The sequence below is a fragment of the Ovis canadensis genome, chromosome 24 (genome assembly GCF_042477335.2).
Source record: "Ovis canadensis isolate MfBH-ARS-UI-01 breed Bighorn chromosome 24, ARS-UI_OviCan_v2, whole genome shotgun sequence".
Classification (NCBI taxonomy): domain Eukaryota; kingdom Metazoa; phylum Chordata; class Mammalia; order Artiodactyla; family Bovidae; genus Ovis; species Ovis canadensis.
The window spans coordinates 54,039,289-54,258,797 of record NC_091268.1 but is presented as its reverse complement, the minus strand read 5'-3'; the positions used below and the strand labels follow the sequence as shown (position 1 = coordinate 54,258,797).

The 219,509-nt window shown below is 57.1% G+C and overlaps 3 protein-coding genes and 2 long non-coding RNA genes across 13 annotated transcripts; 3 read left to right on the top strand and 2 right to left on the bottom strand.

Moving 5' to 3' along the window:
• Positions 1 to 19,724: 19,724 nt before the first annotated feature.
• Positions 19,725 to 42,773, top strand: WIPI2 (WD repeat domain, phosphoinositide interacting 2). 3 transcript variants are annotated; one of them, XM_069570680.1, is made up of 12 exons: positions 19,725 to 20,065; positions 26,044 to 26,126; positions 34,404 to 34,573; positions 35,502 to 35,598; positions 35,993 to 36,090; positions 36,537 to 36,629; positions 37,080 to 37,150; positions 39,090 to 39,197; positions 39,884 to 40,048; positions 40,496 to 40,603; positions 41,276 to 41,406; positions 42,121 to 42,773. In XM_069570680.1, exons 1-12 carry the CDS (start codon positions 19,992 to 19,994, stop codon positions 42,231 to 42,233), a joined length of 1,311 nt encoding a protein of 436 aa, XP_069426781.1. In that variant the 5' UTR covers positions 19,725 to 19,991; the 3' UTR covers positions 42,234 to 42,773. The 3 variants fall into 3 exon arrangements, with proteins under 3 accessions (XP_069426781.1, XP_069426783.1, XP_069426782.1); XM_069570681.1 differs by having other exon boundaries at positions 19,792 to 20,065; positions 41,276 to 41,515; XM_069570682.1 differs by lacking the exon at positions 26,044 to 26,126 and having other exon boundaries at positions 19,773 to 20,065.
• Positions 42,774 to 63,344: 20,571 nt separating this feature from the next.
• On the top strand, positions 63,345 to 71,438 carry LOC138429585 (uncharacterized). The gene is made up of 3 exons (XR_011252851.1): positions 63,345 to 65,401; positions 68,643 to 68,734; positions 71,199 to 71,438. It is a non-coding gene; the product is annotated as an uncharacterized lncRNA (long non-coding RNA).
• Positions 71,439 to 76,565: 5,127 nt separating this feature from the next.
• SLC29A4 (solute carrier family 29 member 4) lies at positions 76,566 to 92,276 on the top strand. 3 transcript variants are annotated; one of them, XM_069571355.1, is made up of 11 exons: positions 76,566 to 76,776; positions 80,231 to 80,412; positions 83,126 to 83,251; positions 83,534 to 83,647; positions 84,104 to 84,232; positions 86,688 to 86,762; positions 88,063 to 88,310; positions 88,980 to 89,115; positions 89,220 to 89,407; positions 90,052 to 90,292; positions 91,276 to 92,276. In XM_069571355.1, exons 2-11 carry the CDS (start codon positions 80,241 to 80,243, stop codon positions 91,416 to 91,418), a joined length of 1,572 nt encoding a protein of 523 aa, XP_069427456.1. In that variant the 5' UTR covers positions 76,566 to 76,776; positions 80,231 to 80,240; the 3' UTR covers positions 91,419 to 92,276. The 3 variants fall into 3 exon arrangements, with proteins under 3 accessions (XP_069427456.1, XP_069427457.1, XP_069427455.1); XM_069571356.1 differs by lacking the exon at positions 76,566 to 76,776 and adding an exon at positions 78,654 to 78,855; XM_069571354.1 differs by lacking the exon at positions 76,566 to 76,776 and having other exon boundaries at positions 80,045 to 80,412.
• A 2,921-nt stretch (positions 92,277 to 95,197) lies between these two features.
• Positions 95,198 to 182,553, bottom strand: TNRC18 (trinucleotide repeat containing 18). 5 transcript variants are annotated; one of them, XM_069571349.1, is made up of 30 exons: positions 176,699 to 182,553; positions 174,358 to 174,793; positions 155,325 to 155,480; positions 152,785 to 152,910; positions 150,597 to 152,333; positions 142,441 to 142,543; positions 141,971 to 142,176; positions 141,294 to 141,440; positions 140,662 to 140,852; positions 139,011 to 139,440; positions 136,527 to 137,516; positions 130,413 to 130,588; positions 129,853 to 129,989; positions 129,566 to 129,694; positions 127,959 to 128,130; positions 126,107 to 126,467; positions 122,636 to 122,911; positions 118,177 to 118,419; positions 111,997 to 112,415; positions 108,225 to 108,377; positions 107,838 to 107,979; positions 106,023 to 106,140; positions 105,526 to 105,601; positions 105,291 to 105,399; positions 102,502 to 102,618; positions 102,056 to 102,220; positions 100,429 to 101,726; positions 97,110 to 97,346; positions 96,931 to 97,005; positions 95,198 to 96,649 (listed from the first exon to the last, which is right to left on the bottom strand). In XM_069571349.1, the coding sequence occupies exons 2-30, from the start codon at positions 174,542 to 174,544 to the stop codon at positions 96,443 to 96,445; spliced, it is 8,883 nt and encodes a 2,960-aa protein (XP_069427450.1). In that variant the 5' UTR covers positions 174,545 to 174,793; positions 176,699 to 182,553; the 3' UTR covers positions 95,198 to 96,442. The 5 variants fall into 5 exon arrangements, with proteins under 5 accessions (XP_069427450.1, XP_069427451.1, XP_069427452.1 ...); XM_069571350.1 differs by having other exon boundaries at positions 139,011 to 139,437; XM_069571351.1 differs by lacking the exon at positions 129,566 to 129,694.
• LOC138429627 (uncharacterized) lies at positions 147,722 to 150,350 on the bottom strand. The gene is made up of 2 exons (XR_011252867.1): positions 148,574 to 150,350; positions 147,722 to 148,479 (listed from the first exon to the last, which is right to left on the bottom strand). It is a non-coding gene; the product is annotated as an uncharacterized lncRNA (long non-coding RNA).
• Positions 182,554 to 219,509: the final 36,956 nt, after the last annotated feature.

The window sequence follows — 219,509 nt, the reverse complement described above, 5'->3', positions numbered from 1 at the left end:
TGAGCACACACCTGGAATGGGTGAGGACCAGAAGGGTTGCAGATATATGTGTTCAGAGGCCACAGCGGGGCTGGCGGGACGGGATGGACAAGGGAAGGGATCCAGGAGTGCTTAGGAGGTAAAATCCACCAGACCCTGCTGATGGAGGATTAGAAGTGGGGGATGGCCCCTGGGTTTCTGGCTGGGCCTGCTGGGTCGGTATTGATGCCACCCAGCTTCCCTGTTGGCTCAGGTGGTATAGAATCTGCCTGCCATGTGGGAGTCCTGGGTTCTGTCCCTGGGTTGGGAAGATCCCTGGAGGAGGGCATGGCAACCCACTCCAGTATTCTTGTCTGGAAAATCCCCATGGACAGAGGAGCCTGGTGGGCTGCAGTCCATGGGGTCACAAAGAGTCAGACACGGCCGAGCGACCAAGCACGGCACAGCTCAGGGAGGCGGGCGGGGAAAGGAGTAGGAGACCAGAGAGGAGCAACAGGAAGCCCGGAGATCATGAATGGGGTTTCGGCCAGGTGAGCTTGAGGTCGGGGTTGGCACGAGTGCCAAGGGATGAAGCCAAGCATGCCAAGCATGAAGGCCAAGGGATAGATGTGTGGGCCACAGGGTCTGGCAGGGCTGAGGGTCCAGCCGATGAGGAGGGGCCAGGAGGGCTGGGCTGGAAGGAGCCCCGTGGGTTCGACTTGCTCTCTGGACTTGCTAAGGCTGTGACTTCCAATACAGCGGCCACCAGCCTCGTGCAGCTGTTTACATCTTACACTGAGTGAAAATCAAATAAAATTGAAAATGCAGGTTACGCTACTCGTATTTCAAGGGGCTACCATATCAGACCACTGCCAACATCATGGAAGGTTCTGTGGGACCGCACGACACGAGATGATCATGGGTCAACCTCGGGATGGTGAGCAGCATTTAAAAAGAAAGCGAAGTTTAAGAGACACAATAAGAACAGGTCACGTTCAAGAAGGGCCTTCCCTGGTGGCTCAGCGGTAAAGAATCCATCTGCCAATGCTGGAGACGCAGGTTCGATCCCTGAGTTGGGAGATCCCCCTGGAGGAGGCTCTTGCATTCTTGTCGGGAAAATCTCACGTACAGAGGATCAAGGCTGGCTATGATCCATAGGGTCACAAAGAGTCAGACAGTACTGAGCCTGCACACACATTCAAAAAACTTTTGTTTGTACACATCTGGGTCCTGGTTGGGATGGGTGGGATGGCAAATGTGTTTCTTACGGGGTCTCATGGTTAAGAAAGGCGGGGCTCATGGCGGTGGTGGCCAGTGCCTCTTACCCTTGTATACAGGAGGGAAAGTGAGACTGAAAGGGACCAGGGGACCCTCCCCAGGTCACACAGCCTGAGGAGCCCCGCTCTGCAGACTCTGAGCTCCCTGCCCACACAGAACCTCCCGTTCCAAGGAGTTATTAAACCTCCAGGAGCCCAAAGTCAAATTGAAGAAAGTAAGGCCAAGCCCTGCACACCGTGGCTATTTTTCACTGACCACCTCCGTCGCCATTGCTCTGACCCCCAACCTCTGCCCCCAGCCTCACCGTCAGCTGCACCAGGACACTCCTGTCCCCAGGCACCAGCCAGACCTCCTCCTCCAATGCCCTCCACCTCAATTTCCGAATCAAAATCTCTGGCTTTTCAAGGTGAGAGTCCCCCACTTTGTCGAATAGCCAGGCCAGGCTCAGGGTGTCCCAGAGGCCCAGCAGAGTTGCTCAGAGAGAGGCTTGGGCCTCCCCCGGCTCCAGGTCCTCTCGCCTCCTCCCAGCCCCCAGTACGGTCGAGCTTCAAGCAGGTCTTGCCAGTGGGCTCAGCAGGGCCCCAGAGAAGACCCCCCGTAAGGAAACACAAGCCTAGAAATGGATTTTCTTTTCCTCCAAGAGCAAGAGAAGTTGAATAAAAAATAAGTTACTATTTTTACCACCGGGATCCAGTTGTTATAGCAACCGAGGGCCTGACTCCTGCACCGGAGTCAGGGTTGGGATGCACGTGAGAAAGAAGATAGGTGGGCTCCGGGGGTAGCAGGGGCTGGTGGACAAGCCTCAGGCCCCCGCCCTCGGGGCAAAGGGCCCGGGTCTGCCCCACCCCCGCCCCGACGGGAAGTCTAACCCTGCTTGCTGCTGACCCTTTGGTGCAAGCCCGTGCGTGCGTGCCTGTGCGTGCGTGCGTGTGTGTGTGCGTGCGTGTGTGTGCGTGTGTGTGTCTGCACACACTTGTGTGCTAAGTTGCTTCAGTCATCCAACTCTGTGCGACCCCATGGACTCCAGGCTCCTCTGTCCATGAGACTCTCCAGGCAAGAATACTAGAGTGGGTTGCCATTTCCTTCTCCAGGGGATCTTCCCAACCCGGGGATCAAACCAGCGTCTCTTATGTCTCCTGCGTTGGCAGGCAGGCTCTTTACCACTAGCGCCACCTGGGAAGCCCCGCCTCCCGCTAGCTTTGTGGTCCCAGACTCCGCCCGACCTTGCCACCAAGGCCTGGTTCACCTCTCCTGGGACTGGGAGACACGACTCATCTCCACATGGGACCTGGGCCCCGCCACAGTGACAGCTCACGGACGGAGACGGTCAGCCGCTCAGCCTCGCCTGGCCACAGCCCCACTCGCGAGGTCCCCTCCCTCTCTGCTGCTCCTCCTCTGGTCCCCTGAGCCCCAAAGTGGGCACCGGCACTACCCCCCGGGCCAGGCAGGGCAGTGCCTGGGAAGCTCTGAAGTGGCCTCCCTGGGACTCAAGGCCGGGCGCTAGCGTTCCAGCCTCAGCACCCCGACTTGTAGAATCGGGGTAGCAGCACCCACCTTGCAGAATGACCAGGGAACAAAGGCGGCCTGGATGTGATGTGATTATGGGAAGTCTGCTTCCCCTGAATCCTCTCTCTAGTTTATAAGTGAGGAAGCAGGCTCAGCCAACTTAAGCCACACGGCTAGACTGAAAATCACCACCGAGTCCCTCTAAGCCTGGAGCTCCTGCGCTATTGAACAGATGTTGATCACACACTCAGCGCGTTCCCAGCGATTAGGAGGGGCAGAGTGCGAAGTAGGTGAGCAAGATAAAGCCTGCCCAACCGCCCATGCTTCTACCCCCTTCCTTGGAGCCCTGACATTCCCCACCACCCAGATCACCCCCCCAACCATGAGGCCGTCTCTGCCTGGGGCTCCCCAGCACGCCCCTCCCTCTTGGTGATGTTAATCTCCAACGGTAGATATGAATGGGCACCTACTATGTTCCTAGCAGGGTCTGGGAGCTAAAAGCAGGCACAGTCCTGGCCGTCTAGAGCGTGCGGTCTGGTGTGGTGATCGCAAACCATTTGTCTGCTGCCCAAGTGATAAATATGAGTACCTATCACCTGCCTCACTCTTCACATACATCATCGCATGGATCCTTTCAACAGTCGGACAGTGATTCCCGTTCAGTCGACCAGCTGAGGCTTGGACAGGAGGCTGGGGACCGAAAGGAAGGGTGGAGCCAGGTTGTAAACCCACAAGGACCTGACAGCAAACCCCCTGTGGTCTCTAGAATTTCCCAGCTTGAGGCACCAGGTGGAGGGAACAGGCAGGCCTGGGGAAAGCAACAGCTAAAGCGCAGGTGAGGTCTTGCAGGGTGCGGGGACTGAACAGAGGAAGCGGCTTTGCCTCGGGGCCAGGGCTGGGGGAAGGCATCTCAGCTGAGGCTGTTCCATGGCTGGACGTGGGCCGGGAGGACCAGGGGCAGCCTGGGAGGAAGCGCCTTCCAGGCAGAGGGAGGGCGTTCGCAGAGGCAGCCTGGGTGAGGTCTGGACAACACCCTCTGGGCACTGGAGAGGCAACAGGTTTTAAGCAAGGGTGTTGGGCGCGTGGCCCTCTCCACGCTACAGAGGATGTAGCGGGGGTGCTCACAGGAGACCAGCTGCCATTTAGCGCAGAGACACCCAGCTGAACTGAGGGAGCAGAGAATAGACATTCTGGAAGACAGAATCCACATGTCTTCAAGGGCTTCCCGGAGATGCAGTGGTTAAGAGTCCACCTGCCAGTGCAGGGACACGGATTCGACCCCTGCTCCAGGGAGATTCCCACGTGCCGTGAGGCCACGTGAAGCCCGGGCGCCACAGCTACTGAGCCAGGGCGCTCTAGAGCCCATGTTTCACGCGAAGCCCTTGGGCCTCAACAGAGAGCAGCCCCTGTTCGCCGCAATTAGGGGAGGCCCTCGCACAGCAATGAAGACCCCGCACAGCCAAAAATAAATAATAAATAAGGACTGTCTGCAAGTGGAAATGGAGGAAGAGAAGTCACTGAAGGTACTCCCCCCCGCCCCCCAGTTCCCAGCTGAGGCCCAGCTTCTCGTCAACAACGCCACTTTTCATCAAATCTAAGACACCGTCCAGGTGAGGTGCGCTTCTGGGTAACACTCAGAAAGATAAATTGCTGGCAATTAATGTTGCCAGGTTGGCATCACGAACTTTCTTCAAGCATACAGAGTTCAGTGAATGGTGCAGCAAACACCCATATACACACCACCCAGAATCTACGGCTAGCGTTTGGTCCCGTCACATACCTATGCCTCGATCCATACATCATTCCATCTTTTTTTTTTCCTGAGTGCATTTCAAAGTAGCTTAGAGTCATAATAGACACTAAGGTACCTATCATTAGCTAGAGTTGAATATGTGTTTACAGTCCTTTTTTAAGAGAAAATCGACAAAGAATGAAATACAAATCTTGAGCGAACATTCATGGGTATTTGACAAGAACATACACATACATAAGCCCAATTCTTCCAAGACATAGAACCCCAGAAAGTTCCTGCATATGCCGGTCAAGCTCCACCCCCATCCCCAGGGAAAGCCACTCTTCCGGTCAGTTCTGCCTGTTCTAGAACTTCACAGACAGTCTGTATTCACCATAATGCCTTTGATGTCCTGTGATAGCCTTTGATCCTTAGCGTAACGCCTTTGAGATTCATCCAAGTTGCTCCATGGATCAGTAACTCGTTCCTTTTATCCCCAAGTCCCTTCCCCAGGGTGTAGGCGTACCAGGGTGAGTGTGGGCACTCCACTGCTGACTGACACCTGGGCTGTTCCCAGTGTCTGGCTGTTATTGCCAATAAAGAGGTCATTGAATGCTAAGACACGTCCTGATTTCAGGGCTAAAATGGGAGCTAAAGGGCGAGCTGATGTGAACTGAGCACTTACTATCTGCAAGGTGTGTGGTTTGCACAGATTTACTCATTTCATCTCTCAGCATCCCTTGGGAGATTTCCCTCCCTGTTGTCCAATGGGGGAAACTGAGGTAGTAAGAGGTTCAGTCCCGTGCCCAAAGTCAAACAGCACAGAGAGGAGGGGTCAGGAGGCAGAGCCAGGGAGGGCGGGTCAAGGGCTTAGCCTCTGTGCTGCCCTCCCTGGAGGAGGGGGTGGGGCACCCGGTGTGCCTGGGTCACACTCCAAGAGCATCCCACTGCTGGTCGCCTGCATCTTGGCCCTGCAAAGATCCAGGCCTTGTGGGGGCAGCTAAGACCCTCCATGGGCCAGACAGGCCCTGGAGTGGAGGGAGGGAAGCTTCCTGGGGCGGAGCTCACAGGCCCACCCAAGTGCCCCCGGCTCCAGAGAGGGGGTGAGAAGAGGGGCCCAGGACCTGCCCTCCCCCACCGGGCTTCAGGGGTCCAGCAGAGTCCTTGCCAGGCCTGGACCCCTCCCTCCCACCCCCTCCCTACCAGAGCAGTCTCTCTCAAATGCAAACCAGATCAGGCCAGTCTCCCTCATCTGTGGCCCTCAGGGTGGAATCAGGAGAAACGGGCCTCACCCACCATCACAGTAAATGACTCTAAACTCCTCCAAACACGCATGGCTTTCTCCTACTCTGTGACCACACAGATGCTGTTTGCTCTGCCTAGAGCGCCTTTCCGCCTTAGTCTGCCTGGCAGGCCTCGATCTGTTCTTCCAGACTCAGATCAAAGGGCTCTGAGGGAGCTTTTGGGAAAACAGCTTCCTCCTTCGTGCCACCTTGGAGCCAGCGTGTGTCTTATCTACGTATTACATATGTAGATACATGTATACATGTGTGTGGTGTGTGTATGTATGCGCATGCGTGTACATGTACATGTGGGCATACATGTGTCCATGCGTGTGCATGTACATGTATTGTGTAGATGTGTGTGGCTGTATATACATGTATATGGATGAAATTATATGAAGATGGTTTATGTGTGTGTGTTAGTCGCTCAGTCGTGTCCGATTATCTGTGACCCCATGGACTGTAGCCTGCCAGGCTGCTCTGTCCGTGGATTCTCCAGGCAAGAATACCGGAAAGGGAAGGCCATGCCTTTCTCCAGGGGATCTTCCTGATGCAGGAATCGAACCAAGGTCTCCTGCGTTGCAGGCAGATTTTTTACTCTCTAAGTCACCAGGGAAGCAAATCAGTTTATATATGCATATATATCTCAGATTTTATAGTACATTCCAGACTTTACGACCTACATCAAGTGTGTACGTCACTGCTGGAGTGTTGGTCTAACCAGGCTGCTCCATCCTCTGCCATCGGCCGAAACTGGGACTCGACCATGCATCCCTTGCTCGGGCCGCTGTGCCAGGGCCTGAGCCTGAACAGAACTGCCCTCCCAGGGAGGGAGGGTTGGGGGCCGGGCAGATGGCTGGGGAGGGGAACTCTTCCCCCTTTCCAGCCTTGACACCCTCCCCCGCAGACGGCTTCAGAGCTGACCAGAAAGGAAAGGCACAGCTCCCCCAGCTGGGTTCCCAGGACACAGGCTCTGAGACAAGCTTAGTGAGGGGATTTATTAAGGCACTATTTTTGGGGTAGGTGGCCGGACAGGGCGAGCCCTTGGGCTGCAGCGATGCCTTGGCTTCAGCAAGTCCCCAGGGGCATTCTGAAGCTGGGGAGACCCTCCAGGAGTGAAGGAGCTGGGTCTTCACACCCTATCCAGGCCTGGCAGCCTGGAGGGTAACTCTGATTGGGGGTCTTGCTGCTCCCAACTGCTGGCTCCGCCTGGGTCTCCTCCTTCTCCTCCCTGCCTCCCACCTCCTCCAAACACATCGCTCCTCTCCTGACTTAGCTGGGGGTCCAAACCCCGAAACGCCCCAGCAGCAGAGAGCAGGGCTGGAGGAGGGCCGTGGGGGCTGTCAGGATCTGGACTTTGTCCTCCAGACACCTCTTATCTCAGCCCGGTGATCCGAGGGAGGAGAGAGTCGGTATTACTTCTCCGTCTGCAAAGTACCCAAGGGCATCATTCAAGTGAAACTGGTCTCTTGTTCAAAGAGACCACTAGGGCTGGAGAAGCCAGGCTCTCCAATGCCCTGGGGGCCTAGGTGGAGGGGGAGGGAAAGAGGGGCAGGAGGAGAAGGTATTCTTGCTCTCAAACTGTGAAACTAGAACTTCCCTGGTGGGCCAGTGGTTAGGACTCCTGGGTTCAATCCCTGGTGGGGGTGTTGAGATCCCATATGCCATGAGGCGCAGCCAAAAGATTTTAAAAACTAATCTTTAAAAAACTCTAAAATAAAAAGATAGCGATACCAAAAGAAGGAAGTTGGAGTAATCCTGCTAGGTGATTTCAATTTACTTTAAAGCTACACTAATCAAGACGTTATGAACAGGAGAAAAGAACATACAGGCCAGCAGAAATAGAACAGATCCTTTGATTTTTGACAAAGATGTCAAGGTAACTTAATGGCTATACGAGACGGTCTCTTCAACAAATGGTGCTGGGAAAAACTGGGTATCCATGTGCAAAAATATTGTTACTTCCATATCTCACATCACATGCAGAAACGAGCCCATAGGCATCGGTGCTTTCTGGGGGCTCGGGACCGGGGTGGCTGAACGTGACGACAAAGAGTAAACTTTAGGGTGATGGATTTGTCCCAGATCTCGCTCTTAAGGGTGATTACATGACTGTATCCACCTGTCAAAACTCCTAGAACCGAACGCTTCACGAGAGTGCATTTTGCTACATGTAAATTATACTTGAATTAGACCGAAAAGACTTAAAACACATGTAACGGTATAGAAAAAAAGCCACATTGTTGTACATGCTGGGTGTGTGTGTGTGTGTGTGTGTGTGTGTGTGTGTGTGTGGACAAGAAAGGCAGACAGCAAGTATGTGTTGTTTGGGGGCCCATTTGCTGCTGTAATTGATGGTTATCAACTTTAACTTTTTTAAAATGACGTTTCTTTATCATTTCTGTTTGCCATCAGATAACATGCCTGAATTGAGTGAGCTAGCGTATTCTCAAATATCTTAGAAGCTCATTAAACCTTAGGAATGACATTCTCATAAAAACTATATATATGAACTTGCTAAGGATATGGGTAGACAATTTGAATTTTCCTGTTACAGCAGCCATCTGTGTTTATCCAGACTCCTCAAGGGATTCCCCGATAGCTGTCCACGCTTCCCAGGTGGCTCAGTGGGTAAAGAACCTGCCTGCAGTGCAGGAGACCCAGGTTCAGTCCCTGGGTCAGGAAGATCCCCTGGAGAAGGGAATGGCAACCCACTGCAGCATTCTTGCCTGGAGAGTCCCATGAACTGCGCCTCCCGGCTGAGTGAGCCTGGCATGCTGGGGCTTCCCAGGGGATACTGGTGGCAAAGAGCTGCCTGCCAATGCAGGAGACATAAGAGATGCGGGTTCGATCTCTGGGTCACGAAGATCCCCTGAAGGAGGCTGTGCCCACCCACTCCAGCGTTGCTGCCAGGAGAATCTCATGGACAGAGGAGCCTGGAGGGCTACAGTCCATAGGGTCACAGAGAGTTGGACACGAATGAATCAACTTAGCACGCACACACGCCCATAAACACTGTCCAGCACTTGAAATAGCCATTCACATCCACTCCCTTTGATCACGCCTCCCCTCCTGACCTCTGTCGAGAGCAATGGACTAAGCTCCAAATTCTTTATCCACAGCACTAAAAATTAAAATAATGATTGGAAAACTAGCATGTGTTTTTAATCACAGAAACGTTCAGTGCTCGAATCCCCAGGAACTGACCACGAGCCCTGACAGGCCAGCCCATCTCTCACCCTCTCTGACACACCAAGCCCGTCATCCATACCTGCCCAGTCCACCCCACTCTCCCACCTCCCCGTCACTGGACGCCCTGACCCTGGCCGCCCTCAAGAGGATCCAAAGCCCAGGATCCAGCCTTGGAGGGTCCCTCAGGTCCAACATCTGGGCCTTGCTGGCCTCTTGTGGCCAGAAGTAGAATTATCACATGTTAAAAAGGAAGGTGATCCAGGAGTTGGCTCTGACTGGGGCTGGGGGTCAGGGTGGCGGGAGCTATAAACTAGGAAAACCTCAGCAGTACACGGCGGAATTTAGGATGCACAGACTCTCCACCCCGCTGACCCCAGCTCTGGGTATCCCGGATGAGTTTTCTCACCGAAACACACTTCCTCTGGTTCTCAGTAAAAGAGAGAAGAGGAACGTTCTCATCGTCGAGATCAAAGAAATCACATAACCCAGAATGTGAGGGTCCCTGCAGGACCAGTGTTCACGGACTTCTCAAGGCATGAACACTGGAGTGGATTGCCCTTCCCTTCTCTGAGGGACCGCGTTTTGTCAGAACTCTCCACCATGCCCCTTCCGTCTTGGGTGGCCCTTCACCGCGTGGTTCATAGCTGCATGGAGTTACGCAAGGCTATGATCCACTGATTCTGTCACTTCAACAAATCCCTGGCATGAAAACGGGCAGAGGGGAGACTGTTTTGATTAAAATGAGATTTCCAGGCTCATCACATCGTGATTCAAAGGAAACCACCATAAACAAGACCTGTTATACCGTCAGGGGAATGGAGCCTGGACTGGGCGCTTGACGATGTTAAGGGATGAGTGTTCATTTTGTGAGGTGAGACATGGATTTATGGCCACGTTAAGGGCCCGGGAAGGTTTTCTAGGGTGTAAACTGAGGTGCTACGGGTGAAATGAAATGGCATCTGGGATCAGCTTCTCAAATATTCCCCCAGATGTCAGGGAGGGGAGCTGAAAGGAGGAGAGTGAAATGGCGGCTGCTGGTGAAGCAGGGCAGTGGGTGTGTGGAAAGACATTACGCTCTGTGCTTTGGGTGTATGTGAAAATAGCCATAATGTTTTCTTAATTAAGTGCTTAAAGAGGAACAGAGGGATTCCCTGGTGGTCCAGTGATTAGGACTCCATGCGTTCACTGCTGAGGGCCTGGGTTCGGTCCCTGGTCAGGGAACTAAGATCCCATACAGCACATGGCGTGGCCAAAACCAATAAACAAAAGGGGAGCAGAGAAGACAGTGGGATGGGGCTTGGGGACCTGCATGGTCGTGTTCCAAAAGCAAACCTGTGCCTGCTCGCCTGCGCACGGTAAGGCCAGTCTGCCGACACTCGGTGGTGGTGAAGGAAAAGGGCAGCGCTTATAGCAGGACACCATGGAGGGAGTCCAGACGGAAGCCTTTTCTCGCCCCAGCATGAGAGGCGATGGCACCCGGGACACGGATGGCGATGGAGAGGGGGCGCGGTCAGTTTCTAACTCTATTCTGGAGGCAGGCTCTGCACTGTTTGCTGAGAGTGCAGCTGACTAGGTGCACACACATCCCACAGCCAGATCAGTAAGTCCAGGGCCCCAGACAAACACCCCTGCAGCCATCAGCCCCAGACACCGGGACTGATCAGTAACTGACAACTGCCCCACTTCCAACTCAGGACCAACCTGAGAAAAGCAAGTTCGCGCCTCTCAGCAGGAGCACGGGATGTCTCACTTCCCGGGAGCCTGCCTCCAGCCTCCCCGGCGGCAGTCTCCAGGCAGGACCCAGCTGAAACCTCCTCTTCTTTCCCCCACGAAGTCCCACTCCTCTGCCTGAGTCTCTGCCAGACCCCAGCGATGGCGGGCGACCCTCTTGCTATAGCAAGTGCAGAGTAGACAGCCTCTGCTTGTTCTCGTGCGGGTGGTGGCTGTTCCTGCCCACGGTGGTGAGAGAAAGGTTGGGGGGAGGTCCCTGGCCGAGGTGGGGAAGGCCTCAGGGAAGAGTGGCTTCGGGGAAACCACTGTGGGTCAGAACCTGCTTTGGGTCTTTGAGTTGGAGATGCTCCATGTGAACTCTCTAAAGGGAAGACGCCAACATTCTAGAGCCCAGGGGGGAGGTCAGGGAGAAGGAATAAATCTGGGAGTCAAACATAAGATGGTACTGGGACCCACTTGTGGTCCACTGGCTAAAACTCCACGCTCCCAACGTGGCGGGCCGGGGCTTCATCTCCGGTTGGGGAACTAGATCCCACATGCCTGCCACTAAGACCCGGTGCAGCCAAATAAATAAAATATATATATATATATATATTTTTTTTTTAAATAGGACAATATGACAAATAGTGAAAAAGCGGGAACATGCTAGACACCTATCAACTCAGAAACGTTGCTTTAAACGCGGGTGGGACAGCCATACGGTGAGACCCCAGAGCAACTGGTAGAAACGATTCATCCTATGTGGATTGGGCTTGGAGTGTCCCCAGGCTGCGAGGTTAAGCGGAAAAGCAGGAGGTAGTGCAGCTTCCATAAGGATGGACAGGAGCTCAGCGGCCCCTTGCCCTGGGAAGACAATTCTAACTGGTGCCAGTGTTCCAGAACAGTCAATCAACATCTCTGCAAACGGTCCTTGGGGCGGGCAGCAAGCAGAGCCGCATTCTTTCAAGAATACCGACTAAATCTATGCAAACCAGCAGTCCGTAGCTTTCGAGCCACAACCCCCAGACATCATCCAAACCCAAGGCCACGTTACAGAAGCTCCACGGACGGCTGGGGAGGCCAAGAAGATGAGGCAGCTCCCTCCAGCCCAGGCCGGGAGGGAAGGGCTCCCCCAGTTTCTCATCACCCCCTGATGCGGCAACTCTAGACCTGGCCCGTGTGACTGGCCTAAAGGACCCATCTCTGCTCTCCACCTGGTCCTCGCCGGGCGGAAGCAGTGTGCCAGGCGTCACTGAGAACACAGAGGTCCCCACCGACCCCACCCCAGTCCACTCTCCACCTTGAGACGTGCGTGCAGAGGAAACCAGGATGCCCCTGCGTCCCCCCAGGGCTGGCTTGAAGAGCTTGGAGTGACGTGTGTGTCACTGCGAGTTGGGCTGGTTGCCACCCCACCTCAGGTGACGCGACCCAGGATTCTGCTCGGAGAAAGCAGCAAGACTCAAGGACGTGGAGCTCAGCTCCCATGCCCGAGCGGACTGGCCACATGGGAACCCTCAGGCGAACGCGCCGGCCCTAAAGGAAGACCTCACATGTCCTGGTGGAGATGCTCGGACGTCCTGGAGTTTGAGAGAGAGAACCAGAGGAAGAGACAGCCGAGAAACACCCGCCTGGGGTCGCAGACAATCCTGGAGGCAGCAAGGGTGTGCCCACTCAGAGCAACACTCGGGGTCAAGGGGAAAGCCTTCCCCTCACGCATCCAGCCCCACCAAACAGACGGCCGCCTCCTTGGCACAGGGCCTCGCCGGCACTCCTGACCTAACCGCCACTGGACAGCAAGCTGCTCCTTCTCAGTGGCTGCTCTCGGAAGCCAGGAGGTTTGTTTGTTTTTTGGGCCATGCCACACAGCATGTGGGATATTAGCTCCCCAAGCAAGGACTGAACCCATGCCCCACTGCATGGAAAGTGTGGAGTCCACCACTAGAGCGTCAGGAAAGCCTCTGTTCAACCTTTCTTCGTGGCATTCTCAGGAGGTGAGTTCAGTCCTGGTGATTATTGCGGAAGCTGATGCTCGGAGAGGCTGGGTGACTGACCCAAGAACATACAGCCGGGAAGGATCTGAGCCATTGTGTGATCTCAGTGTTCCGTACATCCTGACCCCGCCTCCCACCGCCGCACCTCAAGCAACATGCCCGCCACCACCCTTTCGCTCCTGCGCGTCCTGCCCTCCTCCTTGCCAGCTGTGTATCCTGCGCGTTTGCTCAGGACCTTGCCTGTGGGCGGGGCACTGTTGATCTCTCAGCATTGCTCACGAGGACACTATTGAGGAACGCTCTACAGTTGCAGCTGATGCCTCTGTTCTGAAACAGGGCAGGACCCTATGGTCCTTGCCTGCCCCCCTCACTTCATGTCCTCTGCCTGCGTTTTGCCTTCAGTCAGGGTAGGCTTAACCAGAGAAATGAGAACACACGGAAAACAAAGTCAAAGGAGATGCGATGATAACAATGTGGTCACTAAGTATAGCCAAGGACCTTTAGTTCTTTCTCAGAGGCAATAGATAATATTCTGATCCATATCCTGTGAGCTGTCTTACAGATACTGAAATCCCACGTGGAGAAATTAACTGCATAATGACCGGACTGTACCCATGACATGAGCTGCCACAATTCAGAGAACTGACCTCAAAGAAGTGGAAATAAACCAACCCTGGAACTGAAGATGTGTTGTTGTTCCGTTGCTAAGTCGTATCCGACTCTTCATGACCCACGGACTGTAGTACGACAGGCTTTCCTGTCCTTCACCAGCTTCCGGAGTTTGCTCAGATGCATGTCCATTCACGTCGGTGATGCTATCTAATCATCTCATCCTCTGTTGCCCTCTTCTCCCTCTGCCCTCAATCTTTCCCAGCATCAGAGTCTTCTCTAATGAGTCGGCTCTTCGCACCAGGTGGCCGAAGTATTGGAGCTGCAGCATCAGTCCTTCCAATGAGTATCCAGGATTGATTTCCTTTAGGATGGACTGGTTTGATCTCCTTGCATGGCATGGCTCAGAGCTTCACTGAGTGATGCAAGCCCCTTTCCCATGACAAGGCTGTGATCCATGAAGGGGAACTGAAGATTAACTGTACCCAAAACAGTCAAGATGATGCTGGTCAGACCACCGATGACCAATCTGAAGATGACTGTCAGAGCTAACTGTACTGTTTTTGCTTGGGGCCCCCTCCAGCTCTCTATAAAAGCTCTTGCTCACTGGTTGCCAGTGGGGGGAGCCAGCCTTTGGACAGATGTCCGCCCTCCCTGTCCCCAGTTGCTGGCATCTAAAATAAAGCAGATTTTCCTTCCCACCAACTTGGCCTGTTTATTGGTGTTTCAGCAGCAAGCAGCCAGACCCTACCTTAGGGTAACAGTTCTACGGTTGATCAGAGGAAGGGAAGTGCTTCTCCGGGGGACTGGCATCAGGCCAGTCACCTCGAGGAATGCTGAAGTGATGACAAGCCCCTGAGCCTCCTTCCTGCTCTGCATGCCATCAGGAATGCCAGCCATGCCATGCCCGGGTGCGCAGCAACCGGAGGGTGTGTGAGTCACACGCAGCTCAAGACCTCTGGCACGAAGCCGGCCTGCTCGCCAACATGTGTGGGTGTTTCCTAACACCACGTAGATCGTAAGGCTGTGAAATAAAAACCAGGTGAGCCCTCAGCTCATCCCGTCACCAGGAATGGAGGCCAAGAATTTAGCTCTCCAGGCCATGCTGTAAGCAATGGGAAAAGCGTGATCAACACTGACAAAAATTCTGCCTTCATGGAGCATGTGTTCTAGCTGGGAGGGAACACTATTGGACATATTGGACGAGACAAGTGCTATTATTGTTGTTCAGACACCAAGTCCTGTCCGACTCTTTGCGACCCCATGAACTGCAGCACACCAGGCTTCCCTGTCCTTCACTATCTCCCAGAGTTTGCTCAGACTCATGTCCCTTGAGTCAGTGATGCCATCCAACCATCTTATCCTCTGCTGCCCCCTTCTCCTTTTGCCCTCAGTCTTTCCCAGTATCAGGGTCTTTTGCAATGAGGCGGCTCTTCACGTCAAGGGCCAAACTATTTTAACTTCAGCATCGGTCCTTCCAATGAGTATTGAGGGTTGATTTCCTCTAGAATTGACTGCTTTGATTTCCTTGCAGTCCAAGGGGCTCTCGAGAGTCTTCTCCACTATAATTCAAAAGCATCCGCATTCAGCCTTCTGTAATATACGTTAACAGAAACGCAGCGCAGTGAAAGGAATGGGGAGTGTGCAGAAGGGTGGAGGCTACTCTTTTCAACGCAGATATTCAGGTGTCCCTGCCACATGTCTTCTGACCAAGTCCCTCACATTTAGGTGAAGGGAGCTTGGCTTCGGGCTCATGCCCTTGGCATTCACGACCCTTAGCATGTGCCCTGTTACTCAGGAGAAGATGGGACGGCTTCACTGAAGGTTCGATATGGTGCCAGCCAAGAGACCGCGCCCTGTGAGGCCCAGGTGTCACTCTACTATACACAGTGCAGGGACCTCCCTGGTGGTCCAGTGGTTAGGACTCCACACTTTCAGTGCAGGGAGCACTGGACTGACCCCAGGTCAGGGAACTAAGATCCCACCAGCCGAGAGGCACGGCCAAAAACAAGACACCGCAAACTAGAAGTGGAGGCGGTAGTGTTTTCTTACCTATTACATCTAATTATTCACTTAAGAAATTTCTGTTTCCCCAAAACAGACTCAGGGCTTCCCAGGTGGCACTAGTGGAAGGAATCTACCTGCCAGTACAGGAGATTCAAGAGATGGGGGCTTCGACCTGTGGGTTAGGAAGATCCCCTAGAGTAAGAAATGGCAACTGGCTCCAGGATCCTTGCCTGGAAAATGCCATGGACAGAGGAGCCTGGCAGGCTACAGTCCATGGGGCTGCAAAGAGTCAGACACAGCTGACTGAGCAAAACAGACTCAAAGATACAGAAAATAGACTTGAGGTTGCCAAGCTGGGGGCCAGGGGTCCGCAGCGGAGGGAAGGGCTGGGAGTTTGGGCTTGGCAGATGCAAGCTATTTATATAGGGTCGGTGAACACAAGCTCCTACGGCACAGCACAGGGAACTGTGTTCAATATCCTGTGACAAACCACCATAGAGAAGGATACGAAAAAGAGCATCCATATGTATAACTGATTCACTGTGCTGTTCAGAAGAAATTAACAACATTGTAGGGCAACTATAGTTCAATAAAAAAAATTTTAAGGGGAAAAAAAACAACAAAAGAGAAATTTCTGTTTCCATCCACACAACCCTACATTCACTAGAGTTTGAGATCCAGTCACCTATGACTCCAGGGAATAGAGTCACGGCCAACCCCTAGGGCATTTGGGGATTTCCACCTGCTGAACCAGTAGAGAGAGAAGGTGTTACTATCCTGAACGGACTGATAGATTCTGATGAACAAGGGGAAATCGGGTGGCATTTCAAGGTGAAGTCAAGGGCTGTCTAAAACCCAGGGATTCACCTGGGGACCCCTTTGTGTGCCTTCACTCAGTAATAATGGGTCAAAAGAAACTGTGCCAACTAATGCAGAACCACTCGAAGACATTGCTTCTGCTCTGTATCTTGATGGGCTTTCACATTTACACATTAATACACCTACATGAGGACTTCCCTGGAGCTCAAACGGTTAATGAAGGAGATCAGAGTTTGATCCCTGGGCTGGGAAGATCCTCTGGAGAAGGGAATGGCAATCCACTCCAGGATTCTTGCCTGGAGAATCCCACGGACAGAGAAGCCTGGCGGGCTACAGTCCATGGGGTCGCAAACAGTCGGACACGACTGAGCGACTGACGCACGCACACCTACATATGTAAATGTCCATACTGCCAACCACTAAAACGTCTTCAGCAGGCTCCTTCATGGCCCCTCCCAAGCAATTTCCCCCCAGAAGTAACCACTATGCTGCCTGTTTCTTACTTCATATAAATGGACTCGTGTGGTATATATTCTTTTGTGTCTGGCTTTTCTCACTCAGTATTACATCTGTGAGATTATCCATAGGCGTGTGTCTTTTTCATTGCTGCATAGTATTCTTTTATATGAATGCACCACAATTTACTTATTCTCTTGTAGCAAAATGATTGGGTTATTTCCAGTTTGGGAGTTATTATGAATAAAGCAGCTATAAATATGTTTACACCTGTCTTTTGGGGGAAAAGCACTCATTTCTACTGAGTATATACATAGAAGTAAAATGGCTGAGTCATAGGGAGTGTGTATGTATAACTTCTGCAGACACTGTCAAACACTTTTCCAAAGTAATTGTATCGCTTTAGGGCTCTCCTCACAGGGCACCAAAGTTCCGATTGCTCCGCACTGTGGCCTGCACTTGCCACTGTCAGTCCTCTCCATTTTATCCAACTTGACAGATGCTTGGTTGTCTCCTGTTTGCTCCTAATTTGCATTTTCTTAATGAGTGTCACTGATGACCACCTTTTCAGGTGCTCATTCACCATTGTGATGCCCTCTTCTGTGAAATGTCTGTGCTCAAGTATTTTACTCATTAATAAAAATGAGTTGCCAGTATTTTCATTAATTTGTAGTTCTTCAAATATTCTGGAAATAAGCCCTTTGTCAAAAGATATGGATTGCAAATATACATAGCCCATTCCAACCTCTCTTGATGATCTCTTTTGATGAGATGTTCTTAGTTATGAAAACCAACTTTTTATTCCGTGGTTCTGTTCAGTTCAGTTCAGTTGCTCAGTCTCGTCCGACTCTTTGCGACCCCATGAATCGCAGCATGCCAGGCCTCCCTGTCCATCACCAACTCCCAGAGTTCACTCAGATTCAAGTCCATCGAGTCAGTGATGCCATCCAGCCATCTCATCCTCTGTCATCCCCTTCTCCTCCTGCCCCCAATCCCTCCCAGCATCAGAGTCTTTTCCAATGAGTCAACTCTTCGCATGAGGTGGCCAAAGTACTGGAGTTTCAGCTTTAGCATCAGCCCTTCCAAAGAAATCCCAGGGTTGATCTCCTTCAGAATGGATTGGTTGGATCTCCTTGCAGTCCAAGGGACTCTCAAGAGTCTTCTCCAACACCACAGTTCAAATGCATCAATTCTTCAGCACTCAGCTTTCTTCACAGTCCAACTCTCACATCCATACATGACCACTGGAAAAACCATAGCCTTGACAAGATGGACCTTTGTTGGCAAAGTAATGTCTCGCTTTTTTTTAAAAGTACTTGTTTAGATGACTTTGTTTACATCAGAGACACTGAGGCACTGTCCTGTTTACTTTTAGCAGCTTTATTGTCCTACCTTTCAACATTTAGGTTTCCATCCACCTCAAATGAATCCTTGAGTATGGTATGATGTGGGGGGATGGGGCAGAGTCTGCATCTTTTATAGAAAAGACCATTCTTTCCTCAGTGATTTTCTTTCTTCCTTTCTTTTTTAGATTAAATTTTTCCCTATTTTTTTAAATTGAAGTATAATTGATGTACTCACCCCAGTGATATTCAAGGCACTTGTTTCCATGACTAGAATTAACACACTTGATCACACCATTCTGTATTTTCAATAGTGGCATATTGCTCTTGATACAAAGATGAGTCTCTTGCCTAAAGTATCTTTATAAAACTTATTAGTTTTTTAAATTAGTTTATCTATTATTATCACTGGCTGCACTGGGTCTTCCTTGCTGTACCTGAGCAGCTTTCTCTACTTGCGGCAAGTGAGGGCTACTCTTCCTTGCAGCGTGTAGGCTTCTCACTGAGGTGGCTTCTCTTGTTGGGGACGCACAGGCAGGAGGGCATGAACTTCAGAAGTTGCAGCATTCCGGTTTAGCTGCTCCCAGCCACATGGAATCCTCTTGCACCAGGGATCAAACCTGTGTCCCCTACCTTGGCAGGCGGACTCCCATCCACTGTACCACCAAGGAAATCCTCTTGCTGAACGTATCTTAACACCCAATCTGATTTGGCCACTTCCTATTTCTCAAGCCAAATCTTGTGTCGTGTCCACTGTCCCACAACAAGCTCAGACACACAGCATAGAGTTCCTTGGTGAGGTCACACTCTCATCCGTGGACCTCTGCCATACCGAACACTTCCACTTCTTAGGTTGGTTACCTACTACTCGAACTTCAGGTCTCATCTCCAAGAAGCCTTCTGGGGCTGCACAGTCCCCTCCCTTAAGTCTAGGTTAATAATAAGGACCTCCTTAGGTGATCTCATGGAATCCTAGCTTTGCAAAGGTCTTTAAGAATCTCTCCCACTGTACCTTCGCTGAGGGAAAAGAGGAGGCCTAGACTGTGAAGAAAGCTGAGTGCCAAAGAATTGATGCATTTGAACTGTGGTGTTGGAGAAGGCTCTTGAGAGTCCCTTGGACTGCAAGGAGATCCAGCCAATCCATTCTGAAGGAGATCAGCCCTGGGATTTCTTTGGAAGGGCTGATGCTAAAGCTGAAACTCCAGTACTTTGGCCACCTCATGCGAAGAGTTGACTCATTGGAAAAGACTCTGATGCTGGGAGGCATTGAGGGCAGGAGGAGAAGGGGACGACCGAGGATGAGATGGTTGGATGGCATCATCGACTCAACGGACATGAGTCTGAGTGAACTCCAGGAGTTGGTGATGGACAGGGAGGCCTGGCGTGCTGCGATTCATGGGATCGCGAAGAGTCGGACGCGACTGAGCGACTGAACTGAACTGATTTAGCTCACATGGAAAGCGCTCCCTAAATATTACTAAATGAATCAAGACGTGTTAAGTAGAATCTGCTCCAGGGCTCCTAAACGCGGGGGTTACCGTTGTCAGATTTAACACTTGCTAAGTTAATAGTTCCGACCCTCAGTTTTCAAATTTGTAAAACGACAACGCAACAGGCTCTACAAAACTAAAAGCACCAGTAGAGAATGCACGCATTTGGCACAACAACTGGCAAGCGGCGGCGGGCCCCTTTTAATACTAACAAAAAAAACGGTGGGGGCGGAGGATACGGGCGCCTACTCTTTCCAACGCGCATGCGCAGCCCTTGACGTGCCCTCAAGCCCAGCCCCCGGCGCGTCCCCACGCCTGTGCGTGTTCGACCGGAACCTGGGCCTGGACGGGAAGTGAAGGGGCGGGACCCCCGCAGCACGCCTGCGCCTTGAGAGGACGTGCGACGAGGGGGGCGTGGCCGCGCAGGCGTGCCAGGCGCCCCGGCTCCGGAGCATAAACAAGAGGGGGGCCGGGATGAGGCGGCGGTTAATGCTCAAGCGGCGAGCGGTGGCGGCGAGCGAGGCGGCGATCGGGGCCCGGCGCCGACCCTGAGCTCATCCCGACCTGCCCCACCCGCGCGCGAGCCCCCGGCCGGGCCCGCGGGCCGCGCGCCCACCATGAACCTGGCGAGTCAGAGCGGCGAGGCCGGCGCTAGCCAGCTGCTCTTCGCCAACTTCAACCAGGACGTCACGTAAGAACGGGCGAGGGCGGGGGTCGGGGGGTCGGGGGGCCTGGAGCCGGGGAGGGCGGAGGCGTGCCCCCACCCCCGGCGGGCCCCCCTTCCTTGGGGAACCCTCCAGGCTCTGCCCTGGGAGCTGCGACCTCTGGGCGGGGAAAGGGATGGACCACGGGAGGTCTTTTCTTTTCCCCATCTCCAAGAAGGCTTTGTCTTTTCCATCTCACTTTTCGCCAAGTTGGGCCCGAACTTTGTGGCCTGACCCGTCGTCCCAACCATCTCTGGAGTGGTGGGGGTGGGGGTGGGTTTCTCCCTTGCACCCCGCATCCCCCCACCCCCCTTGTTCGTCAGCCTTCTTGCCTCACTCTTTCCGCTCTTCCAGGCTCTCCTCATCTCCTCATCGTCTTAAGGGAACCCCTCGATTTCCTTTTCTTCCTCTCTTGCTGTTCTTTTTGACAGGAAACCTTGATGTCCTCCTCGAGCGAGAAACAGACTTAGCAGTAATTCTGGTCTCTGACCCGGGGAGAAGCTGAGCCAAGGGGCGGGTTGTAACAGAGAAACCTCTGAGGAGTCCTGGTGCCTCAGGGAATGGGCCATCCTTGTACGGGAAGAGAGACCCTTGATGCCAACCCTTGGGTTCCGAACGCTGTTTGTCCAAACCCTCACGGGTTTGAAGCCGATTCTTCAGAGGCTGGCCGTCTCCTGGGGGAACGTGTGAGGATAGTTATTAGAGAAGGTTTCTGGAGAAGGAAGAATGAGTTGTGGGACTGGAAGGGAGGAGAGCCATCTTGAGAAGTGAGTAAGAGGAAGTGATGTAAGAGGGGAGGAGTGGGTCGTTGGCTTCATACTAAGTAGTAGGTTGAGTTGTTCCTGGCTCAATAGAATTGGCCAAAGAAAGGTCATTTACAGAATGGCAAGGCACCAAGTCAGTGGCACGCAGAGGGTGCTCAGTTGCACCTTCCAGAGTTGGGAAAATAGTGCAGAGCCCCCCGCAGTGGGACTCCGATGAGGCTTGGAAGGGAGCAGATCACCTGTGCCAACTTCAGAGGAGGAAACCAAAGTGCAGGAGCTTTCGAGCAGAGCCTGGGCCTAGGCTCCATTAATAGTGGCGTGGGGGCAGCTTTCCTGAGTTCTCTTCCAGCCTCCTTTCCAATCCAGCCTGCTGTTGTTTCTACCTGCAGAGTAGGGTCTGGAGGACGATGAGCATAGAAGGCAGACTGTAGTGATCTTTAAAATGAAAACTGCGAAGGATTAGCGTGGTGACCAAAAGCCACTCCAAGGAGAGCAGTCTGGACCACCTGTTGCAGGGCGTTGTGACTGAGAACTATTATACTAATCTGGGTAGGGAAGAGGGCAGTTCAAACCAACAATGACTCCGTTTTTAAGCCCTTAGTATTTTGAGACCAGTAAGAATGGTAGCGTTATGGTTTTTTATGTCTTGTATAAATTAGAGAATTCCCCAAACATTTTCTACTGTTATTTCTCTTTTTCACCACTCACCGTGTATATTGAAAGGAAATCAGATATGAGAAAGCATTCTCTTGCTGTCATTTCAAGTGGCATTCAAACTCCAATTTCCCTATATAATAGAAGAAGAATGTCACTCTGGCCTGAAATAAGATCTTTTTGTGCTTAGAAATTGTGTGTTTTCCCATTCCTCTGTGAGTCCTAAAGTTACTAGTTGAAGACCAGATTTCTGCGTCATAATTTTGACTTGCCAAAGAGACCTTGATAGAGTATGAGCAGAAGTTGTAAGGAATAGTAAGCTAGGATTATACTAAAAATTTATTGATTAAAGTGACTAATTTGTTGTAAATGTACACCTGAAAGGAGAACAGAGCTTCCTGGGGAGAGGCTTGGCTGCACACCCCTCTCCCTCCCTGCCCAATCCCGAGTGTTCACATTAAGGTAATTTTTTAGAAGGCAAGGATGTGACTGTTGCATCCACATTCATGGTATTCAGTGAGAAAATCTGGAACCACTTCACTTAATAGAAAATATATTGTGAGTTATGCAGTAATGCTTAAACAGCAGTATTCCTTTCATGTGAAACTATATCTGTCCTGTGGTAGTAATATAGTTTCAAATATTGTGTTTTGTTTTTTTTCCTATAATTTTTATCCTAAAAGTCTGGATGTTTTATTTTATTTCACCTTCTTTTTTTTTTTTTTTAACCAGAACTAGGGGAAAGGAATCAAGAGAAGCCGGTCCCTGTCATCTCCCTCTTCTTGTCTGGTTGGTTCCAATCCTGGTTTCTGAAAGTAACCCTTTGGAAGGCTTGTTTTGGAGGAGTTTTTGGGTTTTTTGACATTAAAATTAAGAAACTAATAGGTGCGGAGTATTGCTTGGCTCTTCAATGGAAATATCAGGGACTAAGTACTTGCAGGGGACCCCGTGAGGCCTGTGCAGACTCAGTGGTTGCTGGGGAGTGGCCGAATCATTTAGAAACCACATTCCTCAAAGAAATCGAAGGACACAGGTTTGGCTTCCCGCATCTTCTGTCTGTAGCATTGATGCTGTTCGTGTCTAAGTTACGGGCACAGAGACAGTAGGGGGCGTTGGTCTGAATCTATTGCTCCCTTGAACCAGGGTTCTTCTAGGTTACATCAACTATCCTGGAAGGCCGCTTCTCCCCTTTTCCTCATCAGTAGATCCAGGAGCGTGGGAGTAAGAACCCTTTGGCCTTGAAGTTCTTGGTGGTTCTGCCCACGTGTGGAGAGTGTTTTTGGGGAACCAGGGCAGTTACCGGGGAGGATATTGTCCAGCAGCAGTGGCCGGCGGTGAGCTACTGGGGAGCCAGTGGGATTTGGTGTAACCCATGGGAGGTGCATAACACACCTAAGGGAGAAGGTCCCTCCCACGTGTCCAGCCTGGGTCCGAGATGAACAGTGACAGCACATTATAGAAAGGTTCAGGGGAAAGGTGAACTCTGCTTTGGATATTACTGAGTCTGAAAGGCGTTAGGGATGTCCGGGTGAGATCTGGGATAGACAGGCGGTTACTGAAGTGGGCCCTGGGGCCTGCCAGTTCTCAGCAGCACTTCGGGTCACTTCCTTTTTGTGGATATGGGCTGTTTCCACTTCACCCATCGTTGAGTGTGCTCTTTGGAGAAGATAATGAGAAGGGAAAACGTGGGCTGGCCGATCGTGGGTAATGGAGTAAAGAAAAGAGCATTAAGAATGATGTTTTTCTTTTAGAACGTTTTTAAAATGTTTTCTTAAAAGCATGTTTGTTTTTTAGTGGCAATCCCTGCCTTAGATACTAAGCACTCGCGTTTAAATTCGGTGAGAGATCTGCAGGTAGAGATCATGGTGGATGGAACAGGAGTGTTGATTTTGGCCCCGCTTGGAACCCTGATAGAACGGCAACCAGTAAAATATCAAAAAGATACTGAAAGAGGCTTAAGCCCAGAGAATGAGTACAATGAGAAAGAAAGGCACCAGCAACAAAATTTTCGAAGCCAGCAAGGGATAAAGGAAGTGGCTCCTCCATCGCTGGTGGGAAAGGCAGAGAACCAGCCCGCTTGAACCCGCAGAACCCCCAAAGGCTCAGGACGGGCGGTCTAGGAAGCTCTGCAGTGGCGGAAAGCTGCACGTGGCGAAGATCCAGAGGGCTGGCCCACAGTGCGCTCAGGAGCCGGGGCTGTCTCCTGCCCCTGGAGGTGAAGGACCCGGCCTTATCTCCAGAGGGTATTGCAGAGTCTCCAGATGTTGACACCAGGCATACTTGAAGGCAGGGCTACGGTAGTGAAATGGGGCGCTAAGTAAATATACCCTTTTTTCTGTTGTTGCTGGTTTTCCCTCTATCAGTAAGAGATCTCATTGTATTACCTTAAAAAACAAAACAGAAACTTTACCGCAGCAACACTTAATGGGAATGAGATCAGTTGTCAGGGAACTTTGGTGCTTGTCTGTTACCACACCTATCCCAAGCTGCCTTTGCAGGGTCGGGCAAGTCTTGAGGTGGCGTTAAGAGCAGAATCTCCACAAAGTCGGGTGCATGAACCTGACTGCTGGTATCCGAGATGTAAAGAGCACACCTGTTTATATTCCATGCCATCCTTTAAAGGTGTCTGCCTTTATTGGTAAACTGTATGCTCACACTGTACCACACGCACCTATCAAAACCAGGTGGTGATTTTTGTTTACATTTCCCACTGATTGGGATTCACAAGAGGGAAGCCATGCGGTGAAAACTAGCGAAGGTGTTTAGTATCCTACCGTTTCTGAGCATCTGGGAGAATGTCAGAGAGCTAGTGTTTGATCAGTTTTAACAAATTCGGCCTGTTTGGAGCACAGGCAAGGCCCTGGGTATATAAAAATCCAGGTTCTCATTCGCTAATTCTGTTTGGCTAACTTTGCCCATAGAAGAAGCCCCCGGGCTTATTTTACATGTAAAACTATTGGGCTTGGTGATTTGCTTTCCATGTCAACAAGAGATTTGAAGGAGGGCCTGGTAACGCTGGTGGGATGCTTGGAGAGCAGCGGCAGCCGCCAGTACAGCAGAAGGTGAGCGGCAGCGTTTACCCCCGCACGGCCGCTGCCGCCGGAGCCCTCAGCTCCCGTTGAGGTCTGAGAGCCGCTTCACTCTGACAGCACAGCTGTTCAGCGATGTGAGCCCAGTCGGGTGTTGAGGGTTTGCCATCCCACACAGAAACCTGTATAAGAAAGACTTTTTAAGAGAATCAGAAATGCTGGGGGAAAAGGCTTGGATGCTTAAAATAGTAACCCTAAGTTGTCTGGAAAACATTTTCCTGGACATCAATTTTCCAGAAGTTACGAATTGTTGAGATTTTATTTTTAGCTTTCCTGAATATTCTTGTGTTTTTATTGGCTCCTTTATTGTTTTTCAAAATATGTATAGGTAACACTGTCTAATTACTAGTTAATTCAATATAGTGTGGTGTTTTTGCAGAAAACAGTTGTTGGAGTTGGTAGAGACTTATTCTGTTTAGATCTCTGGGGTGAACCAATTACAGTTTGAAAGTTCAACTGATAGCAAGCCTGTTCTTTGTGTTTCTTCTGCCTAAGCGTGAAACAGGTTGGACATCTCGCGTTTCTCGTAGACGAGATGGTCGTGAAAACAGCCCTGGTTTTTGTCTTGGGTACACGCGCTCATCGAACGAGCTGTCAGTCCTGTTATTTCTCGGCTTCTGGTTTACCTTCTGCTTCCTCTTGTTGCCTTGCTCTCCCAGGCGTTAAGTTCCAGAAAGGTCCCAGCTCTGAGTTCGCACGTCCCGCCACTTCCTGCTCTGTGCTCCCGTCCTCTCTGTTTCTGAAACCCGTGCTTGCAGCTCATCTCTTCCGCCGTGGTCAGACAGCGAGGGAGCTTCATCTAGTGTCGCAGCCCTGCCGCGCTGGGGATCTGGAGAGAGAGCTCGGCAGGCCTGCCAAGCCTCTTAGCAAGTAGTGGTGCTGGGTGGTGAATGTGGGTTCTCACACACAAGGTTGTCCTTCTGGACCAGCCCTGCGATGTGGTCTTCCCATTGCAGACTGTGAGTGAGCTCTTTGGTCTGTTTTATTTCCATCCCGCTGCTTAGGCTTAGCATCATGTGACTGAGCTACGTTTGTTACAACCTTATTGCAGTGCCAAGAGACACCGTCATTCACCAAGGGTGTAAATGTCTTTGTTTAAAATTTGCAATGTTATCTTCACCTTTGGACTCTCCCATATAACCACATGTGTGTGTCGGGTCACCTGAGAAACCCCACTGTCTTTTGAGGGGATCATTGGTTTAGGGTCGAGTACTTTTATTCTTATGTCAAACTTATCTTTAAAGCTTCACTGTCTGTCTTTGCTGGCCGTGAGATCCGGCGTCTTCCTTGCCCCACCTCTTCTCTCCTCTGCCGCCACTCACCTGGTGCCAGCTGCACGAACCTGTGCGCTAGTCTTGGGCAGAGATGATGGAGACAGTCCGGTAGCGTGGAGCTCGTCTGTGCGTTATCCCTGCCTACGCGTCTCGGCTCTTATTTCTGAATTTGGCTCTTTTGCAGGTCTCTAGCCGTTGGTAGTAAGTCCGGGTATAAATTTTTCTCCCTTTCTTCTGTGGATAAACTGGAGCAGATCTATGAATGCAGTAAGTGTTTGCTTTATTTTTCCCCTTTCTTAAAGTAGACAAGTTATACTTGAATTAGGTTGTATTCTTAATTGAAACGTGACGGTTAAAATCCAGGTGCCCCTTGACCACGGATCTGCCTTCCCCTTGGCCTTACTGCCAGGGGGCAGCTGTGGCTGTGAACAGTCGGTGTTTGTTCTCCCAGATCAAATCAGAGTGTGCATTTGCACGCTTATAAATGTACATGTAGAAAGACTTGAAGTACTTGTTTTATGGGTCCTTGTTTTCAATACATGATATCATGCTATACTGCTCTGTAATGCTCCCCCTTTTAAATGCCAGTAAAACCATTTCGGTATCTCTCATAGAAGACTTCCAGAATTTGAAAATTTTACAGCCCCCTTGGAATGGTTTATTTTTTGCCAGTTGGCATCTTCCGGTATTTTCATAGCTGTGTGTCAGAGGCCTGTGGGGCTGCAGGAGGACGGAGAACTCTGCCGCCTTTCTCATCACCTGCTGTGACTTTATGCAGACGCTTCACGGACCTCAGTTTCTGTGTGTGTGTAAAAGAATGAAGGAGAGAGAGAGAGTCCTTGGTGAATCAATAGTAGTAGGTACAGCCCCTGCCCCAGAGAGAATGGGATGAAAAGGCTTGACTCACATGCGTGACTTTTTCGTCAGCAGAATCGTAGGTTTACGTGTGGTTGTGAGAAACACTCCAGGTCCTTCTCCACTTTTCCCAGTTTCCCCCAGTGGTGACATCCTGCAAACGTGCAGTATAGCATCCCCATCTGGAAGGCGACAGGATGCAATCCGGGGGTGTGTGTGTGTGGTTCCACCCGGCCTGAACACCCACATCCCCCACAGTGAAGCTACCGGGCGGTTCTAACAGTGCAGAGTCCTTTTGTAACCACACCTGTCTACCCTGCGCCCTAGTCACAAATCCCAGGGAGCCAGGAATATGTCCTCTGGTTCCAGAGTGACTGTCATTTCGCAAATGTTACATAAATGGAAGTATGTAGCTTTTTGAGGGGTTTCTCTGGTGGCTCAGCAGTGAGGAACCTGCCTGCCAACACAGGAGACGCAGGAGATGCGGGTTCGATCCCTGGGTTGGAAAGATCCCCTGGAGGAGGAAATGGCAACACACTCCGCTGTTCTTGCCTGGGAAGTCCCACGGAGCCCTGACGGTCCATGGGGTCAGAAAAGGGTCGGACATAACTTAGTGACTAAACAACAACAAGCCTTTTGAGAACTGGCTGTTGTCGCTCAGCATCTTTCCCTGGAAGTTCACCCAAGCTGCTCGGTGTCGGTAGCCCCACCTTTTCTGTGGCTGAAATTCTGTGTGCGGACAGGGCCCAGCAGCTTCACCATCACCTGAAACTCCCCCTTCGTAAGAGACATTAGCAGGCAAAGGAGAATTGCAACGTGGAACACCATGGTTCACCAAAATGAATCGCCAGGCAGAGCACATGTGGGCTGGTTCCAGGCTTGGGCTGTTAGAGCTGCCGGGAACATGCGTGTCCGGGGTCGCGTGTGGATGTGGCATCGCTGCTCTGGGGTTGATGTCTTAAGTGTGACTGCCGGGTGGTATGTTGGTGTGGGGGTGTTTTTGTTTTTAAGTGCTGAGCTGTTTTCCAGGGAGGCTGTACCAGTTTACATTCCTGCCAGTCATGCGTGAGCGAGCCAGCCCCTCAGAAGCCTCGCCAGCCTTTGGTGTGACCAGTAGGTTCCATTTTAGCCATTCTGGGGGGTCTGTGCAGTGTTCTCTCACCGTGGTTTACTTCATGTCTCTGTGATGACTAATGACGTTGAATATCTTTTCATGTGCTTGCTTGTTTTGGCCCACTTTTTTTTTTTTTTTTTAAGACAACCAACAATTTTGCTTTTATTTGCATTTATTTTTTGCGGCATTTATTCCCGGGCCATAAGTTTTTGTTTCTTCAGTTTCTTCTGGGGTATCTTTTTCTTCTGTGCAGCCTGCTCTTCTGGTTTAGGAACAATCCGTTCTTTTTCAGTAAGGATCATCTCAGCGTGGCAGGGAGAGCTCACGTAGGGGTGGATCCGACCGTGAGCTCTGTAAGTCCTGCGCCGCATCTTGGGGGCTTTGTTCACTTGGATGTGCTCAATGACCAGAGAATCTACATCTAAGCCCTTAAGTTCAGCATTACTCTCTGCATTTTTGAGCATGTGTAGTGAAAATTCAGCACTCTTTTTGGGCCGCCGACCCTGTGTCCAGCCCCATGGCCCGTGCACACCTGCCAACTCCACCGTTGCAGCGGCGGAGCGGCACACACTGCTGCTTTAACGTGACGTCCTTCAGGTACTTGGTGGCTTTTCGGATGTGCATACCCTTTATGGCCTGGGCAGTTTCTCGAGTGTTCTTAAAGTGTACACGAAGATTTGAACCTCTTGATTTGCATGATTTTGTGGGGTTTTCTGGGTCAAGTGAATAGCGCACCATTTTTAGGAGTCACCTCAGGCCACTTACCGGAAAAGGACTGGCCCACTTATTAATGCTGAGTTTTGAGAGTTCTTTATACATCCTTGATGTTAGTCCTTTCTCATGTACGTGGTTTGTAGATAGTTTCTCTATACATGATGATAACTCTGAAGCCTGCCTGTGGCCTGACCTAATTAAGAATTCTCTTTACAGAGAACTGAGAAGGCCAGTATGCTCATAATCCGTCACTCTGGGGTATGAATTCAAAGAGATTTGCTGTTTATCATTTTAATTACCCACGTGGGCATGCAGTTGGGGAAATCGGGTTTTCTCCTTATTAACGATGCCAGTATCTGCTTCTGGAATGTTCCACCGCTGACAACTTTGCTTCCACCATGGTTTGGTATTCCCTTTTGGAATCCTCCTTTACCCGTTAGTGTCCCTTACGAAGGGGGAGTTTCAGTGAGTGGCTGTGAAGAGACATCCCGTGTCCACTTTTGATTTCGTTCATTGGGGACGTGCTGTGTGCCAGCCCTGCTCTGGCCGTGGAGACGCAGCCATGACAGAGTTCCTGCTCTCGTGACCCTTCTGTTTAAATGGAGGCAGACCAGGAACGAGCAGGCGTTCTTGTGTCAGATGTCAGGCCGGGGGCACAGTGTGGAGCAAACGCAGACGTAAATCCCACCCCCTGCACCTCCATTAGCACACGGTGAGGCCCGCAGAAGTCGTTTCTGCGGCCCGGTGCTTGCAGCGCAGAGTTCTCGTGCCCCACCGGGGTCCGAGGCTCACCAGGCTCCCTCCAGGCCCTGGCCTCCCCTCTCGGTTCCACCTCGGGCACCCCTCACCTCCAGCAGTGGAAGGTGTCTGAACCCCCAGGAGGCCCCCGGCTTGTTGCAGCCCCTGGAGGCTGGGATCTGGGCCCTTCATGAGGAGACAGGTGGAAGTGGGATTCTTCGAGTGCGGGTCCCTGGCTCACGGCTCCTGCCACGACTTGACTCCCACAAAAGCCTTTCTCCCGGTGCGGAGCTGGCGGGTGCAGTCAGGGTGATGCAGTGGTGCAGTCAGGGCTCCGAGCCCGAGCGCTTGCGCATCTCCACACTGGCCGCAGTCACTTGGCCGACACACGCTCGTTTCCTGTAGGGAGTTTCTTCACAGGAGAAAGGATTCCACTAGGCTTTTCGGATGACTGAAGCATTTAGTAAATCTGCGTCCCCACCAGTGCCCGAGTTGAGCTGTTAAATCGTGGCTGCAGTGATTAGTCATCCGGTTTGAAATGTACAGGATTCCCTACCCCACCCCCACCCGTTGTGCTTAGAAAGGGTCTTGGCACTTCCTCAGATTGAATCCGTTCAGTGACTAATGTGTTTCCTTGAAGTTTATTAAGTGGTTTTTGGCACCTTATTTTTCAAAGGTTTTTGATGGAATAAAATGTGATGCTTTTTTCTTTTTGGCTGCTCTAGGCCTTAGCTGTGGCATGGGATCTCTTAGTCGCAGCCTGTGGGATCTCGTTTGCTGCCCAGGGATCACACCTTGGCCCCCTGCTTTGGGAGCGTGGAGCCTTGACCACTGGGCCACCAGAAAAGTCCCCCAAAGGTGATGTCTTGATAGCATCATTGGGAGAGTGGGTGTGCCCTGCCCAGCTGGTCTTCGGAAAAGCAAGATTGACAACTACTTGTTCTGTTGTTTATTTAACAACAACAACAAGAAAAACAAGACCTTTGCCCAGCAGCACTGGAAGGTTTTTGCTTTTAACGCTATAGTGTTCTTTCAGACTTGAAGTTGCAGGGTCTCCCATGTTTACGCCTTGCCCACTGTGAACCACGAGCGGCGTGTGAACCACGAGCAGTGAACCTCGCAGTGTGTGAGCCACGAGCGGCGTGTGAGCCACCAGTGGCATGTGAACCACGGGCAGCGTGTGAACCATGGGCAGTGTGTGAACCGCGAGCAGTGAACTGTGGGCAGGGTGTGAGCCACGAGCAGGGTGTGAACCACAGGCAGCATGTGAGCCACGAGCGGCATGTGAACCACCAGGGGTGTGTGAACCACGGGCAGTGTGTGAACTACAAGCGGTGAACCTGGCAATGTGTGAACCATGAGCGGCGTGTGAACCGCGGGCAGTGTGTGAACCACAAGCAGTGGGTGAACCGCGGGCAGGGTGTGAACTGCGAGTGGTGAACCGTGGACAGGGTGTGAGCCACGGGCAGGGTGTGAACCACGAGCAGTAATCCACGGGCAGTGTGTGAACCGCAGGCAGTTTGTGAACTACCAGCGGCGTGTGAACCACTGGCAGGGTGTGAGCCATGAGCAGTGAACCACGGGCAGTATGTGAACCGTGGGCAGTTTGTGAGCCACAGGCAGTATGTGAACCACAGGCAGTGTGTGAACCACGAGCGATGTGTGAACCACCAGCGGCGTGTGAACCACGGGCAGGGTGTGAACCACGAGCAGTAAACCACGGGCAGTTTGTGAGCCACAGGCAGTATGTGAACCACGGGCAGTGTGTGAACCACGAGCGGTGTGTGAACCACGGGCAGAGTGTGAGCCATGAGCAGTGAACCACGGGCAGTGTGTGAACCACGAGCGGTGTGTGAACCACGGGCAGAGTGTGAGCCATGGGCAGAGTGTGAGCTTGGCAGTGTGTAAAGGTGGATCACTTTGTGAAGCTGTGTTCCTGAAAGGTCCAGGCAAATTGCGTCCTAGGGCTGAAGGGGTGGGGTCCTCTTGGTTGGTTTTTGATGAAGCGAAGACGAAAGCACATGGCCCTTTCAGTGGTTGGCACGTCCTCTGCCCTTTGCAGGCAGCCTCGGCCATTCTCTGATTTTTCTGGCTCCTTTGGAAGTCTGATGGAAGTTGCGGGTACTTCCCAGAGAAAAACCCAATGCTTAGTGTGTGATTTTGGCAGGCTGAGAGCCTGTGGAAGCCTGTGCGTGCTCCCGGTCCAGGGCCATGGCTGGAGAGCGTCACGGTGAGGGCCCTCCGCCCCCCCGACACCAGGCTGCCGCCCCGTCTGCCTGTCCGCCACTCTTGCCCGCCGCCCTGTCCTTGCTGCATCAGATCTCAGCATACTGGTCGGAATTCACGTGGATACGGTGGTCTGCCTGTGGGTTTTTCTAATAGCTTTTTGAGATGTAATTTGGATGCCAATAAAAAACCACCTGTTGAAAGTGTACAATTCAGCAGGTTCCAGTATATTTACTGGGTTGTGCAACCTACCTTAATCTAATTTTCAAACATTTTTATCATTCCAGAGAACCCCCGAGCCCATTAGCCCCAGGGTGACTGCCCCCACTCCCCCACCCCTCAGCCCTGGGCAGCCGCTAATCTCCCTTCTGCCGCTGTGGGTCTGCGGCTCTGGAAGTCTCAGATAGACGGAGCCGCGTGGGCCTGGCTTCCTTCGCGGGGGGTGGTTCCGTGGCTCCGCTGTGCTGGAGCGTGGATGAGGACTTCCTTTCTTCTCGCCCAGTGACATCACGGGGTGGGGATGTGCTCTGTTTTGTCGATGGATGAACGATGGCTGTGCCTGCATTTTGGCGGTGTTTCCCCTTTGGCTGCTGTGAATGTTTGTGTGCAGGTTACGGTGTGGATGTGTATTTATAAGCTTGAGTGTTCTTAATGTTCCTCTGTCTCTTTGCGTTTCTTCAGTCATAACTGAAATGAAACTTTATCCAGAAGTCATTGTCCTTCGTACGTTTCTTTCTTAGCTGCTTTGCTCCTGCTCTTTCTCTTCCTGTTTGAAGGCACAGGAGCCATCTGGTGGAGGCTGCAGATCCTTCTTCTGGGCCGTTTGCTTCTTCCCCTCGCTCGTCATCTTTGCCCTCCTTGATGTTTTTGTGTCCAGCCCTTCTCTTGAGGCTTCCGGAATCCTCCCTGTTCTGGATGCGTAAGCACTCTCCCGTGTCTTCCTTTGGTTCTTTGGCTTTGGGTTTTACGTTAAATACCTGATCCACTCTCAGCTGCTTTTGATATAAGAAATTTTCCACTTTTTTCATGAGCTGGAAAAGACATTTTTCCTGTGTCTTCACTTATTTAGTGGGAACGTCAAGATGATGAGCCTCTCGTTGAAAAGTCGGCAAAGGAAAGGATGGTTGAGGCCAAGCGGCAGAAGGATGCTGTCTGTGAGCCTAGGTGCTGGGTGTTCAGGGGCTTTTGCCACGGTTTTCACTCAGGAACGTTTGCAGCTAAAAGCGGCTCGGCTGCCTCCATGCCACACTTCCCCTGTTGTTAAAATGCTAGAAAGAAGTTTCTTACGCTTTTCCTCATGAAAGTTTCAAAATTTTTCAAACTTAGAGTGGGGTGGGAAGCCAGGCAGACACCTAAAGCCGATGTTTCTTTACTTTCTCTGCCCTTGGTTTAAGCGAAGGAACGATTCATCCCTTTCCTCTTCTCACCGTTTTGTTAATGGAGGTTTTCGCACGCAGAGAAAAGTTGGAAGTGTTTGATAGGCAATACCCACGTCCTGAGGATCTGGAGTCTGTTGTGAGCGTTGGACTTGCCTGCCCGTCTTGTGTGTCTGCATTTCAAAGCGCCTTGCAGAGAGCCATCTGCACACAGTTCCTGTGTGCAGTCAGTACGCTCGGATTTACAGTCACATCTGGAGGAAGCGTCCCGAGTCTGACTAGAGCATGTACCTCCGTGTGGCCTGGCCTCTCATCAAGGTTCACCATCACCCCAGAAAGCTCCCTCACCCCACCCCCAGGAGGCAGGCCGTGCTCTTGGCTTCCTGGCTTGGTTTTGCCTGTCCTCCAGGAGCTTGACTTCACTGCCTGTCCCATTCCACGTAAGAGCAAACCCTGTTTTATTCCCACAAACGTCTGTCACGTCGCCTTGGGCTGACTCCCCCTGGATGGGCCCCGTGCGGAGCACGTAAGAGTTCAAACCCACATGGAGATGGCGCCGGCCACCGCATTTTCCTGGAGAGAGTTTCTGCTTAATACGGAGACCTTTGGAGCTTACTCGCTCACTTTGGCCATTTGGTTTCTAAACTGACTTACACGTGTTTTTAAGTTAAAGCAGGGAGTTTGGTGACAGGGCTTGTTGAAGGAGCCCTCGGTCTTGTGTGTGGGCACGCCTGGTCACAGCGAGGTCAGGCCCTGCAGGTCCCCGGGTTGTGAGCCGTCTAGTTCTCTGACCTCTGAGCTCAGCACCTCACAGAGTAGAGTGTGGCCTCGGACCATTGTTAGGACAATGAACGGGTCCGTGCTTAACCCCGGCTCAGCTGCAGCTCAGGTCCAGACAGCTGCCTGTGGGAATCATCCAGAGTCCTGCCTTCCAGAATGCTCTCTGCCCCTCCCCTGAACTGACCCCGGTGACCACAAGTAAACCCAGGTGGGGAGTGAGGGAGCTGGGAGTCGGGGTGAGGTGACAGCTGTGGGGAGGCCACTGTGCCCCGTTTTCTGGGCGGCTGCTGTGCGTGCGGTTTCTAAGCACAGTCTTCTGAGCGGGGGTATCCCCATGCAAGTGGGGCGCAGGGACCCAAGGGGCGGAGGGCAGGCCGCGCTGGGGTCCGTAAGCCCCTGCTCCCAGTCGGGTGGCTGCGAGCCCCAGACGCGGAGTCACACGGGAGCGCTTGGGGGCCCATCGTGTGTCAGGTACGGCCGGTGTGGAATGCGTGGCCTGCCCGTGGCCGAGAGCTGGTGGTCTCTGAGGAGCAGGCCCTCCTTTCAGGGTGCGGGGCAGGCTGTGGGCAGCTCGCCTGGGCCTTGTAAACCGTGAACTTGGCCTGGTGGTCTGCCCCTCACCCTTCCCCGAGCTCTCCCCGCAGGGAGCCTGCCCTCAGACACGTGTTCGTGTGCGGGGACCCCCGGCGCTGGTTGACAGGGATACACACCCACATGGGTTTGTTTTCTCCCTCCTTTCAGCTGACACTGAAGATGTGTGCATCGTGGAGAGATTGTTCTCCAGCAGCTTGGTGGCCATCGTCAGCCTCAAAGCTCCCAGGAAGCTGAAGGTTTGCCACTTTAAGAAAGGGACCGAGATCTGCAACTACAGCTACTCCAACACCATCCTGGCCGTGAAGCTCAACAGGCAGGTGGGCGGCGCTCCCCTCACCGCCCCAGGGCCCCGGGTTTCCCGGGGGCTCTGGGCTGCGAGGCCGTTCCAGCGACCTCGGAGCGGCTGCCGGGCCTCCGGCAGACCCCGGCCGCTCTGCTGCCCTCACGGCCCGCCCGGGCTCGGTTCTGCTCTCTCGTTTTCGCTCAGACTGCCCCATTCCTGAAGATGCCGTGGCGAGTGCCGTTAGCTTTACCCATCCCTCAAGACGTGAGCCTTCTTTTATAAGAGTTACCTTTTTAAAAAGCCTGAGCATCTTTTTTTTCTTTCCATGCTTGTGGCTTATGAGATCTTAGTTCCCTGACCAGCGATTGAACCCAGGCCTTAGCAGTGAAAGCAGAGAGTCCTACCACAGGACTGCCAAGGAATTCTTTATCCCTTTTTTAACTGTTAATTTAACTTTTAACTAAAGATGAAAGATATACTACCTTTTTGTGTCTGCCCCAAAACCCACAAGAATGTCTGGCCTGGAGCATGGGCCTGGTGGCCAGGACTTGAGGTAGTGCCCGCGACGGCCACGTGGCTGCGGTTTAGTCACAGCCTCGTCAGCGTCAGATTCTGAAAGCAGCGGGCCTTCACCAGAGCGACCCCAGCCTCGACATGGTTTTCGTGGCGGGAGGGCTGAGAGCGAAACAAAATCAAACCCGTTTTCTTAGTGAGGGATCACTTTCTGTCATGCTAAATGACACCGCACAGTTAAAGGTCCTCATCCAACCGGAGGACGGAGTTGTAGGCGGGGGCTCAGCTCCAGGGGAGTAAGGGGTGTGGTGATGGGTGGTGGGCGGGGCCTGGAGCACCATGCGCCCGCTGAGTTCTGGAAGGAGCATGGTGTCTGGCAGGAGGCCCTAACTGAGGCTCGGAGTCTGGCTCTCTCTCACATCCTGCTTCTGTGTCCACGTCTCTCGCAGAGGCTGATCGTGTGCCTGGAGGAGTCTCTCTACATTCACAATATCCGGGACATGAAGGTGCTGCACACCATCCGGGAGACGCCCCCGAACCCCACCGGTGAGCGGGGCAGGGCAGCGCTGCTGTTCAGAGGTCCTGTCCGTGAGAGAGTTTTCTCTCCTCTCAGGTTCCACAGGTTTAGACAGTGTTGCTCTTAGAGTCAGCTACTGATGCTGGTCTCGTGACCACATAGTCGTGGGCTGGGTCAGCCTGCAGCCTTGAGGTTTCTGATCAGTTCCAACCACGGCCTCAGTGCGTTTGAGCACGCACACTGCACGTGACAGGCCTGCTGTCACCTGCGGGGCGTGTGGGGGGCGTGGACCTTAAAAGGCCCAGCGATGCTACCACCTCGTGTCAGAGCTCGTGGCCTCCCCATCTTGCTGCACGCGTGCCGGCTGCTGGTGGCGCCAGGGGCCCCGACCTGACCCGCCTTGTCCCCGTGTGTTGCTCGCAGGCCTCTGTGCGCTGTCCATCAACAATGACAACTGTTACCTGGCGTATCCGGGCAGCGCCACCATCGGAGAGGTGCAGGTCTTCGACACCATCAACCTGGTGAGACTCTGGGGGAGAGGTGCGGCGCCCCTCCTTCCTCAGGCGGGGGCCAGCTGCTCCAGCCTCCCCCTCCCCTGGCTCAGCGGCTCGATTCCCGATTCCCACCGCGGCCTCCTGGTGGCCGAGCGGGGCGGGTCGTTCTGCCTCCAGCCTGCTCCTGTCCCTGCCCTCCCTCCGTACTGAGCACCCCGCAGTGTGCGTGCGGGAGGGAGCGGAGGAAGATCCAGAGCCTCCGTGGGGACGTTGCTTCGCGTTTTCTTGTAAGGCTCTGAGTGGCATCTCCTTGCCCCTCCCCAGCCCGTGGTTAATCGGGTGGACTGGGCGTCTGTGTCAGTGTGCGGGGGTTTCCGTAACAGCCATAGGCCTTCTCGATGGGTGGCTTCATGGGCATCGACGGTAGCCTCGCAGTCACAGTGGCCACAGGGCCCCTTTCCCCTCCCCTCCAGAGAGCTGCGAACATGATCCCGGCTCACGACAGCCCGTTAGCCGCCCTGGCCTTCGACGCCAGCGGAACCAAGCTCGCCACTGCTTCCGAGAAGGTAAGGTGGCCACGTGGAAACCCAGAGTCCCACCCACTCGTCCACCTTGCTCACACAGCCCAGTCCCCAGAGTGGTGTCTGTCCCCACCGGTCACAGCCTGGCCCATGTGACGGCCTGGAGGGCCGCCCGCAGCCACGCGTGCCTGAGCCGAGCGAGCGCGGTGGCTGAGGCGTGCTGGGCCGGGGTGCGTTTAGCCGTCCTGTCGGGGAGTATCGCGGCTGTGACTGCACGGGCCTCAGCGTTAGGATGAGCAGTGACGGCGCCTCACCGTGCGCACAGTGGAGCAGGGTGTGTTCTGATGGTGCCTGGCGAGGGCCGGGGTGCGGGACTCGGGGCCGTGCGGCTGGGACAGCTGTCGGCGCCCATCTGCCAAAGTCCGATGAGTGAGAGACCCAAGTCTGGTTCCACTCGGCTCAGTTCCTTTTTCTTTCCTCTTCTCCCTGCTGCAGGGGACCGTGATCAGGGTGTTTTCCATTCCAGAAGGACAGAAACTCTTCGAGTTCCGGAGAGGAGTGAAGAGGTAAGTGTGCAGGTCTCCAGGAGGGAATCTGGGGCGTCGGCTCGCAGTTCAGTTTAACATCCTCTGTGACCAGCAGTGGGCACTTGAGCCCTGGGGACCCCCATCCAGCAGCCAGCGATCTCAGTCCAGCCGATGGGGCAGGAGGGGCTTGGGGTTTTGTGGGAGGTCAAGGGGCATTGTTATAGAGGCAAACTGGATTTTGTTGTTTGTGGTTGCGCTGAGCGCCGAGCCGTGTGGCCTGATAGCCCAGGCTGTGGAAGGAGGAGCTTGCCCAGCCGGGCCCGGGGTGAATGGGCCCTGGGGGCTCCTGACCTGGGCAGCAGCTCCTCCCCTTCTCCTAGGCTCTGAAAACCCGTGAGCAGCTCCCCCAGCCCCGCTCCGACTGGCAGATGGCTTTGGCCCGCACAGTGTTTCTCTGAAGAGACCGCAGAGCGCAGCCGCCCTGTGGCGCTTTGTCCGTGCCCCTGCCTGGTGGGGCCTGACCCGGGGGACCCGGAGCCAGGGCCTCCCACGGGCGATCTCGGGCTGCCGCCCCTCCCTGGCCCCTGCCTCCTGTCTCTTTCCTTCCTCTTTTCCTTCGCTTTTCCTCACGCTCATCTTTTTGGGTCTTTCTCCTTTTGCTGCTCCTGCTCCTGTGTCTGCATTTCTGCACTGAGGCCCTGGCCCCAGGCCCCCCTCTGGGCAGCCCAACTGTCCATCCTCAGCCACGGTGTCTGTCTGTGTCCCGGGACGCCTCCGTGTCCCCAGGCCACCTGCCAAGGTTTTCCACGTCTCCTGCCTGCTGGGTGCTCCACGCAGCGGCCAGAGCACGGCCCCAACACCCACCGTGCTGCACACAGCGTGTCCCAGGAACATTCCCGCCCTCCTCCTGGCGCCTGAACCTGGGGGCACTTGCCCCCCCCTGCCTGCCTTGCCATTCCCGCCCAAGCCGGCCTCACTCGTCCCCGCGCACCCCCCACACCGGCCTCCCCAACCCCAGGCATCTCCACCTGGCCTCGTGCTCGCCGTGGCCTCAGCTCATGTTCACCGGGTTCCGTCCCTCAGACTTGAGCCCACTGGCTGTTCTTCCGGGGCAGGGGGGTGAGACAGATGGGGGCAGCCCTGCGGGGAGCCTCTCGGGGCCTCCCCCGTCCCAGGGTTTGCTCCACCCGCAGGACTCCGTGGTGTTCAGGCTCCCCGCGTCCTTGCTTTCCTGCTGTGGCGTGCTTCCCTTCGCCATCTCTCCCAGCTCCTCAGAGAGACCTGTCTCCACGCAGACCCTGGCGTGACCTGCGGGCTCCTGCGCCCTCCAGTCGGTCGAGTGCCCCCTCCTGCCTCTTCCCCAGCGTCTGCAGCGCCTTCCCTTTGCTGCTCACCCCCCCTCCCTCCAGGCTCCTCTGGGTGGGAGCCCGTGCGCCGTGAGCTCCAGAAACGCAGCTGGAACAAAGCCCCTCCCTGGGGACAGGACCAAGTCCACCTTGTGGCTGCAGGGTTGCGAGGAAGCGCCGGCTTTGTGGTTTTTACAGCGACGTTTTAAGGGAAAACTAGTTTTAGGATGACAGAAGTTTATCCTTAAACGTTATCGAGGTTGCCAGTTCGTGGTTTTCCATGTCAAGAGTTTCTGTAATCTCAATGAGTAGGTTTCTTTAGCTAAGCTTAGTGCTGTAAGTCCAGCCTGATTCTGCTAAAAATGATTTCGTGAAGCCTTGATTCCTTTCGTTACGTGGCCACGAGAGGCTTGTTAAAGGATGGCTCAGTCAGGGCGTCAGCTTTCAGACGCTCTCTTTCCTCACGTATTTTGAGAAGGTGACCGGAAAGGAATAAGAAGACCTCATGCACCTGTCATGGGGACCTTCCTTCACTGTGACTTCCCTTCCGGAGGGGGCGGCGGCGGTGCTGGTTGCCGTCTGCCCTCCGCGTCCGGGCGGCCGCGTGACCGGCCCCACCCCTCTCGCCCCAGGTGTGTGAGCATCTGCTCCCTGGCCTTCAGCATGGACGGCATGTTCCTGTCCGCCTCCAGCAACACCGAGACTGTGCACATCTTCAAACTCGAGACTGTGAAGGAAAAGTGAGTCGCAGAGACGCTGAGAGCAATGCGGGGCCCTCTGTCTGCCGACGCGCGGAAGTGTGTCTGGGGGGCTCGTGGGGGCTCAGCAGCAGGACGGGTGGGGTTCGAGGGGGTCCTGCTGGATGGGGCGGCAGAGGGTGGTCCCCCCAGCGCTTCCCCCCGTGGTGCGTCTCTGGGGACCGTCCTGGGAGGGGGCACTTGCCTCCCTCTCGCTCAGAGGCATTTTCCATTTGTGCAGCAGCTGATTTAAAAAGTGCGTGACTACGGCGGTATGCGTGGTGTACAGGTCATCCCCGGTGGTTCTGTTGCCTTGTCTCAGGTTCTGTGGTGAGCCTCCCGCTAGGATCAGCACTGTTATCTGTGCTGTGTCTTACTCTGAGGCACATCTGAACGGGCTGCGGGAGCGCATCGTTGGGGCTGTGCTCCGACTGTTTGGAAACTTCCCTATAGAAAGATGCAAGGTTCCTGGACATGGGCCTCACATCCTCAGCTACAGAGCAGGGGCCGGTCATTCCCTGGCCCCTCTGCTGACCCTCTGAGGACACGCTCTGTGTTGTCCCCAGGTTCCCCGTGAGCCTGGGAGACTTCTCTCGCGTCTCGGGGCTGAGCCTCGCCTCCGCGTGAGGGGCGCGTGGTCTTTCTCAGCCAAGGGCTCGTGTGTGTCTGACGGTGTGTCCTCCTCCCAGGCCTCAGGAGGAGCCCACCACCTGGACCGGCTACTTCGGGAAGGTGCTCATGGCGTCCACCAGCTACTTGCCCTCCCAAGTGACGGAGATGTTCAACCAGGGCAGGGCCTTCGCCACGGTGCGCCTGCCTTTCTGTGGCCACAAGAACATCTGCGCGCTGGCCACGTGAGTCAGGGCGGGGAGCTGCCTCTGTCCCATGCGTCCAGCCAGGAGCGGGGTCCCAGGCCACTGGGGATGACCTGTACACCTGGCCCTCTGGTTTAGACCAGTCACGTGGACGTGGAGGGGGCCGTAGGTGGACGCTGATAGAGAACCCAGATGCCCGCCCCGCAGCGTCTGATCCTACACGCTTCCTCTTCCCGGTGGTGGGAACACCTAGAACGCATGGTTAGTTCAGCACTGCATGAGAGGGCCAGTGCGTGGCCCTGGGGCGTCCAGCGCCGGCAGCCGCACACGCTCCAAGCGCCTTTATCCTCGTGTGCGGACAGTGTGTGCGCAAAGCTACGCTCGCTCATCTGGGGCCCGGCGCCCTTCCCGGGCCCGGCTGTGAGTTTAATGAGAGCTTTGTTCAAGTTTTGATTCTAGAATTTGGTTGCTGTTTATCCTCACTAGAATCCAGAAGATCCCTCGGCTGCTGGTGGGCGCCTCGGACGGGTACCTGTACATGTACAACCTGGACCCCCAGGAAGGGGGCGAGTGCACCCTCATGAAGCAGCACCAGTGAGTCTGCTGCGCCTCCGCTGGGTGGGCAGGGGCCCCTGTGGGCGGGGGGTGACTTGCTCGTGTGCCCAAAGCCAGGGACCCAGAGACTCCGGTCTCCGCACGACCACCCATCATGTGGGTGCAAGCCCGCCCTCCACGCCTCTGCCCGTGCCTGGCTCAGCACCTGGGCAGAGACTAGAGCGGCTGGGGCGCACTCTTACTGGCTGTTGGTGGGGGGGGTGTCTCGGGGCAGGACCACTGAGGATGCAGCTCAGCTCAGCGCCGTGCGCAGAAGGGGCGACCCCAGGGCACTATCTGTGATGCAGGGCAGGTTCTCCAGGGGCCCGGGGTCCCACTGAGATGCTGCTGTTGTCTTTGAAGAGGAGGAGTAAATGTTAGTTAACTGGGAGGTAATACCGTTGGGTTTTCTGTCTTTAAACAGTGGTACCGTAATACTCTTACAATCAGGGCGAACATGGGGGTGATTTCGTTATTTGACAGCGTCCTCTGGTTTTGGTCTTCAGTCTTAGAAGGCGCGGTGCGGTTGCTTCTCTAGGTCCAGCTCTCTTCATCAGACGGAGCGTGTGGAAATCCCGGTGACCACTCTCGGGGGAGTCACCCGCGGGCCACCGCAGCGTGCCGCGCGCGTGGCCCTGACTGTCCCTGCTGGTGCCTTTCCTCCTTTTCCAGGTTGGACGGCAGCATGGAGACAACCAACGAGATCCTGGACTCCACGTCCCACGACTGCCCCTTGGTGACGCAGGCGTACGGCGCAGCCGTGCCCAAGGGTCCGCACGTGCCTTCGTCCCCGACGGCGCTGGGTAAGGGCCGGGCGAGCCTGGGGCGGAGCACCGCGGCTCTCGCTCTCACAGAGCCGCCCGCCTGCCTCTTGCACTCCGGGGCGGGGCCTGCGGCACTCGGCCCGCTGTGGTAAGCACGGTTTTCAAGGCCTCCTGAGGCTGAGTCCATTTTCTTCATTTTTGAAACAGAAGTAGCCCTGTGGCTCTAGGTGCCTATGGACTGTCCACCACCTGCCTCCGCTCAGCTCAGGTTCTGCCCAAAACGCTTGGTCTCGACCCTCCCTCCTGTGGCCTGGGTCAGCAAGCAGGCCCAGGCAGGAGGGGGCCAGCTCCCCCAGCACGCCCTGGGCGGTGTGCGCACACGCTCTGCCGCACTCTCGCTCACTGTTTCACTCCAAGGTGAAGGCAGCGTGTGCTTCGAGGAGGCTCTGAGCATCCTTGCCACGGGTCTGGGCACACCCCCGCCCCTGACTCTGGAGGGCCATTTACAGCCTCTCCACTGGGTCCCCATTAGTACCGAGCTCCTTCCTTCCTTACCTTCATGGGTCTTGGAAAGTCAGCTGTCTCTTGAGTGGCTCAGGGCTGTAGAGAGCTCGCTGGTCAGGGCAGAGGTGAGAATTCCACATCCTGTGGGCTGTGAGCTCCCTGCTGGCCCAGGTCCCGCTTCGGGGTCGGCCTCCCTGAGGGGACTGCCCACTGGGGCTCGGCCTGCCTGAGGCGCTGCTCTCTCCGCAGCCTACACGGACGAGCTGGGCGCCGCAGGCGGCTCGGGGCTGGAGGACGAGGCCAGCGCCCTGCGGCTGGAGGATGACAGCGAGCACCCTCCCATGATTCTGCGGACGGACTGACCGCGACCTGCAACCTCCTCGGGCCCCGAGGCAGGGAACACTGGCTGACAGAGGACTTCGCAGTCATGCTGCTATGAACTTTGACCCGAGCTGGGAAGAGGATGGCAGAGACTTCTAAATCAAAAAGAAAAAAAAAAAAGATTGTAGCTGTAGTCTCATTCCATACTGTTGAGAAATACATTGTTTTCACTTCAGTGGCTTTTAATCCGGCTTATGAATTTTTAGCTTTTCGTTGGTTTTCTCTTTTTTGCCAAAATCAGCTGTTTGGTGAAGCTCTCAAAACACCTTTGCTTTGCATGTATTAATGTGCCAAGCCAGCCAGGAGCTCTGGAGCCTGCTCATAACAGCCCGCAGGCGTCTGGGGTTTTCAGTCTGTGCAGAGAGGCGCGGGCCGGGAAGGCGGCGGCCGCGAGCACGCATCTGGTCCTGCTTGGGCAGGCCAGGTGACCTTGGGGGGTCCTCTCTCCCTGGAGCCCCTCCGGGACCATTTCACCCCTCCCCCCCATTTTATTTTGTTAATTAAATTCTTTCCAAATTGGATTCTTCTGGGATTTCTTCTGCGGTAGACTCCTGTTTCTGGTCTTGCTTTCTGGGTGGGTATTCAGAGAAAGAGGTTCTTCCTGAAACTGAAAACCTTTCCTTCCGACAGCCCCGTGGGCTTGAAAGACAGACGCCCAGGAGCGCCGTAGCCAGGGAATGTCGTGTACTCCGACTGGTCTCAGCTGTGACCTTCCTGTCGAGCAGCTGTGTGTGGGGGGTGTTGGTTTGTCTAAGGGACGTTTGCAGGTGTCCTTTTGCCCATGAAGCTCAGAAATCAGCCGGGATGGGCACCCAAGTTGTGCTCTCATCTTGGCGTCCCACTCGCAGCGTGATCTGTGCGTTTCTGTTGCATCTTCCAAAACGACTCGGCACGAGTGACGAGACTCTGGTCACAAACTCCAGCGTGCGCCTGGCTTCCCCTCTCATTTTTATAGAACCCGGACAACCTCGTATACCTCGAACTCTGCATTCCGAACCAAGACGCGTAGCCGTTCAAGTTTTAAGGGACTTTTAAGTGGAACTGACGGCGCCAAAGATGGTTCTGGCTTCTTCGGACAGCAACAGTTAAGGACGCAAGTGGGAGAGCAGCGGTGTGGCGTCCGCCTTCCCTGCTGGAGCAGAGGACGGGTCTGCGGTGTCGCGCCAGGCTGAGCGTGTACCTGGGTCATACCTGTCGAGTGGCGGAGCTGACTGCCCGCTTCAGTGCCCTAGCGCCAGGGCAGGCCCCACACCTCAGGCCACTTGCCCACCGGTTGGCTCTGAGGTGCCCTGGGCACGTCTGCAGCAGAAACCTACAGAAACCCGGCTCATCACGACGACGTGAAGTGCCCTGTGAGAAGGGAGGGGAGGATGGAGTCAGTTTCTCCCTCCCCAGAGCCTCGGCACGTCCGTCCTGTGTCCCTGGTGAAGTGGGAGCCCCGGTGATGGGTCTGGAACCCAGGCCCCACAGGGCCCTGAGCAAGGACTGGGGACCGGCCCGCAGCCCCGTCGGCCCGGCCACACCTGCGGCCCTGCCCTCTGTCTCCAGAACCAGCTCAGCGTCCAGCTCCTCGGTGGCGCCTTTGGTGTGGAGACTGCATGTGGCTAGTCTGGGACCAGAACCATCGAGGCGAGAGTAGCCCCCCTGTCGACGAGTCCCGGCCTTGCTGGTGAGCTCCCCCGTCGGGTGCCTGGGGGCCTCGGATCTGCTGCACCTGCTTTCTCTTCTCACAGGCGTGTGGTTTCATCTTTGTTTGGGGTCGGCCATCCCAGCGGACGGGCTCTCTCCCCCGTCAGCCTCAGCCTCCCAGCCCCGGGGGTCCGGCTGGCCCAGGTGCCGTCTCCTCAGACGCGAGACGCTCTGCTCACCCGGGTCGGCGTAACCTGTGCACCGCCAGGAGGGGCCCTGGTTGAGAAGAACTAAGAGGGTGGGGGGGTGTTTGCTGCCCCACCCCCTCCACTGCACATGGTCCGGGTTCTTGCAAGGGGCTTGGGCAGGAAGAAAAGGGGAGCCGTGGTCAGCGGCAGGACCCCTGCTACCGTGCAAGAGAAGGGGCTCAGCTGAACCCCGACCTCTACACCAACGTGAATTCTTACGTCAAGTTTGCAATCTTAAAATAGGATCATTTGTTGCCACCGGGAGGCTCACACAGTGGACTCCTATGGAACAGGAGCACACCCTTCACTTTCTAAAGGATGGAGCTGAGTGTTGGGTTGAACCTAGAGTTAAACTGGACTGAATTCAGCCCCCCAATTCTACCACCTTCCGGCCGGGGACCTGGAGCGCCGGGATCTGGATGGGACCACGGGCAATCCCCACCTCCCTGCCCTGGTGAAGGGTGACTCAACCGGGCGCCCAGTCCACACGGAAACGGAAACCGTTCTCACAGGACTGGATGCGTTGTTTCTGTTCAGTTCCAGGTCCTGAGCACAAAGCTGGTGGGAACGGATATAAGTTGCGTTCACACACCAGGTTCTGTGCGGTTCCGTCCTGCCGCCCTTCTCGCTCCTGGACGCCAAGAGGGGCAGGCGTCCACTGGGGATGCTGGAGGCTGGCCAGGTCTCTGATACGGAGCACCGCCCCTGTGACCGCGTTTCCCACCAGGACCCTGGGGCCGGCACCCTCCCGGCCAAGACGGGGACATGAACTCCTGCCGTCTGGTCCCACCTGGACCTCGCAGCCCTGCCCTCTGCGGGGGCTCCTGGCCCAGGACGGAGCGACAAGATCGGCCCGCTCACAGGTCCATCTGGAGAGGAGAGCAGAGCTGTCTCCCCCACAGGCAGCAGGGACCACGTGGAGATGAGACTGCATGTACCCCGGTCCCCGCTCAGCAAAGGGAAACAGACGGCCAGCCACGGGGCCGTCTCGCTGTCCAGGTCCCGCCGGCAGGCCGGCCGAGCTGCGCAAGCTCAGGGCTGCCCGCGGGCCGGGCTCGAGGGTGTTTGTCCCCTCTTCCTGCCCCACCGACCCCTAGAGTCTCTAGCCCGTCTTCTGCACGCAGGAATGACGGGCTCTCTGTTCTTAACTGCGACGCGGTAGGTAGCACAGCTGAAAGTCCAAATACATCAATTTACAAGTGTACTTGATCTCCCTTCAGCTCACGGTGGGCGGGCTGCAAACTCGGCCTGGGGTCTGTGGGCTCAGAAACGTCGGAGCGGTGCACGCAAGCCATTGGCATGCTGACGATGGCGGGAGGGGCAGGCCCTTTATTCAGGGCCTAACTTATTTCTCACTGAAAATATATAATGATCGCTAATCACCAAGGAGATTTAAAACTGCTGTGTGTTTTAGTTCTCACCCAGGTCAAAATCCTTGGCCCGTGTTGTGCCTTTTTATTCTTTAGATTTTGCGAAGCACAAAAAATAACTGGATGTCGAAGCCCAACCAGCCCTCCGCCTTCTCTAAGGCTTCTGACCGGAAAAGTCTTTAATTTAGGAGAATTAAACCTTTCTGAAGCTGAGTTTTTTAAAGAGACTATTTTGATTCCTCACCCCTGTATTTTCCTTCTTCACTGAAACGTAATTGAATTATTCCTTCTTATATTTTCTATATCGGTGAGCTGCTTGTGTGTGCTGCCAGTATGTATGGGGTGTGAGCGTGTGTGTGTGTGAGCGTGTGTGTGTGTGTGTCTGAGACTGTACGTGTCTAAGCCACAGGTGTGTGTACTGATAGCATTCCATACCAAACCAAGTTCGACTGGAAAGCCCTGGCTGGCAGCATTTTATAACCATATTAAGAAAGTAAAACCTGTGTGGTTCTGTTTTTTCTGCCCGTTGGCTCATTGTCTGCCATCTCATTGTACCATATTTAAGTGCCCGGTAACTCTACCTAGAGTATCACAACAGAGTATCGGAAGCCTGCAGCCCGACTGAAACCTTACAGAAACTGCTCCTGTAGGATCGATTTCTGTCCTTTGTGGAGTGAGTTCTCTGCTCCTCATCTGAGAGACGGTGGTGGGATTAAGCAGCGGAGGGACGCTGTGGGCGGAGGTGGTCAGCCTCCGCGTGGCGGGCCGGAGGCGGCTCATAGGCGTGTTCTGATGAGAGGTGCTGGTCTGGCGGCCTTCGTGAGAGCATCCTCCTCTCATGGGCTTGCTCTTCACCAACTCTTTGACCTCTGGGCTAGATAAGCCATTCCTTTTATATCAAAACCACCTCTGAATAAGCCACCGGTGACAGCAGCTGGGGAGACAGAGGCCGGCTGGCGTGGCTGTTGGTGTGAGATCTTGAAGGCCCTCTCCCCACCCCCACTATAGGACAGTGGCCACTGTCCTCTTGGAGGGACCCTGGGGCAGCTGTTACTTCCTGGGTGAGTCCGTGACTCTTTCCATGTTCTGACTTTGGTTCCTGTTGAAGGGACAGCCTTTGTGATTTTTTTTTTCCCTACTATTTTTTTTTTTTTTTTGAGGCTAAACACTAAGAGATTGCTGAGATCCTTTAGATCAACCACACGCCTTTTCTCCAGGGAAGGTGCAGGTGGGAGACTCGGGGAGGGGGCCGGTGCAGGGTTGTACTCCCCTTTTCCCTCTTGGATAAAGAACCCCTTGCCCCCACGCTGCTGGCTGCACATGCCTGCCGGAGGGCTGGGCTTGTGGGGACCAGGGCACCCAGCATATGTAACATGGCAACACGCGTTGTAAGCAGAGGGCCTTTGTAAACTCCAACCACCGCCTTTTGAGATGATGCCCTTGGAATGCCCTGTTCAAACCAGCTCTTCAGAGACAGCTAAAATCAAGGGAACTTTATTGTTTTTAATTGAGGATAATTGCTTCCCAGGTGGCACAGAGATAAAGAATCTGCCTGTCAGTGCAAGGGAGGCAAGAGATGTGGGTTTGATCCTGGGCCGGGAAGATCCCCTGGAGAAGGAAACAACCCACTCCAGTATTCCTGCCTGGAGATTTTCCATGGACAGAGGAGCCTGGCAGGAGTCCGGAGGAGTCCGTGGGGTCGCAGAGAGTCGGACACAGCTGAGCAAACACACACACACAATCGCTTTATAATGTGTGTTGGCTTCTGCCACACAACCACGTGAGTCAGCCACAAGTACACATGTGTACCCTCGCTCCCGGACCAAGTCAACTTTATAAACAAGCCCTCGGCAGGTCCCTGCCCCTGCCGTCACCGAGGTCCCTGCGGCAACGGGGAGTAACGGTGCAGGTGGCTGTCAGTCAGCCCTGTGGAGATGCATATACCTGGTGCTGCTGGTCACCTGCTCACCTGGGCTAATCCTTGCTCATCACATGGCCTCCCGGGAGGAAGTGCCAGGGCAGAGTGGCATTGTCACCATCTGGGCCAGGCAAGGGAGCGGGGATCTGGAGGCTGTGACCTCTCCAAGGGGAGAGCAGGGGGGAGCAGAAGGGACGATGCTGGTATGGGCGGGTCCCCACTGGCTGTGCTTTCCAAGGGGACCGGCCTCCACATCCTCTCCTCTGGGTCCTGGGCAGCGACCTGGGAAGGAGAAACGCAGGCCATCATCCCAGTGGGCTTGGAGCTCCAGTCCCAGCTGGTGTGTTTAGGGCTCCCTGAGCCTTGCAGTCTCCTCCGCCCGCTCTGCGTGGCTGCGAGGGCAGTGTGCAGAGAGTTCTGTCACTCCACAGCTGCGGGGCTCTTTCAAATAAAGTGAATATATTTGCGAAGAACTGACTCATTGGAAAAGACCCTGATGCTGGGAAAGATTGAAGGCGGGAGGAGAAGGGGGCGACAGAGGATGAGATGATTGGATGGCATCACCGCCTCGATGGACATGAGTTTGAGCAAGCTCCAGGACACGGTGATGGACAGGGAGGCCTGGCGAGCTGCAGTCCATGAGGTCGCAAAGAGTCGGACATGACTAAGCGACTGAACTGAACTGATATTTGAAATTGTAAAAACCTTCTGGTTGATAATTAGGCTATATACTTAGCCACCAGTTTGGGGCTTCCCTCGTGGCTCAGATGGTAAAGAATCTGCCTGCAATGCAGGAGACTTGGGTTTGATCCCTGGGTGGGGAAGATCCCCTGGAGAAGGAAATGGCCACTGACTACAGTGTTCTTGCCTGGAGAATCCCATGGACAGGGGAGCCTGGTGGGCTACAGAAGGGCTACTCTCTATGGCGTCGCAATGAGTCGGACACAGCTTGAAGCGACTTAGCACACATACACATAAGGGATGGAAAACCGACTCCCTTGACCAGCAGGTACCTGCAGGAAGGGGGGGTAACAGCCCCCATCCTGGGAGGCAACCCCAGAGTTGCACCGATTCTCACTTGCAGCCGGTGAGAATTTTGATCCATTCACGTCTTCCTCAACCCCATACTTTGCTGAACATCTGTGATATATGCATATTCTTAAAACGAGACGAGAAGCCTTCACAGTTCCCCTCTATCCAAAGGGACGTGCCAACTCGGCCACAGGGGAGCTGAATTAAGGCTCTGGGGGCGGCAGAGAGGCTGCCCTCAACCTGGTCCCGACCTCCAGGCCTGCTGGCTCCAGATGGTTGAGGAACCCAGAGCTTCATGGAGCCTGCTGTCTCTGTCACTTGTGGTCGCGTGGTGAGGGTGCTGCCTTTTGGGGGAGGTTTATATTTGCATAAGCCGGGGGAGAGCTTGGCTGCCAGAGAGCTCTGAGCAGAGGCTCGCAATAGCAACACAAATGCTCTGAAGCACTTAATATAAAACCTGGTAAAGAAACAGGCCAGTTAAGACGAGACTGTCACCCAGGCAGCATCCAGAGTGCACGTTCAGCCCTGGAATCCTCCGAAGGGTTTGCCTGACTTCGTGGCTGGATAGATACGGTATTCACTTGTCCAAACAGAGGCCCCGAGAGCCTCCGCTCACATCCCGAGCAGGAGCGGGAGGCAGGCTGTGTTGTTCCTGCTCCATAAATGGGAGGCGGTGGGGGCTGGTGGAGGATTTCAGCAACAGCAGTGAACTTGGCGGACTCAGACACCCCACTCCAAGCTATAAACACAACGGCATTAACTGGGTTCCAAAGAAAGGAGGAGAAGTTCTCAGACTTGAGAAACTCCAGGTCCAGGCAGTGAGACCAAGGGGATTCCTTGGTGGTCCAGGGGTTAAGCACAGGGGGTGTGGGTTTGACCCCCGCTCAGGGAGCTAAGAGCCCACTTGCCTTGCAGCCAAGAAATCAAAACACCAACCAGAGGCAGTATCAGAACAAATTCAATAATGGCTTTAAAAAATGTGATCCACATTTTTAAAACATCTTGAAAAAAATAAAACCAGGGTGGTAAGACTGGGTTTCCAACACAGGGGCCTGTGGGGGGTGGACCCCAGATAGGAAAACCCCCCACTTGGGGCTGGACACTGAATCAGCTTGTGGTGGAGATGGGCACAGAGGCTGCTCCAAGCTCAGATCCCTGAGAACTGATGTGTGGCAAGGGGCAGGACAGCCCCAGGCAGCAGCCCTGAGGAAAGCTGGGGACACCTGCACATCCGGGGGGCTCTGGAGGGGGCGCCAGGGCCTGGAGGGCTGGGGCAGAGTCTCCGTTCAGAGTGCTGAAGGGTTTCTGGTAACAGGCTACGAAGGTGGTTGTCCAGCATAAGGATGTGTTTCCTGCCACAGTGCTGTGCTCTTACAAGTGTTTAAAATAGGAAACTTTGTTGTGTATATTTTACTAAAATAAAAGCCCAAAAACGACTGGAAAGGAAGAGGAGGGATTCTTATTTTCTGCAAGGTGACTGTCTACCTGGCAAACCTTGAGGATGCGTGAGAGCCAGTAAGAATGCTCAGCTCGGCGTGTGCCTGTAAGAGTTGCGCTAGCGATCAGAGCTTTCCCACAGACCCACCATGCCCACTTCGAACGCTGACAGAAACAACAACAAATCGTCACCCACAGGAGGGCAAAGGTGTGGAACGCTGAGTGATTAACTTTGTGAGATGAGAAATGAGTAGGATTTCTAGGGAAAGGGCTACGACGTCTGGAGCTGTCCAAGAAATATTGGTTGAGCGAGTAAGTAAGCATACATTTTCCAGAGGGATGGGAGAAAAACAAGAATAAAAGAAAAAAATGTCCTGTTGTTTCTTTGTTTTTTGTTAATGATGAACAAAGACATGGAAGCCTGTTGGCGGAGATAAAGGTATACTGGTGGTAACAGAAGAATAAAACCAGCAGTAATGACTCGTCGGGGATGGTCTTAAATATGTGGACCTGGGAGTTCCCTGGAGTCCAGTGGCGGTTAGGACTTGGCGCTGTCACTGCCGTGGCCCAGGTTCAATCCGTGGTCAGGGAACTAAGATCCCACAAGCCACGCCATGGGCCCCTCCCCACTGCAAAGAAAGATGTGCCCCCAATAATAAAACACTGGTATGCATATATGTGTATCACTGAATCACTCTGCTGTCCACCTGAAACTGTCACAACAGTGTTAATCGACTATACTCCAATACAAAATAAAAGGGTAGTTGAAAAAAACACTGTTCTTCTTGCTTATTGAAAAATATATAAATTCAAAGTATTATGCATATCTAAATGTGAGTGAAGAATGTTAATGCAACAACATAACCTAACTAGCTGTTCAAAAATAAGATAAACATTTATTTCACCTTAAAGAAATTATTTAGCCGGTTGTAGAGAAGCCCCAGCAAGATGGTAGGCACTGGAGCGGCGGCTGCACGGTGCTGGAGCGACTGTGAGAAGATACTCCACATCCAAGAGCAAAGGAGAAGCCCCAACAAGACGGTAGGAAGGGCGAAATCGCGTTTAGAATCAAACCCCATACCTGCCAGAAACACTCGGAAGGCTCAAACAAAGCTTGTGCGCCCCAGGGACCCCACAGAGACTGAGCCAGAACTGTGTCTGGGCATCTCCTGAGGAGGCAAGGGTCGGCAGCGGGCTGCCGCAGGGGCAGGCGCTCTGGGCGCAGCAGATCCGGGTGCGGCAGAAGCCCTCTTGGAGGAGGTCGCCATCAGCCCCACCACAGAGCTGCGAGAACCTCCACAGGCCTGGGAAACAGACTCTTGGCGGGCACAAACAGAGCCTTGTGCGCACCAGGACCCAGGAGAAAGGAGCAGTGACCCCACAGAAGACCCACCCAGACTTGCCCATGCGTGTCCAGGAGTCTCCAGCAGAGGCGTGGGTCAGCGGTGGCCCGCTGCAGGGCTTGGGACCTTTTGAAAGAGGTCACCATTATATTCATTACCTCCACACTAGTTTGTCCCCAGGTAAATAGGAGGGAGGGAACACAGCCCTGCCCTCCAGAAAATTGGATTAAAGATTTACTGAGCATGGTCCCTGCTCATCAGAACAAGACCCAGTTTCCACCTCAGTCTCTCCCATCAGGAGAAGGAAATGGCAACCCACTCCAGTACTCTTGCCTGGAAAATTTCATGGACTGAGGAGACTGGTAGGCTACAGTCCATGGGGTCACAAAGAGTCAGACACGACTGAGCGACTTCACTTTCACTTTCTCCCACCAGGAAGCTTCCATAAGCCTCTTAATCCTTCTCCATCAGAGGGCAGACAGACTGAAAACCACAATCACAGGGAACTAACCAATCTGATCACATGGACCACAGCCCTGTCTAACTCAGTGAAACTATGAACCATGCCTTGTAGGGCCACCCAAGACGGATGGATCATGGTGGAGAGTTCTGATAAAACGTGGTCCACTGGAGAAGGGAATGGCAAACCATTTCAGTATTCTTGCCTTGAGGACCCCATGAACAGTGTGAAAAGGCAAAAAGATAGGACACTGAAAGATGAACTCCCCAGGTCGGTAGGTACCTAACATGCTACCAGAGATCAGTGGAGAAATAACTCCAGAAGAATGAAGAGACGGAGCCAAAGCAAAAACAATACCCAGTTGTAGATGTGACTGGTGATGGAAGTAAAGTCTGATGCTGTAAAAAGCAATATTGCATAGGAACCTGGAAGGTTAGGTCCATGAATCAAGGCAAATTGGAAGTGGTCAAACAGGAGATGGCAAGAGTGAACATGAGCATTTTAGGAATCAGCGAACTAAGATGGACTGGAAAGGGTGAATTTAACTCAGATGACCATTGTATCTACTACTATGGGCAAGAATCCCTTAGAAGAAATGGAGTAGCCATCATAGTTAACAAAAGAGTCCGAAATGCAGTACTTGGATGCAATCTCAAAATTGACAGAATGATCTCTGTTCATTTCCAAGGCAAACCATTCAATATCACTGTAATCCAAGTCTATGCCGCAACCAGTAATGCTGAAGAAGCTGAAGTTGAACGGTTCTATGAAGACCTACAAGACCTTCTAGAACTAACACCCAAACAAGATGTCCTTTTCATTATAGGGCACGAGAATGCAAAAGTAGGAAGTCAAGAGATACCTGGTATAACAGGCAAATTTGGCCTTGGAGTACAGAATGAAGCAGGGCAAAGAATAATAGAGTTTGCCAAGAGAACACACTGGTCATAGCAAACACCCTCTTCCAACAACACAATAGAAGACTCTACACACAGACATCACCAGATGGTCAACACTGAAATCAGATTGGTTATATTCTTTGCAGCCAAAAATGGAAAAGCTCTATACAGTCAGCAAAAACAAGACCTGGAGCTGACTGTGGCTCAGATCATGAACTCCTTATTGCCAAACTCAGACTTAAATTGAAGAAAGTAGAGAAAACCACTAGACCATTCAGGTATGACCTAAATCAAATCCCTTATGATTATACAGAGGAAGTAAGAAATCGATTCAAGGGATTAGATCTGATAGATAGAGTGCCTGATGAACTATGGACGGAGGTTCGTGACATTGTACAGGAGACAGGGATCAAGACCATCCCCATGGAAAAGAAATGCAAAAAGGCAAAATGGTTGTCTGAGGAAGCCTTACAAATAGCTGTGAAAAGAAGAGAAGCGAAAGGCAAAGGAGAAAAGGAAAGATATACCCATCTGAATGCAGAGTTCCAAAGAATAGCAAGAAGAAGTAAGAAAGACTTCCTCGGTGGTCAATGCAAAGAAATAGAGGAAAACAATAGAATGGAAAAGACTGGAGTTCTCTTCAAGAAAATTAGAGATACCAGGGGAATATTTCATGCAAAGATGGGCTCGATAAAGGACAGAAATGGTATGGACCTAACAGAAGCAGAAGATATTAAGAAGAGGTAGCAAGAATACACAGAAGAACTGTACAAAAAAGATCTTCACGACCCAGATAATCACAGTGATGTGATCACTCACCTAGAGCCAGGCATCCTGGAATGCAAAGTCAAGTGGCCTTAAGAAGCATCACTACAAACAAAGCTGGTGGAGGTGATGGAATTCCAACTGAGCTGTTTCAAATCCTAAACGATGATGCTGTGAAAGTGTTTCACTCAATATACCAGCAAACTTGGAAAACTCAATAGTGGCCACAGGACTGGAAAAGGTCAGTTTTTATTCCAATTCCAAAGAAAGTCAATGCCAAAGAATGCTCAAACTACTGCCCAATTGCACTCATCTCACATGCTAGCAGAGTAATGCTCAAAATTCTCCAAGCCAGGCTTCAACAGTAAATGAAACATGAACTTCCAGATGTTCAAGCTGGTTTTTAAAAAGGCAGAGGAACCAGAGATCAAATTGCCAACATCCACTGGATGATCGAAAAAGCAAGAGAGTTCCAGAAAAACATCTACGTCTGCTTTATTGACTACGCCAAAGCCTTTGACTGTGTGGATCACAACAAACTGTGGAAAATTCTTCAAGAAATAGGAATACCAGACCACCTGACCTGCCTCCTGAGAAATCTGTATGCAGGTCAAGAAGCAACAGTTAGAACCGGAGGTGGAACAACAGATTGGTTCCAAATTGGGAAAGAAGTATGTCAAGGCTGTATATTGTAATCCTGCTTATTTAAGTTACATTCAGAGTACATCATGAGAAAGGCTGGGCTGAATGAAGCACAAGCTGAAATCAAGATCGCTGGGAGAAATATCAATACCCTCAGATATGCAGATGACATCACCCTTATGGCAGAAAGTGAAGAAGAACTAAAAAGCCTCTGGATGAAAGTGAAAGAGAAGAGTGAAAAAGTTGGCTTAAAACATTCAGAAAACTAAGATCACGGCATCTGGTCCCATCACTTCATGGCAGATAGATGTGGAAACAGTGAGAGACTTTATTTTCTTGGGCTCCATGGTGACTGCAACCATGAAGTTAAAAGATGCTTGCTCCTTGGAAGAAAAGCTATGCCCAACCTAGACAGCATATTAAAAAGCAGAGACATTGCTTTACCAACAAAGTTCCGTCTAAGCTACGGTTTTTCCAGTGGTCATGCATGCATGTGAGAGTTGGACCATAAAGAAGGCTGAGCGCCGAAGAACTGATGCTTTTAAACTGTGGTATTTGGGAAGATTCTTGAGAGTCCCTTGGACTGCAAGGAGATCCAACCAGTCCATCCTAAAGGAAATCAGTCCTGAATATTCATTGGAAGGACTGATGCTGAAGCTGAAACTCCAACACTTTGGCCACCTGATGCGAAGAACTGACTCATTTGAAAAGAGCCTGATGCCGGGAAAGATTGAAGGCAGGAGGAGAAGGGAACGACAGAGGATGAAATGGTTGGATGCCATCACCGACTCAATGGACAAGAGGTTTGAGTAAACTCCAGGGGTTGGTGACAGACAGGGGAGTCTGGTGTGCTGCAGCCCATGGGGTCACAAAGAGTCGGATGTGACTGAGTGACTGAACTGAATGATTCTATATGAAATAAATTTGGTACTGTTAAGGTTTTTTGCTTGAAAAAAGAACACTGGACACCAACAGTGAAAGATGACATTCTTAACAACTCGTGTATTGAGGTGAAGCCTCTATAGGTTTTCATTGCGGTGTTCTTTCAACATTTTTTAAGAGTGACTTGGGGCTTGTCTCTGGCTGTGTTGGCCCCGAAGGCAGAACCAGAGAGTATCTCCCTGGGGGACAGAAGGAGCTCAGGGCCACGGAACTCAGCCCGGGGGCCTCTGAGCTGTCCCACCGCAAGGACAAGGAAGCTGGGAGATTTATTCACCAACTGCCACTCAGAGGACCAGCGGCTCCAGGAACAGTGGTTTTCCTGCGTGTCTGGGCCACGGGCGCCCTCAGGTGGGGGGCGCAGGTATTCGCAGGTAGACCGGTAAGAGGGATGTGGGGGACGTGTCCCTCCGGTTGTAAGCAGACGGAGGAGAGACAGAGGGGCGGCGGCGGGGCGAGAGAAAGACAGACAGGGAGAGGGACAGGGAAGGGCGATCTGCTCCCAGCCCTAGCAGCCGAAACACGGCCTCCGAGTCCCAGCTCAGACTCTGGCCCTGGTCACCGAGCCCTGCTGTCCCGACATCCCTGGTCACCAGTCCACCAGGACAAAGTCCTGCTTCCTGGGGTCTGTGGGCAGAAGAGGCCGCCTGGCGGCTGGCCCCAGCCACTGTGGCCCCCTGCCCTGCCACCGGTGTCCTCGGTCCTCTGCGCAGTATCTGTCCTCCAGGACTGGGGTGGGAGGGCGGGGCGAGGCGTCTGGAGGGCGCGGCAGACGCCGGCGGCAGCCTGGTCTGCGCGGTGAAAGCCAGATAGTCACTCCCGCGAGGTAGAGGCGAGGTCAGCAGGCCAGAGGGGTCTAGTCCCCGCCCCTGGGCAACGTCCCCCGGGCCCCGCCCCATCCCTGTGTCCTACCCCACCCTGGGCCCGCCCCCTGCCCCGCCCCACTCCTGGGCCCCGCCCCCGTGGCCCCCTCCCCGCCCCAGCCCTGCGCCCGGGCAAGCTATTCTGTCCACACAGCGAACACTCCTCTTCCCTCCCAGAGCGTCCGAGCCCTCTGCTGAGGTCAGGGACCCGTGGAGAGTCTGTAAGAGGCACTTCACAGGAAGCGGCATGAAGTGTTTGTGCAAGGATGCGCCTCTCAGCTCTCCGCAGAGCTGAGAGCTGGGAGGGCGTTTCTGGATCCTGCATCGTGGCGGTTGGGAGTGGGGGTGGGTGTGTCGAGGGGGCAGAGGGGGGTGCCCTCCCAGGAGAGACTGTGGCAGATGCCCACCCACCCCCTCCAAGACCCCCAGCCTCCACTCTGGGTCATGGCGGCTGAAGTCTCCTCACAGGCCTGAAACCGCCTCTCCGGAAGGCGAGGAATCTCTTCTGCCTCTAAAATCCCAGAAGAAATCATTTCTGCTCCAGCATCTCTGTCTGGAAGCCGAGTGAGGGTATAGAAGGCCCCTCGGCTCTGCGGAACCCTCACAGCCCAGCCCCCAGGCACAGAGCAGGCTGTCACCTGCTGGCTGGGCTCACCAGAAGCTGTCTCTTCTTGTGGCCTCATCAAAATATTTATTATCGTACTTTTAGTAACATTCGTTAATCACACAGCTTACATCATTTCATTCTTAAGTGATTCATTTGACAGCCAGCTTGCAACATTTCTAAAAATTTAACAATCAGCTTTCAAGGGCTAATATGAGCCAGCTTCGCCTACTGGATGGAGTTTGGGGTGAGGGGGGATGTGGACAAGGCGCTTGGGGTAGGACGAGGCAGGTGATCCCTACGAGGCCAGAGCCTTGGGGCAGTGGCTGGCCTGGCCTCCTGCCCTGGGTCTCCAGAAAAGCCACGTGGTCCAAGCAATTGGCTGAATGCTTAAAGTGGGGGCATCCTGCCGGGGTGCTGCTGAGGGTCCCCGGCAGGCTGCCCACACCTCCAAGTGTCCAGCGGTGCCCACATCAACACACTGGCCAGCCTGGGAGTCAGAGCAGTGCCTGACCACTGAGGGCTCATTCATCAAGACAATCACTTTGACAGACAACTCAGCACAGGAGCCAGGCCTCTGACTTCAGAATCAAGGCTCCAATCCCCTCTCTCTTTGTGAGCTGGGTCCCTGTTGTAAGACAGAGTATACTCCTACCCATCTCGGGGTAAGTTTCCTCCTGCCTGGTCACTGACATGAACTCTGACATGCAGTGTGAAACACCATTTTATCCTGCCCAGGAAGGGGGGGTTCCTCATATAGTGACAATCACATGTCCCCTGGGAGCTCTTTCATTTGAGGGCTTGACGGGGCCGGATGTCCAGGATGGCAGGCGGTGCCAAGGCTGGCATCCCCCGCTCCCCCCCCACCCCGCCCAGAGCAGAGACCCAGGTGGAGGCCAAGAGAGCCTCCATGACTCAGCCCCGATGTCACCAGCATCCGGTCCCCCATGACCCCTGGCCCGCAAGCCTGAGGGGCTGTATACCTGCTTCTTGATGGGAGGGGTGTCGCAGAGTTGGGAACCACATCTTGAAACCTCCACCAGAGACTTTGCCTGAACTGCTCCATAAATATTTGTTCGGTGGTTGGATAAGGAAAAAGACCAGCTTGCGGATTATTTTTAAAAAGACTACTTTTTTTAGAGCAGTTTTCGGTTCACAGCAAAATTGAAAGGAGGGTGCTGAGATTTTCCATCCGCCCCCTCCCCCGACAGAGGCACAGCCTCGCCCAGTAGCAAGGCCCCCACCTGACACAGGTGCATTTGTTACAGCGGATGAACCTACATTGACGTGTCACAGCACCCCAAACCCACGGCTTACATTACGGTTCACGCTTGGCGTTGTCCATTCTGTGGGTTCGGATAAACGTATAATGACTTGCATCCACCATTACGGCATCTTACAGAGTAGTTTCGACGCCCTAAAAATCCTCGGTACCCCACCTATTTTTCCTTCCCCTTCCCCCCCCTCCGCAACCCTAACAACCACTACTCTCTCACTGTCTCCATAGTTTTGTCGTTTCCAGAATGTCGTATAATTAGAATCATACAGAATGCAGACTTTTCAGATTGCTTTTTTCACTCAATGACATGCATTTGGTTTCCTCCATGTCTTTTCAAGGCGTGGTAGCTCATTTCTTTTTAATCCCTGAACAATATTCCATCATCCAGATGGGCCATTGTTTATCCATTCACCTACCAAAGGACATCTTGGTTGCTTCCACGTTTTGGCATTTTTGAACGAAGGTGCGATAATCATCCATGTGCAGGTTTTTATGCAGACAGATGTTTCCCGCACTTCTGGGTAAATACCAAGGAGTGTGATTTCAGGATCATGTCAAAAGGCTGTGCTTAGTTTTGTAAGAAACCGTCATACCATCTTCCAAGGGGCTGCACCATTTTGCTTCCGGCTTGCGGAGCTTTTTTGGATCACAATTTGCTAAAGTTATTCACCTTGAGGTTGAGTTGGTGGCTCCTTCCCTTAATGCTACAGCCAGTTTGGCAGGAATTCAAGTCAATTTGGACGATATGGCTGTGCGCTTCCCGGAACCAAGGCTCTGGGGCTGCTGTAGATGCTGGCACCTCTTTCAGAACTCGACGTCAGAGTCCAACTCAGGGCGCTGGACAGGCTGGTTGCCAAGATGCCCACAGCATCCTCGGGCCATCACAGCAGAGCAGGGCCTGGGGCAGGGACCCCCCGGAAGACTGGAGATGCAGCCAGCAGAGGCTGGTCAAGAGTCAAGTCTCTTCCAGCTGATGCATCAGGACCCCTCGGCCTATGACCCCTCTGTGATCTCACATTTTGGCTGGCGGTGTCCACGACAGGGGGGACAAGGCTCTACCTTTGTTGGTGGCTGGCCTGCTCAGAGCCGTTCTGGGCTTTTGGGTCCACACCCCCCCACCCATGCCCGCCCAGTGCCAGCTCCAAAGCCGCCTGCCCGCAGCTCCTCAGATCACTGAGTCTTTGATCCCAGCAGGTCCCACCTGAGAACCTTGATCTCCAGCCACATGCCTAGCAGAGTGTCAGGTTCTGGGGGGCAGAGTCAGGCCCAGCCTCTGTGCTCTGGAGCTGGCAGTTTCATGGGAAGACAGACACAGAAGAGACATCCCCAGCTCAGTGTGGAGGTGAACATCATCCCAGGTCCTGCTTTGAGGCCAGCAGGCGGGTGTCAGGGATTAGCTCCCCTGAGCAGGAGCAGACAACCAGGCTTTGATGGCCCAGAAACGGGAGGGCAGACAGGGGGAGGGCCAGCTGTGCAAAGGCCCCGAGGCAGAGATCGCTGGTGTGCTGTGTTCTGTAGAACATGGGGGATGGTGAGGAAGGGGCAAGACTGCAGGGGGCTGGCAGGGCCCCAGATTTCACCCTGGATGTACCCCAAATCCTGCTCGAGAGCAGTGGAGATCTGCAGCCCAAGCCCACCAAGGGGCTGGCAGACACAGGCCTGTGTGACCTGGGGGCTGTGGCAGCTGGACCGAGGTCAGCACCGGCCCGGGCCTCGGGCTCCAGGAGGAAATTGACCTTGCAGAGAGCTGTCTTCTTCGCAAGGCTGAGCCCCATTTTTGCTGAGCATCCACCAGGCGCTAGGCTCCACGGAGGGCGTTCACAAGCAACCAGGGGTCCTTACATGAGTACCAAATGGGTTTTCCCCATTTTACAAGAAATCTGAGGCTCTGAGAGGTTGAGAAATGTGATAAAAGACACAGAGCAGATCCAAGGGTTGATCCAGGACTGCCTTGACACCAGCATGGAGAGGCTGGTCCGCAGAGAGAAGGAAGGAAGGAGAGAGGAAGTGTGTGTGTGTGTGTGTGTGTGTGTGGGTGGTGGCCCATCAGTGTCGATGGGGTACAGCAGCTGCTCCTACAATCAGCAGCTCGAGAGCTGATGGCGTGCCCTCCTCCCATCTCCACGTCCAGTGGCATCACAAGGGCGGCTGGACACCAGGGGAAGCGCTGGCTCTGCAGCAGTTAACAGGGCTGCAGATCGAAGCTGGCCATCAGCTAGGCTCCTGCCCACACTGACAGCGTGTGTGCTGAGGTCTGTGTGTTTGTGTGTGGGTGTCTTTGTAGGTTTGCGTCTGGGTGTGCATGTGTCTGGGTGTGCCTCTGAGTATTGGTGTATCTGAGTGTGTGTCTACGCATGTTTAAGCGTTATCGTTGTGTATGCTGGAGCATGCCTGCATTGTTCTGTGTGTCAGGGATACTTACATGTGTGTCTGTGTGTCGCTGTATGTTAATGTCACTGCGTCTGTGTGTGTGCCATCGTGTTTCACTGCATCTGTGTGTCTCTGGGTCACTGGGTCACTGTCCATACGTCGTTGTGTGTCTGGTGTGTCACCGTGTGTGTGTGTCACTGTGTGTCACTGGGTCACTGTGCACATTACCGTATCCGTGTGTCACCCGTGGCTCTGGGTGTCATTGTGGTGGTGTCACTGTGTGTGTGTGTGTGTGTGTTGTTGTGTGTATGTGATTGTGTCTGTGTGTCTGCTGTGCATGTCTGTGTCTCGCCTCTCAAGCTGAAGGTTGAGGCTCGAGTGAAATCCAGTCTGAGCGAATAGGTGGCCCTCTGGTTTGCCTGCAAACGTCCTTGAAGAGGCGAAGGACACAGCGGGAGGGGTGGGGGAGGGGGGGAGCCAGACCGAGGCCGTGGGGCAGAAAGGAGAGATGGAGCCACACAACAGAGTCTGCGGCGGTCTCCTCGGTCAGAACCTGGGCAGAGGGGCCCCTCAGGGCCACCACAGGCCTCTGAGACCCTTCCAGGCCCAACCCCAGCCCTTGAGAATGAGATCATTGGAGAGGATTCACAGAGATAAAAATATAAACTTTGTTGCTTACAAAAATCACTGGAGCCTTGAAAGGCTTCATCTCCACGTTGTCATGGCGTTGACAATACAGATAAGGATCAAAGCGACCAGAATAGACTGGAAGGGCTCTGTTATAACTCGAAGACGCCTCACGCTCTCTCCTCTCTCTGCAGAATATTCTAGATGAGACCCCCACCACTCTGAATGCACCCTCTCAAGTCCTGGAAGAGCATCCCTTCTTGAGGTGAGCCTCCAGCTCCCCTAGTGTTGTGTCTGACCGTCTGACTGCCCCCTGGCAGCCCTATGACCCGCGCTGGGCCAACCAGGATTCTCCCCTGACTTGGCCCAGGGGAACGGGCAAGGGTCAGGCATCTTGGGAGGTGGCAGTGGTGGCCATGAGCCGGAAGCTGTGGGTGGCCAGAGACGGACCCTCACCCTTGCTGCCAGGATTCTTGTCCCTGATTCCAACCGCTTCTGAGGCCCAGCCCCACCCACCCTGGCCCCGGCCCCGGTTTGATTACATGAGCTGGGCTGACATCCCCTGAAACTTCCCGAGTCCTCATCTGGGCCCCCAGCTCGGCCCAGCCCAGCCCACCCCGTGCAGCCGGAGGTGAGGTGTCCCTTCCACACACTGACCCATTTCCTGGCTTCAGCATCACCTCCTTAGGAGTCTTCCCTGAACGCCAGTCCACGAACCCACTCCAGCATCCTCCACCGTGTTTAGTGGAAGTTGTCACCACAGAAGAGAGAGACCCACTTGTGTTCATCTGCTCCCTGTTACTGCGAAAGCCACGAGGGCAGAGGCCTCGTCTGTCTGCATTGATCAGGACCCCTGGTGCTGCACGTTTCAGAAACCCAGTTCCAGCTGCCTTGAGCAAGACAGCGAACGCGCGGTTTTCATAGCTGGGGCATCTCCAGAGATGTCGCCAGGCCTCTGGGGCTCTGTCCATCCATCAGCCTCTCTATGCAGCCCTTTCACGCTTGCAGCCGGGGTACAGTGGTCACAGAGGCCACGGAACAACCTCCCCAGGCAGGGAGCCCTCTCCCACATCCACGTGACCGGGCTCAGAGGGGCTTCGGTCTCCTGGTCACTGCTGAGTGAGTCACCACAGCTTGGGGTTGGAACATCACGGCTGACCTGCTGTCACGGGACTGGTTCAGTGGAAAGACATAAGGTCACTGAGGGGCTCCTCCAGCTGAAGGACGGCCGCCGTATTCTCTACAGTGACCATGTGACTCTCCAGCGCCCACACCGGCTGCGTAGGTTTGGCCCACATGTGCACTGGACTGACTGCGTCCTCCTAGACTCAGCGGAAACCCTAACCCTGGGTGTGATGGTGTCAGGAGGTGGGGCCTCTGCGGCCATCAGGTCACGAGGGTGGCGGCCATCAGGTCACGAGGGTGGCGCCCTTGTGAATGGGACTTGTTGTTGTTTAATCGCTCAGTCGGGTCCGACTCTTTGCGACCCCATGGACTGTAGCCCGCCAGGCTCCTCTGTCCGTGGGATTTCCTAGGCAAGAATACTGGAGTAGCTGACTATTTCCTTCTCCAGGGGATCTTCCCCACCCAGGGCCTGAACCTGAGTCTCCTGCGTTGGCAGGCAGATTCTTTATCACTGAGCCACCTGGGACGGCCCCAAGAATGGGATTAGTGCCCTTATGAAAGGGACCCCAAAACAACCCCAGAGGGCCCCCTCACCCCTTTCCGCACGTGAGGACTCAGGGAGAAGCCATCGTCTCTGAACCAAGAGCAGACACGGGACAAGCCGCCAGCACCCTGACCTTGGACTTCAGCCTCCAGAACCGCAACATATAAATCTCTGTTGCTTAAGCCTCCCAGCCCGTGTGATCCTGTTAGAGCCGCCCGAGTGTCTGTGACCGATTGGAAGGCGGGTAAAGGAGTGAACACATAGCTGGCTCCTCCTTGCCCACCTCCAGCTCTCAGGGAGGCCTCGGGGGACCCGCAGACCTGCTCCGCTGTGACCCAGGACGCAGGGCTCAGCCCCCGCTTACCAGCGGGAGAACCCGAGCCCAGCTAGCGGAGGTCACGTCTATCCTGGTCTGGACGCAGGTTGGAAGAGAATCTCCAGACCCAGAGTATTTCAGAAAGGAGTGAGTTTATTAAGAACTGAGAGCAGAGATAACGAGGGCACAGTCAGCTGACCTCCCACCAGTCCCGGGAGAGCCGACCTCCTTCATGGGTTAGTAGCCGATGTTTACAGTCTCAGGGCAAAGAAAATTTCTGCCGGAAGGGTGGCATCAGGAGATGGGTGAGGGTGGGTGTTTTTACCTAATGCAGGGTTAGGAAGCTGGCCAGATTCGATCAGGGGAGCCCATGGCAACGGTTGCTATGGGGCTCAGTCAGATCCAGAGACGACCCTGGTGTGGGGCTTTACACCTGTGACCTTGGCACAGGGCTCCACAGCGCTGTCAGCACTCCAGGGCCCGTGGCCTTGCATGCCTTCCCAGAGCTGGAAAGAAAGCCAGGCCGGGGCTGGGGGCTGGGGTCGCCGACCTCCAGGGCCATCAGTGCAGGAGGTCACGGGAGAGAGCACAGCTGGGAAAGAAGCCGGGGGCTCCGCTCCAAGGGGACGTGTCCTGCGATGCTCAGGCAGGGGAGGAGGAGCCAGCAAACCCAGAGCGGAGCAGAGACAACGGCCCGGGGCAGGCCTGGAGAGGCGTCTGGGCACGGGCAGCCGGGGGCGGAAGGCCTGCCGGGAGAAGACGGGGTGTGGGGCAGGCTGACCATGGCTACAACCGGAGGGGACTCCAGATGGCACCCGAGCGGCTTTTGGCCCGTAAGATGGTAAGATAGCCCTGGCTGGTGGTTCAGAGGATCAAGACTCCACCCGCCCTGGCCCCGACAGCCCACTGTCTCATGGGTGCAACGACCAAGGCCGGGGTCAAGGCGTGACCCGCCCACGATCACAGGCTGCGAAGCTGGGAGAGAGCGCCCCAGAGACCCTCCTGGGCGGCTGCCGCCTCCCCTCAAACTGGAGAAGCCACAGCTCCCTGGGCCCCCGGCGGCTCGGAAGGCAGCCACCGCCATCAATTATTAAACATCCCTTAAAAGCCCAAGAAAACGGAGAGGGGCTGAGACAGGGCAGGCTGGAAGCAATCAGACCCCACGCGGCCTTCGGCTAAAAAGGGAAAATTAGGCCCGTGTGGGGGTGGGGCGTCAACCCACAAACCTCAGAAGCTGGGAGCTCCCAGGTTTGAGCCTCCCTGGGTGAAGGACAAACCTGCTGAGAATGGAATTTTGCAAACCACGGGAGGGTGTCCGGGTCTCCTGAGTCCCTGTGACATGCTGAGACCAAGGCGCTGTGACATGTGACCCCCGTGTCAGCCACATGGGTTGGCGGGTGGGCGGAGGCCTTATCTGAATCCTACGCCCTCTTGGGCTCCACAGACAAATGCCCGAGGACCCAGAGGTGAATGTTTGGTCAAGGGCAGGGCTTGCTCTTTCTTTTTTCTTATTTTTTGGCTGCTCCACGGTAAAGAATCAGCCTGCCACGCAGAAGCTGCAGGAGAGGCGGGTTCAATCCCTGGGTCAGGAAGATCCCCCTGGAGGAGGACACTGCAACCCTCTCCAGTAAATTTCTCTGCCTGGGAAATCCCACGGACAGAGGAGCCTGGCGGGCCACAGTCCATGGGGATACAAAGAGTTGGACAGGACTGAGCAACTGAGCGCTCACACACACGAGGTCGTGAAAGTGGGCCATCAGGAGAGAGATCCTTCGAGAAGGAGGAGGTTAGGGCAGACACACGGAAGCATGACCGGGTGAGGACCCAGGGAGAAGACAGCCATGGGCAGCCAAGGAGAGAGGCCTCAGGGGAGACCTTGACCGGCTGACACCTTGATCTTGGACTCAGCCTCCAGAAGTGTGAGATCACAAGCATTGTCGTTTAAGCCGCCCGAACTGTAGCACTTGGTCACAGCAGCTCTAGGACACAAATGCAGAGCAGACATCTATCGTCTGTCCCGAGGAAGGCTCTGGTGGGCCAGACTCAGGCCGTATGCCCGTCCCCACCCAACCACCGTGCTCCAGCGGGTGCTGTCCGTGACCGGCCCCCTGCTGTGTGACCAGGGGCAGTGGGACGGGGAAGCTCTCTGAACCAACACGCACTATGGCAACCCCAGCCCACCCCCAACATTTCAGGGCCTGCAGACCACCATCGACCCCTTCCTTTACAGGCGGATGAATGGAGACACAGATCAAGGTCACCCAGAGAGTCAAGGACAAGTCTGGGCTTTCTCTGGGAAAGCCTGAATCCTATTAAGTCCTTAAACGCATTATCAGGGGACCTACGTGCATTGAGTTCCTAATCCTCCAAGAGGGTTAGGAGAATTCAGCCAAGATAAGCTCCTTCCAGGGACAAAACACCGCCCTCCCCCAGCACTTGCTTCTGGGAGCTGGCACAAGCCCCTGGAGGATAGAGGCCCCGCAGCAAACACCCCTGGGCCTAAGGATGCTACCGCCCATAATAAGAGCCACCGCAAACAGCAGAGGTGTTCTGAGCCCAGCAAGGCTTCCCCAAGGACAAGGCGTTCTGGGCTGGGAACCCACGAAAGAAGGTGTGGAGTCCGTAATTCCCAGTCAGAGCTGCTCCTCAATGTGCAGGGACTGAGGCAGGGGTCAACTAGGGGAAACAGAGCCAGCGTAAGGCAAAAGTCTCCAACTTCCTAAGGACCTGGAAGGCCAGGTATGAGTGGAGCTCCCTGCCAGGATGTGGGTGTGGCAGGTGGCACTGTGTTGACCTCCGACCTCTGGACCCTGATCCTGGCCAACCCCAGTGGGTGAAACACAACACGTGTGGAACCAGGCATCGCAGGCTGCGTGCACACGCACGCAGGGGTCCCTGGGTCCCCCCCCCCGGGTCTCAGGGTCCACACACCAGCCATGCGGCCGATCATCAGGGGCCTAGGACTGCTCAGACGGGGGAAGCCAGGGAGTGGCCTGGGTCAGGGGTCCCTGACCGGAGCTTAGGAGAGGTTCTCCTTGGCAGTGTCCTCCTGGCAGAATCTGGGAGTGAAGAGTGAGGTGGATGCAGCTGGCAGCGGCCAGCCCTAAGGACCTCGAGAGTCTGGCTAAGGAGCTCGGGTTTGTCCTGAGGGCAGGTGGGAGCCATAGAAGGCTCTGGAGCCATGAGTAGCACAGTCAGTTTTATGCTGGGAGGGACGCCACAGGCAGAAGAGACGGGGGTGCAGAGCAGTGGCCAGGGGCCAAGGAGACGGATGGAGAGGGGGCCCCGGGCTGGAGTCCAGGGCTCAGGAGTCGGGGATGTGTTGAGGGACCCTCAGAGGAGAGGACTGTAAGACCCTAGACGTGGGGTGGGGGTGGGGGGGGGAAGAGCGGTGTGCTGGGACACCTTAACAACTGGCTCTCTGGGGTGACAAGCCCTGACCTGTAGCCTCTGCCAACGCATCCGCCTGGGCCGATTTCAGGACACCCACACGCCGTCATGGAAAAGAGTTGGCAAGAGGAATGCGGTAACCCACTTGGACGTTCCCGCCGTCCAGATATAGTGGACATGGTCTCAGAAGCTTGCTGTTCTTCCTGTGCGGTCGCTAAGTTGTGTCTGACTCTTTTGCAACCCCATTGGGTACAGCCCGCCAGGCTTCTCTGTCCATGAGATTCTCCAGGCAAGAATACAGAGTGGGTTGCCGTTCTCTCCTCCAGGGGATCTTCCCAACCCAGAGATCGCACCCACGCCTCTGGCGTCTCCTGCACTGGCAGGTGGATTCTTTACCACCGAGCTCCCGGGAAGCCCCGAGGGTGTGGTGCCTTGATGGTTGTTGTTCCCTTGCTCAGTCGTGTCCGACTCTTTGCGACGCCATGGACTGCAGCACGCCAGGCTTCCCTGTCCTTCACCATTACCCGGGGTTTACTCAAAGTCAAGTCCATCGAGTCAGTGATGCCATCCAACCATCTCATCCTCTGTTGCCCCCTTCTCCTCCTGCCCTCAATCTTTCCCAGCATCAGGGTTTTTTCCCAGTGAGTCAGCTCTTCTCATCAGGTGGCCAAAGTATTGGCGCTTCAGCTTCAGCACCGTTTAATTAATTTTTAACAATGGCTGAGTTCAACAACCGTCGAGCAGAATTTCCTAAGAAGGTAATTGTCGGCTCGCAGAGCTGACAGGAGCACCTCCAGCGCGGCGCTGGGAAGCTGGAGTGTGCAACCTAGAAGGTTCCCTCACTAAGTTCTTGGCGGGGTAGGGGGTGGGGGTATGGAGGACTGTGCCCATTGCCCTCCAAGGACCACCTCCAGCCTCGTCCCCTGCCTGAGGGACCGCCTGGCCCCAGATGCCAACCACGCCCACAGATGCAGATGTGCGCCCCTGGTGGAGACCCCGCAGCCCAGCCCACACCCCCTACGTGCACTGAGAGCCCCAGCGGCTCCTCTCCCCACCTGCTGCACCGCAAGGGGAGGGGGCCCCCAGCTTCAGTCTGCCCTGGCTGTGGTCCCCCCACCCTGCAGGCTGAATATTCTCCAATTGCCCAGGGGGAGGGGTATCTGCCACCACCAGACCACGCCAGACACTGGTCAGCTGCCACAAGCCCTCTGCGCTGAAGCTGTTACCCTCAACAAAGCAGCCCCAGGGAAACGAACTGGACTTGGACAGACTTGGACACAAGTCTGCCCCAGGAGGGACAGCCCAGCCTCACCAAGAAGTCCTGCTCGCCTGGCGCCGGCTTCGTGCACTCTGTGGTTTCATTGTTGGTTCTGCAGATCGAGGTCAAGAGCCCCAGTGGCAGGCCTGACGGCCGTCACAGGTGACTAGCGCAGTTAGCTGCGGTGACACAGATACTGTTGCCAGCCCATTTTACAGACGGGGCACAGAGCTCAGCTCAGCAAGGCTAAGGAACGTCACAGGTCCCACGGCTGGGAGGTGGAAGACTCAGGTCAAACCCAGATTTGTCTGATGGCAGGGCTCAAACCCAGGCTTTGCAGGTGGCTCAGTGGTAAAGAATCTGCCTGCCAGTACAGGAGACATGAGACACGGGTTCGATCCCTGGGTCGGGAAGATCCCCTGGAGGAGGGCATGGCGACCCACTCCAGGATTCCCGCCTGGAGAATCCCATGGACAGAGGAGCCTGGTGGGCTACAGTCCAGGGGGTCGCAAAGAGTCAGACATGACTGAACGACTTAGCACGCACAGACGCAAAGGCGAAATCTAGCCTCTCTGCTCTCCCAAGCAGGGACAATGACAAGGCATGGCGGGGCGCCGCGTGCCGCAGGCCACGGTCTCTGGGGATCTTAACAAGCAGCGAAACTGTCCGGGGATGAGGCGGGTATTGATAAGTCCCTCCCTCTCTCTGTCTGCATTCCCATCTCTATTGCCATCTCTGAAACATCCTAGTCAACGACCTCACCCCCCTTACAGGGACGCCCACCCCCTCCAACACTGCTTAGAGAGCGGTCTAGACAGATGCTCTCCTGGATGGATAATCCATCCATCCAAGGAGAGGTGTACCTTGCTTGGTTGACTTTTCTGGATCAGTGAATTACCATCTTTATAATCAGAGGAGACAATAAAGCTATTTTCAGCTCGGGAACAAATGAATGCAGTGGCAGATCCAACCCCAAAGTCTGGTGCCGGGGAGGCCGACTCTGTCCTCGTGGCTGGCAGCCTCCCCCTGCCGGGGAGGGGCTCGTCTACACGGCGAGGACAAGCGAGGCAGGCAGGAAGCTTTCAGGAGTGCCAAGGCTGGATGGGCCCCCCTCAACGTTACCGGGGCAGGTCCTGAGAGGGTGGGGGCGCAGCAGCCCGCAGGGCCCCAGGGCACCCCGCACGGCTCTGCTGGGCACGGCAGCCCCAGAGACTGACTGCTCGGGTGTTTTCTCAGCACATGGGAACAGATGGCTCCAACTCCCACCCACGGAAGCCAAACATTTCCCTGGTTACCCTGCTAATTTGCTCACAAGGCTCCTCTTGTAAATAGAGAGTACAAAGGCTCCTTCGCGCCGCGTGTCTGACGAGCAAATTCTGACTCCACGGGGGAGAGGCCTCAGAGAGAGCACAGCAAAGTCCCAGGTAAGCCCCAGGTAAGGCCAGGCGTGGGCCAGGTGTGGTCCAGGCGTGGCCAGGAGCATCGGCCATTCAGGGCCATTTTCCTGCCACTCCCCAGAGCCTGGCTGGGAAAACTTGGGCCAGCCTGTGGTACGTGTTTCCTCATCTGATCTGTGAAATGGGTGTGTTGATGGCAAGGGACCCGGATGCAAGCCATCACGGGTGCTCCAGGAATCCGAGGATCTGGGAGTCTGGTCGCCCTGCCTGCCTTCCTCTGGGGTCAGCTTGGTGGCCCCAGGGTCCAGTGCCACTCTGTCCCCAACCCCAGTGGTAGCTGGTTCACCCAGACCCTTTTACTGACCGAGACCTTCTCCAAACCCAGCCCCGAGGCTCAGAGACAGGCTGACTCCTTGAGGCTTCTCAGCTTGGGCAAACGTTCGACCCTGGGCAAACGCCTTCCCTCCCCTGGGCCTCACCCCCATCTGTATACTCGGGAGTCCTCAAGCCTCCTTCCGAGGCCATGAGGGTCCAGTGACCCCCAGTGAGTGCTCAGGGTCACCCCCAACATGCCCAAGCCAGGGGGAGGCTCCGGGCGCAGGGGACAGTGGTGCCGAACCTTTGTGGGTGGATAGCAGTTGGCGGGATGGGGAGGGGTGTGTGGACGGGGGTGGAGGGAACTAGGTGGGCAAAAGCTTGGGCAAAGAGTCGCCTTGTTGTTGGGGGAGGGGAAGCCTCAGGAAATTGGGTGTGGCTGGGACCTCAAGGGAGGGGCTGTGGGGTGGGCGGGAGCATCGTGGCGGGTGGCTCAGAGCCGCAGGAGGCAGAGATCAGTGCTTGGGGTGCAGCAGCCAGCCCAGGGTCCGCCAAGGCTTCCATCCCCCACCGTCCTCAGTGGCTGTAATGAAGAGCTCTTCCAGCTAAAAGCTCCTGGAGCCTGGCCAGCAGCTGCTGCCGTCCTGGCTAGCCTCCAGCAGGGCCCTAGGGAGCCTTTATGCCTGCTCGCTGCCTGGCCTGAGGTGTCCTGAGGGGCAGACCCCAAGATGCCACTGATGGCTTAGGGCCCTGGTCCCGGAAACCTGGCCCCCAGTGCGCCTCCCTCTGATCTCCAACCCCAGGGGTCTGGGGGGGCTCTGGGGAGCAGTGTGCCCCCACCCAGGACAGACAGGGGTGGCTGAGAAGGGACAACATCTGCCTGGCCTTGCTGTGTGACTTGAGCAAGGCAACTGGCCTCGCTGAGCCAGGCCCCTCCCCTCCTAGACTCACTGTGAGGATCTGAGCAATGACCTTGGCCCAGGACCGGCTCCTAGCGCTGTCAGTGCCAACCTCCCCCAACCCCGCCAACCCTGTCCTGCTCAGCACCACACACGCCATCCCTGCCCTCCTGGGAGAGAATCCTGGGGGTTTATTTATTCAAGTTGCCTTTTTAGCCCAGAGGGCTGGGTCTCATTTTCTCTAAGTTGACACCACGATGCTCAAAGGTAGAGCACAGCCGGGGATGAGCTGAAGGCGCGCATCCCAGCGTGTGACGCCTGCAAGGCTCGGGCGGGGGGTCCCGACCGGTGCCGGGGCCTGCCCTGAGGTGACCGACACCACCCATGTCCTGGGGTCACTGTGAGCGTGGAATCCGGCTCGTGTATGGCATGACTGTGCAAAGATACGCTGTTCCCTCACCCCCACCTCCCCACTGCCCCACTGGCTTCCCCAGCTCTCAAAGGGGGCTCCCGGGCCCCTGCACAAGTTAGAGGAGGTGAGAGGGGAGGTGCCCCGGGGGGAGACCCTCGCCCCTCCACCGTCTGTGGAGGCCTGGCCCTGCCCAGCATGGCAGCTGGTGGGCCCGGGTCAGCGCCCAGCCTCTGTCCGGGGGGCCTTCTGTCTGCCTCCCCCTCCCCAGCCCCTCTCACTGGTCTCTGCCTGACTCTTGGCTGCATGTCCCAGTTGATGGGAAGTTAATGGGCTTTAAGTTAATAAGTTGAAAATAAATTAGGTTTGGGCTCTGCGGGAAGCAGATGGACGGGAAGAGCCGTGGCTGGGGTGGGGCGGGGTGGGGAAGGGGAGTGGCGGGGCCCCTTCTCCTCCCCCCCAGCATCCCAGTGCATCACTGAAAATATTCTCAACATAAGGAAGAGGCAGAAGAATCATGCTGGGGCCCCCCAGCGGCCCCCCAGAGGAGCCTGCCTGGACCCCACTCTATTTCTGAGAGTACAACTCTCCACCCAGCAACCCACCTTCCTTCAACACAGTCCAAAGCCAACTGCCCCCACACCTGCAGAGCGGTAGCTAGAGGTCAATATTTGGGGATTTTTCAGACAAAATTTACCAACAGTGGAAGGCAGGAATCTAAAGTGAACATTTGCGGAGTTTTGACAGATGGACATGTCGGATTAGCCAAATCTCTATCAAAATAGAGAGCATTGCTCACCCTGATGCCTCCCCCTCCCCAAGGGCAAGCCTCGACTGGATCACTGGGCATTCCTCTTGTCTGTTCTAGAAGTTCGTGTGAATGGAGCCACACGACGGAGCTCTGCACCCATCTTTCCTGTGTGTCTTTTCCATTCAGCATAACTGCTCCTGATGTCATCCGGTTACTGGGGGGAGCAGCAGCGTGCCCCTTTTCTCTCCTGAGTAGGAGCCCATGGTAGGGCTGGACCACAGCCTATTTAACCATCTTCCCTTGCAAGGCCCCGGACTGTTCGCAGTTTCTACATTATGCATAAAATGTGTATCTGCCTTTTTGTGGACATTTATTTTCGAGATTACCTTGAGTCCGTCCCTCCCTCCAAAAAAACCAAGCCCACTCTGTAGCTGGAGGGGACAAGAAAATACCCCCATACACCTGCTGGTCTTTGGGTTGAGCACATCCCTGCAACATGGAGTCCCACTGGGGGGCCATGGTGGTCTAGGAGGCACCTACTCCCTGGGAAGGGATGGACAGTGAGTGGGCAGGATTGGTAGCTGTTGTCACTGCAAAGGTGGGAGTTATTCTAAAATGTCCACCTTGGGCCCAAAGTGCGTCCCCCAAGACTCGTGCACAAGGGCACCCACCTGGAGGGCTGGTTAGATAGGCCACCAGCAGGAACAAACCCAAGAGCCTCCAGGAAAGCCATCACCGTAGGGAAAGATCAAATGTAGAGTATTGCCAACAAAACATGGTCTTGGGTCAAGCAAAATCTCAAAGTACCATTGTCAGGGGTAAACGATGTGGTTAAGAAATATTTAAGGGGGCTTCCCTGGCGGTTCAGTGGCTGAGACTCTGTACTCCTTAGGCAGAGGGCCCCAGTTCGATCCCTAGTCAGGGAACTAGATCCTACATGCTGCCACTGAGATCAAAGATACTGTATGTCTCAACTAAGACCTAAATATTTAAGGCAGTGGCTTGAAATGTTCTCAGTCAGATGAAAAGGCTTCTAAGAATCTTAAAAGCAGGCACCTCAGACTTTCTCTGTTAGACTAGAGAGCTTCTAAAAATTGTGGGGACCTTGTTCCTCAGCCCAGCACTGAGAGATGTGTGGGTGTGGCTTTTACCTATTAACAGTGGAACGGATTACAATTTGATACATAGGAAGCCCACAGCATTTTTTTTTATATGAGACTGGGCTGAGCAGCTGAGCCAAATCTCTGCTTCTGGGACAGAGCCCACTAGCCTACCCACCTTCCCACCCATTCGTGACGTGTGGGGAAGGTTACAGGGTGGGCTCTGGGTGTTACCCTTGCAGACCCTGAGGGATCCTGGGAGAGTCAGTACGAGCAGGTCAGCTTTCAGGAAGCTCGCTCTGTCTCGCGAGCTGGGTCAGAGGGCACAGTGGGGGAGGCCAGGAGACCAGGGAGGAGGCCCTGGTAGCATTCCCCTGACAGGTGACTTTGCGGGGAGCTCTCGAGGCCACTGAGAGCAGCGCCCAGTGCTTGTCGAGCGCAAGCTGGGCAGGGGCCTTGGTCCCCGGCGGTGGCAGCCGCTGGCCACTCGGGCATGAAGCAGACCCCACCCCGGCCTCTCCCTGGGCCAGCTCGCACCTTCACGAGCCTGGGTGACATAACAGGGGTGCCGGCGGCCCCTCCCTCAGCGCCTGCCACAGCCCGCCACCTGCTTGTTCCAGGAGGCCTTGATTGGCTGCGTTTTTCAGCCTGGCAGATGGCGTTTCTCCGAGGGAAGGCTACTCACAGGGATGGGAGGACAGGCATCGACGAGCAGGGTCTTTGCTGCCGTCAGCGAGGCGGGGGTGTCGTCGACGGTGACAGCGGGCCAGGCCCTGGGGCTCACCCAGCCCGGCACCCCCACAGAGAACACTTTCCTGGGTCCTGCCACTCACCCCCGAACCCTCAAGAGGCACAGCCAAAGACTCGGCTCTGACCTGATGGCTGGGGGCCTCTCTGGGCCTCAGTCAGCCCGCAGGTAGGATGGGGATGGCTCAGGGGTCCCCAGCACAGGGCAGCTGGCGGGGTGGGGGAAGGTGGTCTGTGAGTGTGCACTGAGGTCTCAGCAAGTGTCGGTGCCCCCTCCCTGGTGCAGCGTGTTGGGTATTTCACTCCTCACAATAGTCCTTCCAGTTCTCCTTTTCCAGGCGAGACACAGAGAGGGGCAGTGCGTGGCCTCAGGTCACACAGCAGGGAGGCTGAGCTCTCGCCAGCTCCTGAGGGCTGAGGGTCCCCGTGGGGGAAATGAAGTCTTCCTATCTTCCTCAGAGGGTGAAGCAAGGTCCTTGGGCATGAGACCCACGGATTGGTGCACAGCAAGGAGGCATTCAAGAGCAGGGCAGAGGGCACAGCACGAGCCAGTGTATCAGTTATCACAGCCACAGCCATGCCGCGTAACAAACACCCTCCAGAGGCCAGTGGCATAGACAGGAGGTGTGTGTGGGTTTCACATGAGCCCTACGGAGCTCGTGGCTGGACTGACCCTGAGGAAGGGTCCTGATATGGCAAGCTGTGGGAGTGGCCTGGCCCCACTCAATCCCGAGCCCTATTCAAATGCATCCGCCTTTCCCACGCCCACTGGAGTCCCCACAACACAACCCTGACCACCCCCACAATATCGCCAGCTCCTGCTAAGGTCCTCTGGACACGAGCAACATCAGTCACCCTCCCAGACCTTGGCCCTCATCTAAACCCTGAAGTCTCTCCCCTGTCTTAGCAAACTGAAACTTTTCTTAGCAAATAGAAAAGGCAGGGGACTTTCCTGAAGAGCCAGTGGTTAGGACTCCGGGGTTCCACCCACAGGGAACCTGGTCAGGGAACTAAGATCTTGCGTGCCCTGCAGCATAACAAAAAAAAAGTCAGAAATATAAAGATGGTGATGCCTCTCCAGTCCCCACATTCAGTGGCGACTACGGTTTAACATTTTGCTGTGTCTCCTTCTAGTCTTTCCTCTACGCAGAATACATATACTACTGTGTGCTAACTGTGTATCGGGCTTGTCCAAATAATGTGAAAAATTCAGTGTACAAGAGGGGACAGTAAAAAAAATCAGTGTCCTTTCTCTGATCCCGCCCCCACCATCTCCTTTCTCAGAAGCAATCGCTATTTGGTAATATTTTATTACGGTGTTATGCTGATATTCACAGGTGAGGCTCGCCTATTATTTTCTTAGAGAACCGTGTTCTTCAGATTTACCAGGCTCTTTCTTTTCTCCTGCGCTCTGAAAGGATGACGTCGCACTGTGGCTCTCCTTTCTTTAAAAGTTGGGTAGAATTCCGTAATTTTGTGAAGCTGCCCACACCTGGGGTTTGGGAGCAGAGAAGACATAGTTCTTCAACAAAATTCTCTATTTCTTCTCCAGTAAATGTTCTATTTAGATCTGATTTCTCATTTGATGGCAGCTTGTCTGCTCATTTTTATTTTCCCAGAAAATCATTTTATCCAGTTTTTCTAATTTGGGCCACAAAGTGCCAAGTATCTTTTGTATTTCTTCCCACTTCCTGTTTATATGTCATTTGCTTTCACATGGCCAGTTTCCACACTAAACGGTACATCCTAGTGGTGACAAATTATTCCACTAGTTTTCTTGTCTTTTTTTCAAATGTAACAATCATGTCATCTGTCTCCCACCATGATGAATAGTCCTTATCTTCTCTTCTTGGATAACGAGACTATTTGCAATGTCTGGCTATTATGGCGAATGTTTTTGTTTAGAAAGCCTTTTCTGTATTTTTAGAATTATTTCCTTAGGCTGGATTTTCCAAATCAAAGGCATCTTTTCTAAGCCAATTTACTTTCTGGGAGGATTGTTCCAATTCACACACCCCTACCCCAGGAATCTAGGCTTAAAAACCTCCTCCGACTAAAACACTCCAGGGATTTCCTGGCAGTCCGGCTGTTAGGACTCCTTGCTTCCACTGCAGGGGATATGGGTTTGATACCTGATCAGGAACTAAGATCCCACATGCTGCTCAGTGTGGCCAAAATAAAGAAATAAGACACGCCAGGGGCTCCAACAGAACCCCCGCTCAGGCTGGTTTCTGCCCTCTGCCCCTGTTCTCCCCCCGCTCCTCCCAAGTGGCTTCTCACTTTCTGTTCCAGGTACACTGACCTTTCTGTTCTTGAATAGAATGAGGTTTTCTGGCCCCGGGGCTGTGCACTGGCTGTTCCCTCTGCCCAGAGCACCCTTCCCGCAAACCTCCCCCCCAGAGGCAAATCTCTCCCACCCAGTGTCACCTCAGAGCGGCCTTCACTGACCTCTAGACAATGGCGCCCACCCACCCACCCCCCGTAGGCACATGCCGCTGTCTTCCCCACCACTGTCTGTCTTCCAGGCATTTGGAGCTTCCAGAAATGATTGCACTTGCTTATTGCCTGTGAAACCCCATGGAGGCAGGGACCCTGATGGGTTCCCTGCACCTGGAACAATGTCTCACAGGCACCAAATAATTTTTCCTTGCACCAGGGCAGCTCCACCAGGGCCTCCTGCATTGGCCCTTTCAAAGCTCGAGAGCCCTGGAAGACACCAGGCTCATTAACTCTGAGATTAATGACTTTGAACAACTGGCCCTGTCTCCCAGCCCACCCTCTGCTCACCAGAGGTGGGTCACCGGACAGGAGGAGAGGCTAGTCTGGTGGGGAGTGAGGGAATGGCATCCAGGTAGGAACTTGGCATGGTCTCTGCCAGGCACCTGTGTGGATCCCTCCTGGGGGGCTCAGCCCTGAGTGGAGGGCTTCCCACGGGCAGGTTCATCCACCTCCCACCTCTCCTCCCCTTGAGGTTGGACGCCTCTCCTGACAAGGAATCTTCCCTCCCTTCTCCCGGCATGGTGGGCTCCTCCCAGGTCACAAATGAGCAAACTGAGGCTCCCAGAGAGGTGCGCACAGGGACCAACAGCCCTGGGGGGGCGTTGTAAATCCATCCACCTGGGAGGAAACAGGCTCCGAGATGGGAAGCCGCCTCCGCAGCGACTGATCCCAAGCAAGCGAGCAGGAGGACCCCAGGGCAGGAATGGGGACGGAGGCTGCAGAAGCCCCTAGACCTGCTTGGAATGCACAGGGCCTCCTGCTCGCGGACTCCTGCTCATCCTTCAAAACTTGAATCTGGTCACCGGGTGACCTGTCCCACCCACTCTTCAAGCACCACAGGCCTCCCACGTGAGGGGACCCAAGTTGGGGTGGTGAAGGGGGAAGAGGGGATGGGGAGCGGAGTGGGCCTCGGCACCCAGGCAGGGAGGTGGGCATGGGCAGTGGTAGCTAGATCAGCCACAGGTCACCCCGAGGTCGCCGGGGCGGGGGTGCCCCCAGACCTCAGCCTCCGCCCCTCCCCCTCCCCGCGGGCTCGGAGGGCGTGGGGGGAGGGAGGAGGGGAAGGGGCGGGGCTCCGTGCGGGGGGCGGGCCGGGGCGGAGCGCGGGGTCCCCCGCTGTGCTCGCCGCGGCCGCTGCGCCCCCCGGACGCCGCGCTCGCCGACCCGGGGGCCGGCGGACCGGGACCCGCGGAGGACGCCGGCCGCGCCGGGCCCGAGGCGGGGTGCGGGGAGCGGGACGCAGCGGGCTGGGGCGCGGGCGCCCAGGGGTCCCGGCGCGGGGGCGTCGGGCGCGGGCGGGGCCGGGCGCCCCGAGGACCCCCCCCACCCCCAGACCGGACCGGACCGAGGTAAGCGGCCATCGCGGGGGCGGCGGGCTGGGCGCGGGCCGGCCGGGACGCAGGGACCTGTCGGAGCCTTTGTCTGAGGCGCGCGCGGCCCGGCTCCGTGCTTCCCCCCCACTCCGCGCCGGCTCCGGCCGCCGAGTCCAGGGGCGCGGACCCCGGGCACTCCGGGACCCTCATCCTCCCACCTCATCCCGGGATGAGCGGGCTCCCACGAGCACCCTGTCCAGCTTCCGGACCGGGCCAACCCGCCACCAGCCCCTCTACGAGCGCAGGACCCAGACCCAGGAAGCGGAAAGTGGCCGGCGGCTCCAGGCCCTGCCCGGCGGGCGCCACCTCCTCCCCGGGCACATCCCAGCATCCTTCCAGCTGAAGTTCCTCCCTGGAAGTTCCTCCGCCCTACCGCGCCCCTACCCCTGCCCGCCCCCTCCCAGCTCTTAGGAGAGCGGCTGAAAGAGGTGGGGCCTGCGCCAGAGGTCACCTCCCAGGGGTCCTACCGTCTGTCCTTCGCCCAGGAGCGCCGGCCTGCGAAGCGACTGCGTTGCTGTGGGGCTGGTCTCGCCGAGGGAGCCGGGGCTGGGGGCACTGCAGCACCAAGGCCAGGGGCCAGGGGCGGGGCCAGGCACCCCGGACCGGCTGGCGCCTGTGGCCGGTTGGCCAATGCATTTCCGCCAGCCTCCTACCCTGCTCCAGGTAGGGGGTGGCCCGAGGGCCTGGAAACCCACTTTCCTGTGGGCAGAACCACCAGGGAGGACTTTGGGCCAGTCTGGAAGGCTTGGCTGCGGAAAGAGCAGTAGAGAACTCACAGGCTGGCTCAGATAGGGGGTCCGGGTCCAGGGCCATGCAAGGGCGTCCAGCTAGCCAGGGCCAGGGGCTCACAGGAGCCTGAGGCCCCAGGGAGACTAGCCGGCTGGCCTTCCAAGCAGATCCCAGGCTCCCTGTGCCCTCTGGCTGGAGCGCAGCCCCTGAGGGGGGTCGGCCTGGCCTTGGGGTTCACACACCCAGAGCCTTCACAGTGCCCTGGGGGCACAGTTAGAACTCAGTTGCTCTGAAATGGGGGGAGCCAAAGGCTGTCGGCCTGGCAGGGCTCCAGAACACGCTGTGTGGCCCCTGGACCTGGCTCTCTGTGCCTCAGCCTCACTTTCTGCGAAGCGGGGGCCTTCAGGTCTGCTGGGGTGTGGAGAAGACCCCTGTGCCCTTGTGCCTGTCCATAAAGTTTAATTAAAGCGGGACCCAAGGAGGAGGGGCCGGGGGAAGAGCTAGGCTCAGGCCTGCCTGTGTGGGGTGGAGCTGGGCGTGGGGGGGTCTGGGAAGATGGCTTGGAGACTTGCAGCCCAGGAGAGGGAGGGGCAGCCCCTTCCAGCCAACCCCCCTTGCCCTGCCAACATGAGACGTCGTATCGTGGGTCCTGGAGCCACTGAGCACCTCCCAGGAGGGGGCCTGGAGGAGCACAAGGGCACAGTGGCCCAGGCAATGTGAGTGGCGGCTGCCCGTCTCGCCTGCAGAGCGTCTGGGAGCAGCGGGGTGGCCTCCTGGCTCCATGCGGAGCACGTCCGCCTCCCGGGTGGTGTGGCTTCTCGGCCAGGCTGAAACCTCAGCACAGAGGCCGGGCGTGTCCCGAGTGCCACGTCTGTCTCAGGAACACAGGCCAGGGGGTCGGAAGCGGACATCCTCCAAGGCTGGAGGGAGAGGTGCTCGTCGTTGCAGACCCTGTCCTGGGCCCACCTGGGAGGCTGGGTGGCTGGGGGACCCAGGGTGTCCAAGCCTCCAGGGCAAGACCCTGCCCAGGGCCACAGCCTTTCACTCCCAGACTGAGCTCCATCCTGAGTCCTGTTCGGCTCCCCAGCTCCAGATGTGGCAGGAGGTCCAGGGCTGAGCCTGGAGGGGGGTCACGCCTGGCTTCCCGGGTCCCCCAACACACATTGCTCCTGGGTGCCCATCTGCTGGTCAGCCTCCAGCCGGCAGGGACAGAATTTCCCCAAGACCCACCTGGAAGCAAAGAAGGCTCCAGACTCTGAGACCCCAACTGAAACTCTCTATGGGGAGCAAAGAAGCGGGGGTAGCCCACCAGAGGCTGGGGAGCAGGTAGGCAGGCGGGGCTGCTGGAGGAAAGGAGATGAACCAGGCAGAGGCGGGGATGGGCGTGGCTATGGGCCAAGCTCAGAGAGAGTCAAAGCAGCTGTGGGCACATGGGGTCCCTTGGGGAGCGGTCCCTCTCCCCGCTGCTTCTGTGGGTGCCCTGACCCATGCTCCGGGGGGGGAATCAGGAAGTAGGGGCGCCACACTCAGTGCCCGATGCTGCCACGTCCCATCTCTGTCTCCGGTTCCCTACAATGAGTGTGTATCCTCTTCACAATCAGATAAATGATTAAAGGTTGTTACAAAAACAAACTGGTCAGTATTTTAGGGAAAAAAGCTAGACACCGAACTTCTCCAATGGTGCTGGAGAAGACTCTTTAGAGTCCCTTGGACAGCAAGGAGTTCAAACCAGTCCATCCTAAAGGAAATCAGTCTTGAATATTCTTTGGAAGGACTGATGCTGAAGCTGAAACTCCAATCCTTTGGCCACCTGATGGGAAGAACCGACTGATTGGAAAAGACCCTGATGCTGGGAAAGATTGAAGGCGGGAGGAAAAGGGGGCGACAGAAGATGAGATGGTTGGCTGGCATCACCAATGCGATGGACATGAGTTTGAACAAACTCTGGGAGATAGTGAAGGACAGGGGAGCCTGGCATGCTGCAGTCCATGGGGTCACAAAGAGTCGCACTCGACTAAGCGGCTGAACAACAACGTCCATTGAGGATCAGTTAGCTCCTTTCCTCCAAAGATACAGATTTGAATTGAGGCAAGAGCCAGAGAGGAAGGACTTCCTGCCACCCCACGGGGCTGGCCCCACAGCTGCCTGTGAGACTGGGGTGGCGGGACAGAGGAGCTGTTCACCCAGGAACGTTCATTTTCATCGGCCATCAAATGAGAGGATGTTGGAACCACCACAGAAGGCAGTGGTTCATGGGACACTCGAGTGCAGCACTGGTACACAGAGTGCTCAAACCACCCCTCCCCCCACCGCATCTGTTTCCCTCTCAACCGTACCCGCCGCCGCCGCCCTCATGCAGTCCTCCAGTCTTGTTCCCTGCTGCAGCCGGGGAGCATCTTAAGACACAAGTTACGTGACATCACGTGTCCGCTTAGGTTTGCGTCCAGCGCACTTTTTCAAGATGGGCGGGATAAGGACTCTGCAGTTTCAGTACTGAGGGCCCAGGTTCAGTCCCTGGGCAGGGAGCTAAGATCACATAAGCCATGTGGCATGGCAAAAAAAGGAAAGAGAGAGAGAGAAAAAAAGAGAGAGATGAATAGAGAGGACAGATGGCCCTGGGGGGCGCGGGCCTGGCAGCAGGGCAGTGGGGCAGTGGTCCTCTCCTGGGCTCCCCATCCGGCCTCCTTTGCTTTCTCTGCAGAGCGGCCACCATGGGCTCGGTGGGTAGCCAGCGCCCCCGGGAGGCCAGCATGGCGAGCACGCCGCACGGGAGCGTGGTGATGAGCTTCAGCTTCGACAGCGGCCACCTGGAGGAGGCGGCGGCCGGGGCCACCCAGGCCCAGGGCAGTAGGACCAGGAGCATCCCGATTTTCACGGACTCTGGTGAGTGAGGGGCAGCGGAGGCTCGGCCTTGGGAGTCCTCCCGAGCCTTCCTGGGATGGGGAGCCTCGGTGAGGGGATCACTGAGCCCGGGGAGCGCACTGGTCAGGATGGATTAGACCTGCTGCAGTGACAAAGGAGCCCACGGTCCCGGTGCCTTCACCAGCGCCGTGTGTCCAGGCGTGTTCAGGGAAGCCTCCGTCTTAATGTGGGCTTCCACGGGGGCAGGTGCACTGACCCGTGTGCAGACTTCTGTCTGCAGGCGACGTATGTTGTGTTGGCCACGTTCATTAGCCAGAGCCAGCCTTGCTTCACTTCAGCGCAGTACCCAAAAAGACTGATGTGAGATGCCAGGAGCCTGTTTACTCCCTGAATGTGTGTCCTAGGGCAAAGACCTCAAGCTCTCTGAGCCTCGGGTTCCCTCGGTGGAGGAAATAGGCAGACTTGCAGAGTGGGCAGCATGCGGGTCTGGAGGCAGGCAGATTTGGGTTCCAAAGAGCTCCCATCTCTTTGTCTGCTCAGGGACCTTAGGCAAGTCATGAAAACACACTAACCCTTTCCCCAGAGGCTGCAAAGTCCTGGTGCGTTGATGTTCACACCTCTTCTTTGCTCCCCAAAACTTAAATACTGAGATGCAGAGTTAACTGTTACGAGCACACCTTATGTTGGATGATACAGGGGTGAGAAAGTGAATAAAATAAGAGCATTTGACTACTGTAGCCCGCCAGGCTCCTCTGTCCACGGAATTCTCCAGGCACGAACGCTGGAGTGGGCAGCCATTCTCTTCTCCAGGGGATCTTCCGGACCCAGGAATCGAACCCAGGTCTCCCACGTTGCAGGCGGGTGCTTTACCGTCTGCGCCACCAGGGAAGCCCTGACACGCATACACACACGTGCTCAGATCAGAATGAGGAAGAAACGCCTGAGCAGCCAGTCTTCCTGTCTGCCTAGTCACACGACGGTAGCCGGTGTTTATAACTCCTTTCTCCCACCCCCCGCCCCATATTCCCTGTGCCCTCCAGCAGCACCTTAGCCGGTCAGGGCTCTTTTCCTGAAGGCTCTGGAGCGCTAGCAGTCCTGCTAGATGTGGGTTGGTGTCGTTTTCCATGGACTGTATCACGTAGAGCGGACATCCTGAGAGAGGCCGTGAAGAATCTCCCATCTTCCAGACCCACACATCTGGGAGCACCCGGATGTCCCGGACGGTCAGGATCAGCCCCCCTGCCCCCAGTGGGCACAGCAGTTCTGTCCTCTGCAGGATCACTGTGTCTTGGGGTGGAGCCATCCCGCCCTTTAGAAGGAAGCCCCCTGCGCCAGTGGAGCCTGGAGACATGGGGTGGGGAGCGAGCGTTCTGCTGTTGTTCAGTCCCCCAGTCGTGTCCGGCTCTTTGCGACCCCATGGACTTCAGCACGCCAGGTTTCCCTGTCTTTCATCATCTCTCAGAGTCTGCTCAAACTCATGTCCATCAAGTCAGTGATACCATCCAACCATCTCATCCTCTGTCGCCGCCTTCTCTTCCTTCCCTCAATCTTTCCCAACATCAGGGTCTTTTCCAGTGAGTCAGCTCTTTGCATCAGATGGTCAAAGGATTGGAGCTTCAGCTTCCGCATCAGTCCGTCCAATGAATATTCAGGACTGATTTCCTTTAAGATTGGCTGGTTTGATCTCCTTGCAGTCCCAGGGGCTCTCAAAACTCTTTCCAGCACTGCAGTTTGACAGCATCAATATCACTAGTTAGGGGACCTCTGCAGGTTGTAGTGATTCCGCCTGCTCTAACTTCCACCGTGGTTCGTGGGTATGAGAACACTAACTCTAGGAGAACCAGCCCCATATATTGGACACGGACTTAAGAGTGTAGACAGCCTTCCAGAGAACACTGTCTCAGCCCCACTGGTTCTTGACACCCAGCTGGCCCTGTACTGAGTCCGCAAAAAGCCATTTCAGCGTTCTGTCCAGCTAGGCGCTTCGGTGGCCATGATGATGAGGGTTACGGAGGCGGAGAGGGTCGCGGAGGCGGTGGTGAGGGTCAGGGAGGTCGTGAGGGTCGCGGAGGCGGCGGGGGCCGGGAGGCGGTGGCCTCTTGGTGCTGGGCGGCGGCGTGGTGAGGGCTGCTCTGGCCTGGCGTGGGTGGTTGTGGATCTGGTGGCTGCGATGGTGATGACTCGGGCGGCAGCGGCCGTGAGGGTGGACAGTGGCCCAGTGACCGTGGCCCTGGCTCTAGTGGCTGTGAGGTGATGCCAGCAGCCGTGATACACAGCTGGCTCTGCCAGCCTTGGCCCTGGGATGGACGGCAGCCATGGCGACTGCCGCCCGGGTGAGGAGGGACCACGGTACGGTGATGGTGGTGGTGGTGGTCCGATGGTGGCAGCAGCCACAGTGTTTTGTGACTTTCGATCCTGGCCGTGCTGGCAGGGGTGTGGGCAGCTGCGGCCACAGGGATGGAGAGTGCCCACCGTCGGCGTGGCTTCAGGGGCTGAACGTGGCAGGCGTGGCCATGCCGATGGCGGTCACGGTGGCGGCTTCGGTGGCAGGGACACCGGATGGTGGGATGCCGCGTCTGTGGTTCGGTGACACTGAGTGGCTACGGCTGTGCTGGTCACGGAGGGGGGTGGCGTGGTTCACCGTGCCTGTGGCGGCGGCCTGCAGCCCAGCCTGGTGGCCACTGCCACGCACGGGCCTGTCCGCCTCTCGCCCGACGTCTGGGTTTGTCGGCAGAGGAGCCGGTGCCTGACGACCGCTACCACGCCATCTACTTCGCGATGCTGCTGGCTGGCGTGGGCTTCCTGCTGCCCTACAACAGCTTCATCACCGACGTGGACTACCTGCATCACAAGTACCCAGGTGGGCCCCAGCTGCGCCCTGCCGTCCACACTGCCCTGCTCGCTCGGCTTGGGCCTGCTGCCTCCAGAAACCCTCGGGCAGCACCCTGCTCCGGGGGCCCATTGTCTTCAAACTCTAGCTCAGCTGTGAATTGCTGTGTGACCCCAGGGCAGCCCCTCGCCCTCTCTGGGTCGTTAGCCCCTTTGGGGCAGAGGGAGGAAGCAGTGCTCTGTGGGGGCAGGTGCAGTGGGCGGGGCTCCTTTGAGCCCCGGCTGCCCCCCCAGCGTCCCCCACCGCCCGCAGGAACCTCGATTGTGTTTGACATGAGCCTCACCTACATCCTGGTGGCACTGGTGGCCGTGCTCCTGAACAACGCGCTGGTGGAGAGACTGAGCTTGCACACGAGGATCACCGCGGGTACGCTGCCTGCTGCCCACCGGCTCCCAGCCTCCCCTCTGGCCACCACGCACCCCTCCATTCCCTGCACCTCACTCTCCTTGTCAGTCAGATGGGTGCGCCTCCTCCTAGGAAAGGAAAACCAGGTTGGGCTCGTGGGGTGCAGCGCATGCCGGCATGATGCCCGTTCCTGGGGAGGCTGCTGTGTGCCCCACATGTGTCCCGGGGCCCTTGCTCTCCCCTGCTTTTTCTCTACCATTTGTCTCCATGGTAACATTCAGCTTCAAAGTCCAGCTCAAAAGGCACCTCCTCCAGGAAGTCTTCCAGGTGCTCCTCTGAGACCTCTAAGATGTCCTGCCCTTCCAGTCCTAAGGGGAACAGCAGAGAGAGAGCACTCAGACCTGGCCCTGTGTGGGGGTGAGGGGGCTCCCCCAGCCCACTGCTCACTGCTCTCCGCTCTGGCCTCTCCCCACCCAGGTTACCTCTTAGCCCTGGGCCCCCTCCTCTTTATCAGCATCTGCGACGTTTGGCTGCAGCTCTTCTCTAGGGACCAGGCTTACGCCATCAACCTGGCCGCTGTGGGCACCGTGGCCTTCGGCTGCACAGGTAGGGCCAGGGGGCTGAGGTGGGTTGAGTTGTGTGCTGGGGGAGTGTTATACAGGGTGAGCCAGGCTCAGAGCTGGTGTGTGTTCACATGCACACGGGTGTGTCCACTTTCACACATCACACACTGCACACCCACAGGGCTGTGTGCGCTGGGCACGCAGTGTCGGAGCACCCGTGCCGCGCACATGTCCACACGCCCAAGTCTTATGTGGGCATTAAGGCACCTCCCTGGTTTGCTCAGGCATCAGCTGTGCTTCACAAACTCTCAGGCATATATTTCCGTGTCAGTGTTTCTCTTGGGCAGTAGCTTTCCAATGTTTTAAAAAAAAAGCTTTTTATTTTGAAACTATTTCACACTTGTGAAAAGTTGCAAGAATAATATAATGAGTTCACATATACCTTTCACCTTATTGTTGTTCAGTCGCTAAGTCACGTCCAACCCTTTGCGATGCCGTTGAGGGCAGCAGGCCAGGCTTCCCTGCCCTTCACTGTCGCCTCGATTCACCAGTCATTAATATTTTGCCACAAATGCTTTCTTTCCTTCTCTGGCTTTCTCTGTCTCTCCCCACTTCTAAAGTAGCTGTATGTATAAGTTTCCCCGTTCAGTTCAGTTCAGTCGCTGAGTCGTGTCCAACTCTTTGCAACCCCATGAATTGCAGCACGCTAGGTCTCCCTGTCCATCACCAACTCCCAGAGTTTACCCAAACTCACGTCCATCGAGTCGGTGATGCCATCCAGCCACCTCATCCTCTGTCGTCCCCTTCTCCTCCTGCCCCAAATCTCTCCAAGCATCAGGGTCTTTTCCAATGAGTCAACTCTTCGCGTGAGGTGGCCAAAGTATTGGAGTTTCAGCTTTAGCATCAGTCCTTCCAAAGAACACCCAGGAGTGATCTTTAGCATGGACTGGTTGGATCTCCTTGCAGTCCAAGGGACTCTTAAGAGTCTTCTCCAACACCACAGTTCCAAAGCATCAATTCTTCAGCACTCAGCTTTCTTCACAGTCCAACTCTCACATCCATACATGACCACTGGAAAAACCATAGCCTTGACTAGACAGACCTTTGTTGGCAAAGTAGTGTCGCTGCTTTTGAATATGCTATCTAGGTTGGTCATAACTTTCCTTCCAAGGAGTAAGCGTCTTTAAATTTCATGGCTGCAATCACCGTACATATATATAAATGTAAAATAATGAACATTTTCTCTTTAAACCATTCAGGAGTTACTCCAGACATCGTCACACTTTTTGCCATAATACTAACAGTTCAGGGTGTTTCACTATAGTAACAGTTAAACCTAAGACGTTTCCTCTAGAACCGTGTCTACAATTGCCCAAATCAGGACACTGCACACTGACACCACACTGTCATCGAATCTGTAACCCATGTTCAGATTTTACAGGCCGTCCCTATAATGTTCTCTATAAGTTTTGTCTTTCTGGCCCAGGACCACGTGCTGCATTACTGGTCTTTAATCCAAGTGGCCCTCAGTCTTCCTCTTTTACGGCAGCAAAGGTCTAGGCCAGTAGTTTTGTTGATCACGACTTCCATGAAGAAATGCATTTCACATTATGACTCAGCAAACGTGTGTGTGTGTGTTTATAAATGGAATCAAGGCTTTGTGAAATCATATTCTCAATCCAGGCTTTGTACACAGGTCTGCTCTATTTTTTAAAAAATCCTGGTGACAACCACGAGATCCTAGGTTGCCAGTCCTGCTCCGGGGCTTCCTTCTAGACGTGGAGTCATTAGACTGTAGGGTGTGAGCCAGGGTGGCTTTATCATCCCCAGAGGCTGCTGCAGTTCTGTCTTCAAATATATATATAGTTGCTTGCACCGGGTCTTAGTTGTGGTGGGTGGGTTCTCTTAATAGTTCCCTGACCAGGAATTGAACCCAGGCCCCCTGGATTGGGAGCGTGGAGTCTTAGCCACTGGACCACCAGGGAAGTCCCTGTACTTGTGTCTTATTGGTCAGGATGAGAGAGGTTATGCTTGGTAACAAATGAGCCCAGAAATCTCAGTGGCTTTGCAGAGCCAGTCTTACTCCTGACTCTTGCTACACATCCAGCCTGTCCCTGGGGGACCTTCCACATTCACTGGTACTGACGGTGGCGCTCCATTTGTAACACGTGACCTTGTCTGTAGCTGCCCCTGAGGGGACAAAAAAAAAAAAGACTGGAAGGCCAGGTGGGCTTTTCCTGCCTGGTCCCGGAGTGATGTGTGTCATTTCTGCTTGGCTTTCAGTGATCAGAGGAGGTGGGGGAGCCTGGCTCGCCCAGGGTGGGGACACGGAAGGCAGGCAGTGCTGTTCCCGCCACCCTGCACAGTGGCTGCGCCACATCCCTCTGCCCCCAGCGGTGTTCATGTCCTTTCCCCACCCCTGCCAATACAAGTGTTCTTGAACTTCTGAACAGGGGATAAGTGGTGTCTCACGGTTACCGCTTTCTCTCTCTCTCAAGTGCAGCAATCCAGCTTCTACGGGTACACAGGGATGCTGCCCAAGAGGTACACGCAGGGGGTGATGACAGGGGAGAGTGAGTATCTGCAGACCCCAGGAGTGGGCGCTGGGCTTTCTGGGCTCTGAGACCCTCTCCCTGGGACTGAGGCGGGGCTCAGGAGCCCTGGGCACATGGGGCAGGGACGCCTGGCTGGAAGCAGGGGCGGGGCTCCCAGACGAGGAATGTGGCTGTGACGGGCATGGCCTCCTTGGTGTGCAGTCCTCCGGGATGTGAGGCACAGGTGGGTCTAGAGTGCCTCGGAGCGCCTGTGTGAGGCATGCGCTTTGTGTCTGTGTGTGCATGTGTGTGCGCGTGTGTGGGGTCAGCCCATCCACACACGTGATGTTGAGTGCCGTCCCTCAGCACCAGGCTCTCCTCACAGCCCCAGACCCGTGAGCCACCGCCGCTTGGCATCTCAGACTCGCTACCCCAAGCCCACCGTGTCATTTCCCAGGGCCTCAGTGAACTGCACCCCCACGCTCAAACCTGAAAGTTACTCAACACCCCATCTTTCTGCAAGTTGTGTGGGCCTGCCTGCCTGCCCTCCAGCTGAGCCCTTCTCTCCAGCCCTGGGTCCAGGCAGCTGACCCCCTCATGCGGTGCCCCTCTTCCGCACAGCTGCAGCTCCACCCTCCACCCAGCCCCAAGCAGCAGGGGCCCCCAGGAAGGTACCTGGCCTGCTGTGACTCCCCACCCACCTGGTTCCAAGCCCGCAACTTCCTTTCAGCTCCTCAAATAGAAACATGCAGAGCTCATGCCAGCCCCCTGCCAGGGATGCTCGCCCTGCCCTCTTCCCCCGCCTGTACCCCCAAATCCTGGTGTTCTTCTATGCGACCTTGGGGTCTCTCCCCTCCAGCCTCATAAGGAAAGGGCCTGTGTGCACCGTCCCTGTGTGTGTCCTCAGGGCGGGGCGGTACTAGGCACACAGCAGGCACTCCATCTATGCTTCCAGTGGGGCGGGAGGGGGTGTGAGCAGGCGGCGGCCTGGGGAGGGATGGTCTGCCTGGATGCATCCTGTGGGCAAGTCTTAGGGTTGCGGTTTAGCTTGTGGGGCGGGGCCGAGCGGGAGGGCGGGGCCGAGCGGGAGGGCGGGGCCGAGCGGGAGGGCGGGGCCGAGCGGGAGGGCGGGGCCGAGCGGGAGGGCGGGGCCGAGCGGGAGGGCGGGGCCGAGCGGGAGGGCGGGGCCGAGCGGGAGGGCGGGGCCGAGCGGGAGGGCGGGGCCGAGCGGGAGGGCGGGGCCGAGCGGGAGGGCGGGGCCGAGCGGGAGGGCGGGGCCGAGCGGGAGGGCGGGGCCGAGCGGGAAGGCGGGGCGGGTGTCACGGCCCCTCCTCCGCAGGCACGGCGGGAGTGATGGTCTCGCTGAGCCGCATCCTCACCAAGCTGCTGCTGCCGGACGAGCGGGCCGGCACGCTCATCTTCTTCCTGGTCTCCGCGGGCCTGGAGCTGCTCTGCTTCCTGCTGCACCTGCTGGTGCGGGGCAGCCGCTTCGTGCTCTACCACACGGCGCGGCCCCGCCACTGCCGCCCGAGCGGCAGGGCCGGCTACCGCGTGCACCACGACGTGGCCGCCGAGGACGTGCACTTTGTAAGTCGAGAGGTCGGGGTCTGGGGGCTCCGGGCACCGCCGCCACCCTGTCCCAGCCGCGGCTCCCCTCCCGCTCCAACTCCTTCTGTGGCCTGAGGCCCTTTCTCACGGGCCCTCCTTCCTCATGTGGACCACGGTTCCAGTCCCCGGCCGCACACATGTCTGGGTCCTGAGCCCCTTCTGGCTATGACAGCCCACCCCTGAGGCCTTAACACTCCCCCCCGCCCCCCCTCCCCGCCCACGCCGGCTGTGATGGACCACACCTGCGGCCTGAGGTCCGTGCAGAGCCGTCCTGGGGGCTGGGGCGCACTCTGGTGGCAGGGCCGCCTAGCCCGTAGAGGGCCCAGGGATGGCAGGTGTGGGGGCTAGGCACAGGGGAGCCCGGGAGCCGCCCAGGAGGAGGGCAGGGCAAGGGGAGCCAGAATGTTCTCGAAGGAGTTGTTCCCGCCAGTCGCCCTCACTGGGCCCTGGGCTGGGGACACAACAGTGAGCCAGAGGCCGGCCCACTGGGGGCCCCCCTGATGGTCAGGGAGGCTCCCCAGATGGCTCTGGGCTGAGACCTGACCCGTGCGGCCGGAAGGGCGTGGGGGGTGGAGGGGAGCACAGGCCCAGAGGCTCGGAGGCGGGGACCCGCACGCAAATCCCGTCCCCCTCCCGTCCTCCCTCCAGGAGCACCAGGGCCCAGCGCTGGCCAACGGCGGGTCCCCGAAGGACAGCCCGGCCCACGAGGTGACGGGCGGGTGCGCCTACACGCGCTTCGACGTGCCTCGGCCAAGGATCAGGCGCAGCTGGCCCTCCTTCCGAGGTGGGCGGGCCGGGCCCGGTGTCGGGTCTGAGCGCGGGGCGGGGCGGCTGCTCCGGTGGGTGCCCCTGGACTCGCCGCCCTCTGACCCCGCCGGCCGCCCACAGCCCTGCTCCTGCACCGCTACGTGGTGGCCCGCATCATCTGGGCAGACATGCTCTCCATCGCCGTGACCTATTTCATCACGCTGTGCCTGTTCCCGGGTCTCGAGTCCGAGATCCGCCACTGCATCCTGGGCGAGTGGCTGCCCATCCTCCTGATGGCAGTGTTCAACCTCTCTGACTTCGTGGGCAAGGTGGGCGCCGCCCCGGGGGAGGGGAGGGCGCCCCCAGTTGAAGATGCACGTGGCTCCGGGTGGGGAGGGTGGGAAAGAGCCATGGACCAGACCAGGGGCAAGAAGAGGGGCAGGTGGCACTGGCCCCGGGCTCACTGGTGAGGGGTCTCTGGTAGCACAGGTGTGGACACACGCAAGGGGGCAGGAGCACCCAGAACTGGCTAGCCTATCATTGGGCTTTTCTAGAGGAACACAAGGCTCAGAGAGGGAGAGCCATCTGCCCACGGTCACACAGCGGGGAGGTCTGAGAAACTCCGAGCCAAGCTTAGGTAGCGGGTCCAGCTGCTGCTGTTTCCTGCAAAGTGATACAGTTGGGCCTGACTCCTTGGGCCGCTGTGTCCTTGTTTCTCAAATGGGGTCACGAGCTCACCTGGTGAGGGCGCTGTGAGAACTGACGCAGGACACGACTTGTGTTTAGCTGGGTGCGGAGCACACCGAGCACACCGCAAGGCCTGTGTGTCGCCATAGTGAGGGGTTTGGCTGGTTTCCGGAGGCAAAAACGGGAAAGGACAGGGACACGGCCTGAGCCGGGAGCGTCCAGGGACAGGAGTGGGTCTGGAGAGGCGAGGGCAGAGACTGGGGCCCACAGGTCCGTCTCCCTGCAGATCCTGGCGGCGCTGCCCATGGACTGGCGGGGCACCCACCTGCTGGCCTGCTCCTGCCTCCGTGTGGTCTTCATCCCCCTCTTCATCCTCTGCGTCTATCCCAGCGGCACACCCGCCCTCCGCCACCCGGCCTGGCCCTGCGTCCTCTCCCTCCTCATGGGCATCAGCAATGGCTACTTTGGCAGCGTGCCCATGATCCTGGCGGCGGGCAAAGTGGGCCCCAAGCAGCGGGAGCTGGCAGGTAAGGCGCCCCGCTCTGCCCGCTTGCCTGTGAGACTGTCTACCGCCAGGCAGGGAAACCCGGGCCCGTAGAAGTCAAGGCCACACCGCAAGCAGTTGTGTTTGGGTCCCAGCGACGAGTCAGCTCGCAGCTCGTAGGCTGGGACGTTTGTCACCCCCCTTCCTCATCTGTCCCATGACGGCTCCGTGAGCCCCTGCCTCGAGGCAGGCACTGTGCTAGGCTCCAGGGACACAGCGACGATAGGCGCAGTCCCTGTGCTGATGGGGTTGACCGTGAGAGCCGACAGAGCACACAGATGCGCTGTGCTGGAGGAACGCAAAGCAGCGATGGGACGGAGGAGTCGGGGTCGGGCCTCACGGTGGAAGCACGGCAGTCTGGCAAGGCATCACCGGGGAGGAGGCTGGAACAGAGCCCTGGAGGAAGGCGTGAGGGGCCAGCCACGTGATGGTGCAAAGGAAGTGGCGGGACTAGCATGTGCAAAGGCCCCCGGGGGCCAGGGAAGTGGCGGGAAGAGGTGGGGGGAGCCTGGAAGGAAGCGCTGGTTCTGGGATCTGTTTTGACTGTAGGGCCTGCAGGGCCAGCTGACTGACTGGGAGACGGAGCATGAGAAGGGGGCGGGGGTGTGGTCAAGAAGGACTCCCAAGTTTGGGCCTGTTTCCAAGGGCAGGAAGGCTGGACGGTTGTCAAGTGAGACGGGGGGCTGAGTGGGGAAGGGGCACTGGAGGTGGGTTCTGGTCAGGGTACCTGTGGGAAGCCCGGTGGACACTCCACGTCATCCTTGACAAGGTAGGAGGCTGGAGAGGAGGTGCAGGCCAGGCTGGGCCGCCCAGCACATGCCGTCAAGGTGGGGCAGCCCTTGGGCGGCAGGAACTGGCCGTGGTCACCAAATCACCCCCCGAGGAGCAGGGCTTTGGCTCCAGCTCGGGCTGTGGCCTGCAACCCCCCAGGGCCCCACACCCGCTGAGGCCCAGTCCTGCCCACAGGGAACACCATGACCGTGTCCTACATGACGGGGCTGACGCTGGGCTCGGCCGTGGCCTACTGCACCTACAGCCTCACGAGGGATGCCCACCGGAGCTGCCTGCGCCCCTCCGCCGCCAACGCCTCCTTCCCGGCTGGCCTCTGAGCCCCACCTGGGGAGGGCCGCCGGGACTCCCCCCATCCCTGCCTGTAGTGCCTGGGGGCGCCCAGCCGCCTCCCTGTGCCGAAGCCACCACTTTCTCCGGGCGCTCTGGCCCCAGGGCTCTGCCTGGCTCTCGGACATGCTTCCCCGGGTGCGGCTGTGCTCCGCGCTCCGTCTCACGCCTGCCCCCGCCCCCCACCCCTGTCTGGCGGGCCCTGCTCTGTGGGTGGTTACTCACAGCCGTCCCTGCCAGGGAGAGCAGACCGCCAGCCCATGTCCCCTCCTGGGTCCGCTCTGAGGGCCCCACAGCCCTGACCCCACTGTCCGTGGCACCTCCTCCTCCACTGGGGACCCCGCTCCCACAGGCCTCCCCCCACACCCCCGCTACAAGGGAGCTGCAGCCTGGGTGCACCCACCCCACGCCAGCACCACCCAGGCACCCTGGTACCCCCCTGACGCCACAGGCCTAGGGGTCTGTCTGCCCAGGGAGCCCGGTCGATCTCCCCGTTTCCTCCAGCCACCTATGGTACAGGAGGGGACAGTTTGAGAGCCACAAGCAGGGCCCACAGCCTGGCTGGAGTCACACCCCTGACCTAGGCCTTGAGCCCTGTCCAGCTAGGGACAGATGTGCCCAGGGGTCCCTGGCAAATAGAAGGGGGGCTGTCCCTCCAGAGCTCCAGGCTGGCTCAGCACCCCGAGCTGGGGGGATTCCCCGGGCATCCTGCCAGCGGCGGGCTTCTCCAGGGGCAGAACAGGCGCCCTCCCACCCTCTGCGGGTCCCGTCCACCTGTCAGTCCACTGACTGTACCGCACTGGCCATTAAAGACGAAGGCAGAGCCTCTGCCCCACCACCGCCTCCGAGTCACGCCTGTGCTGCTGCCGTCTCTGCCCGCCGGGGTGGGAGGAGGGGTCCTGGTGAGGCAAGGCCGGCAGCGACTGGGACCAGTCTTCCCCGCACGCACGTGGCGGGCCCAGGGCAGATCTGTGAGGAGGGGCGCAGACAGGATGCGCCCTGCGCTTTCAAGGGCGCTTGGTGCCCTTTAGCCCCAGGGCGGTCAGAGGGGGCGGCTGGCCCCCACTGGAAACGGGGGCGGAGAAGGCCCGGCAGCTCGGCCGTCGTCTGGGGTCAGAGCGAGGAAGCGGGCGGGGGGGGGGGGGGGGGGGGGGCGTTCTGGGGTCAGGCCTCGGCTCTGTCGCTGACAGACTGTGCCTGGAGCAGATTCCTCCGCTGTTCTGTGTCTCAGTCTCCCCAGAGCCGGGTCGGTCTACTCTCTGACCGTGGGCGCATGGGAGGAGGGTTGGGGAGGCGGAGACCCGGCCGAGCCCACGCGGGGCGATGCCACAGGGTCCGCTCCTCGGGGCTCCAGGGAGGGGAGGAGGAGGGATGGGGGAAGGGGGAGCGCGCACCAGCCCATGACTCAGTTTCTCTAAAGCGCGAGGACCATCCTGGATGGAGGAGCCCATCCCCAGCTCTGCAGACGCTGAGCTCGCCGCCTTCGCCATCGGCGCACCATACTCTCCACGCATTGCCCTCAAACAGCAAAGCCATCCGTGTCCCATGCACGCCCGGTGCGCTGGGGCGCTGGGCGGGGGCCCGTGGGGTCCAGCCTGAGCTGCCTAGGGCCGGGGCGGGGGGGCGCCGGGGTCAGCGGCAAGACCCTGGCCCAGCCTCCCCTGAACCCGGCAAGAACGCGGCTTCTCCATCTCGCGCCGGTGCAGGGCCCCGCAGAGCGTCAGCACCCTCGTTATCTCTTCCAGAGTGGATGCAGCTGGGAGCACTCAGCTCCATAGGTTTTTGGTTTTTTTGGCTGCGCGGGTCGTCGTTGCAGTTCAGGGTCTCCGTTGCTGCGCGTGAACCTTCTACAGTTGCAGGGCCTACTCTCTAGGTGCAGTGCGCAGGTTGCTTGGTGCAGAGCACGGGCTCATTAGTTGCGGAGCGTGGGCTTAGTTGCCCCGAGGCATGTGGGATCTAGTTCCCTGGGCAGGGATCGAAACTGCGTCTCTTGAATTGCAAGGTGGATTTTTAACCACTGGGCCAACAGGGAAGTCCCTAAGGTAATTATCGATATTTTCTTATAGCCCTCTTGCTAATTGCCTGGGAGTTGCATTTTATAGGTCTCTTTTTTAAACTTTCTTTTGTTGTGATTTGATGCTTGTTTTTAATGTTTGTATTCCTTTTTCTTTTTGTGTGTGTATTATAGATTTTGGGTGCTTTTTTTTCAGCTTTAACATTTTTATTGAAGTATAGTTGACTTGCAGTGTGTTAATTTCTGCTGTACAGCAAAGCAAGTCAGTAAATATCTTTTAACATATTCTTCCCATTATAGTCACAGAATACTGCAGTTACCTGTGCTGTACAGTAGGACCTTGTCACTTATGCATTCTCTATGTAACAGCTTACGTCTGCTAACCCCAACCTGCCACTCGGCAGCCGTCAGTCTGTTCTCTCTGTCTGTGACTGTTCCAGTTTCATTTGTCATATTTCAGATTCCACGTGTGACATCATGACATTTCGCTACAAATGGCGTTCCTTCACTCTTTTTAACGCGTGAGCAGCATCCCATTGCATGTGTGGACATCGTTATCCATTCATCTGGCAATGGACATTTAGCTTGTCCCCATGTCCTGCCTGTTGTGAACAGTGCTATGAACATAGGCGTGCATGTGCCTTTGAGTTCTAGAGTTTTGTCTGAATCCATGCCCGGGAGTGGAATTGCTGCATGTGTGGCGTGTGCCCCCTGGTGGGTGAGGCTGGCCCGAGGCTGCAGCCGGCTTCCTGGAGGGCAGGGCCAGAGGCTGGCGCCCAGGCGCTGGGCTCTGCTGGTCTCGGCTCTGCAGGCCGCCTGTCCGCTGATGGGCCGGGCTGCGTCCCCCACCCAGTTAGTTGTTCAGGAGGCGGTGTCCTAGCACTGGGGTGTGCAGACTGTTGGGTAGGACCAGCTCTTGGAGGGGGTGCCCATGGCCGTGCACACCAGCATCCACGTGGTTGGAATGCCCAAGAATGGCTGCTGCCCACGTCTGTGTCCCCAGGGTGAGCCATAGCTGCCCACCCCCTGCCTCCCCAGGAGACCTGCCCCCTGCCAAGATGTGGGAGACCTGGCCAATCTCCCGTCAAGGTATGGCTTTCGCCCCCGAGGCCTGGAGCACAACAGATTCCGTGTGTGCCCTTTAAGGGTGAAGTTTCTCCCCCTAGCCTGTGGAACTCCCAAAATTAAGCCTTGCTGGCCTTCAAAGCCAGATGCTGGGGGACGTGTCTGCCCCGTGTAGGACCCCAAGCAGGGGAGCCTGGTGTGCAGCTCAGAGGCTCACTCCTGCAGGGGTCTTTCTTCTCCAGTGTATGGCTCAGCCCCTGGCGGTGTGGAGTGGGCTGTACTGCACGTCCACCCCTCCTGCCTGTCTCACTGGGATTCCTTCTTTGCATCTTCAGTTGCAGATCATTCTGGCAGGTCCTGGTCCTTTGCACTGATGACTGTCCCGCAGAGTTGTGATGCTGGTGTGCTCACGGGTCCTTATGCCCTGCCATTTTGGCCCACTCCAGCCTGGCCGGGAGAACTCTGCACTGACGGACACAGGCCAGCCTCCGCCCGGTAGCCACTGACCGTGTCTGCTGACCAGCATCAGCGAGGACAGCATCGGTGTGGCTAAGGAACTTTCCATTTCCACTAGACTGTCGCTCGCCAACAGCTGCTCTCCTCCTCCTGGAAATGTCAGCCTCCCTCCAGGAGCTGCATCCCAACGCCAGGCCCACCCCAGCCCCTGAAATGAACCACGCCAGACAACCGTACTTTTCCAATTATAGCTTTTTCTTTTTTCTTTTCTTTTTTTTTTATGAAAAAGATCACACAGAATTCGCCAACAAACAAAATTCCAAAAGAAACTTAAAAAAAATGGAAAACAATAATTCCCCCAAAAAACAAAACCGAAGTCTGGCTTTTCCTTCCCTTAAGATTGTCTGGACGAGGCCTCCCGTCCCCTGGAAGGCACGGGGGCTGCTAAGTGCTTTCGTGGGCTGAACAGGGCGTCTCCCCTCTCAGCCTCTGCTCTCCCTAGGTCCTTCTCTATCTTGGGGGCAAGTACAGTACAACTGGGCCGGGGGCGGGTGGGGGGTGTGCTTGGGACAGGAGGGGGCCCGTGAAGCAGGGTGCTAGACACTCACAATCTAACAGGAAATAAAAAATAATATTCTGCACGTCAGAATGTGTTCGTTTTTTTTTTTTATAATTTCGTAGCTATTTTTTCACAGTTTTAAAAAGTTTATATTTATATATATTTATATATATTTATCTTTATATATATAATTAAAAAGTTGACTCCATTTAAAGGCGTATGATACAGGGGAGAGTCTCTTGGTACAATAAAACTGTACAGGCTAAGAACTGCCGCCTCCCTGCGGGCATGGGGACGAGGCTTCAGCACCATGGGCTTGTCTGTAGTGTGAGGGTCTGGACCAGCGGGTGGGCCCTCCCCGGGGCCTCAGGGCATGCAGCCCCCTTCCCCTGGCGCCTGGCCAATGCTGCTGGACCACCCCCCAACCTGGCTCTGCTCCCCGAGTCCAGGCCATCCTGAGAGGGTGGAGGGTGGAGGCTGGACCCCAGGCAGGCCCGGCCAGGTCAGTGAGGCTGGGGGCAGGAGGCCAGCCCGACCCCGCGGTGGGAGGCTCAGGGTAGGCGCTGTGCTGAGGGGGCTGGGCACCAGGAGGACCCACCAGTGGTGGGAACCTCCGAGCAAGCATGAGTCTGGTTGCTCAGACACCCCCTCCCACCAAATCCCCAGCTGGCATCGGCCTGAGGGTCCTGGGGCCTGGCCTGGCCAAGTGCTTACAAGGTGCTGGGGGGCCCCCGAGGGGCCGGCAGAGCCATACCCTGATCGCTGAGAGGGGAGGGGGTCTGGACGTGTGCACATGTGAGCACACACGTGCATGCATACGGGCACACACATGTACACACTTACGCGCCGGGGAGTCCACGGGCACCCCTGCATGCACACAGCCCGCGCACACGGCCGCCGAGCCCGGGCGGGCCGCCGGCTCAGCAGAGCACGGGCACGCCGTCGGTGGAGAAGATCATGCCCGTGGTGGGCTCGTAGGTGCCCGCCAGGTAGTACAGGCCCTCGCTGTCCTGGTGCTTCTTGGTCTGGAGCATCTGCTCGTACTGCTCCAGGCCCACCACCAGGCACTTGTGCGACACCGTCTGCACGTCGTTCTCGTCCACGTGCGAGGACTGGTACAGGGCGCGCTGTGGGCACACGGCGGCATCAGGGGGCGGCGGGCGAGAGGGGAGCCCCGGAGAGAACCCAAGAAACACGGCGGGCGTAGGAGACCCAGAGAGAGCCCCCGGGACAGGGACACACGCAGAGGCGGAGAGAGCCCCAGAGACGGATAGAGAGATACCGCACAGAGACCCAGGGACAAAGACGACAGCAAGGGCGACAGAGGCGGAGACCGGACAGCGGTCAGAGAAGCGGGTGGGAGCCCGAGTGGGCGGGGTCACGGGAGGCCCCACCCCCGCGCTCCTACCTCCATGAAGTCCTTCCTCTGGCTGGAGGCCCGCAGGGAGGCAGGGAGGCTGCGGCCGGACTTCTGGTCCCAGGGCTGTGTGCACAGACAAGGGGCTACTGTGAGCCTGGGCCCGGCCCTGCCTGACCCCTGGCCCCTAACCCGGCCCCCAGGCCCCAGAGCGGGGCAGCCCGGCCCACCTGGCCCTCGTGGAGGCGCTTGCCCGGGCTGGTCTCCTCGGGGTGGTAGAACCACTTGACGCGGACCACCATGTTGCTGCCCCAGGACTCCCACATGCTCTGGATGCGGCCGATGTAGGGCAGGTTGGGGCGGCCGGCCGACAGGAAGACGGCGCAGTCCCCGATGCGGATCATCTCCTTGCCGCGCACAATGGCCTTGTAGAAGAGCTTGCGGGCCTTGCCCTTCATGCCGCGGCGCTGCAGGCGGGCGGGCGGGTCAGGGCGGGTGCGCCACCCCCACCCCAGGCCCTGGGTTCCGCAGTGGCAGTGCAGGGCGAGGCCCCTGCCTGCCCTGTTCGGGAGCCCTGGCTCACCCCCGCGGCAGAGTGGGCCTCCAAAGGGACTTTACGTGAACTAAGACTCCGTGCTAAGAGCCGGGTCGGCGGAGGGCCCCAGGGTGCCCCGCCTCCCCCCCACGAGCTACAGCGCTGCAGACGCCACACCTACTGCTGAGTCCCAGCAGGACCCCCACTCCTCCCGCGGGGTCCTGACACCAGCCTCTGAGGCAGAGCCGGCCCCTGCTGACCTCCAACTTCCAGACAGGGATGGGGAGGTCGCCCCAGCCCCGTGCTCTCTGCTCCACTGGACATAGATTCCACTCAACACTCCCAGAGCCCATCACCCTCCGGGCAGCCTCAACCTGCATACACCACCCTGAGCAGCGAGCAGTGCCGGGTCTCTGCACCAGTGGGCTCTACCAAGGGCCAGGGAGGGAGGCCTGGGCAGTGTCAACTTCCAGGCACAGCCGACTGCCCCCCACATTACCCCAGGAAAGCCACTGACAGAGATCATAGCTTGGCCAACAGGATCCAGCCCTGGGCTGGTGGCTGGACTGGATTTCTCTTAATTCTCTCAACAAACACTCCCTGACGCCCTCTCAGCGCTCCTGCTGGGACAGGCCAGTGTGCTCCCAGCTCCGGCGCTGGGACAGGCCGGTATGCAGGCTCCAAGGAGTCACTGGCCCCAGGCCAACGCTGCCCAGAAGCCAGGCCGGCGCAGCTCTGCTTTGCCCTCCAGTGGAGCCCGCGCGCCCTCCCTTCAAACCGAGTCGTAAAACCCGCCTTTCCCTTCTTGGATTGGCCACTAGGCGGCGCCAAAGGTGTGGGGTGTGTTTTTGTGTGTGTATAAACAAGGAAAACCTGCGTGCTAGTTTCCTACCTTACCGGGCTGGCCCTTTTCTATTTTTAATTCACTTGAGTCCCTGGTGAGACTTTTTTGTTTGTTTAGCCACATCACAGCATGTGAGATCTTTGTCCTCGACCAAGGAGCGAAGCTGTGCACCCTGCGGTGGAGGCAAGGAGTCCTAGCCGCGGGACGAGGAGGGACGCCCCCGGCAACTTTCTTACCTGCTCTGTAAACCGCTCAAAGTGTTGTCAGCTCAAGGCATGTTACAAACTGATTCAAGGTGAGACGAGTGGCTACGACCTCTAAGCCGACTCATCTTTGACAGCAAGTATGTCAGGCCTCCATGGCTACCTTCTTCAGACTCAGCGATGCCCCCTTGATCCATGGAGTGCCTAGTGGGGCTGACCCCGCCCCTGTGGCCAACACGGGACCTGACCTGGCCAATCCAAACAGCCCACCCTCCTTCTGGCCACTGTGATTGGCTCGGGGTGTGCTCAGGCCCTAAGCCAAAGGAGGCTCCACCCACTTTCCCTGGAACCCTAATTTTTAAAAAAAGATCCTTCCTTCCCACTGTCACTTCTGAGCTAGCAGGTCAGCTGAAAGCCTCGGGGCTGACTACTGCCGAGAGGAGAGGAGCTGCCGGAGGAGAGCGGGACAGAGAGAGAAGGGAGCACAGGTCTGAGCGGGATCTGAAGACAGCCTTTGGGCTGCTGGGTCTAGCTGGACCTGAGGCTGAAACCGCAGGCTTTTCTATTGCGTTTGGCCCTGTGCTCAGACCTCTGCAGCAGTAAGTGCACTCAGTAACAGTGACACTGGAATGTGCAGAGAACAGATGCTAAGACAGGGAAGCGGCCAGTCGCCCTGGGGACAGGGTGGTGAGGGTGGGCCTGTCCTTGGCTCAGAAACCACCGCTCCTTGTTAAGTCCCTGGATAAAGTGCCTGCCTGGATCAGGGCTCTGGCGGGCCTGGTCAGGAATGTCTGAGTGTGGCTCATCAGCAAAGACCCTAAAAGAATCCCTACATCCCAGTTTGCTGTCTCGAGTAGTGGCCTTGCCAAGAGAGGCGCTTTCAGCCTGGAGCCCGCAATCCAGGGTGGATGAAAGTCAGATAGCTCACACCCTGCAGGGTCAAGAAGCAGATCTTCTGCCCCAGATGACCCCAGGTGACGAATCAAAGGCAAGGATGTTGGAAGGAGAGCACGAGCTGAGGGAGTGGGAGGACATCCCCTTGTCTGACAAAGGGATCCCCCACCCTATCCTACACAGTCTTTGGGGGTGCAGCCTGGGGCCAGGTGGAGCTGTCTGCCCCACACCAGGGGATCCAACTGCCCCTGGCTGGCACAGTGGCTAGCCCTAAAAGGCTGCTGCCAAGACAGAAACCCCCAAGTGAGTCTCGATACATCACCATAGAACCGAACCCCTAAAGCCTGCCTGCCTGGCAGCACTGGCGTTACGGAGGCCCACACCCAGCAGGGCACCTGGCTCCCGCGTGGCCTCAGAGGACCCTGGCTCAGGGCAGCGGATGCTGTGGGCAAACCTGACCTGACTGGCTGTAACCATGGACCAGGAGCCCGGCTCTTCCTTCCCAGGGGCGTGGGGCGGACTGGTGGCCTCTGGGCTGTCCCCCTTCTACATATAGGAGCTTCACGTATGTGCGTGCATGTGCGTGTACACGTGTGTCTGTGTGTGCACAAGGCACAGGGTGGGCCAGGAGGGGTCCTTCTGCAGGACTGACCCCGACCCACTCCAGGGGCGGCCGCAAGCGCTGGGCCTTCTGGGCCACCCTGACTGGCTCAGGGCGGGCAGGGACCCAGCCAGGCCCAGGAGACTCAGCCCTGGACTTCGGCCTGCCAAGAGGGAAAGAAGTGCCTCTGCTAAACTGCTAACCTGGCCAGCCAGAGAGTGAAGACCAAGAAACTCAGGACACGTGACCACGTGGCTTTGAGACCAGCTGCCCGGTCACTACAGGCCTGCCACAGGAATGTGGGGGTCAACCGGGTGCATCCAAGGTGGGTCTAGGTCCCCGGGACCAGGGGGGCAGCGCTGCTCTGGGACGGGTGGGACTCGGGAGTCACATGGACTCCACGGCCGTGACCCAACCCTCCACCGTGGGGCTGCTGGGACGACAGGGAAAGACGACCCCTCGCCGCACCTACCTGGGTGGGCTTGCCGAACCACTTCCAGAGCTGCCGGGCGGGCAGGAAGGCGGCTATCTTGGGCCGGTTCTCCACGGACGGCAGGCGCTGCCGCTTGGCCAGCTCCTTGGTAGTGGGGAGGTGGACGCCCTCTCTCTTTTTGGGCCGGCTCTTGGCCCCGGCCTGGGCCTTGGGCGGCAGAGGAGGCGTGGGCTGTGGCGGGGGAGCCTGGGCTGCGGGCGCCGGCGCCTTCTTGCCGGGGGAGTGGGCCGAGGAGCGGGCTTTGCCCGCCTGCTTGGGCGCCTTGCTGGGGAGGGCCGGCGGGGCAGAGGGACTGGCCGTGGGGGCAGGGGCGGCCTCGTCATCCGAGCTGCAGGAGGAGTCGTCTGTGGTAGAGGAGGAGGAGGAGGAGGAGGAGGAGGAGGAGGAGGAGGACGAAGACGAGGAGGAGGAGGACGAAGACGAGGAGGAGGAGGAAGACGAAGACGAGGAGGAGGAGGAGGAGGAGGATGAGGAGGAGGAGGACGAGGACGAGGAGGAGGAGGAGGAGGAGGACGAGGCCCTGGAGCTGGAGGCGCTGCAGTTCCGCCCACCACCGCCCCGGCCGTCCTCCTCGCCCTCCGTCTCGGAGCTGCTGCTGCCGCTGCCGCTGTCGCTGCTGCTGCCGCCGCTGCTGCTGCCGCTCTCCGACTCCTCGGCCCCGTCCTGCTCGGCCTGGCCCTTGTCCGGGCTCTTGGGGGTCCCCGAGTCCTCGAACGCGAGCCCGACCGCGGGCTCCTGGGCCAGGTCGCCATCCGCAGCCTTGGGCCGGGTGGCCTTGGGCTCAGGGCTCCCGGCTGCTGGCGCGTAGCTGCCCAGGCCTAGCAGGCCCTTGGGCTCCTCCCGCAGAAGCAGGGCCTCCTTGGCCTTCTTGCTCTTGGGTGACGTCACGCCCTCGTGGTCCAGCTTGACCAGCAGCTCGGCCTCCTCCCCCGGCCTCCGGGCGCCCTTGCTGGCCAACTCCTCCGCAGCCCGGGCCTTCTTGGGCTTGGGGCGGGTGGCAGGCATGGCGATGGGCACGGTCACGAGGGGGGCGGGGGCCAGGGCTGCCGCAGGGGCTGGCAGCTCCCCAAAGGGCTCAGGAGCCGGGCAGCTGGCAAAGGTGGATGGTGCTGGGCTAGGCTGTGGGGGCGCCGGGCGAGCCTTGGGGGTCTTGGCCCGCTTGTCCACAGGTTCTGGGGGGCTCTTCTTGGAACCTGGGGTGCTGACGGGCTCCAGGGCCAGTGGGGTACTGGGGACGCCATCTGCTGAGCCCCCTTCCTCCAGGACGGCAGCTCTGTCTGCAAGAGAGGAGGAGCAGCCCCGTGAGTCAGGGCGGGGGGTCCAGCGGGCCCATTTCCCTCCTGGCCCTGCAGGGCCGGGCAGAGCTGGGGGGCCTCTCAGGTCCTCGGGATGAGTGGCTCTCACACCGCCACTGCCCTGGGCGCCCTGCACTGGATTCTGGAAGAACATGCCTGCCTGGACCTCGGCTCAGCCTCTGAAAGATCCACAAGCGACCTGAGCCTGCTTCCTGTCAGCGTTCCGCACAGGCGGGCAGCGGGGTCTCTGTGCAGACACCCCAAGAGTGCAGCAGACCCCACGTGCCGGCGGGCCGGCCCCCAAAACGCACCACTCTTGGCTTTGGTGCTGGGTTTCCGCCCACGACCCCGAGCCTTGGCGCCGGGCTCCTCGGACGCCGGCGCGGCCCCGTCCTTGTTCTCCCCGGCGTCTTTGCTGGTCTTCCGGCTGCGGCGCTTGGCGCTTGGCACCAGAAGTGCCGGGGACGGCTCCGCACCTGCGGGGCAGGACAGACAGCGGCTCAGGCCTGGCCTCCGCCCCCCACTGCTGCTGGAGCATCACTCATCATGGGCAGAGGGGTGGAAGGGAATCGGACGTTGCAGCGTAGCCTGGACCAGCTACTGGTCAGGCCGGAGGCCCGTCTGCAGGGACGCAGCTCAGGGGTCTGCACCTGCATGTAGTGGGGCTTTCTTGAGCCGGGATGAGGCCTCTCCCCTCGGAAGCCCGGGTTTCCTACTGGTCAAGGGGTGGGGGGGGGGGTCCCAGACCACCACTCACACTGGATCTTGTAGTCAGGCGGCAGGAGGCGGATGTGCGAGAGGGGGATCCTCCCGGTGTCCCCGTCGTCGAACTCCACGGTGATGAGGTCCCCGTCATCTTCCAGGCCCAGCAAGCCTGTTGGAGGACAGCAGGGTCAGGGGAGGCCCACAGGCCTGGGCCCCCTGGCAGATGCGGGGCAAAGGGGAGCAGACACCAGACACTGAGCAGCCCCGGGTGGACGACGCGTGAGGGCAGGTGGGCAGTGGAGCAGGACATGGGCTTTGAGCCGGGCAGTCCCGGGAGTGTGGGCTCCCTGGGTCCAGCCAGGCATGTGGCCATGTCCACCTATCCAAGGCCCTCCCCAGAGTGATGAAGGAACAGCGAGCGTGGGGCCACACAGCAGAGGGAGCAGGCTGGAGGACAGCAGCTGCCAGAATGCAGCCTCTCGGAAGATGACACCCGAGTGGACGAGCAGGACTCCTCCATGCTGGGCCCACTGCACCAAAGGGAAGGAAGCCAGCTTTCACAGGGGACCCCCAGGGTCCCCTCTCCTGAGTGCCGAGCGCCTCTGCAGGCAGGGATGCAGGGGTCACTGGGCAGACTAGGGGTCACACGGCAGCTGCAAGCTTCCCGCCAGGACACTGGGCGCAGCGGAGGAGGGTAGTGGGCACCACACCAACCCGGGCGACAGGGAAGTCCAAACACTGAATGGTGACCCCCAGCCCCACTCCTAGGTGCCAGACGCGGAGCCCCAAGTCCCGAAGGACGGTGCCACAGGAGGGCTGGCGGGCGAGGAGCCACCGGTGCTCGTACTTGGCACCCCCGTCGTCAGGCCCTGCCCACACACAGCTTCCAGTCCCCTTGCTGAGCACCGCCAGGGATGAAAGAACAGCCTCCAGCAAAACCAGAAGGACAGAGGTACAGACCGGAGCCCGCAGAGAGGGAAGGAGACTGGAGAAGGAAACGGAGCTGAAGAAACCGCAAAGGGAAACACGATGGCCTCAGGGAAAAAGGGATCCAGGAAAGAGAGAGCGCTAAAAACAGGCAAACTCAAAGAGTAAGAAAGAACCTTTAGGAATGTTATAAACAATAGCGGACACATCAAAAGGGCAACAGAATAGAAGGGCCAGAAGGCAGGGGTGAGGAAATCTCCCAGAAAGTAGAACAAAACAATAAAAGAAAAAGATGGGCAAAAGACAGCAGGAGAGGGCCACCAGACGAGTGTGAGACCCAGGGAAAGAGGGTAAATGAGGGGGGAGACTCTCCAAGGAAAGAGATGAGAGAAATCTCCAGGAACTGGAAATCTACTTCCAAACCAAAGCGCCCTTCCCCCAAATACCCAACAAAACACACACAGAGAGACAGAGAGACACAGAAAGAGACAGAAAGAGAGAGAGAGACAGGGAGGAATAGACAGAGACACAGAGAGGAAGAGAGAGACCGACAGACACAGAGGAGAGAGAGACAGACAGACAGAGGAGAGAGAGAGACAGACAGACACAGGAGAGACAGACAGACAGACACAGAGGAGAGAGAGAAAGACAGACAGACACAGAGGAGAGAGAGAAAGACAAACAGACACAGAGGAGAGAGAGAAAGACAAACAGACACAGAGGAGAGAGAGAAAGACAGACAGACACAGAGGAGAGAGACAAAGAAACAGAGAGAGACAGACAGACCACATGAGACTCCAGATCTGGGAATAGGGTCGGCGCCAAGTCTCCCATGACGATTCGGGAATAACTCTGGTGTAGGATACCTCCGACATCAGAGTCCAGATAAAACAGAACGCTGACTTCAGAAAAAGCGAGGGAAGGTGATTTCCAATGTAGAATTTATACCCAGATGAACTACCTCTAAAGACTGGGGGAGAACAAGGAGGCTCGGACGTGTGTGTACTTGAGGAGTTTCCCTCCTATGGACGCTTTCTCTCTGGAAGCCATGAGAAGGTCCTCTGCCACAAGGAGGGAAAGAGACAGAAGAGACAGACACGAGACGCGGCACAGGCGAGGTGGGATTCTCAGCAGGACTGCAAGGGCAGGTCCCAGCTGCCAGCTCGTGGGGCTCGGGAGGCTGGAGCCCCAGGAGAGCTGGATGGGGAGGCAGGGCCCCCTTTGTCAGGGGACTCCAGCCCAGCGCTCCGTCCCCATCTCCTGGGCACATACAGGTGACCTAGATGGCCGACAGGTGGACTCCCTTTGCCCCGGGTTTGACTTGGGCTGTAACACACACCCAGACTCCTGGCTCCCAGATGCACTGGCTCTGCACCAGCTCAGCGTCCAGCGCCTGCCCACCTGCTAGCTCCGTCTGCATCCACACCCATGTCTGTGGGCCACTGTTTCCCTGTGTCTGCCCAGCTGTCAACCGCTTATTCTGCTCACGGGGTCAGATTCCCTAGAGAAGCCGCCTTCCCAGCTCTTCCAGCCCACAGGCAAAACCCGGAAGCTGCCTCACTCCCTAGCAAGGACGAGCGCAAGACACGTAAGCCAGGTGACCCAGGCCAGGTCAGTGCAACTCCATCCTGGGACGATGGGAAAGCGGGGCATTCCATGAGGACAGGGTCTGTTCAGAAGGTGAGAGAGTCCTCGGGCGTGGGGAGTGAAGCCAGCACAGCTGAGAGCATGGCTGACGGACACAGGGACCCTGAGTCCTGATGAGCCCGGGGGACAGTCCCCGCGCCAATCACGCTCAACGCCGATAAAACTCAATGCTTAAGTCTGTCTGAGCTGGCCTTCAGGAACCAAATGGATCCAGGCTGACACGCTGAGAAATGGGGGTGCCGTGAGGGTCTTGGGGGCGGGTCTCACCTCGGACCACCGTGCCAGGGTAGAGGCAGCGGTACTGCTGGCTCCAATAGGCCGCGATCCTGGTCCCTTGCGGCAAGTAGCGCGTGGAGGCCGGCCTCACGTCGATGATCTGGGGAGGGGAGGAGTGAGCACCAGGCTGGCTGTGGCGCCGCCCGCCGCCCGCACCCCTGCCCTCACCGCCTCCTGCAGCAGCCCCGCGGCCCCGCCCTCACCCCGCCCCCGGCCCCGCCCTCACCGCCTCCTGCAGCAGCTGCTCCAGGCAGTAGATGTGGGGCCGGTTCCCGCGCTCACCTTCCACCACCACTCGGTATCTGCAAAAATGGGGCGAGGAGATGTGAGGTCCCCTCGGGCACCCCCGCTCCAGCCCACGGCCAGCTCTACCTCCACGGCCACCAGGATGGGGTGTGCAAGCCGGGGGGTTCCTGACTTGCCGCACAAGCTTGGGGCAGGTCTCCCCACTCTGGGCCCATCTCCTCCACACGACCAGGCGGGGTCGCAGACGCAGGCAAGGCCAGCATGCCCTCTCCTGCTCCCTCCCACTGAGCCCTGTCCACCTGGGGGCCACCTGGGAGTCTGCCCTGCCCCCTGGCCCACCCACAGAGTGTGCCCCCATCCTATGGGGGGAGCGGGGAAGCCACAGCTCAGAGAGCTGAAGCAAGGCGCCCACAGCAGCCCAGCAAGGCTCTGGGTGGGGGTCTGAGGCTCTGCGCGGGGCGGCCCGCCCCGACTCACATGTCTGGCGAATGCAGGGTCTGCACGTGCCCCGCGTACAGCAGCTTGTCGTCCATGGGGATGAGCACGCGCAGGCCGTCCTTCAGCTCATCCTTGTCGATGATGCAGGAGCGAGGGGCTGCGGGCGGGCGGTGAGACGGGGCTGGAGCAGGGGCCAGCCTGGCCACCCCAGCACCCCTCCCTGCAGTGTGCCCGCGCGCACACATGCCCACCGCGCACAGGCCCCCGTCCCCAGCGTCTGCAAAGACCCCAGGCAGGTAGGAACCCGGCTGACGCCCATGCAAGGACCAGCGCTCGCTGAGCCTCAGCCGGAGGCTCCGTGCCATCAGACCCCACTGCAGCCCTGCAGCCGCGGTCCCCGGCCTTCCCCACCGGGAGCGCTGTCTACTCTGGCAGCAACACCCCCACGGCTGAGCTCCCTGCCCCGACCAGGCCGGCCAAGCCTGCTGCTCCCACTTCCCCTCCATTCTCCTCCGGGCCCACCCACGCTGCTTCAGCCTCCTGGACCCAGTCTTCTTCTCTGTAGGACCCTGGACGCAGCCCCTCACTGCCATCACCTCACTCAGAGAAACCCAGATCGCTGGGTGGGATGGACGGAGTGACAGGCCCAGGTCTCGGTCCCTGCCTGCACCCACACCCCTGCCACAGCCTCAGCGTGGGTACAATGGACTTCTCACCTCTTGACCTTGGGCATGGCCATGTGACCTGCTTTAGCCAGTGGTTAAGGGGAGAAGCACTTGAATCTGAAGGGAGGCCTCCCTCCAGGGCCTTCCGGTCCCTCTCAAGCCTCTGGTAGCAGGGCCATGAGAGAAGAAGCCCTGAGCAGCCCAGCAGCCCAGGTGGGGCAGACCTGTCTCTGGTGTCAGTGGACTGCTAGCCATCCCATTATCACCAGCGCAAGCCCAGCTGAGGTCACCCCGCCGCCCTGCCGGCAGCCTGTTCCACCCATCACTGAGTCTGCGTGCTTGGTCCTTACACAGCGGTAGCTGACAAATACACTCCTCAGTAGGTGACAAAGCTCCTCGGGGCTGGCCCCGCTCTTCTCACTGTACTCCCCCACCAATTCACAGTCTTTAATCTCAAGCTCCAGACCCCCAGGTCCAAGTGCCTACTAGAAGTCATCTCCCTGGGATGTCGCCTCCCTGGGATGTCCTCCAGGCACCCCAAACCCCAGCCACCAAAGCCCGGTGCCTCCCTCTGTGACCCACCTCGATGACAGCTGCCCCCACCTGCCAACAGCCGTCCACAGGCCTTGCCTCCCCGCATCTGCTCACACAGCCCCTGAACGCTCCATCCCACCTGTGTGCCCCTAGCTCCCCCGACAGGGGTCCCACCCCCTGGACCCACTCCCCGGCCCACCGCTCCCTCGGATCCCCCAGCAGTCTGCTAGCTCAGCTTCCTGGTGCCCACTCCCTGCCCCAGCCCTCCAGTTCCCAGTCTACACACCAGCCAAAGAGCTCACCATGAAACCGCCCTGACCGCCCTGACCTCCGCCTTACTGTTTTCAGGGCGAAGTCCAAACCCCCACCAAGGCCCTCGAGACAGGGGTTCTGCTCTGCCTGCCACCAGTCCAAGGCCGCTCGCCCGCCCCGACTGACCAGCTCAGACTCACGCTGGCCTTGCTGCATCTTACTTCGGGCACTGCCATGCTCCCGTCCAACCGTGGGGCCTCTGCACACACCATCCCCCCGTCACCCTGTCCCCTCTGTGCAAGCCCGGCCTGGCCCACTTGGGCCCTGCTGGCAGCCGCCTCCGGGGAACCCCCTGCACCCCCATACTCCAGGCCTGAGCCGACGCGGCACAGCGGGCGCTCACCTGGGGTCAGCGGCCGCTCCGCCGCCCCACCTCGGGGCAGGTGCTCATCCTCAGAGAAGCTCGAGTCCTGGTTGGGCTCAAAGTCCTCCTCAGCAGCCATACTCTCCATCAGCTTGCTCACAGCTCCCCCCTTGCCCCGGTTCTGAGAACAGAGCAGGACAGACCAACGGCTGAGGCCGGGCCAGACCCCGGGGTCACCATCAAGCTGCCATGCAGCGTGGCACAGAGAGTAGCCAGATCCCACCTGAGCGCCAGGGGGAGGACAAGACGTGCTGAGTGAGCACTTCCAGCTGCACACAGATCTTGGGGTGGGGGCACCCAGGGTCACCCGCATCTGTCAACTGAACAAAGCAACTCTGCCGTGCCTGGGCCCCCGGGGAACCTCACCTCCTTCTTCACCTCCTTGCCCTTGGCCTTGGCCTTGCTCCTCTTGGCGGAGGCCGGGGAGCTGGTATGAGGGGCCCGGGCCTCGGTGGGCAGGGCGGGAACGCGGGGCGGTGGCAGCGAGGCTCCAGATCCAGCCTCCTTGCCCTTCTTCTTCTGGGGATGAAGCCAGAGAGTGGCTGTCAGAGGGCAGAGTGGGCCCAGGGCCCTCACTCACCCTCCCGCCCCCGGCAAGCATTTCTGGTTTTAATCTTGCTTTATTGCCACTATATATTACTTGTTATAAGAAAAAAAAAAAAGAATATCGACGTGCATGTAACTGAGTTCCTCTCCAATGATCCCACCAAGCGCAGAGGTGACTAGAGGGAATAACAGCATGGCGTGTCCTTTCCAGAACTTTCCCCAACCACACACAACCATGTAGACTCACAGGCTACGCAAACACATTTGTGCATACACAGTACTTTTTTTCCCTTAAACATGGATGGGAATTTACCGAAAATTCCGCTGTGCAGCCTCCGTCCCCCCAGCCTCTGCCAAGTGTATCTGGCAGACACGGAGGAGAGGCCTCCCTTTTTATTGTGACCAGCCGGCCGAGGTGCCTTGGCGTGGAGACCTGAAATTCATCTGGCTGCCTGCCTGTTTCTCCCTCTGCTGAATGAGGCCAAGAATGACGACAGTGTCGCTCGGCGAGGCAGGCACATTCCTGGCAGGAGCGTGCAGAACCGTGCCCCCACTGCCCGGGGCACTTCTGGGGACCAGCGGTTACCTTCCTCTCGCCCCAGCAGTGGGGACACCTAGCTCAATGCCCCCAGGGTGGATCTGGGATGCTCCCTCCCCTGGGGGCATGGAAAGCAGGCCAGCGCACGGGGACTGTGCGAGGCTCCACTTATCAGAGCAAAGGAGTGGGAACAACCTAGATATCCAGCCACCCGGTGTATCCACAGATACAGTTACAAGCTTCTATCCCAGGGGCCAAGGTCCAGCATGGGAAACGCACGTGATGATATTCGGGGCAGGAAGCCGGCTCAGACCATAGAGGTGACGGGAGGCAAGGGTGGGGGTCACGCTGTGCATTTTAGAAGAAACGTGCCTCATACCAATGACCGAGTCATGGGCCAGGGGAGACGGAAATTAAGACAGAAAAAAAGGAGACTGGGCAAATGCTACCAAGACAGCAGCAGAAGTCACAGCTTCCACAAGAGACGGGCGAGCGCCAAAGCCAACAGCGTTAAAGGACAAAGTGGGGAATGTTACACGGACAAATGCGTCCGCTTTAATCTCTATTTGGGGGGAGAAATATATATATACAACTTTATATATGCTGAAGCAACTTGGCACGCACGCGCGCACACACACACACACACACACACACACTGTATTTTCTTATTTCTGATGCGTCTTGTAATCCTGTTCCCATTTCTGAAACCAGAAGGCATCTTGGGGGTGGAAGGGCAGTTTTTCATGTGGCTGTGTCTCCTTTCCCACCTGACTTCTATTATTGAACAGTCAGCCTGTCTTACGGGGCATGTCTTTGCAGTTGCACACTCAGGAGGGAAGGGAAATCGACAGCAAAAAAAAAAAGTTAGCGCTGCAGGGAATTTAATTTTCTTCCTTTTCTTTATCATCCAATTACTGTTACAATCAGATAAAACTGGTAACTCTGTCTTTCCCACTAACCAGAAAGCCCATTTCTAAGAAACATTTCTTCTTTCCAGAAAGCCCATTTCTAAGGAACATTTCTTCTTTTAAAAGGAGAAAAGAATTCCAAAGGTGACAGGTTCTGTACACAGAGCAGAATGTTCATTGCTGGGAGGATTGCCATGGCCAAACACCATCATCAACCAGATCACCGGTGGCCAGCATGGCTGCTGGCAGGCGATGTGGAAAACCACGGGGATGGCCAGATGGTGGGGTGCTACTCCTTCACTTAGAGAGTGAGTTTAAAAAAGAAAGAAAGAAGAGTAAACTAAAAAGCTCATGGCACTCGGGAATGCACAAGATCTAACTGCAAATCCAGAAAGCAGGACCCAAGAGTGCATCTCACAGAACAGGGAACTCTGGCCCTGGGGCGATTTCCTTCGTGTCTGACGTCTTAGACAGTTAATCTGTTCCGCCCCGTCTTTGACTGTATCGTCAGCAGGCTGGGATCAGGTGAGCCCCTGGTCCTCTCCTAACGGAAGCTGCCTTTTGGGGAAAGGCTCAGAGGGGCTGGGAGCCCTGTGGTTAAGGGCTCGGGCAGCAGGCCTCTAGTGCTCCAAGCTCAGCTCTGATAATCATTAGCCACTGGGCTGACTGCGACGGTTCTGGGGCTACCTGCGAGGTGCAGTCTGTAAGACTTCCTTACGTGGTTTGTAAAACCCTCCTTACACGGCCTGTGATGTCAAAAGCAGTATGTACTTGGTCTCTCCCCGCCCCCTGCTGTGTTCCTGATACAGCGCTCCTACGGCGCCCTGGCATTTCCGGGCTCACAGGCGCATCCTCTGTTCTACGAAGGGGACGAGTGATGAGCCTGTGGATGGCCTCAGGATGGGGCCTAGTCTGCAGAAAGACCAGCCACGACCCAAGCTTGACACTTCGGCCTCATCCCCCTTCTTGGGAGAGGAGCAAGGGGCTGGACGGAACCTGAGTGACTGCTCTCCATCATGCCTCTGTGATGAAGCGGCCACGAAAACCCCTCAGCGCTGGGGCTCCAACCACCGGAGGGCTGGTCCACACATCGAGGCGTGCTGGAAGGGGCACGGGGCTCGGCGCCCCTTCACACACGCCCTGCCCCGCACGTCTTCTCCAACCGGCTGCTCCCGAGCTGCATTTTTACGAGAAACTGGACCAGTAAATTGAGTGTCTTCCCGAGTTGTCATTTTGGGGAATTATTGACCTGAGGAGGGCGGGGTGGAGTCATGAAAGTCCTTGGTTTACAGCCAGGTGGATAGAGAGCACAGGGAACCACCTGGGACTTGCGCCTGGCCTCGGGGGTGGGGCGGGGGCTCCACCTGTGGGGTCTGCGCCAGCTCAGGGGAGTTGGAGTCAGACGTGTTTCAGCAGACGACATGCGCGTCCCTCCATCAGCACATACAGCATCCATGCAGAGTGGTGAGGACATGCCTCGCCCCCACCGTGGACCCCCCGGTACAGTCATCATCATTATGTATTATTCCAGCATCTTCTCTCCAGGGACCAGAAAAACCCGGGGTGGCTTCGGCCGTGAGGGGTCACGAATGAGGGGTCCCAGTGGATGCCACTCAAACCGCAGCCCCTTTCTTACTACCGGCCGACACCGAGTCCCATCTCTGTCGGTGGCTTTCTCGAGAATGACACTGTGGTGTGGGGGACGTGGGGCAGAGGGGTCTGAGCCAGAGACCAGTGTTGTGAGCTGGCTGTGTGGTTATGAGTGCAGCCACCCAAAGCTGGAAGGGCAGCAGGCCTCATCAGTACAGACTTCTCACAGAGTTCTCAAAAGGTAGGTGTTCCCTCGGACTGGGGAAAAAAAAAATCCCACCTCGATTTTCACTAACTTCTCAACAAACGAGGATTTCCTTGTGGTGAGCCTTCGTCACCGACAGCAGTCACTGCCGGGAGCGTGCGATAGTTCCCACAGAGGCCTTGGAACACCGCCTGAGCCCATGTTTCACACAACGGCACTTACTAGCCCAGCTGCCGGGTGTCCTCAACAAAGACGCCCGTCGAGGGGGCACCCAGAGGAGTGCCCAGCACCAACGGAGCTCTCAGCATTGCGCTGCCCCCCGGCCTCCCGGCCTCCCCGCCCCGGGCCTACCTTCCTGGGGTCCTTCCTGTCCCTGGCGCGGCCGGCGTCCTTGCGCGGGCTGGGCAGCCCGGCCTTGGCGCAGCGGCCGGGCTTGGCGGCAGGTGCGGCGCTGCTGGGTGCGGGGGGCGCCGAGGCGTCGTGCAGGAAGATCCGCTCGCTGCGCCGGCGCGTCCACAGGTCGTCGTCGCTGGCCTCGGGGCCCGCCTCCGGGCCTGGCTCCTTGGGGCCCCGCGACTTGCGGGCCTTGCGCCCCTTCTCGGCCGCCAGCTTGGCCTTGTCGGGGCTGCTGGGGCCGGGGGCACGCGCACCAGGCACGGCCAGGGCAGGACCTGGCTCCCCCAGCCCCTTCTTGGGCCGCAGCAGCCCGGCGGGTGACCGCTTCCGCACCTTGACCTCGCTCTCTGAGTCGGTGTACTCGAACTCCGTGCCTGCGTGCAGGTGAGGGGGCGGCTGTGGACGGGGTGCTCTGCGGCTCTCAGCTTCCCACCCTGGCCACCCGACCCCTGCTGCAGGGACGAGGCCGCCCAGGGAGGCTTCTGCCGCTTCCGGGGAGGAACCCGAGGCCCAAGGTCAAGAGGACTGTGGCCCGCTCCCATCCCGAATCCCCCCAGGCTGCCCAGATTCTGCTCCGGAACCTTCGCCCCGAAGCACCGTCTGGGAATGTGGCGTCTCCTGCCTGGGCACGTGTAAGCTTCCCAGCTCTTCCTGGGCCTCCTCGGGAATCCCGGAGCCCTGGGAGGGTGAGCCGGGGAGGGCCCCACACCTGCACGGCAGCAGCTCTAAGGGAGGCGGGCGGGAAAATCCGCACAAAATCCCCGAGCCCCAGTCGGGCCTCGCCTCTCAAAGTTGGGGGGCCCTAGACACCCACTCCCCTTTCAGGAGGACAGGATTCCCCAGAACCCAAACAGATCTGAGACCCAGCTCCTCCCCACAGCCAGGGGGCTACTTCCCTCTGCTGCAGGGCAGCCCCCAGCTTCCGCCCAGCTCCTGGGCTCCTTGAATGCACAACCTCTCCCCAACATCCGCTGTCCTCTGCCCTTGTAAGCCCCCCGGTCTTCGCTCCTTCTGGCTCCTCTGCCCAGAGCACCATCTCTCCCTGCCCTCCACCTGGATGACTGCAGCCTCCTTTCTGAGAAGACCCACTCCACGCCCTGGGGAGTCCTCGGGCCACCCCTCCTCACCACAGGTACATGGCACACTGCAGAGGTCCCGTCTGTGTCTATCTTGGTGTGCTCCGCCCCCGGAAATAGATCCCCACCTTCTCCTGGAGCCCCCAGCGTTGTACAGCACAGAGCTTGGCCCAGAGCTGGTGGCCAGGAAAAGACTCTAAATGGGGGTGAGTGGTGCTTCTCCCCATCAGGGGAATGAAGAGGGCCTGCCTCCTCCAGGCAGACCCCAGGGACAAGATGTCTGTGACAGTCCTGGGCGGACCGCCCTAGAGAAGGACTTGCCCCGGGTCAGCTGAGAAGCCAGGGCTGAACCTCAGGCCTACTGACCCTTGGGCAGCCAGCAGCCTGGCCACAAAGGCTCTTGCGGGAGGCTGAGACCCATCACCCCAACAGATGCAGCCTCGGCGGCAAGGGCAGGGCCAGGGGAGGGGCCACACTCCAGGAGAAGGAACCACTTGCAAAGAACGAGGATCCTATTAATTCATCTTTTGTTAACAGACTTCCTGCTGCAGGGGAGACGGCTGGGGCTTTCTTGGCTGATTAGGGTGCAGGCCATAAGACACTCTTGGCCCGTGAGCTCTGCTTCTGGGCATGAGGGAATGAGACCCCACCTGATGACAGGTCCCTTGCAGAAAGCCACCTGAAATCCTGGACATACACAGGACACTGCAGGCTCACTGCACAGGGAGCCGGGGCGGGACAGGGCGGCGACCAGGACTGGACACTCGCCTGGGAGAGCAGAGGTTGGAGCCTCTTGCTCATGGTAAGATTGGGTAGGAAGATAACAGTTAAGAGCCTTTGGGGCAGCACAAGCTGTGCCTGGAACAGAGGACGCGGTCTCGTCAGGGCCCCGCAGTGAGGACAAGCACGAGGCCCGCAGAGACGGAAGCAGGGATCAGAACCCCCACCCTTGATTCCCAGCCAGCGTCCAGTGAAATGTCTCCTCCCCAAAGAAACAAGGCAGAAAGGAGGAACAAAGGAACAGGCCGAGAAAACAGACAAAAAATAGTAGAGAAGAAAATAAGACAAAAATAGGCTGAAAGCCAAGGGATTAAAAAAGACGTACAATACAAACAGTAACCAAAATTGAGCTGCAGTGGCTGTAGACAAGCCTCACTTCACTGTGAAGCTGCACCTTCTTTACCAACTCGAGATCGGCGGCAACCCTGTGTCAAGCAAGTCTATGGACGATAGACTTGTTCCCTCTATGCCTCTGTCACATTTTGGTAATTCTCACAAGATTTCAACTTTCTCATCATTATACTATATCATCATGCTTGTTATATCTGTGACCAGCGATCTCTGATGTTACTACTGCAACTCACTGAAGGCTCAGAAGACGGTTGTCGATTTTTAGCAATAAAATATTTTTTACCTGAGGCATGTGCTTTTTTTCTTAAGACATAATACTATTGCACCTTTACGACTACAGTAAGGTATAAACATAACTTTTATCCGCATCGGGAAGCCAAAACATTTGCGTGGCTCACTGTACTACAATATTGGCTAAATGCAACATTGCGTTGGTCTGGAATTAAACCCACATGATCTCTGAGGTATGTCTCTACTGTTATCAGACAAAATAGGTTTGAAGACAAAAATCGAGAAATAAAGAAGGACGTTTTGCAATGATAAAATGATCAATCCATCAAGAAGACATAATTATAAACAAACGTAAACATAACGCAGAAACGGACAGAAAGGATTATACACCATGACCAAGGGAGACGCAGGCCAGGAATGCAAGGTTGGTTTGACACCCTTTACAAAATCAATATAATATACCATATTAATCGGATGAAACATAAAAACCACACGAACAGCACATCAACAGATGCAGAAAAAGCAACTGACAAAACCTAGTACCCTTTTGTGATAAAATCACTCAACAAATGAGAAACAGAAGGAAACTTCCTTAACTTGATAAATGGGAAAAAAAAAAACAAAACACTGTTAACATTATATTTGGGGTTCCCAGGTGGCTCAGTGGTGAAGAATCCACCTGCCAAGCAGGGCACTTGGGTTCAAGGAAGAGATCCTGGGTCAGGAAGATCCCCTGGAAAAGGAAGAGGGAACCCACTCCAGTATTCTTGTTTGGGAAATTCCGTCGACAGAGGAGCCTGGCAGGCTACAGTCTATGGGGTCGTAAAGAGTTGAACATGACTTAGCAACTAAACAACAACATCATACTTAATAGAAGAAGTATGAAAGCGTTCTCACAAAGAAATCTATGGAGCAGGGAAGCCAGGAAAAAAAAAAAATCTATTCTCATCGCTTCTGTTCAGTATTGCACGCAAGATCTAGCCAGAGCAATCAAGCAAAGAAAATAGAGGGAATATTCATTGGAAAGGAAAACATAAAACTGCTTCTATTTGTAGATGACATGATCTTATATACAGAAAATCCTAAGGGATTTACTTTTAAAAAATTATTAGAACAAATGAGTTTAGCAAGGATGCAAGATATAAGATCAATTTACAAAGATCAGTTGCATTTCTATACATTAGCAGCAAACACTGCAAAAATGAACAGAATTCCATTTATAATACTATCCAAAAGGACTTCCCCCTGGTGGTACAGTGGATAAGAATCTTTCCTATATACCAGCTATGAACAAGTGGGAATGTGAAATTGTAAACATGGTAATACTTACACTAACAATCCCCAAAATGAAGTAAGTTAAATTTAACAAAATATGTAAAAGATCCAAATGAGGAAAACTATTAAAAAAAAATCTGATAAAAGAAATCAAAGCTATTCCACTGTCACGGACGGGAAGAGCTGACACTGTCAGAGCGTCATTTCTCTCCAAATTGACCTATGGATTCAACGTAATAAACCCAATAAAAAATGCAGCAAGTTGTTTTATAGATATCAATTCTAAAGTCTGCATATTGAGGCAAAAGGCCCACAACAGCCAACTCAATATTTAAAGATAAGAACAAAGTCAGAGGACGGAAGGTAACTCATTTCAAGACTTACTGTAAAGGTGGAGTCATCAAGACAGGGAGATACTGGCAAAAAAACAGAGAAACAGGTCAATGGGTCAGCACAGAGAGCCCAGACACAGACTACCATAAAACCCGTCAGATGGTGTTTGACAAAGGAGTAAAGGCGATACAATGGAAAAGAGAGAATCTTTCCAACAAACGGTGCTAGAGCCAGCGGACATCCACATGCAAAAAAGACAGAACCTGGACGCAGACCTTACACCCTTCCCAAAAATTAATTCATGCCAGACCACAGGCCTAAACTTGCACTGCAAAAACACAAGATTTCTAGATGACGATGCAGGAGAAAGTCCAGATGGCCTCTGGTATGGCAGTAAATTTTTAGATGCAAAACCAAAGGCACAATCCATTAAAAAAAAGAGAGAGAACTGATAAGCTGGACTTCAGTAAAATTAAAATTTTCTGCTTTGTGAAAAGCACTGTCAAGAGAATGAAAAGATGAGACCTAGTGAGAAAATATTTGCAAAAGACACATATGACTGTTATCTGAAATACAAAAGGAACCCTTAAAGCTCAGTGCTAAGATTTAAATTAAATAACCCAATTTAAGAACGGACAAAAACCTTAACAGACCCTTCACCAAAGAAAATATGCAGATAGCAAGTAATAAGCATGTGAAAAGATGCTCCACAGCATATCATTAAGAAAAATGCAAATTAAAACAATGAGAATGTCCAGAATCCAAAACACTAACACCAAACGCTGGTGAGGGTGCTGAGCCACAGGAACTCGAGTTCACTGCTGGCGGGATTGCAAATTGGTACAGTTAACTTCGAAAGACAGTCTGGCAGTTTCTTAAAAAACTAAGCGCGATCTTAACATATGCATATAATCTAGTGATCACACTCCTTGGTATTTACCCAAAGGAGCTGAAAACATGTCCAGACAAAAGCTTGCACCCAGAAGTCTAGAGAAGCTTCAGTGAAAGCTGCCAGAACTAGGGTGCCACCCAGGTGTCCTTCGAAGCCCTTGAGCAGGTGAACGAAGAAACCAACTGTGGTCCGTCCTGACAGTGGAATGTTTCTCAGCATAGAAAGCACTGGGCCATCCAGCCCTGAACAGACGTGGTCCCGGGAGGCGGTGCAGGCCACTGGGAATGCGCTCTGGGGTGCGTGAAGTCAGGGCAGCTGAGAGAGGCCGGGGGGTCGGGGTGGCAGGGTAGCAAGCAGGGCCCATTTCCCATGGCCCAGCCCCTGCCAGGAGGGCCCAATGTGTACCACCAAGGCTCAGAAAAGGGCAAGGGGAGCTGACACCCCAAACACATGTGGAGCCATCTTGGTTTCAAACACCAACCCCTGGTGAAGGTCCCAAGGTGTCTGTCTGTCCCAAGAAGACAGAGATACGACTGGAGACGCAGAAAGAGGAGGGACGTGGGGCCAGGACACGGCTGGGCCTCCTGCCCAAGTGTTGGTACCCGCTGCCTCTGTGTGCCCAGCCGGGCAGCGGGACGGTAAGCCGGCACCTGGCCACCCCCACTAATGACCTCCGCTGGGTTGCAACCCTAAGCCCACAAAATCTGCCCTGTGTGGGCCAACTCATCTCACTGAATAAACCGCCTACTGCCCTAAGTGTCAAGAGCCTCCCCTTCTTCCAGGCCTTTGTGCAGCCTATTCCTTCCACGTGCACCTCGATTTCGCCTACATCACCTTAGCCAGCTCCCATTTTTCTCTCCTGGCTCAGCCTGAGTGTCGCCAACCTGCAGTGGTCTCCCTTACCCCTGGGCTGAGCCAGGGGCTTCCGGTGGGCTCCCACAGCCCCCAGCGTGCAGATCTGAGGCCTCTGCAGACCCCAGAGCTGCCTCTGGGTGCCGAGGTCCTGTTTGCTGAGAGCATCACCAATGAAGGTCATGGCACAGCTCTGGAGACCCCTCCCCAGGGAGCGGCGGGCCGGGGGCCCCCCATCACCAGGGCCGTCCGCCCAGGCCTGGCCTGGCCCTGCAGGCAGAGTTCCCGTCCTTCTCTTGAGCCCCTCCTGCAGGCGGGGCAGTGGGACCCACCGCCGGGACTCACCCATCAGGCTCTGCCGCTCCTCCTTCTTGCGGGCCTTCTGCTTGGCCTCCAGCTGCACCACAGACAGGGACGGCCCCACAGTGGGGCTGGGCAGGGCACTGGCTGCAAAGCGCGCCAGCAGGCCCAGCCCGCTCTCCTCCAGGCCCGGCGACAGGGCCCGCTCCCGGGCGCCCAGCCTACAGCCGCCCGCAGCCTCGTCCTCCTCCAGCTCATCGTCCTCGTCCTCCTCCTCGGAGCTCTCATCTGGCGTGCAGAAAACAGGGAACGAGTCAGAGCCTCGGCCAGGGCCAGCGCCGCCCCCCCGCGCCGCCGCAGCGCCAGCGAGGGGGCCGCGGCTCCAGCCCACGCGCCTCCCGCCCCCCCGCCGCCCCCAGCCTTCAAAGCCAGCCCAAGACCTGGGCGTCCTGGGCAGCCCAGAGGTGGGCGGCGGCTTTGGGAGTCGAGTGTTCCTGCAGGGGAGCACCAACATGCACCTGTGCTGTGGGGGGCGGGGACGGACACACGGACGAGGACTGGAGACAGCGCTCTCCACGGTCTCACACGCACACACGCGCACACACAACCCAACACACACGTGAAAGCTGGGGGAGGAGGTGGGAGGAGGAGGAGGAGGGAGGCGAGGGCGGGCAGGGGGCAGGAGGGCGGGCAGGGGGCAGGAGGGCGGGAGGACCCTGAGGGCGCAGGCCGGGCACTGGCCCCAGGGTGTGTGGGGGCGGGCAGGGGGCGGTCTTGCCCGCAGGAGGCCTGGGGGTCGGCTGGCAGTAGGAGAAGGTGGAGTTCGGTCTCATCTCCGAGTGGGTAGGGGGCTCCCATGACGGCAACCCTCAACGGGCTCTGGGGTCCACAGCTGAGGCCCAGCACCCTGGGGAAGCCTGAGGCAAATCCACAGTCCTCTCTGAGCTACTGTTTCCTTATCTGTGAGAATCTCAGCTCAGCTCAGCCAAGGGGGCCACAGCCCTGCTACACCTCCGGGGCCGGGAAGCGGGAAGGGAGCCGCAGGGCCAGTCGGCCCACTCTGCTCCACACAGTCAGGTGCTCAGGCGGCAGAGCAGGACTGGAACCCAGGGCTGGCAGCTCACCGCCCACGGCCTAGTGGGAAAGTCAGGGAGCCCCAGCCCACCTCACTGGGTGGTGAGACAGAAAGGTGCCTCTCCCCAAGAACTGGCCCAGCTCGGACCATCAGCACAAAGGCGGGGTGGGCAGTGCAGCTGGAGGCCGAACCAGGGAAGGTAACCTTCTGTGCACGTGAATTAAGTCCTCCACCAGAAAGAGAGACGGCCTGGAGGTGCAGGCCAGCTTCCTCGCCTTTCTGGGGAGACAGCTCAGCTGACCCCACCAGGGCGGTGGGTGGGAGGGCACCCGGCCTGTCTGCCCGTGAGGTGCTGAGAGCCTGGAGGGGACTCACCAACAAGAAGAGGAAGGAGGACTATGAGCTACTGCCTCTCTGCACTGTCTGGGGGCCGGGAGTCACGGTCCAGGGGCGGGTGAGCCCTAGATGGTGGCCAACTCCACATTCTCCTGCCAACGCCCCCAAGCTGCCTGCTTGCTGTGCTGCAGCGAGTGGCCCAAAGAGGTGGCCTCAGGGGTGCCAGGGAGGACCGGGGGTGCGGTGGGGGGGTCTGGTCTGCCTGTCCCAGCCGAGGGAGCCCTCGGTGAGGGAGGCGGACGAGAGCTTGAGGGAGGCCCGGAAGGGGCTGAGAAAGGAAGGAGGCAGAGAGAGAGGAGGGCTGTTAGGAGGGGTGAGCGGACGGAGACCCGGCTCCCTGAGCGATGGGGGCAGCGGGATGGAGGCTGGCGGGGCGGGCAGGCGGCAGGCAGGCAGTGCACACTTGCGATCCATTCACATTGCGGACGTCACATGGTTCTGTCTCCGCCCAGTGGGCCACAGCGGCAAAGCAGGCTAAGTGTAGGCAGACTTTTGGCAGCGCCTGGGTCCCCCGCTTCGGGCAGGCCCCCCTCCACCTTGGGGCTTGGCCAATCTGAGCAGGGTGGCGGGCAGGGGGCTGGCTGGGCGGGGGGGAGGGGCGTGGGGTGGGACGTGGGGCTGCTCAGGTGTGGAGACTCCGGCTCTCTCCCCCACCCAGGGTTCTCGCTCTGGCTCTGGGTTTCTGGATGTCTGGAATGTCTGCATTGGATCCCAGAAAGCCAGGAGTGGCCTGAACCCGGCACTGCGAGATGGAAGAATGTTTGGAAAGCAAAAAGCCAAAAGAAAGGGCATGTCTCATTTGTCTCCCACAAAAGAAATGCCACCTGGGTCACTCTGGTCTCCCGAGACCCTTTCCCACCTCGTGCTTCCGCGAGCCTGCGGGCCCGCCCTGGCTCCCTCCCAGGGTGGCCAGCCTGCTCAGGCCAGAGCCCAAGGGGGTAGGGGAAGCTGAGAGAGGGAAGGTGTCTCGGGACCAAGGAGCCTTTCTGGAGTTATCCACACCTGAGGCGACAGAGCTTGCCCAGGGCAGGGGGAGGAAAAAGTCCCAACAAAGAAACCTGAGGAAATGCAGAAAAAACTTTTTTTTTCCCCAGGGGAAAAAAAAACAAAAACCACCTGTTGGCTCAATTATGTGGGGGTTGGCTCTTGTCACTTGGTTTTTCAAAACCCGATCCGTAAATGCCAAAGTGATCCGCTGCTGCCATAGCCGATGGGGGCAAACCCCGAGGGGTGGGGGGTGCAGAGGGGACACAGAGAAAGGGGTTGTGCCTACCTACGGAGCAACGAGCCCGGCTCGCACCCAAGCTCAGTGACCCGCTGCGCGTCTGCCCTACTCCCAGCCTTCGCTGTGCGTCCAGAGTGCAGCGTGAGAGCAAATGCAAGAGACCGAAACAGACATTCAAAGCGTCATGGGGAGGGGTCAAGGGTGAAGGTATGGCCAAGCCGCTGGGGGGAGAAAGCAGACACACCAGAGAAGCCAAGCCAGTTAGGTGCTTTAGTACCAGGCGTCAGGAAGGCCCTATTACCCAAATATCCCTTTGGAGACCTGACCAGCGGTCTGGGTGCAGCGGAGACCCGCCTGCCCCCTGCACAGGCTCTGTCTGATGCTGGGTCTGGTTCTGGTGGGTGGGCCCCTGGCTACCAGATCTGGGGTGCTGCCTGCTTCTCTGTGGGCTCTGGGCTAGGGCGGGAGAGCTCCAAACCTTGGAAGCTGGAACTCTGGCCTCTGAAGGGGAGGAGGCGTGGGGACCCAGCCCCGGGGAGGCGAGAGGGGGATGGGGAACCAGCCAGACGTATCCACGGAGGCCTCACAAGACGAGGCCGGCGTGGCTCAGGCTCCATCCTCTCCTGATCATCCAAACGCTTCCCAGTCAGGCTCAGACCCCCAGGGCACTGCAATCCCCGCCCAGCTCTGGGGTCCCTGAAAGGGGTCTGCCCTGAAGCAAACCCTAACCCCCACCTCAGGACATCTGGGAGTGGAGGTTCTGGAAGACTGAGACCAGTCAGTCTACCAGGGAGCTCACAGGGTCGCTGAAACCAACCCTCTCTGCCTAAGTGAGGCCGGGGGGCAGACCAGCCTGGGACTCCTGGGGCTCCTCTGAGCTCTGCCTCTAACAAGGCAATGAAGCCTTGGGATTTCACAACAAAACTCGGGACTCAGAGTGCTCTTGATCCTGCACTGCCTATATGCCCTCCAAAGCAGAAACACATGTTAGAAAATGAGCGTTTGCAAGTATTTTTTAACCACTGTTCCATAAAAAGCTTTAAGAAAACAAAAGACAAACAAGCAGCTTAAAAAAAAAAAAAGATGAAGCTTGAGGTGAAAGCAGCTGACTTTAAACCTGGGAAATGAAAGGCATGCCGGCAGCTCCCAGGGATATTTGAATAATAGAGAACGCAGACTGCGATGTTCCATCTACCCCCTTCTGGGGTGGGGGTGGGGGGTGAGGGTGGGGTGGGGGTGGGGAGGGGGGGAGGGGGAACAAATGAGGGAAGCGGCAACCTAATGGTCCAGTCAGGACACAGCAAGAGAGACAAGGCACACGGGTTTAGTTAAAAATGAACTCGGTATGTTTAATAAAGCTTGGTATTACCAAAATCGCGGTACAAACATCAAGTCACACGCCCACACGACAGAATTCCATTTACAAAACGTCCCCTGGGAGGCCTCCGCAGCCACGGCCACGCCAGGAGGACCCACCCAGGCCTGCAGTCCAGCGGGTGGGAAGGCGAGGGTAGGGGGGCGGGCGGGCGGAGGTGGGAGAGGGAAGGAAGACTAAAAACAGTCCATATAAAAGCTCAAAAAGAGCCAGCCAATGGTATTATCACAATGATACAGGTACAAATAAAAACAAAAATAAAAGGACCCAGGCTGATACAGCAGGCTACGCTGCCAAGACCCGGACGGCCACCTGGCCGGGCCATCCCAGCGGCTCCCGGCCGCCCTCCCTGCGCTCGCGCTCCGCTCTCGCTCTCGCACTCACTCGCTCGATAGGAAACATGGAAGGTTATTTTGTGTTTGGAGCTAGTAACCTTGGTCAAATGAGTCCTCCGAGGAATCGCTGAAGGAGGAACGGGGCTCGACCTCTTGAAGCAGCAAACAAAACGGCTGCTTCCTGCCGGCGGCCGGCTTGGGCTTCAGAGTCCGGGCGCCCGCCAGGCCCCTCTTGGTCAGCTTGGGGCCGCCGGCTGGCTTGCTATTCTTCGCCACCATGCCGCACAGGAGGGAAGGTGTCAGTTTGGAGCCGGAGGGGCCCTGGGCAGCCCACTCGTCCTTCAGGAATTCCTCCTCTTCCTCTGAATCCGTATCTGCAGTCAAAGTAGTTTTTAATAAAGATAAGTCACAGAGCCAGGGGAGGGAGGGGGCTAGGGTCTCTTCCACTAGCCTCGGCGCCTTTGAGGACATTCTGCCACGTGCCAGAACCAAGGTCCAAACGCCCACCGGCCATGGAACCGGCAGAGTTCCACCGCCTGGCGCGCTCTTCCCCATCTGGCCTCATCTCTCACCTGGGAGGCCTCTGAGCCGCAGGCCCCACACAACCCATCTTGCATGGTTTGGACCCAGGCCCTGGCTGGGCCGTCGCCGCTGCCAGCACCACCCACCACACGGCCACAGGGCGAGCAGTCTTTCCCGGCCCTGCAGGAGGCGGGAGCCCCACTCTCAGGAAGGTCTCTGCCCTGCGCGGGGAGGTCACTGCCGAGTCCAGTCCGCCCCACAGGACTGCAGCCTGCTCCCTGTGGGGAGGGAAGCAGCCTAAGAAGGGAAGGACTCAGGTAAAGCCCTTCTTTCCCAGAACACCAGCTCGCAGCAGTATCGGGGCAAGCGTGTAAAGACTCACAACCCAGCTTCCTGCTCAGCAGTCAGCACAGTGGCGTCTGACGAATGACACTGCGGCTCCCAGCCCTACCCCGTTTCTTATCAGAGCCGGGTGACCAGCATGCTGGTTCTGGCCTTCCACACGTCTCCAGCCTTGGAGCTGCATGAGGCTTTGGGGAGGGGGCTGTCAAGTGGGCACAGCTCTGGCCCCTTCCAAGCCCTCTCCAGGCAGACTCACACCACTTTGGTCTGTTCTACACACGAGGTTGGTGAGCAAGATTCCATCAGACAGAAAGGCTCTGAAGCCAAAGGCTGTAATCCCTTCACCTCGTCAAATCCGTTCCAAAGATGGGGAGCGTTAACGAACACATCTGCCCTCCCCAAGTCCAAGAGAAGGAGGGAGTGAGACAGACAGAGGGAGTGTGTGTGTATTCTGGGGGGCAGGGTTCTCTGGCCACCTCCTCCAACATCTATGCTTTCCACTCAACACCCAACTGCAGGGTGGTCTGGCAACTCTGGGTGGGACGAGGACACGCCTCTGCCCGTCGCCCAGCCACAGCTCTCCCTCCCGTGCGCTCCATCCTGTCCTTCTTGAAGCCACTTGCCAGGCTGGACAAGTCCATGCGTGACAAGGACCAACTTGGCTTCCCACCAGAACCCACCAAGCAAGCCACCAGATCCCTACAACCCACAGTGAAAGCGCAGGAGGGCGACGCTCTCTCTGCCCATCTCCTCCTGGTACAGCATCTCAAAGCTAGGAAACACCTTGACCTCTTCGTGACCCTGCTTGCATGCATTTACCGGAAAGGCAAAAAGACTAATGTGAAAAACAGAAGAGACGCACTCTCTCCACAGCCAGCCACTCTCTCCACTCTCTCTCACATCACAGCCACCAGCTAACTGCAGACAGGCCTTTTGACCACTCTGTGGCAGCATTAACCCACTTCTCTCAACTGAACAGTGCAGTTTTAAACAAGAGAGTAACAGAGATGAGCAATCTGAACACTGCTTTGCATGCCTACACATATCTGCCACAGTGGACTTGGCAGCCTAGAGTCCCCCCTCCCCCCTGCAAAGACCTCAGCTTATCTCTGGACTCTAGCCTGAACCCCACCTCATCCCCCTGTAAGCAGGGGAGAGCAAAGGATCCTTTCACCACCAGCCAGGCCACACCCACTGAAAGGTCAAAGGAAAAGCAATCCCTGCTCTCTCTCTGATATTCCAGAACAAGCAAAGGAAAGCACTTCCCTTCTCCTTCGGAGTGACAAGTCTCTAGAACTGGTGCGAGGCGGCCAGGGGCCTGGGCAGTGCCGCTCAGCTCACACCCACCTGAATCTGAGGCATTTCGGCCGCCGAGCCCACCCAGGGGACATTAGGCACAAAAGTAGATCCTCGCCCCCACAGCCATGAGCATCAAGGCTGGAGACCCAGGGCAACCAAAACCAGAAACGTTAGAATCCAAAGACACCAGCAGCAGCTTCATCTCGTGCCATATGCCTTCTCCCAGCTATCTACCCACCCAGGGAGCTCACTTAGGGCTCTGGACAGCGCTCGGGGTGGGGGCAGGCCATGGTATCTTAACTCTATAGAGACTTTCTTTCCTTAAGAACACACACCATTTCTTGCCCTTAACAGTCATCACCTCCCCGCCCCCCGCCCCGCCCCCGACCCCACTAACTAGGCATAGGCAGAGCCGATCAAAGGCCCAGTCACAGACGCACGCAGTCACCAAACAAAGTTTTCTACCCCAGTCACGGCCTGGGGTCCCCCTCGAAGAAACCCGCGGACAGATGCCTGGAGGCAAACAGCCCCTCCCCGGCCTTGCTGCGGCGGCCACAGCCCTCGGCACCCACGCATCCTGGCATTACGCGTTTCACCCAGGTACTTACTGAGCACCTACTAGGTGCCAGGCGGCGGGCTCTGGGCCAGCGGACGGGCGTCGGGGATGGGGGTGGGGACAAGGCCGTCCGGGCTCCGGAAACCCACGCTCCCCCAGTTCTCAGACAAGAAGAGCCAAGGCCGCAGGCTCCGCGTAAACTCGGCCCCTCAGCGCCACCAGCTGTTACGTTTCAGGGGCCCGAAAGCAGCATGGGGAGGGCGGCTGCCGCCCAGGCAGCAAATAGGCAGCGCCCATCGCGACGGGCCATCCCGCGCCGCTGAATCTGATGGGCTGGGCCCTGCCTCAGCATCTATCCTCAGAAACAAACCCGGTAACCACGTGGAGGGCCGTCGCAAAGACAACAGGAGAGGCCGCCCTGGTGTGCGCTCCACAGACGCTTTCCCCACTAACACGGACCTCGAGGATTGGCAGCTGCCTGAGGGCGGGAGCGACCCCGCCAGCTCTATGGTTTTCACGAACGTCCGCTCTAGGCTGAGCAACCGCCAACTCTGTAGCACAAGGCCTCCACACCGAAGGCCTTAGCGCCGACCAACAGAAGGCGGGTACAGGGGGGCTGGCGGACTTCCGCTCCCACCCGCCTGCCAATCACGAGTACCCACCAATCACAGGTGGCCGCCCAAAGAACAGTACCCATGCATCTCAACCACCTCCGTGTCCGGCCTGGTACCGGCGCCAAAGCGGAAAAAGAGACCATCACCAGAGACCATCGAGCTTTCGAGGCAGAAAGAGGAGGAAAGGAAGGCAAGGGAGGAAGAACAGCCCTGAGGCGGCGCGGCCCACTACTTACTGTAGGAATAACTGCTCACTTCCGAGGCGAAGGGGGAGTGGGTCGACTTGGGCTGGCCTCTGGCCTTGAAGCCCACCTCCATCTTCCTGGCTTTGGCGGCCCTTTTGTGTTTACCTTCTCGCGAGGCTTTCAGAGACAGGCTGAGGCCTTTGGCCAGCGCCTTCCTGTCCTTGCCCAGCAGGCTGTCGTAGGGCGTCAAGTACCTGCCACAGCCCCCGCTCGCTTTTGATTTCCCCCCAGAACCATCGGAGAACTTGAAGGGCGACTTCAACTTGTCCTGCTTTGTGAGGGAGAGGGCTTTGTCTAGCTTGCTTGCCAACTGCTCCTGGTCGCTAGCCATCTTCTTCTTCTTAATCTTTAGCTGGAAAGGGAAGTTGGGAAGTCGTGGGGTTAAGACATTTGACACCCACAGTGGGTCTCCGTGCATGAGCTCAGACGAACCTGGCCTCCTCCTCCCTGCCTCTGTGGCTTTCTGACACGCTGCTAAATTCCTCTTAGCCTCAGTTCCTCTACTCTGTAAAATGGGGGTGATTACGCACAGGCAGCACTGGGTTGTGCTGAAGATGAACTGGGAAAAGGCACGTGAAACACTTATTAAAGAGCTGTTACTGTGGTTACAGTTATCTTCGCCACGGGCTGGCTGTGGTGCTGTGCTTCCTAGGGGGGAGCACCTACAATAAACAGCGCTGCCAGGGAGCCAAGGGGGAGAAGGTGGCTGGATTAAGGGAGGAGGAATGAACCCAAAGATGGAAAACCAGATCACAGCACAGCTGATCTGCTTATCTCAGCTGCCTAAAGCAGGTGATGAAGATGGCCTCACTGCCTAAACCAGGCCATCCAGCTAAATCGGCTGAAGCTGCCAAGAAAATGCCTTGAGTGTGCCTTGGACGCCTGAAGCAGAAAGAATGATTAGAGATTTCACAGATAAATTCCTGCTTGCGCGTCTCCCATCAGCTGGAGTCATTTGCTGTTGAAACGTGCAGCTTCAATGGCCCTCATTTGAACATTTCATCACTATTTTCTCTCTAATCAGGTAACATTTCATAAGGAGCGAAAAAGTTGGGATAGTGTCAATTAGACAACAAGAGTGCCCTTCACGGTTCGAGAGTACAAAGGGTGCTGACGTACAGACTACAAACTGGCTCTCTTCCCCTCCCCACGGACCCACTCTCCCCTATGTACGTCCTTCTCTCTGACGCCTGAATCAACCATAAGAGCCCCCTCCCATAGGGCTTTTCTGGGAGGGACGAGAAGGTATGTTAGTATTCAGCAATAAGGGCCTTCAAGTGGGTGATTTCAATGCTCTGCAGAAACAGGAAAATTCAAGGCGTTGGCGCTCGCCCCTTTACCTCAGGAGAGTTCCCAGAGGAAATTAACAATGGCATCAAGCCCTTGTTTCTTCAAACTCCAGAATGGTGAAGCTGCTCATTAAATAATTATACATGAAACAACTGAGTAATTGCACTATCGGGGTGAGAACTTGCAGTCTCTCCTCTGCGCTTCAGCAGAGGGTCAAGGAGCACACACACAGGACGGGCTTTCAGCCTCAGCACCACCTGGGGCTGTGTTACTTTGCCAGCCCTCTGACCTCCCCTGGGCCTTCCTTTCCTGCTCTGCCCAATGACCAGGATTGGAGGAGTGGCTCTGGCACTAAGGCAGCCACCCTCAACAAAAGTGTCTGCGCCCAGGTTACTATTCCATTTTATCCATAGCGATTCCACAGATAAGTGTGTCCCAAAAGTGTCTGCGCAACAGGGCCAGCAGACCTGCAAAGGGGGGGTGTGAGCCCCAGCAGCCCTGCCAGACCCTCTGCCCCAAGCCAACAGCACACCTGAAGGACCAGGCGACCAACCTGACTCATGAAGTCTGACGAGGTTTCGTGCTCGTCCCAAGGCTGGTTCCTCCCCCGGGCTTTCCCCGCTCCGCTGAGGGCGTCGTGGTCCTCCTCAGGCCCCTTGTGTCTCTTCCTCATCCCCGCTCCCAGCTCGTAGTCGTCTGAGGTCAGCAGGGGCTTGCTGCTCAGCCTGAAACCCAGACATGGAAGTGGTCAGCGCCCCGCCAGGCAGCATTCGGGCTGGGGATCCGCCCTTATGGCCCTGAAGGGTGGGCTCTGGATGCTGAAGCAGACTGACGGGTCTGAAGCACTGTGGTGCCAGGACTCTGGGACACTTGTGAAGGAGGCAGAATGAGCGTTTAATGGGGGGGAAAAAAGAGAAGAACTTCTTGAAAGCAGTGTCTCTGCCGGCCCCTTTCTCTCTCATACTCCTCCACGTACACACACACACATCTTGTCATGGTCAGAGACCTCTGTACCCAAGCATGCCAAGAACACGGATCAGAAATGCCACGGACATCCACCAGGATGGGGCAGGGGTTATGATCAAGAGCTGCTATGAAGGAGGAGCGACTCGCTGTGCTATACCCGAGCAGCACAAGCAATCAGGCCACGGTCCCGGTGGCCAGCTTTATGTTAAAACCTCACAAGTAACAATAAGATAGAAGTAACTTTTACCTGGTCTTTACTATGTGTCTCACTCCATGTCTGTGCTTTGTATTTTAACTATAAAACAACACTTGGTTCCACATACTGCTCTTTATAGAGGAAGGCGCTCACCTAGAAGAGCTAACACCAGGCCCAAGGTCGCAAGGCGCACAGACCTGGCACTCGGCAGGAGGCGCACCCACCTCCCGGGTCTGCGCTCCTACCCAGCAGCCCCAGCCTCTGCTCGCTCCTCCAGGAGCAGCTTTCCCCACCCGCCTGTGGTTGGTAACAGTATTTCTCTCTGCATCCTCTGGTCAGTCAGGGACATCCAAGCTTAAATGCAAGAAGGGGGGCTCTTGGGGCTATCTTCTCCTGAGAAGACCACGCCCTCTCCTGCGGCTGTGAAGGTGCCCCGTGGCCCCTCTGCTTCCTCACCCAAGCCCTGCTGGCCGCCAGCCCTGCTGGCCACCAGCCCTGCTGGCCCTGGCTGAGGCGTGCTCCGGAGGCCCAGGGAAACCACAGCACCGTTCCTCTATCCACAGCTAACCCAGAGGAAACGCTCTCACTCCGGCCACATGTGGCTCCAAGGAGCCTCTCCCCAGCGTGCATGGAGGCGGAGGCCCCGGTCACAGGGAGCACCCCGGGCACAATGCGCCAGGAGCCCGGCAGTGACACCGCCCAGCACGGAGGGAAGCAGGCCCTCGCCGCGGACGGGACGCCGGAGCAGCAGGAAGACAGGCCTGACTCTGGGGGTGACGCTCTACTTGCTGGCTGGGGTGAGTGTGCCTGTCCGCTCCACGCTCGCCCTCCTGGCCGGCCCAGGGCAGCGCGCTGTGCTGCCCGCGAGCTGCCGATCCCGGCGGGTCAGAGCCTGAGGGACGCCAGGTCCCCGGCGCCGACACAGGCCCTGCGTGGGCCCGCGCGCCTCCCCTCCGAGCTCTGTGCCAGTCCCCGACCCACCGAGGGGCCAGCCTTACTTTCCGCTATGGATGCGGCTCTTCCCTCTCTTGCGGGGGGGCGACAGGGCGCTCAGGGCGTGGGTCCGTTTCCGCGGCCTGCCAGGGCCTCTGCGTGCCAAGCTTCTATGGGGTTCCTCGCGCCTGTCCCTTAAAGAGAATCACACGCTGGGCTGTGAACCCGGGGGTGGGGGGGGCGCACGGAGCGCACACGTCACTCGGGGCCACGCACACCTGGCGGCCTGCACGGCGGACCTCCTGAGCGCGGCGCCTACAGAGCCCGGGCCGCGGGCGGCGGGCACACTCACTCGGAATCACGACGCCGCTGCAGCTTCACCAGCTCGCGCTGCTTTTCCTTGTACTGGCGCTGCACCTCCGCCAGCCGCATCCGGAAGTCCAGCTCCATGGCGTCCATGCTCTCCAGGGAGGACTTCATGGCATACATCTGCGGGGAGTGGCGGGTGAGCGCGGGGTCTCGCAGCAGGGATGCCACCCTCACCCTCACCAAGACTCCCTGTGTGCACGCCAGGGACTGGAAAGCCAACCCTGCGGGGCCGTGTCCAGGCCGAGGTGGCCCGCAAGCGCCACTCGGGCAGGGCCGGCATCTGTCATGCACACATCTGCTCTCCCCGAACCCCCAAGCTGCTGCCCACGGGACACACCCTTGACACGTGATTACGTGGTACACGGAGGCCAGGAAGAGGAGACAACTCGCTGGGGACCGCCCCGCAAGGTGGTGGCAGAATCTGGGCCTGCAACTGTTTCCCCCAGGCGTGCAGCCTGCCAAGGCCCAGGCTAGGCAGCCTCTCTGGGCGCACCTCGTCCTCCCCCGAGCCTGCTCCCCCAAGCCACACCCGGGACGCCTCACCCGCTCGTCCTTCTTCTGCATCCAGCTGTACTTCTTGTTGGGGTTCAGCTCGCGCGGAAGCCGCAGGTTCTTGAGTGGATCCACGAAGGGGCCGTCCAGCACCTCCTTCAGCACGTGGCTGCTGGCCGCCAGGAGGCTCTCCAGCGAGGGCCGCACGGGCGGGCCCCGCTCTGTGCCTGTGGGAGGAGGCAAGTGAGCCCACGCTCTGGGGGCCGGGCTCACAGGCACCTCGGCGACCTGCTTCAGACCCCCACCTGGGAAGAGGACACGGGCCAGAGTCCCGTCCTTCACAGCACATCCGCTCACAGACGCGCAGGCAGTCACCCGAGAACGGCAGAGCCGCACTCTAACAAGGCGACTCTTACCTGTCCTGAAAATCTTCCACAAGGACTATGCGTGGTTTTCACCATCAGAAAAAAAATAACCCCATGATAAGTTCTGTAAATCGCAAAAGTCACATGTGCACGTGACCCAAACCACAGACCAAGCAGAGAAGTGTCCCGAAACACAAGCCTCCTTCCTCCCACCACCGGGGCCCTTCCCCGGAGGATGCCTCTGCCGACACCGCGTGGCAGGTGGTTCCAGAAACTTTTACACACATTCAAACACGGGTAACACCCAGGCATCCTTCACAAGCAGAAATCGGCACCCATCAGTACACACCACATCACACTCTGCTCGTTGCTCCTCAACGTGTCTCCGCATTAGCACAAAAATATGCATTCATACTGTAGCTTGAACCCAAACCGAAAGTGCTATTTCTGTAAGTCAGAACCACTAGAATATCAGCAATTTTACACAGCGAAACCGAGGAACAGCAGCCGAGTTTTCTCTTGGATCGATAAGCTTTTAATTTGCCGTAACAATCCCCCACTGATGGCATTCAGGTGGCTCCAGATTTTTGGGGGTTTTTTTTGTAGTGAACAGATAGGCACCATCTCCGGAAAATTCCTGTCAGTGCAATTAACACGATCAAGGTATGTATGTTTATCTTTTATTAATATTCCGACTGCCCTTCAGAAATGCTGTAGCAACTCAGGATGTCAACGGTGATACCTGAGAACCTATTTCTCCACAGTCTTTTTAAAATAATATGAGTTTTCATTTTCCAACTGATGTTTCCTTTGTAATCTAACATATGATCAATTTTTGAGAACAGTCCGTGTGTATCTGAGGGGAAAAGTACATTCTCTTTTTAAAGTTTTTAAAAGTATTTATTAATTTAGCTGCACTGGGTCTTAGCTGTGGCACGCAGAACCTTTAGCTGTGGGCATGTGGGATCTACCTCCCTGTCCAGGAATCGAACGCAGTCCCCCTGCACTGGGAGTGTGGAGTCTTAGCCACTGGACCACCTGGGAAGTGCCGGTAAAGTATATTGTTTACAACCAACGTGCAGAATTCCCTAACGTCGACATTAGCAAGTGTATCGCCCAGATCAGGGCTTCTGAACCCTGGCGCCATTCACATGGCCGTGGGCTCGAATGTCTGCTGCAGACGTCCTCGCCTCCACCACTAGGCGTCAGCAGTGCCCCCCTCAAGTCACAACCACATGTCACCAGCGGTGAGTTGGGACAGACACTGAGGCCACAAAGCAGTGAACCCCACCAGCCTCAAGCAGTTGGCACTAGACTGAAGCTCGTGGCCCAAACCCCAGGTGACACACCCCACCCCAATCCCTTCGAGGTCCTCCGAGCTGTACGTTTCTCAGTCGCTGGGTAAGGCAGGGCAGAGCTGCACCATCAGAGGGGACCAGACAGTGACTCCAACAGCTGCTTCACCCTCCAACGCACCAGCCTCGCTGGGGTCCCCAGGACACAGAGGGCAGCCTGGTGGCCTGAGGGCAGCAGCTGCGTGCCCCCAAGTCTGCATGGAAAGCCCTAACGCCATCACAGCTCAGAAGGCAGAGCCTTTAAAGAGGGAACCAAGTTAACGTGAGGGTGCCAGGGTGGGCTCTGTCTGATCCAGCGAGACTGCATCATCATAAAAGGGGATGTTTGGCTACACAGACACACATGGAACAATTCCACAGGGAAAGGACAGCTGTCCACAGGGCTGCTGAGGAGAGATGCCTCAGGAGGCACCAACCCAACCCTGCTGAGACCTGGATCTAGAACGCCCAACCTCTAGAGTCAGGAGAACACGTGCTCTTGTTACTCAGGACTCGTCCCCGTGCCCACCCCACTGCGCGTGTAATTACAGCAGCCTGAACTAACACCCGGCCCTGCGGCTGCACCAACACGCGAGGTGACTTGGGAACCGCCCAACATGCACTGGAACCTCCGCAGGACCAGGCGTCCGTCAGAGACTACAGTGCTGGAGGGAGGGAAGGACGGCCGCTCGCCTTGGGACACCCATGCCTGCTGCCCACGGGCGGCTGCGTGGGGCAGGAGTGGGGAAGCGGGAGGGCCAGCGGTGCCAGGAAGTGACCAGGACCACTCGCAGCCCAGGCCTGCAGGCCCTCTGCAGAGCACCAACACTCAGGGTCTGTCCGTGACCGTCGGAGTCAAAGGGCCCGTAGGCCCTCCCCTGCACGCCGGGGCCCCCAAGCGCCCGCTCCAGCCTGACGCCGCCCCCCACGCCAGGATCACAGAGCCTATGCTCAGGCCACCAGACCTGCACTGCAGAGTGCCCAGGGCACCGCAGGGCACCACCAGGAGCATCCGAGTCCACGCCAGCCGCCGGGCCCCCCCTGAACGCGCCCCTCCCACTGCTTCCCCGCCTCAGAAACCTTTCTTCTCTTCCAGCAACTCGGGTCAAAACCCTCAGCCTCGTCCTTACACACCCAACTGCAGTCCCTTCACAAAGCCTGCTGGCTCCAACTTCCACCCAGAACCCACCTGCCCGCACCTGTGCACCCCTCACCACCCTGGGCCCGGATGCAGACGGGAGCTTCTACTGGGTCTCCCCACCCCAGCATCAGCCCCCCGCACAGCCCCCAAAGAGGCCGCAGTGAGGTCTGATCCTATCAGTGCAACTCAAATCCTCCTCATTTCACGCCAAGTGAATAAAAGATGACCCCCTCCCCAACAGTGATCCCACTTCCCAGCAACCACTCTCCCCTCTGGGCTCCCCTCCAGCCCCTGGCCTCACCTTTGTTCTACCCTGGGCCAAACAGTCACCCCAGGGCCTTTGCACGTGTTCTTCCTTGAGTCTGGCATGGTTTTCCGCAGAAGAATCTCCCTCCCCCACCTATTGAGAGGGGCTTCCCTGGCCATCTGCTATGGGAGACCACCTTCCCACCCCTGCCCTGTCCCCCTCCCACTGTTTGGGCCTCCCGCTTGTCACCCCAACAGTGCTGAGGGCTGCACACGGATAGCCTGGTTCACTGCTGGTACCCAATATTGCTGGGCATACAGGAAGGAGCTAAATGAATGCATGAATCAGGCAGCAGCGAGAAGACGGGCCAGAGCAGGCAGAGGCCCCCAAACTTGGTGACCCACCCTCAGCCCTCTCCTTCGCAGAGGCCCCTTGGCCTGTGTGGTCCCCACTGAAAACCCACCAGTTGGCAGGATCAAGAGAGGTTTGTCTTCTTGGGTGGGGGGTGGGAATTTGTACTGAACTATTTACATGAAAGAAAAAAACAATGAACCTGAACAACAGGACTCCCCTGGTGATCTAGTGGTTAAGAATCCACCTGCTGACGCAAGGCACACAGGTTCGATCCCCGGTCCAGGAAGATGCCACATGCGGCAGAGCAGCTAGGCCCGTGCGCCACCATTACTGAAGCCTGTTCGCCTAGAGCTCATGCTCGACATCGAGAGAGGACACTGCAGCGAGAAGCCCCCCACCCCCTGCAACAAGAGAAAAGCCCGAGCACAGCAACCAAGAAAAGAAAAGAACCCACAAGACAACAGACGCCTGCGGGGAAGGAAGTGTCACTCGTCCGAGCTTCTAGGAAAGGGGGCACTGGACCCTGATGATGAAAACGATCTGGTTCTGGACCAGCAATTCCAGCCCTGGGAACAAACCCCTAGGAAAGCAGAGGTGCAGACAAAGATTTTTCTCCAAGAGTAATCATCACATTACTCATAGCAGCAAAAGGAAGGGAGGAAAATTACAGAATAGAAGGCGAATTAAAATGCCTGACAGTTGAGGATTGGGTCAACTGAAGTCTGGGGGCCTCCACCGGGCAGAAAACTGCGTAGTTCCAAAAAAATGTTTAAGAACGCACAGTTCCTGAAAATGTTTAATAAAGGATATACTAAGGGAAAAAGAAGGCTGAGCGCCATAGAACTGATGTTGGAGAAGACTTGAGAGTGCTTGAGAGCCCCCTGGATGGCAAGGAGATCAAACCAGTCCATCCTAAAGGAAATCAACCCTGAATACTCATTGGAAGGACTGATGCTGAAGCTGAAGGTCCGATACTTTGGCCACCTGATTTGAAGAGCTGATTCATTGGAAAAGACCCTGATGCTGGGAAAGACTGAAGGCAGGAAGGGAAGGGGACGACAGAGGATGAGATGGTTGGATGACATCACCGACTCGATGGACGTGAGTTTGAGCAAGCTCTGGGAGTTGGTGATGGACAAGGAGGCCTGGCCTGCTGCAGTCTACGGTGTCACAATGAATTGGACAAAGAATCGGACATGACGTAGCAACTGAACAACAATAAAGTGGAAAAGGCAGGTAACAAAACATTGCTTACAAAATAATCTTAATTTTAGAAACTTGTGCAAGTGTAGAAAAAGTTCTAAAGGAAATACAGCTGAACACCCGGCACTGCTCTTACGACCTCCCCTCAGCTGTACGCCACCCCCGACCCCGCGAGTGTTCTGGCTGGAGTGCAAACTGGCAAGGCTGCGCCTGACTCTGGCTCTTTACATATTTCTTGGAGCACTTCGATTTCTATGCTGAACATCAGTGGTTTTGTGCCAGCCCAGAATTCACTGAAGACACTTTCTTTTCTGCTGAAGGCACTCCATTCCTTCTGAGGATGACCACCCACCGACACACACACCTACATCCTGGAAGTGACCACTCCCCCATCCAGGGCTGGGCAGGATCAGCCCAGTCCATCCCATCTCCTGGGATACAGGGTTTGCTTCTGCAAAAACCATGAACCACAGCCAGCCAGCTAATGAGTGAATCACAGCATCTTTGCCAGAGCTACCAAGAGAAAGGTGGCCTCTTCTGTGTGTCTACTGGCTACAGTCCACGGGCCTGAGGGCTTGGGGAGAAGTATCAGTGACCCCCATGAGGAAAGTGGACCCACCCTAAATGAAGCCAATAGAAAGCAGTGAAGCTATGAGAGGGAGGGACAGGGAAGAGGGAAAAAAGAATTGGACTTGACTTGGTTTGAGCACCTGGATCCAGCCATACCTGAAACATTACCTCATTACTGACAAATTGTGATTCCACAAGCCAATAAAATTTTCCCCGACTTTTTCTAAGCCAGTGAGTCTTGGCTGCTCCCAGTGCAGAGCATCCTGCTAATTCACCACTGACAGAACAAGGAGAGATTTCACCACTAAGAAACCCATAAGCTGGTCACACGGCAATGTGACTACATACCACCGCCCTGTGCGTTTAAAAATGGTTAAGGCGGGGCTTCCCTGGTGGCTCGGTGGTAAAGAATCTGCCTGCCAGTGCAGGAGACACGGGCTCCATTCCTGATCCAGGAAGACCCCACATGCCCCGGGGTAACTAGGCCCGTCCAACTAGAGAGCCTGGAGCTGCAGCTGCTGAAGGCCAAGCACCCGGGATCCGTGCTGTGCAGCAAGAGAGGCCACTGCAATAAGAAGGCCCCGCTCGCTGTGACTAGAAAACACCCAGGCACTGGAAACCCAGCACAGCCAAGAAAGAGCAAACAAAGCAGTGAAACTCACGGTAAGTGTATGCTACCACAATGTTTAAAAATTAACTCACAAAGGGAAGAACGTGAAGAGAAGTAAACCATATTCTAGAGATTTTGAAACTTTGAAAACCCCACTTAAAAAAAATATGTATTTTTTTTACAGGAAGGGAAAACGCAGGAATTTCACAGTGGCCTAGTGGTTATGATTCTGTGCTCTGGTCGGGGAACTGAGATCCCAACAAGCCTGGTGGCACAGCCAAAAATAAATAACAATTAAAAAAAGAGGCCAAGGAGGGGAAAGCAACCCCCAGAAGCCTCACCTGCCGCCTCCTGGCTCCTCTTTTCCAGCTCCAGCTCAGCGATCTCGCTCAGCAAGGTGATGCCGTGCAGGAAGCTCTGCTCCAGGACGAGGCTCTGCGCGGCCTCCAGCGTCTCCAGGACCGGGGCTCCAGTGCCCGGGGAGGGCAGGGGCCGGGCCTGGGGCAGTTCTGCAGCGGCCGCCAGGGCGTTCATGCCGGCCAGCGGATCCTCCAGGCTGGGCAGGAACTCCTCGGAGCCCACCTCCTCCAGGAAGCAGGTGTTGCCGGGCACAGGGCCGACCTCGGGGGCCTCCAGGCTTGGGCACTCGCCCTTCCCAGCGGGCATGTCACAATCTGGCAGTTCCAAGCTGGGTCGGGGCTCACTCGGGGCCGCCTGGGCCAGGTCCTCCTCACTGGGCACTGCCTCCGCCAAGGGCATAGCCACGGGCACGTCCACGGGCACCTCCACCGGCTCCTCCTTGGCCTCCACCAGCGGCTCCGGCGTCAGCCGCGGCCCCAGGTCCCGGGCGGCCGCACAGGACTCTGTCAGGCCCGGTGAATCGACCCGCGCCTCGGCCCCGTCGGCAAAGTCTGGGCACCGGGGGGGCTCCTCGGGCCCTTGGCCGCCGGCACTCAGCGCCTGGGCCTCCAGCAGGCCGCCCGCCGGGCTCGGGGCCGCCAGGGCATCCTCGGGGGGCAGTGTCAGCGGGGACCCCAGGGAGGGCAGCTGGGCGGGCTCTTCGTCCATGTCCTCCACCTCTGCCTTCACCTCCCGCTCCACCAGAGGCTCTTCGTCTGGGACCTCACGCAGCGGCTCTGGGACCTTGGACGGGGACAGGCGCAGGGGCTTGTCCTCAGGGGAGAGCGCCAGGCGCTCGGGCCCATCGGCTGGGAGCGGCACGTCGGGGGCCAGGCCATCGGCGTCGGCAGCCGCCGTGGGCTGCAGCAGGAACGGGTAGGGCCTCCCATAGTGTGGTGGCAGGGCTTGAAACGGGTACCGGGCTGGGATATCTGCAGAGAACACGTGGGTCAGTGGGGGGCCCTCCGGCCCTGTGCAACAACTGTGTCCCCGTCAACACCCACCTGCCCGCCACCCTCTCTCCTCAGCCGCCCTGCAGGGCTGGAGGCCCTTCCCGACGGCACCTAACGAACCCCAGGGCGTCTCTGCACATCTGGGCCCCAGAGAGGGAAAAAAAACGACCACCCTGCAGTCCCCAAGGGTCTTCGGGTCTCAAAGGCAGAACCCTTGGTCTCTGGTGCCCCTAACCTCAGCGTCTGGCACAAAGCTGGACCAGAAGAACCTGGTAATAAGATCCTAAACAGGGGGCTTCCCTGGTGACTTAGTGGTAAAGAAACCACCTGCCGGTGCAGGAGACACGGGTTCGATCCCTGGTCTGGGAAGACCTCACATGACACAGAGCAACTAAGTCCGTGGACGGCAACTACCGATCCCGACTCCAGGGCAGGGGAGCCAGAACAAAGCCCACGCGCCCTGGGGCCCATGCTCCGCAATGAGGGAAGCCACCGTAACGAGAAGCGCGCGTAGCACAACAGAGTAGCCCCGCTCCCCAGAACCGGGGCAAAGCCCTGCGCAGCGACGAAGACCCAGCACAGCCAGAACAAACAAAGTCATTGAAAAGAAAAAGTCCCCACCCAGCCCGGTGGACTCTGCCGTCCACCCCGCAAGAATCCACCAGCCCCACCTCTTCCTCAGCAGCGTTGGGACGTTCAAGTTGTCCAAAAACTGACAGTAACACTGGGCCACCCCCCACCTTTTTACCTCCGACCTCCCCCCACCCGGAGAGCAGGGTGGCGTGCAGCTGACCGCAGCATCAGGCCCCGTCCGGGGGGCGGGTGGGGGGCACAAGCAGTAAGGGCTGAACAGGAACCAACGAGGGGAGACAGATACACGGAGCACCCCACCCCACGCCACAGCCTGGCCTGTGCACCACCCTCGACTCGACTGTTAGCAAGACATCGGCTCTCCCAAGAGAGGGACGCCACCAGCCCAAGACCACACACAGCATCCCAGAGGCTGAAATCTGAACTCTGGAATTCGAACTCACGTCCTCCCATGGGACGAGGAACACAAGCCTCAGGCCCCGTCGAGGCCTCCCGCTGCATGTCCCCATGGGCACAGGACACGTGCATGCCACCCATGGGCAGGGGCACGACCCGGAAGACACGGCCCCTGTGGGCTAGGCATCGTGGTGCCAAACACCTCGCAGACGTTGCTCTGCTCCGCGCTCAGAACAAGGCCTCCTGAGCTCAGGACCTGCTTCTAACATTGCACCCGTTTCCCCCGACCCTCCAGCGGAGGGAAGACCAGAGAGGTGATGGCGGACGGTTCGTTCCAGAGCTTGCCAGCAGGCCACATACCAGTTTGGCCAAAACACCAGAAGGAACTTCCTGGCGGACCCAACATGGCAGGCACTCAACGGGGAAAGGAAGGAGCGGCTGAACCGAGTGAGTGGCGCCCGGGACACCCGTTTCCCTGGCTCTCACCTGAGAACAAGGCCTGGAAGGGGCTGGGGGCTTCCTTCTCCAGCTCTAAGTCCTTCTTCTCCACGACGTTCTCGGGGGCCTCCTCCTTGCGGGCGATCCCCGGGGTGGGCGGCGGGGAGGCGGGCGGCGGGCTGCTGGGGTGGGAGCTGGGCGTGGCGGGGTATGCGTAGGCGGGCGGCTTAGACACGTCCTCCAGCTTCTGAATGACCTTGGCCTTCAGGGCAGCCACGGGGGACGCACGGGGAGAAGGCGGCGGGCTCATGGCCTTGCTGTAGGTGCCCGTGGGGCCAGTGCTCAGGCCAGGGGGCTTCCGTGGCAGCAGCCCCGGGCCCGCAGCGCCCAGGCCGGCCTTGCCCGCGGCCTCCAGGCTGCGCTTGCTCACCTTCTCCTCCATCTCCACCCGCTGTTCCTGGGCCTTCAGCCGCTCCTGCTGCAGAGGGGGCCGGCAGGCAGGGTCAGCGCGGCAGGACCCATCACCCAGCACCGGCCCCGTCCTCCCAGGCTCCCCCGAGCCCACGGAGAACGCCAGGCAGGGTCAGGGCCTGCAGGACCCTGCCTGAGACAGACATTCCGTCCCGGCTCGCATAACAAGCACAGCATTCCTTGTAGAATTCCAGCACACGGGGCTGGGGGAAACTCCGGTCTAGACCCTGACCCTCCCCTAGGACCCCCAGAGACAGAGCATGGGGGGCCAGGCAGAGGTGGGAGACCCCTGAAGATGCACCACCATGGGCTGAGGACAGCTGCCTGCACGGAGGACTCACTACCTGAGAATCCCCTCCTGCTTTATCACAGCGAGGTCTCAAACACCTCCGACAGCGAGCCCTTCCTAGGCTGTGAGGAAACGGCTCAAAATCAGCCCGGGCCCAGCAGGCTGTCCGCACACAAAAACACCGTTAAGAAGGGCTCTGAGCCCCCAACCCTCATCACTGTGAAATCTCAATAAAGAAGTCGATGACACAGAAATTAACAGCCGCTCCATTTCCACAGGAGGAAACCTGGAGCCCAGAGAGGTGAATTCACTCGCCCGAAGGCACTCAGCCAGGCACAGCAGAATTAAAAGGTTCAAAACCAGGGCCCCTTTCTCTGTATGTCATCTCTGTTGACTCCTTCAGAGCAGCTGCCGCACGAAAAAGGAGGGACGCGGCCGGGCAGAGGACAAGCGTCCAGGAACACCTTCAAGAAGGCAGGAGGGCGTGGGCTTTGGGGAGTCCACCCACACAGGAGGACACCAAGTGTCGCCCATCTCATGGGACCAGGCAACGTGGGTGGAGGCCAGCCCTGGCCCAAGCTGGGCCAGGCGGGGCTCAGGAAACGGCAGGAGCCCACTGGGATCCCTTCAGCTCCCAGGCAAACACCTCCCATCCACAGGAGGGGCCCCCTCTCCTGCCTCAGTTTCCCCATGGCTCCCCAACCCCGCCAGGCTCTGTCTGCCTCTCGGGCTTGCTCACCCCATCCCCTCTGCCCAGAGGGCTCCTCCACAACTGACTTCAGGTCTCCGGACAGACGCCACCTCCTCCGGGGGGCCCTCCCTGACCTCCCATTTCTCCCTCCCCGTCCAGAACTGGACTGTCTGCCGGCTGACCCCTCTGCCGCGCCGTCAGTGGGAGGGAGCTCTGGGAAGGGTCTCCACGGCCCCACCCCAACTCACCACCAGCTGGGCGCTCCTCTGCAGCTCCAGGGCCTGGGCCGCCTGCTGCTGCAGGTAGAGGAGTTCCTGCTGCCGCAGGAAGTGCTGCTGCGAGAAGAGCTGCAGCTGCTGGGCGTGGTGCAGGGAGCTGCGGCCCGGCGGGTACAGGGCGGGCCAGAGGGGCGGCACGGCGGCCCGCTCCATCAGCTCCGCTGTGGGCGAGAAGACCGTGCGGCTGAACCCAGCTCCCGACTCCCGTCACCCCGCTTCACAGCCGAGGCCCAGAGAGGGACCGCGCGCTCACACAGCGGCAGAACGGGCTCAGCTGGGCCTCCGGGTGCTTCCTGGGGGCCCCGGAGGCCACACAGCGGGAGTGGCCGACGCGGCAACTCCACACCTCCTCCCACTACACCCAGTGTGCTGCAAACTGGATTCCCGAGGGCTGGGGGCACCGCGGCGGAGGCCAGGCCCCCCACCCGGGCAGCCCTGCCTGGGTTCTCCACATGGGCGTTCTGGGTCGGAACTCATCAGAACAAGGACCCTTGTGGCTCCGTGACACCCCCTCCCCACCACAGGAGGCCCATGGCCTTAAAGACAGTCTCACTGTATGAGGCCATCACAGCCCCTGCCCCCAACCACGGACCACCACTTACCAAAGTGAGGCAGGTGGTCGCTGGGAATGACCACCAGCTGGCCTGACTGGGGGTCCCTGACAAACTGGTAGGCTGAAGGCAGGGAGCCCCCCAGGCCAGGCGGAAAGGCAGGCGTCATGCCCTGGTGCAGAGAAGGGGGGCCCAAGCCTAGGAGAGACCCGGGCCCAAGTCAGTGCTGGGGGCCACTCCCTACTTCCCCTCCCTTCCTGGGCCTTCACAGAGGAAGCCGAGGATAAGGGCTGGCTGGCTGTGAACCCTCCCGTCACCCCTTCTGACCACTGTCCACCAACAGGCCTGGCAGAGGAACCCCACGAGGCTGCAACCATCAATAATGACCCTGCTTGGGCATCCCTGGTGGTTCAAATGGCAAAGAATCTGCCTGCAATGAGGGAGACCTGGGTTCAATCCCTGGGTCGGGAAGATCCCCCAGAGAAGGAAATCACAACCTCATTCCCGTATTTTTGCCTGAGAAATCCCATGGACAAGGGAGCCTGGAGGACTACAGTCCACAGGGTCGCAAGAGTAGGACACGACTGGGCAACTAACACTTTTCCACTTCGGACAAGGGAGAGAGGTGAACTAGGGGGATGAAAGGAGGGGTCCTGCCCCACACGAGCCCCCAGCACAGTGCTCTGATGGAAACACTCAGGCCTCCACTATCCCCAGCCCCCACTCACCGTAGGGGTGTCCGGCGAGCCACATGGACGTGCTACCCGAGCGGGGCAGCCAGGGATGAGTGGCCAGGTGGGCCGCAGGGTCGGCGGACCAGCGACCAGAGCCCGCCAGTGCCGGGCCCCCGGTCACCATGAGGTTGGGGTTCAGGCCATTAGCAGCACAGCTGGTGGGGTGCAGGCGGGCCAGGTCCGCCAGCTCCTTGCTTTCTCTGGAAGGGGAGCGGAGGCGTCGGTGAGTCTGGGACGGCCCCGGGACGAGGGGGAGAAAAAAAGGGGCGTCCCAAGGGACCGGTGGACACCAAGCCACTGCTCAGCACCCGGGGGCAGAAGAGCCAGCTGGGGCTCACCATAGGGGCCCCAGGCCTTCCTTGGGAGAGGTCCCACTCGCTCAAGACCACCCCGCACCTACACAGGGCCACCCTGCACCTACGCAGGGCCACCCACCCCGCCCCGGGGGGCCCCCCAGACCTCACCTGAGCAGCTTCTCCTGGTCTCGGTCCAGCCGCGCCCCCAGTAGCCTCTCCTCCCGGTGCCTGGCCCGGTCATCGCCACAGTCCTCGTCGGCTCGGCCGTGCCCTAGGCGGGCAGGAGGGCAGGAAGTGAGCCCCACTCAGAGCCCCCAACAAGCTCTCAGCATCTGAGGGGGTCCCTCACCCTGGCTAGCGCCCAGAAACGACCCTCCACCACCCTCAAGAGCCCACATGTAACTCTCCCAGGTAAGCGGGAAGCTGCAGGAACCCGTAAAAGAGATGGCGCCACAACCCAGGATGAACGGGGCGGCACTCGGGGCGGGGTTCCCTCCTTTAGTGCCGGAAAGGCAGGTGCTGGGGGCGGGTCAAGACGAGGGAAAACCACAACCCAAAACAGCAGTCGCCACGCAGACGCAGAGCCAAGCCCGGGTCACGGGGGAGCCAGCCCGGGTCACTGGGGAGCCAGCCCGGGTCACGGGGGAGCCAGCCCGGGTCACTGGGGAGCCAGCCCAGGTCACGGGGGAGCCAGCCGCCACCCGGAGGCCCTGCCATGTTTCCGGCGGTTGCACATGTGTGGCTGATCTCTTCAAAATCAAGACGGAAAACTGAAACCGGAGAACCCGATGCGCATGGGGTTGGGGGGGCGACTGGAGGGTGTGGGGCTGCCCCCCAGCTGGCCCAGCTAGGCCCTGGTGCCCAGGAGGCACCCCCAGCCCCCCACAGCTGGTCCCGCTGCACCTCCCCTGGGCTCCCCGCCCCTCCCAAAGCCCTGACCGACTGCACGGGAACTCAGCCCTCCTCGCTCGCCACCTTCCTCAGCCCCTCAGCCCCGGGTTATCTTCTACACTGTGAGCCAAAATTTAGAGCGTGCACAGTTGCGGAGGCAGGCCAGGACCCAGGAGGCGGGTACAGCCACCGGTGGCAGAGACCACTCAGCCAGCAGCCAAGACTTTTCTCAAGAGAGAAACCAAGGACTTTGCTGCTGGTTCAGAGGGGAAGAATCCACCTGCCAACGCGGGGGACGTGGGTTTGATCCCTGGGCCGGGCAGATCCCACACGCCACCGGGCAGCGAAGCCCACACACCACAGCTGCTGAGCCCTTATGCTCCAGAGCCCGGGAGCCCCAACTACTGAACCCCGTGCACACTGGAGTCCGTGCTCTGCGACAAGAGAGGCGACAGCAGTGAGAAGTCAGTACGCGCAGCTGGAGAGATGCCCCAGTAGCAGCAACTCGAGAAAGTCCACGCGCAGCAACCAAAACCAAAAGAGAAACCCACTGAGGCTAGACCAATTCCTTCCCTGGGATCAGCTGCCCCGGGGCCAGGGCCCACCCACCTGGAGCTCCAGAGATGCGCTCAGGGAGGAAGGCGCCCCCAGCCCGCCGGCACATGGACCTTGTCAGTTACTACTCTGCTGCAGACACGTGTCCCAGTCTCCAGGGTCCACCAGCAGGCCCCCCACCCCCACACAGCCCCCAGGGGGATCCAACACAGCATGCTGCCGTCGGCCTCTCCCTCATTTCTTCCCTCCTGCACCCCCAACACCAGGAGCTCCCAAAGACCTCCTGAGAACTGTTCCCCAGGAGAGGCTTTCCTTTCAGGAAGGAGGGAGCCCACCATCGGGAACAGGAGGCGACCAGGCAGGGAGGGAGAGCCATGAGCCCATACGCCCGATGGACTAAGCAGGTCGGGGAAGGGATACGCCTCAAAAGACAGCTGGAGACAGGCTGGGGCCAACCAGGGGCAGGCCCAGGAGGTTCCAGAACCCCCTGGGGCAACGAGGAAGCAACATGCACAGCTAAGTAGAGAAGAACCAGTGAGCTGGGGCACCGGGCGGGCGGGGTGAGAATGGGTCAAGAAGTCTTTCCCACCTCGCCCCTGTGGGTCACAGAGCTGAGTCCCAGGCCACCCGCCACCTCACTCCACACGGGGCCAGAGCAGACCCTCTTGTTTGTGCCAGCGCCCAGGCCCCATGACTGTGCCCAGCTCGTGGTAGAAGGCCGGGAAGCACAAGGCAGTGGGAGAAAAGGTGGGACCAAGCCAGGGTACCCAGGCCGCCAGAGTCAGTGCGGTTCCCAAGTCAAAGGGTAGCCTGCACCCACCCTCCCGCCCACCCCCTTCACCAAGGGCTGGAAGGGGCCCTCCTCACAGGCCCCACCTCAGGAACGAGGCCCTAAAGGGCGGCCACACTTCTGGGCAGGGCCACTCAGAGTCCTGCAGCTGGACTGAGAAACCAGGACACACGCCTTCTCTCGGGGGAGAGCCTCCCAGGCCCACAGAAACCCCAAGGGCCCTCCATGCATGGGGCCATGCTGCCCTGGGGGAGAGGCTTTGGCAAAGAGCTCCTGGTGCTCCCAGAAGGGTCACGTGCCTGGAGTGTGGCCAGTCCCCAGGAGCTCAGTCCTCAGGCCTGACTCCTGTCCACCGCCCTGGTTGCCACTGCACAGGCCTCAGGGGCTTCCCACTGCAGGCCCCACTAGAAGCCTGCACGCAGGCTAGCCCAGCTTGGAGAAGCCACCACCTGCAGGGTCCCTTAGTCCAGAGCCCCAGACCGCTCCCTCTAAATTCCGCTGTCCAAAGAAATGTGACATGCCCTCCACCACCGTGGCCCAGGCACCACCCCAACCTCCTGCCTCAACCTGTTCCCCCTAGCCCCTGCTCACCCTGTCCCTCCTAGAGTGCCAGGCCGCCCAGATGTCCTGTCCAGTGCACCCCCGGTCGCACTCAGGGCCACACACACTGCTCCCTCCACCTAGAGTGCTTGTGCCCGGCCCCTGCAGTAGTCTCCCCAGGAAGACCTCGGCCCATATGCTGCCTCCTCCAGGAAGCCCTCCCAGACCACCTCTCCTCTATCATGCTCCCGTATTTGTCTCCCTCACTACATTGAGCACATCACACACTGCCTGTTGGTTATTCACCGTCCGCCTCCTCCATCAGACGGTGCACTGCTCTGGCTTGAGCAGTCCCACTCCAAGGAATCCACCTCTCCCCTTACACAACGCCTGGCACAGGAAGGTGCTCAGCGTATCATGGGAGTGCAAATGAACGAATTCGTGAGGACATCTAGAGGGAGATGCAGAGAGAACAAGCAGCAGGTGCAAAGGCCCTGGGGCAGGAGTGTGCCTGCCTCACCAGGGCAAGAATGCCAAGGAAGGAAGCAGGCAGGGGAAGGGCGGGGTGCAGACTGCACTCAGGGTCTTGCAGGCCGTGGAAGGGAATGTGGTTGAGATTCCATCCAAGGTGAAAGGAGAAGCCAGAGGAGGTGCTGAGCAGGGATGAGACGTGATCTGACTAAGGCTTTGAAAACCGCCTGCGAACAAGCAAACCAAGAGGGCCCTTAGCTTGTCTCTGCCGAGCTCAGGTTGGCGGGGGGCCAGTTCCTCCAGGAGGCATGTGTGTGGGGTAGAAGGGAGCCAAGCCCAAGGTCCCACACACACAGAAGACCCCCTCCTCCTCAGCCCTGGAGGCATGAGCAGGGTCCGAGGGCCGCTCCGTGCACACGTTCATCCAGTGGCCGTCAACCCAGGAGAGGAGTCCCCGCCCTCACCCCAGCCGCCCCAGATGAGGGGACCAAGGCACAGACAGGCAGAGGCACTGCCCAGGTCACACTCCTGACTGCCGAGGAGGCGCCCAGCTGGCGTCGGGGTCTGCATGAGCTGTCCGGCCGCTCCCGACACAGGTGCAGGGCCCCCAAGCAGAGAGCCTGCCCAGGGTGAGCACCGGGGAAACGGCAGCCCCGCCCCGGGGCCCGTGTCCCCAGCAGTGACAGCTTCTCTGTGGGTCACAGCCTCTAATCCCAGCCATTATTGCCCAGGCTGAGGCCCGGTTCCCATGGCAACCTCCTCCTGGACTCCCATCTGCACGGCTCCGGCTGACTCTGCGCTCGTTCGAGTCTGGGGTCAACGCCACGGCTTACAGCCAGTGCAACCCCGGCTCTGCTGGGTGATACGGACAGTGGAGCAGGGTTCGGGGGGCACCATCACAGCCCCCCAGATCTGGTCCCGTTTTACGCCACCACAGAGTTGACAACGGGCAAAGGGGAGAGGTGGGAGGCACAGCCCTGGGCTTCAGGTTCAAGCTCAGCCCGCCTGCTCTAGCCCGCATGACCCAGGGCATGTCACTCCACTTCCACAGGCACTGCTCTCCCATCTGGAAGCTGGGGGATGAACAGATCCTGCGCTGGGGGCTGCGGGAGGAGACGCTGGCCAGGGCTATGTGGGGCTGCCTGTACCCGCCCCCAGCTAAATGGCAGGGACAGTGCTGGTCTGCTGGCCTCTCGAGCATCGGCACCGCTGCCTGGGGGCTCACAGGCATACACAAGGCCCATCCTTCATCCATCTCAGGGTCCGAGGTCCCGGCAGCCAGACCAGACCCTGAGTGAGCCCCCTCGGGACATTTCTCAAAAAAGATCTCAGGCTTAGGGCAGAAACTCTGAGCCCTGAAGACTCTGAATGTGAGCACAGAAAAGGGAGGCCTGTGTATGAAGCACCTGCTGCCCATCAGCCCACCTGGCGCCAGGGAACGAGGCAGCCCTCCCAGCGCCACGCAGTGACCGTGGACACCACGGCTCAGGGGGCTTAGGCCTCTGGTTCAAGGGCACACGGCAGCAAGAGGCAGAGCCTAGACTCGAACCCACTGCCAGGGAAAGGGCTCACTCCCCAGGAGGAACCAGGAGGCTGGGAGGGCCCAGCAGCGCCAGTCAGGGTGGTGCCAGCTCCTTCCTCCCTTGAGGCCATCCAGAGTAAGGGAAAGCCCACTTCTTATGGGGACTTCTTTTTAAGGACAGGTGGCGGCTCAGTCAGTAAAAAAAATCTGCCTGCAGTGGGGGAGACCCTGGTTCCACCCGGGTCGGGAATGGCCACCCAAACCAGTGTTCCTGCTGGAGAACCCTATAGACAGAGGAGCCTGGTGGGCTATACAGTCCATGGGGTCGCAAAGAGTCAGACACGACTGAGCGATCAACACTTTCACCTTTTTTCACGTCAAGGTTCCAATCACCTACTTTCCAACTGTCGTGAGCAAACAGGAAAGCAGCCTCAGCCCCAAGGTTCCTGAAGGCCGCGTCCCCAGACTGGCCCCTCCTCGCCTTCAGCTCCCACTCTCTTACACACACACACACGCTCAAACACACACATTCTCACCTACACTCTGACACACACACACACATTTCTTCATACACGTCCTCTCAGACACACACTCGCACACACTCTCACCTACACTCTTACACACTCTCACCTACACTCACACACACATTCCCTCATACACATTCTCTCACACACACATTCTCACCTACACTCTGACACACACACACACATTTCTTCATACACGTCCTCTCAGACACACACTCGCACACACTCTCACCTACACTCACACACACATTCCCTCATACACATTCTCTCACACACACATTCTCACCTACACTCTGACACACACACACACATTTCTTCATACACGTTCTCTCAGACACACACTCTTACACACTCTCACCTACACTCACACACACATTCCCTCATACACATTCTCTCACACACACATTCTCACCTACACTCTGACACACACACACACATTTCTTCATACACGTTCTCAGACACACACTCGCACACACTCTCACCTACACTCACACACACATTCCCTCATACACATTCTCTCACACACACATTCTCACCTACACTCTGACACACACACACACATTTCTTCATACACGTCCTCTCAGACACACACTCGCACACACTCTCACCTACACTCACACACACATTCCCTCATACACATTCTCTCACACACACATTCTCACCTACACTCTGACACACACACACACATTTCTTCATACACGTTCTCTCAGACACACACTCGCACACATTCTCACCTACACTCACACACACATTCCCTCATACACATTCTCTCACACACACATTCTCACCTACACTCTGACACACACACACACATTTCTTCATACACATTCTCTCAGACACACACTCGCACACACTCTCACCTACACTCACACACACATTCCCTCATACACATTCTCTCACACACACATTCTCACCTACACTCTGACACACACACACACATTTCTTCATACACGTTCTCTCAGACACACACTCGCACACACTCTCACCTACACTCTTACACACTCTCACCTACACTCACACACACATTCCCTCATACACATTCTCTCACACACACATTCTCACCTACACTCTGACACACACACACATTTCCTCACACACATTCTCTCACACACGTTTCCTCGTACACATTCTCTCCCTCTCTCACACACGTTCCCTCATACACAAACATTCTCACACACACACACTTACACACATACACACACTTACACACATTCTCACCTATACTCTTACAAACACACATTCCCTCAGACACATCCTCACACACACACTCACGACCACAGACACAGATCCCTGGGACAGAGACAGGTAAGCTAGGTATCGGGAAGTGATCCCAGCAGGAGGGCCGTATCGCTTCCCTGAGCATTCTTCTACAAAAAGGACCTCCAAAAGGTCTTTTCTCTCCAGAAGGATCTACCTAGTAAGAGGGCTTGTCCACCACCCACCCAGCCACCTCCAAGCGAAGGGCTGATACCCAGACTTTCGATTGCCAACTAAGTAAGGCAAGGCCTCAGTGAACTTCTAGGATCTGAGGGCAGGCCTCTCTGGCTCCAGGCAGGGTGCTCCACACAGAACCATGGCTTCAGTCGGTGATTTAATAAAGCTTCCCTAAGCGTCACTGGCTCTGAGCCTGCCAGGGCTCTGACCCCAGCCAGCCACGCCCACACCTCCACACACTAACACACCTGGGGCAGCAGAGGGGCCTCGGTGCCCAGCCTGCAGGTGGGGCCTTTGGCTCAATGCTGGGCTCTCTCTTTGCGTCCCTGGTAGCTCAGGTGGTAAAGCATCTGCCCACAATGCGGGAGACCTGATTTCGATCCCTGGGTTGGGAAGATCCCCTGGAGATGGAAATAGCAACGCACTCCAGGACCCTTGTCTGGAAAATCCCACGGACAGAGGAGCCTGGTAGGCTACAGTCCATGAGGTTGCAAAGAGTCGGACACGACTGAGCGACTTCACTTTCACTTGGGCTCTCTCTGGGCAGCCGAAGCCCAGAGTTCCAACCAAAATGCCGTAAGTATCAACTATGCAAAATTCCAGGAAGGAATCCAACTGGGAAAATATGCAAGGGACAAAACTAAATATAACCAATCAACCCCCTTCGGACAAGATATTCAACTTCATCAGTAATTAAAAGAAATGTATCATTACTGCCTACCCAGCTTAACATTTGTTTTCTTAATAAAACACAACTCTGAGTAGTCTAAAATGAAACAGACTGCAAACAAGCATATAAAATCTCTAACTACCTAAGAAGTCATCCATTGTCGAGACCACAGGGACGCCAGGGGACCCTGGCTTCAAACGGTCACCCTCAGTCACTCATTCCCCCGCTTATCACACACCTACTATGCACCAGGCGCCACGCTAGGTATTGGGAACACAGAACTAGGTAAGTAAGGCACGATTACCTCCCTCAAGGACTTAGAATTGAAAGCTTAAAGCTAATCTATTCGTCGGAATCTATTCTTAGAAAATGACTCAAAATATCAGGGAGGCGCAATGCACAAAAATATTCAGAGCCACTTCCTAAACACAAAAACATCAGAGCGAAAGCTGAAACGCCACTAGGGAATGGCGAAGGTAGCTATGGTGAGTGCTCTGGACGGAACAACAGAGGCCATCAAAACTGCTACTTATAAAGAGTTTGCAAAAGCAAGAGCCTACCTACCTGGGCAAAAAAAAAAAAAGCAGAACCCAAGATCACAGCGCACTGGGAGCTCTGCAGATCGGATGGGAAAATCAATCTGGCAGAAGACCTCTAGGTGTTCAGGGTCACGGAAACAAATCTAGCGGTCCCTTTACTTCCCTCTCCTTTCCTGCAGTTTACACATTCTTCTACGTGCATAACAGAAGAAGCAATAAACCCTAAGTAGCAGTCATAGCCCACAAGGGGGAGAGAGGACAAAAAGAACCAGGAGGGTTTCGAGAGAAGGGTGTGGAAGGGGCGGTGGGCAGGGAGAAAGGAGCGCAGAGGTAGGGAGGTGAAGGGGAATTAAAGGTGCAGGGGGCGGAGGTGGGACCCAGGACTCACCTTTGACGTTGCTCAGCGACAGGGACCGCTCCTGCTCTGCCAGCCCAGGTGCCAGCCGGCCATTGCCGCCACTGTCCTTCTGCCGGGCCACGGCCACGGCAATGCCCACAGGCGGGTGTCGCACTTCCGCCTCACCCTGGGCCCCGGAGCCCTCACGGCCGAAGGCCTTGGCACTCTCGGGCCTCTCCGGGTCCCGCTTCAGCTGTCGGCCACTGGATGCTGCAGGGCCCCCGGGGTGCGGGAGGCGCGTCTGGGCGCGCGGGGTAGCTGTGGGTGCCGGCTCGGGTTTCATGGTGCCCAGGCCTCCGAAGGGGCTCTTCTTGCCGCAGCCGCCCGGGCGCACGGTCACGGCCTCGCGGGCGAAGCTGCCGCTGTACTTGATGAGGCTCTGCATGGCGGAGGCCTCTCCGGGCCCGTGGGCCGCGGCATGGATGTCGGCACCTGGCCTGGCACAGGTCGCGGCGCGGGGCAGCGCACCCCCGGGGTCCAGGTAGGCCTTCTTGGAGGCGGCGGCAACGGCCTCCTCCTCAGCGCGGCTGGCGTGGTGGTGCTGCGCGGCCAGCACAGCCATCTGCGTGGTGGCGAAGTTGCCCAACTCGAAAGGTTTCCACTTATGCTCAGGACCGGCGGGCGGGGGCGGCCGCCCGGGCTCCAGGCCGAAAAGCTTGGCGGCCTGCTGGGAGGCGGCGGTGGCAGCGGGGCCGCGCAGGGCGCGCTCGCAGGGCCGGGGCTCCGCCTCGGGCTTGAGCAGCTCCTTGGCGGGGAGGTAGGCCCGGGGGTCCGGGGAGGCGCGCGCGGCCCGCGCCGGTGGGGCCTCGGCGGGCGGCGGCCGCTTGAGCGAGCGGATCACGGAGCTCTTCTCGCGGAGGCTCTCAGGCCGGTCCGGGGGTGGCCGCGGAGACCCGGGCGGGCCCTGCAGGACCCCGGGCCGGCCCACCTCGCGCTCCCGAGCCCGGGAGTCACGCGCCTGCGACGCGATTTGGATGGGCCCCGGGCGCTCGTCGAAGGCCTCCACAGAAGGCACGAAGGTGGGTGCCACCACGCGGTGCTCGCGGCCCGGCTCCCGCGCAGCCGCCGCGGGGAAGATGGTGTAGACGCCGGTGGGGGCGGGTTGCGGTGCGGCGAAGGCCCCGGAGGCGGCGGGGGGCGCAGGCGGACCCTTGCTTGGCGGCGGTGGCGGCGGCGGGAGTGGCGAGGGGCAGGGGCAGGGCCCGGGCAGCAGGGCCTCTGCGCGCCGCAGCCGCGAGCTCTCGTCCTGGCGCGCAATGTCCTTGGTGCCGCGGGCCCCCTCGGCCACTAATGCGGGGAGCCCCACGTCCCCGGTGCCGGTGCCATTGCAGAGGCTCAGCGGCAGTGATGGCGGCGGGTTTTTGCCCTTCGACTCGGCGGTGGTCGAACCCGGCGCTCGCAGGGGCCCCGGCTCGGCCAGGAAGGGGGACAGGCGCTCGAGGAGGCGTGGGGGCCCTCGGTCCTGGCGGCCTTCCGCCCTTGCCTCTTGGGTCAGGTCCACCACACCGCGCAGCCCAGCCGCCTCTTCCCGGGCCCTCGGGTCCTTCTTGCCGAATAGTGGGGGCGGCTCCCCGCTTCGGCCCGTTCGCTCCTTGGCTGGACCTTCCCGAGAAGAGCCTTTGGTCGAGGCGCCCGAGGAGTGGCCGCCAGGGGTTCTGGAGGAGGCCGTGTGAGAGTGCAGGGCGCCCGGGGCACCTGGAGCCCCCGGGGCAGGCAGGTAGAAGCCATCTGCAAAGAAAGAGCGCAAACGTGAGCCAGGGCCCCCACTGCCTGGTCCAGAGCCAAGGGGAGGCCGGGACGGGGTGCCTGGACCCCGGGGCACACAGGAGGAACACGCATTGCTTGCAGTGTGGCTTGGGACAGGACAGCTCTGGAAATGGATGAAAAACAAGTTGAAACGTCATCTTGGCCACCTACTAACCTTTCTGAGCCTCAGTTTCCTCATCTGTGAAAGGGGGAGAGGCCAGAATTTAGAGCTGCACAGAGGGCCCAATAGGATTAGATGAGGACCCAGTAGCTAGGAGGTGCCAGAAGGCTATGGGTGGGCCCCGGGAGCCTCTCGGGGCTGGAGTCTTGGGAAACACAGCCAGGGTGCAGTCTGGAGTGCTGGGGTAGTGGTTCCCCCCAACCCCTCTCCACAGCCCACCCCCAAGTCTCCCCACCACTCCTCCCCTCTGACCTTTCTGGGTATCGAAAATGCTGGGCTGACCCAGCTGGCTGAGGAGGGGGCTCCCGCTGCTGGGGGGCTCCAGGTGGCTCAGGTGGAGATAGGGTGGGTACAGCCCACTGGGCAGGTGGGAGAAGCCTGCAAGAGAGAAGACGCGGCTGAGACCCCTGCACCTCCCCCAGGGGGCTCCCCCAACTCTCTCTGCTTCTCGTGGCTGTCAGGCCCCTCCCCCTGGTTCTGGAAGCCCAGGTTTAGCACCAGCTCCCCAGAGCGGGGATGGGCCCCTCCCAGTCCTGGCACACCAGGCCTCCTTCCGGTCCCAGGCAGCCCCTGGGACTCCTGAATCCCCCGGGAAGGGAAGCAAATTGGGTCCAGGGGAGGGCAATGACGACGATGATGCAGACGGCAGTTCTCGTCAGAGGCCAAGCCCTTCAACTGCTTTGCCTATGTTCAATTCACATTCACATTTCAGAGACAAAAAAAAAAATTCTATGAGGCAGCTACTCTTAATATCGCCATTTTACAGATGAGAAAACTGAGGCTCAGAAAGGCCCACTTGCCCAAGGCCCCCTCCGCACCCCACCCCTAACAGAGGAGCCTGCCTTTGAACTGAGGTCACCAGGGCTCTTAACCTCAGCCCAACATGGACCTTGTTTGAAGGGTGGACTGGTTTAACTCCTCTGCTGTGTAACCCCAGCAGGTCCCTTGCCTTCTCTGAACTTCAGCCTACCCAGCATAATCTCCAGCTGCTGGGTCTCCCAGGCAGGTGTTGCTAAGAAGGAACTCTTCCTGCCGGGGATCCTCCTAACCTCTCGAGCCCCCTCCACTCCCACCCATGATGCCCAGAACCAGGGCTGTAAGTTACAGGGCACAGAAGACAGGAAAGAGTGGCCACAGAGAAAGAAACAAGAGGCCGAAAAGGGTACAAAGAGGAGAAGGCCCGGGAGGCCTGGGAGACGGGGAGGCCCGGGGCCCTAGGGGCAGCCTCTCAGCCCGGGCTGTGGGTGACACAGGACCCCGGGCCCACTGGCACCCCCTTGCCACGCCCTCCGAGGCCAGGAAGGCAAGACTATCCCCGGCCACACTGGGCCCGTCTCTCCTCCCACAGCCCCAACTGCAAGGACACTGACGACCATCACAAAACAATGAGGAACATGCTATGGGTCATTTCATCACTGAAACAGCGCTTGGTCCTGCTGCTTTTGCATCTGTAAAATGGGCATGACGGTCCCTCCCTCACAGCTTGTTCTGAGGATGAAGAGTTTCACTGCGCCGCGCTCTGTGCGGCGGAAACCCACTGTGTGTTCAATATTGTTGCTATGGTTACTGGTATTTGTTGGCAGAGGAGAAAAGGGAGTCAAGGAAGGCAGAGCTCAGTTGCTTCAGTTGTATCTGACCCTTTTCAACCCTCTGGACTGTATGTAGCCTGCTAGGCTCCTCTGTCCATGAGATTCTCCAGGCAAGAACACTGGAGTGGGTTGCCATGCCCCCCTCCAAGGGATCTTCCCTACCGAGGTATTGAACCCTATGTCGCCTGCACTGGCAGGTGGGTTCTTTACCACTAGCGCCATTTGGGAAGCCCCAGGGAAAGCAGGGGGGCGAGCAGATAGCACAAGGCACCAGAGGTAGCCCCCACCTCGCCCCACCCTCCCGGGGCTGGTGGAAGCACGAAGCTCAGATGGGACCCCAGCCCGGAAGGACTGCCCGGCGTCCCAGACCCAGCGGTGGATGGCCCCCTCTGTGTGGGACACCCATGAGTCAGGACAGTGACGGAAGTGCTCAGTGACAAGGCACAGAGGAGGAAGCGGGGAGACAGCGGGCGGTGAAAGGCCCAGGAAAGCCTGAACCTGCAGCAGCTGCTCCTGAGACCCCGATCTTCTGGGAGCCGGGCACACACCCCAGGACGCCCAAAGAGGCACCAGGTGCCAGTGAGCACCCAGCATGTAAATCCACCAGAGCCCCAGGGCCGGGAGGAACGCGGCGACCCCCAGGCCCATCCCTTCAGGGACAGAGGGGAAACTGAGGCTCCAGGGAGGCCCAACAGGAAGCCAACCGGCAGACCCCCCGCCCACATTTAGGAGTGCCACTGCAGAACGGCAGCAAGAGAGCCCTGCGGCGCCTGGCCCCACTGCTCCCACAATTACAGTTACTGTCGAGCTAAGCACCAGGGGGACGGCGGTGAGCGGAACAAACTGGGCCCGGCCCTCGGAGCTCGGCCCACTGGGAAGACAGGTATTTCATGAAAACAAACACACAGATAAAATGTGTGGTCACAAGCAAGCAGGAGAATGCACGCAGGGGAGGTGAGCCAAGCCCTGGAGAATGAACAGGAGACAGCCCGTGAGCGGGGGTGAGGGGCTGCAAGGGAACAGCATGTGTGAAGCCTTCAAGTCGCCGAGCGCTTGAAGCACAGAGCGGAGGCCGGAGGCTCAGGGCTGGGCCCCGCAGGCCACACGCAGCATGGAGGGGTGACCGTGGGGCGAAGGGGAGAGGGCAGGCTGAGAAGTGCTGGGGACAGCGGCCCGGGCCCGCCCGCCCGGCTCGCTCCTTACCTTCGTGGGCGTGCGCGGCCCACAGCTGCACCATGGGCAGGTTGCTGGGGGTGGGGGAGCGGAAGGAGAGGTCAGAGGGCAGGGGCACCGGGCTCCCATGGGATGAGGCCGCTGGCCCCATCCCGCCAGCCACAAAGCTGCCCAAGAAGGCCTCGCCTGCAGAGAGAAGGGGGCCGTCAGGCAGCCAGCAGGCCCCCGCTGCCCAGCCCACCACCCCAATTCCCTGCCTCCGCCCTGCCCCACCCCAGTGCCTTGGACTTTAGGACCAGCCTGGGTCAACGCAGCAAGACTCCAGGCTGGAGAAAGAGACCCCAGGTGCCTCCACAGCACCCAGCACTCTTGGCAGACGGGCGTTATTTTCCCTATACCGGAGAGAGTGTGGTTCTCCCCATCTGCAGCTGAAAGCTGAGGCTGGGGAGGGGGAGTGGGAGCAGGGACCTCCAGAGGACACAGAATGAGGAGGTGGCAGGGGACTCAGGTTCTGAGTGCCTGGACCCGGGGGAACCCCTGGTTCAGTTAGAGAAGGACCTCCGAGGACCCCACAGCAACCCTGGACAGGCACCGGGATCAACTCTCAGCCAACCCTGTGCGGGAGGAACAGTGTGCCCATTTAACAGATGAGGATGCTGAGGCTCAGAGATGGGCCGTGCCTGACCCCCACGACCCGTGAGCAGGGACTCTGAAGGCAACCCAGAACCACAGGAATGAGCCAGTGAGCCGGGGAAGGAATGAGAGCAGCAGGCAAGGGAGCCCTGGGGGTCCCTCCACTGGGGTCTCTCCAGGGGAGGCAGGCAAGACAGCCCGCCTGCCCCGGTGGAAACCACACCCACCCCGGCCACGCCCCTGTCGGCCAGGCCCCGGCCACAGGGAGGCCTCCTCCTTCCTGCCCCACACCCACCCTTAGGGGGAGACCCTGGCAGGGGCCCTGCTCACAGCCCAGGGGGATGCCTACAAGACCTGGGCAGGGGGCTTCCCTTCCCTGGCCTTTGCTCCTCAACAAAATGGAGAGAATAAGACCTCCCTTGATAAGTGTAGTGAAGCAAGAAGGGTGCACTTAACGATAATAAACTTCAGCACCGCCACGGAGGGCACCAAGCGCCAGCTCTGGCCGTCCGAGAGGAGCGCTCCCCGTGTGCCCCCCAGGTAACCTCTCCAAGTCCACTGTTTACATCGGCCCAGAGCGAAGTGGCCGTGGGGACGCAGACAACGTAAGACTCGGGGTAGCCAGGGGGCCCCAGCCCAGCCCTTGGGGGCCTGCAGACCCCACCCGACCTGGGCCCTCAACCCACCCCGAGGGCCTGCAGACCCCCCTCAGCACCTCCCGGGGGGCACAGGGCACCCTGAACGGCCACTGCGTCCCCCCAGGATGCAAGGGGCAGGGCCTTCTCCCTGTCTCCCAGAGCTATGGGAGGACACCTTCTGGCCACACGTGGCGTCACCACCGCCCCGTCGGTGCCCCCCAGTGCCAGCCCCGCCGGCCCCCTCACCGGACTCCAGCGCCAAGCCCTCGGGCCCCAGGGCCATGGTGGCCGGTCCGGCGGCCCGTGTGGCCCCAGCCTGGGCAGCGGGGCCTCGGGGCACCCAGGCCCCGGCTTCCTCCTTGGCAGGCAGGCGGGCGGCCGGCTCCGGAAGGGGTTTGCACAAGGGCTTACATCAGCCCCCAGCTCTTCCTGCCCCGGGCCTGCCCCTGCCCCGGCTTGTGAAACCCGCCCAGCGGCACCCCAGGCCCGGCAGGGCGTTGGGGCCCGGATGCCACCAACGGCTCTCGCCTGCCACAGTGTTCAACGGCGCCCCAAACTGCCTCCCCTGGGGGCCCCTGGCCTGGAGACGCAGGCGAGCCTGTGTTCCCCACTCCCCCGGAGCAGCATGCAACTCTGTGAGACGGGCTCGCCAGCCCCAGGACGCTGGCGTTTATTTGCACAACTGCAGTGTCCCCACCCGCTTCCCCAGTGACACCCCTGAAGCAGAGGATCAGATCTCAGAGCCCACAGGAGATAATCCCAGCCGCCGCCTCCTTTTCCACCTGGACCCTGCGCTCATTCCCACCTCAGGGGGCCTCCCCGGGGCCTCAGAGAAGCCCGCTGCCCAGGACAACCTGGCAATGGAGATGCCATGAGCCCAGGGGAGGATGCCCTCCCTGCGAGCGGGGCTGAGGGCTCTCCAGGGGCGCCCAAGGCCTGGCACAGAGCAGGCATCAACTCTTGGCCTAAAGGGGCCGCGTTGTATGTACTCTGCTCAGGGCCAAAGCAGACGGACCCATGTCAGGGTTGGGAGGGGAGGCACACACAGCCCAGACCCCTGAGGATACACGTGCCAGCCCAGGCCTCCCGCCTGGTCCCCCTGGGGTGGGAGTCGGGCAGCTGACCCCCACCCCAGCCCCACGAGCGTCTCCAGACTGCCTCTGAGCTCCGCACACACACCCTCAGCGCTACCTTCAGCTCTCCTCAGAGTCTAGGCACGCGTCTTCCACTCCTCACATCCACCCCCGGGGATACAGCCATAGCCTCCTGGGTTCCCCGAAAAGGGTGGGGGGGCCCCCCAGGGCTCCGGAGGGGGGCCAGTGAGAGTCAGACAAGAGCCCACCGACTCCAGGAGAAATCCTCCAGCACAGCCTGCAGTGGGGAGCTGGGGGCAGTCTCCACCCCTCTCATCACAGAGTGAGGTTGAGGGGGGCCTGGTCCCCCTGCCTGGTCCCCGGCCTCTGTGCTACCTGCCCACCCACACAAGCATCTTAACTCCAGGCCCATGGAACACACAGGGCGCCCATCATGAAGAATCATCATTCACAATCAGAAAGGGAAACCCAACCCAATTCCAGCGGACCCCAGGCTTCACGAAGATGCTCAGAGTCTCCTCCCAGGCCTTCCACGGGGCACAGAGCCCTGGGCCGGGGGCGAGCCAGGGCTGAACCAGAGCCCTGCAGCCCACACCCCCTCCTACAGGGCGGCCACGAGTGGCCCCCAGGACCCCCATGGTAGAGCCTTCCCGCTGGCCGGCCCGCCACCCTGGACAGACCAGGGCCTGGCCAACCAGTGACACCCGCCGGCCGGTGACCCGCAGGACTTGCGCCTGTTTTGGATCTTTGCTGGACACTCAGGAGCCACCGAGCCCTCGAAACACGTGGCTGATGAGACTGAAGAACTTCATCTTCAATTTTATTAAATTTTAATTAATTTAGACTTAATTTAGCCACAGCCTGGGTGGAAGGCTTCCTCCTTGCCGGAAACCGGAGCAGGCCAGGCCCCCACCAGAACAGGGTGTGATAGCGGGGCCCCCAGGAGACAGTCAAAGACGAACCCTGGCCCGCACACCCAGGGCTTTGGGACTCTGCCTTTACCCGCCCCCCCTCCAGACTGAAGAGCAGGGTGACAGGAATCTCGCCCCCTCCAAGGGGTGATGCAGACTAAATGAGTTCATATTTGCAAAATACTTTCATGAAGTGCCTCATTATTTATAGTTACACAACCTGTGGCACTTTTGAACTGTGGTGCTGGAGAAGACCCTTGAGAGTCCCTTGGACTGCAAGGAGATCCAACCCGCCAATCCTAAAAAATCAGTCCTGAATACTCATTGGAAGGACTGATACTGAAGCTGAAGCTCCAATGCTTTGGCCACCTGATACGAAGATCTGACTCACTGGAAAAGACCCTGATGCTGGGAAAGACTGAAGGCGGGAGGAGAAGGAGACGACAGAGGATGAGATGGTTGGATGGTATCACTGAGTAGATGGGCATAAGTCTGAGCAAGCTCTGGGAGTTGGTGATAGACAGGGAAGCCTGGTGTGCTGCAGCCCATGGGGTCACAAAGAATCAGACTTAGCAGCTGAAGAGCAACAACCTGGGGTTCAGAGAAGGCCAGCAACTGCTCAAGGTCAGGGTCTGGGGACTTCCCTAATGGTCCAACGGTGAAGACTCAGTGTTCCCAAGGCAGGGATGCCCAGGCTGCATCCCTAGTCAGATAACTAGGTCCCACATGCCGCAACTAAGACCCAGAGCAGCCAAATAAACATTAAAACAAAAAGCTCAGGGTCTGAGCAGAACCACCACCTCTACCCAAATTCCATCTGTCATTCCTTAAAATAAAATTTTAATTCTGAAACTCAAGAGAACTGGTGATTGCCCCTTACGAATGCACTAACTGCCACGAAGGCTTCCCCAGTGGCGCAGTGGTACAGAGCCCGCCTGCCGACGCAGGAGATGCAAGAGACGTGTTGTTCAGTCCCTGGGCCGGGAAGATCCCCTGGAGGAGGAAATAGCAGCCCATACCAGTATTCTTGCCTGGAGAATCCCATGGACAGGGGAGCCTGGCAGGCTGCCGTCCACAGGGTCGCAGAGTCGAACATGACTGAAGGACTGAACATACACACACACACAGCTACCACTGAACCACACACTCCCAAGTCGTGAACGGCATACTGCGTGAATTTCACCTCAATTTTGAAACACACACACACACACAAGCTCCTTCTCTCTGCCTCTGAATCCCTCCCTGGGTCTCCCCGACCCCACTGCCCAGGGTGCCTCAAGGCTCAGGGTTCCCCAGACGGGCACCTTTCCATCCTGGCAAACCTCCCACAGACCTGAAAGTATAGGAATCTCATTACACCCATTTTACAGACTAAGAAACTGAGGCTCAGAGAGATGATCCAGCATCACCAAGCCTGGGCAGTCAAGTCCCGTGGGTGATGCTGCAAGCACTCCGCACACCAAGGCCTCAGCTCAGGAGTCCCACCCAGCTGTACCCCGAGGGAGGAAGCCCCCCACACACGCGCAGGGCCTGGCCCTCGGAGGTCTTCTCTTGTCCCCAGTGAGAGAGGAGGACATCCCGGGGGCGAGAAAGGAGACGCCAAGGCCTGGCTATGGGGCAAAGCGCTCCTGCCGCTGCCTGGGGAAGGGGTCTGGGGTCCCTGTGGAATGTTAGCAGCAGGGAGCTGGGCACTCCACCCAGCCTCAGTGCCCCCAACCCCATCTGTGTGCCCTCCAGCCCTGAGCTAACAGGCCCGCCCCTCGCTGGGACCCACCACCATCCCAGCCCTTCCCACCCCAGGCCATGCCCCATGGGAACACAGCAGAGAGCCACGAGTAGGGGGTGCGGGCCAGCCTGTTCTCCGCCATCGTGAGCCCCTGCTTATCAACACCCTGAACACAGGGCGGGCTTCAGGGCTTTGCAAGTCAAGACTGGCCCAGGTCACCAGGAGACAGAACTCGAATCCTGAAAAGATGCTTGCTTCTTCCCGTCACAGCTCAGGCAGGGCGGCTCCTGGATGCTCAGGGCTGGGGAACAAGACCATCAGGATGCACCCGTTAAGGGGCTGCACGGTACTCACCTGCCAGCAGTCCCCAGAGAGGACGCCAGTGAGGCCACCTGAGCCGGCCAGTGGGACCGTGCCCCTGAGATGCATGGAGTCCCTGGGGATCCTTCCAGAAGCTGACTATATCAGCATCTGACTATGTAAGTGACTATAAGCTGACTATATAAGTGACTATTCAGGCACCTGAAGTCCTGGCTGGTGGGGACAGGGAGGGGACTCAAGGAGATCATGGTGGGTACAAAGGTCTGGGAAACAGAGCTGGGCTCAGAGGACTTTATCATAGCCTAGACTGGAACATGGACCAGCAAAGCCCCACGGCCCCAGGGCCTTTGCACAGCAGCCTGGAATCCATTCCTCCTTCCGGATAGAGTTATCTGTTTACTCCCATCTGTCCATACAGTCATCTCTTCTCTTACAGTCTAGGTGATGCGGCGGCCTTCCCTAACCAGGGCTGTCTTGAACTGCAACCCACCCCGCCCCCTCCACCCCCTTTCCTGAATTATTTTTTCCACCATGCTTATCACCACTTATCAGACCACATCCAAGCTAGTTCCTTCTTTACTGTAGTCCCTTGTTTATTGTCCCTCTCCACCCACCGAACAGGAGTGGAAAAGCAGGCTTTTCTTGAAAGGGCCAGATAACTAAAACTTCAGGCATTGCAGGCCTATTCTGCCTGCCTGACAATACTTAAAAAGGACTGGGCTTTGTCCCAATAAAACTTTATTTACAAAAACCAGGAGATGGGCTGGATTTGGCTGCAGTTTGCAGACCCATGCATTACAGTGAAGGTTTACTCCATCCTGGAACCTCCTCCAGGTCCCCCCCCAACTGTACACAGTAGGTGCTCAATTAATATTTATGGGTGGGAGGGATGGGCAAGGTCATGATAAGCAAGGACTGAATGAAGGACGCAGAGACTTTCTCGGGTCCCACTTTACAGCCAGAAGACAGTTTCCACCCTTCATTTCATTCTCTCTCTGAGCCACCCCCCAACCCTACCATCAATTTTGGGGGGTGGGGAGGATTCTTATCCCTTTTATAGAGGAAGAAATAGGCTCTGACCTGGAAATCTACACTTTTCCACTCAGCCACACCACCCAGACTCAAGACCCTGTTTTCATCTTTTTACTCATCAAGAACCCTCCCCAACCAAACAAAGAACAAACATATTTTTCTTCCCCCTTCCTATCTTAAAAGGTTTTGGCCTCGAAAAGGAAACTACATCCCTTAAAGATGTCACCAAAGGCTATCAGAACATCTCATGAGCACAATCCGATCAGGGTTATCACCAAAAAAAGAGTCCATTCTAGCCCAGAGCATGGACATGTGACTTAGCTGTTTCTATGACAGCGAGGAAAATAGTTCGAGGACCCTCTGGATAAAACGACCTTCAGACTCCCATTCACTCCAAGAGACTTCTGGAATATCTAGGCGGGAGAAAGGGTTAATGCTCTGTCTTATAAAGAGCCTTATCATTCAGTAAGAACCCCGAGCAACTCACAGATGAAGAACAATAAATAACATCAGAATTCAGGTAAAAGCATCGCTATTGAGACAGGATGACATCATATTTATGTACCAAATCAGCATATTTTTGGTTCAGTTGTGGGGAGGGTGAGGGTGGAGTAAGGAGGGAGCCAACATCCTCAGCTTTCGGAAATAAATCAACAAATTACCAAAAGCCCGGACCCATTTCAGGGGGTCCCTCCTGAGAATGCCCACTGCAGCCAAACTGACCCAGAGATCTAAAGCCATCCCGACCCAGAGATCTAAAGCCATCCCGACCCATGTCTCAGCGGGGAAGGGGGGTGTGCCGGGTGGGGAAGGACGGAAACTGAACACCTGTCTCCAGAGTGACACAGGAATTAAAAGCGGGGTGAAGACTTGTACAGATTCCTGCATACCCATGTTTATAGGAACATTATTCATAACAGCCAAAAGGTGGAAGCGACTCGAGGGTCTATCAGATTAAAATTTTTTTTAATGTTAAAAATGTGCTCTATCTTTATTCAGCCTTAAAAACAAAGGAAATTCTGACACCTGACGCAAGGTGGATGAACCCTGAAGACAGGATGCTAAGCGAAATAAGTCAGACACAGAAGGGCAAATATTGTTACCATCATTGCACGTCTAGGAGGTCCCTGGAGGAGTCAAACTCACGGAGACAGGAAGTCGAAGGGTGGGTGCCAGGCGCTGGGGGAGGCGGCCTGGGAGTTAGTGTTTAAGGGGGAGTTTCTGTTCGGGACGAGAATGCCCTAGAGACGGTCATTCAACGGTGTGAAAGCACTTAATGCCACCGAACTGTCCACGTAAAAATGGTTAGAATGCGACGCGTACGTTACATGCATTTTACTAAAGAGAAAGTGACACAGAGACACACAGTCAAGAACCAAGGCCACGCTGCCTTCCAGATGAAGAAAACGGGGGAGGGCTTCTTGCTCATTCGTGTCCAACTCTGCGACCCCAAGGAGAATCAGGTTATCAGACGCCAACAATGCAGCCGTTTCGGCGTGGGCGTGTGGGTAGGGAGAAACAGGACCAGGGGGACAGGAAACAGGCCCACGAGGTGGAGAAAGGCAGTCTTTTCAATAAACACTGCTGAGCCCCTTGGCCACCCATCGGGAAAAGCCTTGAATCCCGACACCCTCCTTCACACCATACATAAAAACCCACTCCAGGAGCACTGCAGACCTACACAGGAAGGGCACAAGCTTCAGAAGAAAACACTGGGAAACTCCTTCGTGGATCAAGGGCAACCAAGGCTTTCTTAAAGACCCCATAGAAAGCAGAGACCATGAAGATAAGACCAATAATACTGAAGTATATGAAAATTAGGAACATCTATTCGCCACGTCACACTACTGGATGAATGAAAACGTGAACCACCTCGTGGAAAAAGACCTGTGCCCTGGGATTTCCCCTGTGGTCCAGTGGTTAAGACTTCACCTCCAATGCAGAGGGTACAGGTTCGATCCCTGGTTGGGGAACTAAGATCCCTCATACCTCTTGGTCAAAAAAACCAGGACATAAAACAGAAGCAATTATTATAACAAATTCCATAAAGACTTTAATAATTGTCCACAAAAAAAAAAAAGACCTGTGCCCCCAAGGAAGGGCTTGTATATATAAAGAGCACCTGCAAATCAATAAGCAAAAGACAGACAACTCAATGTAAAAACTGGCAAGATTCAACAAAAGGATGGCAAATAAGGACGTCCAAGTTAGCAATAACTCCTCAAGGTACTCAGCCTCTTAAACCATGGAGGACGTGTAAACGAAAACTTCTACATACCCACCAGAAGAGTTAATATGTCAGAAAAGTTAAAATGGACAGACAACATTAAAAATACACAACCTGAGGGGACATAAATTATTAGTACAACCATTCTCAAACAGTTTGGCAGACTCTAGACACCTTTCTGATGCAGTTACGCCCTCGCAGGTATGTGGAGAAAAGATTGCAAGTTGGAATTCAGAGATCTTCCCCACTAGTAATCGCCAAAACTGGGAAATAACCCAAATTCCAACGATGAGCTGGATAAACTGTGATGATGTCATAGGAGGGAACCCGTTCAGCGAGAGACCAGGGCAGGATAAAGCTCACGACCTCACACAGACGAGAACACACCATATGCTTCCACAAATGTGAAGGGCACCGAGACACAACTCGGAGAGCTGGAGGTTTCAGGCACAGTAAGGGTCACCTTGGGACAGGGTGACGGGGCAGGACGCCTGGGTTTCTTCCTTAATCTGGTTCCGTCGGTGAAAAAACTAACTGAAACTGTACATTTATGATCTCTGCTTATTTCTATGTCCCTTAAGCCCCAATTTAAAAATATCCTTTAAAAAATGGAGGGCAGAGGGCGGATCTGAACACAAGTGTGCAAAGTGTTACCCCCTGAGTAATTTCCATGGAACTCTGACATGGACAGAACTTGCAAAATCCAAAAGAAATAAATAAAAATGACCCCCAAAAGGAAAAGGGGAAGTGAAAGAAAAAATTTTTTCATACCCACTACCTCTGCTAAGCCCCTGGCTCTCTGGCCAGAGAGCTCAGGTCTGGCCCCCAGATCCCACACTTCCTGGCTGTGTGACCTTGGGGAGGGGACACAACCTCTCTGAACCAAACTTTCCTCCAAAGTAAAACGGGGAGTCCCCCAGTGGACTAGTGGCTCCAGGCGGTCACTGCCGGCCTGGGTCCAATCCCAGGTCGGGACACAGATCCCGCAGGTTGTGCTGTGTGGTTAACAATAATCGTGCAAAGCTCTCCCCTTTAAGACATGAAATTAGAAGTGAAGCAGGGTGGGCAGGCAGGAAAGGAGGGAATCTGTGACAGGCCGTGCCTGGCTCCTCTATCTGGTGTCATTCCCCTTTCCTGGAGGAAGGTGACCCCAGACAGACCAGCAAGGCGAGGGTCAGAGCGAGTAGTGGGGTGCTTACCTTGCACATTCTTGCCCCTGTGACTGGCCCACAGCACCTGTGGCCACGGTCGACGTCCCCAGGCTCCCATCCCTAAGGTAACCGGCTAAGAATCGTGTTTCTCCTCTAACCTAAGCAGAGGCTCAGAAGCCACGAGATCAACCTGCCCCGCCCCCTCTAGGTGGGGAGGGGTCCGGCTGGGCCTGAGGGCTGGCCTGAGGGAGGCAGGAGGGGCTTTATTCATCCAGCTCCCCGGATCCAGCCTCCCTCCCCTCCAGCTGGAGCCCACCACGACCCCCAGACGGTCAGATCCCGACAGGCACCTTTTAGTCACCCAAGACCTCCCAGCCCCTCCCCAGCAAGAGAAGGGCGATCTGGGTGTAACCCCAGCGCCCCCCCAGCCCAGAACCAGCCCCCGACCCCTGGAGGCTAGGCCTTTGCCTAGCTCCCACTAGACGCCCAAAGTAGAGGCTCAAATCTAAATAAAGGGAATCCCCAGGCAGGCCGGAGTGGTCAAGGTCTCAGCCCGGCCAATGATATGCAAATGAATCCACCCCAGCCTCGCCCCAGGGCTCCAGACGTTCCCAATTCGAAAGCAATTACAGAGGATTTCCCCATTGATTTCTCTTCCCACCACCCCCCCCCAACTCAAACGGAGAGGAAGTAAGGGTAGGAATAGAAGGGAGGGCGTTCTAGGAACCGTGGGGGCGTCTGTCCCAGCGGGGAAGGCGGAGACAGAGAGGGACCGGGTCTCTTGGGCACCCAGGACAGGGGGCTGGCTCCCACAGAGACCGAGCAGGACAAATTCTGTCCCAGGCTCTTCCCTGGCCATCCAGTAGTTAGGACTTCCTCGCTTCTCCAGCAGGAGGCAGGGATTCAGTATCAGATTGGGGAACCGAGATCCCTCAAGCTGCACAGCACAGCGCTCCCACCTCCAAAAAAAAAAAATCCCCTCCCGAATGCTGGAAGGTCACAAAAATAACAGTAACACGGTTTAAAAAAGGGAACGTGTTGATCACCAGGGAGCCCTTGAGGGGCTTGGCTAGATTCTCAGGGCTGGTGTGGGGACCAAAACGCAAACGCAACCAGAGTACCACCCTTTATCCTTGAAATATACACTCAGTTCTTGGAAGAGCGGTGGCCAGTGTTAAATTCCCTGCAGCCAGTTAGGGCTCCTGCCTGGGAGATGGAGAAAGACAAAAGTTCCACAAAGGTCAACAAGTCCCACACTTGGATCCCAATCCATCAGCTTGTTAGCATTGCTTCCTTTTTTTTTTTAAAGATGTACGCTTTCTAAAATATTTTGTTTATGTGGCTCTTCCGGGACTTAAGTTACCAGAATCGTCTATCTTCATTGTGCCGTGCAGGATCTAATCCCCTGACCAGGGATCAAACCCAGACCCCCTGCATTGGGAGCTCAGAGTGTTAACCAATGGACCACCAGGGAAGCTTGGAGTCCATGTGCTTGACTATTATGTGATTTTAAGTACTTGTAAAAGGGAAGACTAAAAGTTCACATACAAAGAACAAGAATCAGAATAACATCACACCCTCAAAAAGCTGCACTGGAAGTTAGGACGTGGCATTGTAATTCCTTCAAATGATTTCCAAACTGCCAGTCAAGTGTGAGGGTAGAGTAAAGGCATTTTCAGGTATATGAGGCCTCAATAAAATGTGCATTCCGTGTGCCCTTTCATAGAATGCAACCGCAAGATATGCTGCAGCAAAACAAGGAAATAAAGCAGAAAAAAGGGAGGAATGAAAATCAGGAAACAGGAGATGCAACACGGCACAAAGGGACAATGAGTTTGAACAGACCTAAGCCCCAGGCAAACCAGACTAGAGCAGAAAGAAAAAGTGCAGAAAGGAAATCCCCAAGAAAAGAAAGAGGCAGTTCATCCAACAGATTTAACCAAATGAAAAGTACACCAAGAAATGAGAAGACAGAGATTCTAAGAAATCCCTGCAAATGAGGGGTTTGGGGGGGGGGTGCAATTAATAACTCAAGGAAATAAAGAAATGAATTTTATTATACCACTTGACTCAAATACCAACAATATTTACAAACCCAAAGCCATAATAATAACACTGCTGCTGCTGCTGCTAAGTCGCTTCAAGTCGTATTCAACTCTATGCAACCCCAGAGACGGCAGCACACCAGGCTCCCCCGTCCCTGGGATTCTCCAGGCAAGAACACTGGAGTGGGTTGCCATTTCCTTCTCCAGTGCATGAAAGTGAAAAGTGAAAGTGAAGTCGCTCAGTCGTGTCCGACTCCTAGTGACCCCATGGACTGCAGCCCACCAGGCTCCTCCATCCATGAGATTTTTCAAGCAAGAGTGCTGGAGTGAGGTGCCATTGCCTTCTCCGAATAATAACACTGGTTTAAACAAAATTGTATTTCACAAATATTGAGAGGAGAAAGGAAGCAGAAATGGAGGTGGGGAGAGGACGAGGCAACAAAACAATAGACATTTACTACGTGCTTATTATTTCCCAGATACTGTTCTAATGCTTTACAGGTATTAACGATTCATGATGCAGATACTAATTATTATCCTCATTTCACAGATGAGAAAACCAAGGCAGGAGAGGCAAAGACACTCGACTTTGGTCTCATGCCAATATTAATAAATGGGAGTCCGAAAAGAAACTTGAGACAGTCTATGCAAAATCCTCATCTTCCATAGGAGTCAGTAAAGAATCTCAAACTCTAAAAAATAACCAGCAGTAGAAGCAGGTTATTACACAGAAATATGGATGAAAAGGCCAAAAGAAATAGCCAAGAGAATTAAAAGGGGGCACCAGGAATGGAGAGACAGGAGGCAAGAGATTGCTGGTTCTCTTTATAATCCTAACAACACTATATGACTTTTTTTTTCAATATTTATTTGGCTGCACCAGGTCTTAGCTGCAGGACTCAGGATGTTCTCTCTTCTCTGAGGCATGAGGGACCTTTCTAGTTACGTCATGCCAATTCCTAGTTGTGCAACACAGGATCTTAGTTCCCTGAACAGGGATCAAACCCCGGCCCCCTGCCTTGGGAGCACAAAGTCTTAACAGCGGGACCACCACGGAAATTCCCCCATCTGACTTTTAAAAGGACACCTAACCTTTACTCTACAGTTTATACCAAGCATAATGCAGAAGTATATGCTTCTCCTGGGTGAATTTTATACGATGCAAAGTATTCCTCAATACAAATACAAGAAAAAAAAAACAATTTAAGATACATGCACAATTAGATACTACTACTGACTCACCAGAATGAATAGAATTGAAAGCAACTGACAGTCTCACGGGCTGGGAAGACAGGGAATGGACTGTACAACGGTGCAACCATTGGAAAGCTCACCAATACAAAAGCTGAAGCTACACACTCTGTGACTCACCAATTCCAGGTCTAGATACTATATATATATATATATACTATATATATATATATATATATATATCTCCAAAGAAATGTGCACCTATATGGGCTAAAAGACCATGCTCATACAATACCAGCACTATTCATAGTAAATGGTGCAAAGAAAATAAATGTCCATCAACAGAGGAGTGAGTGAACTTCGCTGTATTCACGTAGTGGGATACTAGGTAATAACCAGAAATCAATGACTGCCTCACGCCGCAGATATGGGCGACTCTTACACACCCAGTGTGAGTGAAAAGAGACAGAGAGCAAAAGGTCAGATTTCATTTACAGCAAGTTCAAACACAGGTAAAACTAAGGTACAGAAATGAGCCTGGGGGTTGGGGTGGGGAGTGACCGGAAGAGCACAGAGAGAACCCTCTGAATATAGGAACCTTGGGCTGGCTGGTGGTGACGTCACCCATTTGTAGGATTTGTGAAAGAACAAGTACTGACCTTTCGAGACTGAAGCGTTTTACAGAATGTTCACTACACCCAAAGATGAGAATAATAAAAATGATGGGTTCCAGATGGGACCCTGGAGTCTAAGGAGCCTATGGACCATCCAGAGGGGCCAACAACATCCTAGAGGCCCTCAGAGAGGACCAGACTAGAGCCAGGGATTCACGGTGAATGACATATTTTAATTGCAGCAATCACTTCTACTGCCAGTTCTGCAGAGGGCTATTTGTGTGCTAGACACTTCAGGGCCACTAAATGAACCCATTTCATAGATAAGAAAACCGAGGCTTAGAGTCATCACCCAGCAGTCCCTAAGCCCTCCAGCCTTCAGCAGTTATCTGGAGATTGCGGACAGAGCCCCAGCTGGTGTATGGAGACCCAGCCCATAACACAATTATTCATGACACTGTGGGAAGCAGGTTTTTCACTCTGAGCTAAGGGTCCATCTCTTCGTTACCTGGGATGCAGATGGTAAATGCATTCGAAGCCTGCAGAGGCAGTGAGCTTTCATGATCCCCACTAAATGGCCTTGACTTCCTCCAAAGTCAAATGCCAGGCCTCTGCGAGCAGCTGGTGCAGCAAGGATCCTAACCCTGGGGGAGCCAAGGCTGACCACTGGCCAGGGCCCCCCTGCCCTGAAGCCCCTGGGCAGGCCTACAGCCTGTGCCCTCCAAAGTTGGGCTGGGAAGCGAAGGACAGGGGAGGTTCATGACAAGACCCCAAGTGACCAAAGAGAGGGCTTAAGGGACCTGGTGGCAGGTCAGTAAGATCAGACTGCAGACTGGTCCACACCAGGAGCCAAGCGCGCCCGGAGCTGGCCACGTTCAAATCAAGAATGCTCCATCACCGCCATCTCCTCAAATCCACTCCCCCCAATTCCTGCAAAAGCAGCACCAACCAAAAACCCTGTTCTGTTGTCCTCCTTATCAGCCCTTCTACATCTATCTCCGAGGCCCCGCCTTCCCAAGGAACCACACCCCAGCCCTCCCCTCCAGCCCCCCTCCAGCCCCGCTCCCTGGTGTCCATCATCATCCTGATAGCCTCCTCATCACTGACAAGTCCCCAGCTTCTCTCCCTTCTACCAGCCTCCAGCAATCCAGACTAACTTTGTTAAACGCCTCCCTGGAAACAATTTCAAAGGAAAATCTGAAGTAGTACAGCGAACAAACAGTCCAACTGCCCTATGACCTCCCTGAAGTTCAGCAACTGTGAATCGCTTTCTCACCCGACGTCGACGTGTTATCTGAAGTCATCTGACTTATCATCTCCCACATCTAAACATTTTAGATGGTTTTTTTTTCCCTCTTCCTGAGCCATTCCTGAGCCTAAGCTGCAGACCTCACACCCCCTGCCCCTGAAAGTCTCCCCTCTGAAGAGCAAGGCCGCTCTCTTACATAATCACAGTACGACTTCATGAAACGTGATCCTGACTGGGTGCTATCAGCTAATCTACAGTTCATATTCCAATTTCGTCAACTGCCCCAGTGATGTCCTTTAGAGCAATTTCTTCCCTGATCCAAGATCCAATCGAGGGCCACACAGGGCCTACTGCTGTCAGTTTTTTTTCACCTCCTCTAACCAGGAACAGTCCTCAGCCTTCATCTTGCCGTCCACAACGTGTTTTGTTTAAGAGTCCAGACTGGTTCCATAAAATGTCCCTCAATTTGAGTCACTCCCTCCATTTAAAACTCTCCACTGCCTTCTCACTCCTCACAGTTTGAAATTCCAAGACCTCATTACTGGCCTTCAGGGACCTGCAGGGTCCCATCCCCTCCCCTTCCCCTCCTCCCACTCCTACCCCCACCCCCACCCCCCCACCCCCCACCAAGCTCCGGCTATTCTCAGGGCTCCAGCCAGTCACCACTCTGGCCAAAAAGAGACCCTTGGCATTTCCCTTCCTTCACAGCCTCTATCTCTCATTAAAATGACTTCCTTGGCGGACTTATGTTTACTGCCTGGCCCCCGCACACTAAGACGGGAGATCCAATGACACCAAAGACTTCTGTGTTTGGTCACCACGGAGCCCCAGGGCCAGAGCTGTGCCTGGCACGCAGAAGGGCCTTGGAAATCCCTCTGCAGAACAAATGAACAAGTGCAGAAAGAAGAAAGCGTGGGGTTGAGAGCTAAAGAACCAGGAGGCTCAGAGAGCAGGAGGGGAGAGCTGCAGAGGCCCTTCCAGATTCTAGAACCTCCCTCAGGCCTCCCTTGGGCCTCTGCCCAGAGGAGGATGCACCCAGCAAATCTCCCTTATCTTGGGGATCGCATCACTCCACCAGCCAGTCCCACTGATTAAGCTTTTTAAATCAATCCCAGTAGGCCGACAGGCTGGATTCCAGAGATAGAGCTGATCAGACCCTGGAGAAGGCCCACGGCCAGCTATTGTCCACCGGTCAGTCCGAAGTGCAGGACCTGACCCTGGGTTCCTACCTTCACATTCACACAGCCTCCAGGGGCCAGGCCCGGGTGTGGGGGCAGGGAGAATAAACATCCAAACACAAAATCCTGCTAACAGCTCTTTAATTGCAATGGTGAGGAGGACTGAATCCAGGCCTCCCAAACCCGGAGCAGAGGGGCTGGCGGACCAGGTGCTTGTCACTTACTTGTCCATTTCACCAACTGCTGCGAACATTTCAGGGCTCACACACCTCACAATACTCAAGGATATGGGGAAGAGAACTGGGACTCTTCATCCCAAGCCCCATCTATTCCTGATTTCACCTCCTCTTGAGCAGAACAAGGAGTCATCCCTCTCCCCTCAGACCTCATCACCTCCCTGAAGACCCTCACTCGCCACAACCCCGTCACTACCTGCCTGAATGGGGTCCCAGCCACCACCACCTCCTCAGCCAGGGGGCCCTTCCAGCTCTGAGCTCTCCCCACTCGGCCAGCTCCCTCTTGCCTTGGAAAGCTGGATCTACCCAGGAGTTCCCACCCACACTGGAGTCCAGAGGTAATTGGGCCTCTCTGGCTGTGTGACCCCGGGCAAATAGCTCAGCCTCTCCAGGCTTTCCAGTACAAAAATAAACAAAGATGAGGCAGATAACGCTGGCGAGACTTGGAGAGCTGACGGCCAAGAAGGTGATGCGCCCGTTGAAAGAGAAAATTTAGCACCTGCACCCCGCAAGAAGGGCGGGGACGTTCCCGGTGAAGGAATTTGTAATCCGGCCTCACCCCAAACAGTGAATGGGGAGCCGCTCCCCACTGCTGGCTAATGGGATTAGCCCTGGGCTCGCTCTGGGCATTGGCCTGGGGTCCCTAGGTTTCTGGGGTCCCTAGGTCTCAGTACGGCCACCGTACTGAGAAGGTGCGGGGAACGAGAGCCAGTGCAGCCAGCCTTCCCTCCTCGGCCGCACCGGCCTGAGCGGCGGCCCCCGCGCCCTGCCGGGGTGGCGCTTCCCGCGCCGGGCTGTTTCCTCCATGACCTCAGCCGCCGAGCACGCAGAACTCAGGCCGCTCCTAACGTACAAGGAGCCGGCACAGGCCTCTGCGGCCACCTCCCGCTGCACTTCCCCGTCCTGCCTGCCCCTTCACCAAGCCTCTTCGCCCCGTGCCTCAGTCTCCTCATCTACCTAATGGGTCTGGCTGCTGCTGCTGCTGGGCTCAGCGCGCCGGCCTGGTGTGCGCACTCAGGGGCTCCCTGGAGCAGCGGCTGTTTTCCCCCGGCTTCTGGTTAGAAGACTTGGCGGCTGCCAAGCCAGGCCCAGACTGGAGACCAGAGGCTTGCGGCGCCCTTTCCCAAGCCTCTTGGAAGGCGAGGGAAGGCCCCGCCCGTCAGAAAGACCCCGAGGTCTGATTCCAGCAGCCTTGCCACCTTCCCAGGCCGGGCCAAGCAACCCCCGGAGCGCAGACACAAAAATGACCGCGGCTTCTGGGGGCGCGCGCAAAGCGGGGCAGCCCCGGCCCTTCCTCTGGCTAGGGTCTCCCGCACCCCTCCCTGGCCCGCAGTGCACCACTTGGGAGAAAACCCTGGCCCTCACTGTGGCAGCTCTTGGGGGACACGCGCGCCCCAAGGCCACGACCCGGTTCCTTGCCCACCCCCCCACACAGACACACGCCCCCCGCAGGCAGGGATCTTTGCGCGCGCGCCCCTCCCCCGCCCGGTGCCTCACAAAGGCCCTTTGTCCCGCCGAGCCCTGGAACTCAGGTTCCTGAAAAGTTTCAAGAGAAAAATCAAAGAAAGAGGCAAAAAAAAAAAAAAAAAGGCGAGCGCAGCGGAGGGGGCAGGGTCGGTGGGGCAAGGCCACGGCGGCGGCTGCGGCCGGAGGTGTCCCTTCCAAGACCCCAAGGCCAAGGGAGCGTCAGGGGGTCCCGAAGAACTCACAAGAGTCCTAGACTACACTTGGTGGTGGGAGAGGTGGGTTTTGTTTTGTTTTTTAAGCCAGGCACTGAAGCTGGAGGCAGCCGGAGAGCGGGGTCTGAATTTCCTGCAGCGGCCAAAGGAAGGTCTGGGGTCCCGGCCTCTCGGAGTGCCCCCACCAGACCGCAGCGACCCAGGCAGGCTTCCCCCTCTCCCGTTCGGTCCCCACCGAGCCTGGGCAGCCCCGCTGGGGAAACGGCAGGATCCAGCAGGCATTCTCCGCCGCGCTTCCATGTCAGACCCAGGGTGTTCCCGCCGCGGATCGTGCCGGGTCGATCGGCTCCCGCGCCGCTTCCGTCCCCGAGCTTCGGGATGGCGGCCACCCAATATCTGCATCCCTGCGGCGGGGCCCGCCAGCCTTGCTGCCAGAGAATAAGGGGTCCCCATGGCCCGTGGTGCTACCCTCCTCCTGGGGTACGGGTCCTGCCACCGTTCCCCGGGGACGCGGGGTCTTCTCAAGGGCAGCCGGCCGCCCACTGAAGGCTGAGTTCCCAGTGTTGGGGGTCTCTGTTCTCTTGCCCACCACCCCCCCACACACACATACACCAAGGGCCTCGACTAGCTGGAGACCCCACACGAGAGACTAGAAGCTAAGGACCGACTCCTGACGCCGGGCGCCTGAAAGGACATTTGCCAAGAAAAGCATTGCAGCTCTGGTGCAGACGTCTCCAAAGGCTGTGGAGCGGGGTTTGTTCTTTTCTCGCCCAGATTTTGAAAACTCCAGCCCAGGCTCCAACTGCAGGAGCCCCGGGTTTGGAATCGCCCCTGGTGGCTCCGATTTCGGCCGACTGGAGCGCCTCGGGAGAGCCGGACGCGCCGGGGAAGGCTACAGAGTCGAGCGCCCCTGTCCGTCAGGGCCTCCAGACTGGCCTCTGCCCCCGGCGGAGAGACCCCCTGGGCCTGACCGTACCCCGCGGTCACCCAGTGTGTCCGGGTCGGGGGAGAAGGAGGGGCCGAATCCCCAGTGCGAGCTCGGGGATGGGGGAACAGACCTGGTAGTTTCCCCGGGGCCGGCCTCCCCCGCAGGATCCCGAGGGTACGAGAGGGGGCGGGCACTGCGCTGGGCACTTACCCGGGTGCGGGTGCAGGTTGAGGCCGGCCATGTACTTTCCGGGCGGCAGCGGACCGGGCAAGCCTGAAGCGGGCAGGCGTCCGGCCGTGGCCGCGCCCACGCGGTGGCTGTCCATGGCCAGGCCGGACAGCAGCGGCGGCGGGGGGCCGTGCACGGACCGCGGGGGCCCGAAGTCTCGGCCATCCATCCTCCGCGGGAGTGCCGCGGCCAGCCCCCCACCCGGCCCGCGGGCCTCGTTCAGTGGGACCTAAAAGTTCGGCGTCGGCGTAGTCCCAGAGTCCTCTGGCGGCGGGGGCTCCGCGGCGTGCATGGCGGCGGCGGCGGCCAGCGGGGCTTGCGCTCGGCTGCGGGCCCGCGGCCCGAGGCGCACGGCCGGCCGGCGGTGGGGCCCCTCCGGGCGGCCAGGCGGAGCGGCGCGAGGCGGCGCACAAGGCGTCTTGGCGGGGAGAGGAGACGGGCCGCGGAAGAAACAGAAGGGAGGAGAAAAGAAAAAGGAGGGGGGAAAAAAGAAACAAAGTTCAGAAAGTCGTCTTGCCGTTCGGGACCAGGGGCTGCCGAAGAGGCCAGAAATGAAACCGGGAGGAACCCCTTTTCCATAAAAAGTTCAATTCCATGCTCCTCCCTTCGGCGGCTTCAGGCTCCTGCACACCCGGCTCAAAAAGTGGCCAGCCCGGACTCTACTTTGGCTGCTCACGGGTGCTCCAGAAACTGAGGAAGGCCCCTCGGCCGCGCCCGGAGCGCGTCAGTACAAACCTCCGAAGTGTGTTGGATTCCTGGGCGTCACATGCTCCAGGGTTTCAAATCGTGAAACCTTCCCGTGAGCGGTGCGAAATCGCTCCCTAAACACTATGTCACTATCTGATCCGAAAAGTTTAATATTTAACCTTTGGGGGCCCTTGTCTTCCTTATCTGAGTTTGGCTTCCCTGAGCTCGCCCCGAGCCGCGGGATTAGTTTTTTTCACGACAGAAGGTACTAAGTGGGTTTCTTATTTTTAAAGAGATTCATCGCCCCCTCTCGCCACCCCACTCGGGCCACTATGAGTCGTACAGTCTAAGTCCGAGGACCCGAGACGTGGCATTCTCGGCTGAGGACTGGAAAGAATCTTTCAAAACAAGCTTTGGTTTCATTTTCCAATGCCCTGGCCTGGGAATCTTGCGGCCCGAGGACATGGCCTAGCGCGGGGGATTTGGGGGGCGTCAGAGAGGAAGGGAGGCACTCAGGGGTCTCGCTCCTACCCTAGCTTGCCCCCGACCCCAAAAATAACCTACAAAGAAAACCTTGGCGGCGCCTGCCGACCGAGGGGCGCCTCCCCCAGCGTTGGGCAAATCCCCGCGTAGTTCCAGTATAAAACTGTTTGTTTAAAAGATTTGCCGATTCCCATGGGGGCGGGAGGGGGGTCTGGGAGGCAACCCTGCCCTCGCCCTCCGTCTGCCCTCGGCAGCTCGGATTCCTGATTCCAAGAGGCCGGGGACGCTCCTACAGCGGCCGATCTCGCCAAAGCCACCGGGCTCACGGCTGCCCGCCCTGCGCCCCGCGACCGGCTGCCTCCCAGGTCCCAGATCTGCAGACCCTTTCAGCCACAACCCCCCCCCACCCCGGGGTCCTCCAGACTCCCTCCCCAAGTTTGCTAAGGGTGCTTATTTTAACCCGGTCTTGGTTACAAACACCCGCTCCCTCCCTCGCTGCCTCCCATCAGGCTCTGGTTACCAGATCCGCGTTTACTTTGGAAAAAATCTAAGATCGCCACATCCGAAGATACATGTCTTAAGGAGGCGATGAGCTTTCCGTGATTTTTTTTTAATGTTCTTTGTGTAGCTTTCCTTTAAAAGCCAGCGTTTCGGGGCATACCCCAGCGCCCCACTTTGGGGAAATCGGGGTGAAGCCCCCCGCAACACCCTTGCTCTGGTAGAGAAGCTGGTTCGGCCATCTGCGGGCTCTGCTGCGTTCTCCCTACTTTTCTCCCCCTCTTAAATGCAGTTAAAATGGCTGAATTCCGGCTTTTAATTAAAAACAGCCTATAATCGAAAACGTCTAGGCGTCCCTGGCTCCCCCGCCGCCTGCCGGGAACCGAGAAGGGAACCGACGCCCCTCGGCCGGGCTGGGCGGGCTAGAGCAAGGCTGGGGGCTCAGGCGGGTGGCCCAGGGTTCAGGGGCTCGCCCCCACCCCTCCCAGGGCGCCCCACCATGCCGGCCCTGGTCCCCCCGATTCTGTTCTCCAGAGCTGGGGAGCTGCGGGAATCCCCGGCGCACCCCGAGGGAGAGGTGGGGTGGGGGCCATCTGGATAAGTTTGGAGACCATCGTGCCCGGCCAGGGGGCAGGCGGACGGCCCGGCGGCGTACCTGGCGCGGCGGGGCTTCCAGATCCGGGCTCCGGCGACGGTGACTCCGGTGGCGGCCCCGTCTCCCGGCGCAGCTAGGCGCCCGTGCTGCCCGCCATCCCGCGGCCGCAGCTCCCCTTCGCCACCCGCAGCCGCCTCACACTTTTTGCCCGCCTTTCCTTTTTTTGGTAGAAAACCGCTCCCCGGGCCGAGCGCTCGGCGCGCCAACTCCTCCGCCCTCCCGCGGCCGGGCTCCCGCAGCCCCCGGAAAAGCCAGCTTTCCTCCCGCCGAGCTCCCCGCTTTTTAATAAAATCCAGGTAGCGCCGGTTTAAAGAATCCCAAATCTCCATATACAGCCCGGGATTGGAAAAGGTACATTACACAACCCCCCTTTCAAGTTCCTCTCGCTGGATCTAAAAAAAAAAAAAAAAAAAACCAGCGGGAGGGGGGAGGGGTGACTGGGGGAGGGGAACACTCTCCGGCGAAGAAACACGCATTGTTCCCGGGTGCCCGCCTCCCCGCCGGCCGGCCCCCGGCCGCCACCCATTGGCCGCGCGCGCCGCCCATCACGCGCATGTAAACACCCTGGCCCTCGGCCATTCCTATAAAACCAATTACGGACCAAGGGGCTCCAGCAGTTTCCAGGCTCCCCTCAGCGGGGCTGAATGATCAAAACTGGTGGTGAGAATTTTTCCCGGCCGTTTCTAGGCAGCCCTCCCCCTCCACCAGCTCGGACCCCCCCCTTCCTCCTCCTCCCTTTTCCTCCCCCCTCCCCCAGCGTCTGGGCTGAGTGATCCGAAGAGAGGAAGATGGTTGTCGCCGCAATCCTGGGCTTTGCAAGGCGCGGTTTAATGGGCCGCCTGTCAGCTTCCTGCTCGCGGGAGGAGGTGACAAGCCAAGCGAGCCGGCAAGGGCCGAGGGCCCGGCGGGCTTCGCCCCGCGCCCGGGGCCCCCCGACTCCCCACCTCCCGCGAGGCGCGCTTTCTAGAACGCGCGGTGGAAGACGCCAAAACGGACAAGGGCGGCTTTTTCCCTCCTCCCCCCACCTCGCTTTAAAACAAAGCAGCAATTCATTCCCTCTCCCCGAACAGCGCGGTTGGGTGGGATGGGCAGGCGAGAAGGCCGTTTTCCTAGCCCTGGTCTGCGGGTTCCTCCCTGAAACGCGGTGTCAGATGGTTACTGATTAATATTTTGGAGAGGCCGCGGCGGCGGGCAGCGGGTGAGTTTCTAATCTTCTAAAAGGGGTTCCTATAGAAACGCGGGCCAGGGCGCGCCCCCCGCTCGCCCCGGCCGGGGCTGCGGCGCTTTGCCTCGCGCCCCTCCCCAAAGGCTCTCTTTGCGTGGGCGCTCCCCTCCCTTTCTCTCTCCCCCCGACCAAAAAAAAAAAAAAATCAGAGCAGAAAAAAGGATTAGATCGGCTGAGCGCGAACTGACTCCCTCTCGATTCTGACATTTCAGCCTATTAGCATTTCTCCACGGGGCCTTCTGAAACCTATTAAAGTGTAATATTAAAAACCTCTTGGCTGGGGGCCTCTCTCGCCTTCCATCCGCCGCGCCCCCTCCAGGGAGGGCGAGACCGGGAAAAAAAAAAAAAAAATCTGTTGAGCTCAGAGGAAGCAGCAGCCAAGCCCAAAAAGTGCTTGGCTGGCCGCAGCGGCCGGAGGGGGAGGGGAGCCCCAATCCCCCAGACTTTGTACTTTTATTTTGCGCTTTCAGCAAAATCCTTTCTGGGTTGAGTAGCCGGGAGCTGCCCGCAGCAACCTACTTGGCTGCGGACGCGAGGAGTGCGGACATGGTCGTAGGGGCCGTCCTGGGCGCCCGCACCCTCCGCAGCTCCGCAGGAACCCGTGCCCAGCTAGGCATTACCTACCCTTGAAAGGAAGCTTGGAGGGGCAGAAATCCTTTCCGATCCTGCCTCAGAGACCGACCGTGGTGATTAGATTTTAATTAAAACAAGAGGAGCCCGCTCTTTCGCCCCTCGCTGCGGACTCAGCATTTTTGCATCGTTCGTTCTATTTTTTTTTCCCCAATCCATTTTAAGGCAACTTTTCTGGAGGAGGGGGATAATGAGCTAGTTAGCGCCCATTCGTTCTATTTTCTTTACTCCACTTTTAGAAAAAGAAGGGGGTAGGCTTGGAGAGCCAACTGGGGGTGTCTTAATTTAATTCCAGTATAAATTTTTGGGAAAAAAGTTCAGCCTCCTGAGGGCAGTTTCAAGTTGCCCTTCCTGGAGCCTCCTGCGCTGGTTTCTAGGCTGCCCTCTTTTGGAAGCTGGAGCTCTGCGTGCGCGGGGGGAGGAGGGGAGAGAAGGAAAGAAAGCCTCGAAAATAGCCGGAGCCGAGGGGAAGGAGTGGCGGAGCAGGGCAAGCAGGTCTCAGTGGCGGCCGGAGGCTCCCGGTGCAGCCCCGGGACGCCCGGGAGCACAGACCGAGAGGAGGGGGGGGTTAGAGAAAGGAGGTATTGTGTTGTGTGCCTTGGGGGAGGGGGGGGGTGACTGCAGAAGTAAAGTGAATGCAGCTGAGCCGCGCGAGGCTGCTGGAAGCCAAAGCCGGGGAAGGGGCCCTGCGTGGGGGCGCAGCCCGGGTGGGCGCCGAGTGTCTCCAGTCTTATCCAGAGGCCTTTGTGGGTTCCTAGTAAACCCTCCCACTCCCGAGCCCCCATCGCTCAGTATTCAGACCCCAAACACTGATCCCCCATCCCAACACCCCCACCCGGGATCTGGAATGTTTTTCTTTGTTTTAATATAGCTCAAGAAAAAAAAAAAATGTCGAGAGAGTTGGGGTGGGGAATACAAAGGGCTTGCGGGGGTGGAAAAAAACAAAAGCCTATTTTTATAAATGTTTAATGTTTTCACCCCTGGATGCTCCAAGACGCCGTAATTGTGCCGGCGCGGTATGTGTGCCATAAATCATTTAGTTGCTAATAAAAATTGTGCCTGTTTGCCCTGGATTTGCCAATGGCGTCTGCATTTTCCAAGTGTGCGCCTGGTCGGCGTGTCGAACCAAGCCTGCATTTCATTAGGGCCAAGGTTTGGGGGGCAAGCGTAGGCCCCCTCCCCTCCCCATACCCCGGACCGCTGTGGGCTGCAGCGCCCTTGTACCGCCCTCCCCGCGCATAGCCGCGGCCCGCAGAGCCCCTGGTGTAGGGCCTGGGAACCCAGAGGTGGCGGCGGCGGCTTCTCCTGGCTAGCCGGACAGACCGTGCCGGGCAGTGCCGGGTCTCCGAGCTACAGCGCGGGTCGGGGTGCGGGCCGACCTGCGTGCGCCCGGATCTTTGCCCCTCTCCGCCGGCGCGCCGCCGCCCGCACTCGCCGGGTAAACAGGCGGCCGGGAGCCATCTTAAGGGCGGGGGACGGATCCCAAATGGAGAGGTGGGCGCAGTCCAGGCTGCTTTTAAGACCCCCCGCCATTCGTAGGGGGCCTCCGGGGCGCCCCCGGCCGGCCCTCGCGGTCTGGGGAAACACGCTGCCCGCTCTGGTGGCCACAACTCAACGTAAACCCGGGCCTGGGCGCCCCGCGCGGAGCGGCCACAGCGCGCGGGCTCCGCAGCCCTCCCGGGTCCAGCCGCCATCTTCCACCCCTCCCCCCGCATACTTGTGTTTACTCGGCGGGATCCGTGGCCAGAAAAGAGTGTGTTGACGCAGTGTGTGTGTGTTTTGTACTGGCTGGGCGGAAAATCGGCTGAAGCGGGGAACCTCCTCGCAACCCCAAACCTCAGACTCCGGAGAACCCGCCCAGGCCCGCGCTGTTGTCCGCGGTCATCCCCGGGGCCGCCAGAGCCGAGGCCTTTTGTACGTTCCCGGGTCTCCAGTTCGGTGGACGCAGCCCGACTGACAATATTCTTTCGCTTTGTTTTAAAACCAAAGGACAGGCCAACCTTGGACTCAGCGCTCCCTGGCCGCGCCTTTGTCGCGGCGCGGGGCTGAGCGTTCCGCGCTTTGGGGCAATCCTGCCCAATTCAGGGTCAAACCCTGCACTCCCCAGAATGCTGGTGTGGCTGGCCGCAGGGACGGCATTCTCCCCCAACCCCTTTCCCCACCCCACCCCACCCCCCGAAAAGAAACCATCGTTTCCTAGGCCCGAGCCACCTCCACCACTTGCCCCAAGCCGCCTTGGGCAGCGGGACCGAAATCCCCGCGCTCCACCAGCCTCTCCATGAAGGCAGCCCCGGGAATTCGCCGGCCTCCGCTGCCCGCTTGGGAAGCTGTGTCGCAGTTCTTTAAGCGCCTGTTTTCAGGTTCCAGATCCGACGACCAGGGAGCTCCTGGCCCGGGTGCTGCTAAAACCCGGAGAGGCCCCGCCCGGGAAAGCCAGGCTCGCCATCCCCTTGCCGGGACTGGCCCAGTCACGACTCGGTGCCGAGCCGAGGTTCGACCAGCCCCGCCGAAATCAGTCTCGACCCGCCAGGAAGCCTAAGGACGCCTCGCCAGAGCCCGGAAAGCTGCAGGGGCCAGGACGCACTGCACACACAGCCGACACCCCGGAGCGTCTGGCCGTCCGGCCGGTCCCGCGGATCCCTGCGGCGCTCGGCTCCGCCTCCAGCCCTGGCCTCTTCCCCAGGCCGGGTCGGGTCTTCCACTCGACTGTTTGGCTCTAAGGGGACGGAGACAGTCTCCGGCGCTGGGGGCCGGCTGCGGCCATAAATCTGGGCACGGGGGGAGGGAGGCCTCCTTCCCACTGCCTGGGCCGGTATTCCCGGTGAGGCCGGCGTCTGGACCGCACCAGACACCCTATCCTCCAGGTCAGGGCGTGGGGGCCCTGAGATTAAGCACGGAGTCAAGTCAGAAATTTCCTTGTTGGCCAGAGGGAACGAACAGCCTTGTCCAGTGGGCACCACCAGCTTCCATCCCTGTGGCCACGGGACCCTGAGGGGGCCTGGGCCTCCCCTGACCGCTCCCTGGGGTAGGGGTGCCCATCGACGCGCTTACTACTTGGAAGGCGAGGTGAGGGTGCAGTGGACGCGCACTGCCACCTGCCTGAGCCCAGTTCGGGCTCTGTGTGTGCCATCCTGGGGCGACGACTGGGTCACAGTGGCTGCTCGGAACTCAGCCTCGCAGTGCGGACTCTGCGGCCGTTCTGGGCCACGCTTCTGCCCTTGGAGCGCTGTGGGTGCACCATGTGGGGAGGGGGACTTTTGTGTGCATCGAGGACCTAACAGGGTCTCCAGGCGCCTCGCCTGTAGGCAAAGGGCTCGTCTGGTTCCCCACCCGGTGTCAGCCCCATCTCCTCTCTGCTGTTCCCTCTCTGGACCCAGTTCGGCCCTCTCGTCAGCCACCCTCTTTGTCGGAAACAGGCGAACCAGCGGGAAAGCAGGAGTGGGTCCATCGCTGGAGACAGCCTGGCAGGGGTGGCAGTCTTTCTACCCCATGCAGGAGCAGGGCGGGTAGAGGGGCCCTGATCCAGATGGGGCGGATTTGCCATAATAACGCTCAATGTCACCAGCTTTGTGTGTCTCTTTGCCAGAGGGGCGGCGAACGGGCCTTCGCACCAGTACTCTGCGTCCGCCGACAAGCAGGCAGTGCAGCTGTTCATCAGGACAGCCACCTCCGGACAGCCTCCTGGACTTTGGTGGGGACAGCCGCTGAAGGGGGAGGCGTTCACACACACACACACACACACACACACACACACACCACTTACACATTCACCGTGCCTCCTGGGATCCTCCCTGTGCCAGTGCCACGACAGCAAACTGGCACGTGGAAGATGCCGGAGGCGGAGGGTTTGGAAACCTCGCTGCGAGATACTCACCCAGGGAGCTTCGGCTCCTTCCTAGAATTTCTAAATGCACAAGTGAAGGGACCGAGACCTCCGGGCCGAGCCCAGAAGAATTTGAGCGCTCCCCTCGGCGGCGGGAACGCAGCCTGGGAGTGGAGAGGCGGCTGAGCCGCATTCCAGCCGCGCCTCCCCCGGCCCCAGCCCCGCGGCGCCCCAGGAAGCGCCTCCGAAAACAAAGCGCTGCGGTTTCAGCCCAAGGTTAAAGTCCACCGCGAGCGTTTCCCCCCCACCCCCAGAATCCGAGAGCGATAGTGTTTCTCCAAATAAACCGCCAATAAATCAGCCCGGGGCCGCCTGCTAAGGAGCTCTGCTGACCTTGGGGACTGGGTCTTCTGCTAGACCCGTCGGGGGAAAGGCACCGGGCGGGGCCCCGTGTGCCAGCCGAGCCCCCCTCCCACTCCGCAGAGGAGCAGAAGAAGGACTGGCCAAGGGCATTCAGGGGCGCTTATTGGGGTACTAGTGTGCCCAGGGGATGGGACAGCTGTGGTTATTTGCGGGGGGTGGGGGCTGGCAGTATCTGGAGGGTGAAGCTGACCACGTGTCCACTGAGCGCCTAGGGTCCCCACACTGTCCTAGGCACCCAGGGAAGGAACACGGGGCACAGCAAGGCCTCTGTGGGGGCCGCCTTTGTCTGGGTGTGCCTGGGTGTGCTCCACAAGCCTGTGTGCGCCTATGACTAATGGGATTTATGTATGTCAGCAGCCAGGGTGACTAATGGAAGGCTTGGCAGCCTGTGTGCTTGTGGGGGGCTGCCGGAGGAGGGGTGCTGCACCTCTCGATGGGGAGTCAGTGCCCCCCAGGGCCCTCGATGGGGAGTCAGTGCCCTCCAGGTCCTCTTCTGCTACCGGTTGGCAGCTCCGTTTGGGCCTCTGAACCCCCGCCCGGCAGGCCTGTGCATGCTGAGAACTCCGGAGTAAATTCCGAGGGCAGCCTGGCCCCCCAGAGGCGTCCCCGCCCCTGCCCGCCGCCCTGCCCCACATGGCCCCTGCACACCCAGCCCAGCCCACCTGCATCCACAGCAGGACGCTCGGGCTTCCTCTCCTTCCGTCTGAAAATTCCTTCTTATGCGAACCTCTGCTGCGTGCAGGCTTGGACAGTCCTCTGACATGGGTGCTATCGGGCTCATTTAACAGACCAGAAACCTAAGGTGCAGAAAGCAGCGGTGGGCCCACCCGGGCTCGGGGCGATGGGGGATACCAATGGGGAGTCCCAGCGCCCCTGGGAGCTCCCAGCCTGACCACGGCTAGCTGAGAGAAGGTTCACAGCCGGCTGCACTGACCCAGCCTGCCACCCGCCTCCTGCCTTGCCTCGTCCACCCTCTCCACCTCCTGGGGCCTCTTCTGCCCTCGCCTGGGACGGGGAGGCAACAGGGGTCAGAGGTTAATGGGAGCCCCTTTGGCCCGGGCCTGGTAGGGGCAGGGTAAGGTCAGGCTAACTGAAGAAGCCTCGCCCCCATTCCCGGCTGGGAGGGCTCTTTGGTCAGGAGTTCAGGGGGCCTGGGGCTCCCTGTACCTGGAGGAGCTTGGGCTCAGCACATCCTTGGAGAATCCCACCTCCCGTCTCCCAAGGGGTCTCCTGGTCTGACATACCACCCCAGGCTGGGCATTCCTCCACGTATTCATTCTGCTCCTTACACACACCTTCTGTTGCACACGTCTGTGCCCCTGTTAGCGACACACTCATCCAAGGGGTCCCCGGGAGCCACAGAAGTGAGATGCCTTCCTAAGACCACCCAGTCTGGGTGACAACAAGCAAGCCAGACAGGTTTCAACCCAGCTCTGCGTCTTCGTGCTCCTCACCGGTCCTCCTCCGAGGCCCGTGGTGGCCTCTCTAGGGAGGGGACGGCAGGACCAAACCCTGCTTCCCAGGCCTCCAAGGAGCCTCCTACCCCCACAGGCTTCCAGGATGTGTATGCATGGGTGTGTGTCTGTGTGTCAGTCACACACGAGCCTCTCTCACTCTCTTCACCCCCTCCCTCCGTTTTTTTTTAATCCTTCTTTGGCATTTTTCTTTCAAGCAGAAAATAAAAACATTTCCCATGGCTACAGCTTTGAAAGCTTCCCTCGCCTTCCTGCCTCTTTCTCACCCCTACCCCTGTCAGTCCATTTCCAGAGTCAGCAGAAAGTCAAAAACAAACCCACAAAGATCAAGCCTGACAGCCACTGCCCCCCCCCCCCCACCGCCGCGCCTTCCCGTGTCCCTCCACTTTCTCTGCCTGTCTTGGTCTGTCTCCACCCGGAGTGGAGTGAGAGGCAGCCCCACCCCCACACACATGCACACACGCACTCACATACTTTGTGCAGCCGCAGGGAGTCTCTTAAGAACCTTCTAGAGCCACCCTGCCAGAAAGGCCTGCTTACGCTGTTTGTCCTGCTGGAAATATGTGGCTTCTCCCCCACCCTCCTCTGTCCAGCCCAGCTCACCTGGCCCAGCTCCCCTGGGCCTTCCTCGTGGAGCCCCTCTGCCGTGTGTTGAATACCTAACCCCCCAAAATCCATGTGTTCAAGTCCTGACCCCCAATACCTCCAAGTGTAACATTACTTGGAAAAAGGGTCGTTCTACCTAGTGACGATGAGATCATACTGGAGGAGGACTGGTGTCCCAATACGAACGGGACGCAGACAGAGGCAGAGGCCAGGAAGACATCCTGCCCCTTAGTCAAGAAGGAACTGACGCCACCCACACCTTGACCTTGGGCTTCCCGCCTTCAGAACTGAGAGAGAATCCATTTCTGTGGCTTCAGTCAATGGCCTTTTGTTATACCAGCCTTAGCAAACCAATATACCAGCCCAGTTTTTCTTTTTCTTTTTTTTTTGAAGGATCTTGGTTCCCAAACCAGGGATTGAACACACAGCCTTGGCAGAGGAAGCACAGAGTCCTAACCACTGGACTGCCAGGGAATTCCCATACTATCCCAAGAGCCAGGCCTGAAACAAATGAACAGAAGTGGGATGGCATCTAGAGGGGCGAACGGGTTGCAGTCTAGCCAGTAGTCCCCAGGGAGTTAGGTCTCCTCTTGTTCATGGTGCATCGTCAGAATGGGCTAGGTTATGTGACAGTGACAAAAATCCCCAATGTCTCAGTAGTTCAACACAGCTCATACGAATGTGTTCTCCCCAGCACGTGGTCTGCTCTGAGCCTGGGCAACCCTCCAGGGCAGCTGAACTCCATGTGGTGACTCAGCATCCCAGGCCACTTAGATTTCCTGAGTTGTCCACCTCCATGTAAGGTTATCCCGGGGAAGAGAGGATCATCACAGAGGACTCTCACTGCCAGAGCATTTATCATTCCTTGTATTTATTCCCTTGTGTTTGTTTAACAAATACGTACACGTCAGGATCTGTGCTAGGGCCTGATGATAAAGTGAGCACAATGAACCAGAATTCCCCTCCCTGTGGGGCTTCCAGGCCAGAGACGGGGACAGCTGGTTAAGAGAGCCCTGTGCGTGGTGAGCACTGCCAAGGAGAAAGCCCAGGAGCAGGAGGAGGAGCCACGCCACCCGGGGCCTCCACCTAAAACAAGAAAGAGAGGTTTTAAGTGGGCCCCAGGGACTTCCCCGGCGGCTCCCGAGATAAGAATCTGCCTGCAATGCGGAATACCTGGGTTCGATCCCTGGGTTGGGAAGATGCCCCGGAGAAGGAAATGGAAACCCACTCTGGTATTCTTGCCTGGAAAATCCCCACAGACAGAGGAGCCTGGCAGACTACCGTCCATGGGGTCCCAAGCAACTGAGCGAGTAAGCACAGGGACTCCCCTGACCCAGAGATGAAGAATCCACCTTCCAGTGCCCGGGATGTAGGTTCAATCCCTGGTCAGAGAACTAAGATCCCACATGCTTCGAGGCAAATTAAGGCCACACGCCTTACCTACTAAGCCCACATGCGACAACGAAGGTTCCTCCTGCTTTCAACTAAGAACCGACGCGGCCAAAAATAAATAAATTGATATTTCTGTTTTAGCAAAAAGGGGGCTTCCCAGGTGGCTCAGTGGTAAAGAATACCCCTGCCAATGCAAGAGACACAGGTTCCATCCCTGATCCAGGAAGATCCCACGTGCCACGAAGCAGCGAACCCCGTGCACCCCAACTATTGAGCCTGCGCTCTAGAGCCCAGCTTGTGCTCTAATAGCCTGGAAGCTGCAGCCACCGAGTCCGCGTGCCTCAACTACTGAAGCCTGAGTGCCCTAGGTGGGTCAAGGACGCCCTCCCTCACTCTCAGGTTTTAATTATCTTTCCATTGGCCCCATCCTCTCCTGCGAACCTCCATTTTCTCTACGTGGTAGGCTACGGCCACATGCAGCAAGAAAGAGGCAACTCCCCAGCAGCTTATCCGGAAAGATGGAGACTCTGGACGGAAAACAGACTGCCAATGAGCTGTCTTCCCATCACACTCTTCTCTAAGGGCAAGATCTAATCAGACCTGAGGAATGACTGATGGATGAGATTTTTCCACAAAGCCTTGCCCAGAGGCAGAGCTTCACCAGGGGCGGGGCTTGTACCAGCCGCAAACCTGGAGGCTTTCTCCGGTCCCTCCCCTGCCTTGGCCTCCCTCTTCTCTTTCTCCTCCTCCTCTCTGGTTCTCTCTCTGCCAGTCCCTCACCACACCCCACCCACACCTGGTCACCAGGTCACAGTTCCAACTCCAGACAATAAAATGCCACGGCTGCAGGGGCCTGGGGCCAGGCCCCTCAAGGGGCTGTCATGACACATTGTATCCTCCAAGGATGTGTCCCCTTTCTATGCTGTGACCTTGACATTTCTCCCAGTGGAGGTGGAATCTTGTGTCTCTATCCAGACATGGGAAGTGATACCGTGACTTCCAGAGCAAGGTCAGAAAAAGAAGACGCGGTGTCATCCCTTCCGTGGTGGGGTTTGAACTCAATGCTGTCTGTCCCTAGCCAGGCTGCCTGTGCTGGGGGTGCTGATGGAATGACCCTGGAAGGAAGCAGCAGGGATCTGAGGAGCCAGCCGACCTGGGTTCAAGCCCGATTCTGCCATTCACTTGGTATGTGACGTTCACAGGCCGTTTCCCCTCTCTGCGCCTCAGTTTACTGGGCTGTAAAGTGGAGCTCCTTTCCTGAGAGCAAGCAGGAGGGCTGTGCTTACAATGACCATGCAGCTGGGCCTGAGATGCACACGGTTCTGAACGCTCGCAGGCACCCAGGTAGCCAGGGGGCACAGAAGCCCCATGCTCCGGGTAGCCACCACCTCACTCCCTCTGGGTACTGAGCAGGTGCTCAGGAAAGGACAGGTTCCCAGCTGGCACTGTGTGGACTGTGGTCAGCCCTGTCCCCAGGTTACTGCCCTGGCACTTTTTGACCAGGACACAACTGAAGTCAACTCTGTTGCTGGCCTGGGGCCGCCATGCCAGCAGCCACAAACTAGGTGGCTGTTGCTGTTGTTCAGGCGCTATGCCGTGTCTGACTCTTTGCGACCCCATGGACTGCAGCATGCCAGGCTTCCCTGTCCTAAACCATCTCCCAGAGCTTGCACAAACTCATGTCCCTTGAGTCAATGATGCCGTCCAGTTGTCACCCTCTGTCACCCAGACAGCAGAAATTTACTCTCTCACAGTTCAGGCCAGAAGTTCAAAGTCAAGGTGTCAGCAGAGCTGGTTCCATCTCCGGGGCCGCAATGGAGAATCTGCTCTGGGCCTCCCTTCTAGCTTCTGACGGCGGCCAACGTTCTTGGCATTTCTTGGCTTAAAAAGCCGCTTTACTCTGACCTCTGCCCCCATCATCCAAGGCCGCCAGCCCTCTGTCTGTGTGGCCTCACCTGGCGACCCTCTCTGAGCGGTTCTCTCTCTGGGTTTCTTCTATTTGTTTATTTTGGCCGCACTGGGTCTTCCTGGCTGTGCACCGGCTTTCTCTGGTTGCGGCGAGTGGGGCCTCCTCTCTGGTTGCTGCTTGGACTTACGGTGGTGGCTTCCCTTATTCCGGGCCACAGGCCCCAGGTGCACGGGCTCCAGGAGCGGCAGCTCGTGGGGCTCTGGAGCACAAGCCCAGGAGCTGCGGGCACGGCCTTCGTTGCCCCGAGGCATGTGGACTCTCCTGAACCAGTGATGGAACCCATGTCCTGGCATTGACAGACGCATTCTTAACCACTGAACTGCCAGGGAATCCTTGCCTCCTCTCTTTTTATTATTTTATTTTATTTATTTTTGGCTGGGCCTTTGCTGCTGCACACGGGCTTTCTCCAGTTGTGGTGAGAGGGGGCCGCTCTTTGCTGCCGTGTCCGCAGGCTTCTCATCACGGAGCTGGCTTCTCTCGTCTAAGCTCGCAGGTGCGGTAGGTGTGGAGCACAGGCTGAGTCCCTATCCAGCATGTGGGATCTTCCCAGAGCAGGGGTCGAAGCCATGTCCCCTGCACGGGTAGGTGGCCTCTTAATTACTGTGCCGCCCGGGAGTCCTCATCTCCTCTTCTCACAAGGCCACCAGTGGTACTGGATGAAAGGCCCACCCTACTCCAGTATGACCCCCTCTCTTAACTGACAGCATCAGCAATGACCCTCTGTCTCAATAAGGCTGCATCCCGAGGTTCCAGAGCGCAGGACTTGAACACATCTTTGTGGGACACAGAATCCCACCCACAACACCAACCTTGGGCCTTTGACCCCCACCTTATCCCAGAGCCAGGACACAATTGGAAGCCCCTCCCACAGGAGGACTGGGGTCCTCCAGCCAGCTGCGAGACGGGAGAGGAGGCTGACGTCCCATAGTGTAGGGCAGCGCACACATTCCCCTCCTAACGGGAGGGTCTGCAATCAGAAGCTGCCATGACCCGGAGGGCTTCCCTTGGTCAGGGCAGGTGGGAGGGGCAGGAAGTCATTGCCCACCCAGCAGCCCTTGACTAGAGTGAGGGCATCCACGCCCCCTGCCAGGTTCTACACGGTCTCCAGGGTCCCCGGCATGCTGAGCCCTGGTGGAGGGAGGGACAGATGGACTGGGAGTTTGGGGCTGATTGGTGGATGCAAACAGTCTCATTTAGAATGGATAAACAAGATCCTCCTGGACAGCACGGGGAACTATATCCAATCTCCAGACAGAAACCACAATGGAAGAGACTATTAGAAAGAAGAATGAGGACGTCCCTGGTGGTCTTGCCTCTTACTGGGCTACAGATAACACTGGCTAAGATGCTGCCAGTGCAGGGGACCCAGGTTCGATCGATCCCTGATCAGGCAATCAGAATCGCACATGCTGCAGCCAAGATCCGGCACCACGAAATAAGTGAAAATAAATATTAAAGAAATAAATTACCACCCTTGGGAAAAAAATGTATATATGTGTGGAACTGAGTCACTTGGCTATACAACAGAGACTGGCACAACATTGTAAATCAACTATACTCCAATTTTTTAAAAAATGATAAAGGAGTTCCTGGTGGTACAGTGGTTAAGAATCGACCTGCCAATGCGGAGGACACAGGTTCGATCCCTGGTCTGGGAAGATTCCACGAGCCTCGGAGCAGCTAAGCCCATGTGCCACAAGGACAGAGCCCGCGTTCCGCAACTGTTGACGCCGTGCACCCTAGAGCCCGTGCTCCGCAGCCAGAAACACCACTGCAGTGAGAAGCCCGCAAGTCGCAACTAAAGACTGTGCAGCAGCAAAGACCCAGAGCAACCCGAAAACTGAAAGTAATAAGCGAATAGGCGATTTTTAATGATCAAAACCCAATTGCACACCTTGTTCTGGCTGTTTCCTTGCCTATGCCACTCCCCTATCTTTCTTGGGCAGCCCCCCAAATAAACTGCCGGTGCCCGCATCCTGAATGCAGGGATCCGCCTCTGGGGTCCCTTCCTATGGCCACCTGCTGCTGACCCTGCTTCAGTCACATCGTCTCCACCTCCAAGAGGCCAACAGGGGCTCAGAAAGGGCCACCTCTGCCTGGGTCACTGAGGCTGCAGCTGGCAGGCAGAGGTCCTCCTGCACGGCCTTTGCTGGTCTCCCTGGGCGTGGTGTGGGCGGCCGCACTGCTATGCCTTAGAATCTTGTTACGACGTGGAGACGGAGGCCCAGGTTGGGGAAGGGACGCGTCCAAGGTCCCAGGGTGGAATGGTGATAGACGATGGAGGAGGGACTTGAACTCGGATCTCTCGGGAGCTCCAGTCAAGATGAGAGAATAGGGCCTTCCCTCACCGCCCAGTGGTTAAGACTTCACCTGCCAATGTAGAGGGTGTGGGTTCAATCCCCAGTCCAGGAGCGAAGACCCCTACATGCCTTGCGATCAAAAAAACCAAAACATAAAACAGAAACAATATCAAGACTTTTAATTATTTTTAAAAAAAATCTTAAAAAAAAAGATGGCGGAGTAGGAGGAAGTGAGTTCCACATGGACTCACCTTCTCTCACAAATCCATCAAGAATATATTTATGAATGAAGCAGTTCTCACAGAACGCATTCTGAACACGCAAAGATGACCTCAAACACCTAAAGGACAAGGAGGATCTCTACATAACCAGGCAGGACGAAAGGCAGGGCGGGGATAAAGAAGAAGCAGGATGCGACCCGCGCCCCTGAGAGGGAGCTGAAAAACAGGTCCCTGACCGTCTTGTTCCCTCCCAGCGGCCCCCACCATCCCTCCTGCAACTGTCTGCAAGCCTGAGACTGCTTCAGTCCACCTGGGCCTCCACAACAGACATTCGTGCTAAATCGCTCCAGTCGCGTCCTACTCTTTGCGACCCTGTGCACCCTATGGAGCCCGCCAGGCCCCTCTGTCCATAGGATTCTCCAGGCAAGAATACTGGAGTGGGTTGCCATACCCTCCTCCGGGCGATCTTCCCGACTCAGGGATCCAACCCGAGTCTCTTTCGTCTCCTACACTGGCAGGCAGGTTCTTTACCACCTGGGAAGCCCCACAACAAAGACAGGGCGACTGAAACCACAGAAGCGTATTCATCACACTTCTGGGGGCCCGACGTCCGAGGCATCAGCAGGGTTGGTTTCCTCTGAGGCCTCTCTCCTTGGTTTGCAGGCGGCCATCTTCTCCCTGCATCTTCACACGGTCGTTCCCCTGTGCATGTTTGTGTCCTGATCTCTTCTCGTAAGGACACCAATCCTGTTGGATTAGGGCTCACCCCAATGACCTCATTTTAATTTAATTGCCTCTTTAAAGTTCCCTTCTCTTGCGGCTTCCCTGGGGGTGCAGTGGTTAAGACCCTGCCCTTCCACTGTCGGGGCAGGGGGCACAGGTTGAATCCCTGGTTGGGGAACTGAGATCCTACACGCCGTGTGGTGCGGCCAAGATAATAAATAAATAAAGGTCCCGTCTCCAAAGACAGGGCTTCCCTGGTGGCTCAGACAGTAAAGAATCTGCCTGTAATGCAGGAGATCTGGGTTCAATCTCTGGGTCAGGAAGATCCCCTGGAGAAGGGAATGGCCACCCACTGCAGTATTCTTGCCTGAGAAATCCCAAGGACAGAGGAGCCTGGCAGGCCACAGTCCATGGGGTTGCAGAGTGGCACAAGACTGAGTGACTAACACACACACACAAACACACACATACACACACACACACACTCCAAGGCACTGGGGCTAGAATTTCAACTTATGGATTATGTGGTGGGGTTGGGGGGAATTCAGCCTGTCTTAGCTCATTTGGGCTGCTGCAACAAAAGTACCCTAGATTGGGTGGATTGGAAGGAATGATGCTAAAGCTGAAACTCCAGTACTTTGGCCACCTCATGCAAATAGTTGACTCATTGGAAAAGACTCTGATGCTGGGAAGGATTGGGGGCAGGAGGAGAAGGGGACGACAGAGGATGAGATGCCTGGATGGCATCACTGACTCGATGGATATGAGTCTGAGTGAACTCCAGGAGTTGGTGATGGACAGGGAGGCCTGGCATGCTGCGATTCATGGGGTCACGAAAGTCAGACACGACTGAGCGACTGAACTGAACTGAACTGAACAAAAATACCATAGATTGGGAGACTTAAACAATAGAAATTTATTTCTCCCTAGAAATAGTTCTAGAGCCTAAAAGTCCAAGATGGAGGCATTGGCAGATTTGGTGTCTGGGAAGGCCTGCATCCTGGTTCACAGAGGGCTGTTCTTCGCTGTGTCTGCACGTGGGGAAAGGGACTGGGGACTCTCTAGGGTCTCTCTTACAAGACCACTAACCCCATTCGTTTGGGCTCTACCAACATAACTTCATCAACTCCCTAAGACCCCCACGTCCTCATCACCTTTGGGGGTTAGGAGCGCAACATGAATTTGGGGGACCCCACAGACATTCAATCCTTAATGCAGCCCAGGGACTTCCTTGATGGTTCAGTGGGTTTGATCCCTGGTCAGGGAAGTAGATCCCACGTGCCACAACTAAAAGGTCACACGCCACAACTGGAGACCCCACAGGCTGCAGCAAAGACTCGGCACAGGCAAACAAAGAAAACACGTAGAAATGATACATACAGACACGCATACTATAGCCCATCCCAGAAGCCCTATACTTTATTATTACTCTCGCCCCCATGCCCAGCCCAGTAGACTGCAGTGAAACGTCCACTCGATGAATGAGGGGAATGACGTCATTCTGGCAGGTTTTCAAGGATGAAGAGATGTTTACTAGGCAGAAAAAGCAGAGACAGGCATTCCAGGCTGGAAGATCAGCCTCTGCTTAGGCCAAAAGTGTCCCAGCAGGGCCTGGGGGAAGGGAGAGAGTCGGGCAAGGCCTCCCGTCCCAGGCAACTGGCTGTCCTGGGCCAGCACAGGCGACGGTGGACCTGCCTGCCCACCGTGGCCCTGCTGACTGCCTGCCCACGAGCCATGGCTTGTCCCCGGGGAGCAGGACCCTACCACCTCATCCACAGGAGCCCAGCTCCGATGATCCCAGGCATCTCTTCCCCTTCACGCCTGGGTGGGCTGAGTGTCATTTATTCAAAGGCTCCTTTTGTTGGTGTTCTGTTGAGAACACAGGAATTATTCATGGTGGGTTTCGGGTCTCTTCCGGCGACAACCGCGTCTTCGTACTCAAGGTACAAATTACGGTGTCAGCTCAATTCACCATCAGTCGGAGCTGTCCCCTGAGCATCAAGCAACAGAGGCTCAGAATATTCTGGAAGCCCAGTCTGGCTGGAGGCAGCAGGGGCCTAAGTCAACAGGGACCGGGCTGTGGATGGGTGCAAAGGAGGGTGATGGGGGAACAAGCCCCACCTCTGTCCATTTCTCCTCTGAGAGCCTGGTCAGCCTCAGTCTTCTCATCCGTCAAGTGGACGCTGATGTGAGTGTTTCACACCGGGAGCCTGGCACCCAGGGGGGCCCTGCTTTGAGGAAACGGGTGTTCAGTCGCTAAGTCATGTTCAACTCTTGGGAGCCCAAAGACTGAGCTCCTCTGGTTGCCGGCCTTCATCCCCAGGGGTCACCTTGGAGGTGGGCGCCCAGCCCCTGGACATGTCCCAGCAGATGCCACGTCGGGCAGGGCTGAGCTGACCGCACTACAGATTCACAAGCGAGATAAATGCCTGTCCTGGTGAGCCAGCAGCACGGGGATGGCTTCTTACCAGGCCCCAGATAACTAAAATGTGGGGGCCAGCTGAAAAGGGCTTCTGAGGACAAGCTTCATAAACCCCGCACCGGAGGCCTGCACCCCAGGCCACCCACCGCCCAGACTCGTCCCGTGGGCACCACGGCAGTGGGTGCTAAGGACTGGTGAACGCTCAGCACGGGTTGAACTGGTTCAGAGCGTCTGCTGATCCCTGTGCCTTCAACACTTCCGACTTTGAGCTGCCACTGAACGCGGACTTGGACAAAGATGGGCAGTGACCTACCTTTATGGGGTGTATTTACAGACACAGTAAATGGGAAGAGCTTCAAAAGCATAGCAAAAGGAAATGGTGGGGATTTTCCTGGTGGCCTGCCAAGGCAGGAGACAAGGGTTCAATCCCTGAGCCAGGAAGATCCCACCTGCAACCAAGCCTGTGCACCATAGCTATTGAGCTCCAGAGCCGGCAGGCCGCAACAAGGGAAGCCTGTGTGCTTAGCGCCCGTGCTCGGCAACGAGGAGGCCACTGCAATGAGACGCCGGAGTACTGCAACTAGAGAAAGCTGGCACACAGCCACAAGGACCCAGCGTGGCCAAAAAAAAAAAACTAAATAAATAAAATTATACAAGAAATAAAAAGAGTAAATTGTCCTAGACTTCCCTGGCAGTCCAGTGGATAAGACTCTGCGTTTCTACTGCAGAGGGCACAGGTTCGATCCTTGTCAGGGAAGTTCGGCATGTCTCACTCTGTGGCCAAAGTGGGAAAAAAAAAAAAGTAAACCGTGGGAAAAGAATTAGAAAGCAATGAGTTCTGAGTCCTCACCATCTTTGTTTTCCATGTAGTTTGCTTAACTGAAAGTTTTTATCTTCTAACTTTCTGGGGGGCATACGGGCCATGAGGGACCCTAGTTCCCTGACCAGGGATTGAACCTTCGTCCCCTGCGTTGTGAGGTGGATTCATGGATTGCCAGAGAAGCCCCCTAACCTCTTCTTAAAGGATACAGTCATGCTGGATTAGGGTCCACCCTAAGGACCTCCTCTCACCTTGTGTGTCTGCTCACTCTCTTAGGCGTGTCTGACTCTTTGCGGCCCCATGGACTGTAGCCCACTAGGCTCCATGGGATTCTCCAGAAAAGAATACTGGAGCCGGCTGCCATTTCCTCCTCCCGAGGATCTTCCTGACCCAGGTCTTCACCCAGATCCTCCTCCACCGCGCCATCCACCTGGAGGAGCGTGGCATGTGGCTGGGAAGGTAGGCAGGGGCCCAGCCAGCCCCAGAGTGGGGGCCAGTGTGGACAGCCGTCCACATCTGGGGAGGTTCTTTGCGGCCAGTGTCAGCGTCAAAACACGCCCCCACCAAAAGGTGGAACATGCATCCCCGCTCTGAACCAGGGCAGGCCTGAGACTTCTTTGACCAAAAGAACAGGGCAGAAGCATGGCCTCTGGGGTCTGAGGCTGGGTCAGGAGAGACCACATGTTTCTGCCTGGCTGTCCACGCATTGGGGACAGGCAAGAGAGGGGTCTGAGGAACTTGGGGCCACCAGGTTGGTTGCAAGGAAGCCCTGGCCACATGGAGAGGCCATAAATCGGGGCCCCAGCCCAGGGCCTCTGCTGGGCCCCCACCTCCGCCAGTATCACCTGCCTGCCCCACCAGCCTTCCTGGGTCCAGCCCACAGAGCTCTCAGATAACTGCCAGGAACTGCCCAGCATCTTCCTGATTTCTCGACCCACAAAATCTTGAGCCTAGTTAAAGATGGGGCCGCGTGCTACGTTTTGTATCGACTGGTGGCACAGCCATTGCAACCAGAGAGACCGCTATGCCCAGTGTGGGATAAGGCTGAAAATGGGGTGAGGGCGGGGCTTCCTTGGTCATCCACTGGTTGAGACCCTGCGCTTCCAAAGCAGGGGGCACAGGTTCGATCCCTAGCTGGGGAACTAAGATCCCACATACCACTCAGCCAAGATAACTGGCTGAGGGTGGCCCAGGGGCCAACGCAGGAGACAGAGAGATGTGAGTTCGATCCCTGGGTCGGGAAGATCCTCTGAAGGAGGGCATGCCAACCCACTCCAGCATTCTTGTCTGGAGAATCCCTTGGACAGAGGAGCCCGGTGGGCTGTAGTCCACGGGGTCGCAAAGAGTGGGACACAGCTGAGCATAAAGATGGCCAGGCCAAGCCAAGAGCCTTTCTGCCACCCCTTGGCTGGGTGAATCCGCACCAGTCTGATTTGCTAGCATCCTGGAGAGAAAGCCGGCCACAAGGCTGACACCTGCAGGGTGGGGGAATCTCTGTTGGGTCTCAGTGGGTGCTGCTCCTGGGAGAACGACCCCACCCTCACCCTAGACAGGGCCTCCGTGGGAGCCAAGGAGCCTGTTGGGCAAGCAACCACTCCGGTTCTCTCCACATCTACGCCCACCGCCGCCACACCAACACCCGCCCGGCGCACAGCGTCTCAGACGCAGGGCGGTGGGGCCAAGGCAGCCTGGCCAGGGGCCCTGGCTAAAAATAGCCGTCACCAGGCCTTTATTGTGTCTGCAGCGTGGCTCTGCCCACCCGGCTCCTCTCAGGCTGCTTTGATGCTGGTATTTAAACATCACGCGGAGAACCTGAGCCTTCCCAGAGCACGGCTGACACCCGCGTGCACCCACGTGCATGCACACCCCCCACACACCTGCTCCTCCAAGAAGCCGGTAGGGGTCACTCCAGAGCAGCCCCTACCTCTGCCCAGCCACCCCGCACATCTGGGCTGGCGTGCGGGGGCCGTGGTAACTCAGCCCCACACTGGGCAGCTTCGAAGGACAGAAACAAGCTCACTCCCAGTCTGAAGGCCAGGAGTCCGCGGTCAAGGAGCCAGCAGGGCCTGCTCCCTCTGAAGCCTGTGGGGGTCCTCCCTGGCCTCTCCCCCAGCTCCTGGGGGCACCCGGTGCCCCTCCCGAGGCGTGGAGTCGCTCCAGTCTCGGCCCCGGCCACCACCCAGTCTTCCCTTCTGCCTCTTCCTCCTCGTTTAAGGACGCCAGTCACACTGAGTAGGGCCCACCCTAACGACCTCGTCTTAACTGGATGGTCTCTTTGAGGACCTGACTCCCCAGTAAGGTCATGCTCACCGGTAATGGGCAGCAAGTGGGGGTTAGGACTTCACTGGATCTTTTCTGTGGGGGACACAGTTCAACTCACAAAATTCTCCAGGGACTCCCTGGTGGTCCAGTGGTTACGACTTTGCCTTCCAATGAAGGGGATGAGGGTTCAAACCCTGGTCGGGGTGCTGAGATTCACATGCCTCTCGGCCAAAAAAATAAAACAGAAGCAGTGTTATAACAAATTCAAAAAAGACTGTAAAAACTGTCCACATCAAAAAAATGTAAAAAAAAATAATAATAATAAAACAAGAAACATTCCTGAGATGGTTCTGAGTCCAGGCTCCCCCTCCTCGGTGGGTGCCTCTTTGTGACTCCTAAGGCCCCTTGATGCCCAATCCCAGCCTGGACTCAGGTGTCCCCTGCCCAATTGTAGGAGTCTTGGGGCACGAATGGCAGTGTTCCTCTCTGCCTCCAGGTGCTACATGGTACCCAGAAGTGCTCCTGGCAGGGAGTGGGGGTGGGCAGGCAGGTCAGCTCAGGAGCTTATTCACCTCAGACTTTGATGCTCTTCTCTTTTGCCACTGCCTCACAATCACAATATGGTTGCTGAAGTTCCAGACATTCTATCCCACATCCTCTTACCTTTATCGTTTTGGTGTGCATCACGCCAGTTGAACTTTAAACTTCCAGCATCAGTACCTCTGAGGGATTTCTTAGTACCCACAGCTTGACTGTGGGAGAGGATTAACACCCTGACGGATGGGAGTTAGTGGATCAGATCAGCGCTTTGCTGATCTAGCCCTTAGCTGGCAGAGCTCGGAGGTATGTGACCTTTGCTATCCCCCAGGGGGCTTGAATGCTGGTTGCCCATGGTGGTCACCTGCTCACTTACACCCCTTCCCATTCCTACGTCACTTCCCACTTCCCCACAGGGGTTCCCTCACTTTCCCTCAACTCCTCGGCCACAGTCTGCAGGCTGTCCCTGCAAAGGCCAGCCAGGCTGTGGGGGAAGGGATCTGGGCCTCTGCTCCCCTGGGACCTGTTTCCTCATCTGTAAAAGGGGACTGAAGGTTCCACCTCTCAAAGGTGATGTCCAGGAACCGACTTGCAGGAAAGGTTGCCGAGACGCAGGGCTTCCGGGGAGCGGGCACGCGGACCCTCTCTTCCTCCACAGGCCCCTGGGGTCAGCTAAGGCTGTAGCAATGTGAGCAAATGAATGACATGCGTGAGTTCAGCAGCTTGGCCGGTTCCGCCTTCCTTCCCTCCCACCTGCCCAACCTCATACCTGAAAGTTTACTGGGGACAGTGGGGCGGGGGCGAGCAGTGGTGACCTAAGAGGGTGGCGAGGGCTTCCCTGGGGGCTCGGTGGGAAAGACTCCGCCTACCAACCCAGGAGACTTAGGTTCAAACCCTGGTCCAGGAAGATCCCACATGCCGAGGAGCGACTGAGCCCGTACAGCTATTGAGGCGGTGCGCTAGAGCCTGGGGGCCACAGCTACTGAGCCTGCGCGCCCTAGAGCCCACGCTCTGCATGAAGGGAAGCCGCCGCAGTGAGAAGCCTGCTCACCTCAACTAGAGAAAAGGCCCAGCAGCACTCTCCCTCCTCCCCTCCCTCCTCTCCCCCCTCCTCCCCTTCCCTCCTCACCCCTCCTCCCTCCTCTTCCCCCCTCCCCTCCCTCCCCTTCCCTCCTCCCCTTCCCTCCTCCCCTTCCCTCCTCCCCTTCCCTCCCCCCTTCCCTCCTCCCCCTCCCTCCTCTTCCCCCGCCTCCCCTCCCTCCTCTCCCCTCCTCCTCCTCCTCTTCCCTCCTCCTCCTCTTCCCTTCTCACTCCCCTCCCTCCTCTTCCCTCCTCACCCCTTCTCCCTCCTCCCCTCCCTCCCTTTCCCTCCTCCCCTCCCTCCCTTTCCCTCCTCCCCTCCCTCCCTTTCCCTCCTCCCCTCCCTCCCTTTCCCTCCTCCCCTCCCTCCTCTTCCCTCCTCCCCTCCCTCCACTCCCCCTCCTCCTCCTCTTTCCTCCTCTTCTCCCCTCCCCTTCCCTCCACTTCCCCCCTCCCCTCCCTCCCCTTCCCTCCTCGCCTTCCTTCCTCCCCTCCTCCTCCTCCTCTTCCCTCCTCCTCCTCTTCCCTTCTCACTCCCCTCCCTCCTCTTCCCTCCTCACCCCTTCTCCCTCCTCCCCTCCCCCCCTTTCCCTCCTCCCCTCCCTCCTCTTCCCCCTCCTCCTCTCCCTCCTCCTCCTCTTCCCTCCTCCTCCTCTCCCCTCCTCCTCCTCTCCCTCCTCTCCCCTCCCCCTCCTCCTCTCCCCTCTTCCTCCTCTTCCCTCCTCACCCCTTCTCCCTCCTCCCCTCCCTCTACTCCCCTCCACCTCCTCTTCCCTCCTCACCCCTTCTCCCTCCTCTTCTCCCCTCCCCTCCCTCCTCTTCTCCCCTCCTCCCCTCCCTCCTCTTCCCCCTCCTCCCCTCCCTCATCTCCCCTTCTCCTCCCCCTCCTCTTCCCTCCTTCTCCCCATCCTCCCCTCATTCTCCCTCCTCCCCTCCCTCCTCTCCCCTCCTCCTCCTCCCCTCCTCCTCCTCTCCCCTCCTCCTCCTCCTTTTCCCTCCTCACCCCTTCTCCCTCCTCCCTTCCCTCCACTCCCTCCCTCCTCTTCCCTCCTTACCTCTTCTCCTTCCTCCCCTCCCTCCACTCCCCTCCTCCCCCTCCCTCCTCTTCCTCTTCCCTCCTCACCCCTTCCCCCTCCTCCCCCACCCTGCCACTCCTCCCCTCCCCACTCCCCCTCCCATCTCTAAAAATGCCTTCCAGCTGCCTCCTCCTGCCTGAAATTCCATCTTATCCATCCTAGGGTCTAAAGCTCTGGCCGCCAGGGCTGCTCGGCTCTGAGCTCACTGATTTGCTTCTGGGCTTCAGTATCCCCATCTGTAAAGTGGGAGCGCCCCGGAGTAAAGGAACTCCCGAGTCAGTCACCCGCAGCAACTGTGTCTCCAGCTCCAGTCCCCACGGGAAGGGGGTGCACTGTGGTGAGCGGGACCCCACAGCTCTCGACCAAGGGGCCTTGATAGGCAGGGAAGAGCCGTGGGGCGCTCGCAGTCCAGGGGCAAGTGTGTTTGCAGAGGCCTGACTCCCCCACCCCACCCCCGGGCCTCCAGGAGGCCACTCCCTGCCCAGGAAGGGAGCAAGCCGGCTCCATGAGAGGGAGAGGCTGGTTAAAGCTCTGAGACCTAGAATGTCCAGACCGACCGACCTTTCCCCAAATGAGGCCCACGCCAAGCCACCCTGGTCCCTGACTTGTGTACACTCAGGCACCCTCAGCTCCCCGGCCAACCCCTGGACAAGACAGGCCAGGGTGAGGCTGTACGCAGGGAGGACAGCCCCCATACCTGGCTCAGGAAACCCCGGAGGTAGGGGTACCTTTCCAGGAACCTGGCTCTGCCCCGGGGCTGAGCAGCTGCTGTAACCTAGGGGCAAAGTGAAAGTGAAGCCGCTCAGTCATGTCCGACTCTTTGTGACCCCATGGACTATAGCCCACCAGGCTGCTCAGTCCATGGGATTTTCCAGGCAAGAGTACTAGAGTGGGTTGCCATTTCCTTCTCCAGGGGATCTTCCTGACCCAGGGATCGAACCTGGGTCTCCTGCATTGGAGGCACCCCCGGCTGGTGGCCTGGACACCCCCACCCCGCCAGGCCTGCAGCTGGCAGCCACCAGGGCCTAGAGATGACCCAGCTGCGCTAGCCGCACCCTGCCTCTGCCCCAGGAGGCCCGGAGCACAGACCGACCCTCCGGTCTGGCCGCTACAGGGCTAACATGTGGGGGTAGGGTTAGTACCTGCAGAAATCCGGCTGCCTGGAAAGGGCAGCGTGGGACTTCAGTTTGGTTCTTTTCCTCCTGGAATCAGTTGTCCCTAGAGACCTAATCTCCCCTGGGGCTCTAAAGCATCCAACTTGCCAAGGAAGAGGCCAGCTCCTGGCCCGAGGCGATGCCAGCTTCCCACTTTAATTGGGGCCGTTTTTAGCCCCGAGGGGGGCTCTCGAAACTCCCGGGCATCTCCCGCAGTGCCCGCAGGAACGATGGACGTGTGCCTGCCTGAGCCTGGGGCTCCTGTTCCCCTGTCTCTGACCTCCGATGTCCCCACCGGCTGCCTGCTCTACGGGTGGGGCACCCTGGACCTCAGTGGGTTAGCACCCACAATATATGTCCCTCCTTGAGGGGCTGCTGGGAAGGCAGGGGGCCCCTCCTCCCACCTGGAGCCCAGCCCTTTACACTTGAAGCCCACCACTGATCAGAGCGAATCCCAAACCCAGCCAGTGGGATCTACCCAGCTAGTCGGCCAAGACCGTACCTCTCATCCCTGAGCGTCTCACAGCCAGGCCACCTCTCAACCTGGGCCACTTGGTCCCCGTGCCACCCTCAGCCAACCTGGGCAACACGTCAAGTGGTGTCCCCTCAAAGGACATGTCCACCTGGAACCTCAAAATGTGACTTTATTTGGAAATAAGGTCTTTGCAGATATAATTAAGATAAAGATCTCAAGATGAGATTGTCCTCGATGAGGGTTGGCCTTGAATTCAATGATCGTGCGTTCGTGCCTAGTAAGTGTCCAACTCTTTGTGACCCCATGGACTGTAGCCCTCCAAGCCCCTCTGTCCATGGGATTCTCCAGGCAAGAACACTGGAGTGGGTGGCCATTTCCTTGTCCAGAGGATCTTTCCAGCCCAGGGATCGAACCTCCCTCTCTTGAGTCTCCTGCTTCCGCAGGCAGACTCTTTACCACCGTGCCACCTGGGAAGCCCGAATTCAATGATGAGTGTCCTTAAAAAAGACTTAAGAGGCAGAGCACACACGCACACACCGGGTGCGTGCAGGCAGCGGCGGCGATTAGTCATACCTCCACCCCAAGGATGCCGAGCATCACTGAAGCTGAGAAGAGGTCTGCACCAGATCCTTCCTAGAGCATCTGGAAGGACCCAACCCGGCCGACACCTGGGTCTCGGACTTCGGGCCTGCACAGAGCGAGAGAACACACGTCTGTGGTTTTAAGCCAGCTGGTTTGTGGTCATGTGTCACCGCAGCCCCAGGAAACCCCAGGGGCCCCCCATGCACCATGCACCCAGGCTGACCCCAAGGGGGCGGGGAATGGGACAGGGGTCTCTGCGCCTCCTCCCGCCCCAGCCCCAGAGTTCCCTCGGGATGAGCTCCCCATTGCTCAGCCAGCACTGGGCACAGAATCTGTTTTCCATAAACAGTCTTTTGAACCGAATTTCATTTTTCTCACCCAAGGAAAGAGTCTGGAAGAGCATACGCAGACGCTGGGGCTGCAGCATGTCAGGCGGAGGGATGCTTTGTGGCTGGCTGAGGGTTTTTTTCCTTTTTTACCGGCATTATCTGTCCTTTCTGATTTTCCTCTAATAAATATGGGGGCAGCGGCCTCTGAAAGTGGGTTCCTGCCCCCTCAGGGGGCTCTGAGATCGGGGGATGGGGCAGGGGGCAGGGGAGAGAGGTGGTAGGTTCCCCCAGGGCCTCCCCTCTCAGGGCCTGACTGGGAGGGGCATGCAGGGGCCACCCCAGGAGCTGCCCTGGGCCCCCCAGCCTCCTCCCCCCGTCCTGGGAAGGCGCTCTGGGAATGAGTCATGGGAGACCCATTTCTCTGGCAGTTTCCAAAAATAAAACACCTTTCACGAGCGTGAGCCTGAGACGTCCCTGGTGGTCCAGCAGTTAAGGATCCGCCTTCCAATATGGGGACGTGGGTTCAGTCCCTGGTCAAAGAACTAGGGTGCCACGTGCCACCAGGCAATGAAACCCGTGGGCTGCAACAAAGACCCAGTTTAGCGAAAAAAAAAAAAAGAGCGCCAGTCCTGTGCTGCCCAGGCCAGCAAGGAGCCCGTCCATCCCTGGGACTGTCCCCCAACATCCCGGAGGCTGTCGGCCACACTCTGGCCCCTCCACTCCGCTGATGAGGAAACAGCTCAGGGAGGGAAGGACTGGAGCCTGCCTGGCGGCCACCCTGGAGAGACGCCCCGCAGACCAGCCAATCCTACCCAGGTAACCCACCCCTCAACATCACCCAGCACATCTCCATCCAAGCCCTGTCTCCTACATCTCCCGCACTGGCAGGTGGGTTCTTTACCACTAGAGCCACCTGGGAAGCCCTTAGTTGGTAAAGAATCTGCCTGCGATGCCGAAGACCTGGGTTCTATCCCTGGGTTGGGAAGGTCCCCTGGAGAAGGGAATGGTTGCCCACTCCAGTATTCTTGCCTGGAGAATCCCATGGACAGAGGAGGCTGGTGGGCTACAGTTGCAAAGAGTCAGACATGACTGAAGCGACTAAACCACCACCACCCCTACACAGAAGCTGGGCGAGGCCAGAAGGATTCTCCCGGAAAGGCTGCAAAGGGGAGCGTCCCTGCCCACACCTTGATTTCAGACTCGTAGCTCCAGAGCTGTGAGGTCAGTTTCTGTTGTTCCGAGTCGCCTGCTTTGTGGTCCTTTGTCATCGCGGCCCCAGGGAAGCTCCTTCAGCCAACCATGGACATTCATGGGGTTTCAAAGACTGACCCGCAGCCTCCGAGCACGAGGCCACACATGACCCAGAGCTCCCCGTGAGGACAGAAGGCCCCAGCTCAGGTCACATGCTCGCTGGGCATTTCCCCTGCCCGGTCCCGCCTCCCTGAGAGCCCTCCCGCACTGAAGCCCTTGCAGAAAGTTGACCTAAGACAGTAGATGTCCGTCAGCCTTGGATGGGCGATTAAAAGGAGAGAAAGAAGGAAGACGGTGGATGGTGAATGGATGGATGGGTGGGGGACAGGCAGAGGAGTGGGTGAGGGGAGGGATGGGTGGATAGGTGGGGGCTGTTTGGACCAGTCCTTTCTGCCCAGGGCCGGGGAAGAAGCACTTCCAGGGCTGGGTGGAGTATAGGCGACCCCTCCCCCAGAACTCCCTCCCTGGTGGGAGACAGAGGAGGGCCCTCTGAGTCTTTTTCACTCCCTTGCAGCCTCCCACGCCCACCATGATCTGGAGCTTCAGGGAGGGGCCTCTCTCCAAACGCTACACACTTCAATGTTTCCACCCGCTGAGGTCAGGGAGAAGGGAATGCTGCAGCTCCCGCCCGGCTCTGAAGGGGCTTCAGGCAGCTAAAGGGTCAGGAAAGGGGAGAGGGTCCCCTCCAGAAGTTTCTGGGGCCCCTTCCCACCTCACCCAGGCACAAGCTGCGGAGGCAGAGGAGGACACAGCGGTGTCCACTTTCCTATGTGGACGTGTCTCTGCTGGTTTAGTCGCTAAGCCATGTCTGACTCATGCACGGACTCTGGCCCACCAGGCTCCTCTGTCCACGCGATTTCCCAGACGAGGAGACTGGGGCAGGTTGCCATTTGCTTCTCCAGGGGATCTTCTTGACCTAGGAATCAAACCTGACTCTCCTGCAGGCAGTCGCCTGCATTGCAGGCGGATTCATTACCAACTGACATTTCTGTGTTTTCCAACATTTCTACAATGAAAGCGGTCGCCTTTATAACCAAAAAGTTAGAGTCTCAGAGACAAGGTCTGCACCCTGGAGAGATCGACACTGCATTGCAAAGGAAGCAGGACCTGGAGGGGCATGGGCTGGGAGAGAGGGGAGGGGGCACTCCTGGCTGGTGAAGCAGGAAGCCTGAGACCCCCAGGCGTTCAGCCCCGCTGCCTGGCCAGGGAGGGGAGGACGTGGTCCTCTGAGCCCTGGGACTCTAGCCGGGGATCCAGAGGTTGGTCCCCATGGCCAAACCAGGCCAAGCTGGGCCTCCCCGCCCCGGATGGGTCCCAGGTGGGCCCCGGGGAACACAGAGGCACTCAGGCCCGCTGTGCCACCCCCCACGGGGGCAGGGACTCGGGGGAGCCACGCCACCCATCCACTTTCCTCCTCAGCCCCTTTGATTTGTTTCTGTATAAAATCATCGAATGGAGGCAGGCAGCGGAGACGTTGTTTAGGAAAAGAGCAGAGGGCACTTCCTGGCCTTGGCAGCATTGCTGGGGGGCACTGGGGGCACGGGGAGAGGGGAGCACGGTGGGGAAACCCCAGGATTCATCCAGTTCCAGCCGGAAACGCAGCAGGCGGCTCCCCCACCCCCCACCAGAGGCCCTGCCTCAGTTTCCCCGTACATCGGTCACATCCTTGGTCCTGTGGCCAGGTTGGCAGGAAGGGGTTTCCGGGGCCCCTCCCACGGAGCCCCTGGGCCGGAGACCCACCCGAGGCTCAGCGAGGGCACAGCAGGGGCAGCAAAACCAGGCGGCCCCCAGGCCTCAGTGACTGGCGCTGCCGAACAGCAGGGCGCCTTGGAAATAACCGGCCGACCGAACCCCTGCGGCTGCCCACCGGTGTGCTTCCTGGGGCAGAGTGGCTTCTGACCCAGAGGGGCCTTCCGGCCTCGAGAGGCAGTGAGGGCAGCCCCTCTCCAGGCCCTGCTCCGGGCAAACCCTTGACCACCCTCCTTGGCACCGCTTTCCAGGTGGGCAACCAGAGCAGGGTGCTCTGCCCAGGAGCCCCAGTGGAACCTGGGTTCTCAGCGGCCTGCTTCAGGGAGACACCTCTCCAGCCCCATCTCCCAGGGGTGCCGGGACCACACCCCCAGCATCCTGCTGTCCCTGGCAGAGCACCCTCCCCGCTCCATGGGGATGGCGGGGCAGCTGTGCCAGGCTCCCGCAGAGGTGACTCTGAGGGCCGCCCCCCGGGGCCTGGCAGGATTGAAGGGGTCCCTCCTGGCACAGTCGGATGAGGCCCTTGGGAGAGGCCGTGGGAGCCCCCCACCCAGCTACACCTGCTCCTCCCAGTTCTACAGGCTCTGCTGACCCCTGCTGGCCACTTATCCCATCACCATAGCAACCCCAACTGTGTTTGCCAGACCCTGGCAAGGGGCCAATGGGGTGGGGTTGCCCAGGCCGGATTGGTGGGGCTCGGAGGCCCAAGAGGAGGGCTGCCAGCAGGGCCTGCCTCTTCCAGGGAGCTCCCATTCGTCCCATTAAATGCCGGCCGCCTCCCCCACCAACCCCCATGCCCGGCTCCCTGCCCCCCCCACCTCCCCCTCCTACCGCTCAGGGGGTCTGCACCCCGACTCCTAACTGGGCCCCCCAGCTGAGTCACCATCTCCCCCCGCTTCTGGGGCTGCCTCTCAGGCACAGTGACCCCTGCCACCCCACTTGGACCCCGTCAGAAGGTGGCCTCCTCCCTCCCCCGACTCCCCTGGGGCTCCCTTCCACGGTAGCCGTGGCCCGTGCCCACCTCACTCCATCTGCTCTTTGATGCCCTCGCCTGGGCAGCGGTCACTGCCCAGCACTGGGCCCCAGCTCCTCTGTGGCCCTGCAGCCACACGCACCTTGTCACGGCCCAGATCCCTGCCCCAGGCTGGGCCACGCATGCCACTCCAGATGGCTTTCCCAGCTTCTTCTGGCTCATCAGCTAGGCCTTCCAGAACATTCCACCAGCTGAGACCTCCCTGGGTCATGCATTGTCTTGGGGCTGTCCCACCCCCTGCCAGGTGCCCCCTGGCACATGCCCCCTGGCACTGTCGTGACTGTGGGGCCCCTGCCATGTCCGAGCTGCGCCCTGGATGGCACGGTACCCTCTCAGCCCATCCTTCTCCCAGGCCCACTCCCACCTTCCCTGGCCCGTCCCCCTGCTCCGGGGGTCTCCCTGGGCCTCCTGACCCAGCCCTGTGGGATTACAGGGAGACTCAGCCCACCCTGCCATCAGCCTGACCTGGCGCGCCCTGCACGGCCACCACGTTGACCAGAGCCCACTGTCCCCAGTCCTTGCACTGGACCTCAAAACACAGAGGGAGGAGCCTACGGGGTCATTCTGGAGACCCCCGAGGTGGCTCCTCAGAGAGGCAGGGTCTGCTGATGGACGTTGGGCCGCCTTCTCCCTCGAGATGGAGCTGTGGGCCAGAGGAGCAGAGAGGAAGGGGCAGCACCATGAAGCCGGAGCCCCGGTCCCACCCCAAGGTCCCTGGGGTCTCAGGCTGGTCTGCCATCTGCACTTGTCAGGTGGGGCCCATCTGAAACTGACGACTCGGTGATCCCAGAGAGACCCTGGAGGTGGAGGGAGGACCACCCTTCCTCCGATGGCCACCAAGCCCCGGGACCCCTCGGCGGTGGGAAAGCCCAGCCACCCTGGGGGTCTGGCCAGTGCCTGCCCTGGCCGCCTGCTGGTGGCCCCCGCACCGGTGCTCAGAAAGTCCCTGGAAGCCTCCAACTTCACCGGGACCCAAAGAGGAGGCTGGTCCCATGGCGGAGCCAGAGGAGGGGCTGGAACCGGACCCACCCCGGTCATCGTTCAAATGGCGTCCCTGAGCACAGCCAGGCTCCCCTCCCCGTCGTCCCCGCCCAGAGGAGCAGCCGAAGGTCAGGCGAGCCCAGCCAAGTCTGGCCACAGCCACGGCCACGAAGACAGCGCCCGCATGTCAGCCGGAGCCACTCGGGTCCGCAGCGCCGCCCGGCCTCCCAGGCTCTCCCTCTCACGCTCTCTCTCGCTGGGGGCCCCTGTCGACCTGTTAGTCTGGCTTCCCTCTGCCTCTGGCCCTCCAGGCAGGGGGAGCAGCCTGTGCAGAGGCCCTGTGGTGGGTCAGACAGGCCTGGTGGAGGGGCCTACGGGCTGGGGCGTGAGGCTCAGAACAGGGCTGTCCCCACTGAGAACACAAAGACTTCCGGTTGGCAGGCAGGGAACAGCCCAGATCAGCTCCACTCAAGTCAGATCCACAATAGTCACGATGCTTGTGTATCAGAAAAGGATTTAGGGAACGCTGTGTGGCCCTGAAATGCAACCTGCCCCACCCCCATTCTGTGGGAGCCCCATGGTTTGGGCGGGCCCTGACTGGTCTGAGCAAACCAGGGAGTTCTCATCCGCCTGCCCACAGGCTTGGTTCGGGGGTAGGAATAAATAAGGAATCCCACAGCCCAGTTTGCCATTAGCTATCCCAAACTGAGTCCTTAAGAGATACCAACTGAGCTGCTGGATCAATCCTGACCTGAAGTCTACAACACCATTTCTTTATTACATAAATTCCCTTTATTGCGAAGCCATTTTGAGCTTGGTTTTTCTACTGTTTGCTCTCAAATGCATCCTGACACAGAGAGTGGGAATGAGTTCCCCCAGAGACTCAGCATAGCAATGAGACCACCTCAGAAGCCAGACAGCAAAACAGTTTCCATATGGCAATAAAAGATTTTCAGTGTCAGGGAGGCTCAAGCTCTATTGTAAAAAGCAACAGAAGGTCTGGAAAAATTAACCCTTGGATAGCAAAGGCCTGCGATGCCCCACAAACGCCCCAAGTGGCCCGGAGCGGGTGGAGGGGAGGAGCAGGTGGCCAGCCTGGGGATGGGGTCCGGCCCCATGCTCACCAGACCTCCAGGCCCCGGGCCTGTGGAATGCCACCCCAGCCTGGCTGGCCTGTGCCCACCGCCCGCCGGCCAATTTGCAGCGATGGTGCCGCCAGCTTCCGCACCACCCGAGCCACGCTGGAAACCTGCCCACGAGTTAAAAGAGATTTCTTTCCAGCACACACCGCGCTGGCGGATCCGAGCCTTATCTTCCCCTTCCAGAACGAGTGTTGCTCATTTCACTTCCTAAAATAAAATTAAAAAAACTCTAAACCACAAACTGAAAAACAGGTGGGACGGTTTCAGGATTTGGCTGGAGTGCGTCTGGGGGCTGATAAGGAGCAGCCACGGTTGCCGGGCGACAGCAGCGAGCCGACAGGGACAAGTGCTTGGCGTTTCCAGGGCGTCTGCGTGGCCCCCCGAGGACACAGCTGGGCATGAACAGGCTCGTGGGCTCCTCCAGGCCTTTCTCGTTCTGGAGAGGTTGCACCCCTAAGCAGCTGGAGGTCAAGAGGGGCGGGCAGACGAAGAGGGGAACCCACCTGTGCAAAAATAAATGCCTTGCATAGTTGCTCAGTCATGCCTGACTCTGTGTGACCCCATGGACTGCAGCCCACCAGGCTCCTCCATCCATGGGATTTTCCAGGCAAGAGTGCTGGAGTGGGCTGCCATCGCCTTCTCCGAATGAATGAATAGCAAAGGCCTGCAAGGACACTTGATACCTAGTGAGTAACTTATAAATATAAGCTACTATGATCATACGCATAAGTTACTTAAATTTAATATAACTGTAAGAACGGGGCTTCCCTGCTGCCTCAGTGGCAAAGAATTTGCCTGCCAATCCAGGAGACACAAGAGATGTAGGTTGGATCCCTGGGTCGAGAAGATTCCCTGGAGAAAGAAACAGCACCCCACTCCAGTATTCTTGCCTGGGAAATCCCATGGACAGAGGAGCCTGGTGGGCTACAGTCCAGTGGGTTGCAAAAAGTTGGCCATGACTGAGCGTGAGCACACACACAGAGCCATAAGAAAACCCCTAAAACAAAAAGGCCAACAGCTGAGGACACACGGGGTGACCTCTGTCAATTGGGCACCTGTCTCCTCCCTTCTCTCTCCTTTCACCTGCCTGCTCCTCCAAGTGACAATTCATAGCTTTGAGTAGTAGCTGTCATTCTCACCTCCTCCATGAAGCCTCTCCTGATTCCTGCATGAGGAGAACACTTCTCCCACCACTCAAATCCTATAAGGGTTTATCTGTCCCTCTCTGGTGAACTCTATCACTCCCTACCTTGGAATAGTTATCTATATAGACATCCGCAGGCATTGTCCGTTTTGTTTTGTTTTCAATTTTCATTTACTTACTTTTGGTTACGCTGGGTCTTCTTGCTACACACAAGCTTTTGTGTAGCTGGGGCCAGCGGGGGCTGCTCTCCATGGCGGCGTGCAGGCTCTAGCGCACGAAGGCTTCAGTGGTGTGGTGCACAGGCTTAGCTGCTCTAAGGCATGTGGAATCTTCCTGGACCAGGGATTGAACCCGGGTCCCCTGCATTGGCAGGTGGATTTCTATCCACTGTACTACCAGGGAAGACCTGCAGGCATTATTCGTTGCTGGACAATAAATTACTCTGAAACGTGACAGTTTAAAATAATAAGCAGAGACTTCCCTTGTGGCTCAGTGGCTAAGACTCCTCAATCCCAAGGCAGGGGACATAGGTTCAATCCCTGGTCAGGGAACTAGATCCCACTCGCTGCAATCGAAGATCCTGCATCCTGCAACTAAGACCTGGCTCAGCCAAATAAATAAGTAAATAAATATTTTTAAAAAAATAGAAACAAAGAAAAATAAACAATAAGCATTTGTTACCTCACACGGGTTCCGGTGCAGAAGGCATCCAGGAGCAACTCAGCTGTGTGGTTCTTGACCCAGGGTTTCCCTCCAGGTTGCAGTCAAGCCGCTGGCTGGGACTGCAGTCATCAGAAGGCTTGGCCGGCCTGGAGGCTCCACACCCCAGGGGGGTAACTCTCGGTGGCCGCAGGCAGGAGGCCTCAGTTCTTCACCACGTGGACTGCTCTACAAGGCTACTTGGGCATCCTGCCAATGTGGCACCTGGCTTCCCCCAGGGCAAGTGATCCAAGGGAGGGAGATGAGCTATAACATCTTTTCTGACTTCAGTGTAGTTCAGTTGCTCAGTCGTGTCTGACTCTTTGAGACCCCATGGACACCAGGCCTCCCCGTCCTTCTGACTTAGCCTCTATCATTTCTGCAGTATCCTGTTACTTAGGTCAGGCCTACCCAGTATAGGAGGGGACCTCATGGGAGGAAATACCAGGAGGCTGGGATCACTGGGGGCCATCTTGGGGGCCAGCCAACACAGCCTCTTTTTGTTCCTTCTGGAACATAAACTCGAGCACACAACTGATATCCTGGCTCAACATCTAACACCCGGTTGTTGTTCAGTCGCTCAGTCGTGTCCGACTCTGCAACTGCCTGGACTGCAGCACCCCAGCACTCTCTGTCCTTCACCATCTCCCAGAGTTTGCTCAAACTCTTGTCCATTGAGTCGGTGATGCCATCCAACCATCTTATCCTCTGTCATCCCCTTATCCTCCTGCCCTCAGTCTTTCCCAGCACCAGAGTCTTTCCCAATGAGTCAGCTCTTTGCATCAGGTGGCCAAAGTATAGGAGCTTCAGCCTCAGCATCAGTCCTTCCAATGAATATTCAGGACTGATGTCCTTTAGGATGGACTGGTTTGATCTCCTTGCAGTCCAAGGGACTCTCCAGAGTCTCGTCCAACACCACAGTTCAAAAGCATCAGTTCTTTGGCGCTCAGCCTTCTTTATGGTCCAACTCTCATCTCTATACATGACTACTGGAAAACCATAGCTTTCACTGTATCTTACACCTAGTTGACATTAAATACACTTTAGATGAAAAAAAAAAAAGAAGACAGAAATACCCCCTCATTGGCTGACTGTACATTGTCCAGTTAAACCCCACCTGGCCTCCATAGGTGCAAAAGATGAAGTCTCCCATGCTTGCATGGAGCAGGGAGAAGGTGACTCCTGTAGGTGAAGAGGCCACAGGAGTTGAGGTTTGGGGAGCCAGCAACCTCCGGAGGAAGGAGGGAGGGGTGTTCAGTGGGGTGGTGACGATTTCCTGGGGGCTGGACAACTGAGGATGGTCTAGAGTAAGATTAGGAAAAGATCATCAATGCCACAACATACACAAACTGGATTCAAAACTGGGCAAAGGAAAAGATAAAAATTAAAAAAAAAAATTTTTAATGGGCAATGAGTTTGGACAGACATTTTCCCAAAGAAGACTGACAAATGGCCAGTAAGGACATGAAACGATGCTTGACATCACTAAGCATCACAGAGACGCAAAGACCACAAACAGGACTTCCCTGGGGGCTCAACTGGTAAAGAACGTACCCGCGATGCGGGAGACCTGGGTTCGATCCCTGGGTTGGGAAGATCCCCTGGAGAAGGGAAAGGCTACCCACTCCAGTATTCTGACCTGGAGAATTCCATGGACTGTATAGTCCATGAGGTCGCAAAGAGTTGGACACAACTGAGCAACTTTCACTTAATAAATTAAAAAAAAAAAAAAGACCACAAATAGATAACCACTTAACACCCTAGGATAGCCACTAACAAAAACGGACAACAACAAGGGTTAGCAAGGACGCAGAGAGATTGGGATTCCTGTGCGCTGTTGGTGGGAACCTAAAACGGAGAATGCAGCCGCTGTGGAAACCAGCATGAGGTTCTCAAAAATTAAACACAGAATTCCCGCCGCACAATCCAGCCGTTCTAGCGGATCTACACTCAAAAGCACCGAAAGCAGGTCCTTGAAGAGATATTTGTTTATCGCAACGTTATTCACAAGAGCCAAAAGGCAGACCCACTCCAGGTGTCCGTCGACAGTTTAACAAAATGCAGTCCACCCATGCAAGAGAATGCTTTTTTCAGCCTTTTTAAAAGGAAGGAAGTTCTGATGCCCACTACAGCATGGATGAATCCTGAGGACATTACTAGGCTGAGTGAATTAAACCCATCACAAAATAACACTGCATGAGTCTCCTTAAGTCAGGTCCTTAGAGCATCACATTCACTGAGACAGAAAGAACAGTGGCTGTCAGGAGCTGGGGGAGGAGGCATGGGGAGTTAGTGTTTAATGGGTTCAGAGATCAGTCTGGAAGGATGAAAATGTTCTGGAGATGAGGGTGGCCATGGTTGCACAACAGTGTCAATGTATTTAATAAAAAGAATGGATCACAGGACTAAAAGTAAGCACGAAAGCTACACAACTTCTTGAAGAAAACATAAGAGAAAAATCTTAGTGGCCTTGGGTTTGGCAAAAAGTCCTGAAAAAAATAACACAAGAAGTCGATATAAAAGAAAAAAATCCGTAAATTGGACTTCATCAAAAGAAATTTTTAAAGTTTGCTCTTTGAAAAACATTATGTTAAAAAGCCAAAAAGGCAAGTTACGAGGAGGAAAGATATATCTGACGAATGATCTGTTCAGCTATTAGGAAACATCAACTTTTACACAATAGTAAGACAAATAACCCAACTGGAAAAAAATGGGCAAAATATTTGAACAGATACTTCACCAAAGACACACTGGTGTCAGATAAGCGCATGGAAAAATGCTCAGCATCATCAGTCACTAGGGAAATGCAGACGGAAGCCATGTGGGGACGCGCACCCTCTTGGACGGCTGAAATGAAAGTGTCGCCGCACCAAGGGCTGGCACGGACGTGAGTCAGCAGGAACTCGCACAATCAGCAGATGCTGTTGCCGTCCAATCGCTCAGTCGTGTCCGACTCTTTGCGACCCCGTGGACTGCAGCACGCCAGGCTCCCCTGTCCTTCACCATCTCCCGGAGTTTGCTCAGACTCATGTCCACGGGGCGGGAGACGCCATCCGGAGGGTGAGATGGTTTGATGGCATCACAGCCAGCTGGGAGGAGAGCAAATATCGCCATCCCTTTGGACAACAGTTCAGCAGTTTCCTTACGAAGTTAAACAGGCACCTAACACAATACAATCATTCTCCTCCAGGGAATTTATTACCCAAGAGAAATGAGAGCAGACATCCACATGGGGCCCTGCACATGACTGTTCAGAGTCGCTTTATTCCTAACGACCAAATCTTGGAAGCTAGGTGGACGTGCCTCAGCAGGTGAACAGAGGGACAAATGTGGGCAGGAGACACGGTGCCTGGCCTGGGGGCACTCAGGAAGACACAGAGGCGTGGCCAGAGGGACCCCAGGCTCTGAAGGTGCCTCGGGCCAGGCGGGACCTGTGTGTGTGTGTGTGTGTGTGTGTGTGCGTGTGTGAGGGTGGGGCAGGGGGCAGGGCTGCACACGGTCTTCTGTGGCTTTGGTGGGTCAGGAGAATTGAAGCTGTGCCCTGTGGGCTGGGCAGGCCTGGGCTGGGGGCTGGAGAGTCCCAAGAACTCTAGGGGGAGTAGAGGCAGCTGCTCCGGGGCCGGGGAGGGGCCCGTGGCACCCCCGGGATCTGCCGCCAGGTCACCCCAGCCTCAGCGACCCCAGAGCCCAGGCCGAGGACAGAGGCTGAGAGTCCTCCCCGACCCCAAGGGCTCTGCGCGTGGGCAGTCAGGCCTGGAGCATCTCAGATATGTACACAAAGCCTCGCATGCGCAGGCTTGTGGCTGGGGAACCCCCGCCCAGGTGGGAGGCCCAGCTGTGACCAGTCGGGGGGGCCCTCTAGGACCCATGACAGCCCCCCTTCACCCAGAGCATCCCCGGGCCACTAACCCCTCTACAGCGGGGTGGGGGCAAGCGTGCTCAGGACTCCGCTTCCAGGAAGGAGGGCTTAAAGACCCTACCAGCCCCCGCCTGGGCCCAACTTGAGGAGGGACAGAAGCCAGAAGAAAGGGGGGCGGGAGGACAGTGGCGGAGGAGGGCGATTTACGGCGTAAACACAGCACTTGTGTGTGGAAGAAAAATATTTTCTTTGAACAAACAAGACTCTCAGCCTCGTTTCCCAGAAGCACTATTATCTCTGCACAGTGCTGCTTCCAAAAAGAAAAAAAAATCACGGGCCAGGGACAGAGGGAAAAGAAAAAACGCTTTGCAACCAGAGAACAAACGCTCCAGGACCTTAGGGACCTTTGCAGGGGGTGGCGGGCTGGGGGCAGTGGGCAAGGCTGGGGTGCCCGGCTGCCTCCCCCGACCCTGGGCCCAGGGGCCTCATCTGAATCGGCTTCCCTCATCTCCTGCAGGGATGGCAGCACTTGGCTCAGAGCCATCCCAGGGTCCACGGCCCAGCCCCCCAAACCCCACACAGGACCTACTGTGCCCTGGGCCTGGGGAGGTGCAACACCCAGGAGCTCAGACTACAAGCTGCACAGAGGGTCCTGTAGCAGCCTTGACCTTGCAGGGGGCGTGGGCGGGGCGGGCACGCCGGCAGTGTTAGGACTCTAGACCACTTCTTTTCTCTTCCACCCCCAGGTATGTCACTGATCCTTGGGAGTGACCTCCCAGCCCAGCACGACCCATATCCACGTAAAAGTCAATGTGCGTGAGGGTGACGGCATTGTTGTATCCAGGGGTTGGTTGGTTGGTTTTAACGTTTAGAAGTTTAAACACAAGTTAGGAACAAAGATTCCTAGCCTCAGATTTTGTTTTTACAGACACAAGGGTTCCCAAAGTCCGACTCGTGGCAAACAGCCCCTGCCCCTCCCCGTGTGCCCAGCCTGAGTGCTCAGACAGGGAGGAGGAGCAGGGTCCTCCCGTGGCGGGGGATGGGGTCTCACCATCTGGGGAGGGTCCAGAGGGGCCACGGGGGCCACGTCATAGGCAGCCCTACGACCAGGGAGATGGTGTGTGTTCCTTCTGGGGGTGAACGAAGCAGTGTGTGCTGACACCTCAAATCCTAAACACCTTTTATTTTATTTTGTTTCTAAGATTGCTTTTCTGTCCTGAAGAGAAAGTTATGCACAATACTAAGTCTATAAGGCTGCTCACTGCAGCACCATTCACAAAAGCACAAAGCTGGAAACAAGCTAGATGTCCAACCACTGGGGATCGGTCAGCAGCGCGAGTCAGTCATTAAAGCTGTCACAAATCACAGCGCAGAAGCTCGTGTGAGGCAGAAACCTGTGCACCACATAAGCAATCAAAGAGAACGCTGGTCAGGGCCTTCCCTGGCGGTCCAATGGTTAAGACCCCACATTTCCACTCCAGGGGGACATGGGTTCGATCCTTGGTCGGGAAACGAACATTGGGTAAAATTGTTTGTAAGGTATAACCCCATCTTTATTTCCTCAATATATATATACACAAGAGAAAGGATAGAAAGTTATACTCCAAAATATTAATATTGGGATTTGAATTATTTTTCTTTTTGTTTACCTATGCTAATTAGATTTCCCAAGTGAACCTTATTCATCATTATTGTTTATCTATTTGGCCATGCTCAGCAGCTTGCAGGATCTTAGTTCCCTGACCAGGGATTGAAACCGTGCCCTTGGCAGTGAAAGCGCAGAGTCATAATCACTGGATTGCCAGGGAGTTCCCATCTTTTCAGGTATTTTAAAGGCCACTGGGGTTTTCACTGTCCTGTTATTCAGGTATTTTAAAGGCCACTGGGGTTTTCATTGTTCTGTTATTTTTTTCATGCTGATTCATAGGCATTCTCTGTATTAGGGAAATGAGGGCCTTTTTTTTTTTTTTTTGGTCACACCGTGCAGCTGGTAGAATCTTATTTCCCTGACCCGGGATTGAAAGCGCCAGGCCCTAACCTCTGGACCATAGGCAATTCCCGAGGGCCTTTATGTTTCTAGAAATAAATGTGTGCTTCCCAGCCCTTCTTACTCCTGGCACATCTTGCTCTCAGCGGACCAGAGACAGTTCAAGCCCAGATGCTCTCAGCTCCCACACTGGGTGCTTCTGCCCTCTGGGGGCAAAGTCAGGACCCTGAGCCCTCCTTGGGGGCATGGCTGTCTGATGAGCCAGGCTTGGGCACACACATGGGTACCGGCTATCTCCTGTGGTTGGCTTTGCTTTTACCTCTGCTGGGGTTTGACTCTGGCAACCTTTGATGAGCCCCCCAACTCCAGACTACACTGACGTCAGCCTTGGGGCGCTTTCTCCCCGGCCCTCCCAGGCAGAATGAACTGCTTCTTCTGCACTCCTGCACCTTGCTCAGACATTCCGTTAACTGCTATTATCACGCTGAATTCAACTTTTAAATCACTCTCTTTTCTTTTCTCCCCTAATAAAATAATGTTCATCTGGGACTTTCCTGGTAATCCAGTGGTTAGGATACAGCACTTTGCTGCTAAGGGCCTGGGTTCAACCCCTGATCGAGGAACTGAGACTCTCATGTGGGGGAAAAAAAAAAAAAGTATGTAAATATAACCTGAAAAGATGCTCAACTTTGCTCGGTTAAATTACACAGAGATACTATTTTTCACCCACAAAGCTTGCAAAATCTGAAAGTTGGAGAACACCCTCTGCTGGCAAGACTGTGGGAAATAGACTCTTGTACATTGCTTCTGGGAATGTAAATTGGTTCAGCCAATCCCCATGGAAGACAGTTTGGGCAGTATAACTATCAAAATGACAAACGTATATATTTTTTGACCCAGCTATTCCCGCTTCTAGAAATTTATTTTATAGATACATGCACATGTGTAAAATGACAGATATTCAAGTGATTAATTTGTAGCATTGCAGGTAATCACAAAAGATGGAAAACCATCTAAATGTCCAACCACAGGGGATGCGTTAAATAAATGACAATACATCCATCCAGTGGAGTACTACACAGCTGTCAGAACTGAATGGGGAGGTGATAGGCGCAAGAACTTTCAAAAACTCATCCCTGATAAAATCAATGGAGAAAACAGGCAGAAATGATCAAAATCAGCTTCTTCAGAACTCTGGAAATTAACCAGAGGCTTGCAGCGACCAGGGGAGTGTTTATTCAGGAAAACCAGCTGATTTCCAGTAGGAATCAAGCTTTGTGGATTTGTAATTTGTCCTATCCCACCTTCCTTTGTCTAGCTCAGCAACAGCTTTGAAAACTAACAGCCCACATTCCCAGCCCCTTAAGGAGTAGAACGGAGCTGAGGCTCTCCCAAAGCTTTATTTTAAAAAACCTGGCATTTTTGGACATGTCTGGTGGTTTCATGGAAGACCTCATTGGAAAAAATTACCTTTATTTAACCTAGGTCAGAGCTCACTCAGTGCTAAGAAGTATTTCACAGAGGGGCGTTTATCTAAAACTATTACAAGCAAGTGTTTTAATGCTGCAGCTGCCTGAGGCAATGAGTAACAGTTGGAACAAGTAACAGACTGACCAGAATAAGAGGTAAATAAATAATAAATTGATAAGAGACTAACCAAATAGCCGAAGAATGAGTTTTCTATAGGCGCTTTGAAAAGCTCTGACGTATTTGGATCTTATGTCTTTGGTGGGCAAAGGATCTCTCTGAGGTCTTGCCTACAAGGCACTTATCCCATTTGTGAGGGCTCTGTCCTCATGACCTAATCACTTCCCAAATGCCCCACCTCATAATACCATCTCTGTGGGGGGTTAGTATTTCAATATATAAATTTCCTTCTGTCAGGTCCAACTCTTTGCAACCCCATAGACTGTAGCCCACCAGGCTCCTCTGTCCATGGAATTCTCCAGGCAAGAACACTGGAATGGGCAACCATTTCCTTCTCCAGGGATCTTTCTGACCCAGGGATAGAACCCAGGTCTCTTGGATTGCAGGCAGAATCTTTACATCTGAGTCACCAGGGAAGCTCATAAATTTATGGGTAGGGCCACAGATATTTAGACCAGAGCATTATATGATTCCACTTACATGAATTACCTACAATAGTCAAACTACAGAGAAGGAAAGCAGAAGGGTGTGTGCCCGGACTGGCCGGGGAGCGATGGGGGGAGTGAGCGCTTCCTGGGGACGGAGTTTCAGTTAAGGAAGACAAAGAGCTCCGAGGATGGGTAGTGGGGATGGCTGCAAAAGTGTGAGAGTCAGTGCCACAGAACTGTGCAATTAAAGATGGGTACGGTGGTTCAAAGAGGGGCAGGGCTGGAGTCAATATTCATATTAAGGCCGATATGAAAAATCAAAGCAGTGGTTCCCTGGGAAGAGAGGAATGGGTGGTAAACTGGGGGCCTGAAGGACAGGAGAAAGAAAGGGCCATCTCACCAGGAATCTTCTCATATTTATTCATTGTTTTTCTTTGTGTTGCAGCCAGACTGCACAGCCTGCCTGCAGGGTCCAAGTTTATCAACCAGGGATTAAAGTGGGCCCGGCAGCGAAAGGGCCACGTCTCAACCACTGGACCATTGGGAAATTTCCTGTTTTGCTTGTTTGTTTTGCCAGGCTGCCTGGCTCACAGAAGCTCAGATTCCTGACCAGGGATTGAACCTAGGCCCCAGCAATGAAAGCTCAGGACCCTAACCACTAGGCCACCAGGGCCACTCCTGTTATTCATTGTTGAATCACTTGAATATATATTCCTATTCCAAATATTACATTTAAGACAAAAGCAAAATCAGCGGGGAAAAAAAAAACTGTTAATGATGAAGAACTGAGCCCGAGTTTGATCAAACCTCTGGATCCAGCTGCCCATTGGCAAGAAACACAGACCTTGCAGATGGGCACAGAGGGATACGGTCAGGAAAAATCCAGACCGTGGGAAATTCTCCAGGTGGGCTGGCCCGGGCTCTCCAAAATATCAATTGTTCAGGAAAGAAAGGGACAGACGGGACCCTCTGGACAGGACCTGAAGATACAGCAACGAAAACTGCCAGACTGAGCTGCAGTGTCGCTGGGGAGGGTCAAAGCAGGGCCCGCCTGCACAGCTGGGCGAGGGGCGTGGTCACGGCTGGAGCTGGGTGCTTCAGTCCTGTCTGAGTCTGGGCGACCCTATCGGGCGCAGCCCGCCAGGCTCCTCTGTCCGTGGGATTCTCCAGGCAAGAATACTGGAGCGGGGTTGTCATGCCCTCCTCCAGAGAATCTTCCCGACCCAGGGATCGAACCCATGTCTCCTGCATTGCAGGCAGATTCTTTGCCATCTGAGCCGAGCCACCGGGGAAGCCTCTCAGTACATTACGCTAACTTATCAAGCTGTTTGTTTTCTGTGATTTTCTGTACTGATTTTTTTAAAGAA

Excerpts from the sequence above, each read along its gene's own strand:
- TNRC18 (XM_069571349.1), bottom strand. The coding sequence starts at position 174,544 with ATGGATGGCCGAGACTTCGGGCCCCCGCGGTCCGTGCACGGCCCCCCG. Across the intron at positions 139,441-140,661 it reads AGAGGAGCGCCCAGCTGGTG|CAGGAGCGGCTGAAGGCCCA; the intron begins GTGAGTTGGGGT and ends CCCCCTCTGCAG. Across the intron at positions 108,378-111,996 it reads ACAGGAAGGACCCCAGGAAG|AAGAAGAAGGGCAAGGAGGC; the intron begins GTAGGCCCGGGG and ends CTTCATCCCCAG.
- SLC29A4 (XM_069571354.1), top strand. The coding sequence starts at position 80,139 with ATGGCCCTGGGGGGCGCGGGCCTGGCAGCAGGGCAGTGGGGCAGTGGT. Across the intron at positions 83,648-84,103 it reads GCACACGAGGATCACCGCGG|GTTACCTCTTAGCCCTGGGC; the intron begins GTACGCTGCCTG and ends CTCCCCACCCAG. Across the intron at positions 89,408-90,051 it reads TCTCTGACTTCGTGGGCAAG|ATCCTGGCGGCGCTGCCCAT; the intron begins GTGGGCGCCGCC and ends GTCTCCCTGCAG.
- WIPI2 (XM_069570681.1), top strand. The coding sequence starts at position 19,992 with ATGAACCTGGCGAGTCAGAGCGGCGAGGCCGGCGCTAGCCAGCTGCTC. Across the intron at positions 26,127-34,403 it reads GGAGCAGATCTATGAATGCA|CTGACACTGAAGATGTGTGC; the intron begins GTAAGTGTTTGC and ends CCCTCCTTTCAG. Across the intron at positions 37,151-39,089 it reads TTCCGGAGAGGAGTGAAGAG|GTGTGTGAGCATCTGCTCCC; the intron begins GTAAGTGTGCAG and ends CTCTCGCCCCAG.